General features: G+C 40.7%; 9 protein-coding genes across 16 annotated transcripts; 5 read left to right on the forward strand and 4 right to left on the reverse strand.

Moving 5' to 3' along the window:
• The first annotated feature begins 13224 nt into the window (after positions 1–13224).
• LOC126640552 (acrosin-like) lies at positions 13225–15889 on the forward strand. Its single transcript, XM_050316442.1, has 5 exons — positions 13225–13295; positions 13572–13802; positions 14086–14351; positions 14636–14781; positions 15287–15889. Exons 1-5 carry the CDS (start codon positions 13225–13227, stop codon positions 15887–15889), a joined length of 1317 nt encoding a protein of 438 aa, XP_050172399.1.
• A 22724-nt stretch (positions 15890–38613) lies between these two features.
• SLC30A10 (solute carrier family 30 member 10) lies at positions 38614–62499 on the reverse strand. The gene is made up of 4 exons (XM_050316443.1): positions 62055–62499; positions 48061–48144; positions 44382–44618; positions 38614–43627 (listed from the first exon to the last, which is right to left on the reverse strand). The coding sequence occupies exons 1-4, from the start codon at positions 62497–62499 to the stop codon at positions 43161–43163; spliced, it is 1233 nt and encodes a 410-aa protein (XP_050172400.1). The 3' UTR covers positions 38614–43160.
• Positions 62500–68421: 5922 nt separating this feature from the next.
• EPRS1 (glutamyl-prolyl-tRNA synthetase 1) lies at positions 68422–107647 on the reverse strand. 6 transcript variants are annotated; one of them, XM_050316436.1, is made up of 35 exons: positions 107505–107647; positions 105025–105109; positions 100550–100649; positions 98688–98844; positions 97694–97833; positions 96931–97031; positions 95579–95705; positions 94848–95040; positions 94301–94472; positions 93089–93322; positions 91553–91637; positions 91163–91222; positions 90856–90876; positions 88669–88779; positions 86935–87071; positions 86030–86237; positions 85520–85632; positions 84800–84917; positions 84315–84686; positions 83222–83452; positions 82323–82571; positions 81420–81650; positions 80815–81080; positions 79591–79642; positions 78548–78757; positions 78315–78387; positions 77505–77584; positions 77077–77178; positions 76305–76460; positions 75988–76185; positions 75450–75623; positions 73165–73325; positions 71839–71917; positions 69078–69142; positions 68422–68794 (listed from the first exon to the last, which is right to left on the reverse strand). In XM_050316436.1, the coding sequence occupies exons 1-35, from the start codon at positions 107548–107550 to the stop codon at positions 68644–68646; spliced, it is 5058 nt and encodes a 1685-aa protein (XP_050172393.1). In that variant the 5' UTR covers positions 107551–107647; the 3' UTR covers positions 68422–68643. The 6 variants fall into 6 exon arrangements, with proteins under 6 accessions (XP_050172393.1, XP_050172394.1, XP_050172395.1 ...); XM_050316437.1 differs by lacking the exon at positions 90856–90876; XM_050316438.1 differs by lacking the exon at positions 83222–83452.
• A 1182-nt stretch (positions 107648–108829) lies between these two features.
• Positions 108830–122708, reverse strand: BPNT1 (3'(2'), 5'-bisphosphate nucleotidase 1). The gene is made up of 9 exons (XM_050316449.1): positions 122512–122708; positions 119156–119280; positions 116660–116764; positions 116273–116380; positions 115697–115745; positions 114636–114727; positions 113710–113907; positions 112760–112865; positions 108830–111420 (listed from the first exon to the last, which is right to left on the reverse strand). Exons 2-9 carry the CDS (start codon positions 119270–119272, stop codon positions 111272–111274), a joined length of 924 nt encoding a protein of 307 aa, XP_050172406.1. The 5' UTR covers positions 119273–119280; positions 122512–122708; the 3' UTR covers positions 108830–111271.
• Positions 122709–122808: 100 nt separating this feature from the next.
• Positions 122809–151718, forward strand: IARS2 (isoleucyl-tRNA synthetase 2, mitochondrial). The gene is given in 24 exon segments (XM_050316448.1): positions 122809–123027; positions 123547–123669; positions 124837–124993; positions 126041–126189; positions 126275–126324; positions 126422–126531; positions 126618–126708; positions 127099–127214; positions 128658–128827; positions 129614–129704; positions 129848–129999; positions 131005–131165; positions 139068–139170; positions 139818–139911; positions 145218–145326; positions 146098–146200; positions 147308–147433; positions 147808–147939; positions 148563–148610; positions 148612–148670; positions 149502–149647; positions 149802–149992; positions 151036–151180; positions 151322–151718. Coding segments are annotated over 24 exon segments (2982 nt in total). The 5' UTR covers positions 122809–122823; the 3' UTR covers positions 151474–151718.
• A 182-nt stretch (positions 151719–151900) lies between these two features.
• RAB3GAP2 (RAB3 GTPase activating non-catalytic protein subunit 2) lies at positions 151901–198068 on the reverse strand. 3 transcript variants are annotated; one of them, XM_050316446.1, is made up of 35 exons: positions 197902–198068; positions 187722–187786; positions 184352–184475; positions 182752–182833; positions 180712–180759; positions 180522–180597; positions 180274–180375; positions 179145–179244; positions 176561–176653; positions 175601–175749; positions 174570–174649; positions 174369–174458; positions 173418–173557; positions 172055–172271; positions 171601–171744; positions 171284–171366; positions 170659–170723; positions 170166–170256; positions 167886–168013; positions 166954–167167; positions 165436–165533; positions 164511–164616; positions 163332–163492; positions 161909–162125; positions 161422–161595; positions 161191–161297; positions 160129–160195; positions 159465–159535; positions 157880–157915; positions 157450–157524; positions 156987–157205; positions 155229–155318; positions 154926–155144; positions 154081–154239; positions 151901–153793 (listed from the first exon to the last, which is right to left on the reverse strand). In XM_050316446.1, the coding sequence occupies exons 1-35, from the start codon at positions 198008–198010 to the stop codon at positions 153647–153649; spliced, it is 4146 nt and encodes a 1381-aa protein (XP_050172403.1). In that variant the 5' UTR covers positions 198011–198068; the 3' UTR covers positions 151901–153646. The 3 variants fall into 3 exon arrangements, with proteins under 3 accessions (XP_050172403.1, XP_050172402.1, XP_050172404.1); XM_050316445.1 differs by having other exon boundaries at positions 176561–176659; XM_050316447.1 differs by lacking the exons at positions 180712–180759; positions 182752–182833; positions 184352–184475; positions 187722–187786; positions 197902–198068 and having other exon boundaries at positions 176561–176659; positions 180231–180375.
• Positions 198069–200649: 2581 nt separating this feature from the next.
• Positions 200650–202838, forward strand: LOC126640109 (acrosin-like). The gene is made up of 5 exons (XM_050315656.1): positions 200650–200720; positions 201000–201221; positions 201534–201799; positions 202057–202202; positions 202653–202838. Exons 1-5 carry the CDS (start codon positions 200650–200652, stop codon positions 202836–202838), a joined length of 891 nt encoding a protein of 296 aa, XP_050171613.1.
• A 1913-nt stretch (positions 202839–204751) lies between these two features.
• LOC126640120 (acrosin-like) lies at positions 204752–206997 on the forward strand. Its single transcript, XM_050315678.1, has 5 exons — positions 204752–204822; positions 205095–205325; positions 205619–205884; positions 206169–206314; positions 206812–206997. Exons 1-5 carry the CDS (start codon positions 204752–204754, stop codon positions 206995–206997), a joined length of 900 nt encoding a protein of 299 aa, XP_050171635.1.
• A 2957-nt stretch (positions 206998–209954) lies between these two features.
• On the forward strand, positions 209955–212204 carry LOC126640125 (acrosin-like). The gene is made up of 5 exons (XM_050315682.1): positions 209955–210025; positions 210302–210532; positions 210826–211091; positions 211376–211521; positions 212019–212204. Exons 1-5 carry the CDS (start codon positions 209955–209957, stop codon positions 212202–212204), a joined length of 900 nt encoding a protein of 299 aa, XP_050171639.1.
• Positions 212205–270537: the final 58333 nt, after the last annotated feature.

A 270537-nucleotide genomic window follows, 5' to 3' on the forward strand; every position in this document is an offset into this window, starting at 1 on the left:
TTTCAAACCCTAGAAGGACTGCAAATGACTGTGAACTGGCAAACCGGAGGCACCAAAAGATTTTTTTTGTGTCATACGAAAAAAATCAAATAGCTGGATCTTACTCTCATCCTCTCACAGTCCCATAAGTGACATCAGCAGTAAATGTGTGCAACAGAATAATGAGCACCTCAGAATTATTCTGTGTTCAGGTATACAGGGTGTAACACCTAAATTTAAACAACTAGTGTCTGCTATTCTGCAAGGGGAACCTTAATATTACTGAAATTAATATCCACTTGGACTGTAAAAGCCATTCTGGGACACAGTTTCCTATATAGTCATTGCTATTTTGGGACCATAATACATTATGAAGACATAGCATTATTCATAGTAATAGCAGCCTTGAGGCCCCAGCCAAAAATAGGGAAACTTGAGCATAGCGATGATTTACAGCTTAATCCAATAAGAGGGGAAAAAAGGAGAAATCCTCATTTTACAAATGAGAGTGATGAAGTTACAAAGTCAGGCACAGCATGTTTATGCTGTGTCTTTTAGGCCAAATCCAGGGTCTGGTGACAATAGTGAGTGTCTGAGTGTATAGAGTATATATATGCATGCCTATAATGTCCCCTTGTCTCTGGTGTCATGCTCCTGCATGGTTTCCAGGACTGCTTGGACCAGGGGCTTGTAAGGATTCAAAGTCCACATAAACCTCCTAAAATGTGAGTTGATTTTGCTTTAGTTGGTGTAATTTAAAGCTATGGGCCTTGTGTCCATATTCCAGGCAAAAATCCCTAACCAAGTGTTGTTTCAGTATTTGCTTTGAGCCAGTGTGAATATTAAACAACAGCAAACAGATCCTGTGAAAGATGTCGTTTTTGTTTATCAGTATTTCCAATGTAGCAAGTATCCCAGCACTAATTTTCCTCCCATAGTAATAAACTCAGTTGCACAACAAGCAACAGGTCCACAAGCTATGAAGCAGTGCCATCTAGTGCATAATGAAGAATAGATTAAACAACCTTTTTTCCCCAAGAGAAAACATCCTGAAGGTAACTGCTGAACACACATTTAGCACAAAATTTCAGATTTCAGTTGTCTGTAAAATTTAGATCTGGAGTATGCAAATTAGTTTCTATCTGTTCAACTTTTGAGTTCTTTCATTTAAGTCTTATGCAGAGAAAACATTTTCCTTACAACCAATTCATATCCACCCCAAAATTAGGCATATATTTATCCCAGCAGTATCAGTTTCATAGCCTGTGTACTGAATTCTACTAACAAAGAGCAAAGCAATCAAGGAAGAATCACTAGTGAGTCTCAAGTAATGAGACTGGTTATGATTGCTCATTAAAACCTTGTGATAAAGCATTTAAAAGAGCTAAACATACAAATTTACAAACCACTATTTTGCTTTTGAGAGCAGCCCTGTAATTAATTCAGAAAGCCTAAAGATGCTGGTTATAGCACAGAAGACTCTAAAAATAAAAACTTTCAGAGCAACACCAGATGATCTTCAGCACACCTGCAATCAAGCTCATACTGGAAAAAGCCAGTGGAGCGTTTCCCCAAATTCTCCACATCTCTGCCATGATAGTACACAGTGCTATGCAAGGAAAACAAGATGGTCTACTCTATGAGTTTAATCTGCAGGATTAGGCTGCATTGCAAAATAAAATCACTCTTTAGGCTGGACAATAGCCAAGTTCCTGCTCATTGTACCATACATTGCAGGGTGTGACAGTCACCGAAGAGGTATGTACATCCACATCCCCATAGCCCCATCACAGAATGGTCGTTCTTCCTTAGTACCTATAGGAAGCTTTCTGTATCTCCCTGCTCCTGGATCTCCCCAGACTCTTCAGGACATTGTTTACCACTGTGACTTAAAACGTGTGCATGCCCCATAAGGAATTACAACTTGTTCAAAAGGGATAAAATACCAAGTTTGTCATTGCAATTCTCTGTTAAAAGCTGTATTATTTTTTGTTCCAGATATACATTAATATCTTCAGCCACAGTTGTCTGAACAGTGATTTCAGCAATTTTCACATGGTGTACTGTTCTTGTCAGAACTATTGCTATGCAAGAAATATACAGGCTGTAACACTGATAATTCAATAGGCAGATGTCTTCCTCTGAACCTGCAGCTGATCCAGCTTATCCACGTCAGCAGGAAGCACTCTGGTACCACTGGAAGTCTCTGCCACTGCACAAGGTGCAGAGTCTTGACTGTTTGCCCTGATTTAAGGGTTCTGGGGCTGTTTCAGCTATAGTAGAAATGTCAGCTCAGGTGTCTTGGGTTAAGTCCAGGTATATAATTGCATTCTTCCTGTCTACATTTCCCTTTTGCTTTTTGTGGGATAAACTATTCCTCATGCTGCAGCCTAAATTGTGTTTTGCTTCTCTGTATGCTAAAAAGCTGCCATATTCCACCCCAAACTTGGCTGTATTTAAAGGGTGGATTAACTGTTCTTTATGTATGCAGTTTGGAACTGAAGTGCATGGCCTATTGTGTGTTTTAGGATCATTATTATTTAAAATAGCGGTTTACCACTAGTATCTTTCCCTTAAACTCAAGTCTTGAAAAGTATATGAAAAATAGACCACTGCAGAGAGTGGGTTAATATCCACAATTAGCCAAAAATCAGTGTTTGGTTAGAGTCTGATTGTTGCGACATTTTTCTGGAGGGGGCTGGGAGGGAAATGGCCTCTTCAGAATTAAGGAAAAAATAATCCACTTACATCATAGAAAGTTGGAATCACATCAAAGGCTGTGAAAGCTCAGAAATTGGCAGCTTGAAATCCGCTAAGAACTGAAATGAATTTATACTTTTTTTTAATAAAGCTGGAACAATGATTCAAACAACTTAATCCCTTAGCAATTTCACAACCTTTTGTTACTCTTCAGAAGTCCCTCTCTTGTCGTGGTGTGTCAAATCACCCATTTAAATCTTTTGCATATTTGGGACCAAATTCTGCTCTCCTGAGTGTTTGATGCTGTTGAATTCAATAGCACTGCAGATGTGCTTGGGAGAGCTGCAGAGCTTGGCCTCTGGCCTTGACACAGAGGGGATGCCAAAGCGGGGCAGCACAGCCTGAGGACAGCTCTGTTCTCTGCCTAGTTTGTTCCACCGAAGCCCTCGGGTGAAAGTCAATTAGGTTTCATTTTTAAAACAGGAGTAACACCAACCTGCTTCCCAGGAGAGCTGAAAAGCTTGAGCACATCCGTGTTACAAAGCCTATTTGATATCAGTGTGCAACAACAGGCTCACTGGCCTCTTTGAATCAAGTGCCTATATATACACAGAGGATCTCTTCATACTGAAATTGTCAGTAGAGCATCATGTAGATGCAGGATAACTGAGGTAGCATCTAAGCCCCTATCTGAAGTGTAGGGCATGGTCTTCTTGGTGCCAGAATAGACCCTCTGCTGGAACTGTGGTGCAAAAAATGCTCATGCCAAGCCCCATGTAGTGAAAGGGCACTAAGGCACATGCTTAGCGCCCCATCAATCCAAGAGGGGTGTGAGTCTGTGTCATACTCTCTCCTCAGATGCACCTCAGCACAGATCAATGAATAAACCAGATGTGATCCTAGTCTATTCCCTCTCTTGAAGGTACCTCAGTGGATGGCCAAGAAGGTAAAATGCATGAGGAAAAGAAGGAAAAGGAGCCCAATACTGTAGTTAAGCATTTGAGGTTCTCAGCTGCAAAGAGAGTGACCTGGGCTGTTTCCTCCTTTTAGGGGTCTATTGGGTGTTGCATTGGCCACTAGAGATAAAGAAAGGAAATAACCCAGGCAGCAGTGGGATCAGCAGCCCTAAATTACCCCCTTCAGATCAGTAGCTTGACCACTGCTTTAGGTGCTGGTTTCAAGCTGTTAACTGCAACCCTGACACAGCCAGACCATCTCCTGCTGGGACCAGTGTGATTTCTGGAGCAAACACCACTCTTTCCCTGAAATCATGGGATGAAGCCTTACACCCACAAGCACACACATGCCTGTGTTAGTTTTCTGCAATGTTAATCCTGTTTGATCCCTGTACATTCTAGATATAAAGTTACTTTTGCACATTTCCTCTGTTGACAGCAACCTTTACTAACGAGCAGTCCTCTGTTATCTCCCTGCAGGAGCCCAGGACTGGTGTACTGCAAAAATAACCCCTTTGATCAAGAACTGGCTCCTCTGCAGAGCTGCCAGTACTGGGAAAGAAATGTACCTGAAGAAGCTCCCAAGTATACCTCAAAGATTCAGGTAGCAGGAGCAGAGCTTTGATAGTGCTTCTTGACTGCTTTAATCTCTTTCCTTAAGAGTTTGTGATCTTTTACCTGCCCTTTCTGTGAAAAAAAAAAAAAATAGCATTTGTTCTTCATGTGTTCACTCTGCCTGGGAGGAAGAATACAGTTCTGGTAAGCTCCATGTATACTCAGGCCGACTGCATCACTTTGGGAGCCAGGAAGAGGGACAGAGAACATCCCAAGCAGCTCTTCCAGAGGCAGGTGATCTGGACTGTTCCCAAAAGCCAAGATGACCAATTCCATGCACTGAGCATCCTGACAGTACATGGAGGGAAGTAAACATCTGTGGAAGGCCATGGCTCCTAGAAATCTCATCTGCTACTGACGGACATCTTGAAAGATGATGAAATAGATTAAAAACTTGCCAAGATCTTGCAAGAGCCCTTGCTAATGTATTTCCTTCTGGTTTAAATATTCAGTGGAGCAAGGGCTAGAACCTGGTTCTCCCAGCTGCTCTCCATTGGGAAGCATTAGTCTCCAGGCAGTTTGGTCATTCTCACCCAGCACACACTTCAGGAAAATTTTAATGGGTAAAATTTTGGTTTATTTTTACAAACACTTAAAGGCAATAGACCATGTTAGTGAATGAGGGCTTAGCCTCCCTCCAGATTTAAACTCGGGGTCCTAGTCTGGTTAGCAGTCATATTCAAATGACAGTAACTGCCCAGTAGCAATGTCAAGTGACGGTGCTTTACAAGCACGATAATTACAGCTGTTAATTATTTGCACAGTGTCATAGGTGTGCATAGCAATACATCGTTTAGACAAGTCCCTACCCCAAGGACCTTACAGTCTAATCTGGACGGACACAGTACAGATAATTAATGAATGACCCACGGAAGTAAGAGCAGAAACGAGTCTGCCTTCATAATAGGGTTTGTCTGCTCTTGTGACTGTGGGACATGCTGACCCCTCTGACTAGCTCATGTCGTTGCGGGATCTGTTCTCCAAACACGTGTCGGGCGCAGCATCCCTGGCGGCCCAGCAGGACGGGCAGCGGCTCCGCTCCGTTCCTGAGGCTCTGCCGCCCTCCCGCGGCCGCTCCCGCCCGGCACGCTGGCCTCGGCGGGCTCCGCAGCCCACCGCGCTCTCTGCCACTGTCACCCCGTGTCTGTGTGCATGTGGCGTCCTGCAACCCCCAGCATCACTACTCTGCCAGCTGAGGTACCCCTCAGCCTCTCGTGTGTCTCAGGAAATGAAAAATTTTCCCTCCAGAGAGCATAATTGACTGCCTTTTCCTGCAGAGCACAGGTGATTACAGAATCATCGAATCACAGAATACCCTGAGTTGGAAGGGATCATTGAAGTCCAGCTCCTGGCCCTGCACAGAGCAGCCCCAACAATCACACCACGTGCCAAATGCTTCTTGAACTCTTTCAGGCTCGGTGCTGTGACCACTTTCCTGTGGAGCCTGTTCTAGTGTTCAACCACCCTCTGGGTGAGAAACCTTTTCCTAATACCTTAACTAAACCTCCCCTGACATAGCTTCATTCTGTTTTTTCAGGTCCTACCACTGGTACCCAGATCACGAAAAAATCTGATACAGAAGTTCAGGCCATGGTACTGTGTGGTCAATAATACATATCGACACAGGGACAAACTACTGCCCGCAGCAGACCCATGGAGAATTTTTGGAGCTCTTAGCTACATTACAATGCAGGCTTACATTAACCATTTAAGATAAAATAAACAGCATTCACAATAAAATAAACAGCATTCCCCAGCCAGAGAAGGAGGGTTAGCTGTTAAGAAACTCAAAAGAATAATAATCCATCGTTGTTGTTGTCATTGTTACTATATTTTATTGGGGGTTTTTTATTTATTTATTTACATTCCAGTCCTGCCTAATGTCTCCAGTTTCCACTGGGGACTACAAATAGAAGTACCATCCTGCAGAGGAGGAAGTTGAGTCCTGCACCAGCAGGATCCAATCTGGACGCTAAGGTAGAAGAGAAACATTTACAGCCTCGGTGCACTCACACCTGAAAGGCTCTTCTGAATCCACATATCTGTTCTTGTGCGAGCTGAACAAGAATATTATTTGACATGGGTACCCTCTTTTGATTATGTACTATGATTATGTGCCATGATTAGTTACAAATGCCAGCAACATCTTCTGGATTTCAAAGAGCTAACTCTGAGAAGCAGAAAAGCTGCATGAGTGAAGAACTGAATCAGCTCACAGCAAATAAGGAAAAAGACTTTGAAGGACTTGGGAAGATTTCTTTACGAAATTTGAAATAACAGCAAGAAAAGCCACAAAATTAGTACTTTGCCAGGGAAATCTTCCCTGTTTCTTATAAGCAGCCCTGACAAAAGTTTTATGGGACCACAAAGAATTCTTGCTTGCTCTTCCATGAAATAAAAAACCAAACATATTTACAAGACCCAACAGGTCCTTTGTCCATGCATATGCCCAGAAAATGACAATTCAAATATCTGGGTTATCCCAGTCACACAGCTCAAAAGAAGAGATTAGGGATGTCCTAGCCAGCTGAACAGCAAATGTTTATTACATAAGAAAATTGTGGTGATGTAAATATTGTTAGGTTGCCAAGGAAATTGTAAAAAACTTCACACCCTCCATAAATGTGTACACATCTTTGGACAAAGACATCTCTACGGTTTTGGGACAGAATGTTAGAGATATGCTGAGCCTTAAAACTTGCTTGAAACTTTACAGTGTGATATTGGAAAATCCAGACAATCCATTAACCTTTTACATATGTATGCATACACGTATTCATATGTGGACAAAACCAACAAGATGAATAAAATACTCAACACCTACACTTTAAATGGACTTTATATGCACACCTATGCTTTAAAAATATTTTTTCCATTATTACTGAAGTATATTTTAAATATGCATTTTATGAAACAAATAACAAAAAGTCCCATCATAAATATTGATTATGTAAAAATGAAAGTATGAGGAAGATACAAATTGTTCCAAACTCAACACAAAAATGTGAAATACATTTCACTTGCTCGGAACAAACCAGCATAGGAAACATGTAACAACTCTATCCATTTCTGTTTCACTTTGATTTTCTTCTACTTCCTCACCTCAAGACTGTGAAGAAATACTCTTCATATATACACACACACTCTTACTGTACCCTTGATTTCTCCAAACCCCAACAGAAGAATCACCTACAAGCAACTTTTTCCAGTTTCCAGAGAAGCTTCCCACAGTAATCTCTTCTCTCCAGAGAAGATTCCCACAGTAATCCCACAGCCTCCCATGAACAATTCATTACTTTTTCTCCCTCTCTTTTTAATTTGTACCATAGAATGCCATCTCTAACATTCAAAATTTATTCCTTATTTGCTCAAGTCAAATCTGTACTTTTCTTTACCTGTGACAGGGACAATAAGAACGGTGACAATTGTTCTTCAGTACAAGAGCAGACTATCTTATGCATCTCTCACCTTACACTGGCACATTATGAATAAAGACGCTGTACAGCACCTCACTAATGCAAACCCAAAGCCTGCTTCTACTAGGACTGCATTACAGGCTCTTTATGTAGCATATGAGCAATATTAGACAGCACAGAATAACATTGCTCAGGTGCAGTGAGGATGAACCTGAGGAACTGAAGTTGTAGGAGCCAGGAAGTCATGCACAGCTTCCCACACTAATGTCAAGCAGACTGAATCTTTGACTTTATGCTTGTCACAACTGCACCGAATTGTTCTATAAAAATACACTAAGGACAGCAGTTTCCTGAACTGCACCCGATACAGTCATATTTCTAGGGAAAGCTATGTTTGTAATTCAATTGGCAATTAAGTTTTTTCCTCGTTAAAATATCACCATGTGCCTCATCATGTAGAGTAACATCATGCTACACACACTAGAATTAGCAGTGACGTGGATATCTGTGTTATTTTGCCATGTAACAAAAAACAAGTGTGATCATACCTAGCAAGTCAGTGTGATCACTTGTGCAGTAAATCATTCCTTTTCTTGATGTACTTTAGCATTTGAAGGATGTAGTTTAACAGAAAACAGCAGGAACTGATATTATGAATACATATGACATGTAACCTAACTTTTCCCAGCCTTTTTATGCTTACAGAGAGTTGGAACTCATTGGAAAATACTTTACATGGAAGACAATCCAGTTGCAATATGGAGTAAAAATTCAACCACTTCAGATTTTTCTAAAAAACAGAAATTTCAAGCATCTCTTTTTCTGTGTGTGTAAAGAAAAAAAAATATATTTTGCCCATGGGAAGCAAAGCAATTAGCCTTTTCTTCTGCTCTCTCACTCCACTTCCTCAGAAAGCTCCAGAGGAAAGCTAATTGAGGTGTGTCCCAAACATAAAGCACTGCCAAAAGTCAAGGTCAGTATGTTCTTAGTAGAAATTCTGTTTGCTCCTTTGGAGGACGAAACCACAAATACCAAGTGAGGGTTCCCAGATAAGCTTCTGGAAGCCTGGAAGACCCAGCATTGTTCTCAAAGTTTTCTGACAAACCCATGCTGAGGAGAACTCTGATGTACTTTAAGAGCAGTGAAGATCCTGACGTATCAACCCAGCAATGTAGTCAGCTGCTCTGTTTAGGTCAGTACCATCCCTATCACAACTCACCAAACTCAGCATTTCTCAAAATAAAAAACAGTGTGAAATCTTAAAATGTTTTACCGTACCTACACCTCATGGCTCCATCTGTAGAAGAAAATCACTGGGAAAAAAGACAGTCACCTATAGAAATATTTAGAAACGTAACTTCCAAACAATTCTCCTCATTCAAAATTATTTACATCTTCTTGGATGCTTCCAGCTAAGAAATTAAGATAACTTGTCAACATCAAACTAAATAAATAGGAGATTGTTCATTAAAATCTATTAGGACAGATTTTTATTTTTTCTTAAATTTCCATGGTGGATCTTTGAAACAGTTTGATTCACTGCTGCCCTTCAAACATTCACATACAAAATGTGGAAGTATCAGGAAATCAGCTAAGATTTGGTGTTATCTTCCAAACACAGCTAAAGAATATACCATCTTATGTAACTTAGGTAGCACAAAATTTTTCAGAATTTGAAAGATAACACAGACATAAAACTGTTTCCAAAATCATATTTGCAATAACCTTAAACAAATGTTACATGAAAGAAAGCAGACTCTGCAACAAAAACCACAGCGAATTTTGTAGTAAAAGTCTACCCATATCAATCATATCTGAGCACGTACATAAAGAGAGCTCACATGGTCCAGGGTTACAAATAATATACAGTATTGCTAACACTCACTAAATAGTATTTATACTATCCAAAAAAAAAAAGTGAAAAAAAAAAGTGAAAAAAAATCCCACATGTGATCACTTTAACACCATAAATATTAAAATGCCCATCAACCTACAGAGTTACGGTGTCTGCAGCTGAAATGCTTCTTAAATGACCTGGGAATGCTCTCCACTTGTCTCTTCTGTCAAAGTATGAGTGCAGAATAACAGTCTCCATGGGCAATAGGTGAAGAGTTACAATATTGAGTTTTTACAACTTTCCTGAGCTTTCAAGAACATAATTTAGGAAGTTTTAGAATTTGGACAAAAGACTGGAGCCACATGAATTTGGCACTTTCTTGGGCACAGTTCTAAAATTCAGGAGAGGAAGCACTCTTATGTAGCTGTCTCCCTTATGAAGATCTGCCCAATCTTGATTGAAAACAGATATCCAAATACACTCCAGATTTTCACTTGGGTGGCAAAGTATTCTCTGCTGAAAATAAAGAGACCATTACTGCAATTTGGGCTGCTTTTGGCTGCAGGATCCTCTTTCATCTTTGGTGTGTCAGAAGCTTCTCTCAAAAACTATATGTCCAAAACATAAATGTGGAGAGGAATGGGTTGAAAATGGAAGATTGGTGAGCAGAAAAGAGGTTGGGTTGGTTTTAGAGTTGTTTTTGCTCAAGAGACTTTTGCAGCTGGCAATGCTAGGCCTGGGAAAGATCAGTGTGGGAAAACCCCATTTATTACACCTACTGATGCTTATCCTCTGCCTGTTTTGAGATGTAGGATTCCTGTTTAGAAATAACACTTTCTCAGAGACACAGTTGAGGTCCCTGTTGGGAGAGAGGGAGATGGTAAAAGCACAGGGGAGAACACAGCCTTTAAGTTACGCATATGCAAAAGGTGTTGTTATAAAAGCACCAGAACAGGCCTGCTGCTGCACTCTTTCACCCACTGCATGATTTAGCAGTGTGTTTAGGGTGTCTGGAATAAACTTTTCCTTAATACCTTAGCCACGGTTTGGCCATCTGGGTTTACCTGTGTGCGTATCAATTCTTACAGTAAACATTCACCATGGGCAGCTCTTCCAATGGTATCCTGAGAATGGCTCCTGAATCTACTCTCAGGAGCTACTAGCCTTGGCTTTGAAAGCCGGAAAAGCTTTTTATCATTGGCTCCTCCCAGTCAGATACATAACCACAAAAGCAAATTTAGAAACCATTCTTGGTTTTGCCTGATAGATCAAGTGTTCTTGCTGATGCATCAGGACATAAAGAATTCTGTATAACCAAAGCAGCACACCAGGCAAGTGAAAACCATAACTGAACTGCTCCAGTCTCATAGCTTGAAGTTCTCTCTGTTGAAGCATATTTCTTTCATTTTTTCCTTAACAGCAGGATACCTTTTAATTCTTATAAAGGGATGAACTTGTGACTCTGGGATATTGAGATATTGACCAGAACTACTCTGCTTGAGATATAGAGGAGACTGCTCAGATACTCAGCAGACCCTTGATTGTCAAGATATCCACTCTTATTCTGTGAGTCAGGAAAGTACAAAAACTTAGTGGGCTAAGACTAGAGATAGTCCAATGATTACACTCACTCTAGCTATAGTTCATTCTATAAATCTACTAGTGAATTAATAAAAGGAACATTCTGAAGATCTATGCCAATTGCCTCCAAAAGGCAGACTACAGCACTTCACATGCAGAATCTGCATGAAATTACTCTGTAATATTTGCTTATTAGCCCCGAAAAAAAAAAAATAGACTGGTGAAATCTTTACACACAGATTCCACCAGGGAAACTATTTTAAAATGCTGAATTTCAATAAATGAAGGAGTGTTTCTCTTCAGCTCTCTCCTTAGAGGGTACCCATGTATTTTTATAAATGGTCAAGATGTGCAAGCTTCCTGTTTTCTGCATTATGAGGTGCAAATGGCAATTTCTCCTTCTTTTAAGAACCATTCTTGTCCATATTAAAAGGTCTTCTAACAGCTGTCTTCTGCCTTCTCTTTCTAATGTTAAACACCAAATCCATTCACAATGTGATTAATCTTATGAGACCAGGTTTCCTGCAACCCTGATCCTACTCAGCCTTGTTCTACACAGGCCTCTCATTAGCACGTATCTTATACTAAGGATGAGCCTCAGAAACTGACACTGTGTCAGTGAAGAAATAACAGGAGACTCCAGCCCAGGCATGACTCTGGTAGTGGTTTTCCCTCAGCCACCAGTAATGCCACAGAGAATCACCTCTGTGAACCAGCTGGTGGTCACATCAGGGGAGAGGGTGTGGGGGCTCTCTGGAGTCCACAGCCAGTTGCCTGCTCTTCTGTCAGAAAAAGAAACAGATGTGTTACTCCTTTTACACAGTCCCCTCTGCAGTCATTTTTGTCTGTGATTACCTTGACACACATGACCTCTTGGAAAATTAATTTCTTGGAGTGAGAATTGAAATTAATTACTTTAGTTAAAATAATATGACAATTTTAAAATCTGATTATAATTTCATATTTCCTGCTAAATGTTCACTATCCTAGTGTGACAAACTAGAGTTGTGTCTGGAAAACAAAGGAATAAGACATTTCCATACATGCAGCTATGGAGTTTTACCAAGATTATTCTGTGTTTACTCCTTGATGTTTAGGCTCAGGGGAACCAACATATCTGTTGTTGAGATACTGACAGGGAAGATTGCTACAGGGCTTGGCCCAATCCCCTCTCTCTCTTCAGCGGCATGAAGGTGCCACTGTATTCTATGCGGCTGCCAGTCCAGGATGAGGATGATGGAGCTGGTCAGAGGGTATTGCTCTGGTTGATATAGCCAGAGTGGACTGTACTGCATCTTTGTTTCGCTGCACTTTGCATAGGAAGGGTGATGCTCCTTGGGCACACTTGGCTTTTTGGGCTTGCACTTCACTGCTCAGCCACCATGTCTGTAACATGATTGGCTCCTCCATATCCAAACACACACATGCTTCCTGCATTAGCCGTGTTCCCTGGTCTTTGGGTTTTGTGAAGGAGTTGGTGGTAAAAGCCTGCAGAGTTCAGCATGGTTGTGAACTTCCCAAAGACCCTGTGATGCCACATCTGGTGTTTTCCTGGGAGCTGTCAGCCCGCAGTGCTGGGAGCCAGGCACTGCTGCCTGCCCTGGGGCCTGCACACCGTCATCCAGCAAGAAGAGGGGCCTAAAGAATGCTGGAGAGAGAATTCTTACAAGGGTAAGTAGTGATAGGACAAGAGGGAATGGCTTTCAAGTGGAAGAGCGTAGGCTTAGATTAAACATTAGGAAGAAATTCTTGACTGTGAGGGTGGTGAGGCACTGATATAGGTTGCCCAGAACAGCTGTGGATGCCCCATCCCAGTAAGGCTTCAAGGACAGCTTTTGTACCAGGCTTGGAGCAAGCTGCTCTAGGTGTCCCTGCCTAAGGCAGCAGGGTTTGGAACTAGATGATCCTTAAGGCCCCTTTCAGCCCATACTATTCTATGGTTCTATGATTCTATGTTGCTCCTCCCCCCACCCCCGTGCCAGAGGCCCCAGTGCCCAGAACACAGAACCCACCACCCTGTGACATCAGCCCCGGGGACGAGGCCTTCGCAGGCAACGCGGCTGCTGCAGGCACTGCGTCTGCGGCTGCGCTGGTGCAAGGAGCCCTCACCTCTTGCAGCTGACACGTGCCTCTGGCAGCCATGAATTGGCTCTGCCTCCTCGTCCTGCTGGCCACGTGTGGGCTTGCACACGGCACATGGGACAACTGCGGGTAAGTGGCCCCGGGCTCTGGGAAGGAGCTTGGGCAATGCTTAGGAGGGGCCACAGGAGTGGGCCCACTTGTCCCCCATGGCAGTGCCACAGCTTCCCAAACGCAATTGGAAAACCTCAGTTCCTTGCCAGCAGCTGAGTGCTGACACAGACAGACACACCTGCCATGGGCTCCCCAGGCCTGCTGTCCATGCAGCAGCTGGTGGGGAGGGCAGACGACTGAGCTTCAGCCTGGGCAGCAGCACAGAGCAGCACAGTAATGACTTTCTGCTTACAGAGGGCTGTGCGGGTACCGATCCGTGAGTTATGACTATGGCGCCGCTGCTTATCAATACGGCCACTACGGCATGACACGCGTCGTGGGTGGCACAGGGGCCCGGGAAGCGTCCTGGCCCTGGCTCGTCAGCCTCCATCATGCCTGGATACCGGGCACAGGGCACATGTGTGGAGGGTCCCTCATCCACTCCCAGTGGGTCCTCACGGCAGCCCACTGCTTTGATGATGTCAGGTAAGGAGGAGCAGGGAACGGGAATATCCTCACAACACCAGCAGGTGCCCTGTCACCAGCACCACGTCTTACTCCCACCCCCTTTGCTTGCAGTGAGCCCAGGGGCTCAGGGGAAGGCTGGCCTCATTCCATGGCTTCCTAGCAGCCCCCAGCTCACCATTCCCACAGCCTAAGGCAGACTAGGGCGGTCAGTGTGCCATAGCACTGAAGGCTGCCAAGTGCTGGGCTGCTGCAGTGCATGGCTCTGCTGCCTCTTACCCCTCTCCCTGCATCTGCCTTCCAGCAACATCAGCCTGGTGTACGTGATGATCGGGGCCACCCAGTTGTCTCATCCAGGCCCTGGGGCACAAATCCGCTACGTTAAGCAGCTGCGGACTCACCAATACTATAATAAGAAGAACATGAAGAACGACATCGCCTTGCTGGAACTGGACTATCCTGTCCTGTGCAGCCCCTACATCCAACTGGCCTGTGTGCCCGACTTCACACTGAGAGTGTCGGAGCTGGTATACTGCTTTGTCGCCGGCTGGGGTGCCACCAGTGCCAGGGGTGAGTTCCCAAGAAGGACTCGTGCTCTGAGGGCAAGCTCAGCACTCTGGGGAGACAGGTTGGGCTTCCTGACAGCGGAGGCCAAAGTCAGAGTCCCATTGCAGGACAAATGCCTCTGGAGAGATGGGTGTGGCTTGCACCCAATGTCACACAGCCAGGGAGGGACACAGCACTCCAGCACCTCTCCAGAGGCAAAGCCAAGGCCTAGCAATGGGGCTCAGCCCCAGGCAGGGCAGGAGAATGGCAAGGAGCTGGTGAGTTCTCATTCCTTTCTGTGCCCACAGCTTCAACATCAAGCGATCTCCTGCAGGAGGCCCCGGTCCACCTCATCGATCTCAAGCTCTGCAACAGCAGTGAGTGGTACTCAGGGGAAATCCACAGCAGCAACGTGTGTGCTGGTTATCCACAGGGCTTCATCGACACCTGCCAGGTAGGAAGGAGTGTGTGATGAGCCACTCAACCCCCAGCAGCACAGGCAGCCCGGTCAGCACTGCCCAAACACAGCCCCGGGCGGGCCTTGCCCAGCCAGTCAGTCGCCCTCCCAGCCCCACGTCCACACTGCTGTTGGGGCTGCCCTCCCATTCTCCATCCATGTGTCCTTGCTCAGTGCCCCCATTGTCACAGAGGTCTGCCACTCTGCCCAGAGAGTCCATCCAGTCCCCTTGGCAGCCCTGGGGTCCAGATGCTGACCCCGGAACATCCATCCTTCACACATCCAGAATCATTCTGCAGAGATAAGAGAGAGCCCTACCTTGCAGGACCTCACCCCACTCACAGCCAAGGTTCTGGATGCTCCAGCACCTTGATGTGCTGTGAATACATGCCTGGCACCTTGCTCTGCTGGGAATACAGCTGTGGTGTGAGAGAGAAGGAGACAGCCCCAGTGCTGACCGGGGCCACCCAACATGACCTTAATGCTGTCTGCTGCACTGCAGGGGGACAGCGGTGGTCCTCTCATGTGCAAAGACAACATCGCTGACTACTACTGGGTTGTTGGAGTGACCAGCTGGGGAGAAGGCTGTGCAAGAGCAAAGCATCCTGGAGTCTACACCTCCACTCAGCACTTCTATGACTGGATCCTGGCTGAGATGGCTGCAAGCCCATATAGAAAGGCTTCTCTAGCAGCACAGACTTGGGGTCATTTTCCAGCCGTCCCACAACCCACTCAGTATCCATGGATGGGACCACCCGTCACACAGCCACCATGGATGGGACCACCCGTCACACAGCCACCATGGACAAGACCACCCGTCACACAGCCACCATGGACAAGACCACCTGCTACACAACCACCATGGACAAGACCACCCACCACTCAGCCACCATGGACAAGACCACCCGCCACACAGCCACCATGGACAAAACCAACTGCCGCACACCCACCATGGACAAAACCACCAGCCTCAGAGAAGCCAAAGCCAGTACCAACATCATCGGACCAAGTTAGCTCCTGCCCATTTCCAAATGATGAGCTGGTGAAATTCTTTACTCAGGTGAAGGATCTCCTCCAAGAGGTCTTTGGGGAAAACACAACTTGAGCAGCAGGACAGACAGGATCCTGTGTGAGCTGCAGTGCACCACAACCATTTCCTGATGGTGCAATGCCTGCTGATCCAAAGGCCGCCTCAGTGTCAAAAGCCTGCTTTGTCCTGCCTACACTCCTCTTCCACGTGCAGGCAAACACTGAAGTTGACTTAGTTGTTGAAATAAAGTTGCCTATGTTCATAGCTAATCATGTTTTCAGTCTAATTCTGTCTCCTGGGCAAAGCAAGGACTGCCATGCTCAGCACCTCAGCCTGAAGTCAGACCAGGCAAGCACAAAGGGACAGTCGTTCCAAAGGGCTGCAACTGGGCCTGGCCAGAGAGAAGGGTGCTCAAAGCCACCATGGGATGGAGGAGACTGGCACATCAAAGCTAGGAAGAAGGTAGGAAAAAAATTTTAGTAAGGCTCCTGTGTTTGTTGAAAACTCCTAGCAGATATTGCTGCCTCATTGCACTCAAGATAAATTCCTCCTATATCAATCATTTGTGAGAAGAGTGTTGCTGTTTTACACCACTGACATTGCTCCTGTGTGCAATTTCCCCCTTTCCCCAGCAGCAAAAGAGAGAATGAGCTTTGCAGTGCTGCTGTCAGTGCTATTGTATTTTTCCGTTCTTCTGGTCCAGTTTTGACACACTGGAACCTGAGATGCACTTTGTTTTCTAAAACTGTGTCAGAATGAATTGACAAAAAATAATTAAAGAGGAAAATGTAGGGGAGGGAGGTGGAAATACTGAAACCTTGAGTTGTGACATCTGTCAAACACAAGCAAACCCCAACTACTAAAACTCGGGGTCCTTCAGGGCTGAGGGAAGCCAAAGGCTCTCACAACCAAGCTGGTTGCACCTAGCCCCAGCACCACTCGTGGCTCTTTACCTCCAGCCCAGCCCCCCAGCCAGCCCTTCCCCACTCTCTCCCAGTGGGGCCCCACCAGCTTGCCCCAGGGCAGACCCCAGCTCTGGTGTCCTTTCCTCCCCAGGGAAAGGGCCTCAGCTGTGCTGTGATGGCCTTCTGTGCCCCAGACACCTCCTGTCCACCAGCTCCGCTCCATGGGCAGCTCTGGGCCGAGCCCTTGCCCTCCTTGGGGTATCAGAGATGCCAGGCCCATACCTTTTGGAAACACCTTGCCTGCCTGGCTCAGTGCTTCTCTCCACTCTGCCTGGCCAGGGATGGGACATCCACAGCTTCTTTGGGCAACCTGTTCCAGTGCCTCACCACCCTCACAGTGAAAAATCTCTCCCTTATATCTACTCTGAATCTATCCTGTTTCCATTTAAAACCATTGCTCCTTGTCCTGTCCCTACAGACTATACTGAGAAGTGTAAACCAAGTCAACCAATACATTCATACCCTTAATCAATAATCTGCTAAAATAGAGTTGGACTCAGTGAAAGTCATCCTCTGCATTATGCCTAGCACAAAAACACAACGCCATTGGAGAGAAAAAAAAAAAACTTAATAATGCCATGTATCACCATGGCATGAATTCCACATGTTCTCCATGTCAAGAAACAACACGTTCCAAAACATCCTTCTGCCCCCATGCATTTATAGCCCATGCCCACTCTCCATGTTGCCACATACACTTCCAGCCTTCCTATCCAAGTCACTCACAGCTCGCACTGTGAAATTCAATCTAAGCTAACTTTCCAATTAATTCTCTATCCTGTTCTCCAACATTCTCACCCCAGCTGACATGAAAAGCAGACACATAGTTTTACATTGAAATGGCAGAACAGATGAATACTTAGTGACCTAAGTAATTCAATTCACTGATGATTATTAAATCCTAGAAAGATTTCCAAAGTGAATAGCAGGCAGGTTCACACCACACAGGTTAAATGTTAAATAAAAAGACACCATGAGCTTTAGTTTAGAATTAGTGAAAAACTTGCTAATGTTTGATTTCCTTCAAGGGAAATAGATGGTTTCAACAGTCTCTAAAAATGCTTTTTTAAAAAATCCTGTTAGTCATGCCTTACTCAGCTAAAACTTAGGCCAAATTGAGTCTGTTTCCTGGAGTTCTTTCAGCTCCCCACAGACATGCTCTGCCAAACTGCCCTGTCTTGAATCTGCTATTTTTGAATCTGTTTCTTGCAATACCCCGGTCATCCGAGTGCAATAAAACCTTCAAAGACTGAATTGTTACCTATACTCAGAAATGTGTTACAGGTTTTCATCCTCAACCTTGCAAAGGAACTATCTTGTTCAATGAGAATATTTACCAGGAATTCTTACAGATGAGATAGATAGATAGATAGATAGATAGATAGATAGATAGATAGATAGATAGATAGATAGATAGATAGATAGATAGACAGATATGGAACTAAGCTGATTTTGGTACTTAGAATCAAAACTTTACCAGTGTTTCAAAAATCCCCCATCAGCTCCACTTTATGACAATCTTGGGAGCATTTGATGAGCACATTGTTGACATGATTTTAGAAAGCAGGGCAGAGTTTTGTAATTGCCAATTCCAAGGTTAGATTGCCCCCTAGTTCACTGCCAGAGTATAACCGATAATTAAAAAAGTAAAAACAGTGACCCAACAAAAACTCTCAGCATCAGGAAACCCTGTGGGTGATGTATTTTGGGGTGGTCTCCAGGTTTTTTGGGTTGTTGGAGTCAACTGCCTGCCTAAGAGTACATTTGAGGCATATAAACAGCACTCCCCTGAAACCCATGGTCTGTCAGGTCTGATCTCGTAGACCATCTAAATAATTGCATAAATTGCTTTCACTTCCTGTTCAACTCAAAACAACCAAAAAAGAGAGTTTAGGCATCATTAGCCCATATAACCTATTCCATAGCACAAACATGTCATTACATTAATTAACATACTAATGCTGATTACTTAGGACTGCATAGCACATTAGGGTAATTAATATTGCAGTGGTTTGAGTTGAAAGGAACTTTAAAGGACATCTAGTTCCAACCCCCTGTCACAAGTCAGGGACACCCTCCACTAGACCACGTTGCTCAGAGCCCCATCCAACCTGTCCTTGAACACTTCCAGGGATGGGGCATCCACAACCTCTTCTTGAAAACCTGTTCCAATGCCTCACCACCCTCACAGTAAAGAATTTTTTCCTCACACCTAATCTAAAACTAATCTCTCTCAGTTTAAAAGCATTTCCTCTTGTCTAGTCACTACATGCTCCTGTAAAAAGTTTCTCTCCATCATCTTTCTTGTAGGCTCCCTTCAGGTACTAGAAGGCCACTGAAGTTTGCAAAAATAAATTGTATAGAAGTCAAATTTTAGAAATCTTCAGATAAGCAGGCAATGCATTGCAAACTTTACTGGTATTTTCTTTACCTGTCCAAGATGGGGCATTAGGCTTTAATTTACCTGAGTTTGATTCCCAAATACAAAACCAACTCCTCCAAATGAATTCTGTAAGAATCTGATTCAGTTCTTTCTAGTAAAAAGTTGCTGATAAACTTGCACATTTATTAATGGAACAACCACATACAACAATAAGGTGTCCACACAGAGCAAAGGACAAAACCAACAACATGCTCTACCCGCAAACCATGTTCTACTTGGATGAATCACTGCAAGATGCCCCTGATCAGAGATAGAGAGGTCAGCTGTGATCCTGCCCAGATGTAAGACTCACTGCTGCCTGAACTCACATTGTTTTTCTCTCTGTGACATGGAGTATTCTTTATAGGATTTCTATGAGCAGATGAATTCAGCACAATCTCTGGAAAAATCATTCCCATGAAGTACAGTTAAAAGAGGCATGAGAAGCCCTTTGTTTCCACTGCACTTTGGGAAAATCTACAGATTAGGAGAGGAAAAAATCCAATCTCTTTTAAAAAAACATCCTCTCTACAAAGATAAGGGAGGAACTCCACAAGCATCACTCACTCTAACGGCACTCATGAGTCTTACCAGTGTGTTGAAGTATAAGCTTGATGGAATACTTCAGCAATTCTTTTAAAACCAGGTATTTTTCCACAGAGACTTGTGTCTTTATGCAGCAGTAGTTTTAATAACTGATCCAAACATTCTGTGATTAATACTCACAAAGAGTTGGTTCCATAAGTTTGGTGACTTCATAGTATTGTCAAGCAAACCACGAACATGACAAACTCCTTTAGCTCAGGCACAATTTAAAGCCAAACTAAAAATGCCACAAGATATTAACTTCCTATGTGACATCAAGGAAAGTTACAACAGTTGTCAGAGCTGGAACATCTCTATTCTGAAGCATTTAATAAGCAATGCATAACAGTGTAATTCTCCATTCTACTCACAAGGGTAGAACCAGTTCCACTGTTACATAAACCATGTTATTCCTCTCCCTCTTTGAAACTGCTTTATAATTCCAGGGAACACAAGACTCTGTAGTGGCACCAAGTCACCAATCAGCCTCAGACTGATGTCAAGGTACTGTCTTTCTTTCCTGCCCTCATGTCTTTTATTTTTTCTATCTTCCTACCTCTAATACACACTAATTTTCATCTAAAACTTATATTTTGGGAATATAAAAGTAAAAGCATTGCTATTTTAACCCTCAAATAATACAGATTTAGTCTCACAGGGTAAAGAAGGACACCCTCCAACGAGGGAGCACAAGAATGTATCTGGAGAATAAAAATATCTGTAGATTATACGTGCAAGCTGCAATACAGTTCCAAGGATGGATCTCTTCTGCCAAAGCTTCACAGAGCAGCAGCATGGACAAGCAAGATTCATGAGTGGCACGACTTATCAGCACAGACCTTCTGTGTAGCCACACACAGGGGAATGAAATTGGCACTGTCTGCCTGACCAGAGCACAAACACCTCCTTTTGGGCCCCTGACTTCTCACATCTAAAGAAAAGTATGAAAACAGACACGTTTGAAAATAAAAACATTTTAAACTTTCACCTTGAAAAGAGCTGTTGGTGATGTGGCTGCATGGCTCAGAGAAGTACAGTTCAAGAGGTCTGCCCTTGGCCAGGCACCCTGACGGGCTGAGGCAGGAACTTGCATCAACTCAGGAAGGGGGTGGGTTTTGTGTCTCACCTGGCTCCACTGTTTGCTCAGGACACCACAGTGAGTGGAAGGCACAGAGCAGCCATGTGATGGAGAGCCTGGGAAGGGAAGCACTGGAGTTAGACATAGGGGAGGTTGAAAGGAGATAGAGCACAAACACCAAAGGAACCAGATTTCAGTAGTGTCACTCCTGTCTACAGCTGTCCCATCTTCCAGTGAGACATGAAAGGGTTGGGCACCAAGAGCTGTGATCCAGTGGCAGCATAGGGTCACCTGAAGGTTTACCCAAAAGTTGTCAGATTTGTACTTGCACAAGGGAGCACTTAGTGCAACACAGGGTTCCACCATTGATCCTACAGGAAAGCGTAGAGTGATAGAGCACCAGGTCATACAGAGAGGAGCTTGCTGCAGGGCTGCCACAGCCTACTCTGCAAAGGTTTGTCACAGTAACAGCAACAAGAAAGTGTTCATTACAAATCATTTCTTCAAGGCAGCTAAAGGCAACAGACACATCAGACCTCCATCAGACACGGCTTAGGTATTTCACACATTTCCATGCCCAGGCAGAACGCACAGAGACTTCAGTGCATACCTCTGCATTAGAAGGTTCAGCAAGCTTGATGATTTATACCCTGCTTGTAACTAGAGGTGCCATGAGTAATGACAGTAACAAGAGGCACACGATGGCTCTGGCCAAGAAGCAGGTAGTGCCTGCAATGCTTGTTAGAGCACAGAGCTTGGCTTTGTATCTTGGTTGTAAATTGTTAGAATCTCTTGGAAGTTTTTTTGAAATCTCTTGAAAAAGATTGAGAAAATAAAAAGTTGTTTCAATTAAAAAAATTATACCTTCTCCATGAGACAGAAATCACAACAGTGTTGGTTTTTTTCCATGATCATTCAGAAGGTAATTCATAAATAAGTGATTCTTTTTTTCTTACAAGGGTATTAAATGCATAAGTATGTCCCAAGGAGATGACAACATGTAAAAAACAATCTCATTATTCTGATGAAAAAAAATCTAAATAATAGTGTTTTAAAGAGTTTTGCAAAGTCACTGAATGAGCATTTTGTTGATATTTATCACTTCTCGTAACAACTACTTCAAAACCGTATTTCAAATGTAAAGTTTAAGAAAATATGACTGTCTCTCTCATTGTTTTCTCTTTCCCTCTTCCCTTCCCCCCCCAGTATTGGGCAACTTTTTCATTCATTCCCTCGTTAGGCTTCCCGCACTGCCAAGCAACAACACCGCTTAATTTTCCAAGTGTCCACTAGAGGGTTCATTTCCACAGAGCTCGGCTGCACAGCAGGCAAACTTCTTCAGCAGCATCCACATCCCTGTCAGTCAAATCACGCCACTGCAAGCACCTATATGCCTTTGTGCTGTTGAGGGGTAGTAATGTTTCAGCACCAGCTCAGTTATCCGAGGCATATCTACTGCCTGTTTTATGAGAATGGATTATTCGGCTCAGTTCTTCAAGCTATTTTATGTCTACAATTAAAATTTACCTCAGAATAAAAGGTTGGTACAATCCAGCATTGGAGCACAGTTACACGAGAAAATAAAAACAAAAGGTGGGATACAAATGTATATGTCTACAGCCCACTGAAGTAAATGGAAGGCTTTTCTGACAAAATGGGATGTAGTTAAGACTGAGGGAGGAATGAAAACTCACTAAACAAGCAGTAGTTCGTCTTGTAAAGTTCCCAGTCTCCTCCAAGAAGTGTAAAGCACAAAAATTAATCTCATTGACAAAGTGTCCACCCCACAAGGGCATAAAGCTTCTGCTTTCTGGAGATTAAACTACCCTTAGGTATCTTATCCACTTCCAGGTGCAGGCAGCACTGCACCCTTGGAGCACACACCCACCACCCTCCCCACACACCCTACTGAGGGGGCTGGGCTGGCCTGTGAGCTTGTACAAACCTCAGTGCCACCAGCAGACAGTGAATCATGACAAGTCTCATGTTGTTGAACAGGTTTATTAACCTGATGAGCTCATGGGTGACTTCAGCTTTCATTTTGGAGAAAGGAGGTTTCTAGTGCTCCTGGTGGGGGACAAAACCAATTGAAAAAGCTGAATAAGCATATCATAGAATCATGGAATCACTTAGGTTGGACAAGATCTTTAAGATTATCAAGTTCAACTGCAAACCTAACACTGCCAAGTCTACCACTAAACCTTGTCCCTAAGTGCCACATCTGCATACCCTGGAGGCTAAGGGATCCTCTCCCCCTTTTCTGTAACTATGCTCCCGTTCAGCCCAAGGGGTCCTTCTGTACAAATGGTGTACATACATCCTTTGCATCCCTTCCCTGTCCACAGCCCCTGAGACATCCCAGACAGGGAAGGGAGCTGAGAGGCCCTGCTGCCAGCAGTGTAGTGCATGAAGCTGTGGTCTTTAGAAAAGCTCGAGCTCACTCAGCACCAGTTTCCTCACTCATCCATGGGGCAGAGGACCTGCCTTTCTCCTGCATCCGTTCTCTTTCTAATGTAAGGCAGCCTTTATCCCCTAAGAACCACACTTTCAACACACTCAAGCACGCAACACCCCAAAACTGCTAGCAAAGCATGTATTATCTCAAAACAACAACAAAAATAAACTATAAAAAATTACATCAATAAAAGAGATATAAGAAAAAAAGTAAAAAGAAATTGAAGGCAGAAAAAAGTTCTCCCAAGGATCGGTTTTCTCTGAGTGCTATGAAACACCAGACACTTCAAAAAATCTGCTAGTGACTTTGCTACTGTTTCTGATTTTTCAGGACCTGTAAAATGAGATGAACAGACTAGTTGTGAGGACTGAGACTGACCCCTGGCAAATGATTTCTTGTTTGTCTGTAAAGGGAGAGGTTGGTCTCATTCAGGAAATTTGGGAATGACACAAATGGGAGGCAGGAGTGGGTCGAACGGATGTTGCCAGTGCCTCAGAGGTGATCTCTGGCCTAGGAAGACAAAAAGAGCCCATGGACACAGATAGCCCAGAGGCTGGTGTCTTTGCTCAGGGCCTTGTTTGCAAAAGAAATGTGTGTGTCAAGGACGTAAAAGCATTTATAGCATCCAGAGATTAAGAGAGTTCAGGGTATACAATCTATTTTTACATACAAAGAGCAAATTCTTAAAGGGTTGTTAATCACCTCAGATGTGAACTCAAACCATAAGGTGAACCCAACAGCTACTAGGAAAGGCTGATAGCAAAGCAGCAAACTCATTGACGTCCAATAATTTGCACAAATGGACTCCAGTATCTGTGTCATGGATCTGACTGAAACTGCTGTGCAGGAAGAGGTTTTGTCATGACATCTTGCTATTAGGTAGAAAGTGTCTCGTTCTTCCTCTGTTTTATTGGTCTTCTTCAGCAAACAGTAACTTTTTCTTGGTTTTTTTTTAAGAAAGACTCGACAACGTTGACTGCCAGCTGCAAATTCCTACACCACATCTCCTGGCTATAGTAAGCTAATTTTCCATCCTTTCTCCACATTTATCCACTGAAGTAAGGAAGGCTTTCTGCAAGGGAAATCACTTCCACTTGAAACTGGCCCTGACAGTGCACTAGAGAAATTTAACGTAGGGAACTGTCCTGCAGTAGGAGAAAGAAGAGCTAAATGAGGAAACTCTCAGCCGCCAGGGAAAACTCAGTGGCATTGGCTTGTCCTGAAATCAGAAGGTACATGTAACTTGTGTCCAGGACATTCCACTCCTTGCAGGGAAAAGAGTTCATATTTTATGACTTGTAAGTAATACTTCAATCATCTGCAAAGAAAAACAGATATATCCATTAAAGAAGAGAAAGTGCAATAGAACATTCTTGCCTGTTACAGCTATGAGGGTTATTGGGTTCAAACTGTTAATCATCCTAGGTGAACTTCTGTATAGTTTCTATGTCATTCGCTGTTATTTAAAATGATACCTTAAATGGCAAAAATGCCTGTGGATGCTTCCATCACAGGCACTGTTATCATTGTGCCTACTGTTGGTAGCACGCAATGATGATAAACAATTAATCTACTGTTTTCTAGAACAGAAAAGAAACCAGGACTGTCATGCACATAGGAGAAGAAATGGCTAAAAATTAACTTCAACAGAGTGCAAGATGATATTTTGAAGTACCTGTAATTAAAGGAACTGGGTTTGGGGTGGTGGGGTTTTCTGGTTTATTTTTTAACTTATAGTTGTGTTTGGCCTTTTGAAATGGCCAAGTTTTCTCCCACCTCAGAAGTAGGCAGTCCAAAACCAAGTAATGTTCAGAAAAAAAACATTCAAAAAGCTTTTGAAAGAAAGGTTTCAGATGAAAGGAAATGAGATAGATTTTAAATAACATCAGTTATATCTCATCCTTAAATAGTTCCCAGACCCTGAATTTTTTTTCCTCTACTCTGTCCTGCTTTCTAGACTTATACCTAAGCTATGTCAGAGAAGGTTTAGGTTAGACATTAGGAAAAGGTTCCTCAGCCAGAAGGTGGTTTGGCACTGGAACAGGCTCTCCAGGGAAGTGGTCGTGGCACCAACCCTACCAGAGTTCAAGAGGTGTTTGGACAATGCTTGCAGGGGTAGGCTTGTTCAGTGCCAGGAGTTGGAGGATCCTTGTGGGTCTCTTCCAACTCAAGATGTTCTGTGATTCTGTGATTTTTGGCTTGGAATATGTTACCACTTTTACTGTGGAATAGCTCTAACTTCCACCAGAAGCTCTTTTTTTGCCCAGTCTTCCCTGAAGATTGGTGTCACCTCCATCACCACAAACTGTGTCCCACCAGGCATGTTTAATCTTTTGCTAAACAACTCACCTTGGGCAGACTGTTAGTGTCCCAAGGTAGAGACTGAATAAAAACCTCCTGCCTTGTCTGAAATTAAAATATGGAAAATAATGACTGTAAAGAAAAAATTCGACCTCTACCAACAAGGATCATTAGTCTGCTGCAATGAAATATAAAATAGCCTTCCTAGGACTGTTTATATCTCCCAGACTTTAAAGATGTCACACAGAAAGGTATCTTGAAAATTTTTATCTTCACACTCGCAGAGTTTAGTGGTAAATGGGCAGATAACTGAAAAAATCCTGTCCCCTACGGCTAAGAGAAAATGTGTTCCTTTAGGTTATCCCCTTTGTAACAGAAATCTAATTTAACAAGGATCACCTCAGCTGATCAGTTTTTTGGGATTTTTAGACATGAAATTTGCTGTGTTCATCTGAGATAATTCCTTTCAATAAGTAATGTTATAAAACCACCTGTTTTCAGCATTGCCCACTAGTAACCACAATGGTTTATTAAATATGTTAAGCAATCTTGTAGGCTTCTGCTTGCTAGATGACTATGTGGTATTGTATGTAATACTGCAAATAAATTCCCTAAAAGATATTTTTTCTGCAGGAGAAATTTCACTAAATAGGTTTATGAATCATATTTCAGGGGAAAGGGAAGTTAACATCAGTACTGTGAAAAGATCTTCCTTTACATACTTCTTTAGGCTTTGATTCATACTTCACTTGAAGGCTGGCCCTAAGGTCACCAATTTATTTGTTATAATTTCCTTGTATGAGGAATACTACAAGACAAAGTGCCAGTCAGCCTACATTCAACCAGTACCAGTCTCCTTCCCTATGCTGTTTCATCTGTTTTTATTTAACAACATCTTGAAACATTTGGGTTTATTACTTTAGGATTGTTTGTATTGACCTTGTTTGTATAAGTGCTGCTGTTTTGGGAGGGGTCTTAGCACACATTAACCTGCCCGTGCTTTGAACAAATATCCTCTCCAATACTGCCTTGAAAGAAAGGATGAGTCAGGAGTCCAGCAAAACATCCCTCCCACGTGAAAAACCCATAAAGCTGCCTCCTGATCCCTGAGACAGTGATGCGTGACTCCCTGTATACAGGTCCTTTATACAGGACCTCAATGAACTCAGATCTTCAACAGAGTGAATTCAACCAGTGTTAGGAAAGACCTGATTCTGCATTTGCATGGGGTACTTACCTGAAGCTAAAGTACTGCAGATGGCAATGTGACATTGGTGACAATTTGGCCTGCAACACCTCGAATAAAGAGATGAAAATGAAGGAGGAAATACTATGAGGCCATGCCCCTCCTGGCAGAGGGGCAGCAGCTAGCACGGTTCCAGGTACCTCACAACTTGCTACATGCTGCATCTCCTCCTGTGCAGCACTGGAGGAACATGTATTGTACTCAACAGTGTAGCATTACCAGCCTCAGTCTGTGTGCAATGAATGTATAAGGGTAAAGAACCACAACTATATTTAGGACTGGTAGTGAGAAGAGAAAATGCTGGTTTTAAACAAGTGCAGGACACTTTTGTTTGAAAACACTGGTAGTTAAAAAATGTGGATTATCCTGAAGCCATTCTTTACAGAAATTGTTATTTTTTCCAGCTTAGGAAGGCATGGATCAGTAGCAAAATGGACCTTCACTGGAAGCATGACTCATCTCACCTTTGACCACCACTTTGTGTCTCTTCTATGAATCAGTATTACTAATTATTATTGACTCAAGAACAAACCCTTTGTCGATACCAAAAGTCCACAAGTCATCATAAACTTTAACTTTGACCATGGTCCAGTGCCTAGTAAGATCACTAGGATTTTAAATCTATTGCTCTTCAGATTAGACTTCTTACTGAGATTTCAAGGTACCGTAGAACAAACTGTCCTCTGATCTATTCCATCACGAACCAGGATTAAGTCCATTTGCAACACCAGTATGAAACCACTGAAAGTGTAAGATTTAACTCAGTGCAAGTATCAGGCTTGCATTTCTAGCTTATATCAAGGCAAGGAGAGTAACACAGAGCCAGTCTCTTACATCATGGCTCTGGAGATCATGCTGATCTTCAAGTCTAAAGGTGAAGAAGTCTGACTCAACCCTCACTGTTCCCACCATTTAGTATGAATTTCTATATAATTTCTCTGTTTTACTGACATTTCACCTTCCCTTGGGGGATTTTGTGTATAGAGGGGGGATGGGGACAAGAGGTAACATTCACCTTCCATTCCTCAGAAATAAACCCAAAGTCTAAGAAGGCTGCTTTTAAAGTCTCTAAAGCAAGCACTGAGTTGGACCCTGATTAATCACATAAGGCCCAGACAGATGCATATGCAACCAAAGACTTCACTAAGATAACAGTGATATCATAACTCATTCTGATTTTTTCTGTTGAATAAAAACTAAATGAAATTCAGTTTACATTAAGTTACCTTATTTCATTCTGAGATGCAAGTGTCTGACTGACACTGTATAGGGTAGCTCATCAGGGTCATGCTTTTGAAGTTCCATGCAAGACTGATAGGGAATTACCATGTAAATGTATGATTCTCTTATCACTGAACACTTTTGATCAGGTAAGCAAGTCCAACAGGAGCTGTCAAATGCCAGTAGTCTGTAATTTCTTGATGTCTCCCAAAATCTGTCTTGGTGTGAAGAAGTTCAGCTTTCCAGAGAGCAACATGTCCTTGTGTTGGTCAAGTCAACCCACACCAGAAGAATCCATCTGACTCCTTGGAGGCACCACGTAGCAAGACTCTCTGTACCAGTCCTTCCTGTGCTAGAAGAGAGGAGTAGCAAAGATTTTCATCGTTTAGAAACACTGCAGTCTTCACTAAATACTCTCCCAGCACTACTCTGACACAAGGACTAAGCTGCCACTTGTCTCAACAGGCTCATCTTCAACAAATGACATTAAAGCAGAGAAACAAGTACTCAGATATTTGCCATGATTTCTATTTTAAGGTTTTTCTTTCATCTTATGTTTGAAGGAGCTCTCCAGCTTTGGTACAGCTGCATGCCTGGTACAGTTTCTGCAGTCCTACTGAAACCCATTCTACAACTAGAGAGCCCAAGGCCTGTTAAATACTTCCAACAGCAGCACTGCTATTCCAAGCCCTGACTGCACTCCAAAACCCAGAGGCTGACCCTGAAGGTCCCTGGACAGCATAAAAGAAAAGGTTCATCCTTTCAAAAAGCAGGCTAAATAGTTCATTAGTTTCTCATTAAGGAACCTAGAGAGATTAATACAGATGCTTAAGTTATTCTGTGTATAGCATACACAAAGCAGATTTCTGGCTACACAGGGTGGTAAGCAGATAAGAAACAAGGGAAATGCTCCAGGCAGATAATAAAATTCATGATAGTATAGAGCTGTGTTCCCAGGCAACTGCAATTCAGCATGATTTCCATAGAAGCAGTGTGGGTTTTTTCACATAGAACTTCATGAAACATTTCTTGAAAAACATTAATTGAATTATATTGACAACCCAAGATCTGCAGAAGGGTACTGACCCTTGACTGCCACAGGCCTATGACCAGGGACCAAATAATTTCCTTTTTGAATCCACAGGTGAAGCACAAAGATTGGCACCAGTACCAGGACTGGGAGCCAGTCTGAGCACTCCTTTCAGAGCTGAAAAATAGACTCATTAACTTCTTAACCTCCTTACTAAGCCTAAGCTATTTATAGAACCACTGAAATCAATGAGTTCACTGATTAAAATAGATCTACATGCATAAACCCTGATGTACTAACTCGTAACTAGATTCAGCATCACTAAATCTGACAAAGCACGACAAAGCAACCAGGAAACACCAGTAACACATGCTCCTAACACACCTTTCACCATAGCTAGCTTGGCTACTCACACCAAAACCCATCTAAAAGCAAAATCACATCAAAAAAATCCCCAAATCAACCAGAAGTTTGAGAATTTGGTCTACATTTTAAACTCTTCAGGCTCAGAAGTGGCACTTACTTTATGTTTCTAATATATCTGGCAAAACAGGTCTCTGACCTTTGTTCTCAGATGCTCTCCTAACAAAGGAAAAATTAGTGATTTATAGAGCAATAAACTTTAGGATATTTCTATAGATATTAATATTTTTAAACATATACCCCTTAGTATGGGGTCAAACAAGACTTCAGAGAGTTTCTCTACAATGCCCAGCTGGGCAAACAAAATTCGACCTTATTAACATAGTCTTATCACTGAAAACCCAAAGGAGGGGGGAGGAGGATTAAAAAGAAAAAAATTGAGAAGACAGAGGCATTGGTTTAGCTAGGAAAAACAAACAGCAGTGGTGGGTGTCACAGTGGAGGTTCACGAGTTTCAGTGCCCCAGGTTATGCAATGCCCATGGTCTCAGCAAAGGTGAAATCATCAGTCTTTCAAATCAGCTGAACTTCATTTTTAATTAATCAAAATAAAAGGTAAAGTGCTCAAGATCTGTTAGACTTCTTTCCTTTAAATGTATAACAGCAGTCAAGTTAGTCAGAATTGTGTAATCATTCATACAAGAAAAGTTGCTTATCTCAAGAGAAGTGCCCCTGTAATCACTTTTGTAAATACAGTTGCATTAATCAAGTATAGGATAACAGGTTCAAAGCTGTAAACCCTGGAAATCTTTTACCATATGAAAGGTTATTATAGGCATTAACTCATAATGTCTGCTTGTTATCATGATAGCACCAGCTCCCCAGGGGTCAGGAGGTTTATGCTAAAGCACACAGTGCTGAGTAAAGAGCACGTATAAATCTCTATTGTAACTGAACCCAAAACACCTTCTTTAATTCCCCACCTCAAACAATAAATCCAGAACAAGAAAAACATGCAGGTGTACCCCTCTCGACTTCCTGCTCATCCCAGGTGCTCTAAAGTGCTCTGTCTTGAGAAAAATCAAGCATCAGAAGATGCTCTGGGTTTTTCCAAGCACTGCTTTTGGGAGACAGCATACCAAAGTGGCAAAGGCAGAAAGAAATAGGCTGAGCACAGATGAGCCTCATGGCAGCCCCATCTGACTGCAGCCTAGCCAGCCTGGTCTCAAACAAGACAAAAAACTGGTTTAAAAAAGGTGCGGTTTCCCAGTGTTGTGGATGGGCAGAACCTCAGGATCCTGAGGTTAACTGTGGTCTTTGCCAAAAGGAGAGCATTTAGCAGCTGGAGGGAGCTTTGTCTTGGAGTCACTGTGTGATCCTGAAGGAGGCTGTGGAAAATGGTCCAGCCAGACGCTTCCCATACCCGTTATTTTACATGGTTTCACACAAAAGCTCTGAGGGTTCACAAGTATTTCCTTAAGAAGTAATATTTCAGGGTATCTTTGTATTGATCCTCTTCTCTAAATTGCTTGGAACTAGTCACCATAGCCTTTCCTTTTCATGTTGCTGGTAGCAGTAGTGGTAATAGTAGTAGTAGGGGTAGTGGGAGTAGTAGGAGTAGTAGTAGTAGTAATAGTAGTAGTAGTGGTAGTAGTAGTGTGAAGAAACACTTCACCTTAACCACAGCACCTAAGCTGTTTTCACATCTTCAAACTTTCTAACCTCTAACACACCACTTGACCAATTTTCAATAAAAAAGAGAAAATTGCCCAGCAGTGTATATTCAACCTCCAGGTCTAGATATAAAATTGAACAGCAGTTCTGTAAAGAGCAAGTAGTAGTTTTCTACTGGTTGTACTTTTCAAGCCGGCTGCTCTTTCAAGACCTGGACCTGTGTCTCACTGTGCAATTTTTTCCACAACGGAGCTAAGGAGGACTCCAAGCAGAAGGACAGCAAGTTGGCCAGCAGCATGCTGGTGAAGGAGAGATTGGCAACCCTGAACAAAGAGGCCAGGAAGAAAGGAGATTAGGGGTGTGCTGAGTGACAAGGGAGAAAGCATCTTAGAAGAACAAGGAGAAGAAAAATAATCAAAGGGATTGGAGAGGCCAGATAGAGTCAGGGTGGAGCAGGACCCAGCATGCTTGAGGAGGGGTGATAAGAGCTGTTGGATTGTGGCTGTCGTTGCCAGCTAAAAAACATACTGCAGTAGCAACTACCCACTGAATAAAGAAGCAGGAGGACTTTTCCAAGGGTTTGGGCTGTATTTGGCTGTCTATGTCCTTTTCTCCCTGTGCATGTCTAGCTAATGTTTAAAGACCACCATTGTTCTGCTCTCTACCAAAATCAAACACAGCAGGGAAAATCAGCATGAACCATAGGTCAATGAAAGTCCACTCATCATACCTCTGCCCCTTACACAGATTCAGTACCTAGAAGGAAACTGCCTCGCACAGCTGGGATCCACACAGCAGTCTTCAGTAATGGTACAGAAAACACCCAATACACACAAAACCTCGACACTAGATGCTGGCAGTTTTTTTCCTGGCAGACACAAGAGCTATTTAAAGGGTAACTCTGCAATCCTAGTATACTGACTTGGTCCCATTTCAAAGTGATAAGCAGGAAGGATATACCAGATAGAAGATATCAGGGATACCCAGCGAGCAGTGTAGCACTGTGCCTAAAGCAAAAACTTGCATTTGCTGAGTCATACGTATATGCTCATATATGGTCAGCTTAGTATGTGTGTGTGCACACACATGTGTGCATGTAGAAATAAACACATGCATATACAGGTATGTGCATTAAGTATAAGACATTTCTCCACTTCATCAGACCTGCTGCTGCTGGCACTCGCTATGGAAACATCCTCCATCCTACAAGAGACTCCATCCCTCTCTTCCTTATGCATCCTTGTCCTGAGGCCACAGTTGCCCAGAATGTTTTTGCTCTGTGTGTGTGTGTGTCCCATACAAAGAAGGTTACCCTTGCCCACGCAGCGCAGGCGTGGGGCTGTACAGAGATGCTGGATTCAAAGGCGGCACAGGCACGCTGCCGAACTCTTTGGCCAAGTGAACAACTACTTTGAAAGAGCTCTGTGAGCCAGGCTCCTCTTTGTTCCCCTCAGTCTCCCATTGCTGCTGCCTCACATGATTATTCTTTGGCCAGGACACAAAGTGCTTAGAAGAGACAGTATTTGTCTTTCAGAAGGAAACTTAACATCAGTGTTAGTTAGGGGATTGCAAATATAAATTAATTTGTAGAAGCCTTTGACTTCTGCCAGAAATAATATATATCCATGTACAGGAACAAGCACCACTGCCAGCAGGAAGAGGTCATTGCCTTACTGCTCCATGGCCTCTGGAACCAGAAAAATAAATTTTCATCCCCTTAAGGTGACCACTGAGTTGCTGTGTAACCCCATCTTGCTGTGCTGGTAGCCCAGTTTCCTGCCATGTGGAGAAGAATGGAGCACAGGGACAAATTTGCAGCTGGTGAAAATAACCAGAACTTCCTTCTAGCCAACACACTTCCAGTTCCTTCCACCAGCAGATATTTTGCTCCCATGTTCCTTCATCAGAAGCCAAATACCTTCCTTCTTGGACTGACAAAAAAGCACAAGGAACAGTGATGCTCAGTTTGCTGAAGGTAGGCTTTTTGGATAGCCTTCATGTCAGCCCAACCACTAACCCAAAAATATCAGTTTGCTTCATGGAGGAGCAGCATCCTGCCTTACAACCAGGAGGAAGCATAATGCATTTCATCATTTGTAGAACTTCATAGCCCTTAGGAGAAACTTGGGATCTCTGCTTTTGCCTTCTCCTTTCTTTTCAGCGCAGATGTACAGGGCCAGCACATTAGCATAAAAGCTGGGCCAGTGTTACTTTCAGGGGAAGCTGGACTTGCTGTCACCGTGAGTGTAAGGAGCTGATTGGTTAAGATCAGATTTCGTATTTCAGATACTAAAGGGCAGAGGCAAATCGGAGTTACTGCGGACAGATAAAAAGGCTCGTCTGGAGACGATGGGAATCAAGGGAAATTGTAAAAAAGCCTCAACACATACCCAAGTAAATCCCTTCCCTTCAAGTAAAAAGCATCAGCAGTAGGAGGCAGAAAATAGATGCATACGCCACTGCCCACTCCTAGATGGACTCAGTAACTATGCTTGAAAGTACAGCTGGCACTCAGAGAACAGAGTTTGTGGGGGCCACAGAGGGAGCTGCACAGGTTCCCACTCTTCACTCTCTGAAAGTCCAGCAAATCCTTCCCCGTCAACAACTGAAGTTTTTTGTCCTGGGGGATGCACAGTGTCCCTTTGCCACAGCACAGGCACAAGTCATGTGGAGCAGATGCTCCACCACAGGTCTTCTACCCCAGAGCTGGTGTGGCTCTGGGGGAGAAGCAGGACCCTCTTCCTCCTCAGTGAGAGCTGGGGAGCAGCTCCTCTGAGCACCATGTAAAGGCCATGGGGGCTGTGATTACCTCCCTCTGGTTTGAGTTATCAAGCTACACCCAGACAATTTAGAGCTCACCAAACACCCACTTACACTCTTAGAAATTACCCACCAGAGATGTTCATATGTAGAAAGGCGCTCCCCTGATGGCAACATTCCCAAAATCATTTGGGTGTAATTGTTTGAAGTGTGCACCAGCCGTCACAAGGGCTGCAGGTATTGTGCTGCTGGTGGGTGTTTTGTCACAAGGTAGACCCTGCATGTTGCTGGGCACTTAAAGCCCAGCCAGAAGAAAACACTTTCTGTGAGCAATTTGGTCAAAGGAAACTGGGGTGTGCAGAAAGGCACCATCCCTGCTTCATATGTCAACTCTAAAAAGAAATAACTAATTAAAGCAAGTGCTGCTCAGCAAGATGTCATGGCATTCACTGCTCTGAATTCCCACTGGAATTCCCACACAGGGAGGGTTGCCTTCTCTGGTTTAAATCTTGGGATATCAGCTCAACCACATCCAGCGTTTTTTACAAGACTGATTTTTAAGGTGCGTATTGAAAAAAGGGTTGCTTTCTACCTCTTGAATTACGCAATCCTTTACTTACAAAACTATCTGTACACTAGTCTGTGGACCGACTGTGTCAAGTCAATAACTTGTATAACATCATCACCTGGTTATTTTCCCATACTTACCCTGGAGCTTCCTTACTGTAGTTTTGTTTCCGTCTCCTCACCACAGGGTGGTCAATGATATGTGGTTAAAAACAGATGCAGATCTTTATTAAACATGGGTTAATGCTGAAAAAAAAAAAAATGTACTGGGACTGGAAGGAGGTAAAGAGAAGTGGAGTGCCATATCGAACGTGTCACCTGCCTTGCACTGTTAGTTTCCAGAACCATGCAAGCAGCTGCAGTGATAGCGTTATCTGCCGACTGCACTGCTTGTCCGGGTAGCCTTTCCCCTCCCAGCTCACCCTGTGCACTGATGCAGCACGGTGTAGCTAAGGGAAAAGGAGGAAACTTTTCAACCCTGGATCCCAAGAAACCACCACCAGCTTCATTTCCTTTTCTATCTGTAGGTACTGCTACCTTGCAAAACAGAGTGGAAGCTCAGGGACCAAGGGCCTCATCAATATTGGTAAATTAAACCATGGCTGGGGATGAACTATGATCATCTGTGTTAGTAAGGTGTTCAGGCATTCCATAGCCCATGGCAATTACTGCCATGGGGCACAGTCCAGAGTTAAGGACCTAATCTCAGCTGGCCATCAGCACGTAGCCACCGTCTTCTGAAGTGGACAGTATTTCACTAGCAGAGATGAAAGCTTTACCTGCCGGCTGGTCTATGTGCCTGGGAATGTTCCCAGGTATAATTAATTCACTAATATATGAGTAGTCAATAACAATTCATGGTTATTCAAGTGCCTGATATCTCTATTGACCAAGATATTCTTTCATCAGACAGCCAATGTCACTTTAAGCAGAGACAAGTTCAACCCACAAACCTACTGGGCTGCTCTAGTGACTTCTCTAGAAAACTGGTGGTAAGCATTGCAATTACGCCTTTCCAGCTACAATTTTATAACAAAATAACCCTCTACCTGTAAATATCACTAGGACTGAACAATAAATTCCACAAAAAGCTTATGCTCCTGAAGAAACAGAGGCTTACTCATCCCTGCTGAGCACCTCATTAACTTCCCTTGTTATTTCGTTGCACATCCACTTCTCTCAATTTTACTGAACCTCCACCTTGCCCTAACTGGAACATTCACTAACTTCATCCTAACTATATTCTAAATTTGCCAGGGAATTTAATTGACCCTTCATCCTCCATCTATGATCATTGTTAATGCCCCACCTCTTGCTACAGCTTTGGATCAGGCACAGGATCTACACCAAATCAGAAAGCACTTGCCATCAGCAGATAGACAGGCACCCCTTCATGGGGAATCCATAGCAGCCACATAGAATATTCTTACAGAAGGGTGTGGGTTTAAAGCTACACATTTGGAAACCCAGAAATCTGTAATTGCAAATAATTATAACTTGAATACATTAGCATTTTACATAAATATAAGAAGTCATACAGATTGTAGATTATTTTTTTTAAGAAACTGTTTTTAAAAGCCATACCTACAACATTCCAGCTCAAATGCTATTTCTGTGGCTTCTTGGAAGTTAGGTAAGGACCAAAACAGTAGCAACCCTCTAATGTGAAAAATACCTTCTGCTCCAGAAGAACCCAGATACAAAATAAAGGCTTCTGTGTAGAGAAGTCCTTGAATTCCAAGTGTCTTACACCAGTCTGTATTGCAGGGAAACTGTTCAGTAGATGTCAGGATCAAAACTGCACACTCCAAATCTATCAGCCCTTGTCTTTCTTGTCCTAAAATGCTGGTTTTTTCAACATTTATCAATCAGAGTGATATTACATCTGTGAAAAGCAATCTCAGGATCAGTTGGGCAGTGTTGCTGCAATCATTTTCACGTACAACCAGTAATGTTAGGTTAAACCTTCAATATTCATTTTCTGTTCACCATTTTTTTTACCTCTTCAGCTTATCTTCCCTCTCTGGAAAGAAACGGGAGACCTGGATACCATGGACAAAGAGAAGACTGAGATTCTCAGTGACATCTATGCCCCTGTATTCAATGGTAAGTGCTCTGGCCATGCTGCCCAAGTTGAGAAAGGCAAATGAAGGGACTGGAAGAATGAAGACCCTAAGACAACTCTAGGAGAGAATCAGTTTCAAGACCATCTAAGGAACGTGAACATGCACAAGTCATGAGACCTGACGAGATTCATCCACGGGTCCTGAGGGAGCTGGCAGACAAAGTTCCTAAGCCACTATCCATCATGTTTGAAAATTCATGGCAGTCAGGTGAAGTCCCTGATGACTGCAAAAAGGGAAGTATTTTTTAAAAGGGGAAAGTGGAAAACCTGGGGGACTACAGACCAGTCTCACCTCTGTGTCAGGCAAGATTATGGAGCAGATTCTCCTAGAAACCGTGCTAAGGTACTTAGAAAACAAAGAGGTGATTGGTAACAGACAACATGTCTTTACGAAAGGGAAATCATGCCTGAGAAATCTGGTGACCTTCTATGACAGGACTACAAAGTTGGTGGATAGGGGCAGAGCAACTGACATTGTCTACCTAGACTTATGCAAAGCATTTGACACTGTCCCACACAAAATCCTTGTCTCCAAGTTGGAGAAACAAGGATTTGATGTATGGACCACCTGGTGGAGAAAGAGCTGGCTGGCTGGCTGCACATGAAGAGTTGTGGTCAATGGCTCATTGTCCATGTGGAGACCAGTGATGAGTGGTGTTCCTCAGGGATTGGTACTGGGGTTGATACTCTTCAACAGCTTTGCTGGCAAAAAGGACACATCTCAGTGGGCACACTCAGCACATTTGCTGATGACACCGTGCTGTGGTTGCAGTCGACACAGTGGAGGGAAGGGATGGCATCCAGAGGGACCTTGACAGGCTTGATAGGTGGACTGATGCAAACCTCATGAAGTTCAACAAAGCAAAGTGCAAGGTCCTACACCTGTGTCGTGGCAATCCCAGACACACATATAGGCTGGGCGGAGAAATGATTGAGAGCAGCCCTGCAGAGAAAGACTTGAAGATAATGATTGATGAAAAACTCAACATGAGCTGGCAATGTGCACTTGCAGCCCAGAAAGCTAATGGAACCCTGGGCTGCATCAAAAGGAGAGTGGCCAGAAGGTCAAAGGAAGTGATTCTCTACCTCTACTCTGCTCTTGTGAGACCCGACCTGCACTGTACAGTTCTGATGCTCTCAATATAGGAAGGACATGAAACTGTTGGAGCAAGTTCTGAGAGGGGCTATGAAGTTGATAAGAGGACTGCAGCATCTCCCTTTGAAGACAGGCTGAGAAAGGTGGGGCAGTTCATCCTGGAGAATGGGAGGTTGTGTGGAGACCTCGTACCAACCTTACAGTATCTGAAGAGGGAATGTAGTAATAGGACCAGGAATTGGTCAGGAACTGTACTAATAGGACAAGGAGTAATGAGTACAAACTGAAAAAGGGGCAATTTAGGTTAGATATTAGGAAGAAATTCTTTACTGTGGGGATGGTTAGACGGTGGAACAGGTTGTCCAGCAAGGTTGTGCATGCTCTAACCCTGTCAGTATTCAAGACCAGGTTGGATAAGGTCTTGAGCAACCTGTTCTAGTGAAAGGTGTCCCTGCACATGGCAGGGGGGTTGGGACTTGATGATCTTGAAGATCCATTCCAACCCTTTAACATTCTACAATTAACAAAATAACTAGGGACAACTGAAGAATCAGACATGACTTAGAACCACAGGTGGCAGATACTTGATATTGATGCTAAGAACACCAAAGGAGCAGGCACAACCCACCAGTGCCAGCCAGGAATACAGCCCCTGCAGAAAGTTCATCCAGATGCAGCCAAGATCCTCAGAGCTATGGACTCTAAATTCACTCCCACAATAGGAAATGCAAGACTGCTCACAGAAGAAAAGCTTTTGAGTGTTGGTTCCCATTTCTTCTAAATACACACAAAAATTTTCAGCATTAACAAGTTGACACGTTGAGAACAGACTTCACTCATACAAAGGTCTTAAAATTATCCAAACTGACACAAGCTCCCATTGCTAGTATATATCAAGCTTAGAACAACAGGTTTATTTAAAAATGCACTTTATTTACAAGACATTCAAACTTCATTTTGAAAAAATATAGCTATACATAAAACTTTAAATTTTTCACTAATGGGTAATAAAACCATAGTGAGATTTACAATTCATTGATTCAGCAATCATGGAAATTACATCTTGGCCCATTAAATCACATAATGAACAGAAAAACTGGAGAAAACTTTTAAGCAACAAAACTCCATAAATGTAACAACCTTATACAGCAACATCCTCACATCAAGGTGTCACTGTCCAAATAAAGTATTTAACATAGAAAGTGCTTTCACTGTACAGAAGAGTAAGTAGAACTTATAGGAATGTTCATAGCTTTTGAATGATCTTCTACCTGCTTTCTAATTAGTGACCCAAGCTTTCCTCCAAGATGTTGGTGAATGACCAGTGAACCCCTGTGATTTCATTATACCTTCCCAGGTTTAGAAGCCAACCTTTTTAGAAAGTTGATTCAGGTACAGTGTTTATTAAGAATTTGAGCATATATAAATACATATGTTCACATCTCAGGATGACTAGTACTTAGACAACACTTCTACACAGGTCATAGGATACAATATAGTCCTTGGAGTAGCTCACATCAAACCATCCATAGACCTTGGGTGGTAAACTTCACTTCGGGGAAAACTCAGGTGCTGGCATATTCCCTTCAAAGTTCAGAATAAAAGGACAGAAGTGGTTCAGAATATTCAGGACAGTAGTGTTATTAATTGGGAACAGGAGAGGGAAAGAATGGGAAAAACTAAAGAAGGTCAAAAAGTGGTTTGCATCGGTAAGGTGTGTCATGTAGGAAAACCAGAAAGAGAGTGAATTTGAATAGAATGGAGTGCAGAAATTTAACCAGTGCATAAAAAAGGTAATCTTAAACTGTATTATAGTTACATCACCATGACCAGAAGCCTAGCAAAACCACCCTGCTTTTATTGAGGAAACAAAAAGTAAGAAAAACTTTAGGAGGAAAAAAACCACGGAACTATGAGTCAGAGTAGGTATTGTAAAGATCACACGGAAAATGAAGTCAACTAAAAACTTGGTAAGACAAAAGAAATACTCCTAAAAATAGCAGCAGTTATTTTTCTTTACATTGAAGAACAAAGGCAAGACTTGCACTGAGAGAGTTACAAAAGAAGGAAAAATTAACAATCAAATTGGCACTTCTGGCACATATGAAAAGGTGACAAAGAATTGACTCACTTCAGGAAAAGGCACACAGCTGATAAAGGCCCATAAATTGCTTTTGCATTCAATGTCATGTTAACTTATTCCAGATTTCACTTTTAGTCCAGAACGATGTGGCAAGGTTAGCAAATGTTTTGTTGTCATACAAGTAGGTCACACATATGGCTGGTTATGGGTCAGAGGGCCACGTTAGCTGGATAACCAGTTGAAAGATAGACATAATTTAAGCAGATTTCCTTTGCTACAGGCAGTGATGGACAGAAACAGACAACCAGTGCAAGAGAACCCACATGCCATAAAGAGACAGTCGTAAGGCAGTACTTGAAGAGGACAGAGTAGCACAATCAATCAGGGAGGGAAACAAAGCAAGTAACCTAAAGAGGCCAGAACAGAGATTTTATGACAGTGCAATGGACTACGAAACCGAATTTAAAACAACTGCCCATAGATACAGGCAAATACTGAAATATACTGTATTTCAAAATGAGGGAAGACTACCCCAAGAGAATTAGGAGTGATATGCCAAGAACTGAAGGGAAATAAGCCAGTACAATATAAACACTGATTGGAATGAAGTCTTCTATGGTATTAGAGAGGGGCTGCCCAGTACAGCCTAATTGTGACACACTTAAAACAGAAGATAAAAATATTTTGTTGTGGGACACAAACAAAGACAAAGGTGTTGGTCAGAAACCTTAGCTGAATACCCTACACACACAAAAAAAGCAAGGTTCATCTCATAAATAACATAGCTCTGTTGGTTTTGCTTGCTCAAGTAATAAAGCTAATTTAAAATCTGCTTGCTTTCTAGACCTGAAGATTTGTATAATCCCTGGTATTTTCTCATTTATACACAGGCAACAATTACAGTACATTCAACGAGACAAAGGAAAAAAAAAAAAAGCTTAAGAATGTTACTTCATTGTATTTTCAGGTTTCAACACTTCCAAAAGTTTAGAAAATACATAACCATGGTTTGAACAAGCACTAGAAGAATAAAGATGGTCCATTTTGTCAAATGCTCCAACATCACATATACAAGTTTTTTTTTAATCCCAGAGTAAATACTGCCATTCCAGCTTTCAAACATTTAATAATATATATATTTTATATATTTTTTTTTATATATATATATATAGAATTACCTGATTTAAGACAAAAATGCATAATTTTGAAAGGGTGCTTGTTTTAGAGGATGTCTGGAAGCAACTTCTCCTTAGACTTTGTTGTTATTTTGGGAGCTTTCCATTCTGGTTCTCAAAAACCCTATAAATATATTTTTTATTTACATCTAAACCTCACCATTTAAACATCATCAGAGATGAAAATAAGGAAAAAAAAAAAAGAACAGAAGAACAGGCTGTCTTACTTTATGCCACACACTTCTAAAGGCAGAGCAATTCTTACAGTGTTTCCTGATTTACATTAACTCGTGCAATAACTGCCAAGCAGGATCCCGCTGCTGCCAACGGAAGCAAACAGGCCAGAGGATCAAGCTTTTAATTATATTAACAAATATGTTAATTTATATGATAAAAATCTATAATAAAAGGCTATAAAATATATTAATTCACCCAAGAATCTGTTGAAAAGGGAGGGGTAGCTACAGATCTAGAAATGTGCTTATTAGACCGCAATCACTGCTTCAGTAAATACTATTTTCCAAGCAGCAAAATATCCTGCTGTGTGTTTTAATATTCATTGAATTAATGCAATCATCTTTATTAGTGTGGAGTTGGCTGCTTTTAAGCCAGCCTAGCAAGGAGGTCCCGGTATTTTCCCAGCCCAGGCATGAAATCAATTTGCTCTCTCTGTTAAGGTGTCACTGAGGTAAAGACAGCACTATTTTATAAAGGTGTCCCCATGAATAAATGGATAAAATAGCCTGTCCAGGCCACCCAGATCACTGAAAGGCTGCTTTTGAAGCAAAGTGTATTTGAAAGCTTCTGGATCTGATCTGAATGGCCAGGGAGGCTAAGCACTACACTCAGTGTGGATTAGGTAGTGGATCTCCTCTTCCAGAAACACAGAGAGCACACCTGACCTAAACCCAAGGCTGGTGACAGAGCATGTCACCTTGTTTTCCTTAGAGCACCCCTATATGCCTTCAGAAAAGAACAAGCAGCAAAAAGATAACGAACTGCTTCACTAAACACACTTTGAGATACACCTTTGGGCGGAGGAAGGAGGGGCAGGGCAGAGGGGAGGGCTCAGACCTTTAAAGGCAGACAACAAGAAATAATTAGGACTAAACCAGGAAAAATCCCCGGTTTAATTTTTTTTAAAGCTCTCTCTAAGTGATAATACTGCACACAAGACTTAAAGGTACTTCCTTAATTAATACAATTATGTCTTAATTAATAAATTATGTCTTAATAGAATTGCAAAATTTTAACTGTTCATAATAAACACATTAGCTTATTTATTCAGCATGGATAATGATAGACACTTGGTATTAAAGATAATGCAATCATCCCACACAATGATAAAATAAGACCATGGCTCTTAGAACTTCTGTTGTCAAAAGGAAAAAAATATTTAAAAAGACTGAGTTGTACAATCACAACAGTGAACAAGATAAAAGTTAATCGGATGACTGCCTACATTTCCATTTGCTAGAATAAGTACAGACAACATTAGTAGGTATTTATTTGCTTTCATGACAAGCAGTCTATTCCTAAGCACACTCATCTGCAATTAAGCTGGGACTCCAGCGTTACTATTAGAGAAGCAAGAACAGCTTCTGCTCTGTCCCTAAATACAGGAGTCAATCAAGAAAACAATGCAAGTCAAAATTCCTGAGTGCTTCCCCTTAGACACTCTTAATTTCATTCACAAACCCCACTGGCCAGAAGCACAAGTGTTACTGTAAAACAGGAAAAAATGGGATTTAAGGATCAGTAAAGCATCTTTACTGAAGTCCTTTATAAATATACAGTACTTCAGCTCAGTACAATCATAACTGGCCACAGGGCTTTCAAGAAACAGCTCACTTCAGCACGAAAGGCCAGAGTTTCATTCCCAGTGCCACTGGCCGTGAACTGCAAACATCAGTGCAGACAGCAAACAATACACCCCATCCACCCTAAGAACAGGAATTCACCCTAATTTTGGTGATGAACTGGTAAGGCTGTATCAGAAAAATCTTAGATGAATGCAACAGCCTTGGTGGAAATCTTAACCCTTATTTCAGATACAAGGGGCTTTGGGGTGTATTTTGGTTTACAGCTAAAGCACAGAAATCTTTTTGCCACACCCACTTCAGCTACAACCATCGACACCGCCCTTCACAGCCAGGATACATTTATTCTGTGAAAACATGACACAGACCAGAGGGAGCTGCCTAAAACCGTGTACTGCTCGCCTGTGATTTGTCATCAGAAATGTCACAATTTCTCAGGCTGTCCTCTGCTGCCGGGTCTTCGATTGGGATTTCAATGTCACTTTTACTTGAACCATTGTCTCTGTGCCCTGTGGAAATGCAACTGTTGTTTTTCTCCGTGTAGCCGTTAGTTTTAGCCTGGGAGTGCTCCCTCTGACTGCAGCACAACTGAGAGTCACAAGCTTTTGAGATGCAGGGCGAGCTGCACAGTAGCTGGGAGGTCTTGTGGTCAACATACTCTGGCTGGATGGTCACAGAATGGACCCCTGCTTCATGGAAGATCTCACGTATTTTGTGAGCAGCGTCTTGGTAATCAGCAGGGGTTTGGCACTTGACATGAAGAGTGGCAATATTCTTCCCACTTGCAAGCTCCCAAACATGTACCTCATGAAGGCTGCTAACCCCTGGTATACGAGCTAGTCTGTCAGCTGGAAGACATAAGAGAAAGGTATTAGAGGCTTTGGTGCAGTGGTTAATTATCCACTGTCCCATTTGGCACCCCATCCAAAAGCAGCAGTATCCTAACCATCGTTTTAGAAGAGGTATACTTGATAAAACATGTTTACTCCCAGCTGCCTTCAGTTCAGCCTCCAAATGACTGCATGAACAGGCCACCTTTCCTTTTGAGTTCACCCTTTCCTCAGGCAATTTACCATTTACCAAGTGTTCATATAAGAAATGTTAAGAGCACCACTTCCTCCATCAAGACCCCACATCTTCTGGTTTCTTTAAGCCCTGCGCATGATGGAATTCCAGAAATACTCAGTGCTACCCCCACAATTGACCAGTGTGAACAACACCTAAGAGTTACAAAACAAACCAACCTTAATGGATATTTCTAAGTTGTTTTGGAAGCCTTTTGGAAGAAGCCACTGCAGGGTTGGGAAATTTTGTAACTCAACGTTGTTTCTCTCACAAACAACCCACACAAAGCATTAACAGCTCAAGACCTGGTATTCTTGATGTATTGGGTGAGTACCACATTCTCAAAATGCATGCTTTAACTAATCCAGAGAGATTTGAGTCATGTTGCTAGGACACAGGCATGTGACTATTTCTCACAGTTCTCGAGCATTTGGAGCTATTATGAGTAAATAATCCAAACATGTCATTCCACAAATAACATATGCATTGAAATACATCATTAAAATTAACAACATTTCAACAACAAATTTGACTTACTCAGTATTTGTATATTAACACCTTTGGGGACCATCTGCAACAAAATAGTTGAGGTCTCCTTGATAAGTGGGAATGCAGAAGACAAGATGATGATCACCATAATTACTGTCAAGCTTGGATCAATGTAGCACTGCCAGTTACACGCAGCATCCCCCAGAGGACGTACATAGAAGATAGTAGCAGTAATTACCACGACCACAGATCCAAGTGCATCTCCCATAACATGCAAAAGAACACCTGAAACAAATGGCACAATTTCCATTAGTGGGGTGGTTTTGGTTTCTTTGCTTTGTTTTGGGTTTTTTAAGGGGTAGGGGGGAAGTACTCCTGCATTTTTCAAGTATGTTCTGCTTGACATGAAGAATGCAATATTCCAGGCATTAATATCATAACCAAAGTTTTCAGTAGCCACTTTCAAGAAAAAACAGCAAGAGAAACACTAACTCTGAAGCATAGCTATTTAAGTAGGATGCATTATTAAACATGTAGGGTATGTCAGCAACTTCTGTTCAAGTGCAATGCCATGGCAACATAAAATGTGTTTTCTTAAATGCCTGCAAATTATTAAGAGATCCTGGCACATTAAATCTCAATTAAAAATTGATGACTAAATCTATTAGTTCTACCCTGGAAGCTGAGGGAGTCACAGATCACCCCCAGTAACAGTTATTCTCTCCCACCACTTTCTATGACACTGCTGAAACCTGCAAAATGACCTAAGTGAAATCTATGTCCATCCTTATGGCTCCAAATACCCTCAAACTCCAATTTTCAGAACAAGCTTGATCACCAGGTGTATTAAACCTTGTCCCACCAACACTACTAGTCCTCAGACCCACCAAAAATCAGAATCTGGTTTGAGAGTCAGTCACATGGTTTAGTATCTGGTTTGAGAGCCAGTCACATGGTTTAGTATGTGCCTGGACTACTCTAAATTAAGAGGAATGCTGGGTGCCTCTTTTTACATCTCTAAATACTTTTGTTTTGCACAAAAGGTAAAGACACAAAACAGGCTCTTATAGTAACACGTTTAGCTGCTCTTTAAACTACAGTGACCAAAGTAGTCTTCTTGCTATAAAGTTACAATAATCCAAGAAGTCTCTTTTTCTTGTCTTTTTACTACTTTACATAAACTTCCCTCTTCCCATCACTGCTCAAACCACTCCACTTCTGCCAGTCTTTACTACTCAGACTCAGATTTCATTCCAACCCATGCCTAGTTCAGGGCATCTCTCTCCATATGAAGTTAATTTCTTTGTCAATACTTTTTATTTGAGGCCTGTGAGTGAATAAAATAAACCATCACCTTTTAACATCCTGATGACATGCACTTTGAAGTGCTTCACTGCCTTTAATCCCTTCTTCTGGGCTAGAGAAGCTGTAAAAAGCTCCTCCCAAAACTCATTAACAACACAGCAAAGAATGTGGACTCTTTGGTGATGCTGGATACTGGATTAGTCCTAGAACTGTGCCTGTGCTGCTGTTTCTTGACAGTTCTGTACACGCACCTTGATTTGTGTGAGGCAACAACCTCTGGAGTTCCTTCAAATCACTTGGGTCAGATAAGAAAGTACAAGCTTCCAGTGAGTCCAGCTCTTTCTGCTGGAGTCAGGCGTGTTCTGCCCCATTTGGCAGACTCCCACAGGGTTTTACTCCTCCTAACAGTGTTGCAGTGTTTCCTTTTCATTTACAAATAATCCCGATTCAGCATGAGCTATCAACTATTGCACTAACAAGAGGGACAGGCAGGATGCAATTGCCAAGGCAACTAACTAGAGAGCACAGCTTATAAAGAAAAGGAAAATGTTTCAAGAAGTCTTCTTTTGAATGAAGAAAAAAAGTATGTCCAAATTTTGATTATTAGTTGAGAATACAGAATTTTGAAAATGCTTATTTCACACTAATAATATCAATAATACGTACATCCTGGTAATACATCAGATAATGAGGGCCTAGGCAGAAATGAACCCATTTCCCTGTCAATCCCCAAAAGCTATGATTATAAGCTAGAGACGAAAATTAATTTTTACTAAATAAAAGTATTAGTAATGCTATGTTAAATATGGTAAGACCACAGTTTCCAACAGCTTGTGCTGGGATGTCTGAATTACCCTGCATATGCTCAAGAAGTAAGAGGAATAGTTTCATACTGCAATAATTAATCCTGTCAGGCAGAATTTTTTTTATGGATTTCTTTTCCTACCACTTTTAAAATCAAGGAAGCCATTCCTCTAACAATCCACTTTGTCCAGCCATCTTTTTCAGGGAGGCTCCAATTCTACAACATAAGAATTTTTTGCCAAGTGATTATAAAGTAAGTATAACTCTGTAACTAACTTCAAAGGAAACACATAAATTTTGAATCAGAATTTTAAAGACACGTCTGTAGCATTGGCTTCAGAAGCAATGAATACTTGAAAGGACAATAAAAACTAATTTTGCAAAAATTACATACTAAAGTACCACTTACAAAAATTTCTCTTTTTAAAAATGAAAGATGACAGGTACTTTAAAATAATTGACACAAAGCTCCTTATCCTTCAAACATTTTTTAAAGTTTCCAGCATCATTATACCCAGGCACTGTGGTTCAGGCAAGCAAGGCCTTCTCTAAAGCAATATCTTATCCTTCTCTCCTCCATCCACAAGTGTGACAGTTTCTTATTCTGCTGCAATAATCTTACCACTATAATGCCATAATATCCAGTGGCAACAATTTCTAGACATCCAGGCAAGTGTTGTGGCTCTAGCACATGGCTTGATTTTCCACAGCATCTTGCCTTACAGATGCATTTCTGCAGCTCTGAAAACACTTTTGAAAGACAATGCAAACTTACACAACCTTGGAGGAAGATCAGATGTTGATAGGTGACCATAAGAAGACTGAACTACTATCCTGTCTCAGGTTTCTGACAGCCCTTTCCTTGGGGACAAACTCAGTGTTTCATATATTCAAAGACATCTGCATTTGGCTCTGCTCAGTGTACCTATATAGACATGTATACATAGAAACACCTACACAGACAGGGAGTAACACGTGGGTAATTTATTCCTAGAAGTAGCTATAGTATTTCACTCCACAGATTCCCAGAGACCTGCCAAATTACAACGTAAGAGGGATGATCCTGTCCCAGACTCTTGCAGGAATGGGTTCAAAGTTCAAGGACCTGGAAAAACACGGTGCTGCAGCACCAGTTTCAGAACTTTTTTCCTCGTGCTGACAACAAAACTTTATCAACCTTGGGATTTAAAAGAAATTCTGCTTTCTGCCAAAGCGCATTTTAAAGTTGAAAACTGCTCAACTACTACAGTGACACTCAAAGATGCACCTCATAGCTACCTGTGTTACCTTCCTGTAAAGCCTCTACTGACTTGAGCTTAGTGCAAGAGGGTTTGTATCTTTTCCAAAATGTTTGGCTGCATACTTCTAAAAAATAAAAATCAAAATGTGAGCACACTCAGAGACAAATGGGCATGACACTATTTTGTTATTACCTCTACTATCTCATACAACCAAATCCTTTCTGCCGAAGATAACCAGGTCCAATTACACAGAAGAGTCCTGGGCTTTTGCTCCCTTTCTTACTGATAATTTGGGAGGGGGTGGGAAGGCATCTGGAATGCAAACCATAAAGTGTTTTAAGTTAATATAACATTAGCAGTATACTCCCATGCCATACCTCTGATGTTCAAGGCTTCAGACTTTTTCTCTTTTTTCTTCTCAGACCCCTCTTCAGGGCTTTTTTGGTCATTTGGTGAATCACCTGCATTCAAAGAAGAAACGCTGTGTTGTGTATAAGTTCTACAAACAGAAAAAACATCAACCTTCTCAAAACCAACTTCTTTCAAAGATGACAAGCAGAAAACAACCAAGCCAAAACATTTCCTACGCAGCCCTCTGAGCAACGCCTCCTTCCCCCATCCCGCGGGGACGCCCAGCAGGCCGGTGTAAAGTACAAGGTGAAAGAGGCGGCGGGTGTCTGAATGAGCTTAGTGAAACCCCACAGGGGAGGCTCTGGGGCTCTAAAAGGGCCCAGAGGATGGGGCAACAGCTCGGCGAGTCTCGAGGGCAAACGAGATGGAGGGAGGGGATGGGGAGGGATGCAGAAGCGGGGGGAGTGGGGGGGAGGGATGGGGAGAGGTGCGGGACACGAGGGGAAGGCGAGGATGCAGCCGAAAGGCACCTGCTTCAGCCGCCTCCCCTGCGGCGTGCCCCCGGGCACAACCCGGAGCGCGGCGGCGGCGGCGGGCAGCGGGGCGGGCGGGCGGCGGCGGCGGCAGCAGGCGCCCCAGTCCTGGAAGACGAGGAGCCCCACGACGTTGACGGCGAGGCCGAGCGTGCCGACGATAAGCACCAGCTGGGCGTCGTCGATGGGCTCGGGCCGGGCGAGGCGCAGGACGGAGTCCACGAGGATGGTGAAGCAGAGGGCGGTGAGGAAGACGGCGTTGCTGAGGGCTCCCACCGCCTCGGCGCGGCTGTAGCCGTAGGTGGCGCGGGGCCCGCGGCGGCTGCGGCGGGCGATGCGCCCCGTGGACAGCCCCACGCAGAGGGAGATGAGGTCCGAGAGCATGTTGAAGGAGTCGGACACCAGCGCGATGGAGTTGCCCAGGTAGCCGGACACCAGCTCGGCCACGAAGAAGCCGACAGTGAGCACCAGCATGAAGATGAGGCGGCACGTCTTCCCCGAGTACCGCCCCATGGCGCTGGAGCGCTGCCCGCGGGTCCCGCTCCGCGCTATAGCCGGGACATCGCCGCCGCCGGCCCGCAATAAGTGCGGGCGTCCCGGGCCGCGCCGCCGCCACACGGGCCCGCCCGCGGCCCGGCCCCGCCACACGGCCCCGCCCCGGCCCCGCCGGGCCTCGGGAGCCGCCGCGGGGGGCACAAAATCAGCCAAACACGGGATAAATAGGAAAAATAGATGGGCCGCGGGCAGGCGCGGAGCTGGCGAGGCGACTGGCGAAGGGCCCTCTCGGGTGGGCAGAATCACACAGCGCTGCCCTCCCTGCGCTCCCACCGTCCAGACACCGTGAGATCCCAGTGACGGATCCAATAATTACGCTCCTTGGGTGCTTTATTGGTGGCTTCAGTGCCAAACCAAAGGACAGAGTGCCATCTACTGAGCCAGCCAATTTCCGGCCACCAGCCTTTAAAAAGGTGTGTCAAAAACCCAGTCGTGTCCTGGGCTGCATCAAAAGAAGCGTGGCCAGAAGGCTGAAGGAGGTGATTCTCCCCCTCTGCTCTTGTGAGACCCCACCTGCAGTACCGTATACAGTTCTGGTGCCCCCAAGATAAGGACATGGAACTGTTGAAGTAAGTCCTCAGGAGAGCCATGAAGTTGATTAGGAGACTGGAACATCTCCTCTACAAAGACAAGCTGAGAAAATTGAGGCTGTCCATCCTGGAGAATGCGAGGTTGTGTAGAGACCTCACAGCAACCTTCCAGTACCCGAAGGGGCCTACAGGGAAGCCAAAGAGGGACCTTTTGTCAGGAACTGTAGTAATAGGACAAGGAGTAATGAGTACAAATTGAAAGATGGGAAATTTAGGTTAAGTATTAGGAAGAAATTCTTTACTGAGAAGGTGGTGAGATGCTGGAACAGGTTGCTCAGAGAGACTGTGGATGCCCCAATCCTGACGGTGTTCAAGGCCTGGTTGGATAAGGTCTTGAGCAACCTGTTCTAGTGGAAGTTGTCCCTGCTCATGGCAAGGGGTTGGGACTAGATGATATTTAAGGTCCCTTCAAACCCTCCCGATTAATCGTTCTATGATTCTATGAAAATAGCTCCTTGTGCACAGATTTATCATCACCCTATGAGAAAAATAATTTTGTGCATTTTTTAACCTACAGGATAATCTACAAGAAGCATAATAAGCAAGTAAACCTCTATCTTGTATTTGTATTAGATTTAGATTTTTTTCTTGTTGTTAAGGCAGTTCTTGAGAAAGTGACAGCCCTGCTTGCAAATAGAAGAGGACAGAGCTGGACTACTAATACAGCATTTCAAGGTAATGGGAAATAAAGTCATCCTTAACTATGGAGTTCTCAATAGGAGAACTGGACCCAAAAGTAAAAATACATAGAATACATAAGACCTAAAGAAAATAATGTCCTTACAACGGTATTCTGGGAGAGTCTGGAGTATTTCAGCTGTGCCTGAGGCATAACAGTACATAAGTATAACTTCAGCAGCTGCAGTTCATACTTATGCATCACATCACTGTTTTACTACACTTGACGAAGCACCCATCACTATCAGATTATAAACCAGCAAGGCCAGGGAACGCTATCTTGTCCCACCTACCAAAGGTTCTACAACCAGAAATTCACAGAATCACACAGAATATGCTGAGTTGGAAGGGACCCACAAGAATCATCGTGTCCAGCTCTTAGCACTGTCCTCAAGAGTCACACCATGTGCCTGAGAATATAGTCCAAATGCTTCTTGGTGCTGTGACCACTTCCCTGGGGAGCCTGTTCCAGTGCCCAACCACCCTCTGGGGGAAGAACCTTTTTCTAATATCCAACCTAAACCTCCCCTGACACAACATCAGACCATTCCCTTGTGTCCTATCACTGGTCACCACAGGGAAGAGATCAGTTTCTGTCCCTTATGTTCCCTTAATGAAGAAGTTGTAGACTGCAATGAGGTTTCCCCTCAGTCTCCTCCAGGCTGAACAGACCAAGTGACCTCAGTCACTCCTTGTACGGCTTCCCCTCAAGGTCCTTCACCATCTTCATTGCCCTCCTTTAGATGCTCTCTAAGAGCTTAATATCTTTCTCACGTTGTGATGCTTGAATACACCTTTTGAATGAGGCCTCTCCATTTCACCTAATTCTGTGCACACAACCAAAGCCTGTCTTGCACAGAACCCAAAGATGTATCTTAACCTCTGGAGTGGGTTTGAGCAGCCATTCAGAGGATAATCACCCCTCCAAGGAATTAATACACAACTCCCAATTAACAAGAGATTCTTGCACATGCCCTTCATACATTCAACACCCTGCAATATTCAAACTAACAAATGTATAAAAATAAAATGTATTGAAATGAAGCTTACCATAAAGACAAACACAATCATGGGAACAGATAAAGTAACTTACATCAACACACATTTCAGATCTATAATTACAGCCAACAGGATAAGAGATTTTCAATGGTTGTGCCAAATGAAAAGCAGTATGACAAAGATGGAACAAAAAGAAGAAAAATATGGGTTATAGGAAGTTAAATAGTCACATATAAATTTTAAAACTACAGTCTATATCTTCTTTGCTATAATTAATGATAGAAAATTCTGCCTCTGACACGTCACTTACAATGAAAAAAAGACAGTTCTCTGAAGCTGAGATCATTGCACCTGCAAAGAACTGAAAAGAATTTCCAGTAGTTCTTATTTTAGGAAGACTTATAATACAGTAGCTGAAACCTCATTAAACCTCCTGCACAAAATATGCATCAATTCTCTTTGGAAAAAAAAAAACCAACAAACCTAAAAACTCATAGTCCTGACCTGACTCCAAAACAAAAATATCACAGTTATTTTGAACAAATACTGTTAAAAATATTATTTTCAGCAAATAAGGCTAAGTCCTCTGACATTGAACACAATTACATGTCTGAAGATGTCAGAAACAGTACAAACTCAGAGCCTCAGGTCTGAAGCTTTATTGGCTGATTCACTGATTTATTCCTTCTGTCAAGCTCACACATCTCAATCTGCTTCTTGCAATACAGCATCGGTCTGAAAGCCACACACTGACAGACAAACAGAGCAATATTTGTGCTGGGTTAGGCAATAGGTCCATCTCTGAACTGTTTCCAGTTCCCATCCACACCTTTTGGAGATGAGAGAACCAAATCTGCACTGTCTTCAAAACCCAGGGCAGCCACAAATTCATGCAGAGGCACAGCAAAAGTCCTGACTGCCTCCTTTACCCCTTTCCCAGTACTGTCTCACACTTGAATCACTTTTGTCTTCTGAACATCTAGCATACATTTTTATGGAACTGATCATTCTCTCCTGCTTTCTGTTTCTCATCTTCTGTCACAGTATAAGCCCAGTTGGCAACTAAGTGCCACACAGCACCTTGCTCACTCTCCCCTGCCCCCAGTGGGATGGGGAGGAAAATTAGAAAGAAAACCTTATGGGTTGAGATAGGAACAAATTAATAATTGAAACAAAGTAATATATAATACTAATGCTATTAATAACAGTAATAATAATTTTTTTAAAGAGAGATTAATAAACCCCAAAAGAAAAAAGTGATGTACAACACAGTTGCTCACTGCCCTCTGACCGATGCCCAGCTTGTCCCCCACCAGTGACTGACGGCTCCTGACCAAATCCCCGAGGAATATATACTGAGCATGACTCCCTGTGGTATGGAATAGCTCTGGTCAGTTTGGATCAGCTGTCCTGGCTATGCTCCCTCATGGCTTCTTGTGCATCTCCTTGCAGGCAGAGCATGGGAAACTGGAAAGTCCTTGCCTTAGAGTAAGCACCACTTAGCAACAACTAAAACAGCAGTGTGTTATCAACACTGTTCTCATATGAATCCAGAATGCAGCTGCTATAAAGAAAATTAACTATCCCAGTCAAAAGCAGGACATCTTCAGTTCTTTATCCGTTCAGGGGCCTTTCCCTTTTTGGACATTTAATTTTTTTCCCCATTCTTCATACAAGCCTCCCTGTCCCTCCTCATCCAGGTATCACAGCCACTTCAAGACAAAAGACTCCTAAAACTGCCAAGTGACCAGAGATAATCATTCTCATTCAAGAAACTGTTGCTTTCAATAACAAGAATAATTAATTTAGGTCAATCTTCAGAATAAAGTGTATGTTATCCCTGTAGCACTGCTGTACTCCTTGTACCAATCCACTTGTAGTATCAGAGCATTTGGTCTCAAATCCTTTTAGAAAGGAACTGTGTTTATGTTTGTTTTGCAGTGTGCTCGGCATCCTTGTGTGTTTTACACTGACTGCAGACATTCAACAATATAATGTTACAGTTACACTTACTCATCTAGAACTGAGATTGCCTGGACAAGCTACGTACTATTAAAGAAACAATCAACATAAATATCCCAGGCTCTCTGTTTCACACTATGCTGAGTTGGAAGAAGTTCCTCTTAAGAGGTTCAGAAAACGTTGTCCAACACCTTAGTTTTCTGAACTATTTGCCAACTTTTGTTTCAGCTATAATACTGCTAGAAAAGCTGCAGTTTCCTCATCCTAATCAGGAACAGGAATTGGTAAAATTCTTAAGAACTCATAAAATTATTACAAACAAGACAACTTTCCTTCTGAATCCCAAAGATGCAAAGCTGTCCTGCAACCTTCAGGATCTCTGTGTGTCAAACTTTCAAAGTACTCCACATCCCAATTTTTAACACCTAGCCATTGGCAGTCAGACCCCTTAGCCAAGAGGCTGTCTCCACCTGTGACCATAAGGGGATGTTTAGGTAACAGGAAAAGCGGGGCGAGTATATATAATACTTTCTCTTAATACTCTTTTATCCTTCAAATATTTTCAGCTCAAATGAGTTTCTGAGCTAGATATTTATTACCCCTCAATGGATTTTTCATTCATCTGCTAGTCCAGCCTTTCACTCACTGATGTAGGCTTCAACATTAGTTGGCAACAAGTTCCTCACATCACTCTCATGGTGTGAAGAATCATAGGATGGTTTAGTTTGGAATGCCCCTACCATAAGCAGGGACACCTTCCACTAAATCAGGTTGCTCCTGGCTCCTGCTCCCATCCAACCTGCCTGGAAACTCTTCCAAGGATGGGGCATGCACAACTTCTCTGGGCAACTTCTCTGTTCCAGTATCTCACCATCCTCACAGTCAAGAATTTCTCTAATCTAAACATATCCTCTTTCAGCTTGTACCCATTATTCCTTGTCCTATCACTATACGGCATTATAAAAAGTTCCTCTCCAACTCCCTTTTAGGTATTGAAAAGGTGCTGTAAAGTCTCCCTGGAGCCTTCTCTTCTCCATGCTGAACAACCCTAATTATCTCAGCCTGTCACCTCTTTCTCCTTGTTTCGAACCTGAATCCTGCTAGTTTCACTTAATATTTTCTTGTTCTTTTTTCAGAGAATGGGACAAACTTTCAATGACTACTTAACCTCCCTATGCCACTCTTGGTTTTGCAGACTTGTGTCATGCCCTCCTTAAGATATTAATTTTCAAGGTGACTGGTAAAAATCTATTTAGTTCCTTCCAGAGGAGCCACTATCAGCCCTTGAAAGTAGGATATCCCTATAATTATGAGATATGATGGTAGTAACAGTAGTAATGATGGTAAGTTTCTTCTACTGCTGAATGAAAATAAGTCACTCATAGCCTCGTGCTGCTGTAGAATTTGAATAGCAAAAAGAATCATGAAATTAAGGAACTAAGTATAAACAGTACAATTTAGAGAGATCACTCTTCATCCTTCTTAACAAAGTCCTGACAGAGATTACTTTTTAACCCATCATAAAAATTGATTACAAAAGACATTCCAGGAATGACCTGGAAGAAACTAGAGAATGAAAGAAACCAACGCCCACATGTTGCCATATGCGATAAAGGAGTTATGCCTCTTTAAGACTGTAGGAAGGATAATACTACATTTGCACCAAAAAGCTGAGGCTGACCCTGGGTACATGACATTCAAAGGCAGCAAACCATGCAATGGTTGGCTGTGAAAGGACCTTTAAGCTTCATTCCGAGAAGACCTGGTGACAGCGCTGAAGGCTACCGTGAAGTTTCTTTCTCTAAATTAGGAATGCTGGGCCAAATTCATAGCAAATCTAAATGGAAACCACGTGGCTTCTGCCACAGATAAATTTGACCAGAAAATGAATCACAAAATAAACACTGGCCAACAGACCTTGTTGTGGAAGGTGGTTAGGATGAGAGTATTCTGTTTGCAGGTGGTTTGTTCCTCATTGCTTTCTCATTTTATTTGTATCTTCCTGCAAAAAGAAGATGGAGTTTCTTACACTGAAAGGTGAAACAGCTGGGAAATCATCAGATCTGCTTCAATCCAGGGAGCAGAAGCCTAAAAGGTAGCTCTCCAGCAAGACCTCAGCAGTCTGGAGGAGAGCTTTATCAGTGTCCTTGGCAGAGTACAGAGGTGAATGTCCCTGGATTTTTAATCACAGCTATGACTTTTCACAACAGTCCTGAAACTATCCTGGGGAGAAGCATTGAACCAGTTGGACACTGAATATATTTTTCATGCCCTTCTAAAGTTGGGTTGAATACACCGATAGGTCAGTGTGAAATTATGACCCTGTGGGATTATTTAGTTCCTACCCTGGAATGTCTTCTTTTTTGTTATATTTGTTTTATTTTTTCCCTATTTTGAGATGGTTGTCCATTTTTTCAGTTCCAAACCACCATGCCCTGCTCTTCACATCCAGCATACTGGATATTTTTGCATACTTTAAGACATATCACGTCATTATCTGCTCTAGCATCTGGATAATACTTCCTTAAATATTTCAAATACTTGACAATTCACTTTTTTTAAATGTGTAGTTCTATTATGTTTCTCATATAAATTTTTGTGTGTAAATAAGTAATCTCCATATAATCTTTTTCTACTGGGAGGTAGCACAGCACATTGCAAAGAACACAAAGAGGAGAAAGCCACCCACTGATTTCATCATTGCATTGAGTCCTGCTGCAAAAATTTCCTTTTCTTTTCCAGCAGCATTTCAAGACTGAATCTGATACCAAACTTGTGCCTGTATCAAACTATCTGCAGAACAACCATCCAAATAAACCAGTTGCAGTTAACATGTAAAACATGTCAACCTTAAAATCCCAGTTGTATTGAAACTGTTCATGACTTTGAACTCAGTTATCTTACAGTCCTTTTATTTCATTACAGCTCACCACAGCTACTGTGATGTAACAGACAGTCTGTCTAATCCTCTACTATGAAATTGGTTCAAGGTTGAGAGCAAAGGCAGATACCCAAAGTTCAGCAGCACCAGTACTGTTGGAATCTAGGTTCAGAAGGTTTAACCTTACCCTTATGCTCTTGCAAAAAACATCCAGGTATGCTTTGCTTGCTTTACTCATAAACATTTTCATTCTGCATTTTCCATTTTGCCCAGAAAGCAGCCCTAAAACTTTGGGTTTACTTGCTTTGATGCAAAACTTTCTCACTGAAAACTAATCCTTAGATTATCCCTGAAGGTTTCTCTTAAGAGCTTTCAAAACAGATCTGAAGAAAATGTAGAGAAGCATATTACTAAATAAACTTCCACAGTCTCTTACCTTGTCTTTTTAAAGGTTTTGGGTTAGAGCTTCACTGAATATAAATTAACACACATCCAGTTACCTTTGCAGGAGCTGCTCAGAAAAGCTTTGGAAAAATTTGGTGAGGATTATTTGCCACACTATTAAGCTAAAGAAGACCTTCAGAAAATACGTGTTCAGTCTTAGGTATTTGATAAACACTTAAAATTACTTTAAGAGTGCCTCTTGGCCTTTTTATTCAATTTGAGAAGACTACATCCAGCAGTGCTGTAGAACTCAAAGCCATATAATCTAAATATTTAGTTATAGTAGGCTTTGTTAGCTACTTGACAACACATTAACACCTCTGGGATTCATGGAAATAAACACATAAAGCATACATCTCATCATTTCTGCATACTATGTTTCAAGCATTTAGGAGTTGGATGCCACAGTGCACTACCCAGGCAGCATAAATCCTGAGGATGAGGATGCACTGTGTGAGTGAAGCAACTGTCTCTTGGTAAACTCAGGTGCTGCACATTCAACAATCATCTCTATGAATGCAGCCAGAGGATGAATTGGCACGGAGAGTTTACTGAGGAGTCGGTGCTTTCAGGGAAAAGTAGTATCAACCTGGTGAAGATAGACTTAAAAGAGAGGCAGCACCAAACAATGCTGATCTTGAGGATACACTTTTAGGTTTTTCAGGTATGAAAAACTCAGTAAGCCAGAGGTTTGTTGTTAGCGTTCTTTCTCATTCCTTGAAAAGGCCTCTGGGTCATCAGACTGGCCAAGTCTGTCACTCTTCCAGCAGTGCATTTGAGAGAGAAACCTCTTCCAAACAGGGAACTTATTTTTTTCTTCTTAAATGTGGGTGAACTTAGTGATCACACTGACAACCTCAGAAACTGAAACCTTCTCTTCTGGAACTCTAATTCCCAGACCATTTTTGCCATCTGCAGTATAGGTTGTTGGGTCTGTTCAACTAGAGAGCACCACTACAAATAAAATTGCTTTTTGATGCTTGGACACTTTAACTCACTAGGTCTCCTCTAGGAAGGTCTATGGCATTAAGATGCAGGTTAAGCAGCCATTTATCCACTTAATTTGGGTTATAAATGTCCTCACTTCCCCTGGGATCAGTAAGTTTGCAACAACACCTGTGAAAATCTAGCTCAGAATATTACCACAATACAGCCTTCCCAAGTCACCCAGGCAGTTAAGGCTAGTCCTTCTCTTCATTCATACATGTCTACCCCAAAATCTCTCCTAATTAAAAAAAAAAAAAAGGTATGCCTCCCAGTAAGCCTCAGAATAAACAAACTCACTCTGCATAGGTCCAGAAGGAGAAAGAAGGTATGTTCTGCATCTGAGTGGCTGCTAGCTTACACGCCACCTCTTATTTGAGAGGCAGACTGCTGGTGCACACAGAGATAGGAGAATCAAGATCCAGCAGTGTAACCACACAAAAAGCTCACACACATACCCACTAAATTGTACAAACAGGAACTTAACAGCAAACCACTTGGCTGCTAACACAGAACTTGTTTTATTTAGTGAATTGTGAGCTGTGTAAAGACCATGAGGTCCCTTATAAGAAGATGAGAGCTGTTTCTCCCAGGTCCCAGTGGGTATGGGTAGCTTAGTGTCAGATGGGTTGGGCTGGGTGACATCTTTATTTCCTACTTCCCCCCACCTCCATGTACAGATCACAAAACGACAGACCATTTTGTCCATGTTAAATCTTTATTAATTTTCTCAAGACAAACAACAGAGAATTACTATAATCAGACTGTGGTCCCTCTAACAGTTTAAAACTGTGTATAAATGAGTAGAAGGGAAAATTACACTGACCTACATTAACAAGAGTAATTGGATCACTGTGTGCAGTAAAACAGGCTTCTGCATTTTTATTACTGACTATAAAGGGCATGACCAGTATTAAAATTGTCTGGTATTTATTATAAGAGCGTATTTTTTTTCAGCTGCTTATTACTTTGCCATATTCTTCACCTTTGTGCCAAAACTTTCTGTATGACATACAAGATCTCGAAATCGTCAGAAAACTCTGTCTTAAGTTGCTCTGTCATTTCCAACAGCAAGAATTTTGTGAATTTCAACTTCTAGGAAAAATTTCTTGGGGAAGCTTTAATAAAAATTCCCTGTTTTGACAAGAATTTCCTGGATTTCAAGTCAAAGCAATAACTAGTCTATGATGGCCTCTGCCATGGATGGCCCAGCTGGCTCAAGTACCACTACACAGCAGTTCCTTTAGAGAGTGTCGAAATATTGTTATACCTATAGTAACTTGCTTTGGATCAGCATCGAAAGAAAGAACAGAGGCACATCTCCCCTGTACTCTTGCTGACCTCTCCTCCTAGTCCTAACATAGTGTGGGGAACTACACTTGTCTGAATCAAGTGCAAAGATGGCCCTTAAGGACAGAGAGACCTTAATTCCATCTGGTGGGAAGACACAGGTGCTTACAGCTGGCAGAGGGGACAGACAGGAATTTGCACAACAAAGAGAGAGACAAAAGGGAATGGCAGTAGATGAAGACTTAGGAAGTAGGACACAGAGGAAAAGGGTAGCAAGAACCAGAAAAAAGAGAAGGGTGAGGAACAGAAGAGTAAGTGATGAGAGGCAAAACAAGCCTAGTCAACGGGTGGAGGAGGAAATTGGCTCTGTCTGGGTAAGAGATGGCAACTTGGAAAAACTTGCTTAACAAGAATATTTGTACTAAGATGAGCCCCTGAGGTGTGGATGTTGCAATGAGTTAAATGAGGAGTACAGATGTAGAAGAAGGGAAAAGGAGGGAGAGCCGGGTTGGCAGCTGTAAACACCTCACTCAGTGTCCAGACCTGACTAGCAAGGCTTGTCGTAGGCACATCTCACTCTGCCACCGCTGTCAGCAGCATCCAGGAAAACCCATCAGCTAATTTTCCATCCCTGATGGCAGACCATTCAACAGAGAAATGAGATGAACTCTTGGTTGTGGTGATTAATTGTGGTATTAATATAGGAGGAAGAATTTGTTTCAGTGGATTTAGGTGCTCCTGCTGCCCTCAGCACCCACGATACATCACTGGACAACTGAACCACTCTCTTTCTTTTTTGTTTTGTGTTTTTTCAGACAATCACATACCAGAGAAGAGAGGGCTGTTTAAATCTATTCCCTACCTGGGGAACAGAGATATGGAGGCAATTGTTCCCTTTCCCTAGAAAACCTAGGAGGTAGAGGGCTACTCTAAAAATCTTTACCTTTCAGCAAACCATGTGAGGAGACTGCTCAGGTGTCACTAAAGGACAGCTGTAGAGTCCTGCCTGTGGACAGCTGGACTGCACCAGCAGGATTCAGAGACCATGCCCATCTGCTCAAATTTCTGCTGCTGACGCACTAGAAAACTTGCCTTGACTTCCGTCTCCAGGAAAGAGCATATTTTCCTTATACGTTGGATGACAAGAGAGATATGGAATCCCTTTTTTCCATGTTTTTTAAGATATACTTAATAAATACATAGAGCATGTGAGTATACTTTTCAGAGTACAGCTGTCTGGGGAATAACATTTCTTTTGAAAGAAAAGTAATAAAAATCCCACTCAGGCTGAATATACAGAGAATTAGAGGAAATAAATGTGAAATTTTACCTAGGTGGGAATTACAAAGTTAAGTTCAGAAGAAAGGAGCATTCCCTCTACAGTATAACATGGCGTTATCTTGCCTGTAGGCACCACTGCAAGCAGAGAAGTTTCACCATACCAGAAGCAGAGAGGTAAAACCACCAATTAATCTACACACTATATTTATGGGATGATACGAAATTCATCCCTGGTTCATGCATCTTAAATTCAGTTGAAAGCAAAGTGGAATTACCAGGTATTTGGACAGAAGTCTATTGGACGGAGAGGGATGGCTGTGTTGTCCCATAGAGTTATTAGGAGTAGGATCCTGGAAATTCAGTGAGAACATCATTTAGCTGCACAGTTGCCATTAATTTCAGTTAATTTCCTTATAAGTGCTGATGTGTTTCTCCTCCCTGATTTCACCCAGAAGCACAATTTCAGAAGTTGTCAACCAAGAAGTCATCATAAACAGAGACTTTGTCAGGAATTGCTGACAGTTCCCAACACAAAAGCCTATTAAATCCCTCAGCTAATTACATATCACCACAAATTTAGTCTAAGAGCAGCTCAAATGTTAAACAGTTGGGCATCTAAACACATAGGCATCGAAATCAGTTTTGCTTCTGGGTTTAATGTTTTACACCAGTAAAGTTAAAGCTTCAATATAATCTTCAGATACTCTTACTAATGAACAGAAATATTTTCTAATTCAGGACCTACAAAAAAACGTTAAACACTAAAATATAAACTATCAGTTTTTTAATTTCTAATTCCAAAGCCTTAAAGTCAAACACAGGACTTACCTCACTTCACCTAGAGCAGTATATAACAGCATATAACAGAAGCTGCTTTTTCAAGTGGGGTCTCTCAGCTTTCCCCACAACACATCCAGGTAACATTTTGCAAAGATCTGGCTCCTGTCTCAACTGAAATATTACTATTTTTAAGAAATATGTTTGTATGGGTATATGAAAATATGTATAGAGAGAGAAAATGAACTCGCATGTACCCATGCATCAAAGAAAGTGAAATAATTGCTGCAGGAATGAGAAAAACAGTCCCCATTCCTCCTCCCAAATGTGGAAATTTTAAATTCCTGTTCCAGGAAAAATAAACTAAAAGGCTAAACCTCTGTGCATAAAACAGAACCTTCTGCAAAAGATTTCTGTAGTAGAGTACCTGTTTTTCCTCTGCATGCTTTCCCAAGCACAGGTCAACAAACATCAGCAAAGAATACTTCAGCTCAGTAGCCACAGTTTTTTCAGTCAGCATCCAGATATTCTCACAACATATCCCCAAATCAAGGAAGGTTGAGACTCTCCTCTTGCCCTTACCTATTCTTTTGTCTCATGCAAACTGTGAACACTGCTCAAAGGTAACCACATCTTTGACAAAATTTATAGCAGAATTACTAAAATATTGAGAGTGGAGATTGTGGATGACTGATATTTCAGGATTAGGTATTTCATAAAAAGTATCGCCTCAGGGTGCTAGTACATTTTGTCCCGGGCTTGGCCAGCCAGTGGATTAGGGAGAAAATTTCTCCTGCAGGTCACTGCACACTTTCGAAAGACAACACATACACTGCTTGCCTGTTACTAACTGATAAACACACATGGTGATAATTGGAAACATGGATGGGTTCAGGCATTGAATTCATTATCCTTGCTAACAAAAGAATGAAGAAAACTATGTTTTACATGCCCGTCTCAGAGAAGCAGTAAACAGTCTTTATGAGAGTCATTAAGCAGAAGTGTAGAGGGCTGGGAACGCTGAGCAACCGCATGAGGTTATTTACCTGTTTCAGTGTCTCCACGGGGAGCACGACAATAACAGCAGTCCATGAAGATAACGTAGTTTAACACATTGAAGAACAGACCTGAAATCCCAATAATGAGGACGAGCAGTACTTTCTCCGTCTTCTGAGGATTGATAAACCTCTTGATAGCCTCAATGAAGATGCTGAACATCAGAGCGGTGGCAAAAACAGAGTTGCCAAAAGCTACCAGCACGTCTACTCGGCTGAAGCCGTAAGTGCTGGCCTTGTGCCACCTGATGCGACTGAACCTGACGCCGAACAAACCGACGATCATGGAGATCAAGTGAGAGAGAACAGCAAAGGCATCTGAGGCTAAGGAAAGAGAATTGCCCACATAGGCTATGGAGACCTCAACAGCAAAAATGACAAGGCTCAGCACAGACATGGCGATGAGCCTCATGCTCCGGCCCGAGTAGCGGCCCATTTCTGCTGCTCTCTTCCCCTCACTCTGAGGTTCAGCAAGACAGAGCTGCGTGAGGAGCAGCTCACTGCCTGTGATTCTGCCCTTTATCTGTCAGCGCTGCTCACATGTGGGAGCCACTTTTATAGGAAGCAGTAAAGCAATAAATCAGTTTAAAGGGCAGTTTAACAAGATTTGTCATGTGAAGGCAGCCTGAGGGCTCCAGTCTTGCAGGTGTTCCACCCTCAGGAGGACTTTTTTCCTACAAAACCAAAAATGAGCCAAGAGGGATTACTGGGAGCACCAGCAGTTCCTACTCTACTCAGTGGCAGTGTCCTAAAAACTGAATAAGGCCGAGAGCATAAGAAGGTGGCCCAGAATTTTAAGTGGTTAGACAAGGCCTCTCTTTTGCATAAAACTCTCCTCTCGTGTTTGTTTTTGCCATTTTTGTTGCCAGTAATTTTAATACTGAAAAAATCTTACTACATACGTGTGGAAGAAGACATTTTAAATCCATGTTGGGTGGACGTTATTTGTAAGAACATGCTAAACATGCGAGAGTCATTGAAGATGTCGTACATAGAGAGAGCTTCAAAGGCAACTGAATTCATCTTTCATTTCAGCAACCTAGTAGAACAACTACTTAACTTCTTGAGCTTTTGTCATGTTTTAACATTGCCCATGGAAATGGAGAAAATTTGGAGGCCATTTTCTAAACAAACAGCCAGTATACATGGAAGCTGAGGCTTAACAATAAACCACATTGTTTATTTCCCATTTAGAAAACCCTGCCTATCTCAAAATCCCAAAGTAAGCCTCATAGGCTTGCATGGAAAAGTCAGAGCTGGGGAAAGCATAACCAGAAATTAAGGGGGAAATAAGAGCTGCTTAAGTCCTTGCTTGTACTTTGTGCCATTTCTGGAACAGAGTAATATCCTGAAGCAGTAATATTTTTTGTCACTCATTGTAGTGCCTCTTGAGCTCCCGATAGTTAACACACACTCAGAAACTGCGGTGAAGAAAATCTGTAGCACACTAGGCAATATGGGCCATAACACCAGGTGCCTTTCTGAAAAGTTTATGCTCCAGGTTTTTGTTTAAAATGCCCATCTGTGTACATATGTCCACAGTTAGAAAGGAAGAAAATTACAGGCAGTACAGCCCCAGAGAGATAAGATAATAATACTGATAACCTGAGCTAACCAACTGTCCCTGCTGACCTCAGACTTCCCAAAGTGAACTAACTTTACGTTAAAAACTCAAACACCCACCCCCAATTTTCATCTGGATTTTTGCTCACAGAGTTTCAACTGCCAAAATATTTATGTTTAAAGTCCAGTTTGTTAGAAGCCTTGACTGTCAATATATGTAATTTTTTAACATTTGGTCATTTGTCTACCTACACATGGCAGCTGCAAGTTGAGGGTTTCCCTCCCCTTCATTTTAAGTACACCATTATTAACCCTGGAAGGGTGAATTAGTAGAACTAATTACAAAATTGAAAACTGGTATCTACTCCTCTTCCTCTTCATCATCTCCCACCTGTGTTACTACTTCTATTCCAACTATTTCTATGGTAGTTTTTTCCTTCTTGTATTAAAGTGACTTTTAACTACTTATTTTGTTATCTGAACTACAGAGCATGAAAAGCCAGAATTTTTTTTTCAAGTTATTCTCCTTCCAATGGGAACAGTCGAAGGTCAAAGTTCAGAGGTCTCAAAATTCCTGCCTCAAACAAGGTTGAGATTACCAAAACAAGAGCTAAATTAAGCACTTCCTTTGCTCACCTGTACTCTATTTTTCAATAAGGAGCTGCTAGCACCATGTTAAGGCAGTTCCCTTACCTTCCCCCTTACTATTTAACACAAATTTATTAGTATATAAGAACTAAGGAACATCATGAAATTTTGCAATTCTATTATAAACATAAAGCAGTATTATTTATTCAACAGTGGTGTATTATTCCAATTCATACACCTATTTTTCTAACAGACAATCTATTAAGAGTCTGAAAGTTTTTTTCTATAATGCTTCACGGATAGCTCAGATTGTGCTTTTGTTAAAAGGATACTTGACATGAACATTATCTCTCCCAGGCAAACATTAGCCTCCTCGTGGAAGATAATCACAGGGAGATCTGCACTTGAGTCATCCACATTCCAGACACTTACTATGAGCAGGAAGAAACATGTTTGGGAAAAGTAAGGGAAAAACAAAAGAAAAAACAAAGGCTGGCCTTCCGTGAAAATCTCTGGCTTCAAACCAACCATCTGTAGGTTCAGAGCACCTAATTTCTAAGAACAGTGTGTCAACATGTTTACTGGTGAATTTGATCAACTGGTTGAAGGTTGGCTGTTCAAACAGATAAGGCTGCAGCACTGTTAAGAGGCTGCATTTCACTTTGTCTTTCCTTTGTTCTGAGCTTCTAACAGCTTCTACTCATTTTAAAAATATGGGTCTTGTAGAGCATTTCAATGGGAGCTGAAAGTACTCATCTACTCTTAAAAATCTGGTTTGCTCTGTCAAAAAATCTTGGCACACTCCTGTCTCTTACGCCCGCAGACACTGAAGCTGCTGGTTGCTGCCTTTCCCCTTCCCCAGCACCAGAGCTGCCATGGCAATCCCTCTAAAGGCTACTCTTACCCATCATTTCAGGCTGTAAAAACATGACTCTGGTGTCACTATTCACCCTCTTTCTCAAAATAAAATCTCAACCAGCATTAGAGGCAGCATCCCAGGAAAGACCCCTACCAGAATAGAGTAGCCCTTCAGGGCCACTCCTCTGGTTTGTCAACTGGAACCGGAGATGAATGCACTGATTTTAAGATGCAACTGAAGCAAAGTCTTCAGGACTAACCATTACACAAGGAATATTACAGACAATTTCTCAGTGTTCAAGCACTCTGACCAAGCTGACATGAAATATTTAACCATTTTTGTACTTTTCTGTGGGAAAACTGGGGTATTATCACAAGGTGCATGATCCTAAATGGACAGGGTCACTGGTTCAAATTTAATATTCAAAATTTCAACTAGGAAGGCTGACCACAGGAATCCAGGCAAAAGCAAATATTTTGCATGCTTCTGGAAAGCAGAGCGGGGGTGAAGATCTGGGACTAGCATTCTCTAAGTCTCCTGTATGCTTCAGTCTATGGTTACTACATAAAAATAGGGGTTTGGAACAGGCAGTCACAGAGTATTGTCCCAGGAAGTGTTTGGGGAGAATCTTAATAGTCCAACTTTTTAATTGTCAGGTTTTTACTCAACAATTTTCAGGGAAAGGGGTTTATATAGACAGCCTTAAAACCACACAGGAGAAAAAAAGTAATATATTATGCATGCGTCTTCCTTTTGTGCCAGGGCTATCTTTTTCCTCTTTTTTTAAAGCCAATCTTGTGCCTAAAGGGGAAGCAATGCTATTTTAAAAATAATTTCATAACTCTGTGACATCCAGCCTCCTCTGCTAAAGTAACACTTAGCAAGTACAGGAAAAGCAAAAGAGATTTTATGAAATATGCTGTAGATACAACCACAGCCTAAAATATTTAGCACTGAAAATATCTCTTTGCATTACCTCTGTCTTTGCATTACTCATTGCAGTGTCACTCTCAGACAGCTATAAAGGCCAATTTATAAAATAAGAGAAACGAGGCTTTGCCATATTTCCAAATATTCTGGAAGAAATGGCATCCAAGTTCGTCTTGCTAACAATGTGGCATTTAATCTAAGAAAGCCTTTCAAACTTGTTTTACGATGGGGTGAAAATTTGGGAGGTGATTCTCCCCTCTACCTCTGCTCTTGTGAGATCCCACCTGAAGTACCGCATCCAGCTCTGGGGTCCCCAACACAAGACAGACATGGACCTGCTGGAGAGAGTCCAGAGGAGGCCACAAAAATGCTCCAAGGGCTGAAACACCGCTCCTGTGAGGACAGGCTGAGAGAACTGGGGTTGTTCAGCTTGGAGAAGTCTTCAGATAGGCCTCAAAGTATCTTTCAGTACCTTAAGGGAGCTGGAGAGGGACATTTAACATGAGCAGGTAATGATAGGACAAGAGGGAATGGCTTTAAACTAAAAGAGGGTAGGTTCAGATTAGATATTAGGAAGAAATTCTTTACTATGAAGGTGGTGAGGCACTGGAACAGGTTGCCCAGAGAAGTTCTGGACTCCCCATTCCCAGAGGTGTTCAAGACCAGGCTGGATTGGGCTCTGAGTAGCCTGGTCTAATGGAAGGTGTCCCCACCAGGGCAGGTGGGTTAGAACTCGATGATCTTTAAGGTCCCTTCCAACCCAAACCATTTGTTGTGGGTTTGCTCTGGGCTAATATTTTCTCACCCTCCACACAATTGCTATAAGTTAAGAGAAGGTTTATACAGACAAAAGAGATCTGATTGGGGAGAATAATATTAGGATTTATTACTAGTAAGATAAAAACTAAAGAACTATATATATAACAATTCTAACTAGGCAAAAGTACTATGTATTTACAAAAATACTCCTCCCCCCTTGTATCAGTTCAGGAGGAGAAGCAGTCTCTTTCCCATTTCCGGAGCTACAGGTCTTTGAAATAATTTTGCAGCACTTGAAAGTTCTTCTTCTATTATCTCTAGGACAACAACTCCAATTCGTCGCAGCTGGAACTGTTTCTCTTTCTCTCTCTCTTCTATGTCTGACCTCAGGGCTGGGCCTACCCTGCTCCTGGGCTAAGACCAGAGGCTGGGGGTTACCCAGGCCCTGTGGAGTCTTCCATGGACCGCAAGGGGACACTTGCCTACCGTGGATCTTCACCACAGGATCACAAGGGATAATGGCTTTTGAGTCCACCCCTGTTTCCTCTGGGGTCTGCTTCTCATGAGAGACAGTCCCTGATGGACCTCTCTAGTGTGAGTTTACCTTTAGGTAACAGTTCTTCCATTCTCTGCTGTCCCTCAGGGTCACAAATTCAGCTGCAGCAGCATGGATCCCTCACTGGGATCATAAGGTCCTACTCGGGCCATCTCGCTCTAGCGTAGCTCTCTCTCTCCATGGCCCACAGGCCTGTTTCATTTTAGGCCTTCTATGGAGTCACATCCACTTCATTCACTCTGCTTCGGTGTGGGCTCCTTCATGAGCCACAGAAGGTCTCCGCTCTCCAACAATCTTCCCCACAGGCAGCAGGGATTTTTAGTTTCCAGTCTCTTCTCTGCTGAAGGGAGAGAGAGAGAGAGAGGGGGGAGAGAAGGAGTTCCCCCCTTCGCGGCTTCTCTTTTCTCCGGCTGCCAGCTTTGACCTTGGAGGCTCCATTATTTCTCTCTGCCTGGAATTTCTTCTGCAGGATTTCTCATCCAGGCAGTCTTTCTCTAAAGTTTTTCTTTTCTCTCTGTTACAGGCGAGAAGGGGGCCTGGCCCCCCTCACCCAGGGCCAGACTTGGCCTGGGGTGAGGGGATGCACGCCCAGGCCCAAGAGGGCCGGCTGCTACACTGGCTCTTCCATTTTCCTTCTGGCCACAACATTCTCTTCCGTTTTCTTAAATACATAATTGGCAGAGGTGTTGCTAAAACTTTTGATTGGCTTTTTCTCCAGAAATCCACCTGAAAAAACTATTTTCAGCCTCGAGGGGGCCAGTCAGCAAACCTATATTTTATGTTTCTATGAAAATATTCCTCGAAACACCTGACTCCAGAGGGAGTCTGCAGAAAGGGTAGAATTTACCATGTCTAAATGTTAGCAGCAAGTCTCTACTGAAAACTGAAAAAATTGAAGGCAAAATTAAAAGCAGACGTTGTATCTATAAAGTAGATGTCAGCACGCTAAACTGTACTGGAGTGTTTATATGACATTCTCTCCGATCTTTCAGGCATTTTCTCAATGCACCAAGAAAACAGATGCACCAAAACAGGAAAAAGACATGAGCAAAGGGTACCTATTCCTCCCCCCCGAGCAATACAGCAAAAACCACCACAGCATATTACAGCTCACGATACATGTTTATTATTAGAGATGTTTACAGAAAAGTCTGTGAATTACTGCTAGCCTAAGATTGACAATTGGGGTGGGGGGTTATGGTTTATGGCTTTGTCTTTGAATTATGTAAAAAGTCACAAAACCGATTAAAGTTTAAGGGGCTATTTCAGTCTTATTAAAAAAAGTTCAATTCACAGATAAAGAGGAAGGTTCTTTCTCTAATAATTTAATAACTACGACCAAATAGGGTGTAAAACTTGGCAGGATTTTTGCCGCACACGCATCTTTCTCCACGCTGGAGTTCACGGAGAGGCTGGAAAGGTATGCAGAGGCTTTTTGCTCCCATGGAAGGGGCACCAGGCTCAAGATCTTGATCCCTGAAATAGAAGTATATTCATAAATAAATACTTTTGTTAAAAAATAGAGGTGCAATAAAGTGTATTATACATAGAATCTTAAAATCACAGTACTTAATCTGAAAGTTCCAGAACCAGGGGAAGTAAATATATTGAATTACACAGGACTGTGAGAGTCAAAGCCGAGAACTGTATGTAAGTGTTACACCCAGAGGCATCTTCCATTTCTGTTTTATATCCAAAACATCCTGATTTTGATCTTGGTAGATACTCTCTAGTTCAGTTACACTTAGTTATATTTTACCTGGCAGTGGTCTTCTTGATCCAATCCTCGCACTCAATTTCCCCACAAAAAGGGATTTGTACAATCTGAAGGGAGGAGAGGAGGGGAGAAAAAAACCCAACAGTTATACATCTAAAAAAATCATCTTTGTCTCTGGAAGGTTCGTAAACCTCCAGATCTCATATACATTCAAATTGGGAAAAGTTCCAATTGTTACAGCTAAATTTTAATAGCTCTTTTTCATCAGAGAAATAGATAAGCACAGTAATCCCTCCTAGTGCATCATGGAAAAACCTACCCAAACCTAAAGTAGGATGTAAATTTAAACAAATTTTTTTTTAACCCAATACATCTTTCTTCTGAGGAAAGTATAAACACTGTTTTCTCCTGAAATGTTCTGGGTTTTTTCATTCAGGAAAAGTTTCATGTTTTCAAACTGCAGAACAAATGTTTGCTTACACACTGCAAGACAGTGCCCTCCTAACAAAGTTTCCATTTTGTAATTCCATTACTATGAATTTTCATTTTTTCTGAGCAAGACAAGGACATACATATTTTAAGAAAACAGAATTCCCAACACCACATTTTTCTTGGGAGTGTGGGGGTGGTTTCCTGCTGTTTCTTTCAGTTAGCTTAAATCAGGAAAGTAAAGTTGAAATGATAATGTTATACAGTCCTCTCAGTACTACTCTTAGATATTGTAGCAAATCTTTTTTCCCAACTGTTATATTCAGTTTTACTGCTTTTTGTTTTCATTTTTATTGGACTTCCACAGAGAAAATTCAGTTTGCTAGTAAGAAGCATTACTCTTAAAAAGACACCCCCACCCCATGTTTGAACACTCATGTAATGCTGATAGCTGAGGGCAATACCAGCTACTAAATTCAGTCTTCAGTCTCATTTTAATTCTATCCAAACTGTGACTAAGGTTTATTCACTGAGTATTTCTTTCACCAAACTTACATTCTTACTGCAAAATTCTGAATTTGCTGTTAACTGGTGTATACACCTTTATTAGACTTCACTTTATAGCTTCCCTTGAAACTGAAAAAAGGAACTATTAACACTCTGCTACATTAATCTTTTCTTAGTGAAAATCTTTTCTTAGTGAAATGAAACTGCTTAAATATCTGTGTAATTACTCTTTGAGTTTCAATTAACTTTGCATGCAACTTAAAAGAAAATAGAAACCGTCCTCATTTTTAAAGAGCTAAGAGTCTGTAATTCCACTAAGGGAAAAACAGCAATAGGAATTAAACAGGGGCATGTCAGCTTACAAATTTTCCTATTAAATAGTAGTTAGTGCTAACAGAATGCTATAAAATCTTGTTCATACAACATATATAGGTCGAGAGTGAAACAAACACAAAATTATTGTTATTATTTTTTCAATTTTTTTCAATCAGATATGGTGATTATGGTCAAAGCATCTAACTTGGAAAGTAAAAATATCTGAAGACAGTCAATCATCATTTCAGAGTCCTTGTTTAATTCAGAGATGAAAGATATGTGATAGCACATCTTGAAATTACCACACATGAGAGCAGTAGTACTAGTTAAGTCGTAGTCTGCTCTGCAGAGCACAATTATTTGTTAAGTAAAAACTAAAGACTTGTGTTTAGTTTTGTGGAGGAAAATAAGGCAGTATTACTATTATAGCACCCATGCACAGAATGACATTTAAGACATCTGTAGCCTTGGCTTCATAAGCATGCTAAATCAGTCCCTCCTCTGAAGTTCATAATTCTTCCAGTAAATCTTATTCTAAATTGAATTTAAGTGCAATAGAAATGTAAGAAAATACTGTGGTGGAAGGTCAAGTCTAACGAGGAATAACATAAAACCATTTTTGAAGTTAACAAGAGTACTTGTGAATTCTTGGCACTCGTGCATTTTTCATCACAAATTTTCAGAGTAGATCTAACTGGCACACAAAAACCCCTGATCTCGCTTTATAATACACAACCTTAATGACTTATGCTGGGGATCCTACCACTTGAACACTTTAATCTAAACACATCAACAATTTAACAAGTTGGTCTGTGACAGAATTTCAGGGTTAAAAAATTCTGTCAGTGCATGCCTGAAAAAGAAACAGTAGCTCAGTTCTGTACTGAAGGCTTCATCTCCCATCTAAACTTCGATACTTTCCCACAGATGTCTAGATCAGTAGAGCTCAACCATCCACACATCATCCCAAGGAGGTTTCTGACTTGCAGTAATTCTTAATGAACCCAATGGCTTCTACTCAGGGGTCATAAAGGTAAAACTCCTTTGACGTAAATAGACTGTACTTTAAACTCTTACTTGGACTTTATTATGAGACTTTATAAGTGTTTTGTCACTACTGGCATTAGAATACTGACGGTAAGGTTATTGTAACCCAGATAAAATGTCTACATCAATATCTCTGAAAAGCATATTCTGATAAAAACATCACATTTTATATGCAAATTATCAAACTGCAGCATTGTAAGTCACTTCAAGACCCCCTGTCACCTCTGGTATAGGACTACATTTTGCACAGTGGTAACATGAACATTATATTCAGTAAATACCATATTTTAGCAAGAGAAGAAAGCAGCATGTAACACAAATTTTGGGAAAGGTAATTTATTTTTGTGCATCTTTACAGGAGAGGCTTCACCCGCTTGTAAAGGGGGAGTCCCATAAAAATGACAGTAGCATTTATATGTAATCTCTCAAATTTCTAGCCCCCGATTATTTGTAAGGGATAGAAAGTGTGTGGAGGCACAAGATTAGAAGTAGTAAATTTCCTTACCTTTCCTGAATCAAGCTCTTTTTGAAAGTCTTCCATATTACTTGCCACGACCATATGACTTTTTAGGTCCTCAGATGCTCTAAGGAAAAAAAAATTCAGTCAGGGAGATTCATGCACATAACGTCACTGGCCAAATTAAGTTTTCAGAATCAGTCAAAACAAAAAGTTACAAGAAGAGTTATGGATTCATCAGTCTTCCTAATCAGTTTAGGTCTTTCTACCACTTCTCAAAGTGATAAAATTTTGATTAATTGCTGATGGAGTATTCTCCAAGTTGCTGCACTTTTCACCATGTTAATTCACACTGTTGTGCATGTCAGTTCAACGCTGAGCAGGTGTAGACAGAAATAAATATTACAGATGTGCATTTTTCTTTTTAGATTATGTTCTAAATCACAACATGCTTTTTAACTAGGTACAAATATTCTGCTTGTAAACAACTTTGATAAGGACAAAAGAAAGTAGAAAAACTTATCTGCCACAATGCTGTATCAGCACCCTGTTCTTTCCAGGGCAATTATGAACAACAATTTGCAGTGACAGACACGTGAGGGATTCTGGCACATGCAGGAAGGGCAAATAACAGTTCCCATTTGATTGCTTACAAGGAAACAATCCCATGGAAGTCAATAGGGTCTTAAAATACACTTCTGAACATAGAACTTCAACTACTGAAGTTTCTTGGACACTACCATGAACAGTGATTCCGTTACTTTGTTGGGCATCCTGTTCCAGTGCTTGACCACCCCCTCAGTGAAGAAACTTTCCCAACATGCAGTCTAAACCTCCTCCACTTCAACTTGAGACCATTTCCTCTTATCTTATCACTCATTACCTGGTAGAAGAGACTGACCCACACCCAGCTACAACCTCCTTTCAGGTAGCTGTAGAGAGTGATAAGGTCTCCCTTCAACTTCCTTTTCTCCGGGCTGAACACCCCCAGCTCCCTCAGCCACTCCTCACAAGACCTGTACTCCAGACCCTTCACCAGGTTCACTGGCCTTCTCTGAGCAGCATTAGGTCATTGGGACATTACTGTTCCATGAACTATTTATGGTGTATTTGTTTATTAATATTTCACATGAATTCACAGAAATATTTTTTAAAATAAGAAATAAATATTTTTTGTTGTTCTTTTAAAAGAACAACAGGAAAGTTTTACCACTGTATGTGAAGAAGTTTAAGAGGCAGAAAAATGACGTCACAAACAGGAAGATGTGCCTAATCCATCTTTCTCCACAGATAAACCAACAACGTGAGAAATTTTTCTGACAGGTAAAGTGCATCTGTGATTAGCACAGTCATTCATTGTGCCTCTCAGTTTACCTGCTGTAAAGGTTAGCATGGATCTCCTCCAAAATCTGCTTTAGTTTATCTTCTGCTTCATGTTCAGGTAAGGTCAGCTTCTGTCCTGTGTCTCTTCTAACAGCTACAAACTGTTGGCTCTTCATGTCTCGTGGTCCCACTTCAACCCTGACTGGAACACCCTTCATGAAAAAAAAATTAGGAGTTACAACGAAGAACTAATTTTCAGAAGAGTTCATTTTCTCTCTCTCTGTGTGGGTAATTTTTTGTTTTTAAGCCCAGCCTTAACAGGGAATCACTTTACACATTCAAGTTTCTTTGGAAAAAAAACCTCCACCATATATTCCACAGCTTTTATGTATTTCTGTCTTTCCCATCCACACTCTCTTCACTTGTGCATTACCTTGCTTTGCTAGCTTCGAGACTGCATTGGTGGCAAGATTAAAGTGATATTGAAACACAACTGATACTGCTCTAAGACAGTTATCCCAGATATTGCAAATCAGATTTTTGAAGTCCGAACGATTAAGACTTCTACAGTAATTAAGTTCTTGCTCATCCAGTAATGCATTTTAGTTCTGTTTTCACAGACCACTTTCAACGGTATTAACAGTAAATAGCAATAGCCCTAATATCAACAGTAATTGCATAGAACATTTCACTACAAACAGATAATTATCTCAGCAAAGCTTTTACGCTTCATAAACTTTGGTGATATAGAACCATGTAATTTCTCATCTCCCTATATACCGTCAGATAAAAAGAGTCTCCATTTAACTGATCAGTAAAGAGTCCAATGACTATAACTTACATGTTAGGATGCAGAGAAAGTATCACAATATGTACACATTTCTTCACAGGAAATGAACAAAGTAAATGCAAATGCATTTTGGGGGAATCTTCCAACCCCCCCCAGGGGAAATTGAATCAGTAAACTTATAAGCTAAAACCATTCAAGAGGTGAACAGGAGAATCAAAACATATACCCAAGCTTTTTATGTGTGCTCTGGAATCTCTTCAAGTTCACAGCTTCCAAATGATTCCCTACACTTCCCTTGCCCCCTCCATCTTATTTATGTAAAAAGGTGAATGAGGTAGTAAAATCTATTTGAGGGGTGAAATAGCTACTCGTACTACAAAGCTACATAAAAAGCTATTCAGAACTGTTATTAAAAAGGAATTTAAACAGAACATTCTAGTTTATGACACACAAAAAGCTGTCTCCATAACTAAAACTTACAGGAAAGTATTTGGTACTTTCAATTGTAACACTGCCTTCCAGTGAAACAAAAATGCCTAGTGGTCTCTCAGGAAAATTTCCAGAGAAAGCAACAGATCTAATATCAAACATAATAAAAGGAGTACCAATAACTTGGTCCTTTTAGGAAGTAACATTAGAAATCTGCTCAGCTGAAAAGCACATAAGGCAAAATATTTTCCAGTTAATTACTGTACTTTTTATTCCAGCACCTGTGTACTTTTTACCTTATGAAATTCTTTATACACTCAATAAAATCAGTGTACTTTGCCTGCAGTGAGCCTGAAGATGCAGTTTATGTATCACGTTGGACACATTAGAAGATTTTATAAAAAACATCAAGTTTGCCTTATGCCATGCCTCTTTGATAAACCTAATTTAATTTATAATGTCTTCCAAAATAGATTCATGGTATTGGAAATCCATTTAAAAAAAAAAAAAGTTACACAAAGGGAAGAGAACTTGAACAAAACGGGAACTTTGAACAATTTGGTTAGCTTCTGTTCTCTTACACTAATGATTAATATATTGAAACTAACTACAAATTCAGAACAAAAATACGATATCCCATAACCTCACTCAACATATGTCACTGTTTCATTCTGCTCACTAATTTTGTTTTATAAAAGCCTCTTATATTTGAAGAAGCAGAACTGTTCCTCTCAAATGCTCTGTGAGGGCAACATGGCAATTTTGAAAAACACAATTGCTCCTTCCTTTGCTGACGCTGTGCAGCTCTGTCTTCTCTGTTCCACTGCGTGCATAGACAGCGCTGGTTTGAGCCTGGAGACACTTAAGTACTAGTACAAATTTTCAAACATGCAACTAATTTATAATATTAATTTAATGACATGTAAATCCTCGCAAACAGAATAAGTCTCAGAAAATATCTTTTCTTCGTTTATTAATGAAAGCGATCACTGATTATCAGGCAGCAATTCTTCATTTAGAGGAAATATTTACCTACAGAATACAAGGCACACGTAACATATCTCCTACATACCCCCCCCCACACAGGCTGCAAAACACCTCCTGGAAAGAAATGTACCTTAAGTTCCCAGTGGTTGAACTTCCAGCCAGGTGAGTAGTTGTCTCGTAAATCAGCCCGGACACGGATTTTCACACTAAGCAGCCTACTACAATACTCGTTACATTTCTTCAACAGAGCCCCTCTGTCCTCTTCAGAAAGGGAATTTGTGATGCCACAGGGAATAATTACAACCTGCAATAAAACATGACATGTACTTCACTTCATAAAAAAATTAACTCCTAGTTATTATAAAAACCTTAAACCCAATATTGTGGCGCTATATTCCAGTAATTTCTTTCAAGTTCTCAGAAAAAAAACGGTGCATTTCCCTTTTCATACTAATGATACAGAGAACATTATTTTAAATGGATGGACTATCAAAGGGGACTTGTCCACTACAAGTTCCCTGATGACTTGTATTAAGCTTTATACAGCACACTCTGTAATTAGCTCCTATCCCAGGATAGGGCAGTCTTCCAGTTGCCCAAAATGAAACGTTCCTGAATTACAAGACAAGAAAGGAAACAAAATGGTAGTTTAAAGCATTTTTACACACCTGAATACAGGCTACACGAGGTGGGAGTACCAATCCCATGTTATCTCCATGAATCATTGTCATTACACCGATAGTTCGAGTTGTGAGGCCCCAGGAATTCTGATAGGCAAATTGCTTTTCTCCTGGTTTCTTGGGATCTTCAAATACAATTTCAAACATCTTTGAGAAATTCTGCCCCAGATGATGTGATGTTGCTCCCTGAAATGGATGCACACAGAAAATTCTACTCAATGGAAAGTTAAGTCTATCAAGCATCGGTTTAAATCTTTCAGCTTACTGTATTCACTGAAAAAAAAAATATTTTAACAGATAAATACCTGGATAGCTCTTCCACTGGCAGATATAAATGCCTCTAAAGTGGTTGTATAATCACCCCCAGCAAATTTCTCCTTCTCTGTCTTCCTTCCTTTCACGACAGGTATTGCTAGGAGATCTTCATACACTTGAGCATACAGATCAAGTATCTGCAATACCTATGATGAATGGACTCTCTTAAGAATTACTCAGTATTTTGCATTTATCACATCATGAAACAGTTTTACATGACAGAGTCTGAAATCTTAAAAACTTAACATTTTCTCAAGACTGTATTTAAAAACTAATATTTCTTCAATTACTTTAATGTTTGCATGTTATTTTCTATGAATCAAATAGCAAAAACTATAAATCATGATAGAAAACAAGAAGAGTCACATCAGAAATGCCAATCCGATGGTTATATTGACTTCTAGTTTTCACCTCAGAGTCTGAACATCTGCTAAATAAAGATGACACTCAATGAAACAGCTGTCTGGCAAAGAAAATGTTACAACTTCCAGCATAACATGTGAACACATTACTTAGATTTTTAAGGAAAATAATTTTTAAGGAAAGCACTCTATATATCACTTTTCAAACTCCCCATATTGTTTGTAGAGACTAAAGCTTCAGACATGGGTTACATTTGAGAAAATAATGGGTTCTTTGCATTTTTCACAAGGGTTGCAAAGAAGAGAGATTTCTGTAAGACCACACTAAAAGATCTCTTTGTGTTGCTGTGGGGTGAGGTAACTTCCTGAAAGCAAAAGCACCAGTGCATTTGTTTTTTACCTCCTCTGCTGCTTCTTCATATGTTGCAAATGCTGTATGACCCTCTTGCCACAGGAACTCACGAGTGCGCAGGAAGGGTTGGGGATGTTTGAACTCCCAGCGCTGGAGGGGCAGAAATAGAAAAAAAAAAATTGAGCACTGTGATTAACACTGAAGTGTCAAATTATTGTTAAAAGTAATGATTATAAGCAAGTGCTAGAAAGTTCTCAATAAAGATAAAAAGTCAACTATTTACAGATTTCTGTTTAATATAATCAACAATATATATTGAGGAAGAATGTTTCATTAGAAACAGTAAGAAAAATGAATCATATAAAGGACATTAATACTTTATCACCACGCCAAATCCACATAAAATAATTCTCCTGCAGTGTACTTATGATAACATAATCATAATAATGCTACCCAGAAATCGTGTACACACATACCACAACACTGCACCACTGATTCAGCTTGATAGGAAGATCTCTGTGTGACTGCACCCACTTGGCATAGGAAGGATACATGACTGTAAAAAGAAAGCAACTTTGAGTCTCTGCACAACACAGACATTTATGTCAGACCTTTCCTTTTAATACATACAAACTTAAAATTCTCTGCTCTGCTGTTGTGAAGTATGTTTTTATGTTTAATTTCCTTTAAAATACATTTTTTGTCCTAATACATAATATTTTTAAAGGAGTACTTTTCGGTTCCTCCTGAGTCTCTGCAAAATTGCTTGCTTGCTGCTGGTTAAAGTACAACCCAAAGCTTATTATTTAATTACACCAATTTTGAGTCACTTCCTTACAATATGCAAATACATCTGAGTTCACAAATAGGAATTCACTGATCTCACGATTTCAGGATGCCTTTCTAGACCTGAATCAAGCAGGAACTCATTCAGCCTCAGGTTTTAAAATGCTTGCTTAAATTACTCAGAGGACATTTTAGTAAAGGCTCATTTCACAATTATAGTCAAAATACATGCAAAACTGGAGTGAATTATCAGTTTTTCTTACAAACACTCTAAACCAAAAAATCAGGATGTTTTTCAGACAAAGCAAACCAATCTTCAGAATATTAATGAAAAAAATTCCTAAACTGTGCATTTCCTTAAAAAGTCTATTTATAAGGAATTACAGAAAAAATGCTAAAAAACGGGGTTTTCCACTTTTGAAAAGGGACTCTCGTCTATCAGCTACACTATACCTGTAAACTGCTTTCTTTACAGCCAAACTACATGAAAAGGGGCTTACCTGTTTCACTAGTGGGACGTATAGCAATTGGTTCAGCCAGTTCTGTTTTCCCAGATCTTGTGACCCAAGCAACCTAAAAGGATGAAAGGAAAGGAAACAAAATAAAACCAAAACAAATTTGGAAAAACAAACAAACAAACAAACCACAACCCAAACCCAACTTTCATACTCAGCTGCAGACTAAGTGGCTGAGTTTTCTTATAGTCAGATTAAAACAAATTTCTGAAGCGTACCTCAGGAGCAAAGTCAGCAATATGAGACTTTTCTGTCTCTAAGGCAGCCTGGGACACAAACATGGGGAAGTAACAGTTTTCCACTCCAAGTTTCTTGATCTCTGCATCGAAGAAGTCTTTGATAGCTTCCCAAATAGAGTGAGCCCAAGGACGGAGAACATAACAGCCACTCACATCATAGTATTCAATCATCTCTGCTTTTGTGATCACCTTTCAAAAGATTATTTAGATACTGAAGTTTCAGTTTATACACAAAGAACATTCAGTAATTCAAGTGTGTGGCACGCAGTTTAAGAGAAGTCTCCTATTTAAAGTATTTGTGCTCAGAAAGTGAGCAACTAAGATATACTTTAAGATGCTTGTGGTATCTAGAGACAGTTAATCAGGAACATTAAGTTTAATAATAGATCTGAATAATGTTAACACTTAACTAAAACTGAATTCCATGAACCCAAGTAAGAGACTATAGCTAATTTCCAAGAACCAAAAAACTGCACTTTTGTAAGAAATGTCTCTAGCTCATGTCTGAAAAGATTTTTATTCCTTATGCAAAAATTATACTACTGAGAGACAATGTACACCACTGATACCTAGTTACAGTCTCTCATAAGACTAACCTAAACTAATAATTTCTCCTTGTTTTGAAACTCATTCAGTATCAACAGATTCTAACCTTTATTATGCATCACCTTGAGCTGAAATAAAATTCCCAAGTCTGTGAAATTCCTATCATTTCACTGAAGTTTTGCACTCTTAATGGAAAGAGGAATTCAGGTATGAATTAAGAAAATCATACACATTTATTTTATATATAGAGTGGGGTGGTTGAGACTCTTCCTTTTTACAGCTTCCTAAATTTATTCAGCTCTTTAATCCAGGCACTTCTATTTAGACCATGATAGCAATGTAAGACATACAAAAGGGAAAGTACTTTTCTGTGTATTAAAAACAAAAAGAAACCCCATAAATGTAAGATATAAATCCAAAACAGAAACTGATTTATAACAGAATGAAATAATTAATTTAAACTGATGTGCACTTACCTGAGAGAACCACTCTGAAAGATTTTCTTCTTTTTTAACTTCTAGACCCAACCTATGGTATTAGAAAAGAACGAGATTTGTGCTGTACACCATTTATCAGTGAAATTTATCCTAATCCTTTTTTTTAGGGGGAGTTGAGGAGAGACAGAAAAAGACATGGACCAGAATATTTTAATTTTACTTTATAAAGCTAACTTTGGGCTGGTAGGAATTGCTAGTATTTCCTTACCCTGGCTAACAAGAATATTTAATAAAACCAGTTGCGTTTCTTTACTACTGTTCGAATTCTCACCATGGTTGTATCAAAGAACCTCACAGTGATGCATTAAAAAACCCAATCTCCTCTAGTAAGAACTTAAGACTAACCAGACCTGTGTGTAAGCTGTTTTACTCTTTATTTTAAAACTTCTTACCTAGTCAGTGACTACAATTTCAGGAAGATATGCAACTTGAGTTTACCATTCATGTGCATGTCAGTCACACTGTTCAAGATAGAAAACTGACCCTACCATCAAAATACAGATAACCAATAAAACTACAAGATTCTAAAGAAGGTTGAACTCACCAAACTCAAATGACAGTGGGTAAAGTTTTAATATTTTTACAAACACAGAAGGTTTAAGGGTGAAAAATACATTTTTCTGGCATAATTTCTATACAAAATAACCATGTCTCTACCTCTAATATATGATTTATGTATATGGAACAGGAAATACATAGTGATGCATAATACATCCTGTAGAAAGACCTCTAAATTTTCAGGATGGAAGTAGGAGAGGGAATGCAAGGCAATCATCACTGAAAAGTTCCACCACCACCACCAGCAGTGCCTTGGCTCTGGGTTGGACTATACTTTCCAAGGCCCTGACAAAAAATATTCTGGAAACTCTGGTACAGTTTTTATTTCTCTGGTACAGAAATAAGTATAAGGGTTTGTGTTTTTTTGCCATGGTCTATACTGAGCAAGACACAGCAGCACATTTGTAGAAGCAGATACTGAAGCAAAGCAAGTTCTCAGTGACAGTAATAGTACAGGATGCTGAGGCACAACTGACACTAAATAAACGTTGGTTGCTTGCTTTTGGCTTAATCCTAACTATGAACACAGTTATTTTGCAAATATCCACATTTTTCAGTGAAGTGAGACACTTGTGAAACTCTAAATCTGAATAGAGGTAAACTGTTGAAGTTTCTATCAAATAAGATTAAAGACTGCATCTTTACCTTGTTTGTTTCTTGGGACCTTGACCCTCTCCTGATCCATCTGAGGAACGCTCATTACCACTCTGTCCTTGCAAAGGTTCTTTTTTAGGACCATCATTTTGCTTCTGTTGCTTACTCTGCTTTTCAGACTTGTTCTCTTTCTCTTTCTTCTTCTTGTCTTTGTCATCTACGCCACTAGCAGAAACTGGTTTATAGTCAACTCCTGCAACAGACTTATACTGGGCCTTCAACTGAAGAAGTTCCTTAACAGCTACATCTATCTTTTCCTTGTAGAGGGGAAAAGAAAAAAAAAGACATTTATAGAGAAATCACAGGAATAACATGGCTCTAGTCCCCCCAAAGAACCAACTTATATATGCCATCATGGACATTCACAGAGTGTTGAGGTAAAAATCTGCAAAAGCCAGTACTTAACTTTCATGTGTTAACATTTTAAGGACTGTATCTGACAGGACTGATTTTAAAAGCATGTTTCAGATCTCACAATTCAAATGCTACCTATTTTAAATGTACATTTCTAATTCCCATAATCACTAAATTTCGAACAGATTTTTAGATTTAAACACATATATCACATTTTAATATTACAGTATGTATGTTCTTACCTTATCTGCCTTTTCTGCTTTTAATTTCCTAACTTCATCTCCTTGAAGAGCTACTTTGCTAAATAGGGCTTTAGCTTCAGGAGTGTCTGGACCACTGGGTACTGTGTTTGATGCCTGAGGCAAAGCCCCTTGAGCTGCTGGTGGATGTCCTGGTTTGTATTCCTGCCCAGTCTTTTCCTTGTAGTCAGCTTTTAGAGAGAGAAGGAGTTTTACTGCTTCATCTATTTGATCCTACGTGGGGGAAAAAAGAGCAAGATCTATTGGTGAGAATTTAAGAGAACTAACAAAAAGCATTGATTTTCAGGCTATGAAAATAAAATTTCCAACTAGCAATAAACAGTGCTTTATAATAAGTGGAAGACTCAAGTAACAGCTCTTCCCCAAGCAATAGGAGTGTGTTTGAGAGCTGTCAAATTATACAAGAATATTCCCACAGCCCACATGGCCAGCATTTACCTGTTAAAAACTGCAGCAGAACTTACACTAAAATACGCAATAATCTCTTTCAGAAAAGATCTTTATAAAAACACAACAAAACCAAACCAAGAAAACCAGTCACCACTGATGATGTTTTGTCAAGTTTAGAACAGTCTTGCTATTGTTGCAGCACACTAGATACTTCTATAGTCACTTGTCTAAAATATAGCAAGAAAAAGTAAAATATATTAAAAACTTCTGCAAGGTTGGCATCTGCCATGCTTGTGCAGATGTGAGAGGTTAAGTTTGAATTTCTACACCTCAGAGTCAAGAAAGTAACCAGCATCAGAATAGTCCTGTCTGGCCTTATCAGGCCATGCATGACCTGGACATTGGGGAGTTTGAACACTACTTCGTAAAAGACTTCCCCCCAGTGGCAAAGTGCGGTAAGAATTACAATTGCTTACTCTCACATGACTATTATACCTTGGAAGCTTTCTCTGCTTTGAGCCTGCGTACCACTTCCCCTTGTTGAGCTACAGTATCGTAAAGTGCTTTGCCATCCACTAAGCTACAGGTTGTCAAGTTAGTGCAGCATACAGAAGATGGAAGTGCAGTAGAAGATATACAAGGAGGAGCTGAAGGTGGATTTCCAGGCTTGTACTCTTGACCTGTCTTTTGTTTATATTCTGCTTTTAGGCTTAAAAGAATTTTCACAGCCTCATCTATTTTTTCCTGAAGCAAGAAAGAGAAAACAGCAGTTGCAGATAAAGGTAGAAATAACAGAGATGTAACACAATAGCTGAGATAACACAACCTTTACTAGAATGGCACTAATACAGTTGTTGTAATAAAACTTCTAGAGCTACCTTGTTAGTATAAGTTGCCATTATTGAGTTTTGTGGTAAAACTTTTTAGCCAGAATTCTTACTAGTTATACATCAAAAGACTGAATCAGGCAGTATAAGTAAGGGCTGATTTCTGTGCCATGAAAGCCACCCTTAGGTAGCTTAGACCCCTCCAGTTACAGCAGTACATGAGTTGTACACTGGAGAACGGCAGCAAATACTCGCACTCTGAATAAAGAATGGTTCTTTGGTTACAGTCAAATAAGTCCCTAATTTGTTATCACCATTTTGGCTTCACGTTACAGCCTTTTCCAAGTTACTGCCTCTCTTCTGCTTCACTTATCATGTATCACTAAAAAAAGGAGTTAGTTATTTTCCAGGCACTATCACAGAACTCGTGCTATCAGCCAGAGCATCAGCTCAGGAGAACTCGGAAAAGAGCTTCACTGAACTTGCTTATATTTTGCTCCTTGCAATTAGGTTTTAGTCTAAACTGAAGATACTGTTGCACTCAGAAGTATCCATTATCTAGTACACCTTTGAGGCTTTCTCCGATTTAAGCCTGCGGACCACTTCGCCTTGCTCAGCTACTTTGTTGTACAGAGCCTTGCTGTCTACTGGACATGGGGACGGAAGAGTAGAAACAGGAGAAGACTGAGGAGGGACAAAGACCACAGGTGGGCTTCCAGGTTTGTACTCTTGGCCTGTCTGCTGTTTATATTCTGCCTTGAGGGATAAAAGGACTTCCACAGCAGCACCTATCTCATCCTGAAAGAGAAAGGAAGGGGCAGAAAGAGGGAGGAATAAAGATACAGAGATATAAGACTCTCAAGTTCACCATAAATATTTTCATGAAAAGACATGCAGTTTATGCACACCTATTCAATTTTCCTAACTATTTAGTAGAGTTGTTCAGAGAAGCTTTCCCTACTACTTTCCTGTTTTAACAAAGTAATTCCCACTATGTGATGTACAACTCTCACTGTCCTAAGTAAAATTGTAACAATAAATTAGTTTAGATTTTCCTATTTATTTGGATTTTATGGTGCCACCAAGACAGTAATGTTAACATTATTCAACCACCAGGCACTGTGTGCTATTTTCTACCTTTTCTTGTTCTGCATTAGAAAGAATGGAAATACAGCTTATAGTAGTTATGTTTTCTATGCTCCATTCCAGAGAGGAGGAGGTCTCAAAAATATCTGTAGTATTTGGACCTTTCCTTTGCTTTCTGATTTTGGGGCTTTGTTTTTTTAAGGTCTAAATAGCAACAAGTCAATCCTATGAAGTCACGTAATTTGACCATATTGAGTTACATATATAAATAAATGTTGCAGGGCATTTTAACCCCAAGGCCACAACTCATGCTGTGGGATGAATCCTGTCCACATTTCAGATCAGCAGTCTAACAAATAGGGGCACTCACTTGTATCTTTATGCATATTAACACAAGCTCTGCCATACACATCTAACTGAAGAAGTAAGTATTGGAAAACACGAGTCCTGACAGAACAGAGCCCAGTCCAAACAATGATCACTGGGAAAACCTGGATCCACAAGCACCCGTTCACCTCCACAGACAGAGAACAATGGGATATGGAAACCCAGACCAAAAAAAAAAATCAGCCACCTTAGATGCTTTCTCAGCTTTCAGTTTTCGGACCACTTCTCCTTGTGCTGCTACTTTATCATACAGAGCTTTACTGTCCAGGGTACCAGAGGTCTCAAGCTTTGATGACTGTGCAGTTATAGATACTGGAGGATTCCCAGGCTTATACTCCTGGCCCGTCTTTTCTTTGTATTCTGCTTTCAAGGCCAGCAATTGTTTCACAGCTTTATCAATATCTTCCTTTGCTGCCTTCTTAGCTTTCAAGTCACGAACTATATCACCCTGTGCAGACACCCTGTTGTAAATGGTCAGGTGACCTTCAGATACATTACAGGTTGGAGTAGAGGTGTGACCAACAAGTGGAGCAGATTTTTCTTTCACAGCTGAACTGGCCTTGAAAAAAAAAAAAAAAGAAAAAGAAAGCCAAGTATTCAGCACGATAGTCTTGTACAGAAACAGATGTACGGTAATACATTTTATAGCACTTTTCTAAACCACAAGTTTACCTCTTTCTTTGCAGTTTCAGCTTTGGCCTTCTCTTTTGACCCAGATGTTGGCATTTCCTTAGTGTGTCCATCAGGGATGTAAATCAAAATGCACGGAGCATCCTTACAACTGTAAGGACTGCAAAAGAATTTATAGAAAACACAACAATAAAGGTACACATTAACCTTTACTGAAACAAATGTTCTACTCTTTCTAGAAGATGCTTACACACAACTGTAAGTTTATCTTCTCACACAACTGTAGTTACCCAAACTTAAAAAATTGGGGATCTGCACTGATTCCTGTAATGTACAATTTTATTTTATAATATTCATATATATGTTTATGTTATTACCTGCAGTGTACATGTTTGACACCTTGCTAAAGAAGTGTACAATACTATGTGCACGCTGTAATTGGGAAAATGCCTGTTTTGTTCTGTAGCACTGTTCCCTAACTCCTGTACTTCAAATCACAAAGAAATCATGATCTCTTTATTAAGCCCAAGTTAGGTGGGGTGCACTAAAAATACCATGTGCTTGGCTTAAGACAGTTTGAAAAGGCAGGAACATACAAGCCAAAAGCCTGTCCACAGAAATACTCCACAGAAAGGTCATGGTGAAAGGGAAAATATTTGCAGAGAACATTACTCTTGCCAACGTGCGTGTGAAAACACTAAAACACAGTAAGCTAAAGCAAATTCTGTGATGTCTGTTTTAGGCCACTGTTAGGTAGCTTACCTCACTGGCTCATAGGGCTGATCACAAATAAAGAATCCTCTCCTCTGAAGTTGGATGATGTCTCCTTTTTTCAAGTCCCTAAGGCAAGGATCACCCAACATCAGTTCTTCTTGCTGTAAGTGTTAAAAGAAATCAGTCCACGTCTAACAGAGCACAAGAAACAGTGGAGCTGTAGAAGGATAGTGCTGATTTTCTCATTTTGGAAGTGCTAAATGTTAGTTAACTCCAGGGGCAGGTGAACAAGTAGATGCCACATCATAAGAATGTATCTAGACAAAACCTCAAACTATTGGTCCCAGAGGTGTGGAAGTCAGGTAACACTTGAGAAAATGTGAGTCAAATTTTAATTTTGAAACTATGAGACGTTAAATGGAAACTAGATACACCAGCACGTGATTTACTTGCTTGACAAATTAATCCAACTAGAAACACTGAACGTTTAAAATAAAACCCAAAAAACCATCAAACACTAAGTTTTGTGGAATTAAAGGGAACAGAAAGATAACTCACCTTGCTATTTCGGTTGATATATTGCTTGAAGTCTTCATCCTTGCCTAAAACTGGCTTGGTGATCAGATGCTCATAGTTAACACAGACAGTTGGGATGAGGGGTGCACGTGGAGTTTCTGCTAACCAAGTGATCTTAGTTGTTTTTTTGAAGTCCTTATTATCTAAATTCAACTTGGCATTGATGGACTCAATTTTTCCACTTGAATTTCTACAGGAAAACAGAAATAAGAGGAAAGTCTAAACGATCAGTTCTGATTTAATGCTACAGATTTCAGTGAAGAGATTCACTGAAAAAGAAGTGTTCAGAGCTCATTTTTGAAGTGAGATATCGAAAATGAAAGTGTATTCATATCTGAAGTTTTCCTCTAATTTTGTTTTCTTAAATATCAATAGAGTGAAAAGCATGGGAAAAAATTCTTTACACATTTGTGTTCAATACCCCAACTCACCCCACTCTGCCTCTGTCTCAACATAACCATTTCAAGGATGCTATGATGACATTAACGTCCCCTTCACCACCACAACAGTTCTGCAAATAACACTTTGAGTTTCTTAGTATGCAAAAGCAGAATTTGTTACAGGGTGAAAGTTGTTAAAATTCCAGATTTTTTTTTCTGTCTGAAAAAACTGTTTCACGGTGGAAATATTACCACAGAAACGAGAGGGACATGCAGTATCAGGGCTGACTGATGATTTCAGACCTGAATCTGCAGTAAAATACACTTGTATGCTAAAATGCAGTTTTGTGGCATATTTCAAAGTAGAGATCTACATACAGAATCATGGGATGGACGTATATGAGCAACCATTAATATTTTATTGTTACAAGTTTTGTATTAAAAGAAAAAAACTCAACAAAAAGCTGTAAATGAAAATTTAATTTCATCTCCCACTAATCAGGTTACCTGTTTAATTTGGTGATGATAATATTGCCCCAATTTATGAATGTAACCACCTCTCCCTCTGTCAGGGTCTCTGCGTCTGCGCCCTCGATCAGGACTCTGGAGCTGTACCACACAGGTTTCAACCCAACATCGGCATTCTGTGAATGAGGATTTTAATTTCAAAGGATAGATTGTTATTATATAAGCTGACTAAAGCTAACGCAATGCTAGAACACTGTTTTATTTATGATAGAAGACAGATGAAGATAGAAGATGGACAATAAAAGTAATGCAGAGCTACAGCATTCTTCCACAACTCTCTAGTTTCTTGTTCACAGGTGTTGCATGCATTCCTCTGACAGTACACTAAAAAAAAAAATCCTATCTTGTATCAAGTACTAGCCCCAGCACCACTGATAGCATATCCCTTTTCCATAAGGTCCATAAATCTTTAAGATCTCACAGGTAAAAACAAAGGTTTTCTTATGCTTCCATTTTGCTAATGCAAATTCCCTTCAAAACTAATTTCGTAACTTTTTTATACAATGGAGCTTCTTCCAGCTGCACATATTTTTAAAGACAGAAACCAGAACTATACCACTTATAACACTAAAAAATATTCAGCTTTAAAGCATCTCAACAATCCAGATAAACTTTTTTTTTTTTTAAAGGCAGACAGTCGTGAGTTCAGACTTTTTCAGCTGGTCAAGAGTTTGCAATTTGGTCAGTATTTATTTCATCATATACTGGAGGTAGCATTTATTATTAATATCAATGTTTTAATGGGTTGGCTTGCATCTGACCAAAATTCAAACTTTTTGACCCTTGAAGAGTCACAGCTCTCACTTGCACCTGCTCAAAACCTGTTTCCTCGTTATCAGCCATGGGGAAGAGGGAAAACTGGATGTCTGACTGTCTGTTACAAGAAATGGCTATAGGAACACTCACAGCAACAAAATGAAAACAAAGAAATGAAGGAAAGCCTCCGCAATATTCACTTGTTTCTCAGTGTAAGCGTATATATCTAAGAGGTGCTTTCAGTGAAGCCTAAGTACAACTTGAGATGCTACACTCAAAGGAAAGCATCTTTGTTAATTGTAGTGCCGAAAAAGAACTGTATCAGTAACATTCTCCCCTTTTTAAGGAATGTTACTCTGTTCACTGGATACTAAGAGTATCAAATTTGCAAGTTCTTAGCCTTTGATAATAACTATTTGCTATACAAATTTAAAAAAGTCTTCTTAAAACAAAAACAGAGATCGGTAGAATTAACAGGTCAATGTCTCACTTCTCCACATAAATCTAATTTTATGAATTTTTTAAAAAACATCTCTTGCATTCTTCATTGTTATGGATAAGCAGTGTCTACTGTAGTATATCCATAAAGCTTGAATAATATTTTATATTTAAACTTCTCTGTGCAAGACAGTATCAAACAAAAACAGTCTGAGCAGCACTTCAGACTTGTAATGCCTCAACTCTTCTGTAAACTCCCAGAGAGGTCTTTAATGCACCTTCTGTGTGCACTCCCCATATTTACAAAAGCAGTTTCCTACATGCTCTTAAAAGAACAAACACATTCATTTGTTGCCCAGTTTTTGACAATTCTGAGGAAAAAAAAGTACACCTTGGATTTATCTCATGCTGTCGGAGCAACTTAAAAGCAGGACTCTCCTTGCTGATTGCTCCAAGCCAAGGTACTTTCCAAACTTACTGATCTGCAATACCAGAATATTAAGAGAGTAAAGCAAGAACCTTTGGATGTTTAGCCACTTCTTTCATCTCCTCTTGAGCTTCAGGAATATTTACTGGGACCACTGCATCTTTCAGTAAAGCAGTGTACCGAGGTGCTACTGGGTCTATAACCTACAGAAAACAAATGAGGTGGATCATGAATATATGACACTGACAGAGAAATAAGATGCTGTACAAAACAATAACCACAAAAAAAAGGAATATTAACTGGTATTCTTTGTGTTACTGCATTTTTTAAAAGTTTGCTTTAATATCACTTTCATCCAAAGTTATGGAACAGTGAGAAAACAGTGGTAATACTTCAAGATTTTCAATCTTTACTAAAGTACTCTGAGTAAAAACTATGGATTGGGTACCACTGACACCTGAAGTAACCAAAGTATGACCCACTGCCTCACGGGGAAGACATCAAAATATGTTTTGATACAGTTTATTATGCACATAGACTATTACATCTGGAACACTTTCTCTGTAGGTAGGTGAATTTGAAGCAATAATTTATCAGTGGAGTTTGTTCTTTTTCCAGCAACATCAGACCTGATCTCATATTTATTTTCCAGGTCAGTACTCCAGCAGAATCTGGGACAGACTTGGCTATAGAGGAAGCACCAATTAAGTCTGCAATTTTATTACAGACACATTAGATACTATAATAAGGCAACACCGTAACATTGACTTCATTAGGATTTCTACAACCTGAGATTGGCAAAAAAAGGTGCCACGAAGATGTGCTCCTGGATTTTTACTCTCTTTCATCAAACTCAGCTGCAGTAGTTTTTCACAGCACTTTTCATACCTGAAATACTGGTTTGCCAGTATTGGCTCAGAAGCACTTACATGCATAATTCAAGTAAACCAGTCATCTAAGGCCAAAAGCAGTATCAGAGATCTACCAGTTTAACTGGAAACTAATACAAAGGAAAACACCTGCTTTTATTAATGTGAAGTGACTTTTGTTCTCCTTAGTTTATTCCTGCTCAAGTGAAAAACTACAGTTATATATTTCTCTATGTTTTTGGAAAAATATTTAGCATCTAATTACTTGACATTAGCAAGTAAGGTGATATGATGATACACTTTTAAGAAGTCACATATTTTTAAGCTAGTATTCACTGAAGTCAGACTCCTAAATGTTTGAGGCACAGTTTAAAAAAAGACGTGTGTATCTCAAAATGTAGGTGCATTATGTGATTTTAATATCATAATTTTGATAATTAAATGAATGAATTTTATGGTGTTATTACTAGGCTCTTTATTTTACTTATTAAAACTCACAATCCTTCCTCAGATGACTGATGCTAAAAAGGCAGCAGGATCACATAAAAATATGAGCTCTCACACTGATAAAGTCTTTGAGCTCAGAACTACCTGTAAGTAACCAATTGTTTTTGTTCATATTGCAGATTGCACAGATACACGTAAATAAAATTGGTTAATAAGTATGGTGCTGTCCAAGGGACTGAGTCAGAGGTCTAAGAAACTCAGTTTAAAAGCCAATTAAAAAAACAAAAGAGCCTTTAAAGTCCATTGTGGGTTTCCCCCCTCAAACCAGTCGTTAGTCATAAATGTATTTATGCAGCAACAGAAAGAACCAATTCATAAACCTATGTGTATGTAGCAGATAAAACGCAAAATATATGAAGAAATACAAGACACATGCCAGACAAGCAAAAACTATTAAATGAAAAGATCTGGTTACTATCTAAGCAAAACCAAGCAGGAATCCCAATGCAAAATAACAGGTGTTTCCACAATCACACAAAATATGCAATCCGCATTGAAACAATTCGCCTTATTATAGTGTCCAAGCATCCGCTGCCAAAAAGCGACTAATCATGTCAAGATGCAATATTCCTGATTTGACATCCAGTCAGAAACTTCAGCAGTGCTGGCTTTATCTCCACAGGCAGGATACGCAGCGCGTTAGTCCTTTTCCCACAGAAAGGAAACGCAGCCAACGTGGATCAAATGGAGTAAAATTTGTGTTTATGTTAACAAGTAAGTCAAACCAGAAACGGGCAATTCCAATTAATAGAACTTAGGAATAATGCATTTTCAGTGGGTTTGTAGAGCTCCTGTTATACAAGCAAACGTGACTGTGCTATGAAGCTGCAAAATGATAGCTTATGCTATGTATGCTTACAGCACTGTAAGCTATATGCTAAGGTAAAAAGCATTAAGTAATACCTTCTTACAGATAGCTCGCAGCTTGAAAGCAGAAAAATGAAATGCAGTTTTCATATCAGATTTACAGCAAATATCATTGTCTTTTCCTGTACTAAGGCAAGTAATTATTGGCATACGAGAATCAATAGGATTAGTGCTTCTTCAGGTTAGAAAGGGGGGGACATTCCATTTTCCTGAAAGTGTGCCATATGATGCAACAGACTGCAACTGCTACTCGTTGTGATAAGCACTCCAATGAACGCTGGATTCTCTACATATCCCAGAAAGAGGATATCGGGAGTAGCATCAAATTCAAGTAAGCACATACCTTTTTATTAAAGGACCAAATTTTATCCCACTCCATATTCACGACAGATCGAGAGGAGCCCTGGGGAAAAAAAGCAAACCAGCATATTAATACAAATATTCTAGCTCTTAGATTCATTTCAAACAAAGTCCTTTAAACTATAAACCCTCTACGATTTGCTTTAATCAAAGCAGTTTAGAAAGGTATCTTAAGCTTGTCAAATAATCACTTTTTGAAGTAAGAAACCTGGGAGTCCATTCTGCCAATAGTGTTAACATTGTTGAAGCAGTGTACATGAAAGGAGCAGACCTTCATAAAAAGAAAAATCCCAGTGACAAATACTTTAACTGAAGCTTCACAAAAGCTTGTCCTTATCAAGGGAGATTCAAAGTATCAGAAGAGAACACCCACCTGAGCAGCAATAAACTGTTTTAGCCCTTCAACTGTCATGCCTCTTCTTAAGACACCACGTACAGTGGGAAATCTTGGGTCATCCCTAGTAGAAAAATGCTGCATTAGTGTCACATGCTAAATTCCACCTATTACTTACACTGATAAAAAAACTTAAATGATACTGCCACACACAAAAGGTGCAGTTTCAGTGTATTTTCCTTATTGAACTAAGAGGTAGATGAGAAGATCTAACTGAAAAGATTGAGTTCTTATCCATACAAAATGTACAGTGCAGGTTTTCTTCTACGTCACACTTCAGGAAGGGAAGCCATCTATCAATGAAGTGGTTCCTTTCCTATATCTGTGAAACTTTAAGTCTCTCAAAAATGGGCAAGGCAAAAGTTATGTCCCTATCCCATTACTTCTTTTCCAACGGTAACTGAATAATGGAACCTGAAACAACAGGGCTTGATTCTTTCTTGCTCAAGAGAAACCAGAAACAGGTGAGTGACCATTGACAATGCTATCCCTCGATAACATCACAGAATTCTATGATTTTTTTTCTCCAATGCAAGAAATAAATTAAAAATACCTAATCTGATATGTAACATATGAGTTGGTGGGAAAACAAATCAAACCTTGCTGAGGACCTAAAACAGGGAAGCTCAGTGAAGGAAAAGTCATCATAAGACCAGCTATACCTCCAGGAAAAAAAAATGCAGGGGGAGGAAAGGATAAATTTGGCTCCAGTAGAGTGGCTCCATACATAAAGTAGGAACTTATGCTTCCAACACAGTTGACAAATAGAACCAAGCAAAAAGAGAGCACACTTGGCACACGTGAGCAGCCTAGGAGATTGAGTAAAATGATGCTCTCATAGGTTGAGCACAGAATCACCTAACACCAGCCCAGGAAAAGCACTACAAGCAGCTGGCCAACTTTGAAGAAATCCATGGATAATGCTGACTCCTACACTATGAGGAGATGACTTCAGATGGCATGCTCCCATAGCTAGCCCATTGTGGGAATGGACAAAGGAACCCCTCTGGACTCTGAACTACTTGCAGAAGTGTAAACCCACAGCTCACAATTTCTAGGTAAACACTGAGGCTACCAGGCCACCAAGCACTATCTGCAGAAACCAAAATAACATGAAAAAATTAACAGAAAGATGGAGGGGGAGGGCAAGTGGGAGGGAAGTAGGATAGATTTGATGAGATGGATAGGACCAGAAGTTCTTCAATCCAGACCTTCTTCTGACATTACTTAAGAATGCATCCAATGACTCAGAGTGGAAAATGTCTAAGTGGTACCCGCAGCAAAAGTCAGAGTCCAAAAATAAGCTACCTCATGTTTATTACAGGACATGAATATGTATGTACACAGTTTCTGCAGAGCAGAAAACAGAGACACTGTACATGCAGAAGCCACTGTAATTAATCTGTGTTCTTAAATACTGTTTAAATATTCACTCATACTGTTCAAAACTGAAAATGCAGGTGTCAGTCACGAGTACCTTAGGGAGCAATGTTGAACTAGAGACATGTAACATACCATCCATCCACAAGCCCTTCGTTGACAAACCACGTAAGCTTTCTCTTAGACAGCACAGTGTTGTTGAGGTTTAGCCTGCTATACTCCCATATATATGGTTTCCTTATGCCCAGTGCCTCGATGATCCAGTAGAATTGTTCATCTCTGTCATGGTATTCAGTTGTTCTCAATGCGTGTGTGACACCTTCAATACTATCAACAATAGGGCAGGCAAAGTCATATGTGGGATAAACTCTGAGAAAAAAAAAATACCTTTAATTAGCAGGGCAGAAGAACAAAACACTCTTCTCCCATATAAACATTTAAACTAAGTATAATTTATATTCATGTATTACAAATATTTATAACGTATGGTCCTGAAAACTTTCAGATCAAGACTAAAATAAAACATATACAATAAATTTTCCACAAAAAAATTCAAAGGGCAATACATTTTTAAAACAAAGAAAGCCTTCAAGAAATCAACTGATCACAGCCTTAATATCCAAGCCTAAAAAAAACCAACCCTACACTGCTGTGCATTTCAAACACAAAAATTGCTGACTTATAGGGTTTTTTCCTTTAATATCAAAAGGATCATTAATAGACCAAATAATGACCAAAGCTCTGTGCTTAACAACAAAGCCCTACCCACAGAAAGTTTTACTATTATAAGCACACTAAATCAGTGTTTCCAAAAATGGAGTTGTATAGCTGGAAACAGAGGTATCAAACAGGTGCTGAACCATATCCTTGACCAATTCAGTAAGATGATTTCAATGCACAATGTAGTAATTCTTCATTCTGCACAGAGACAGCAATTGCTGTGAAAGTGGAAGCAGCCACCCAGTTAAGTAGATCAAGGATGTTTTGCAGCAATATAAAATCTTAGCAATGTAAAATTGCCTTAACTCTGTTGAAGCTCTGAGAGCTAGAGCAAACAGCTTTGTTATCTAAGATACAGCCAACATACTTTGACTCAAAGTTCTCCACTGCATACAATTTATGGTATTTACAGACCAAAACTGAAATAATATTCACTGATGACCATGACAGCCAACTCACAGGTTTTAAAAGTCATTCGCAGAAGTTTCAGAAAGTCAGGAGACTCGTTACATATTCTGATCAAAAAATGCTAGCAAGTTCCAAGTATTAAAAGAAGCTTACTAAGGAAAGGTAAGTGCCCTGAAAAGAGCAAAAGTTACAGGCCACACAAGGAGGAAGTGGACATACTTGTAGGTACTTCCAGTACGAGGGTGAGGCTGGTTTTTACAACGGTAAAGAGTTGGATCCCTCATACATCCGTTATTACTACTCATATCTATTTTTGCTCGTAGACAACAAGTTTGTCCGTATTCTGTTCCCTTTTTCATTTCTTCCCACATTTGTAGATTCTTATTGACACCTGAGAACAACAAAAATAAACCATTTTCTAAGGTTTTAGGAAGTTGATACGGAAATACGTTTTATTACTGCAGTAACAAAAAAATGAATGTCACCCCCTCTTTAGATACTGGAATTCATCTTCATGCACTTCACATGTTGAATTTTTTAAGTGGTAATAAATGGTGATGAATTCATACATACACAAGTTTGCTGAACTTGTCTAAATAAACACTTAATCCAGCCTTGCAGAACAAACAACTAAACGCTTACAAATTCCTATAAGGACCTGAAGCCTATGCAATTAGTCATCACATTCATATTTGTTAATAAAAATCAAGTTCTGATGCCAAATCAAAAAGACAACAAGGCAAGACTGACGCTTAAAATATCTTACAGTTATTTCTGTGTTTAGATTCAATTCTCTGCTCACGCTCTGCTTTCATTTGTTCTGCAGGAGTATCATCCACATATGCCTTCCCTTCTTGAATAAGCTTCTCAGCATATTTCATTATTGTTTCAAAGTGATCTGAGGTATATGTAAATTGATCTGGTTTGATGTGCAGCATTGCAACGTCTTCAAGAATAACCTGCAAAGTGTGAAATTATACATTGTAACATTCAGGAAAGCGAGTTTTCTTAAATCTTTATCCTCTTCATGCCAGATGCTTTTAATGCTCCATTGTCCAGGAAGGATAAGCCATAAGGATAAGCATAAAAGAAAAGAGAGTCACACACTTATCATTCATTCACAGCCTATAATTACATGAGATCAGACTTAACTTAAAGAAGGCAGAACAAGAAAAGGAGATGAAAGCTGAAGCAAATTGCTTATTACACAAAAAGTGGTGTTTATGCAATGAAAACAACAGCATACTGCAAGAGTTGCATATCTACATACTGTGAAATAAACATTTGAGAAAGGGAAGAAATATCTTAGCTACCAGTAAAGGAGCTTTAAGCTTTTTAAGGAGAAGCTGACAGCAATGTCTTCCAAGCATAAGATTTAAGTGTAATACTGATATGGTAAACTCCTAGTGCAACAGAAGTGTGCAACAGTAGATCTGCATGCCATTTACCCCTGAATTAGCTACACAGTGACTGGATTTCTCTGCTGTCTTATCATACCTTCTCAAAGTCTTCTTTCTCTTTTTCTGGATTTGTGTCATCAAATCTCATAATAAGTTTTCCTTTAAAATTAACCTGGTAGTGCTGATTTAGCAGGGCAGCTTTGGCATGACCAATGTGCAGATATCTAAAAAGGAAATAAAAAATAAATGTATACACTAGCACTACTTCAGTTAATTTTTTTTTTTTTTTGGTGAGAGAATGAGAAAGAATGGAAAGCAATACCTAAGTGTAACAAAAAAAGCCAATCTAGGACATTTGTTGAAATACTAAACATTTATGAAAGTAGATTATGTTTCTTCTACCACAAATGTAGTAGTTAACTGTTAAAACTATCTAAATCTGTAAATTACAGTCTCACTATGGATATAAAGACTAAACTGCAATTATCTCCAATTTTACAGACTAACTTAAACCAACTGCTGATGATACCCAGTCGCAGCTACCAGATAATCTGAACCTACTCACATTCAGAAGAATGGAATTTTCTGAAATGGTGGTTGCTGTGTATTTTTAACACGAGCTATAAAGATACTGACATCTTCAACTAAATATAAATCCCCAAATCCACAAAATGAAAATCATGTTCCAGTAATGTGTCCCTAAAGAACAGTGTTTTAAACAAAACATCAGAATTAAGTCACTGAAAACTACTAGGGTAAGTCGAGAACAGCATGTTATACATATAGATGCACATAACACATAATTTATAATATTTGAGTAACACTTTATACTGGACTAATAGAATAAGAAACACAACTATAGAAGTCACATGATGCTGAACAGCCACGTTAATGAAGAAATGTAATCATGGAAATTTTACAGGTCATCAGGCAGTTCTAAAAAGAAACAGGAAATGAAATGTTGGCTGAAAAATGAATTTATTACATTGGCTCATCACATGTCCTCTATGTGATCTTTAAGGGGTTTGTGCTTTGGTATTCCATACAGTCTGGACCCCTGGGCCTCTACCTGGTGTCAAGCTTCCCCAAGGAAGGCCATCCTACACATCTTTCCCTTCTCAAATCTAAGCTTCCTTGAAAAGCACCGAGTCCTTTGACCCAACTCACAAAGACTGTATGTACACATCACAGCAGCTGGCAGTGCACACACCACCATTACCCATGGAAGTGCCCTCCTCCTGCTTCTCCTCATCCCACTGCTGAGCAGAACCACGTTACCTCCTGGCAACTAACCTCCCTATGCCAAGTTCAGGCAACAGTGCAATGAAGTATAAAGGAGAAGAGAACATACAGCTCTAATGTAGACAGAGCTTTAAACACCCATTTGGCTTAACAGTCTTGTCTGATAAGATGATTAACATCCTCACCAAAGCTATTCATGTTTCTTACCCACTTGCTTCAGGAGGGAACCTTACAATGACCTTTCCCATCTCTGCACCAGGAAGTTCAACAAACTTCCCAACATCCACTTTCTTTTCTTTTTCTGTTGCCTTAAAAAGAGATACAATTACAGATTGCATTAGCTGTGAAATCAGATAAAAAACTCTAGATAATAGCTTCTGTATCAAGGTCTCCTTTCAAACCAGACAAGAAAAAGCTGCCACACTGGACCCCAAAATCATGTCTTCACAACTTTGACATTACTCATAGCACACCAAAACAGGATCAGTTCTGGAGTTTTAAGTTATTCTGTCTTCATGTCTGATCCCAGACTGAAAAGACTCACCAAGTTGTCTAATTTATTCCATAAAAGAATATACTTGCAATTCAAGTTTTTATATCTCAAGTGTTCTTAACCTGAACGTGATCAACAAGTTCAATCAACCAAAGAGTGGAACCTCTGCAGGTCTATCAGGACTCAAACTCTCTTTGGAAAAAGGAAACAATATATCCAAAGAGTAGTGCAGATTAAAAGAAGCGGTGCCAAATTTTCACTATTCCACTTAAGCACTGGATTACACCACTCATGCCTTTCTAAATTTGAAAGTGACAGCTTCAGTTGTAAACAAGAGTTTACAGAAGTTCAGTTTACTGCACAACTGGTTCCTTTTAATTTTTAATTCTCTGGCTTAAAATAATAAAATAAAATTTTCTTTCAGTGTATTCACAAAAATAAAGCTACTCTTTCCAGAGGATCTCAGTTAAACCTTACCATTTTAACCTTTGGTGTACCAGCAGCCCACTTGGCTCCTACTGACTGAAAAGCATGCTGCACCTCAAGGAAGTTGTACCATCGCTTTGCATGCACAGGAGCTTTGTTTTGCTGTAATTGCTCTTGCCATACGTTATTACCTGTTAGGAAAAGAAATAATTTTTCAAACTACTAAATTAAAAAAATTAAATGATTACCAATAGCAGTTTTTTAAGACTAGAAAAAGATTATGATTTTAAATAATCTACTTACTCTCTCTTCTGAAGAGATATTCAGTCCAAGGAAGCCATTCTAAAGCAAATTAAATAAACTCCCTCCAAACCCCAAACATCCTGCATTCTTTCTTGGATTCATCAAGGCAAAAAAAAAAAGGACACTTCCCTTAGATTTCTCTCAAGAGCAGTAACTTTGAAAAAATATCAAAAGCCACTAGCTTTTAATCTTGATTAACAGGAATTTGGTTATACTGCATGGTAGATTGTCACCTATCACCTTTAGACATAGAGTTAAGAGAATATAAAAACTAAACCCATAAAAACAGATCATCAAAGCTTCTTTTAACCTTCAAAGGCTATTTCACAGAGTAACATATAGCTCTTCTAATAATTCAAAGTAGACCAAAGAAATTTCCTCTACTAATATAATATCATGGAAAGGTCTATGTATATAATTTTACATGGCATATTTGCAAATATAGGCAACAGGTAATAAAAGACACTCCTACAGTTAACACAAAAGAAGTTAAAAAAAAAAACAAAATAGGGATTACATCTCATAAATTTCAAAATATAACAATGATAAAAAAAAAATCTAGGGTTTCCTAAGAAATGCTATTGCCATCACTAGTGAGGCACAGGTCAAAGCAGTGTACATAATAGCATGTAGTCTGTCATACAGCTAAGGGGTACTACTAGCATACACAAAAAAAGGCAATTTGGAGATTCCTGTTATACACTGATTGCAAGCCAGTGAAACAGAGGACATGTACTGATACCTTTTAGTACAGCCCAGACACACAAGTCTGCAAGGCTCAGAGAGTTCCCGACCAAGTAGGTTCTTAGGGACAGACAGTGGTTGAGCTCTTGGACTGCTGAAAGAAACTGGCTGGCAGCAGATAACTTAGTGGCACTGAACTCCAGCCAATGGTCAATCTAGTTTGAAGGGACAAAAGACAGCTAGAGTTACTAAAGGAATGAGAATTAAGCTCATTAGGTAACTGAAATAACATGCAATTCATTTAATAACTGAACAGAAAATATTAGCAGGATCATTCGCATTAAATGTATCAGATTATAAGTCATAATACATGTTGAAAGAATGCTTAAAATAAATTACACTGAAAAATTCATCCAGAATTATACTAAATGATTAAACTTAGTTCCTTCCTTCAGCATGAATTAAAACTGCTGAAAATACCAACTTTATTAAGTTACTCCCATTGGTAAAATAATCAACAGTTCTTAGGTACTTATTTATCACACAGAGCATATAATAATCATCCTTATCCTTTAACTAATGATATAACATATTTGTGACCTATTTAATCTTCCTGGTATTGTTACTGGTTAAGTATACCACTTTTCCCTCAGTCCCTATCTTCTCTTCCTCATTTCCTTTTAGACTTGAAGTAATCGAATCCCTCCTCCACCACATCCCACCCCTTTCTCCATGCAGAGCAGTCTTCTCCTATATCTTCAAACATAAACAAACAAAAAAAATATTAATTAAGTTGGTTAATAATGTAGCCCTGACTATAAATTGCATCTCTCAACCCTGTAAGAGACTAAGTGCCTCTTCTAGTCCTCTGGCCCTATTTCATGTGGAAGTGTTCCGTAAACTGCAACGGGAAGCTTTCCAAAATTTGAGGCAACGTGGCAGGCACAGATGTAATTACAACCACCATAGAATTCAGTTCAATCATTTGCAGTTATGCTCCAAAATATGTGCACCACAAATGCAGCTGTCACGGTACTTCTTAAAGTGCAGTTTTTATTTTTGAAAGACACGAAGCAAAAAGAACCATTTTAACAGCAACACCAATCTTTAAAGTGTGATTGCAGAGGACTGGGTTTAAGTTAAAAATAAGGGGTTTGTACAGAAAGTTTAAATAGCCACAGCATAATCTACAACTTTTTAAATGCCTTACAAGCAAAATACTAAGACAACACTTCCCTTGAGACCAGCTATATTTCAGACAAAATAAATTTCAATTTGTTAGTTTCATTTACCAACCCAAAGTGGTTGATTATTCTGAGCTAGACTCAGGCAGAAATTGGGGTCAGGGGTTTGTTCATCAAGTACAGCAAAAAGTACTTCAGGATTTCAATTTCACAAGGTGTTCCTTGCTGTTACACTGAAGTGTTACAAGGTAGCAACTAATGGCAACAGTACTGACAAAAGTGAGGAGGGAAAATCGCATCTATCCTCTTCCAACTTGAATTACCTTACATGAGTCAGCTTACGAGTTGTTATTGCAGGGGTGGGAAAGGGCAGCCCTTTCAAAGCTCAGGTTTTTTACTCTTCTTTGTAAGAAGGAGAAAGCTGAGCAAAACAAAACCCTCAGCAACCCACAGAGCTGGAACCTCAGTCTGACAATAAAATGCAGAACAACAGACACAAGCTCGAAAACAACCAACCCCCCCAAAAAATTTCCCCCCAGCTTTGAACATAGGCCAAGAGAGAAAAAGGTAAAAAAAAAAAAACAAACAAATAAGAGGAGTGTGATTCAAGGCCAGGTTGGATGGGGCTTTGAAAAATGTTGTCTAGTGTAAGGTGTCCCAGCTCATGGTAGAGGGGTGGAATCAGATGATCCTTAAGGTCCCTTCCAACTCAAAATATTCTATGATTCCTTCTCACCTCAGTGTGTTCCAACAGATTCGAGCCATACAACCCAGCAGATGCAGCAACTCTAGCCAGATACCGAGCTATTGAATTCACATCAGTAAATGAAACGTGCCTGAAAAAAAAGGAAGAGGCAAGATACAGGTCTATTAAATTACTACCTCCACTTCAACTTTAATTGTACACACATAGCTTAAACATGAGCACAGAATAACTTCTGCGTGAACCAACAGGTACCAGGTCACCAGCGTAAAAAAGAAAAAAAACACAAACAAACAAACAACAAAAAACTGCATAAACCTAGCAAAAGAATAAATAAGTCCTTGTTTCTCTATCACCAAATGGAACAATAAGCTTCTAAACACAGACAGAAATTAAGAAGATAAAACCCTCTATTATTCTGTCAAATAACAAAACTCCACGTTCTGACAGCATAACCTGAGCTATGTATTTTCCAGAATATAAAGAGCTAATCAATACTTGTTTTCTTTTCATAAAAGAAGGATGACTTTGAAAAGGATTCCTAGACAATTTACAGAAGAATTGAGAAGTCTTCACCATGGTTTTAAGAGTTAGATTCAGGGAAAGAAAAATCCTCTTGATTTGTTACTCACTCATTTGTTACTCATACTTCGTTGAGACCATCCCTTGATGAACAAGCCTGCCTGCCTGTATTTCTTTTTTTTATCCTCTCTTCCTCCATATAAAAGATTAATTTGAATTTGTTTTTCCCACTCTGCTTATGAAAATTCTGAACAGATCTGGAGAACAAGGGCTTTCCAAAGAGTATAACTCTATGTTTTCATCTTCCTTTTCTACCTTACTTACAGTATTAAAAAAAGCTGCATACTGTCAGAAATCTAGCTTCCAATTCATCTAAGGTATATTTGTATTTACTGAAGAGTTTAGGAAGAAAGAGGCATTACAACCATCAGTTCTCCAGATAACACTCATCTCTACACTCTTGTGTAGGTGTAGATTGAAAAACAGAGCTCCAATTGCTTCTAAACAGTGCACTGACATCAACAAAAGGAGTTCCTGCAAGTTCTTCTGAATATTTACTCAATTTAATGGATGGAATGCTACACTCCAACTTCTCCAACCAAGGTTACAATTCTGTTCTGTCATTGTTCTGCACTTCCTTTTATACCTACTGCATACCCTGCATCCTTTATAAAATCACAAGAATTTTTGTAAGCCTTCAAACCTCACTAAAATCAATGAAGGTTCTGAAAATTACACAGAAGACTTCTTGATATATTAACAGTTTGAATGAGTTCCCTTTTTAGTACAAATTGATCAGTCAGTCTCATTAGGTTAACTGCACTAAAACCTAAGGAATATAATTCATTGTGGAGAGGGTTTTTTTCGTTCTTCTAGCTTTTCAAGCATCCAGGATCCAGTACACAGAAGACCCATAAAACATAACTAAAAACAAAAGCCACAGTAGGGTGCTCAACTTACACAATGTCCTATTATAATTTGACACTGCTATCAGATTTTAATGAAGCTTCTTCAAACTGAGGAAAACAAAACAGTCTTTGAAATATATTTTTATTGTTTTCAGTAGTTCATAATAAAACAAAAACCTGCGATTTCTCAAGTAAAACTGAATAAATGCATGAAACGGGACAATGTTACTTCGAGTAAAATTTTACTTGTTCTTGAAGTTACTTTCTTCAGAAAAAATAACCAAAACTTCCATCCAAACAGGGCTAATTGGCCTCTTTGGAAACGTTATAAAAGACTCTTTGTAGCTAGTGCCTGCTAACTCCAGGGTGTAAGGAAGAATGAACATGGACAGTGTAACGTTACAGGCAAAGAGTGTCTCTTCAAAGTGACACAAAATGCCACATAATTAAATACCAGGGCTGATATTCAAGTAGTAAAAGAAAATATGGGAGGAGGAAAAAAAAAAAAAAAAGCAAACATAAGACAGAGCACAAATGATTTCCAATTGTAATAAATCTTCATTGAATTAATTTGTAAAAAGCACTGCAGAATGGTTGGATTCATCTGCCTACAAGTAACTGCTCACAACACAAAACAGAAGAGCAGTACAGCAGTTTGTAATCTGACAAGAGGCAAGTATACTAAAACATTCCACAAAGCCACCAGCTAGAGCAGAGTGTTAAGTAGCTGAGTGGTTTGCTTAGGAGCTATTACCACATGAAGTTTTGAAGCTAAGGCTTCAAAAATGACCTATAAAACAAATTTTATCATCTCAAACTAGTAAGAAACTTTTCAGCTAACTATGTGACAGCTAAATTTCAGCTAGTTAGCTGAAAAGTTTGTTACCAGATTTTAACTGAGCTTCAAAAATCGGACCTAGAAGAATCACAAATAAAATCTTTTTTATTTCAAGTTAAGTCATTAAAACTAATGGATTCCTGGAAAAAAAAAACACATTAAAATTTGAAACATCCCAAGTGATTTTCAAGTCATGCCAAAACAAGATAGCTTCAGCAGAACTGATGCCATGAAATCCATTTACCAAAAGCATTAGTTGAGATATGAGTTCAGCTGATGCTTCCCACGTTACAGATACACTTTTAAGAGACTTTAAAATAGAGAATCAATTTTTAAAATGATTGTACAACCAAGCAAGAGAAAATTAATGCAATATTGAGGTTTGGAATAACTTCTTGAACATAATCCAACACCAGGGATGAGATGACACTAACAGACAAAAATTTCCATCTGATGGAACCATGACTCTAGATATCATCCTTGTGGGGCCAAAGTGCAGAAGAGCATTTGCTTTACATTTCTGACAAGTTCCATTACAGCCAAAAGGAGCATTTTTGCAATGCAGTGGGAAGAAGGCATGGTAATACAAAATTATTTAATAAAATAAAATATTATTTCAATGTCAAGTGCATAAATTTATAATATTCCAAGATAATTCCCATGTGTCAAAGGAGTGTACACTATATATGCATATTATTTTGTATATACATCCATGTACTGCCTAAACTAAGTAAAATGAAACCAAAACCTGACTAAAGCTACTTATGGGGAAAATTTTCTCATGTAACTGAAAAATATCAAATTAACTCTCTGTTATGTAAGCTGTATCCCACACAGGCATGACACACACCGAAAATTATTAAAGCTGCAGCATTAAGTTCCAATACAACCTGTCACGTTTCTCTTGCTTTAATTCAAAAATCACAAATTCAATGCCATCACTAGGCACAACAAAAGACAACATGTAATATCAGATTGCAGTAAGAACTCACATCTGAGTTCAGGTCTAGCATTTTAAACAGAAACCAATATTTGCAATCAGTAAAACAACCATGACTGAAGACCATGAGTCTTCCTCTGCTTCAATTTTTTGCACAGATGCACACAGTGACAAGCTCTTTCCCCCTAAAGACAGTGGAACTGCTCAGCTGGTGTTAAGGTACGAGGATAAAGTCAGGAACTCTGCAACACATGAAATACGTTGCTTTCATAGCCATTCTACAGACATGCAGGTTTATAGTCTATGATGCACTGATGGCTTTAACAGGATCTTCTACTGAAATAGCTCACAAAATGAGAGTTTGTCAGCAAGTCTTTGAACAACAGATTCCCCCCCCAATCTTTAAAAAACTAATCAATATTCAAAAACTACACCTATAATTACTAGTTCCAAATTCATCATAGTGTTAGTGCACTTTAAGTTACAACCGTAATGTTTACAGGTACAAATGTGCTCCTTACTGTAGATACTGGAGGTCAGAGATTTCCACTGATATGTCAGTGGTACTTCAAATAGCAGGATGTTTCTTCTTGATATATCCAGATGTCCTACCTGATGTGGAATCTAATGTGACAATGCAGCTTCCCAAAATTAACAGTGTTAGTCCTGTATTTCTGATATACATTTGATCTTACTCAGACTGTGAGGACCATCTTCATGCCCCAAATCTGAAATTAATCATTCCAATGGCAGAACATTTTCAGAAGGACAGACAATAGATTACTACAAAAAATTTCCAATATCCTTTCTACAGGATGCAGATGAGATACACTGGATAGCACAGCACAGTTAATTAGCACTTTCCTGAGATAACATTATGCTTTCACTTATATATGCTGCAGTGAGCCTAAAATAATGTCATAAAACATTTTAAATCCAGTCCACCACACACACAGAAGTCCAAGGAATCTTGTATACCAGTCCTACCTAACATAAAAATGGCCTTGTTTTTGATAATCCATGGCACCACAAAAAGTCCTAAACAATAAAGTGAATTATAACAATAATTATATGTAAGTGCATGAAAATAAGAATACAAGAGCTTTAGCTATAAAGCCCTAGTTTAGAATACACTGTTAATGTTTTGCCTATGCTACAAAGAGACATCAGTAATGCAGTGATAAATAAAACTGTATTTTTTCTCTTCCACCTACTTCAAAAGGTTACTGTCAATGTTACAACCATGTGACTTTTAAAACTGCTGACCCAAAGCTAGAAGGAGAGATGCAAAGTCACTTACTCGGACACACGGAGGATGGTTTCTTTGCCTTCTTCCACTGAAATTTCAACATCATTCTTCACATGCTCCACTGTCAGCAGAGCTCCTTTAAAAAGAACAAGAGAAAAAGATACTGAACTTCCTTCCAGGAAAGGTACCTTTCTCAGCAACACCCAAGCAGCTACATTTCTTCTCCAATAGGACCTGATGACTGAACTGACTCCTTCAAGCAAGATTGCTCAGGGGAAAAAAAAAAATAATCAGTGCTCAGTCTTATATGCAAGAGGTTTCTTCTTCTTGGCAATCCTTACAGCTTCAAATTGACAATGTCCAGCACACAGTGATCTGCAGTGAGCTCAGCAAGTGTCAGCAGCAATACATTTTGCTTCCTAAGGGTATTGTAAAAATTAGTCCTGTCCCCCAATATATGTAGAGATGCTAAACAAAATGCTTTTAATTATTGAACAGTATTACTAATGCACTCCATCCCAGTCCTGACACATGCAACAATGGAGATGAATAACTGAACCAGTACTTTCTGAAAGAGGATGAGACTATTTTTAACCTGAATTAAAGTTTCTGAAAAGATTAGCCATTCAAAACCAATAAACTCTATCTATGTGAAAGTGCAGGAAGATGACACAGGATTCTCAGAGTAAGCAGTTCTGCACTGACAGTTAAGAATGGTCTCTGGAAAGAAAATAATTATTGAAGTTTTTAGGCTACATCACTGATTGGAGGACAGCTCTGCCCACATTCAAAGTGGCTTGATGCAAACCTGCTCTGATCTCAAGCACAACACAGCACAACATAGCAGCTTAAACAAAGCACTGAGCTAACTTGGCTGCATTTCTGGATTGGCTCTGGTCCAGATTCAGCCTGCTGAGCATAAGTAGCAGAGCTTGTGTTCTTCAACTTTGCTCAGAAGCACGTACAAAGACAGCAAGCTTCTGCATAGGCAAATATTACTTAAATGAAACTAGATAAAGGACTACACTCTGGGTCTTAAAAGGCATCTAACCTGTTACAGCCTTCATGGTGCGCTGTTCACTTTATCTTCCATAGAAGAACGCACTAACTACCCACGGCAGATGACATTGGAAGCTATTAATACACTGGCCTAAATACAAACCACTGGAGCCAGGAATTCCCAAGCTTCACCTGTGCTCAGCTGAAAACCCTTCTTCTGGCATTAAGAGTAAGTCAAGGTTCTTCTTCCCATCCCTCAGTTATCCATCTGTGAAATTCAGGATGACATCCCTTATGCAGTACGTTTGTAAGACACGTAAGTATTTTAATGACATGCACGGAAATGCTTTGAAAATGACAAGCATTATGTGCACCAAGCTACGTAATTAATACTAATGACATTAAAAGCTAGTACACTTTTCCCAGAGCATAGCAGACATAATGAATTGTATGAAGTAAGGATGAGTAGGATGAGCGAGGTTGTCTTCTTGATACAAATGTTTACCATAATGCTTCATCTGTAACATGTAATATTTCTGACACAATCGCGCAATCTCCTGAATTAAATCTCTAGTGCTACTCACCAGCTATCAAAAGAAAAGAGGTCTCCAAAGCCCCTAAACCTGATGTTAATCATAACCCATATTGCATCATTTTCTGGCAAACCAGTATAAAAAAAGTATCAGAAGAAATTTTATTTAAATAAAACTTGTATGTTATTGTACCTTAAATCAATAGTCATGCAAGTTGTATTAAACTCTGGAAATAACATTCCCAAATAGCATTTGCGAACAACAGCGTGAAAAAGAAATCAATAAACTGTGACAAGGAATGGGAAGAAAATTTATTTTGAATAGCTGTAACAAAATGGAGAAATGGTATGTAACACATTCGAAATGTTGTTTCCAGATGGCTGAAAGTGCAGTGAAGGAGGCTCTCACATTTCTAAAGGCAAAATAACCTCGGAGGACAGCGAGTGAGAAACTGAAAGACTAGAGATTTCACAGCGCAACTTTGAACCAGCTCCCCAGACGAGCCGAATTTTAGCAACAGATTGAGAACTGAAAATAAAAGGCAGCAGCAACCAAGCAGAGCTCACAAGCACGCAGCCCGCACTAGGGCTGCCTTAAAATTCAGCCCCAACGCGCCAAGTCACTCGAGGACTCTGCCCGCGACCGAGTTCCCCCAGCCCGAGTTCTGGCAGCGCCGGCCGCTGTCACCGCTGCCCGAGCGGGCACACCGAGAGGCACCGGGGCCCCGTGCCAAGGCCGCAGCGGGCACACGGCCCCGGGAAGGACGGGAGCGATGGGAAGGACGGGAGCGAACGGGAAGGACGGGAGCGATGGGAAGGACGGGAGCGATGGGAAGGAAGGGCGGGCGCGGGCCCCGCACGCGGGGACAAGCGGCGCCGCATGATGCAACACGGCGGGCACGGGAGGGAGGGGACGGAGCCCGGCGGATCTCCCGGGAGAGCGAGGGCTGCGGGTGGGGGGCGGAGAGGGGGCGGAAAGCGAGGTCGGGGCCGCACTTACCGAGCGGGGGGCTCCCCGCGTCCACGGTGAGACTGAGCGCCGCCATTCCCGCCGTCGCCGCCGGAACCAGGGCAGGGAGCGGGGCGGGGCGCGCAGCGCTGCCAGCCCGGCGAGGGCCGGCCCGGCCACGGCGGCCCGGCAGGACCCGCCCCGGGGCGGGCCACGGACCGTCACTTCCGTCGGGAGCGGCCACAGAGGCGGCGGAACGGGACGGGAAGGAGCGTGATTTGTCCCTGAGTCCGCCGGGAAGAGGCGTTGAAGTCGGAGCCGGGTGGGAGGTGATGAGCGGGCGGGGCAGGGCGCTCTCCCGGCCCCGGGAAGCCGTCCGGGATGGGCGCCGGGAGGACGCTGCCCGGCTCCGAAGCGGTGCCAGGAACCGGCGCTTCTCTTCTCACAGCTTTCCCCAAGGCTTTGCGGGAGATGCGTGCAAAAGCTCCCTGTTGGATGTGTGGCAGCAGCCGTGGAGATGCCTTCAGCGCCTTTCCTATGTGGGATGGTACAAACGAACACCACAACGCGTACAGACACGTTTGAGCGCAGTGGTTTCATTCGTCTGTTTTTGTAGAATGTTACTTGTTTCAGCTCCTGATAAACGTGCAGATTTTGCAGCCAGATGAGTCATAGAATATCCCTACTTGGAAGGGACCCATAAGGATCACCAGGTCCAACTCCTGGCCCTGCACAGCACAGCCCCAAGAATCAGACCATGTGCCTGACAGCAGTGTCCAAATGCTTGAACTCTGGCAGGCTTGGTGCTATGACCACTTCCCTGAGGAGCCTGTTCCAGTGCCCAAACACCCTCTGGAATCTTGGAACGAATTACAAAAATGCTGTGTCACCGGTTTTTCACGGGAGACCTACTCAAGTTCACTTTGTTGCAAGGACAATGCAGTGTCACGGTGATTTCCACACCCCCTCCCCGGTCAATTTTATAGCTATTCCTGTAGCACCTAATGTGCTAGCAGAGAAATTATCAAATGCTTGATTGGTGGACCGGTGCTTTTTGTGCAGTGGATGCAGTGGTATAGCCAGAACATGACTCTATGTTAGGTGCTGGTTTTTATGATTGATTCCTGCTGCTGGCCTTGGTCTCAGCTTTACTTAATATTCTCCTGTGTTAGCAGTTTTACAGTTTCTGTAAGCATGGAACGTGTTTCCAAACACAAGTGTCTTTACACATCATGCAGAAGCTGGTGTATGCTATGTGTGTTCTACTCCTTTTCAGGTAACAAAGAAAGCAGACTGAAATTACAGCAGAATTAGAAACAGGCTTATGCTGAAGAGATTTTCAATCCTATTACAAGTTTGAGATGAAAATAAGGATATAGATACATAGATGAAGTTTACTAACAGTGGGTTCTGTACTTAGTATTTTAATGATTACATGGAAAGAATTATTAAGGCAGGCTTTGCATTGTCTAAATTGTTATACATTTTATCTTAATGTGTTCTGCAAATTCACATGCAGATTTTGATGGGAAAGCTAAAGCATGCGTAACAAAGAATCCTGTACAAGGTAAAGGTGAAAATTATATACAACTGAAGCAGTGAGATGAGATTAAGCTCGTACTTGCTATATGGCTCAAACTTCAGTCACAATCAATATGTGGAATGACTAAACTTGTAATGGGCCAAAACATGAAGAAGGTTCTAATTAAAGCAGGCTGAATCTGTCTTGCCTGCTCTTACTAGTCATGCACTTGAGGAAAGAGAAGGAAGGTAGGCTTTAGATCAAAGGATTAGAAGCACACATCAGTCCTATGTGTGTGGCTTTAATCCAGTGTCACAATAGAATGAGGTAAGTACTAATCTTGCTAATTTATCTAAATGTTACACTAAGATGACCTCACTAAGGAAAGACCTTCCTTAGATCCTGTTCCATGCGAGCACAGGGAGAAACTGGGAACACCTTAGCAAGAGTTGCCTCGTTCATATCTTTTGGTGTCAAGGTGTTCCAGCTTGCTGAAAACAGAGCCAGCTTTCAGGCACTGAAGTCATATTGATGTTATCCTGTGGTGAGGAAAGGATATAATCTAAGGACTGTTAAGTAAATTAGAGTTGTTAAACACCTTGTGTGATGAAAAGGAAAAAGAAGTAACATGAACATAATGTTGAAAACTGAAATTTGAAATTTTCTTCTGTATGGAAAACATAACTTTTGTACCTTGAAGTGCTAGTTTAAAGATGGTTTGTGTGGATGGAGAGGGGCAGAAAGGAAGAAACAGTGCAGTGGAGCCTGCAGCCTACTTTAACATTTATGGTGTCAGCACAGGTAACAGCAAAAAAAACCACGTGGGAGAGGAGCTTAGGGATTCAGTCTTTACATAAGCGAGCAGCTGTGTTCAGGCACCTCCTCCCTGACACCACATGCTTGAGAAGCTGACATATGCCACTCTTTTCTCCACACAGAGAACAGAAAGAAAAGCAAAACTATGTGTTGTCTGTTGAAACTGGCATCTCTTCATGGAATGCCTCAGTGTCACACTGTTGGGGAAAGGGATGCCCTAAGACTCCTTAATTTGAGAATAAGGGACTTGGGGCACAAAAAGTGGAGAAAACAAAGGGCATGGAGGCCTCAGTGGTTCAAGATCCTAACTCCAGAATTCCAAATTCAGCTTGAAGAGATTTCACCCGTTTTGGCTAAGGTTGCCAATTTTAGCTAGCTGTATGTAATTTAATACTTGTTCTCTTTTGTGTTCAAGTGGACTGAGCAGTTGAATCCTGCTTTCCTAAGACCCACACCTATGGGAAAGCTGACTGAAACAGGCTCTCCAATTCTTAAGTTAATTTGTGGTGATCTTGTCCCACTTCTTTCCCCTCCCTAACATGCCTACATTTCATATGGAGGGCGAGTGGGACTGTCAGGTTCTTCAGCTTGGTGGGGCTGTTGGAAAGGGACCTGTTTATCTCAAAATTTGGACGTGAAAAATTTTAAGTTCTGCACCTTCTGTTACCCCCACATATGTTGAAATGACCTAGGATGCCCAAAGCACTCCAAGACTGCAGTGGCATAAATCCTGCCAGGGGCATTTCAAGTCAGAGAGGAGCTTGGAACTCCTCCCCCTGTCACCTTTTATTTGAGGGTGTCCTGAACCCTGCTGTATTAATGCTTCACTGATCCTCAATGGATCCAATGACCCAGGAATCTCTATATGGGATGTTGAACGACCAGATGGACTGTGTCCTGCCTCCTGCAAAACTCAGACAACCCAATTCACCACAAATAACAATTTCAGCCATCCCAAAACTGAGTGCAGATTGAAAAATTCAAAGATTCACTTCTAAGAATCAAAACTGGCAACTTTATAACAAATGGGCTAATCCATCCAGGCAAATCCTTAGTCCATTTGTATTTAACACAATAACCTGTACTGGCTACATACAACAAAAAAAACATCGAGCAAAAGTAGGTAAATGACTTAATGTGATTTTGTGCCCATAATTTTCAGGTGATTTTTGGTCTGCAGTGTTATGATTTACAGTATATCATGCACAGTCATGAAGAATAAAAATTCCCAGAGAATACAGAATACAGCTGTTGAAGAAATGTGACCACTTTGAAGTTGCCTGCTAAAAACAGCAAAACAATCTGATCCAACATTTACTTACGGATTCTGTGTAACTTTGAAATTATTGAACACCTTAATAAAAGAATTCAGTTCAGATTCTGTAAAACAAGATTTCAAGCTCAGTTGTCTTCTTTCTCTCTTTTTTCCCCAAGTTCACTTTCTCAGCCTTCCAGGCCAAGTGAAGATGCTTCCCTTGCTTTAAGGCACTAGAGACTCTTTCACAGTGTTAGGAATACGACTGGCATAATAGTCATAATTCCTCAAAGTGGCGAGGACCCCAGCTGAATTCATGTGTTTTACTTCCTTGTTATACTGAAATGAATTTCCACGGATATCAGTTATCTTGCCTGAAAAAAAAAAAAAAGAAAGAAAGAAAAAAATATTCCAGCAAAAAAGGGTTGGGACGAGAGAATTTATTAGTTCAAGTTATATAACTGAAAAAGCGCTCCTTGGTGTATGCACCCCTGTCTTCAGATGTGAAGTATCTTTGCTTCCAGTTTAAGTACAACAGGTTTTTTACTGACTGAAATCAAATAACTAGTGGTTTTATCTTTTTTTTTTCAACAGTACTTAATTTCCTTGTGTCTCAGAAAAAGGAAAACAATATTTTTCTCTCATGGATTATTTAAAATGCTTCCTGAGTAGCTTTTACATTGGCCGTTGACAAGAAGGAAAGAAAAATCCTCAGTTCAAGTAAAAGCCAGGGTAAGTCTGCACAACTGTAACATAATATAGAAGCACACCAGTTGGTTTTGAAAGAGTTTCTAGAAACCACTTAGCAGGGACAATGGAGATCACCATGCAAGATTTTTAACCAGGAGATACCTCCTTAACAAGGAGGCTAAATACAGCACTGTTCTGCTGCTTTGGACTTGAGCTAACTGTGTAAGGCTATCCCAGTTATCAACTCCAGAGACTGCAGAGTTAAATAGTTGTAGTTAAATAGAGTTAAATAGTGACATTATGAAGCCTGTTATCATTGCTCGGCAGAATTGAGGAGACAAAACCCCAAAATTTTAGCACATAGTGGTAAAAGGTCTATCATTGTGAACAACAGAAAAAAAATTAAGAATCATCATAATAATATACTTCAAATCTTTGTCAGTGAGACTTTTCATAGCTTCTCAACCCCTTACCACTAGATAGGTGGCTTATATTGTCTGGAGGCCACTAATTTTACTCAAATTTGGAGTTTGAACATCTGAGGAACAACATGATTTGACCTATTTCTGTTGTTTTGAAGAGTTCAATGTCCACATATTACATAATATGTTACTAATAAGAAACTACTATATCCAGTTAGTAGGGCAGCAGGATTTTACTGTGAGATAGTAGCCAACAGAAAAAAAAAAAAGCCATTTGTTTTGAGAATATTAAAATGAATACACGCAAAATTTTGGAATTGGCTTTGTTGATTATTTGATAGTTATTGATTCTATTAGTCCAGAGCAAAATAGATCATGTCATGCTTTTCAGAGGATAATGTGCTTGACTCATTGGCATTACTGTTGATTTCAGAGGGCTCAAAGGTCCTAGTGAGTCATACCTATTAAAAAATACATACATATTGTCATTTTTCTTTCAAAAAAAATGTTTGGAAATTCTTGTTTTTCCTATGAAAAGTATAAATAACTTAAAATTGATGCAATTTCACTTATCTTGGAATTTTGAATGCTATTAACTTACCTCCCACAGCATGTAGAATAGCTTCAGGTGCACATGTATCCCATTTCTTGCACCCAGGGCTGGCAAATATATAAGCAGATGCCTTGCCTTCTATAAGTTGAATGACCTATTATGAATAGAGAGTGGCAATCATTGCAAAGGATCTAGGCATTTAGAAATGGGTAGAAATAACACCAGGAAATAGGCATTAAATCCACTTTTTCTATGTACTTACAGTCAGAAAAGGAACACCAGCCATTTCCTTTGATATTACAAGAAATTGTATTAAGATTTGGAAAGCTATACTGTGTTACCATCCTCAATTCAATATCTTTGGTTATTGTAAATACACTCTATAGGATGAAAATCTGCTGTTAGTTTCAGAAACAGTAATTCCCTTCTTGTGCCAGTACTAAAAATAATAGAGTGGAAACTGTGTACTTGTTGTGTTGGTGCCATTTTGGGCCTTGCACATATTGGAGAAGAGAGATTAGAAGGTCTGGTTTTGACAGCTGTGACAAAATGAAGCTTTAAAACTGTTAGTAAGAGTATTCCCTGTATGCAGAGAAGTTTTGCAAAAAATACCACTGCGTGCTTGTATTTTTATCCTTTCATATGTGCTGCTAGATAGCTGGAACAAAAACTGTATTAACATGTACTGGAGGACACATCTAATAATTGTGATTAAATTGAACTCCCATTTAGTCATCCTGGTCTTACAACTTCTTCTTTTCACCCCTAGAAACAGAATACTGGGGAAGACAGACCTCAGCCATGACCAGCACAGCCACTGTTACAAATTCTGTCTCCCTCACAGCAGACTGAATGCCAGAAAGAGTTGTGCTGGGGAAGGAGGAGGAAGTCTCCTGCACATTTGTGCACGTAAGCAAATGATTTCTTTAAAAAGTCTCTTTCTTTTTCTCCAAAGGTGCCAGTTCCCAGTAAAAGCAAGAGATTTTGAATTTTCATACCTTGTTTCCTGCTCCTCCAACTCTGATGACACTGTCTGGGTTCAAGGCACTGATGCACTCATTTACCAGGGCACTGCTGTGGGAACGGGTGGTAACGATGATGTGTTTCCCAGCAGGTGCTTCTGTGAGCTGAAATCCAAAGGCACCTATGCCCAGGACTCCCCAGATCGTCCTGCCCAACACAGCACCAGCTCCTGCCTGCAAAAAAGATACACAGGTCCAGGGGATGGTTAATCACAGTGATCAGCATTTAGACCACAAAGGGAAGGAATACCTAGAGCCATTGTTGCATTTCAGAGAGTATAATATTAATACTGGGTTATATACTTAAACAATGACACCTAAAAAACCCCTACTTCAGAGCCTAGAGTAAGAAACTGTCTCCTTCTAAGGCAATGACATCATTTACCCTTCTCTTATCTGTGAGATTGTGCTGGTGCATTACATCCTAACTCCAGTGACTGACAGATTAATGTTTGTATATTTCTGTACTTCAGGCACAATCTGCAACTGAAAATATCTTGTAATCTTAAATATTTTGTGATACGTACCACATAGAACATGATAGGCATTACATCAGCTCAAGAGTTTTTTCTTTAAACTCCAGTAAGTTTAATTAATCAGGCTGCATCATGAGCTTCCCCTCTCCCCCTGGATAATACTGAAATAATCTCCAAATGTGTAAATGCCCGTATATACTGTATTAGTGGATTGCACAAGCCTTAGGATTCAATATGGCTGTTAGTTCCAGTTCCTGGAAACCAACATTTAAAATTGTATATATTTAATAAAAAACTCAACACTTTATATTACAGCTTTAACTCAGCTTCACGCCACTTTTCAGTTGAAAGTGTGCTAACTGAAATGGCTTGGAAGGAACAGTTAGAAACCACCTAATGCTTTTAAGTAAACCAACAATTTATTACCTCATAGTTGTAATATGGCTGGTTAATAACTCCTGCTATTGCTTTCCCTCCATATGCAATTCCAATAAGAACCGTTACGTGGTCAAGGAGACCTGTACAGACATAATATGAACGTAAGTTCTGCTTGAAAAGAGGAAGTATATACATAAAAAAATAAACCTTCAGTAAAAGTCCACAAACTGATACACAGGGTGGTACCTTAAAAATTCCAATACGAATCACGATTTTCAGGTGTAATAAGTTGGTTGATTTTTTTAGTAATTTAGTCTTGAGGTCTGCTAAAAATTGCCCCTAGAACTACATTATAATTATCACATAATGAGAAAAAAGTTTAAAGATACAACTAAATAGCAGTCTATGATGATATTCTTCTATAACTGTGGTGGGAATTCTTTAGTGATTTTCAAAATCAGAAATACATTGGCACTTGTGTATCTTTTTCCCTGAAAAGGGGAAAAAGCTCTGCCTAAAGAATTTCACGTTAATCAACTAAAGGATGCAGTAGGAGACTAAAGTGAGGTTTCATCATAATGGTTTTTAGGGATTGGGTTTTTTTTTTCCCTTTAATTTTAAGGTCTATTATGGAGACAAATTAGGCTTTGCTGAAAACAGTTTCTTCCCATAAGTGAAGAACTGTGATTTGTGGGAAGATGTTTGTTTCATTTTGAAAAGGCTACAAATACAGCTGTGGTATTTGGATTGTTTGAAGAGGAGGATGCAATAAAATTCAGCATATTCCTGTGTGAAGGGGAGATTTAGTCCTTCAGTTCGAAGCATTTGCAAAATCGTAAATTTAACTAAAAACTTAAGACAACCTGCCAGGATTCAAAAGCAGCTCTTTGCACCTTGAAATGATAACCACCCAGCATCCCATCAGAAATATTCGGTCCTGGTTAGAACTGAATGGAATGATTAAAAAATTCTATAGCGCTCAGAAAGCACAGAAATATCAGCCTTATGAAACAATACTGTAACTTCTATGGTAAAATTATCTACATGTATGTGCTACTTTATTGCACTGCTATTTTTTATAATCAACAGAAAAAAAAAGAGAATCCAACCTTCAGTGTACTCCTTGGTTCCATCCAGGGGATCAACCCATATTACAAGCTTTAAGAATTAAAAAAGGAAAATTAACAAATACAAATCATGTCAATTATCATGCAAAGTATGTATTTTACTTTAGTGCTTTTATTTCTTTATGGCAGTAAGGAAATAAAGAGATCCAAAGTTTTAACATTATTATATGACTGAAGCCTATAATGGTATTTTACACCAAAAAGAAAAGCTTAAAAATTGACAGGAATGTCTCAGCAAATCTCTTAATTGAAGTATAAAGGATTAAACTGAACATGGAAATGAGATTACTTCATTATGTCCAAACTAGATTCCTTCCAAATTAATTTGAATCACAAATTGTAAGAAGCAAATTTCTATTTCCCATTACTGTACAGAGGGACATGCAGCATTTCCAGCTCTGGAGGTCTGATTCTTATGACTACATTTCAGTTTTCAAATGAAAAAGAAACATTGACAACACTGAAACAACCATTTTTATTAACACACTCATAGCTAAAATCAGTAAGTCATATAGATATTTATAATATGAAGACATATGAGTAACATTATCACATTACCTCCTCCTCTTTAATTCCTGTGTACTGAGCAGGACAAGGTTTCTTCAGTATTTCTTCACAGTGACCATCTTCAATTAATTCCTCAGTTACATCATCAGTGGGCAAATCCTAACAAAAGAATTCTTAGAATTATTAAAGAAAGGTGTTGGGCTCACTTCAATTTGCGTTAGAACTGTGCATTTGCTTGCAGCTCGACAAAGCTAATGAATTGAAAGGGTGAAACGGGATGGAAATTCGTTTGGGGACTTTTTTTTATTAAAACAGAGTGTTTCCTAAACCCTGCCAAAGTAAAGTGCAGTACAACTGAGAGAAAGATAAACTGTTAGTATGAAGTACTAACACTTAGTGAAATATATACTGTTAGCATGAAATAAACTAGGTACTTACCTCTTCTCCTATGATTGTGACCTTGGGAAACTTCCGTGCCAGGGAAGCACAAATGCTCATTTGTACAAGTCGGTCAGCTTTGGTCTGCAAGTCATTGGGCCCAGCCTGTCCAAGGACATGTGTATGAAAAAAACCCCACCATACCAGCACAGTAGCCCATACAGCTACTATGAATATCTACCTTGTAATGAAAAAGAGGTCTAATTTGATTAATCATCAACCTAGTAAATGATCTTGCGAGAGGCAGGCTAAAAACTGCAAGAAGCAGAGTTTCCCTGTGTACCCCAGAGCGAAGACAGACTGCTATGACATTAGAACCACATTTACTGTTGTGTTCTTCTCATGCAATTGTACTCACTCTGTATTTGCACAAATACTACACTGTGTACAGAATGAATCAACACAAGTACAAACCCAGATATAATACATGAAGACGGAAAGGCAAAACTTAGGATGTTAACAGGAAAAAGTCATTATTCTAAGGCTCACTGGATGAACGTGGCAAATTAGGAAAGAGAAATAGAGGGTAGGTGTTAGTCAAAGGTCATTTAAAGGTCCAATTAATCTAGTTTGTTTAAAAAAAAAGTAACAGAAACAATGATGATGTATAAACTTCTAATTAGTGAATGGTTCCTTAGTCTAGCACAAAAAGACCACGGAAGGCCAGAAATTAGCCAGGGAAATTTAGCTGGTCAGTAACATCCATACGTTTTTTCCATCAAAAAATACTTGAGAGGAAACAGTGGATTTGATGTCTCAAGGTGATATAAAACAATGAGTGCTAGCCTTCCCAAAAGAGATGTAGCCAAACATGTTGCCACATGGGTTACACTAATTTCTTAAATGTTTATAATCTGCTACGTAGTGAAAGTGGGCATCAAGAAAGACAAAGTTCATCCAAGGTTCGCATCTTAATTGAATCAAACAAAAAATTTATTCTATCTGCTTGTATCTTATTTGCTGGCAACATGAAAAGTGTTTTATCCAGCTATGGAAGTTAGCCATAGGAATGGAATATTCCATTTAGAATCATGTTATGGGTTAATTTTTGTATGCTCAAATCCAATTGCTAATTTTTTTTGAAACTTGATATTTTTCTTTGAAATTTCCTTCCTATCCCCTAATAAATTTGATTGAAGATCAGATTTACTGCAGAGAATGTCCTCGTTCCAGGACATCAGCCTAACAAAACAGAATCAAGTAGCCATCAATACTGTAAGAGTGGCTGGACAAAGTGTCTACCTACCAACTGAGGGAAAAAAAAAGTGCAAGTGCTAAAAAGAGAAGCAATATAAATGTAGAGCTTAAAGTTGACTGAGGGGAAGAAAATTCTGGATATTAAGGAAAGGAAAGAGAGGAGCTAGCTAAAAATTCAACTGTCCTTGAACTGTTTTCTTCACTAGATAAATGGATGGGAGGTCGCTATGTTGAGGGAAAAAGTGGAATGCTGCTTTCCTAGATGTTCTAAAGCTTCCAATAAGGCCAGTTGGAATTGGTTTTGATGTTTGCTGGCTGCAGAAAGAGGATGAATGATGAGAAGCAGAACTCTCTGCTGTGCATCTCTTCCCTCCAGACTGTAAAGCAAAGGCACATACAGGTTCTCTCTCTTGCATTCTTCCTCTTTCTTCAGCAGCCACCTTTGGCAAGGAGTTTCAAGATCTCTAGTCCCTCAAACAGGAACCTCTTCTGTTGGTCATTGGTTTTGATCTAATTTTCTGTGTGTAGTATTCATTTTAAAAAATTAAAAGTATATATAACATCTCATTTAGAACCAATATCACCTGTTACTTCTGATCATTTTTGAATAACGTAAATATCAGCAGTTACTTCAATGTAAAGACCAAAATTAATAAAGATATTTAATGAAGTCCATAATACGGTGACATACCTGTAAAGCTAGAATTAGCTTCAAAAGTTAATTCCATCTATTCTAGAACTGTAGTCAAAACAAAGATCTTGGCTCATCAGTGCAACTTACTAATTTACAGCAAATTAAGAACTTCATGTAGATGATTTTAATTTAATTTCTGTTTTCCAGTTAGAATTAAATTTGAAGCTCTGAATTAATTTTGAAAACTACAACAAAATCTAAGGTTCTTTTTTGTTTTAGGAAATAAACACTGATTTATTCTAATCCAAAATTCATCAAGGGCACAGTCTTTTAAGCTGTACTAAGGTGTTAGAACATAGATATAGACACTAACAGGAAATATGTCTTGTTACGAATTTTGTGCTATCCAGAGCTTGTGTTTTGTTAGGGAAATCAGGACAAAATTATGGTGTTTCTTTTAAGTGTCTGAACATTCTTTAGAAATACTAGTCAAAAGACAATTCTCTAGCACTCTTTTAATCCTTTAACAAGGAATATTTCTTGTATCAGAGGGGTGAGGACTGTATTCCCTTCCTGATTTGCTGATTTTCCAAAATAGCACTTTGACCTGTATCTAACTCAGCATTAACAAGGGAAATTAAATTGGAACAAAGTAAAAGCAATACCTTCTCCACTATCCCCAGATCTCCTGCAGACATTACATTTCTGACAATTGTTGCAGCTTTTTCCGCCACAGAATACGCAGAGGCGACCACACGCATGAGCAGAGCCGGGGAGGCCATCCTGAAGGCTGAAAAGAAACAAACAGCAAACTTGTACATTTCTGTCTTCAAGAGAAGACAAAAGGTAAAATATTTTACATATTTACATTCCAAAAAGATACAGCTTAAACTGAGAAGAAAGGGGAAAGCAGGTTACTGCCAACGTGAGTAGTAACGAAGTGAGCTTTGGCTTCTTTAAAAATGCCATTAACAAACACAGGGATGTAAAGCTATTTTAGACAAGAGTTTGCAAATAACCATGTTCTGTCTGACAGTGAACCTAATTCTAAAATAAAATCTGACATTAAAAAGAACAGCAGCAGAAACTCTATCATAGATATTAAGAAAAAGCACAATCTACACAGAGTACTCGTTTTTTGTACATTTTGAACAAATTTTCTCAGAACTGAACCTACAGAAATGGTTTGTGCTCAGACTCAAGCACAAGGCTGCCAGAGAGGATGACATGAGCAACTTCACTTAGTATTTCTCTTTGTTTAAATATAAAAAAGGCTTTTGTAGATGGCCTAATTGTGGACAAAAAATAGGTTAATGATATGCAGATCCTGCAAACTTGCATGTGAAAGTCTGTTCATCAAATTTTACCATTCTTTCTGTATTTCTTTAACTTCTCCTGATTTCTCTAAGAAAATCTATTTACATCTTCCTTCCTCCCTTCAATACTGCATGCCTTGTCATTCTCCCTATTATGTTGTCTTCTACATCTGTTCCCCAGCATGCACCAGTGCAATTCACTGTGCCTTCAGTTCCCAAACAGAAGAGTAACTATCACTCTTGGAAAGGCTAGCATTCCTCCCAGCTTTTTTTTTTTTGCCTCAGGAAAAAAAAGTATTGATAACTACGCTGTATTCTTCACAATGCAAAGCTAATTGCCTTTTATGTTTTCTTATCAGATTTTTCCATCTGTGTAGATAATCTGTTTTTTGGGTTGGGCTCCCATGTGTAACACACTTCCAAGAAAACACTTGAGCACAGAGCCAGAACAAAATATAGAGGAACTCACTCATCCCCACACAGAAGAAGACATATGATCTGGGAAGTGTAATATAACTATCATTTCACCAATATCACAATCAACATTTGCAGGAATTGCAGCAAGTACTGCGTAAGTGGCAACAGGTCGTTACACAACACCTTCCCTTTCTTCCTTGAGAAACCAAGTTCATGGCTGTTCACAGCAATGTCAGAGGTATCAAAATCCCAAATTTAGCTGATGTAAGAACTTATTGAGCACTTTAGAAACATTGTACCTGTATCTCTAAAGTCACAAGCTCTCTGAAGCTGAAGGACTAGAGCGATTGTGTAAGTACACTCAAAAAGCACAGTTGCTAATGTTAATTATTATTTCTGCTCTGGAATGGGGGCAAAGTGCTCTGGAGTTCCGTAGAATAGCCAAGGTCCATACCCAAAGTGCACAGCTGGGCCATCCATCTTGGCCTGGTAGCAATGGTTACAGAGGAAATTTTGGAAATGCCACCTGTGGCAAAAAGCCACTCCCAAATAGTTGGAAGTTGTAGAGCAAATACATGTCATAGCACATGAGCTGAGAGATATTATTTAAGTCTACGCCATCACGTGAAAGAAGTTAACAGGAAGAAAAATGGAATGTAGTTCAACCCACACTGAAAATATGAGGAATATGAGTATTTCTGAGGGAGGGCAAAAAAAAATTGCATATAGACGGGATGTTTGGGTTAAAGAATTGAGCTCCGAAGAAGATAATTAACATTTTAGGCTCAGTTTCTCATTAGTTATTTCACTTTTTACTATACATTTGATCCTGCTTCATAAAATGAGATTAAAACTTAACTGTTTTAAAGGCTGTATTTATTTAATGTTTATATAAAGTTTCAAAAGACTCAGAAAGCAATACAGAAATACTATCTTACACTCTTGAAGCTTGACCCAAGATGTTTCTTGGGCACATTTTTCTTGGCCATTCTTAAGGCAAACAAATGTACTTTCTGTGGTGAGCCCGAAATCTCTAGGCAAACCTTAAAAGTTAAAATATTTGTATGAAAAAACAAGATCTATTAAAAGAAATTGAAGTGGGAGGTTCAACACTCCCTCCTCACCAATACAAAGTAACTAATTAGCGAATTGCAAAGTATGTTATTACTGCAAAAGGTGTCTTAAATTTTTACAGGTCTGCACCTCCCATGTGGTACATCTTCTGGTATATCGGACCTTTTTGGTTAGATGAGTGTGCGTGCTAGTAGGCTGTAAGTTTTTCGCCTCTGTAAACTTTTTTATCTCAAATTACCTAGCTTATTTATAAGTTTATGGCACATAAACTGACGAGGGCAATGTCTAATGTATATTTCCACAAGACATTCAAGAATATATTGGTTGCTTTGGACAAGAATAGTTTGACTCTTAGAAAACTATACAACGTACGAAGACTGCACAGCAACTGTCCCTCAAGTTAAATTTGCATATAATTGCCAAAACACACCTTGTCCTCCAAAGACCATCCCTCCTTTCTCCTGGCCTAGCAACCAAATTATTGAATGGTCTCGACATATCAACCTGATTTGCTAGTTATCAAAATAAATGAGTTCTCCACTTTCTCTTGCACCTTTCAGTTTTGACGTCTGTAAGTATTACAGGCTGGCTACAACTAATTTATCAAAGCACACACAATAGATTTGTTGATGTTGCTATCTCAGTCCCTTTTATGCCAATTTCCATTTTCCAAATTTATGATTTTGCCTGATGAAAGGAGAAAGTGGACATCACACAGAGCATTGTCTTTAAATGCAAGTGCTAAGCCACAACTTCTTTCTCAGAACTCTTCAACACCCAAGTGACCAGAGGTCCCTATTTCTTTTCAATAAACTTCCGCACACATTTAGTAGAAGATAAACTCTCCATTATGTCAGGAAACAGTGTTTACCAGGCAGAAGGAGGCTGGGACTTAGGAGTGGGAATCCCTGGGTCTCACTGCGGTTCACCTACAGACTTCCAAGTGGGAAAGGGCTGTGTTACGTCATTTCAGTGAGGTAACGCTGAGGTTTTGGGCTCAGAGGCCTTTTGAGTTTGTATTAAAAAAAAAAAAAGAAAGAAAAAAAAGCGCCTGTTCTGAGTCTCTTGCCATCGGTATTCCCCGTGGTGCACTGCCTGCAGCACAGCCGGAATTCCTAAGCACTGAGAAGGGCTCTCCAGCGCATCCATCGGAGCAGGGCAGGACGTGGTCGGGGGTGGCAAGAGCAGCTCTGCTGGTGCAGCAGCCAACTCACCGTCTCCAGTCTCGCTGTTCCCCGGATCTCCTCCGTCACCGCTCTCCAGCAGCGCGCGGGGCGCTCCAAGCTCTTCCCGCCCCTCGCCTCGCCAAGGACGGACCCAAGGACTGACCACACTCCCGGCCCCGCACCGCGGCCTCCGCGCCGGCTCCTTCGGGAAGAACCCGCCGTCCTCCCAGACGCACCTGGGAACGCCCCAAATCTCCCGGCCGCGGGCGGGGCCGGCCCCTCGGGAGCGCCGAGCGGCCGCCCCCCTGCGCGGTGTGTCCCTGCCCGCGGCCCGTCGCGCAGGCGGAAGCGGCGCCGAGGATGTTTCGGGCCTGGCGGGCGCCGCCGCTGTGCCGGGCCCGGGCCGGGGCCGCCCGGCGATGGGGCCGTGCCGCCGCCTCGGAGGCCGCGGCTGAAACCCGGGAGGACTCCCGGTACCGGGACACGGTGCTGCTGCCGCGCAGCCGCTTCCCCGCGCAGCTCCCGGGGCGGCTGCAGCCCGAGACCGAGCTGGAGACGCAGCAGGTGCGGCCGGGGCGGGGCAGGGTGCCCGGGGTGCGGGTCCCGGGGGGCCGTGGGGCTGTGCCGGGAGGGCCGTGGGGCTGTGCCGGGGGTCGCGAACGAGCAGGAGTGCGGGGGTGGCGGCGAGGGTTCGTGTGCGGGCTCGCCGTGCTGCGGTGGGTCCGGGCTCTCTCCTGGCCCCGCCGTCTGAGGGTGGGGAAGTTCGGGGTGTTGAGGTATTTGTGGTTTGGAGAGGCACAGCTTTGTTACGGTTTTCTTTAGAGGAGGAGTAGCGACCCTCCTGACAGCGCAGTGCCGAGGTATTGAACTCAGACCTCATATTTCACCTCCCTCAGGTTTTTAAATACTCTTAAGCCACTGATGGCTTTCTTCTCTTGCGGAGTTAGAAAAGTGTGCTTGTTCGCCCGCCTGCTTTCGTTGCCTGTTTTGCTGTCTAGCCAAAATCCAGACTTGGATTTTTGGAAGTTTTGGAAGTGCAAAGTCCTGTGGTGATTTTGGTGGTTTTTCTTGCTGTCTCCACAGAAATGTGGTTTCTCAGAGCTGTACTCGTGGCAAAGGCAAAGGAAAGCGAAGCAGGAGTTTTGTCTGCACGATGGACCACCGTATGCCAACGGAGACCCTCACGTTGGCCATGCGTTAAACAAAGTAAATATTTACTCGTTTGTACCCTTCTGTTCTGAAGTGGTAAACACTTATTGTCGTGTGCTGTGTGTTCTCCGTTCGAGTTTAAATCAGTAACACTGTAAAATGTTTGGGGTTTTTGGTAGATAGGGCTTTTAAAAAGCAAACTGTTGTTATGTAGATTCCATGTGGTGCCCTGGTGACACAGATACCATACCGTGCTGTGAATACCACATGCTCAGTGCTCATTTATGAGACTGAATATTTCAGTCAGAACAGCTTCACGGAGAAAGCCCAGCCGGTTGTTCATTGCTGAGCAATATTAAATGCATAACTTAAACTTGTGTATCGAGCTTACCAGGCATACACACGTGAGTGAAGGTACATTTCTGTATGTGTACTTGTAATGATGTCGTTGTCATGCGTGATTGCGCTGTGCCTTGCTGTTCTTTTTTCAAGTGTTTTGCAAATTTGTTCTATCACGTTTATTTTATTTTATCTGAGTATTTAGATCTATGGAACCATAATGACCAAATGTCGATGGCTTTGAAAATACAAATTTCAGCTTTGAAATATTACTCCTAAATACTTTTGGATACTTTTAGATTCAGTCCTGAGAAGGGCAATATTATATTGGCCACAAAGTGGGAAAGACTAAAATGTCACCCATGGCTTCTTACAGTACCAAAACCTGGGCTGCAGCAAAATGCACTAGGCCAGTACTGTAGATCCTGCTCAGTGTTTTAAAAATGAGAGCAAGTAGGATTTGTTCACTTCAAGTCTTGCAAGTGTATAAACTACATCTCTGGGTTACTCTGGTTGTGAATTCCTTTGATCAGAGGTCTTCTGAGGTTCTGCCAATATACAAAATGATGGGCAAGAAAAATCACAAGTGCATGGCCTTGGAATCACAGAATGGTTTGGGTTGGAAGGGACCTTAAAGATCACCTAGTTCCAAACCCTCTGCCATGGGAAGGGACACGTTCCACTAGACCAGGCTGCTCAAAGGCTTGTTCAGCCTGGCCTTGAACACTGTCAGGAACAGGGAATGCATAACTCTTCTGGTCTGAAATGTAAGTTTATCATGGAACCTTTGATACTTGTACTTTTTAAACAGGAGGATCTTAATCACAAATGTAGGTTTTCCACATGGGGGAGCCAAAGTGATAACAGACCCTTGTGGCTTTTCAGATTTTGAAAGACATCACTAATCGCTTCCATGTGATGAGAGGTTATAAAGTACATTATGTGCCAGGGTGGGACTGTCATGGATTGCCAATTGAGTTGAAGGCATTGTCAGAAGTCAAAGGAGCTGAAAATCTTTCACCGATGGAAATTCGGCAGAGAGGTAAATGAACTACTGTCTGCAGTATCTTTGTGGAAAAACCTGTGTTTTGTATTTTATGCTTTATATGTAACATTTATACTTTAATGTGGGCTTTTCTATCAGCTATTGGGGACATTTTCTGGGATCACTGTATGTGTTTGCCAAGCAGATAGAGTACTCTGGAATCCTGTGAAGTGGGATAATTGAACACGGGCTTCATTTGCTGCTGTAATGGACATGCAGAGCACTGACCCTGGGTTTAAAAAGAACAAAAGGAGGGGAGAGAATTTGGATGTCTGTGTTGATTAACTGTGCAGTGGCAAGAAGCTCGTATTTATCAGATCAACATTCTTTTGGATTTTGAAGGCTGAATTTGTTTAGGAGCTAAAAAGATGCATGTAAAAGATTCTGTCAGGACAGCTTGGCTCAGTATCATAAGTAAGAAAATATTTATTGACTGTGTTTTTAACAATGCTGCAAAACTAGGGAGGGGATCCCTCTGGAGAAAGTCTGTATGGAGCATTATATGGAAACTGTTTTGAAGAAATAATTTCAAATACTATTTGTGTTGAAACACGTCATTGTTCATCTGCAAAGCAATTTGTAATGAGCAATTTAAACTGCTTTAGTTTGAAGTTGTGGTACTGAAATGGGCTAACTTATTCTCAGATGCATGTTACTATGAAAATTTTGGATCAGCATCAACAGAGGCAGTTAACTTTCACTCTTATTTATCTTACTTATTTAGAATGTGTTTTGAGAATTTTTTTTCATAACAAAATATACTTATTTTTTCCCTTTTTCTTAAAAGCTAAGTTTATACTCTAAAGACGTGTGCTTAATGTCCCTGTTGTATTCAAAGTGCCACTCCTGAATCTCTTTACGCTTTGCAGCCATTTTATGTAACAACTAGTCTGAAATGTTTATGTTTTGAACTGTAATAGTTACTGCATAGTTTTACTATGTTCAGCTCTGGCTTTGCTGAAGAATATCAATAGGGTATTTTAAATGGTATTTCATTGATCTTAGTGGGCTAAACTACATGTTTAACGGAACTATTCCCTTCAGCCAGAGAATTTGCAGAAAGAGCAATTGAGAAACAGAAATCCGCCTTCATTCGTTGGGGTGTAATGGCAGATTGGGCCAACTGCTACCTTACATTTGACCCAAAGTACGAAGCAAACCAGCTGAGAGTCTTCTATAAAATGTATGATAAGGTATGTTGAACTTTTGTTGAAGTGTGTTTTGATTTGTCATGAGTTTTGATTCTCCTAACTTTCTTCCCCTCCCTTTCCTCTTCAGGGTTTCATTTATCAGGACTATAAACCTGTATTCTGGTCTCCTTCAGCAAAGTAAGGATCAATTTTCTATTTTGTCTTCAATATTTTAGCAAGGATATCAATAGCTTTTCGTGTTCCAGTGTGTTAACTTTGTTTGATGTCTACCCAGAACAGCCTTGGCTGAGGCAGAGCTCGAATACAATGACCAGCACGTCAGTCGGTCTGTGTACGTGAAGTTCCCGCTGTTAAAGTCACCGCCTAAGCTGAGTTCTGTGCTAGGTACTGACCTCTCTATTGATTTAAAGACTGACAGCTTTTATTTTTGTTCTAATTGTGAGTAAAGTACTTCTAATTTACATCTGTAGATGGATCATCCCCTGCTAGTGTGCTAGTCTGGACCACGCAACCTTGGACTGTGCCATCCAATCAAGCAGTTTGTTACATGCCAGATTCAGCGTAGGTGTCTTTAACTTGGTTCAGTGATCTGTGTCAGTCCTTATCGATATTTAACAGCAAAGTTAAAATGTTCTGGACTACCATTGCAGTTTATCTAAGCCATCGTTTTTGTGTTTTGTTTGGTTTGGTTTGCTTTGTGTTTTTCTGTTTGTTTTTTTTTAAGTGACACAATTGTGAGCTTTGTTCTATATCTATTAGCATATTGATTTCTGCTTAATTTCTTTTTTTACTTCATGATGCAAAGTTACCTTGAAACTCTTTGGAGATTTACAAACGAATTGGACATGTAAAACATACTTGTGTGTCTTTTCATGAGATGAAGCATATAAAAAACCTGCAGCTTTGTGGTGTTTCTTTATTTGGTATCACACATGCATGTTTGTATTGCAGATACTCAATTGTGAAATGTAAAACTACCGGAGAACAATTAATTCTTGCTGCAGATAGAGTTGAATCTACAGCTGCTGTTCTGGACACACAGTTTGAGGTTATATCAACATGTAAAGGTAGGTTTTAACATCGATAATCTTAAATTCCTTGGAAATCTCCTGCTAGGTTTCTGAAAACTGCCTTAGTTTTGATGTATTAATAAGTTTGTTTATAATTTAAGGACACTCTTTACTAAAATAATACAAAGAGGAGGAGTAGTCTGTCAGATTTACTATTAGTGTATTGTAGCTAAAGTTTTCATCTACAGATTTCAAATTAATTTAAAATCTGTATTCGTGCTTGGAAAAATGAAACATGGAATGAAAGTCTATTCAGTATGAAAATCTTATTTACACTGAATGCAGTTTGTCTTCCAATCCATTGCGGGTGAGAACAAGGGATGAATTACAAGTATGGCTGTTGCAGTATCATAAGTGGCTGTTGTCTGGACAAACTAAAACAATTGAGTTTGCATCCTAACAAACTGAACAGTGATATTTCTTAATAGCAGACTTGGGATTCAGTGTCATGAGTTGGGATTTAGTATCTCATTTGTGAGCTTTATTCATTTGCCTTTATCAGTAATTCAGTGCTAGAAATAGCACATCTGAAGGAGGTGAGAAATCTGTTTCTATGACTTTTCAGGTAGTTTTGGTGTCTTTCCATGGCTTCTTTTTCAGAGGAACTCTTGTTTTTACCTAATGATAAAATTACCTGGAGGTGTTTTTTTCTTTCAACTTCTACCTTCTTGAATGGTATTATTTGCAGAAAACATACAACAGTGGAGTTGGACCTTCTTAAAAAGAAATTTCATATTGGAACCTCTTCTTTTTATCTTCCCATATATTCAGTAATTAATTGTATTTGTTACCTTTCTCTTTTTGTATACCTAAGTGTCTGACAGCAGTTCCTAAAGATGTTTCCTTCTAGGAGGAAAGCATTTGGTGAAGGCCATTTTGTCATAGGAAGCATTCCTTGAGCTCTGTGATTCTTGACTTTCAGCAAGACTTTAATACTAAGATTTCTTCAGTGTTTTTTAAGCTTAAATTGTCCCTTTTTTCATTTGTGCTGTACTTTCTTTATTAGAATGTAATTTAAATTAATTGCTAATGGTGATGCTAATACTTAGTGGCAAAACTAGGAGTAAAATCCCAAATTCAGGACTTTTAGCCTATTAAATAAATATGGAGATTTGTTTCCAGAACACTCAGATAGTGATCCCCAAGGAATGGGAGTGTGTGGAGTATTTCAAGGTGTAATGGCACTACTCAAGGAATACCACTGTCTAAGGTAGAAAAAACCTTGTTCTTCAAAAAACAACTTTGCACAGAATGAGCAACGCAGAGAATTTGGAAGCGTTTGGACAGAGACCCACAGACCAGAGAAAGAAGTAGCACATCTGAAGAGTATCCTGTGCATACACTTGATCAGTTTTCTTTTTCTGTTCTCTGATAAAAGAAGCTGGTTGTGTGAATTGTGTTGCCCTATTTTATCTTCTGGGGTTTTTTTTTATTTTTCAGGTACAGATTTGGTAGATGGTTCTTGTGCTCATCCCACGATTCCTGGCAAAGTGTCTCCTTTGTTACCTGCAAATCATGTGACAATGGCAAAAGGAACAGGATTAGTTCATACAGCCCCAGCTCATGGTATGGAAGACTACAGTGTAGCTTCCCACCACCAGCTACCCACGGTACTCTATTTTTTCAGCTGTTGCTCTTGATTTCCTGCAACTGTTTGATTGTGTGCCTCTAAAATGATTGTTGTAATTTGTGCATAAAACTTGAAAATGTTTTGAAGCATTCACAGAAGTGTATCACTGATGTTCTGCAGGAACACAAGACTAACTTTAAAAGAAGTGTGTATCAGGATAAAAGGGTGAACTTTAACTAGTTCTGCTAGTTAAAGCTTACAGAGGAGTGGTAGAACAGAATCAGATTTTTCTGCTTTCTATGTGGTTTTGTTTTTAAAAGGATAACGCAGAGAATAATTCTCAGATATTGATTCTCACTACTCAGAATTGTCTTCTATGTGCAGACCAGTAAATTATAAGTTATGTAGGTCATTATTGCTTTTCTCTTTTAGCAAAGCTTGTTTTAAACATGTGCATAAATACAGCTCAGTTATGCATGGTCAGTTTGTGATTGGTTGGAATGAAGATGCAGGATATGAGGAGGTTTAGGTTTGTTTTTGTTTTTCACTGTTAATTTGAAAAGTCATTGACATACCAGTGACTTGATGTAAGACAGTGGTGGTATATCTGCAAGTGCAGTGGTGCTCGTTTCTTCTGACACATAAAATTCACTTGCCTGATAAATTACTAAACTGCAGTTCATTAAATCTGAAGTGTACCTAAATATTTTGTTATTTGTCATAAAAGGAGTTACTCAGTAGAGTATTTAATTGGCATTTGAATACCAAAAAGATAATTAATCACCGCATGGTATTTTATTGATGTGATTAATATATTGGTTTATAGGATTGCCTTGTGGATGAAAGTGGATTTTTTACTGAAGCTGCAGGTCCTGAACTTAAAAACAAGAACGTCCTTGAAGAGGGGAATGAAGCTGGTGAGTATTTGATGTTTGACCACTTGTTACTTTATCAGGCACAGTCCTGCAGGTCTATTTTGAGGGTTCATATAAACTGAATGCGTAACAGTAGCGATGTGTTCAAATTGGATTTTAATCTTGCCTCGTTTTTTTTCCATCAGTCATTCGGATGCTTCAAGCAGCTGGGAGTTTGTTGAAAGAGGAGAAGTATGTGCACAGTTACCCCTATGACTGGAGGACTAAAAAACCAATGATTATTCGGGCCAGCAAGCAGTGGTTTGTAAACACAGCAAATGTGAAGGCTGCAGCACAGGTACATAATTTTACTTTCTTATGGGACATTTCAAGGCAACTGATTCTGTTTGGCATTAGCAAAACGATCTTACTGTAGTTCACTCCAGGATATGTTCTCTAGGTTTTATGAACACAAGTTGAAAAGTGTCGATTATTTGTTAAAGTTATGAATGTTATCAGGTTTTTTGTCAATATTGATATAATCCATGGTAAATACATTGACTGGCATATTTACTCATTGTTTTTACAGATATAGAAGTTTCTTAGAGCTACTGATTTTTTTCCGCAAAATATCTTTGAAAATACAGTGTTTCAAGGAATTAAATCAGAAGAGACAAATTTATTGCTATCAAAATTATCTTTTTTGTTTTGATAGCCTCGTGCGGCCAGATATCTTTGTTTGTTCCCTTACTAATTTTGTCACAGTCCTATTTTAAGTAACTTAAAACCGTATTTTTTTTTTTTTAATATGCAGTGCTCTTTGAAATTATGTACATCCACACAGAAAATTCAGACCAGCACCTTAGGCTGCCTTGGGTAACAGTGATTTCATTCTAATTAGGGCACGAGGTGTATATTCCATATTCATCTTTATCTAGAATGAATGAAAACATGATGGTTACTCAGCAGGGCTGGGAGTGAGGGGTAGCCCACACTCAGTACTACAGGCTGTATGTATCGAGGTCGGATTTCAAAGCAGATAACGGCACAAGACACAACGAGCTTTTAAACTTCAGGTGAAGTTACTGATGCCACATTCTTAACTCACTTCAGGGTGTGTCTGCTAGAGAATCAGAGTTGGCAGAAAAGCTTTGGGTTTTGGTTGGGGAAGTGTACAGTATATACAGTGTTCAAATTGAAGAGCAACAAGCAGTGAAGTAAACAAACATGACAGTTGCCCAAGAGAACATGTTATTTAATACTGGGAGTGGGAGCATAGGCCTGTACTGTTTTTTACTGGCAGCGTAAACAGTGTTTGTGTGAATGCTGAAGTGGGTTCAACAGTTCACTGTCTACTTTGTAGGACGTGCTGAAAAAAGTGAAAGTTATTCCTACGTCTGCAGTGAACAGGATGCTTGAAATGCTGGACAGAAGGACGTTTTGGTGCATATCACGGCAAAGATGTTGGGGTGTCCCGATTCCTGTTTTTTATCAGAAGAACACAGGAGAATGCTTGATAAACAGGTATCTGTCTAGCTTTATACACTGAGAAATGAAAGAAGAAGCACTGTGTTGTGCTGCAGTTTCTTGATGTTACAAACTTCTTACTATTTTAAGTATAAATTCATGCTTTTACTTGTAGCTTGTACACAGGACTAATTTAGCTATTAATTAGAACAGTCAGAAACTTGTTGTTGGATGTGACTTGTATGTAATAGGAATCAATTTACTTTAACACTAAAGTTACTTGAAAAGTCCCCTTGAGATTAATTGCTGCTTTCATCCCTTATCTTCACGTTAAGTTAGCTGGCAGTCATGACTGGCTTTTACACTTAAGAGAGCAGTGAAATCAAGTTGTGGTTAGAATATATTGCAACTGTAATTGTAGCACTGTAAATCGAACAGTACAGGTACTGTGTCAGAATAGGCTTTTACAGTTAAGTAAGTGACGATGAGATAACTGAAGTGGAATAACCATAACCACATTGGTTGCAGAACAAATAGCTGCACTTTGTTTCAAAATAAAATTAGAGTGGTTTTGAAGAGCCAGCCTCAACTGTAAGTAAATGACCTTTAGCTGTATGATTTGGTACGTCTAAAGCTTCACATGCTAGCCTGGTTCTACCATCTTATGGTTAATAGTATCAAGATATTGCAAACACTCATTTTCAGGGATTCCAGACAATGTAATGCAGAGGAAATCGAGGCTATGCTTTAAAACAAGAAAACTCAACCAAATATGATCCTTTTCTGTCCTTTAAGGAGTAATAGAGTTTTGCTTCTACTCCTTTGCAGAACAGAGGTTTTCAGTTGTGAATGCCCTCAAAGAGGTGATTTCATAAAAATAGTACTGGAGAGTTGCACATTCACTAATTATTTCCGTAATAGTTTCCTGCCTTGAGATATGCTGGTGTAACTCAGTTGTGTGCAGATTCGTTCTGGGTAATAAGATTTCATGGTTGGAGATGAACTTAAATACTGTTGCAGAACTTTTTTTATTCTGATATTGAATAAATGGACTTCAAGAGTCCAGCGTGTTTTTCAGAGACTGTACTGAGCACACAAGTGTAGTAGTAGGTGAGGCTTAGGGTGTGGAGAGCAGGGAATGGACTTTAAACAGTTAGTCCTTAGTTTCACCTAATGTGACTGGGTGTGTAGGTGCACAGAGATGTACTTTGGCTCTTTCACCGTAGGCAGTAACTGTGAGAAAAAACCACAGTGGCCACAGTTGTTTATAGTACCTGAATAATGCTGGCACACATCAGGAAATAAAGGGATGGAGACTTTGTGGGGTGTAAACTCGCTTTGCCTGCAAAAATTGTTACCATGATAAAAAGTGTGTGTCTGTATAAAAAAAAATTACCATTTCTGAGGAATACTTATTGTATTCTATCTGAAGAGTAGGCTTGAGTGTGTGTGTGTGTTGCTTAAGATGGTCAAAATGTAGCTCAATAAGAAAATAAGAGTGTAATGAAAACCAGTTTAGCAATTGTCAGTTAAATGTGAAGGGCACCACAAAGCAATAGGTTCTTCACAACATTTAGGTGCTGACCCAACTGGGTACAGAAGGCATTTATTTGGAAGGAGGAATGCATTGGGAATTCCTTTAGGCTGTAGTAAAATTACCTTGAAAGCCAGTGACCTCTATTAAAAACCATGCCCTTTGTAAGTGCTTGAGCTGGGTGAGATTATTGCTGGAGTTGTGTGAAATGTGGCAGTCTGGGCATTTTGTTGTGATAAACTCCGCAGTAGTTTAACACCTCCACCTTTCTGTGTAGGTAGTGACCCAGCAGTCACACATGTACCTGAAGGAACAAAGGGACGTGTTTGGGTAGAATTGATCTGGGAAATAAAAGACACACATTCAGGAAAAAAAATGAGATATATCCATTATGCTTGAAAAGAGATTTATTTTGTTTGACTGACAGCTTCAGATGCTCATTTATAGCCGATACTCTTTACTTCTAACTTCACTTACTCTAGGTAAAAATTTTAAAAACAAGTGTAAAACAGTCATTTAGTATTTAAAGTTTACCATAGCAGACTTTCGTAATCAGAGTAGGAAAAGTGCACAGAATATTGGCCTATAGAAGTGACAGGCAAATTAAGAAGACAGTCTGTCAATTCATAGGTCATTTTCCTGGACACCAGTTCTTATTGAAATAAACAGCTACACCTCGATTTTTTGTTGCATTTGCATTATCTTTTGAAAATCATACCACATATTGCCGAAATATTTCTCAGCACCTAAGAAGTTTCATATTCAGATGGTGTGAATAATTAAAACAAGAGTAAATAACTTACATCTCAAAACAAAAACTGTTTTTAACCTGAATGCTGGATAAACATGTTTCCAGTAGCAGCTGCTCTGTAGTTTTTGAGTGGCTATCAAAAGTAACAGCATCTCCACTGGAAGTCAGTGTAGTCCACATGGAGTTGCTGTTACATATGAGAGCACCAATGGTCGGTCTGGAGTGATTTTATTTATTTATCACCTGTAAAAAGGACTTCTAAAAAGAAAAAAACAAAGCCCCTAAAATAAACCACTGTTTGCCTCTGTGAGAGTTGCCCCTGAATTTGTCACATGAAAAGCTGCAGAAAGTTCATCTTTCAAGATTGAAATGTTTTCTCTAACAGAGTATTTTTCCCCCACCAACAATCCAGTCTTTCTAACTTAAAAGCCAAGAGGTAGGTTGTAATCTTGCATTCAACAAGCTGGATGCAGGATCTGCATAAGTCTTCTTTTTTCCTGCTGTGGCCCCTTATAGCTCTTAAAGACATTTGATTCAATGACACTGTTGTTTGTGATTATAAATCTAAAATGCCAGTGATGATTAAATTCTTTCTGTAGCGTATACTGCATCATATTGTGATCAGGAATTTAAAAATTACTATTAAAAAAAAACTTAAATGAAAGAGAGAGAAAAGAGAGAACGTTTTTTCATTATTGCCATCTGCAGTAAGAATACAGAGGTGAGATTCTGTGTGGTTTTTCCGCAGAGGTGGAGAAAAAAGACTTTAAATAGATTACGTGCACAAATAGATGCTTATACTGTTTGTCAGCTTTCAACATCTAATAGATTTCAAGAGAAAGCATTCTGATTCTAGGAGATTCTGTAACTCATGGAAGAGAAGAACTCTAAAACTAAAATGAGACAATTGTATTTCTAGTAGTAGCTCAGAGGAGGTAGTAAATGTGAGATACGTACTTTAATCTGACCTCATGCAGTAACTTCTTTACAAATTCACTTTACAAATTCACTGTTCAGATATTGGTAATAAATAGTACTATTGCTATAGACTATTCTGATGCCTGAGAACTTCTGTCAGCGTCCCTGTGACTTTCATTAACAGGTAACTTGAATTTCTGACAAAGGAAACCCCAACATGCTTTTGAAGTAGATCCACCCTGTGCTCTAATTTTCTTTTTAAAATATTAAGACATTTCAGTGAATTATAAGCAATAGCAACTTACCTAAATACTTACTGGTGCAGTGTTGATGTTCAGGTAAAACAGCTTAAAGATAACTTTTCCCCTTTGCTGCTGTTCGAGAAGAGATCGAGAGAACATCAGGTGCTGTATTCTTCTCCTCCTGACTATATCTTAATGCTGCCTAATTTCTGTTAAGAGATTAAATAAGTGTTCAGCATAATCAATATCAGACTCCAGAGTGATTGGCTGGTGTCGTGGTAGCGTGAATTGCCGTAGGGGTTTCAGTGTGAAAACGTAGCAGTGACACGTAATGCAAGTTCTTGTAGATAGCGCGTGAATACAGGGCAAAGTTTTACAATGCTGTTTATTGCTAACTCGGGGAATTATCATGCTCACGTTGAAGCCTGCAGATTATAAAGTGATGAGTAGTTATTTGAGAAAGGTGGTTTTCACTTGCGACTTACAGAAAAGGGCTTTGCAAAAATCCTTCTCCTCGCAGCGCAGATACCTTAAAAATAGTAATTTCTCTCTGTTGTGGTAAAAGTTAATCATAAGGATCTTGGGACAAGAGTAGAGGCGGAGGGGCAGGGGCTGTGTTTGCATGTCTTGGGTTTTTCAAACTGTAGGAAGAAAAAAGGTTTGTTGAAAAGGTACTGTCTCCTCTTTTAATCGCCTGTTACTGTTCACTTATATTCTCTAGGGAAGCACTATATAATGAAAAAACTTGTACTGCTAAAATTTTAATTTCTTTTAACTCTTGATTTGAAACTGTGGTAGAATTTTGACAATATTCATCAATAACAAATTATATACTGTAATAACAGTCATTGACTCCTTATTTCTTTTAAGTGATTGATAACACAAATCTGACCTTCTTTTAGTTATCTGAAAGCTTTTATCTGTAGCATAATCAATCTCTTGGTTCATGTGTCACCAAAATGCATCTTGAAAAAAATTCTGCTCTTCATAAATTAATAATGTAAGTCTTTGCATCGCATAACAATACAGTTGATAAAAGGTTAGTCCCTAGTATGTTTTGTGGTGTGACATTGGCAATCCTTACTGTAAATGAAGGCAGTCGTTTTATGATGGTTTCTCAAGGGAGAGCAATAGCAAGGTTTTATTTCCTTCTTCTCCCTTCCCCCCGACTTCCAGTGGAAAGGAGAACAGTTTACCCTCACTACAGGTAATGCAGTTTGCACTGACACAGTCTTTCATGTTGCCCCCCCCCTCCTTAATTTCTCAAAATATTTATGTGGTAGGCATGACCTTAATAATTTCTCTTCCACTGAGGAGAGGTGTCATTGCAGTTAACAGTTGCAGTGTCAGAAAACTGGTGGCACTTCAGGCTGCATCTCCTTTACTGAAAGTTTAGAACATCTGACAAACTGAAATTCCTGCTGTGATCAAACTGAATCCAGACAGTTGGTGGGAAAAGATTTGTTTGTTAAGAGTATGTTTCTACATGTTGTCCAAGGTAGCTGCTAGTTTTGGTTTTTAGCTGGATTTAGCACCTTTTAAAAATCCCTGCAAACACTAATATCATGAAATACCTGTTGAATGCTTTAAAAATGCATAAGTTGAAAATTAATTCATCCTACAGTTTATGTCCCTCCACTGAAGTGTATTTACAATACAAAAAAAATGTGTGGAAGACAAGCTTAGTTCTTGTTTGAATTTTCTGCTTGATTTACGGAGCATGCTGGTAGTTTTTCCATAATAGTTGTGGGTATGACTCCTAATTTGAAAATTTTTCAGGCTCTAAGTGAGGCCAGAGTAATTTGCAAAGCACTGGATTATGTCTTCCATGAATGATTCGACATACACTAACATTTTATGTGGTAATAAACATGTCTTAGGATTAATAATCCTCTTTTTAATTTAGCTACTCTTGTCTTCTGCTGGTGAGTTCCATGGGTAAGGCTTGGCCATTAACAGGAAGGCACTGAGACCGTGGAGAGAGCTTTTAAAATACTCATTTGAAGACAACTGATTTTCTATAATTGTATTTAAAAATACACTTATAGATCCATGGAATGGTTTGGGTTGGAAGGAACTTAAAGATCATCTAGTTCCAACTCTGTGCCATGGGCAGGGACATTTCCACTAGACCAGGTTGTTCAGAGCTCCATCCAGCCTGTCCTTGAACACTGCCAGAGATGGGGCATCCACAGCTTCTCTGGATACTCTATTCAAGTATCTCACTACCCTCAGTAAAGTGGTGTAAAAAAAAAAATAAACATTTTTTTCCTAATATCTAATCTAAACCTACTCTCTTTCAGTTTGAATCCATCTCCCTTTGTCCCGTCACTACATGCTCTTGTAAAATGTCCCTCTCCATCTTTCTTTCACTGGTAGCGTATTTGAAAAGAATCAAAGGTGTTGGCAAGGAGTGAAAAATACTGTTGTGTATTGCTCTTTCTGAAATGTTCCCAGGGGCTACAGTTTGTGTCATCACTGATTGGGTGTAACGTGAGGTACTGACCCTGCAAGAGAGAGAGAAATTCAGCGACTGACCCTGCAAGAGAGAGAGAAATTCAGCGGGATAGTTCAGTCCGGGCTGAGACAAACTTCCCCTTGACTTATTTGGTTTGGGTTTTTTTTTCCTGAGAGCTTTTCAAATTTGAAGGTTTAGTGTGAAGGAAGCAAGACCTAAGGATTACGTATCAGCTATCTGCCAGGAATCTACCAGGACTTGTGGTGATGTTTGCTTTTGACTTTGGAGAAGTAACACTCTCACAACAGAAAGTACAGGCAAGTAGGCCTCTGTGCAAATATTTCTGAAAAGAAGCAATACCATTCAGAACTGGAGCTCCTCAGTGTTATTTTACCAAGATAAATGTTAGCAGATATATTACCAAGCCAAAAGTTGTCCTGTCGTCATTAGACTGGAAGCTGAATGATATCCATTCTGGTCTGAAAGGTAAAAATGGTGGTAGTGTGCTAGCTGGCTGTTGATCTGTGAGTGTTACTGGGTAGTGGGTTTATTCTCCAGAAAACCCGCTGGAATGTTCTACAGGAATTTGAGAAGTAAATTGATTAACTGGTGATTGATTAATATAAAATCATTGTTCTATCATTGCCTTTCGAGCAGTTGAGAGCAAAACTGCATTTCCTTTTTGCTGTTGCACCTCTTGTCATGAAATGAAGTACTTTGTTCTACAACTTCTTGGAGAACATGGCTTTTCTTTCTTAAACTCTTTGTGTAAGAGTCCACTAAATGTTTTAGTGATGTAGCTCAGCTTTTTAACAGAGCAGAAAAATATTGTGCTGAGGTCTAAATACAAAACCAAGTGATGACTAAAGATGATCATCTGCCTTTTTGTTTTCAAGATGATTATGCCAGACCATTATTTTACTTTTTCCCCTTTCACAATACTGTGTCAAGATGTTAGTTAAGTGATGAAATCTTCATTTCTCAAGTTATAAACAAAACTCTGGTGGTTTGAGTAACACAGCAGGTTTAGTTTGAAGTTGACAGTTGCTGCACTCCTTCAACACAGCAGATATCTTAAAAATCATCTCTTCAGTAAGTGCTCTTCAGTAAGAGCCAGCAAGACAAAGTGTGGGGGGTTTCTTTTGTTTTTTTAAGATACCTTAATTTATGTCTAGACTTGGCATTAAGCAATATTAAAAATCAATTCCCCATAGCCTTACCTGCTGGGGACAAGGACTGAATGTGTCATAATTAGCGTGCAGAACTGCACGCCTTGTGATGCCTTATCTGTTCACATCAGAAAAAAACGCTTAGGTAGGGTTTTTATTTTTCTTATTTCCGTGGTATTTGTTTATTTCAGGACCTTTGTCCTGGCTGGTGCTGTATGATCCCAACTCCTAGATTGCCTTGAGAGTGTTCAGTGAGTGAATGGTTGTTTGTTATCACCCCTCTACTGGGTACAGACGTTTCAGTTTCTTACATTATTGGGATTAATACATTTATATATATTTTTTATATATATGTATATAATAATTTTAAATATGTATTACTAAAAAGAGTGAAGCCAGGCAACTGGAAGTCTAATACATATGTACATTTTGTAACTTCATTCCCACATGAGTTTTCGAGGTGTCTTTATGCAGTAAAAAAATAAGCCTGTTGTCAAAAAGAGCAGATATTTTGAGGGGAAATAGTTGTGCAGTTTCTTTAAAATCAAGGTGAATAGAAAGTGAAATGGATTTTAAAAGTTTTCAAGCTGCTGGCATCTTTTCTGAGTGCCTGGTTATTGAGTATTTGCAGAAAAAGATATTTGGAATCCATGTGTCTGTATGTTTTACACAACCCTACCCATCATGGAAGACGAAACCAGGAAGTCTTTTTAACGCAGGCAGAAGGTTCTGAGGAGTCTTGTCTGGATTAGAAGCTGGAAAATCACAGGTTCCAATAGCTTGGTCTCTGTATCGGCCTATCTCACTACTTTGGGTCTAGGATACTTGTAGAAAGATACAATTCACTAATCAATCCATAATCCCCTCTTTTCTTCCTTCTAACCCAGTGAAACTATCACAGACGTCATCAAAGTAGTGGAGCAGCAAGGAACAGATGCGTGGTGGACCCTTCCTATTGAACAACTGCTGTCAAAAGAGGCTGTAGCAAAGGTAATCTTCCAGCTTCAAATACAGAAGATGCCTGAGACAGCTGAGTGAAAGGGAAAAAATGGAAAACTTTCATATATTCCCATGACCTTTTTCAATCTTGTACCCTCATGGGAAGGTATTAATGAAAAGAATATTCAGAAAGTAAGGTCTGAGTGTGGCAAAATACATGCAGTCAGATCTGTGCTGTTAATTCAGGGCAGAGATCTCCATCCCCCTGCCTTTAGTTCAGGTTCTCCTTCCTAGGTGACCAACTATCACCTTCCTAGGTGACATCCTAAGTAACAGAATTATGAGCCCAAATATATATTAAATCTTTGTCATCAAAATAAATTAGAATTTTTATTAAGTTCTTCCTTTTTATTGTACTTTAACAATTGTGTACTTAAGTGTGCACACAAACTATGGTGTTACTCTGCTGTCTGAGGTTTTTATTTGTCATTTTTCTTTGCTCTATTTTGGCTTTTCGTCAGTAGTTATTTGAAAACTATTAGGAAAAATTATCTGAATTATTTTGTGTACACTCAAAGTTGGGAGCAGAGCCTGTACAAACTGGTCCAGAAACCAAATTTGCTTTATTTCTAGCTTTGAAAAGCATTGATGATACAGAGTATTCTATTTGCATTATTTAATAATTGGTCTCTCAATAGGCTGGTGGTCACGATATTTCGGATTATGTCAAGGGACAGGATGTCCTAGACATCTGGTTTGACAGTGGAACTTCCTGGGCTCATGTTTTGGAAGGTACAGAATTAATTTGTTGATCTTTCTCTTAAAATACTCGGAGAGCAAAATACAACTGTGTTGTGTGACAGTGTTGGTGTGAGCAAAACTGAGGCAGATCATGCTGGCAGCAGACTGGTTGTGACTTCTTGTAAAACTGCTTTTGCTTGTAAAGATAAGGATTTAATGTTGGCAAACTCATTTTCAGAGTAATTGAAGTTGAGATTTTTGTAATATTCTACTCTGAACGATTCTGCCGTGTGGCATACAGTGTATCTTCTGATCAGAATGCACTTTTTTGGAGTGTAGACGTTTTGTGACGCAAAAGCCAAGGTATTTTGCTGCTAGTTGGTAACTCTTAAATCATTTTCAGTTAACAAATTTCAGTTTGTGCTTGTGTGTGCTATTTGAAGCAGGACAAGATTGAGATCAGCTGCTGAGTCTAAGTTTTATAATTTAAAAGTGTAGGTGTGCTTTTTCACTTTTGATTACTTTCAGTAACTAAAGTAGTATATTGTGGCTTAAAATATTTATACTTGCTATAAGCTGTTTATAGCTCCTACCGCCAGTAGTTGCTACTCAACAGGTAGCAGATATATATTTGTCTAAAAATACATAAAATATACACTGTTTACCTGGAGGATAGTCCAGAGTCAGGAGTCCTTTCCAGAGGAGGAGTCTGGTCCCATACATCAAGTCTGTTGGACTTTAAACCCTCTGTACACAATTGTGTGATAACAATCTTGTTGAATTATAAAACACGTTAGTACCAGAGGCTTTATTTCTTAGCAACGTGGTCAGGCAACAGTACCATCAGCAAACATTAATTTTCTAGAAGACCTTTACATATATTGAAGTTTAAAATGTTTCAGATTTGATTTTGAAAGGTAAAACAAAATAGTGGTATTTTATGCACAGTTACACACTTGTGTCCTGCAAGGGCTTAACACCTCAGCCTGCAAAAGTTACCTCTAATCCTGTGTAAAGGAAAGACATCCTTTAATAAGGAATAGCAGAATCAAGACTTCTTGATTCACTGTTAATTTGTGTAAGGCTCCCCTGTTGATTCTATAGTGTCTAATAAATGCTGGGTCTTTCACAGTACAGACTTCTTCTTTCATGGAAATCATTACAAGTTCCTCTTCTCTACCTAGTCCTCTCTTTCCATGAAATTTGCTGGAATGTGGTATATGTAAGGCATCTTTTGCTGTCTGACATGACTGGAGTGGCCCCACTGGTTCCAAAGCCAGGGACCTGACTGACAAGCAGTGTGACCCTGTAACCGTTTTTAACTTCAGAAATGACACAAAAGTTGCATTACGTTTTTTCTGTGTAATTGAGGCTCCCAGCCCCTGCCAGAAGTAGAAGTACAGTCTCAGTGAGTCATATCAAATTATTGGTTTAATTTACCCTTTATGAAAAATGCACTTTGCAAGAGAAGCTGTTGAATTAATAGTTTTGACTTCTCTTTCCCAATATGCTCCAGCTTTTAAATGTTTCTGCAGAACTTCTTCCAGTGGTAATAAAAGTAATCTTCAAGGCTTGCAAACAGGCTAACTGATGGTATTCTTCTCCAAATTACTTTTGGAGAAAAATGGGTGAAATTCATGGAGAAATCCAAAATGAGAGAATGTCTTAACGGGAAGAAGAACTTTCCATGGCTAAAACTCAGGGAAGCACAGAGTCATGTGGAAGCTGTCATGCTCCCTGTGCTTGCTGCCTGTTAATTTTGTAGTAGGAGGTCAGTGATAACAGCGATTGGTGCTGCCTCTGATGCCGGTGTTGTGGGGCAGTGGTTCTTTTGCAGCACGTTGAGTCACTTTCAGAGCAACTGGAGGACGTAAGAGATGGCTAAAACTGAGACTATTATTTGTTTTGCTCTGCCCTGAACCCAAGTTATTGAAAATTACAAATCAATTATCTATTAGTCACCAGCAGGAATTAAAGGTGTTACAGATTTCCCTGTCAGTTCCAATATTGCAAAAATAAGTCATTCTCTCCAGTGTCTCTGTGACTTGGGGAACTTGGGCCTGAGTTTTCACTGCGCTTGAACCGGCTGTGTCTGAGCTTACTAAATGAAATGCAGCTGTCACAAAATCCATCCCTTTAGCTGATGGCCACATAGATTGCTGTCAGAAAATATGGCAGGTTGGGAAGGGTGGGGGGGAAGAGGAAGAAGAAGAGAGAGATTCTGCTACATGAGGTTAAAGGAATTGCTGCTCAGTGACAGCAAGCTCAATGGCCTGAATGGTAGGTAGCGTGCACAGTCGTATTTCTAATGCTTGCCCTGCTGCATTTCCTACAAGAGCCTGGGCATAGTTCTGACAGAAATGACTTAAAGTTGCTCTTGTTTTGGTAAATTATGGTTGGCTTCCTTTTTCCAGCCTAGGTGTGTCTAAGGTACCACTTCTAGCTAAATGACAAATTAACCAAACCGCTCCACATCAGCAGTGTGGCAGGTAGGAAGGTGTGACTTACTCACTAAGATCAAAGATTTGGCTCCCACAGTCACAAACACAAAATTGTGATTATGACTAGATTGTGTGTGAAATAAATGCTGCTTGCTGGCACCACTGAGAGCAGATCCACAAGTGCAACATACTCTGAAAAACCCACTGCTCCTGAAGTTTTCAGGGGATGCTGTTTGCTTTCTTAATGCTCTGTTTGCATAACACTGTTTTCACTCAGTTTATTAGTTGTACCTGCTCATTCTATTTGCTTCTTGCTACACGTGCCCCAACTATTTTCTTGGAAGAACTGTTTTATGCAGTGTTAAAATTTTAGTCCAAATGCCTCATACATGAATAAATTCATTTCCACTCCCTCCAAAAACAAAGTGTGGTAAAAGAAACATTTTGTTCAAAAGCATGTGCTACTTTTGAATACTCAATGCCATGATGCCAAGGACTTTTTTTGTTGCTCTTTTGCTTTGAAATTCAGCCTTTTGATAGTGCATATTTCAGTGGCTATCTTTAGAGCATCCATGTTAGAGAAGAACTCTTTTCTGTCTTAAAAATTCTCTTACAGGTCTTGACGTTTTCCTCATGGACTGAGTGCCATCTGCACTACAACCATGAGATGATTATTTTTTAAAATATTTCATATAAAATGCACACTGGATTCCATTGTGATGTGATTTGCCATTGACAAAAGTCACACAGCTTCTTACCCATAGTTTTATGTCACAATTATGGTAGTTTTCAACATCAGAACTTTTTTTCCCTATCTTATTGGCTAATATTTAACTGAATGAATGCAATTATTTTACAACTTGCCTATCTAAGTGTTTAAACTTTTATGCTGACTGAGAGGATTGAATTTATCTTAGCTGGTTCATTCCTGGCATTAAAATACAATACGTTTAATCTAAAAGTCAAAGTCTGTAAGATCAAAGATATGGAATCTTGAAATCCAAACCAGAAGGATCATAAATTGTAATTCTCCTTAATGACCTATGTACTACACCTCAGTGTAAAATAAACAACTGAAAAGTCTCTTCAGGGTTCTTGGACATACTCCTCCATTTACAAAAAAAAAAAAAAAGTGAGCACTGTTTGAATTAATTTCTATATAAAATCTCAACTTTAATGAAACTGAGGTGGGGGAGCTATCTAAAAGGCAGGCTTTCTAAATGCAAACCCCATGTTTGTGTGTTACAGAGATAATATGTTCAGGCCTCTGTTAACTTTGCAAGCTGGAGTAGCCAGCTTGTCAGATATACTGGTTCCTGTCAGAAGAGACCAATACAGGGTGCTGTTTGTAATCAGTTTGTTTGAACTCTTCTCTCCTCTAAGTTGTAACTTCCATGAAAAGTTCTCTTTTGTAAAACCAGTGGCTAGCAAACTAGATGTAAATAACGAACACATTTTTACAGATTTTCCAGTGTTACTGTTTTCCTTACCACAAATATTCTCTTTTATCTTGTTCTCACAAGTATTTTTGTAGTCTCTTAATATAAAAGCTGATCCTTATTTACTCTACTTTTAAAACCCAAACTCTTTGTAGATTTTGTGGAACGAATAAGCAAATGTGCTAAAAACCATTCCATCCACCCACACATTTTTCCTGCACTAACTGGCTCTGTATGGCCTTGACCTTTGTAATGTTGAACTTCCTTTTATTGCAGGATGGATCTAAATATCGAAACTTCCATTAAGTTAAACAAATAAATCAAGGGTGTCAGCAGCAGAAAGAAGCGTTGCCTCAGGGGTCCTAGGAAGAGGATAAAAGGAGCTAGTACATAAAAACTGAGTAGAGAAACTTTTGTCTGAATCTTTGGAATCAAACTAAATCCTGACAAATGTGTATGAGTTTGCACATTTGAAGGCCTGGACTGGCATGTTCTGCTGTGTTTTAAGTTACTCTGTTCTCACTCCTGTGACCTGTCTGGGATTGCTCAGGACAAGGAGGGACTTCTTGAGTCAACACGTCTTGTACCTTTTTGTACAGTGAACTGAATTCCACCAGTAAAGCCATTTGAACTTTGCTGTCCTCTCTCAACCCTGGGGGATAGCTGGGTTTGCTCTTTTGCTTTCAGTGTGGAGTCAGCTGTTACCCAGCCTGTGTGCCTTGTAGCCCATTTTTTTCTCTGATGCCAACAGTACTCATTAGATCCAGGTGTTCTTCCCTAGCATTGCTTTTTTTTGTGTGTGTATTTACAGTGAATAATATTTCCACTCATACTTCACCTGGATAAGCTAAACAAACCAGGCTCCTCCAAATGCCTCTCTCCCCCAGCAGGCTTTCTTGTTTCCCATGTTGTCCTAATCCTTTCCTGAAATTTTTAATTTTCCTGAACACCAGTGACCAGAAACATAAGTTTTGTCGCAGGTGAGCTGTGGTCACTGCCAAAGCTCTCAGGTCTCGTCTAAATAGCTCTGCCTTACCCAGGTGGTCAAGCACTTCACACTCTGTGGTTTGTGTCCTGAGTAATTCCAAACTGTGAAGTTTTGGACTGTGGCATAGATTTTTCTTAATTCCACAATCTTTTCTTGGGCCTTTCACTTTGTTTAGGAGTACTTGGAAAGTATTTTTCGAACTTCTTATGAAGCACTCTGAGTGTGATAGCTTGTTTTTGTAATTTATTATTTTATTTGGGGGAGAGCAAGCTTATTTGGGAAATTGTGGAGTTCAATGAGTCTTGGATTTTTTTAAGAATGTGACACTAATGAATTCCTTGTATCATGGTTCAATAACCACACACCATTTATGAAAGTAACTTCTCCACTGAGTTTAAACAGCAGAATAAATTATACTAATCACAATTTGTGTATGAATTGTTTGAAGATGCAGGCTAATATTTCAAATAAAATTTTCTCTTTTTAAAGGTGCAGAGCAAAGAGCAGATACGTACCTTGAAGGAAAAGACCAACTGGGAGGTTGGTTTCAATCCTCTCTATTAACCAGTGTGGCAGTAAGGAAAAAGGCACCATACAAGTAAGTGTGTGGATTGCAAACACATTCCTACTCCATTTATTGAGTGTTAGGCTTTGGGTAGTGTGCACACCAGTATACAAACAAGAGGAATAAAATCATTACTTAGCATCTGATTTATGTTCTTATATTTTCAGTATAAATTTTTTCTCGGATTAGATTGGAAGGAATTTACTGTTTCATTTTTTTCCATCATAATTTTAATAGATATTTTATTTCTTAGTCCTTTAGGTATTACATTATCAAATATTATGGTTTTTTGCCATCTCTTTCACTCCCAAAGTTAAAGGGATTCTACAGGAGGTGCAGTGGGAAAGTCTCCTAAAATCATTGACTTGTGAATTGAATGTTACGCTGTAGGGAATTTGGAATGACTGTGTGTTAATCTCCTGCTGGAGTTGTGGAATACTGTTTGTCCCCTGGAAGACAAAGAGCATAGGAAAGGGTAATGTGGGTCAGTGGCAAGGAGGCTGCACAATTTTGTGAAAAGTATTGGCTTACAAAGTAAATAAATACTTTAGTCTTTAATAAATCTGAAGTCCAAGTGCCCTGGATATCTAAACAATCTGTTACTTGCACGGCAAATGAAGTTGTTTGCAGTACCTGGAGGGTAGCACAACGTATTCATCATTGGTTGAATCCAGCGGATGGAACCCCAGGCTTACTGAAATAGAGGGTTTCTGTATATTTTGACTTAGGAAAATCCTCATTAGAAATCTATTCCGAACACAGAATTTCACTGGGATTTGATTTTCACTTAAACCTTTTCTTCAGGACTCTGGTAGTTCATGGGTTTACTCTTGGTGAGAAAGGGGAGAAGATGTCTAAATCTGTCGGCAATGTGGTTGACCCCGATGTCGTTATCAATGGAGGCGAAGTAAGTGAAACTCGTTGAGTTCTTAGAATCATTAGTTACAGTTTTTCACTACCAGATTCTGCAGCTGTCCTGTGGCAGGGTTGTCTCTAAACAGCTGCCTTGTAGCAGAACTCTGAAAGGCTCTTCTAAAGACTTGGGCTACACTGCAATTCTGTTTGGCTGGAATGAAAACCTTGAGCTGTTTTTCTTCAGCTGAAGTGCCAAACCCCCACATCTTTGTTCTCTGCTGGGAGAAAATGCTAAAAGGAAAGAAAATTATGCAGAGGGTGTAGAATGGTTCCTTTTACCTGGCCACAGAAACCCAGTACACCTGGGAACACTGTTGATGGAGTAGTGGAGGTGGGGAACATTAAAAGAAAGTAAATTAAAACAGTTGACCTTTGCTTTCAAACTGAAACCTTTAAGACAGTCCTGGCAGTAGAGCTGTCAGATGTAGAAGCTGCATCCCAGCAGTCTGTCTGCTCTCAGCCTAGACTGTTACTGACTCTGGAAACTTCCTTCCATGGTCAGGAATGTTGCACTGCAGGTGATGCTCTGATTATTTTTTTTTCCCCTTCTCCAGTTCTGCTGTTGCTCTTTGTGAGGCTGCAAAGCAGATTTTGCACCTCTCTCAACAAAAGAATCAATCCTTACAGACTTGGTTATCTGATTCATTAAAACAGACAATTGTTCCTATTCTTTTGAAAAGGGCAGAAGCCATTTTCAGAGTTGAAAACAGTCTGAAGGGGAAGAAAAAAGTCTGTAGTTTTAGGTATTAATCTTGCTATTTTAATGACAAGCATTTGAAGAATTTAGGGCTGCAGGTGAGTTTCTCTCAACTTACCCAGATTCAGCATTGCCTGAACACAGACTGCTGCAAGTATCTGTTGTAGCCCTGCTGAACAGTAAATCCTGCTAAAAGGGGGTGAAGGCCTCCAAACACAGCGGCCTTCTGGGCACACGAACAGGGTTTTAGGTAGGCCTGTGAGGGGCAGGGAGTTGGACTCGGTGATCCCTCTGGGTCCCTTTAAGCTGGAAGTATTCCATGGCTCTGCAGCTCACAGCACTGCTCACCAGGCTGCAGGACCCCTGGCAGTTTCACTTGTGTGCCTTTCTGTCCGTCCTTAGGATCACACCAAGGATCCTCCATATGGTGCCGATGTTCTCCGCTGGTGGGTGGCAGAATCCAATGTTTTTACAGAGGTGCTGATTGGGCCTGTGGTACTTAATTCTGCCAGAGATGACATCAACAAGGTAGGAGCCACCTATGCTAATGCTGTTCATTCTGATGGCAGGCCCTCTTTGTAGTGGCTGCAAAGCTTTTCAGGCTTTAGACTAAAGGGAAGCTTTTCCAAACTCATTTAGGTAGGTACTACTGCTTCTCACATCTGTGGATCAAAGAGTGTTCTAAGAAAAGGACTGATTTTTGCAGCATGCTTTGGTAACAGCCAGTCTTGTATTCTTCTGTAGGTCCTTTTGGCATATGTTCTCCATCCTGCTTTTGTAACTATTCAAACAGTCATTCTGAAAAGTAGCCAATTTTAGTTAATTCATCATAGAATATTAGCATTTTGCTTTTCATCTGAAGTGCAGACCATTAATGTTTAATTTTTCTGGGTTGTTCCTAGCTCCGGAATACACTGCGCTTCATGCTGGGAAACGTGGATGGCTTCAATCCAGAGACCGATTCCATCCCCCCTTCAGAGATGTACATAGTAGATCAGTACATGCTGCATTTATTGCACGAGTATGGCAACAAGGTAGGGGTAAATTGTGTTCAGAGAAATGTGTGTGTACTGTTTTTCATTGGTTAGAACCTCTAGGGAAAACTCTTTAAGTCTGTAGGTAGATTATGTGTCAAGTAGGCACGTTACAACCACAAAGGATTCTTAGGTGCAGTGTGTGCTCTCTTCAAGCCCATTTCAGCTTTTGAGGAAGGCTGTAACGTTCTTAACTTGGCTTTGACATCAGCCAGTTTTTTCCACTCCCCACTCCTGCCCAAGATGTCAATTTAGAAGTCTCTAGAAATAGCTAAGAAAGGATATAAAAAACCAAACCTAAAGAATTCTAGAGCTTTGGAAATCTGCTGTAATCCAGCACTTTGTCATGTCTGTCACTCAGAACCATTCTGCTGATACTATGGGCGTAATTCCTGGGCTTCCCCCTGTTGGCTCCCCTCAAATTCGAATTGAAATTATCTCTTCGGCCTAATTGTTAACTGCATTAATAGTTTTTCCTCTCCAACAACCTTTCAAAGAAAACATTCTCCCAGACTTTGTGTCACTGATTACAGTTTCTCTAATTTTGGGTTTATCAGGGGCTGTCATTATGTGCCATCTGATGGAAACTGATACGGCTGTTCTTACCTGCCTCCCTCTCCCAGGTTACAGACGCATACAAAGAATATGATTTTAGCAAAGTTGTCCGATTACTTGCAAGCATTCTGTTCCAGAAACTTGTCTAACTTCTATTTCAGCGTAATCAAAGACAGGTAAGTTCCTTCCTGCTGCCTTCAAAAAGGAAAAGACACTTGAATGGGTTTGAGATGGAGGCAGTAACATTGCAGGTGAATGCTGAGTGGCTACAGGTATCTCAGGGAACCTCTGAGATTGTGCTCTAGTGCATTCCAGCTCCCCATGAAAGCTCAGCTGCTCTCAGCTCTTTGTCATCGTTGTGTTTCAGCGTTCTGTCCACTGGGGGTACTGATGGCTCTCAAAGGTAATCACACATGCACATTTAAAACCAAATAAATATTTGAAGATAGTCTTGGATCTGTATTTCTCCATAGAAGGGTGTACATCTGAACCTGGGAAGGTAGGGGGAAGGGATTTTAGCACTTACCTGGACAATGATGTATTTATCTGCTTTTTCAATTAGTACAAAATCCCAAGGGTGTGACAGATACCTCTGTAAATTTGAAAGGGCTGTTTCATGTTGGTAGGAGATGGGGGGTTATACTGGTCTTTAGTTGCCAGAATGTGAATAGAGGGTTTAAGGGGGAGATGATAAAAAAGCCGTAAGGCTAAGCTTTATAGATGAACCAGAACAAAGGGCTGACAGAGCTGCCTCCTGATGACAGATTCTGTACAAATTAACATGTACAAAACCTCCTATCCTGTGACAAATGTGGCTGCATATGCAGATGGTCCTGTCTGTAGCCCACTGCTCTTGCCTAAGAAGGGCTCTTAAGAGAAGCTTTTCTTAGGAAGGCAGGCTGGGTCAGACTTCTGTTCTCTCACGGCTGTCCTGGAAGCGTGGTTCTTGAGCAGGAGCAGTGACATGAACACAGGAATCCTTTCCCAGTTTCATGGCTGTCTTGCAGGCTCTATTGTGAAGAAGCAAAAGATCCAAAGCGTCGCTCGTGTCAAACCGTGCTCGCACAGGCTTTGGACGTGGTGGTCCGGTCCTTTGCACCAATCCTTCCTCACTTGGCAGAGGAGGTTTTCCAGCACATCCCTTATAAGAAAGGTAAAGCACATACAATATCTAAAGAGTTCTGTTAGTGCACTGTTTAATTGCACAGTTAAAGGGAATGCAAATGCAGAGATGTGCCATTCTTTTTTATTCATGTAATAAACACTCAAACAGAATAAACTAAGAATTCCTTTGGTTTGCTTTCAAGACTCAGAGGGTGTGTTTCGCACTGGCTGGATTAATGCAAGCTCAGCATGGAAGAAGCCTGGCATTGAGGAAGCAATAGAAGGTGCTTGTGCAATAAGAGACTCTTTCCTGGGGTCCATCTCTGGCAAGAATGCTTTGGAATATGAAGTCATCATTGTAATTGAGCCTGGACTGCTGTTTGAATTAATGGAGGTAAAAAATGCATCTAAGAAGAGTGCTGTCTGTGTGAAAAATACTAATTTCTGTAAACTTTCCTCTGCTTTGTACTTGCCATAAAAATCACAGGAGAGTTGAGGTTGGAAGGGACTGCTGGAGCCTGTACAGCCTGAGCCCCTTGCTCAGAGAGGCTTAGTTAGAACAAGCTGCCCAGGACTGTGTCCACTTGGGTTTTGAATACTTCTGAGAACAGAGACCCCACCACCACTCTGGGCTACCTGTGCCAGTGTTTGACCACCCACACAGTAAAAAATGGGTTTGTGTTTTCTTGGAGAAAGATCAACCTGCTGGCAGTGCTCTTTCTAATGCAGCATCCTACTGTGGAATGCTGCTGGCCTTTGCTGGGAGAGCAGAATGCTGGCTCATGGTCAGCTGCGTGGCCACCAGCTTTCCAGCCAGCTGGGGCAGAGCTCCATGAGACTGCCAGCCAGTTTCTCCATCCCACTGAAGTTCCTCTGACTGAAAGCACAGCCAGTTGGTGTATCAGACCCTCTTTGGAGCACTGTCAGCAGCAAACTTGCTGAGGGTGTGCTGTGCCCCAGCACCCAGCTTATTAGTTAATGGATTAGGAAGTACTGGACCCCAGACTGTCCCCTGAGCTACACTACTAGTGACTGGCCTCCTTAAAACACCTGTGCTAGTGCCAGTGTTCCTCCAAAGTCATCTGCTTTCTTGATGTGAGGGTCAAAGTAAACTGCAGAGGGAACTTTTACACTGCAGTTCAAGTCTGTACTCCTGCTCCTGGCAGGAGTAAAGAAATTAGACTCTTGGTTCAAATCATCCATGGTTTCGCATTTGTTTTATAGAATGGAGCATCTTGGATGCCAGTCTGGATGCTAAACAGCACTATAGATATATGTCTATTTGGACACGTGCAAACAAACTTGTGCTCTCTCCCTGACAAGGCTCTGCTGCAATCACATACATAATAATTTTATTTTTGCTTTAACGTCTTTTAGGAGGCGGATGCCGAGGCACAAAAACGGGCTGCAAGTCTAAAAGTTCCCTCTCTCCCCTAGGCACTGCAGGCTGAAGAAACTTCTGCTGTTTCACAGCTGAATGAGATAATGATGGCTTCCCAGACAACCCTGCTGAGCGAGCTACCCAAAGAAACACCCGCAGATGCAAACATCACCAAAGGGACCTTTCTCATTAACTTGGAAGGTAAGAGAACTATTCCAGACAGGCTACAGCACTAAACAGCTTGTCCTTCCCTGCACTACAACATACTTTGTTGTTCACATTGTATGTATAGTTGAGTTTTACCTACAGCCTCTCTCTCAGCAATAACACTTCCTTTATCAGGTGGTGGCATCTGTGAACAATCTTCATATAAAGTTATAGCCCGACCCATTGCCAAAGCCAAATGTCCTCGCTGCAGGAAATACACTTCCGAGTCCTCAAGCACTCCCTGCCCACGGTGCCTCAACGTCCTTGCTGGAAAAGGGAGCACGTGAAGACAAAATGCCCGTGCAGAAGCTGCTCCCAAGTCCTGAGTATGGAAGTCTAACATAGCCATGGCTAACCAGCAGGTCTGCATACTGAAACCTGTAGAACCAGATGCTTGAGCCCCAGTCTGAGCAGAAGTATCATGTATTTTGGGGAACCTTATGTGTATATATATATATGTGTATATATATACACACACACCTACTTGTGTATATCACTTTCCAGCTTAATAAAAAGGGTGGTTAAAAATTACTGACTGATTTACTTGTTCTTAGTACTTCCATTTAAGTCAAACTCCCCCATAAACCAAGTCTTGTCAGCTGGTAGTTCTGCAGAACCCCAGAGAACTCTGCTACACTGGACTGTCTACTCCTCTTGTAAAAACAGAAGAAAAGGTAATGGCCACCATTCCCTAAAAAGAAGGAAAAAACACAATGAAACCTCAAATTTTATTTAATCAATTTACACAAATCCACAGCAAATTAGACACAAAATAGCACTATATACAGAGTATTACTTACAATACATTACAGATTTGATTGGTGTAGTGTGTCAGCTCTGATGTGATGCTCAGTTACAGTAAAATCCTTTACACAGCTGTACCAGGATCAAGGAATGTAATGCAGCTAAGAAACACTTCTGATTTTCCTCAGGTTCTATGATGACCAAATCTCGAGCCTCCTCCTTTCTGCCTAAGTGTGAAGTGCTGCCAGGCAAGGTGGTCGAGTCACCTGCACAATACTGCCATCTCCCATTTCTCCCTGACAGCTGTTTCACCCTCACTTGTGGAAGTCAGTAGAGAATTACACAGAACATAGACCAGGGCTGGCACTTACTGGAATCCCTGCTCTTGTTTGCTCCATCTGCAGGAAGTCAAACATTTGGTATCAAATCAAGAAGCCTTCATCAGGAGTGCAGAGAAAGGAAGTGGGGATGTGGAACAGATGAAGGAGGCTGTATGGAACAAGCCACCTGCATAACCTTTTTTTGTGGGGGGAAGTCTAACCCTTAGATGACAGCAGCACATACTTAAGAAGGATGAAGACCAAATTCTAAATTCTGTCTCCAGTAAGGCAGAATATTATGAATGTTTCTTACACATAATGCAAGAGGAGCAGGTTACAAGATAGAGCTGGTAGTTTCAGCTGACTTCAAGACAAAAACAGTTTACACCAATTTCATTTTTCTCTCCCGGCTTCCTTCAGGCAGATGGTGAACAGTAACTGATGCAAAACACTCATGTTCAATTCTACTCCAATAGTGAAGATACTCACTATGTGATTCCCTGAAGGTACCGTCAATAAGTGTTTATTTAAGGCTGAAGTACTCAGTACTACAGATCTTCAGAGAAGTTGGATCAACTTTTCAAGCATTTCTGACTACAAGTTAACATGTGCAGAGATTGATAGCAATACTACGTCTTCTACAGTGATAGGATGGAGGAACAATCTTACAGTAAGACATTCCTTGACCTACTTAAACTCAGCAGAGCTTAATAATAACGGAGAGGGATGTAAATCCAGTTTTAGCTGAAGCCCAGCAGCCTAAAGACAATACTGGGAGGTCTGGACTAAATGATGAGTCCATGTTCACGTCTGGAGAATTGGATTCCCCTTCCCAGGCTGTTCTCCCTTTGTATGAGGCCCCAGCACGTTTGATCCTACATCTAGTGCAGTTGTCATTCTCACATGTAATGCAGTTACAAGGCATGAGCCCAACACCAGCTCTAGCTTCAGAAAAAGCAGTATTGGCTTTACATGGTAACTTCAGAGACTGAAGTTCTTCTTGGGTCTAATTCTAAAGCTTCTTTTGAGAAACAAATCGTACATGGAACATTGAAACTGCAGCAGTTACTGCCAGCATGAAATACAGAATTTCACAAGATGTGCTTTTGTTAAGAGACTAAAACTGCTGTCAAATATACCCAATTCAAACAACTGCATTAAGCACTCAAGTCAGAAATAAATAACAAAGCAGTTCAGATACTGACAAGTGTACTAGGAACTAAACATATTCGTACTAGTGCAGAATTTAAAATATACTCCAATTTAAAATTACCTTCTGAAATTCTGGGATGGGGAGCATTTGTTCTTTTCATTGCTTAACAAGAGCCACATGGAAGCTTCTCCCGTAAAGTTCAGCCTCTTTGTGTAAATCCATGCACTATCCCTGTGCAGCAGATCACGAGGGGATGGCCTCCACAGCCTCGATGAGGTTCAGGGCCAGGCTGTACTGCCCGTGGTTCTCCGGAAGGTGCTCGATGACCTTGTTAACCAGCTTTGCTGTCGCTGCAATTGGCACTTCTACATTTTGAAGTTCCTTGGGGTCCTGTATAACAGAGCAAACACAGCATTAGAGTAATTTTGCAGATTAGCCCTCCAGAACTTGCATGAAACAGATTACTAAGGTTTATAAGCACAGTTAAGCTGATGCTTTGACCCATGAAACTGCTTCACCCTCTCTGAAACAGAGTTTGCATGAGGAAAAACGGGAGCAAATTCTTGTTTCTATGATTAAGAAACGGTCATTCAGATGTAATCTCTGTCTTGATGAACAGAAGCTTCTGGGGGACGGGGGGGAAATCAACCTATTTTCCAAAATTGAGCTTAACTTACCATGGCTTTGAGCCACGTACAGAGAGTTGGAGGAAGCCTGGTGAGGAGCTCCATGCCCTCCTTTGTCTCCCCATGGAGTAAAAAGAAGGCCAACCTCTGCCCAGCCAGGATGAGCAGCTGTGATGCAAGCACTTCTTTGTCAGCCACCTGAAGAAAGGCCTGAAAACAGAGAAATGTAAGGCACTAGAAACCATTTCAGCATGACACAGCTCACTCATCTGGAGGCCTGGAAAGTTGTGTCAAAAGGAGGTGCTCGATACTAACGGGACAAATAGTTTTTGAGACTCTTTCTTGTGTTGGGTGTTACTGTAACAAAGCACACTCAGAGCTTCCCAGCAGCAGAAGAGTAAACAAAGGCAGAGAATTACTCTCTACTTCACACAGGGATTAGCATGAGCACAAGATCTGTTTTATAATTCAGCAACATTCCTAACTTCCATACAATCTCTTGTTTGGTTTTACCCTCAAGTAAGGGGAGTTTTTTAGTATTAAGCTTTTCTTCTATTTTTCTAAAAGAGATTAAAGCCAAAAAAAAGCAAGTTCTTGAAACTATCAAATATAATTAATAAAATATAAAAGGCCATGCTGGTTTAGACCAGCAGTATAACTCTCTGTGAGGTTTCCATGTGTACACAGATTCTCACTGGGGAAAAAGAAGAAATTAGGGTAATTATTGGTCTTTAAAAAGTACTTTTGCAGTCTCTGACTTTTCAGCCTGGGGATTTGTTGAGCTTGATAAATCCTGCCTAACCCTTCCAGGCATCTTAAGTAAGTGAAAAACTAATTTTAACAGAATATATGACATAATGTTGTACTGATTTAAAAACTCTAAAAGTTGCTATTACCTCTTCACCGAGATGATCCATCCCATAACTATACAGTTCACAGACGTAATGCCTTCTGACCAGATCCTCAGAGATCTGAAGATACTGAGCCAGGTCTGCAGCCAAAGTTGGCCAATTCTTCCCCTTTTCAAAAGGAAACAATTCCTCTTCTGAGACTTCTTTGTCCTTTTGTGATGAACACAGTGTTTGAACCGCTGCACTCACAACTTTGAGCAAGAACTTGGAAGCAAAAAGTGCAGGTTACTTCAGCATTATTTGAAATTTTAGAAGTTTAAGAATTTAGGGTGCAAAACTTATGCCTACCTGTTGTCGTATGGATAACACATTTGGATCCATATCCCCACTTGGTAGCAGCTGAATTGATGTGAGGTCTTTAAAAAATGCGTTTTTTCCCTAAAATTGAGAACCAGAGACAGGCCTCAGGGATACAGGGGAATTCAAATAATCCCTTTTGATCTAATACTAAGCAGCCCACTTACTAATTTGCACTGCATCTTCTGTTTTGCTTTGAGGACAAAAACTAATACTGCAAGTTTAAGCCACAGAAAAATCCAAACTTCTGTACATGCAATCGTACCATGTCACGAATTTCCTTTCAAACTTAAACCCACCTACCTACTAAATTAGGTAGCTGATACCATCTGGAGTTGAAATTTGGATATATATCCTGGTCCCTGACTTGACACCGACATATCAAGTACAATATGTAGGAAGAAATGCAAAATAGCTGATAGGAATATACATTTTATCTATTACCTATTGGTATAGTTGACACTGCTTAATTTTAAGGTCATTTGAACTACAGATCAATCAAATTTCAGGTCAAGTCCTGAATGATGGAACACGGTAGCCCTTGTTCCAGCCCACCATGCTCCAGCAGTGACATGCTCAGTGCCAAACATCTCTGCAAGTCCCGCTCTGCACCACTGCAGGGAGTAGGGAAACTGGTACCAACGCCCATGTTAAAAACCAGTAATGAATATGTAGGTTCACTCAGTGACTTGCCTTGTCACAAATTAGGCAATAAATGGTCTTTGAAACTTTTGACCACTTTCTCAGCCATCAGCCAAAATTCTCTAAAGACCTGTTAGAGATTCTCTCAGAAAGCTCACAGAGCAAACGGAAATCTCAAGTAAGTGAAGAAAAAAAGGCAGTGGCTGAGAATAAAAGCTGTGTGTTAGAAAGGCAGGACAGGAACAGGATCCAATTTTGCATTTTTAAATGACAAAAAGTAGTAAAATGCTTTCTGCTGAGAGATAAGCAAAAAAAAAAAAAAAAGTATTAAACCAATGGAATCTGACTAATGGTAATCAGACCCAAATATTCATCAGAGTTTACAGACTAACAAAAACCTATGGCAAAAAGAAAAGCAATATTCCGCATTTATTAAACTTCAGGAAGTCATTAAGAAATCCATGCACTCTTACAAGATTTAAATCATTTTCTCCCCAGTAGGAATTAAATCACATTCTACACAAGTACTTTGTGTTTAGATTTTCTTGAAATTCTAACGTGGTAGAGCTAGGAGGAGGAAAGCTCAATTTCTGGTACCTGTTTTGTATCAGGGTCAAGCTCTAACTGTAGATATACTGCATTTTAAGTGCAGTGACCTTTTGTAAGTGGTTTATATGGGTTAAATTACAAATTGTTTATTCATTTTGAGATACTCAGGATTCTGGAATAATCATGAGCAATAATAGATACAACAGTGACACTAACATAACATCTCTGACCTTTAAATATTTGTGTTTTCACTGATCTGGCACTTCTCAAAGCAACTAGAAAAATCTGTCACCCAGTGTTCTTGACATGCAGTATTTTCAGGCCACCTAGTTATTAAAGGCTGACTTCGTGCATCTAAGGTCACTACAAATCTTTTATTCATAAGGAAATGCACCAAGTTTGGGTCTCATTCTGAATTCTGGTGACAACTTCATTAAGCACTACATGGGACTAAGCAGCTTTCATAAAATTATGAACTGTTTAAAGAGTGAAAGGATATACTGCAGAGACCAAGAAGAAGGATAGCAATATTAAAATATATTCTTTTAAAAGTCATACCTTGCTATCGAACAGTGACAGAGGCTTCACACTCTTCAGGGAAAACCTCATGATGGCATATAAGACAGTACACAACACAAACTGGTGTTCCACTAGTGGGTAGTGAATGCGTTTCTGCTCCAGGGCGAGTTCTACTATGGATACTGGTCCTTCCACTGACACCCAGGCATCTTCAGTGTCCAAGACAGGGGCCTGCATTTCATCACTAGTAACATCTGCCTGCCAGAGCAACACAGAAAAGCAGTCACGCACAAAGTGTCATCTATACTGGCCTTCCCTCTAAAGGACACAGCTCTAACCACAAGTTCTCTGCACTGAAATTAAAAAGAAAATTTCCCATTGTCTAAAAGTTCATTAGTATTTGTCTGAACTGAACGGTACTGAAATTGGTAAAACCAGTGTCTTTAAAATAAAGTTTGAATGTATTAGTTCCTGACTTTCAATGGGAAAATTAAAAACTTACCTCCAGCAAAGTTTGCAGAAGTTCTGAACAGCACCCAAGGAAAGCTGTCATCGCTGTGTCACTCATACCTACGTCCTGTTAACAAACAGTGTGATTCAAATTGTTTCAGTTGGAATTGAAACAGGCTTTTATTAGCTCTATGTTTGAGAAGACAGTTGTTAACAGAAAATACGAAGTTTGGCTCAGTTTATTAACCTGGTATATTTAAATGTAAACAAATACTCACTAAAGTACAATAAAGAATTAGAAATATCATGAAAAATTGGAATAAAGTTAAATGTAGCCATTTACAGTACTGTATCTCCAAGGAAGACTGAATTAAGTGATCCCATCTAGTAAATTTCATTTCCTGATCATATTAGTTGTCAGTATTAAATTTAAAGGACTTCTATTTATTTCTTCCCACTTAGGCAAAAGTAGCATTACTTGCCCGTCTGCATAATCTGTCCTTTGGCGCTTTTCCAACCTGTTTAAAAAAAAAAACAACATCACAACTAAGTAATTTTCATTGCAATATCTGTTACCCACATTTTAACCTTTTATTACTATTTTCCTAATACCAAATGAGAAAATAGTTCACTACAGCATGTTACATATCTTGCTTTCAACAAAAGATTTGATGCAGATTGTACAGAAATTAACATCACTGATGCCCATATTTAGTTCATCCTTCTTAAACCCCAGGATTAGAAATAAGGCCCCAAGGTCCTCATTCAAATCTTAAAGACAGCTAAGAAATTCCCAGTGATTTCTAGAATACAGAACTAAAGCTGTAACACCAAGTGTGATATTAGAAGGAAACACTAGGGAAAAAGGGACAAGGAAAGGAAGAGTGAACACTCCACCATAATAACTGACATGGATAAGGTCCAACAAGCAAGTTATTACATGGTTTCCATGCTTTTCCCATCTGAACTCTTCAGGAGTGACACCTCAATCATATCCTGTTTAGGAATGTTACTACGAGGTCCAATTTCTACAATGCTGCGCATGATGAAGCTCATACAGGTAAGTGGAAGTTCTCTCTTCCATAGCACAAAACCATAAAAGTAACGATGACAAACTCATGGCAGAGTCTGAACAACAGCTGAAGTGAGATTCTAGGGTCCCAAAGTATGGGACTATTTAAACTCAAAATCAAGTGATCCACTGTGCTGTTTCAAAGTCTGAATTCAAGACAACTTTCAGCTGTCGATTTTGGGTCAGATTAAATGCCAACAAATATGGAAACTCCATTTTTCTGGAAGCCGTGCTGCTGCTTTGATAACATAAACCTTAAGAATTAATCACTGTCAACACTTCTCCTTGCATCTCGACTCTTGTGCTGAGAAACACTCAGCTGCTGCTGTACATCTGGCAGATGTACACAGGTAGATTCTCCTCGCACAATTTAAACAGATCTATCCTTTACTAGCACTACTCTTCCTAAACTGTCTTCCCGTAAACAGATCCACTGCATAGTTATAAGCATGAAAAAACTGAAATTTAGCAGGGATTGCTAAAATTCAAAGTAAACAAGCTACATACTAGAACAAAAGTTGAATTACAATAGTAGTAATAGTTAAAAGTGCTCAACAACATCCACAAAGCGTTGTGTGTTTTGCAGGAGAAGAGTTTATAATTAGGAAAACCTGCTACTTGTGGTAGTTTCATGGTAATAACAGGAAATAGGCACAGAGAAAACACTTTAAGCTGTTTATTTTTTCCTAACAGAAATTAAAACTGTTTCACAAATACTTCTCATTTAGCAACTACAAGCCAACAGTGCACTTCAGTGTTCAGTACACATCAGCCAGTGTTGATCAGCTGCCTACAGTTAATCATTCAACAGATTTGGTGTTTTAAAACATGCATTCCTTCATCAGTTTCAGGAGTTACCTACATAAACCAAATAAACAGTGGGGGTTTCCATGGCTGAATGAATGATATTCCAAATACTTTATAAATGCTAGTTTCATTTTTCATCTAAAAACAAAAGCACAGCCTCAAAAACACGGTCCCAATACTGCACTCACCTTGTCCATGAGATATGTAGCAGAAGAAAGCCTTTTTACTATGAATGTATTCCACATCATCAGAGCGATGCCTAGAAAAATCACACACTTGTAAACTCCACATGAATAGAAAAGGGGTCTTACAAGATGGTGAATGAAACAAGAAGGATTTGTGACTTATCCTCACTGCTTTATACTTAGAATTTGGATTTCTCAGGAGGAGACTGCGTTGGTGATAAAATACAGTTAATGGTTAAACATTGGAGGCACACAGAAAGAATACACCTTATTTGCATACACAAATAGTCTACAAAAAAAGAAAATGGTCATCATATTCATTAAAACGGTGTAAAAACTGCATGAAAAATAACTGCAATTTAACTGATGTTCCACTATTTAAATACAAATAAAAAATTATTTCAAAGCAATTTTATTTTAAAATTCTTTTAGTTAAACACACTGGCTTTACCTAACCAACTTATTTTCACAGTTCTGATGGAAACTCAGTTTCACCATGAAAAACAAAAGCTTGAATGTCAGTAGAAAGTTCTGGGTTGTTTTGGTTTTTTTTAAAGACAAAATGGCCAACATTACTATGTACTGCATACATTTACTGTAGTCAACATCCATCCTTTCATTTTACAATTTCAACAAAGATAATTTTTAATAATAATTTTGTACTTGCCATGCTGAACGTGAGCATTAATGATGCATCTTAGATGATCTATAGACCTTGTGAGAAAACACGCTTCCTTATGTAAAAAAAAAAAAAATTAAAAGAACAAGTTATTCCATTATTCAAAACTTATTTGAAATGCAAATTATTAACTCTTAAAAGGTCCAAGTAGATTATCATAAAGCTACTATTTTGAGAGTTATAAAACTTGTAACTTTTACCGATATTGCAACTTTCTCTACCCGTATCTGACAAACTCATGTGCACATGGCAAAGTCTGTTTCAGTATAGTGATTTTAGGTTGGGGTTTTTTTGTGGTTTTTTGTGGGGGTTTTTTTTGTTGTTGTTTGGTTTTTTGTTTGTTTTTGTTTTTTGTTTGTTTTTTTTTTTTTTAGTATAGGTACTGCTAACATACTCTTTGCTGAAAGGCACCTCCACTGACTGTAGTCACTTTTCAAATAAAAAATTCCCTTTTGAGAGATTAAATTTACTCAATTTTGTTATGATGGACTAAGTTCTATTCTACAAAAAGTTACATTGCACAGATCTAAGGAGTGCTAATTTCGGTTTTAATATCATCTGAATTTAGTATGTTTTCCATTAGAGAAACTATAGGACAGCAGCAGAAAAGAAGAAAATTTTTATCTTTTATGACAATTCCCAGCAGTGGTCGGGGAATCCAAGAGCATTCAAGAAATCCCTCTCCTCCTTAAATAGAATGGATTCTAGTCTAAAAAATTTGGTATTCTGTGATCTGTTTCAGCATATCTAGAATGGAGAAAAGGTTCACCACTATTTTGCAGTACTTAAACTGTCCCTCAGTTGCACAAAATACAGTCAAAATCCTTTTTGAAGCTGCTTACTTGAACTCGGTTTCCCCTCTTTTGAGAGTCTGATAGTCCTGGCATTGTGAGATGCCATTCAGCCTCAGGACCTACATTCATCCTCTCAATTCAGTTTCTGCTTACCACTTACAACAGAAAAATCATAACTAGTAACAGCTTTCAAAGTCAGTCCGTGCAATTAATGTTTTTCTGAACTTGTTACTCCCTGCAAATGAAATTCTCTTACCTCTGGGTCCTTATTCCACTGCACTACATATTCCCAAGAGCAATGTGCGTGGAGTACATCCACTTCCAGACTACATGGAAATTGCTGATATGCAAGTTGCAGCAGCTCTAGGAGAAGAAAATCTGAAGTTAGAAGAGAGACTTCTTCCCACTGTAATTTCTGCTACAAAGTAGCAACTGAAACATCTCTGCAGACATTTATAATTTGAAAAATTCATGCTCTTTTTCTTACCTAGGATTGTTTCCAAGCCTGCATCTGATTCTGGTTCCTCAAGAAAGAGGTTATTATGCATTTCTACAGATTCTTCAGTACTATCTGTATTGGTTTTGTATTGGGCCAAATTCAATACAAGAGGACTGAAGCCTTGCTTAAAAACCCACTTTGCTACAGTGTCAGCAATACCTCCTAGGATATTAAAAAAAGAAAAAAGAGTATAAGGTACAGCCAATGTATTGCAGATTATTTATGGTTCAGAATCTAAGGACAAGAGAAAAACACAGGAATTTTCAATAGTACCTTTAATTACATAGGAATAACTCTACCATTTAAAAAACTTTACGGTCATACGTTTTTACAACCTTAAAGCACTATTCTACATGATTTGCATTGTTTTCTTAATTAAGAATGGTATCCAGTAGAACAATTTCCAGTCCAGTGTACTGGCTCAGAAGTCTATTAGAAAGACAATCAACAATGTCTCAAAGAGAAAAAAATGTACCTTTTCCAGCTTCAAGCAATTTCTTTACAGAGAGCCTGCCCAAAGGCTCAGTCTGGAGTGATGAAACTCTTTTTGTCCTTTTTGTCACTTTGCTGTGCAGTAGTGTTTGAAGTATCAGACAGTCTTCTAATTGTTTCAGTAGAAGTTTCCAATACTCAGTATCAAGGGAAAGTGCTTCCCAGGATTCCGTGTCTGAACCTACAACTATTTGGGAAAACTAACAGAACATATGAACTGATTTAGGTCTGTTCACTGAAAGCAGCACAGTTTTGTTTACAAAAAAACTATAACCAAAAGCTATAGCCCAAGGATTACTGCATTCTAAAGAATAATTTAGTTCAAAGTATGCATTAACTGCTATGCAAAGATAAATTAATATCTTACACTTCTCAGAAGACGCATAGATCCTTAAATAAAAGCCTAAGGAAATAAAAGAATCTAAAAGATCATCTTATAGTTCCTTTTATAATTTCATATTTAGCTGAAAAGTGACTTAAAATCCCTTCAAAAATATTTTGTTTTAAATCCTCCACTCTATACACCTTTGCTACATGTGTGAATAATCCACCTATATTTCCATGTCCTACCATATTAAAAATTCTTCACTGTGAGGGTGGTGAGGCACTGGAACAGGTTGCCCAGAGAGGCTGTGGATGTCCCATCCCTGGAAGTGTTCAAAGCCAGGTTGGATGGGGCTCTGAGCAACCTGAGCTAATGGAAGGTGTCCCTGCCCACGGTATCATTTGGGGTTGTAACCAAATGATCTTTAAGGTCTCTTCCAAACCAAGGTTCTATTTAGAGGACTAAATACCACCTAAGCCCCATATAATCTGTTAAGACAAGTAGTAAAACACACATATGCATAATACTGTTTAGAAATGGACTGGCATTTTCCATTCATCTTGAATTGCAATGCTGTGCAGTTTCACAGTCTTAATCACAACTTTGTGAAGATATTTATTGCCAAGAAAACCAAACACCCATCACCTTAATAAGAGATAGTAACATAAGTCCCATAAAAATCCAACAGTACACTTAAAAAAAATAAAATCACATAAACAAGTAAATCACATAAACATGTTATAACAGGTTTACCACCCAAAGTTCAGTGCACTTTAATTTATGTGGGAACTGTGTAGGCTTTAAGATTGTCAGCATCATTTGCTATCATGAGAAATACTGAATGTACAGTTTCCATCACATATTTAAATATGTTGAGCCAATGATTTCAATATAGCATCGATTCACCTCAGCATAACATACTTTAAATGCAAATTTTCAGGTCTTGCAGGATGGCATGCTTATGCCCATGTTAGAATGGCAACAAATGAATGCTGAGGATGTTCTTCTATTACAAAGACAATAATTTGAATGGAACTGATATATTAAATAAAATAGAAGGGGCAGGTCCCAGACGACTCACCTTTTTCTCTGTCACACTGTCGATTATCTGTGCAGTTACAGAGTGTCCAACGTGAGCAGACAGCAAGGCAGCCGCGTTATTTTCGGACTGAACACAGGCCGTGCGCATTTGCTGCCACCAGGGGGAAACCGACTGAGTGTCCCATGACTCGTCTATAGCCACTGAAGGGAAAGGGAAGGCAGGAAACAACTTGGATCATCACCAGGTGTCAAAAACAGCACAGTAGCAACCAACCCTGAAACCAGCACTAATTAATACAGCTTGTATTAGGAGCAATTTCCAATTATTCTACATTATCATTTTTTTATATATGTTCCCAATTACTCTACATTATCATTTTTTATATACATAGCACCCAATTTCTACATTGTAACTCAAATTTAAAATAGAATGCGAATCACCCATTCTCCAAAATTCATCTGTAGGAAACAGACAGTAGACAGTAGATCTAGATTACTAGGCAGCAAACCTGCTGTATGCTTACTAGATCTAGGGAATACTACAAAACGACACTTCACAATGCAGACAGCTTCTTTGGTGATTTCAAGATGCCATATTCCATGCATTCAAACTGCCTCTCTTCAGACTGCCTCATGTTCAGCAGCACTAATTTATTCAGACAGCAGCAGCAGCTTATTCATGCTTCCAGTGTCAAGCTGATAATGGTGAAGTATATATAAGGGAACCTGGCACAGACTTACCCACAGCAGCTCTGTGTGAGGTAGGAGAATCAGTATTCATACATGTATACAACCTACCCTCAGTAATGGCAAACTGACTTCATAGAGTACTCCTCGAGTTACGGAAATGTTTAATATACAAATGCTGCTAGAATAACAGTGCCTCAAGATCATCTGAGAGTCAGTCAGCACCGAGCAGAAACAGGACTATACATCCAAAAAATGTGAGGAAAGTGAGCTGGACAGCTGCCTTCTGGTGCCAAATGGGAGTTGTGTCAACTTTGTGTTGAGTGAAAACACAAGGCATGAAACAGGCCTTTAACTGTGACACTCTTCAGATTTTTACTGTATTTTTAGTTAGTCCACAAACATGCAGCACTTAGTTCTGTTACACAATCTGTGAGGGGGAAAAACCCTAAGTGATAACACAGGCTAGTCAGAGTAGCAGATTTCTAATAACAGTAACATTGCATTTAAGCATTCCAAATGCACATTTCACCTTTCATCTTGCTCAGAAGTGACAGCATAGTGTGAAGGCAACTGACAGAATCTGGTTTGTCTAGAATATCTTTTTCCTTGGAAAGCCATAAATTGAGAAGGAGTGACTGTAAGAAAAGAGAATATGGAATTAAAGCAATCGAATGAGAGTCTAATACCATAATATACCTAATGCAAACACTTTCTCAAACAAGTTTTCTGTCACAGAGCCTAAATGTTACATCCATGAACCATTATATTAACACAAGAAGTTAAAAATATACTGCATAAGGCATACTGTGACAGATTTTGAAATTAAACAATACCATCTCTAGCTTTAATTTAGAAAGATATCCTAGAAAACACCCTCTCTTAAAGGCTCAACTTGGCAGACATTAGCAGTTATTAATGTTACAGCTGAAAACCTTCACATGGGCAAATAATACTGAAATAAACATTTCCACTGTTAAGAAGTGGATGGAAATAAAGTAGCACAAAACTACAATTACATGTAGATGAAAGATAAAGATGATTGTCTGAACACTACTAATGATTCTGAAAAATTTACTTTTCTTCTAAATTTCCTTGTTTGTTTGCAAAAAGGAATTCTAACAAATTAATTAGTCCCTGAAATTAACTAATCTCATAATGTTTGCTATTTTTTACTTCTTTGCAGAAGAAATGTTCAGCAAAATTTTATAACACTTGCAGATCTAAATGCAAATTCTAGGCATTCCCACATTTCCTACTGGAGAATTTTTTTTTTTTTTTTGTATCTCTTAACTGGAAAATGCAAATATAAACAACTAAAGAACTGAATGTGGGAGTATTTGAACACAGCCTGAACACAACATTAATCCAAGGATCAACATGCAGAATTTTTCCTGTCAATGGTTTATTTTCAAAATACTAATTCAAAGTTTTAAATTATGCAATAAGTATCTTACCAACAAGGTTTGTGGAGTAAAACCTGCTGATTCCAATGCATCACACATTTCCTCTATGGAACTCTCCCCACACAAACACTTCCAGAAGAAAAAGCTACCTGAAGCAAAAATCAGTTGACATTAGGAATGGCATCTAAACACACAGCCTCTCCCCTTACTCTTATGTGAAAGATAATCAGGTCACACTGAGCGCAATACAAAGGACTAAGTTACATCCAGGATACCCCGATGGTTTACCCTTAGTGGATAAGAAGGTTCACTATAAAGGATGCAAGTGTTCTACTTTGCATGACTCCTACAGTGGTAGGATTAATAACAAAAGGTTATTGTACTGTTTGGATGCCCTGGTTTCAGCTCAGATGGAGTTGATTTACTTCCTAGTAGCTGGTATAGTGCTGTGATTTGGATTTAGGATGAGAACAGTGTTGCTAACACACTGATGGTTTAGCTGTTGTTAGGTATTATTTACACTAATTTAAGGACTTTTCAGCTTCTGGCACCACTGCTCAACACTCCAGTGAGCAGGCTGGGGAGCAAAACAACTGGGAGGAGACACAGCCAGGACAGCTGGCCAAACTAGCCACAGGGATATTCCATACCATATGACATAACTTTAAGTACATAAACTAGGGGAAAAAGTGGCTGGGAACTCCTAGGTATTGGCCAGCAGGTGGTGAACATTGTGAATCACTTGCTTTGTATACTGTAATTCTCTTACGATCATCATTATTATTACTTTCACTTCCTTTTCTGTCCTAATTAAATTGTCTTTATCTTACCCCCCAAATTTTGCTTCTTGGGATTTTCCCCTGATTCTGTCCCTCACCCTACTGTGGAGGGAAGGGGGAGAGAGAGCAAGTGGCTGTGTGGTGTTCACCTGCCCACCAGGTTAAACCACAACAGTCTTTTCTGATGCCCAACACGGGACACAAAGGGTTGAGATGATGACAGATGTGACCATAGCATGTTAAAATAAATTTGTTACAAGCACTCATTACATCAGTTTAATAGTCAAGCGGTCACAATGCTGATGTATCTGCTCTCAGAGCTGTGTTTTATGCAACGCATTAATTGTTATTCATGTTCCTTGCTGTGCTGTTTGATGCTTCTGGGAGCCGGGTTCGGGTTATGGTGCTGTGCTCATGGCACGGGAAGATCTCTGGTCATGACACTGAGCTGGTATTTGTCCTCAGCATCTCCGTCCCTCGGGAGCCATCCAGCGGAACCTATTCCAAATTACACCTTTTCTCCTCCAAGGGCCCATACAGAGGGAAATGCCTTCCCCTTCACCCTCCCCTTCTCCTCCAGGGGAATTACAATCATTCCCTGTTCAACATTATCAGTACCATCAAGGGGAAGGAAAGGTCTCTGGATTTCATGGCAAAGTGACAGGCATTGTTATATACCACTTCAAGGTGAGACAGGTTGTTAAGACCTCCAAATTAAGGCTACCACATTTATAGCATTTTAGATTATAATCAGTCTGAGTAATTCGACAAACAGTTCAACACCTCTTACCTAAAGCCACATATTCTCCATCTTCCATATTTTTCACATTAATCACATCCTTTTCATATTCCAAATGTTCCAAGAACATTTTCACAGACAATACGTCATCCTTCTGATCAGAAAACTGGACAGTGGTTTGAGTATTTTCTTTCTTGTAGTTCTCCAGTAAAGTTTCAAGCCTATGAAAATCTTTTTCTTCAAGTCGAAGCAGTTTAGCCAAGTCCTTAAAACCAAAAGCCAAAAAAAATCCCACGTCACAAGACTTATACAAATGGATGGTTTTCAAAACAAAGTAAAAACTAAAAAAGTCAGAACAGTCAAAATATTTCATATTGAACATTAAAAAAATGTCTTTTAAAAGGTCAAAAACAATTGAATAATCTCCAAAGCAGTTATTCACATAGCTCAAATGAAGACCTTGCCTAGCTTCATTTTAAGGACTAGAGCAGGTGAAATTCCCATTTTTAGATCATGCTCATAGTAAAACAATTGCCCATCAAGCAAACAAGCCTATATAATACCAGTATGGCTTTTATAAATGTATAAGCAGCTTTACAAATTATATCAAAAGCAAGCCAAATTATGCTGCTACAAAAAACAAATATCCAAATTTTTAACTTCTACTGGACCCAGAATATCACTCCAAAACCAAGAATACGCTATGTACTTTGGATAAAGGACTGAAAACAGGAGATCTGGTTTTACTTTAATTTCTACTTCAACTTCATGTGACTCCTAAAGAACACTAGGTAGACGAAGTACTAGACATTTTTACAAGGATGGAGGGAAGGTATTATAAACAATTATTTCATTAAAAGTTCCAAACCACAAAAATGGGTAACTTGCTTACCTACTTATTTTACCTGAGGCCTTGAAAACATAATTTTATGCTTACATCATCACTTGATTTTATAAGACAACTGAATTTTCAATTTACTTACGTTATCTGAAGGTGAAGTGTCTTTCTGTATGCTTTGGGAATTTAGTTTGCTAACTAGTTCATAAAGATGTAACAGCTTTAACTTGTTTGCACAGAACTGCAGCAATCCTTCATCCACACACTCCAGCTCTGGGGAGAAACAAAACTGCATCTGAATTTGAATATATAGCCTGGAATAGTGAAATATATTGAGAAACAGAGGATTTCTCTCTCTGTGTAATTTTCTGATGCACTGCTGCTTGCAATGATTACATTCTGTTCACAGCAGTATAAAACAAGAATTATTTTTACAAGAGGCATTGGAGAAAGATATCAGGCTCATTTTTAAACTGAAGGAGACTGACAATGTGGAACTGAACAAAGGCAAATCTACTGTCTTTTCCTGGTTTAAGGCCAAACTAGAGATTGTCAAAAATTGAAATACAGTTCCTATTTCCTTTTATCAAGAATAACAACCTCTAATCTTTTATTCATTCTGCCAACGTTGTAAGCATATTTCTTGCATCAGAAGAAATGTAGGTACCTACTGATATGAATTAAATTTCATCTCAGCAAGACACTGCCTTTTGTATTTTGACAATCTTTGACTCAGAAACTTCATTATCTATTGACATTCGAATTCCAATAACAATTAAAGCAATCAGAATATAGGAAACTAACACCAACACGATGTCAAAAAAATACCTCAATTACAACTTATTTTTTTAAAAGAGAGCATTTTGGATAGATCCTAAAAGAACCTTCCTATACAAAAGATACGTCTGAATATATCATTTTCACCTGACGCTGCTTCTAGACATGATTTTCACCCTAGGAACCCTTAAACCCTCTTGATACACTGCTAATAAAAATGCTACAAACAAGAGAGGAACACACAGAGCTTGTCACACAGTGACTTAAACTTGTCTTCACAACCACAGCATTCACAGAGCCCAGCATCTGCTTTGCTTTATCTTTTACCTACTAGACAGAAGTGGAGATATGTGCTTCTGAAATTAGAAGGCTGGAACATCAGCCAAGTTTGCTGTTTATTGTGACTGTGGGGAAATAATGTTATGTATGACAACAGGAGTTTAATGATGAAAAATACACAAATGAACAGACCTCAGGAAGTACACAGTTCTTTTGTGTACACAATCTCTCTTCAGTGTTAAAGGGCATGTTTCCCTTTTAGTTTGGGGTTTTTAGGAGTTCTAACAGATGTGGATAATGCCAGCAATTTAGAATGCCAAACCAAAATTAGATGGAGAACTGCATGTGTGAAGTTCTCAATTCCCTCCACCTTCTTCAAGAAAACTGTAAAAAACCCCACCACAGATACAAATGAAGGAAAGATTTCTTATTTAAGTCTTTGAAACCACAAAAACACATTGTGAGTCTCACTGAGGCAGGAGAAGGGACAAATGGTTTACTCAGTACTTGCACACAACAGTGGTAGGGACTTCTTGACTCGTGTTGCTAAAGACTCATCCTCTAACAAGTCAATATGAATCCAGTGAGAACAACAACAACAACAAAAAAAGCAGCAGGTTTCTATTGCTGAGAAAGTCCAGCACATGCAAAGGAAGTGGCAGGCCCATGGTTCTCCACTTTAATTCCCAACACCCAGTTGGGTCTCCAAAATGGGGTCAAGCACACCTCAAGCACAAAGAAGATTCATCCCATTTAAAAAGATCCAACTGCAGAATTTCAAAGGAAACAAAATTCTGCAAGAGCAGAATTTTAACAACAAGATTTTGAATTGGTAATGCCATTTCCTGACATGGGTTCTGAAATCTCTAGCAAAACATGAAGTATTTTGTTAACTTCAGCAAAGATTACCAAAAAAAAAGATACTAGGCATCTGGTCACAGCTCAGACTCTTAGTGATAAGGATTTTGTGCTTCCACTACATTAAAATTCACAAATCGAAGCTACCAAATCCTGGAGAAAAAATAAATTAAAACATCTACAGGCAAAAGCCTGGGAAAGCTTTTTTCTGGAGGAAGATTTTACTGGACACAAGTACCCAGCCCAGTTGCTGGTGTTGGTTTGTTTTTAAATATAATCACAAGTTACTAGGCACACAGCAAGCATAGCAAAGCATACTTACTAGCAAGCTATTTGCATTAAAAAAAAAAAAAGAAGACATGTGAAAGCAACATCCTGTGATATCCAGCAGCAAAACTAAGCAGACCAAGTCTGGTCTCCCTGTGGAACAGAATAGTTCTACAATAGTCTTACAGCACTGCAGACAAAGTGCAAATGCCTCTCCATATTTGCAAAATAAATATCCACCTACCCTGTTTTTTTAAATTATCCATTAATGTCTGAGTGATGTTTGTGAGAGATGAAAGTGGCACACGTTCACTTGTCAATATACTTTCCAAAGCCTGTTAAGCAGACATTCAACAGAATTAAAAATTCACTTAATTTTACCATAAAAAATATAAATTAAGCTAGCAATAGCTTGGACCATCGTTTTTCATCTGTATTTTGCCTTCACACATAATACAGAAAGATCTGCCCTTTTTTTATTATTTTGACTTTTATCATGAAAGATGCCTTGGGAAACTCGTAAGTCAAAATTAATTCCAGCCAATATGTTGTAAAAAACAACCCAGAAAAAAAAAAAAACACCACAACAACAAAACCCCAAACACTTCAATTATTTGCCTCAAGTAGCCTTAGGGAAAAAATAAAATATTTTCAACCATTTAAAAAGATTTAGCACTCTAATCTGATAATACAGTACTTTTTCTAATATTAAAGAAAACTAGCTTCTAAATGTTCACCTGTTTTTTTGTAGCAGGGTATTTGATATCTAGTATTAATTCCTTTGCTTCAGCTTCAATTAAATCTGCAAACAAAGACACAATCACAACTTCAATTCATCATTCTCAAATGTCTTCTGAAGAGCAAGTCAAACTGCACCACAGTTAAGATGCACGTGGTTTCATGCTATCAAGATGAAGATACTATTACAGAAGTTGCCAAGCTTGGGGAAAATGAAACAAAATAACAGCTCAGTGACACCTCTTACTCCCAAGTCTCTTTTGCAAGAAAGACATATTACTTAGAAGAAGAATATCTAGACTCAAATGCTGAACTAGATTATGAAGTACAGTGGATTGGAAACAGACCATGTTTTATGGAAGCACCCAAAGTGTTGTTTATTCATGGCACAAGATTTACATGGCACAAGGTTTATACTTTAATTATTAAACAAATTTAACAAATTTAATCTGGTGGCTTATTAAAAATAAAAGAAACAAAAAAAACCAAACCAAGGTACCTGAAGATTATAACCCATAGCACATAACAGCTGTCAGAATGCACCACAATCAGCCTTGTGTGGACTGATAATCCAAGAAGCAGTTGATAACATACAATCTTCAGAAACTACACAAAAGAACCTACCTGGATCTGAGGTTTTAGCTTTGAGTAGAGCATTTAGTTTCTTCACCAGATGCATATCCTTTGCTCGCTCACTCTTTTTATCACTGAAGGACAAGAATTTTAATTTTATGAGTGAAGAGAACTAAAGGGAATGATTCAAGATTCATATCCTTTAATTATTTATGCTACTTTAAGGTAACATCACACTAAGGAAAATCAAATAACGCATACAAACTAATGAGACTATTACAGAGTACTATTCAACTTGAAAACAAAAAAACAGAATTGCAAACAATAATGAAATTAATTTAGTTAGATAGGGCTTAGAAAGTCCTTACCTCAGTGCTAAATGGAAAGGTACATGGACAGTTTTTACACTTCCAGAGACTGGATCAACAAGGCATATCTGGTAAGTCTGGGGCTGCCATCCCTGACTGGTCACATTGTTTAGACCCATTATTTTATAACCAGGATACAGCAACCTGAAACGAACAAAAAACAGCCTTTAAAGCAAAGAACAAAATTATCAACCTTCCCCTTCCATACACTAGATAAAAAGGCAACAAGTTTTATAAAGCTAAGGTTTAACAGTGGCTAAACACATTCTTAGGGAAAGACTGTAGAGTGATACAATATGACAAAGTCCCCTTCTATAAAACAACAACAAGCTGCATTCAGTAAAAACACTGTGGGCAGCACAAAAGGTGCCTGCCAGCACCGCTGGCACTTCTACCACTGGCATATCCACATATCACTTTACTGCAGCAGCACAGCCTGCTACCTGTTTCTTACCTGCAGTATTTCCCCACATTGAAGGCTCCAACCCGAGGCCCTTGCTGCGTGCTCCACACTTCCAGAATGCCTCTCCTTGGAGCATAGATCACAAGGAACTGAGCTACCCTGCTTGGACCCTGTGCGTTTCCAAAAGGAGAAGAATCCATCTTCTCACTTTCCCTCTCCTGAAGGTCCTCTACAGTCTGTATCCAACCAACTTCTGCATCACGGTATCCTTGGTAAGAGAAGACAGAAGTTCATTAGTGTACACCGATTAATACCCTATGTAATAGATTATGCAGTGTAAGTTTTTATTCATATGTTTTCATGGTTAAAATGCACTTTTAAGGAGACAAAAATACTCATCTTCTCTCTCTGCTGCATAAAATCTTCCTAAACAAAAAAGGTAGAGATGTTATAATGACATCACTGAACTATGTCATGGTTTAGCAAGTAGAATTGAAGACTCCAAACCACAAGTGAAATACTAACGTATAAACCAAGTGTATAACAAGGTATGTTATACTGAGAAGTTTGACAAGTATTCACAACTCAATTCATGAGAAAAGGTATGATCCAAAATATTTAATTCAGCAGACAGTTTTGCTTAGAAAAAGAAAAGAGGAAGTTACTTCACATCCCAACAACCTCACTGGGGAGAGGCTGGCAAATTGTAAATATGCATCCAACTATCAAATAAACCTCTAACAGTACTACCTAGATAACATGAAGCTCTCAGTAACAAAGAAAAAATGTCACAAAATATCAGAAAGCATAGATTATAACTCATAAGCTTCAAAATATAAGAGCAAAATGCACAGGGGAAACAAGATTACTCCAGCTATTACACTGTCAATATGTCACCCAAGTAGTTACTGTATTCATGACCACTAATCCTCTGAATTGGTTATGTGGAAGAGAGAGAAAAGAGCCAGAGATTTTCCACCTGTTCTTAAAACTTATTTTCCACCTCATAAAAAGCTTCAAAATTGTGATTCTACAGAGGAAATAGAAACTGTAGTGGCATTAGATATAATGAAAACCTGAGAGCTTAACATCTGCCCTCAATTTAGAAGAGACTGAGGACTCCCTTCTTGCTCAATCTAACAAGCTGTGTATCTTTTTACCCATTTTTCAGAATGTTTATTTTCTGAGCAGAATTAAAAAAGGTACTAGAGCTTATCAAAAGAAAGAACCTTGGAGAACAGAGCTAAAGCTCTTCCAAAAAAAATTGTTATGTTAAAAGCTTTCTCTTGGGAAACAGTCTGTAAAGATAAAATAAGAAAAATCTATATAATACATTTGACATTTTAAGTCTGAACATAAGAAGCCACTGTATTTTGAAGAATATTATTTGCTATATTAATATCCACTATCATACCTTTCCACATGCGAACTGCAAGTCCTCTTGTAACATCCAGTAAAATAACCCTTCCAAATTCATCTGTTACTGCTGCTAAAGTGTTACACGGGGAAAGACATATTCTTTCACCATGGCGACGGGAATCTGGAAGTCCAAACCTAAAAAAAATAATAAAAGCAAGCAAAACCAAGAGATACCTCTTTTTCTTCAGAAATAGTTAACAGGTTTTCTTATAAGGACTAAGATTTCTTTTTTTAAGGTAACGTAAGGTACGGGTGAAATTAAGAGAAAATGATGAAAAAAGTTTTTGTGTTGTCTACCAGGATGTATCATAGGTCTGTTTAAGTCCTACTGAAAAATCAAAGTTCAGAAACTAGGATAAGTGATGGTCTTGTCATGCACTGTCAGGCAAGGATCACAGAGCACTGGGTTATTTTATATGCCCTCTCTTATTGCTGAAGAGTCTTGAGAATACTCTAAAAAAACAAGGGAGAACCATCAGGAATTAATTTAGTCCTTTCTCAGCTTTCTCGACAACATTAGGTTACAGCCTGTTGTTCCCATTCTCCTCTCTCCACAATCAGCAGGGAAACAGGATACCTCCTAGTTTTTGCGAGGGGCCTTAAACTATCACAATCAGCAAGCATTTCATGTGGCTTCTTTGAAGCACTTTGGTGCTGAGCTTCAGGAGTGATATTTGTGTGCTTATACGGTCATTAAACTGTGCACACTGTTCTTGTACAGTAGCAATGAACCCACACACTGGAAGTGAAAGATATGAGAAATTACTTGTCCAGAATGATAAACTGAAATGGAACTAAGCTTAAAACAAATGACCTTCAAACTATCATCACTTCTTCAAGTCAAGAAAAATAAACATATTCATCAATTACTCACTTTTCAAAATAATTCAAATACATAAAAACACAAGAGATCTAAAGCAACTGAGAGTGAAAAAAGTCAACTTACCTCACTGCCAATGGGGTTGCAGGTTCCACTTTTGGTTTCTGTTTTTGGGCAGGTTCTTCTTCATGTTTACTCTTCCAACCAAGCCAGCCACTTGCAATAGAAAAACCACATAAGCAGAATTACACTAATGGTCCTAAAAATCCTCAAACTATTATGCAGTTATTACTAAAACAAACAAAAAAAGGTAATTTATTTTATTACCTGGCAGCATTAAACAATGCTGAAGTCAGTTTGCTTGCAACAGCTAAGGCAACATGAGACAGCAGTGGTTGTGAACTACCCTGAAAGAAAGGAATAAAGTGCTTAGAAAGTCAAGAAATAGTCAGCTGTGAGCCACCCTGAAATGAAGGAACAAAGCCTTTAGAAAGCCAAGAAATAGTTCTTACACTGAACTCAACTGCAGAATAGTTTTTCAGGCCTCCTATGGACTTTCAGCTCAGAAAGCATAGCTTTAAGACTCTGCAAAATTTTAATTCATTGCCCCCAGAAAAGCCATTCTGACATCTCTTTACCATTTCAAAATCCTCCTGCAAGTCACTTGTAGCTCAGTATGTTTGTCTGCAACAGAAGTTAAAAAAACCCTGTGTATGATTTATCACGGAGAGTTAGCTGGTGTACGGCTTTGGCATCCTTGCAAATATCAATATAAGCAGTTGTTTCACAAACATATTGAAAAAGCAAGTACAAAAATCTGAATTCCAATTCTAGCACAACTTTTGATCCTGGTAAGGACAGCACACACGTAGGCTCTGACTGTACAAGACACAGCTACACTGACATCCTATTCCTTCAGCACAACAGATGATGTGAATGTGACACAGTTTAAGCATAAATTTCAGTTTTCTTCTACAAGAAATCACTACAGTATACTCAGGCCATGTGTGTACATGACCAAAGGCTAAAGACCTCCAAAAATCCTTAAGATGCATGTTTACACAATATCAATTTTTCCAAAAAAATTCAAGTCACTTAATTGGCAATAAAGTAAAATTTTTTTAAAAACTAAGTTACTTGACTACCACATTCATTTTAAGATAGAAAATATTAATTCTCATTAGCAGGAATCTGTGTTAGATATTACTATCACATTCACTCCAAATCATTCCAGTTTTAGAAGATAAAGGGGAAATGTCAGCATAAAATGAGCATAAGAATACTTCAGAAATACTCATACAGAAAAAAAGTAGGATTAATTACTCAAAGTTTCAGCAAGTCAGCTTTGTAGTACATACCTCCAGGGCAAAAAAGAAACCAGTGAAAGGATTGGCTCCAACAGTAACATACTGAGACATAGCAGGTGGGCTGTTTTTTATGGTTGCATTATATCCTCCTATATTGGAGGCAGTCTTCATTTGATCAAAAGGACACAGTGTCATGATGCCTAACAAAAACATTAAAGTGAATGTCTTATACTTCCAGAACAAAGGCACGCAATTGCTACAGAAGTCTAAATACATTCCTGCCTTCTGGACTGACCACACAACATTCAGGGGGAAGGGTGGAGGAACAGCTTTAACCACAGAAATTCCAAAGAACACAGCAGAAATAACCTAATGTACTTAGGTTAATTATGAAGCACAGTTCATTTGTTCAAGGGAAAAAAAAAATCAGGAGAGTTCAGTAGCAAATACATGTACCAAATTCATTTCAGCTGTCTTGATAGCAGCCTTCTGACCTCTTACCTGCTTTTGTAGAAAGCGTGGAAGAGAAATAAAGCTTACTGTCCCTCAGATCTGCCTCTCTGACAAGAACCTCGGCTGAGGGGTAAAAGTCTTTGAGAGCCTAAAAGTCAATTTGAATTTTTTGGAAAGGAGCAATCTCAAATTTTATTTTCTTCGCATGCTAGACTCAGGAAAGACCCCTACCAGTCTTAACCTGCCTGATAGAAATGGGAATAAATGTGTCTGATTTAGTCTCTCTCAGCTGCTTCTTACCAAACAACAAAAGGACAAGACAGTTACAGCTCAAACATCCTTTCTCCCCTCAAGTGTAGAGGGAAGGTTCAGTCAGACTAGAAAAGAAGGTAAAATGTATTTTTGATAATGGTTAATGAGATCATTCACTGTGACAGCCTTCTCCCAGTATTTATTTCCATCAAACCAGTACCATTAAGTGCTCTCAACCCAAATTTAACAGTATGAAAGCATTCATTTCATTTATTTAAATACTTGAAATTAAACAGAAATGCTTACCAATACTAGCATGGTCAACAATCGTATCCACATCTTGCAAACCCCACTTCTTATAAGCTAATGGTGGAGGCTGAACATTCTCATTGCCAGATGCTGCAGCTGACAAAAGTTGATAAAACACAAAAAAATTTCTACTGAGTCGAAGACAAAGGAATAGCATAACAGAGGGGAAAAACTGACACAATCTGAAGTCACAAAGTAACCTAGTTTTAAATTAACATACAAACACCTGTTGAGATAAAATGGTCTTTTGAAATATTTGCCTCCATGAAATTAAAACATTTAAAAAAATTGATTGAATAGAACTGAACATGACATTCCATCACCACTGTATCTCATACTTGCAGAGAGATTTGTTTCATGGGTTATTTATGGTATAATATTCTGTACAATTTTAAAAAGCAACTACAATTTTTTTCTGTGGTCTGGGTGTGTTTAAGTGCAAACTCCTCTGCCCAAGTACTTGCAAGGTCAGTACATTCATTACATGTGTAAAAGTGAGAGGTAAGAACAGTGGTAAAACTAAATGAATGACTGAAACTTTCAAAATACCTATTGCCACAAACATAGATGATCAAGAATGAAGGAAGATACAGAACTCCAGCTGCAGATATTAAAACAAGCTATAAGTGCTTCTCTGCAAATGGTGATCTCTCACTGAAAGAGCAGAGTGTGCCTTGCTTGTTAAAGTATTACATAAAGGTGGGTATTTCTCATTACAGTCTTTTCTTTTGTATTTGTTGCATTTCTGATTTTCAAGCGTTTTGTCTACTCTCACATTTTCATGGAAGCACTACTTTTTCCTTAAGGACACACATTATTAGATAGGCCTAGGAAACCATTTAACAGGGCAGATTAGGATCTGAGAAGGGCTAAAACCAGATGTCTAGGGAAGAATATTAGAATAAGGACACATATTTGATGCTTCCTCTAAAACAACTTCTGAAGACGAAAAGAAGTAAGCTCTAAGCACTCAGTAACCTCCACAGCTTTCTTTACTAATCAGTCCATTTCCCTCTGAGCTCAAGTGCACCTTTAGCAACCACATCAACCTCAGGCAAGGAATTCCACAATTTAACCTCACACTGCATAAACATGCCTACTTTTTATTTTGAATTTACTATCACCTAGCTTCATTTCATGCCACTTTGCCCTGAACTGAAAGAAAAAGTGAGCGATCCATTCCTACCGGCCATCCCCATATGATTCAGAGAAGAGCTGCTTCACCACAGCCACGTTTCTCAGTTCTTTACTACTCATCCCTTCTAGGTAAGACTCAAGCCTTAGTTTAGGGGTGCTGCTGTCCAAACAGTTCCTAATGCTGTCATGTTGGCAGATCCATTGTGTTTCCCACCCACGCCCAGCCCTGATTGTCTGCTGATGTGAGTTGCTGGAGGGAAACAAGAATCTCACAAATATGAAGTTCAATGAGAACAACCATCAGGAAATTCGGGAGAACAATTCAGCAACAGCACTTGTTTAATGATTTATCTTGCAGAACTGTAACAGCACCATACCTGAGCCACCTACCACACTGTACTATCACTTAGTTCTCCTCTCATGCTTAAAAACTGATCCTGTTTCCAAATTAAGAGTATGAAAAGTGACTGTACTAAAGGAACGGGATCAAAGTCTGCACAATCAAACCAAGTATCCAAAGCTCTCAGACATGAACACAAAGAGCAGTGACCTTTACTGAAATCATCACAGCATTATCACTTCTAATGAAGTCCTTACTGGGAGGAAGAGCATTCCACTGACAGTGAAATCAGCACCATGACATGCTAAGAAGCACCTTAGCAGTATGTTGTGGGTTAATGCCAGTGGGCAGCTAAGCACCACACAGCTCACTTCCTCTTATGGGGATGAGGAAGAGAGTGAGAAGAGCAAAAGGGAAAACACTTTGGGTTGATATAAAGACAGCATGCAAACAAAGCAAAATAGTTAATTTTCTTCACTACTTCCAATCAGCAAGCAGGTATTTAGCCATTTCCAGGAAAGCAGGGCTTCATCACACTTAACAGTTACTTGGGCAGTCAAATGCCATAGCTCTGAAGGTTCCCTCTTTCTCCTTCTCTTCTCCCAGTTTTTATTACCTGGCTTATCATCATTTAGTGCAGGATATCTCTGTGGTCAGTTGGGGTCAGTTGTCCCAGCTGTGTCCCCTCCCACTTTCTGGTGAACCCACTGTCAGGCCAGTGTGAGAAACAAAAAAAAGCCTTGACACTGTGTGAGTGCTCTTCTGCAATAGCTAAAACATTGGCATGCTATCAGTGCTGTTTTCATCACAAATCCAAACCTCAGCCCCATACAAGCAAAAAAAAAAAAGGAACATTAACCCTCTCCCAGCCAGAAACACTGTACAGTGTTATGGTGAGCATGAACAAGGCAGTCAACACCACTTGGACAACTTGGGCTCTTTCAGTAAAGGACAAAGTTTTCCTGTATGCAGTAGATGTCAACAGTAGATGGACAAGTAAGAAAGACCCAAATTCCACCTCGAATTGATATTTAACCTAAGTAAATTTCATCTACCGTAAGGTACTATTAACAGTCAAAAATAAACACGTCCTCTTAAACGTACCTCTTGCTACCTGATTGCGACACGCACGAAGGGACTGAAAGAGGCTAAACCCATCAATTGTCACAATTGCTGCTGGGTACAAGATACTGAGCTCTTCATTCTGTGGAAAAAAATAAGAGAAGAGAGACAAAAAACAGATCACTGTTACTGCAGGAACAGCTGATTTTCTGGCATTTCACACTATTAACTACACAAAGATGAGGATTACATCCAGAGAGTTAATATCTAACAAGCCACAGGCAACAGACTAAGGCAAAACTACAGTAATTCAGTATTAAATTGTCCAAAAAATTATTTAGGCACATAATTTTATATTTTTATCTTCTTTCAACAACTTGTTTGCTTAATATATTTTACGGTTTAGAAAGTAAACACATAAGTTACAGCAGCTTGTGAAGGCCACAGAAAAACAGGTTCCTCTAGAATGCAAGAGCCAAATTCTGAAACTGGACTAGCCACTGAATTACCACTTGGGCACACTTGCTAATCTGCTGACAAACTGAAGACTCAAATTCCTTAATGCTTCTGTATTTTAAAACTGATCCCAAAAATGTCACGCTAAGTCACGTGAGTATTTGTAAAAAGCAAACTTGGAAATTTCCATAACTTCATTAATTTTCTGCATAAAAAAGCCAATTCAGCCAAGGGCAAAGAAAGCTATGTTCTTTACTAAATACCCTGAGCTCTGAAGAACCTTCTCTGCAGGAAATACTCAGAATGACATGCAGGTTCCTAGCCCTATAAATATTTTTTAATTTTCAGCCATCTTCTCTGTGAAATAACTACGTTCTTATGAATGAGTACACATAGCTCTTGGCTCCTGTCAGGTAATGTTCTCTCCCTCTATCAGTGCATTATTGTACTTTGTGCTCCCAGATGAATAAACAGAAAATGAATGAAGGATTCCTTTGTAAGGCTATTATAGAGAAAAATACTCCAAAAAATAAAGACATTCTGAATCCTCAAACTATACAGGCATGTACCATAGAACGAGAAATCAAGAGTCTCTTGTTTTAAGGAACTGTCCATCCCATCAAAAACTGGTAAAGGACACAGAGGATTCACAGAGAAGACTCCCTTCCATACCCCATAACACTGCCACTTCGCTTTTGAAATAATCTGACAAAACCTGTTCTGTGACACCGGGATGTCTGGGAATTTCATAGGTTCTGCACTTTAGCTGTAGGACAGGATCTTCATTCAAAAGCTGTGCAAGAAGCAGTACTCCATTCTAAAAGAGAAAGAACAATAAGCATGAACATTTCTGCCCCTTTTCTTAGGAAAGAGAAAAAGCACTATCTGCAGAAACAAAAGTTTAAAGCGCACAGATGTTTAAGATACCATCCCGCTCGAGGCCTGCCATGCTGAGGAACATACCTCAGTGTAAAAACGAACGTAGCCAGAGGTGAAGCCAACCACAATGCAGGTCCAGTCAGGGCGGCCTGTGGAACTCCTGTGTCACAAAGATAGACTGGAAGTTAAAAACCAATCCTGTTCTAAGCTATTCACGTATCAAAGTGTAATGTAGAGAGACTAGTGATGCATATATACATATATCAGTCCTTACCTCTTCTGACTTGCCAATGGAATACACAGTACACTACTCACACATTCACTAGAAACAGAAAGATAAAATTAATGGGTTTTCCTCCAGTTTTGCAATTTTGTTCTACACAAGATATCTTGTCAAGTCAGCATTTGTAATTGTTCAATAATATATGAATGCAGCGCATCATATATATTCATAGTAAGAAGCAAAAAAAAGTCCATTTTAAAGACATTTTCAATTACAAGTTCAAGAATGCCCAAGTAGATTGCATAAGTGCTAATTACACCTTGCTAATGCTGTCTTTCATAAATCAGACTGATTATTCTGTCAGTATGGTTCAGCAGATTCCAGTTGGATTTCATGTACCTAAGGGTAAATAACTTTTTCTGATCTATAATGATATAGCAAGAACTACCACTTTAAAAAAAAAAAATTCAACAGAACTATACTTATAAAATTTTTAATACATTATACAATTAGGTAGATTTTATATCCACTGCATTTCACTGCCTTATAATTTGAGAGCATTTGAAGGGCTAACATGGTCTTCCCAGATAATGCAATAACCAAGCATGCTCAATGCACAACAGGCAAAGCATGCAGAAGGCAAGCAGGTTTACTTGTTACCATGGTATAAAGTTTTACACTGTCTGGGGAAACAGAAGCAGTACAAGGGTTTTATAAAACAACATATACATTCAGGATGACACCCCAAACAGCACTTAAAGCATAAATGCCCACATTACTGTTTCTTATTTGCATTTCAGGTCACCTCCAATCCCCAAGGATAAGCAGGCTAGACAATTAGAGAAAGCTTTCTAAATGCGAGTTTGAGATGAGTTGCAATTCCATTACATCCTCAAAGCAACATTATTTATCTTGGTGAAACCTCATCTACCAATAGCAAAGCTTAGTCACCACAGAACATTGTAGGCAACTTTGGGGGAAGAAAAAGAAAAAAACAAAGTCAACCAAACCAAAATAAAATCTTCTGACAATCTGACAGCCATGGACATATTTACACTTCCACAGAATAATAAATAAAAACAAATTAAAGTGTAATGGATATAACTACACTTATCTATAGAAAGCTAACTGTTCTGAATGGAAGTGTCCCTCAGGGCTGTAACAGCAACGAGAAACAAACTCTCAAACAGAATTTCTTTTCTTTTCCTTTTTTTTTAAAAAAAAAAAAAAACAAAAGATGTCAGGATAATTTCAGTGGTAGCATGGGAGGAAAAAAATCACAAATTCAAAGATGCACATACATAACAGTTTCAATGTGTAGCAGCAGCAGTTTTATAAGAGGGTTATGATTTTTACACATAGGAGAGAAGCTGGTTAAGTCAACACCTCCTGTAGCACAACAGAAGGTTGAAGCCAATAGGGAGCACATTCAAAGGCAAACAGCAACTCAAGGCTGCAAACTTAATAACAAAGTGCAAAATCTTCTTCCATATGGGAGATTGAAGAAAGGGTCTTTCTGGTTGTTTGAAGAGAGATTGAGCAAAAATATTGTATAAATACCAAACATATGATCAAAGCAAATTTTCCAATGACTTAGAGCCCAAAACCATTTCCTGATCAGAGAGGTGACTTGAAAATTCCTTGACGTTTTGAAAATGAAGAGAAATATTTCTAGAACAACGTCATACATTTCCATTTGCAACATCCCCAACAAAATTTCTTCTCTACTATAAAAGTAGATTTTTCAAAAAGGGTACTTTTCTTTCCTCCTACTAGAACAGGAACATAGAAAAAACATGATAACCTAGATTTCTTAAAATGCCTAAAGTATACATAAATACATTAATCTGCACAGAGAACATTTCTTTCAATTTGTATGAACTTGTCCTGAGATATCACACAACGCATGAGTGACCTTTGCAGGCAGTGTTTCTGATCACCCAGGTTACTTTATGTCTGTTTCCAAAAATAAAACACATAAGACCACAACTGCACTCAGACAAAAGAAAAGAGAGGACAAGTACAAAGCATTTTACTAATTAACTAACCACGAAAATAACATTTTAATCACAGCTGCATTTCAACACCTACCCTTCTTCAACATTCAGAGAGCCACTCCAGCCAACAGCATATTGCATTTCCTCTTTCCCCTTGTCACTCTGCTTCCATTTAGCTGCCATGAAGAATAAAGACACCATCTATAAAACTGTAATGTTTTGCATCTCACAATCCTTCTCTTCCGTACAATACATCCTACCACACTTAGATGAAGCATTAATTACAAACCCTGAAAATCATAAAAGTAACAAGACATTCTTAGTAACTTTTCTAAAGAACTCAAATTTTCTTAGAAATTTCCATGGAACAGCCCATCACTAGAAGTTTGAAATGCCTAGTTCTATTTAAAAGTATTTATACAGTAATACCTCCATCAAATTTTATACAGTTCAATTAATGAAACAGGGATCCTTACGAAAGAAGTACTAAGTAAGGACAAACTCCTGGGAACATTCCTGAAAATGAGCTTAAACAAATACAAAATTTTAATTTAATTGTCAAGAAGGACATAAGAATCCCACATTAAGTCTGACAATATTTAATCATTGCATCATAATTCAAAGTTAGAAAACACTGTTATTCACAGGGTGCTACTACAGCTGCCATCTGATTGTTGAATCATCTTCCAGGTGCCAATGGATAACCAAAATTACATTAGTGTTGTGTGCCATTTGTCTGACACTTCAAACCTGACACATGGGGACACTTCTGCCACTGTGTGGTGCAGCTGCCACTGTGCAGTTCAGCAGAGGCAGTTCTCCAGCAAAGGGAGCTAAATCACTTCTTTGTGCTTGATGCAATAAGAACTTTATAAGCAGTACTGCTGTCTTTTCATTTTGGGTGACAAATTAGCAACTAGCCTACATGAGGTTTGGACCACACAACTTTGCAGGGAATGACAACGCAGCATCACAACTCCATGCAATCTGCCCAATTGTGCAACTCTGAGCTTCAACAGCTAGTCTTTTGGTTTAATATTCCCCTTATCTGGAGGTTTCTCTTCATCATGCTCACGTGCCACCAAATGCAGCTGTTAATAGCCCCAGCACCCCAGGCAATAGCACATATGTAAACAGCAGCTGGGGGTACCTTTAAAAGTTCCCAGAGCCCTAGTTTGGAGTAAAATATAAAGCCACCCATTGTTCAAGATGGAGAAGAATTTTCTATCAAAGGTGGAAATCTCAAAAGCAATTCACAGTAATATTCCATCCTCCAAGTGACACTGGCTTAAGTGGGTCATTTTTTCCAAGGGAAAATTAAAATAAGGTATTTCTTAATGGCTAAAGTATTGGCTTCAAGTATTTCTTAATGGCCACAACTAATACAAATATTTCATTTTTATTAATGAGTAAAATTATTGTCAATATCTTGAAGCATCTCAAGCAACTGGGTACTTATAGTACATAGGAATTACACATAATAAAAAAAATCCTCTGACAAAATATAGCTGAAAAGACAAAACAACTTACTTGCCAGTCTCTACCTAGAAAATGCACAATGTCCACTATAAAACACTCCAAAATTCTTGAAGTTACGAGTTGGTGGATAAGCAGATGGGGGTGTGGGGAAACAAATCTTGCCCTGGTTACTATAAAGTGCACTAACACACACACTCAGCAGCAGGTGTACTTACGCACTAGAAAGACTGCTTTCTGTTCGTTAGCTATTACCATCAGGTCATTTGTTGGTGACAAGGACAACACACAGTCCTGAAGCCAGTAATTTCTCTGGTTCTTGGAATTAGATTCCTCTTCTTCCTACAGGTAAAGCTTTAGTCAATGTGTATGCAATAATTTTTAAACACAGCAGAACTTGCAAGATTCATGACAACAGTTTGGCTTGCCCTCCATACCAGCACTAAAGGGACTATTATTTATCACGCCACACAACTCCACCTTGCATGAAAAGTCATGAGAAATGCACCAACCCTGCACTAATTCTGTGTGTTTACAAAACGGAAAACAAAGAAGTATTCATCACTAGCTCTACTCCTCTAAATCTTCTCCTTTCAAAGAGACATTAGGAGAATGAGATTTAAAAGTTTTACAGATATTGATTAAAGACTGGAGAGAACCTCTTGAGTTATTCTCATTACAATCCATACTCGAACAATTTATGCAAGCTCACACACTGATCTGCATTAAGTAAATAACATGCACATAGGAAGAAAGTAATTAAGCTGGTTTTCACACTAAGGCCTCATGGTAACACACAACAGGTATCAGGTGCCTTTCCACAAAGTAACTTCACAGTGAAACAAATCCAACCTAAGTGGTGCCAAATTTTAAGGTTATAACGATGGCTAAGTAAAACCTTAGATACCATCCTCACGTACAAAAGCAAAAAAATTGCATCTTTTTTCCTGGGAGCAACAAGCCAAATATTTGCTCGTGGAACAAAGGAGCTCCTGCTAGCCATAGTTCAAAGACAGGCAGTAACAGGTTTTGAGTGAAGTGCTACAGGGTCTTGGAGTTGATGCTTAAACCCATCCTCTTACCCCAATCACAGAAACACACTTTCCCTGGTCCACAAACTCCATTCCCATAGCCACATACTCAATCCTATGTCCTTCCATCTCTCCAAAATATTGCTCCACCCTCTAGTATCTCAAAGCTGCTATGCACAAATAAAAAGCCCAACAATTTCAGTGTGATCATTTTCTGATCCATCCTATTTATTCTATTAAAGTTGCACCTGCTTGAAAGTATACAAATTTACTCCCAGCAGAAAAATAACCACCAAACTGTAAGGAGAATTTGCATATCATGTTCTTAATCAGTTATTCATTGTATTTAGTTCCTTTCATAAGGCTGTACCACAAAAATGGTCACTGTGCACAGAGGAACACCCCGCACATGTACCATAAAGTCTACATTATCACACTTCAAACATTCTGCTAACTACCTTTGTTCACACTCTCAGTTTGTGCAAATGGAGAACCTATTTTCACGTCATTTTTGTCTGCTAAAGGGTATCAAGTTCTATAGCAACAATTATTCCCTATTTATTGGCATTTTTCAAGACTTTACAAAAAGGCAGTGAAGTTGTCTGAGATACTCATGACAACTTTAACTCCTCCTGACAGAGATAAACGCATTATGGGCAAAAACACACAAGCAAAACCCAAAGAAAAGCCTTGTACTAATTTTTAATGGCACGATTCTCAAACTGAGGAAAAAGAAATGAAAGTTTTGTTGAAAGTTTAAATGGAACTAAAATTGTACTTCAGACAGAAAATTTAAAGTTATCTGTAAACATAAACAAAGAACTTGAAATCTAAAGACATAAAACATGGCCATCTTATATTAGTGACAAAAATAAGCTGAGGGTTAAAACAAGAAAAGCACTATACTGAAGGTGAAAAACAGAATGATTAAAATCAGCATTTAAGAAAAGACATCAACATCATCATTCCTACAACACAGCTAATCAGTTCCACAAAAGGACACCTTGTGACAAAAACCCAAAACTTCTATCCATTTTCAATAACTTCTCAAAAGTTTGCTATGTTCCATGAAATAGATACTTGTCCAGGGGACAAGTAATTCCAAGAAACAATTATTTTTTTGCCAACTATAATACATATTAAGAGTTAAAGGCCCTTAACAAGGCGATTCATTGTTACATTATACTAATAATTCTCATCTCTGTGCTAGACTCACGCACTCATTTTGCTGTGTGTTCAGACATACAGACTCAAGTATTTATATGCTCCTACCCAGAACAACCTGTTTGTTGTGTATGACAGCAAACCCCTCCTGAAGAGTTTGACCTGGAATCACTAGTGACTTTAGACCAAAACACATAAGTACAGGATGCAGTGTTGAGTAAGAAGGGTGTGAACTACCTGGCAGAAGAGTGTGACAATTTGAAAGCAAAAATTTAAACTATTTCAATTCAGCAACACCTGCTGCTTCCATCAAATTACAACATAAAGTAGAAAACCAAGCATTTGTTTTCCTCATTCAGGAAGTTATACACATTACAGCACATTTAACAAAGATGTGGCCTGAGAAACACGCTCATTTCATGGCAATTATAGAGTTGAGTGCCAATCCTATTTAAAACTTTTTATATTTTTGCCATTCCCAACATCAGTGTCAGTGATTCATCCCTGGGAGACACCATGCTCGTTTCAACTTGTCACCTCAGCTGAAGTATCTGTTTCCCTGCTGAAATAAGTAGGCACAAGGATACTGCCGAACTCCTTAGGCATAATTCCTGGCCACTGACATGATGACAGCAGATAAGAGCATTTTGTTAGCACAGTGAGGTCTGGATTCCTCAGTCTACCCCATGAGCTCTTAGAGGGATTTAATCAAGCAATTCTGTTGAGATGACTCATTCAGCTGCAAATGATTTCTACACAGTTTCCCTAATATCTCAAGTCAGCTGGTAGGCAGAAGCCTCAGCCTTACCAACAATTAACAGACTAGCCATGCTGCTCTTAGCTAGCTGGGCAGGGGAATGCTTTCCTCTTTTAAAGAGCAACTATGCTGTTCCATCCCACATATGCAGCTTAATCCCTCCTGTAACACATATGTTATCCACATATGACAACATAAAAAGATCTACATGATCTAAACATAAAAAGAACTACATGATCTTTAGGAAGATGTCTGTGCCAGTGGTTCCTGATTGAGTAGTTTTAGATCTTTATTAATTCATGAGAGTTATTATAAATTTACTGCCATGCCCCACTGTCTCTGGCTAACTATAGGACAAAAGAGATGCCCCCAGCTGCAGCAGCACAGGAAGATGTGTGTATGCTCTAGTGAGAAAAAAGCCTACAGAATACAAGAATATCACAATAGGTAACATCCAAGCTATATTTAGAAACAATTACAGGAGCAAGCAGTCACACTTAAAACACAGGTCAAAATGCTTCTTACCGAGGTAATAGCTGTATAGAAGAAAAAAAAAAACAAAACACACACACAAAGCTGTGGAAGAGTTTCTAGAATAGGCAAGTTAGCAATGAAAACTCATTTATATGAACTTACAGGTTCTTGTAACTCTGCTTCATCCCAGGCTCCCCAGCCACCATCTTCCCAGCTTGTTGATTTGCCTGTTTTAAGTGAAAAAAGACTTGTAACACGAATACAGCATAGGCAACAACAACAACAAAAATCACAATTAAGATGATTGCTGGTGGTCATTTTTCTTTCCCCACCAATGCATTGTAACTTTGTTTATAGCAGATACTAAATGAGTCCTACAGAAAGAACCCTGAAGTGGCACAAAGGGCTGTCTTATTTCTCCGTAATTTATTTACTTCCATTTCTGACACAGCAAACAGTTCTTGGTACAACACATCACTGATCCTTCAACAGGGCCTTTCTGCACTTAACTAGAAAAAAACTATTCAATTAAATTTGTGTTTTCTCAGTTTTCAGACATTTCAAGAGGGGCAAGATCTATTTGTAGTTTTATATTGTAAGCTGAAGTGAAAAGTGAGAACAAAAGTGTCCACTTGACAAAAACTCCCTCCAGCAGGTACAGAGACCTAAAGTCTCACTGAAAAATCTAAGCTTCAGCTTGATTTATCTAATTCCTACTATTCCAAAGACAAGAAGAGTCCCATCTTGTACATACTAGGCAGCTAGAAAGATAAAAGGGACAACAGGCTCCCTCCAATCCCTCAGAAATTTATGTCTGTGCTCCCAGACGCTTTGCTAAGAGAATCTGTAACACACCACAAGAACCACATATGCACCATTTTATGAGAGACAGTTTTTCTATGCTAAAGTATAATATCTTCCTTTTCATAATGTGGATTTTCATTTGGTTTAAGTCAATTACAGGACCAGCCAATAGCAATATAAGTTCATTTTCAAGGGAATGATAGTACACGGAAAATCATCTGTGACCACAAAACATCTGAGCCCAGAATAATGCAGATCCCACCACCACAGTAAAGCAAATACTCAAAGTATGGCCTCTGAGGAGAAAACAGGCACAAGGTCCTTGGTTATTCAAGTCTTAGCAAGACAAGACAGAGGAAAATTAATGAGACATTGATCAGTTTCAATTATGTCATTTAGAAACCTCAGAGAAATGACAACCTCACAAAATACCTCCAACACCTGAGGAAAGAGATTCACAGAGACAGGTCTACTTCTCAGATGTCTTACAAGAGTGAATGTAGAAGCCTTATTAAAAAATCTGAAAATTTTCCACCTAAAAATACAGAACTTGATGTGAATTTAACAGCTACTGGAATTTTGTAGCAGCAGATATACAAGCGTCAAACACCACCATTATTGGGACCCTCAATAAATCATCAAGTACCACTGTAGTCCAGTAGAAAGGCCACGGACTGCCTTCCATCCAGCATGTACTACTGTGAAATCTGAAGCAGTAACCAATAAGACTTCAAGAGTTTTCCAAGGATTTCTTTCAGGTTTTTCCATCAGCTGTTGTCATGGCTAATTTGACCTTAAGAAGTTTAAATATGTCTCAAATTAGTTTAAACTTAGTTTTAAGCAAGCAATATTTTACCATTTTGGATAGTCAAACAGTACAGACAAAAAGGTTTGTATCAAGGCCACTCCAATTTTATTTGGTTTTAAAACTCTAGTTCCTGTACCACCCAGCAAGGAAAAGCAGAACAATGTACAGTACAATAAAACAGAAATCTCGTTTTTGTCTTATTAGGCAGATTTAAAAAGTCTTGTACGACTAATGAAGACAAAAATCTTTGAAAAAAATATTTTAGCTTCAGAAACAAACTTTCTACAATGCTGTTGGGAACAGCAAGACAGTATTTCACCAGACTGTAGAAGACAAAATGCCCACTGCATTAATAACCTTTGTAAAATTGAAAGGTCTGCACCATTTACAAACTGGGTGAGTCAGACAGTTTTACTGCATCATCATCAATACAGACATAACCGCATGGTCGTTTCAGGCGTAACTATACAAGCAACAAGCTTCCAAGGGTCACGGTCTCATCCTGTATTTGAGGTTGAAAATTTTCCAGTGTAAAAATATAAACATACAAAGGAGAATTATGGCAAATACCGTTGAATATAAACCACAAGAAGAAAACAGCAGCTAACTTCAATGTTTAGTTTAAGAAACTTAATAGAACTCTACTTTTGTTTGCATTTCATTATCTCAAAAGGCAACAAAATCTCCTTCCTATAAAACTCATGGAGGAAAGGAATCTATCAGCGTGTTACAGTCCAGAGGGAAACATAACCATATCCAAGCAACAGTCGGGGCGCCAATCCCAGCCCTATGGCACAGAACAGACCAACGTTCCCAAGAAATGTTAGCCACTTCGGTTCTGGCACTGAACACCCATAACATCCAACTTCATCTCCTAGAATTCTTGCTGCCTCTTAGAGAACAGCTGCGCTTTCATGGTGGTTGTCACCTTCCTTGGGTGATACTAAGTCAGCCGAAAAAGATGGAAAAATTACGTCACGATGAGTCACCATTCTAGTGACAAAACTGCAGAGCTCTTCTGGAGCTGTGACTGGCTCTGCAAAGCCAGCACCTCCTCCAGCTTACCAGGGTTCACAGGCTTGCTCCCTCATGCCTACCCTCCATATCCTACAGAACTGCCCCTGCATGCACTATCGTATGTATTTCTCAAGCCTCTGCATCCATTCTTTCCTTTCTTTCATACATTGTTTCTTTTTTTTTTAAGAAGAAATGAAATTACAATTGATTTCTTACTCATAGTACTTAGATACTTCACCTATGCAATGGCTACTGAAGCAAGGTATTAAACAACAGACAACTATCTCTGGAACAATGGACAGAGAAGGCACAGGGGACACACACTGTCATACAAGAACTCAAAGCACACAGTTATTCACCTGTGCCAATGAATTACAAAATATTCCACGGACACTGTCAGCTTGCAGAGACTTTCCCATTCACCAGCACTTGATAAGGTCACTCACGTGAGAGATGGCACAGCGTCCAAGTTCTGATACAGTGAAGATTAAGAAATACCCCACATTTCCTTTAGTAACATTACAGATCTGAACCAGCAATTGTGGAATGTAAGACATTATCTAGAAATCAATACCTAAACAAGCCCTTAACAATTCTTCACTTGCAACATGTCCATTTTTCCAGTCCCCCTTTTGGGGGAGAGGAAGGAAGGAATCAAACTTTCCTGCACAAATCTATATTTCCATTTCATCTCTCTACCTCTGACTAGTAGTAAATGTCTTATAAACAGTTCTCCTTACTGGGATAAAGCAGCAGCAATATTCCAGATTTTGCTTTACTCCAGAGATTGCAAAAATAAAAGTCCATTCCACTGGGTCTACAAGAAGCACTTAATCCTTTAATTTGAAGCATACAGCATTAAAACTCCATCAGCACATTTGAAACTTTATAGCTGGTTTAAACACTGCACACGTGCACCACTCGTGTTAATCCAGAATAAAATTCATTTCAAGCATGTTTATCATAAGCTTAATACCCACAAGAACAATTTCTACTGATAGGTATGTTTGGTTTAAAAGATGAGAGAGAAGAGAGAAACAATAGCAACTGATCTAAACCAACGAGGTCTAACTGGCATTTTACAGGTCAAACTTACGATGAACGGTGATTTTACTCATTCTAATATTTTCTCCCCAGATTACAGAATACATATCTGAGCACAGAAAATTGCCACTGTCCTCCCTTCCAGAGCAGGAAGGGATCTGGGTCAGGCAGCAGAAGCCTTTTCCTCCTGCCCTCACATCTATGTTCCAGCTCTACAGAGCAGGTTACTAGAGGACATGCTTGGACATGCAATTAAAAGTGTGTAGTTTGTTGGCTTTATGATCTGCCAGTTTGTTTCCCATCCATGCATAGAAGAATATAAAAAAAATCAATGGGTAATAGTGCAAGAAAAGATTGCTTAAGTGCAAGAGTTGTATATTTTTTTGTTCTGTGCACATTTACTGCAATTCTGACACTGCTGGATTGCATAATTACTGAAGAAAGAGAAGTAGTTTCATTTTTCGTCAGGCCAAGAAATTTTAGAAATAGTTTAGAATCTTCTTGCTCTTCAGTAATCACAGGCTGTTTATTCCCAAACCTCCCCCAGCATGGGGACTGACAAATATTTAGGCTATTTTGCGTCTGTTGAGACTAGTATTATATTTGTTTTCTCTTATCACTTCAGATATCCATAAGTGGGGGAAAAAAAAAAAAAAACCAAACCACTCACGTTAAGTTAGCTGTCTAATCTCAAAAAACACCACATTTTTTTCCTCTTTAAGGTGGTCACAATCGCTTTCAACAGAATAAAAGATGACAAAGTTAAAAATAATCCAGGTATTACACAGATTTCTTAAATAAATGCTGTGAAGTTCCATGGTTTACAGTTGTAACTCAACTTCAACAACAAAGTTTAACATACCATAGAGGGGGAAAATGGCACACAGGAGACAAATGGAACAGATTACATACATAGTATTTCAGCTTTTTATCAGATGCAAGTGACACCACCTTAAGTTAAGCAAGAAAGAAGGAAGTCTATCCAGTAAAAGAGATAGGAGAGTAAAGAAGTAAAACACTTAGGTGAGAAGGTAATTTGGATGAAGCACTCTGACACCATCTATACTGAGAGCATGTCATTTAGTCTTCCCTGTATCTGAGAATGTATTAACAATTACAGATGCAACACAATTCAGGCAGAGTGCATATTTTTATGATATTTTACACAAAAACTGAAAGATAGGAATCTTAAATGTATATAATACCATCTGGAGAGGAAGGATCTGATTAATGAGGCAATAGCAAAGATCTTGTCACAACAGTCTAATAGGGGAATATATCAAATTCAATAAGGTTGATACAGAAACAGTTAAGAACAAATCTATTGCTAAATGCAATCTGGAATTTGATTTTGTAATGTATTTTTTTCTTTGTAACCTTGTTGGCAGCTCAGAAATAAAAAGCCGGGCCTTCTGTATTTCTGAATCAAATCAGCTGATCCAGATAAGGCCAAGTGTACAATCACAACTCCAAACACATTGTTTAGAGGAACTGGGCTGAAGAGCACTTTTCAGGTTGGTGTCAACAAAACATGGCAGGATTTTGGAGAAGAGTTTCTCTGACAGGTTTAAGTCATCATTTCTACCATAAAAAGCAGCAGCAAAGTGACAACTCATAGCTCTGAGCAACCCCCCAAATCAGGGGGTCAACTTTTTTCTTCCCCTGAATAAGCACAAACTCGCTGCTGTAGATGCAGGTATCATTCCTCAGGAATCCCCAAGGTCCAGTTTTGTTGGCTTTTTTCATTTAGGTAATGGGACATAAAAACACCTGGAAACTAAAAACATCTGCACACCAAGAAAGTGCTGATTTTTTTTTGTTTCTCCTTAACACCTCCAAATCATAGCTAGCAGCAGTCCTACCTGGCTATGTCACTGAGTTGCTGTCAGTGAGCCCATCAAATATCACAGTTCAAGCTGAGAGTCTACTGGAGGAACAGATACACACATCACTCCAAATAAATTGCAGTTAAATTCCTCAATTTATAAAGATTATAGAAAAGGTTATCTGTCTTTATTGCTCTGTTTTCTGCTCTTTTCAGTTAAACATCCATTAATTTCTAAATGCTAAAATTATCATGCCTGCAAAGCTCTATTACATCTTGCAAATAAGACGGGGTTTTTTGTTCACATGTATGCCTTTTTACAGGCAGCTGCATAATGGAGCTAACTGTTACAGCTGTTTTCTGACCTAGCCAACAGGCATCCCAAAACATCTTCAACACAGCAAGCTGTCAAATTGAATGTGATGCAAATACTTCCTACTCCCAGTATTTGCACATTTGAAGCAGCAGTTTTCAAAGCCACTTAGGTACCACCAGGCTCAGGATCCACAGAGGATTTGTACCTCATTAGCAGCATTTACTTTTTCCAAGGATCTTAAATTCTCGTGCTTTTTTAGTCCTGTTCACTAAAATATGAAAAAGCATTCAGATCACCGTTTTTTTTTTTTTTTCTAGAGAATAAAGACATGGTAAATCCATATGAAGCACTTTTAACCAACCTACTCTGTATTACTGGGTTTATTTATTTAAGCCACAGGAGGTAAGATCCACCCCAGTACCTGTTATTCTAACATGTGCTGTGAAGCAGAATACAGCTGGGTTTTATTGTACATGAATGGTCAGCTCAAACAGCCTAAAAACATTTCTTGGGTGATTTCAGCATTGCATGACGAGCAATTCTAACACATGATTGAATCAGAAGCACATGAACCCTTCCTTCCAGTGTTTACTGATTGAGCAAGGAACAGCCACTGCAGAACCAACTTTACCCAAGGTTCAAAGGAAGAGGGCACCTTTTGTTTCCCTCCGCAGTTTACCAGACAAGTATATCCTTTACACAAATCAGACAAACTGTAGGGCTACAGGAAAAGATTCAGAGAAGTTGTAGTTGATAGGATGCTTTCCATTACCTTTTTCTACTGTTGAATGTGTTTTAATGTTTACCTGTTCAAAGGAAGGGAAAAAACCTCAAGTTCCCTTAGAATAAAAATACAGATTTTTTTTTTTTTTAGTTACGTACATTTGGATTTTTAATATATGCAGCACTTTCAAAAGACTTTTCAAATTAAATATGAAATAGACAACCTCGATTAACTTTTAAATAAATGAATTATGCTGCTATGTTAAATACAACTAGGTGAGAAGACAGAGCTTTTTTGTTCATATTTTGTTCATATTCATACAGCTATTTTGTTCATCTAACTTCAAAATTTGATTAAATTTAATTTGGTTTAGAAATGGATACTGCTTCCATTTTCAGAAGCAAGCAAGTTCTCTTCATTTAAAATGTTACTGCAAAAATGCTCTCACACTAATCAGGCTCATTTTTTTTGGTAGCAAATACATTCACAGGAAATATTGTGGTTCGTTCTGTTAGAATGAAAAAATGGCCAAAGTTAAAACAGCATAAGAAACTTTTATGATCTACAACTAAGAAACCAAAAGAGACAAGGCCTACAGTTCCCAGTAAAAACCCTAAATACGCTGAAGATCCAGAGGTAGCTTTCCAAAAGGATTTGATATTCAAAGCCTGGCAGGTGCTTTTGAAAGTTCTACTAAAGACCTAAAACATTTAGTTATGACTCAAAAAAAAAAAAAAAGCGTTAACTGAAATGCATTTTGTTAAATGAAAATATTTAATATACATTTATTCCCCTAAGGTAGCCAGCATATTTCATTTAACTACAACTTTTAAATACCAGCAAGAGTTTCCATACAAATGCAGTGTAACTTCAAAAAAAAAAAAGTAAATAAAAGGTTTTGGTCCTTTGCATGTGTTTACTGATATTTATATAATTGGTTATGTGCAAAGAAACACAGTTTAGGACAAAAGTTGCATTTCACAGCAAATTAACATATTTTCTTTGTTGAACTTATCAGTAAAAACAAACTACTCTTTAGGTATTCCTCCTGGAGAGTAAATATATAAAAGGAGATGAAAATTCAAGTTTTTAAACGTGCAGCTTTATTAAATTACTGTTTTAAAACAGTACGTTCTGTCAACGAAAGAGTTTTTACTAAAGCATTCCCTAATCAAAATCATTTTATATCTTGCTTAGTTCAAAATATTTGCCTTAGCTCTTTCTGCCATAGAAGTGCAATACGCACTAAAAAAACACAAACAAAATCAAGAAGAATTTTCTTGGACAAGATTTTTTTCTTTCCTTGGTGTACAACACAGGAAGCATAGATTTGTTGCATGTTCTCACACTACCTCCCTTAAACTTTATTTACAGCAAAGAGCCCTTCCTTGCGAACAAAAGAGCAGTTAAGATACACAACAATCATCCAAGAGAAAAGGGAGCAATTTTGGACTGCCATGCAACTAGACACTTGCCTACTAAGAAAAATGAACAGCTTAGTGGCAGGCGGAGAGGAGGGGAAGGTAAAGAAAGAGGGAATGAAAAACTGAATTAAGGATTTCCACCCACAACAAGAACCCAGAGTGCAAGACCATGAGACAGGCAGCAACTGCAGGATCCAGATCCTCCCATCTCAGCCAGAGTTACAAAGCAACCCTTTAGCTCAGCTGCTCGGGACACAAAGCATCATCAAAGCAAAACCGAAGGAACGAGTCTAATGGGAAAACAATCTCCAGTTCCACACAGCCAAACCCAGTTTTTTCTAACTTAGGATACCTCCACAATTTATTTACTTCTAAGTTAAGATACCTCTGCAAGTTGTAGCAGCAAAATTACTAAGTTATAACCTTGTGTCTAAACCACTCTGGGAACTCTCACTTGCTGGCATTTATGCTCATTTATCCTGAACCATGAAAACAGCTGTGGTATCAAAAAAATCACAGGCGCAAATCCAAACGACATCAATGAATCTAAACGAGCAGTATTTTGAAGAACACTCACTTCTGACACTCTGCCTCAGTGACTGAACGAGCAAATATAAAAATAGTCCAGAATACAGCCCATTCATTAAAATATCAGAATAGCACATTTTGGAACATTCATCTTCTTTGCTTCTATCATTTTGGCAGTTTTACAACACACTAAATATTTTCCCCCTTTACAGCTGCCATTTGACAAATCCAATCCAACAGAAGTATCCAAAAGATATTTTATAAAAACGTCTTTCAAATATCACCAAATACAAGAGATATATTTTAATTTCTTTCAGCTCATACTTTTAGAAACACAAATCCATAACAATCCCCTGCTTTTATCTTCAGAATTTGAGACACTAACAAGAACCTTCCAATTCCAGAACCCTCCTTTAGATATAGACACTGAAAGAAAAGCCATATGGAACCTGCATGGATTTTTCAGAGCAGTATCAGGGTCAATGAACAAGCACAAGCAGCAGCAGAAAACTGTTTTCTACCAAAACTTTTGCACACAGAAGTTTTAGTAGTAATATTAAGTAGATGAACATATCCTTTTAAACTTTTTTTACAATTGTTGTATCACCTTTTTGACAGGAGAGGGGTCAACAGTATTCCACTGGAAGAGAGTGGATTTATATTGCGTATTAGGAAGAAATTTTGTAACAAAGAAGATGAGGCACTGGAACAGGTTGCCCAGAGAAGTTGGGGATGTCCCATCCATGGAAGTGTTCAAGGCCAGGTTGGATGGGACTTTGAGCAACCTGGTCTAGTGGAAGGTGTCCCTGCCCATGGCAGGGGGATTGGACTAGATTAAAGGTCACTTCCAACACAAACCATCCTACGATCTCCCCCTCTTTTAATTTCCCCACGGACATTTTAAGCTTTTTATATAAGCACCTTGCTGCTTTCTCTCAAAGCTGTTTACAGCTGTGACGACTTTTACAAGAATCCTCATTAACCGCTTCCAACACTTTCTTTCCAAACTGTTTCCAGAAACAGTTTGCACATATACATATATACACACACACACACACATAAATGTATACAGGTAACACAGCATGGTAGTAACAACATACACGAAACACATTCTCTGTGCTGTCTATCCTGGGCATGGATCTGTTGAGAACACACAGCTCCCGTGCTGGGCAGCTCAGCCCTTCGCTGTGCCCTGCCTCACACAACAGAAACCCGTTCCACAGTTCCAGACTGTAGCTGCTGAAAGATTTGCTCCCTTCAAACTTAAGCTGCCAAACTAAACCTTCAGCATACTTTGCTGTCTTTTAATTTAAGCTGCCAAACTAAACCTTTAGCATACTTTAAGCGTGTTATGCATGATTAGACAACCTTGCGTGCACAACGTGTGGCTCTGTGGTTCTTCATAAGAGCATCTTCAGATAACTGCAACTTTCACCTCGAAGTTTGTGGCACCCGGGGTCAGCGGCCAGAGAACTTCACCTCCACACCACAGGCTAAGGATTGACACACGAAACTTCCGGACACCAGGAAAACCCGACCTTGCAGGTTAAGATGTGGCAGCTGTGGCGGGACACCCACCCTCTAAGGCCCTTTACCACGGCAACGACCCCGAGCACTCGGGGCTAGCGCGGTCACCCGGGGGCGGGCTGGGGGTTCGGACAGCGGGGACGGGGGGGTGCCGCCGGCACCGGCCTCGACGTCGGACACCCCCGGCCGCGGTCAGCGCGGGGCCCGTCCCGCCGAAGGGCCGAGCCTGCCCCGCCGCCCCGAGCCCCGCGGGGGCGGCCCCGCCACTCGCGCCCCGCCGGGCCAGGCCGGGCCCCCGCGGCCCCGCACCCCGGGGCGCACTCACCGCTGTCCCTGCCGGCCGCGGCGCTGCCCGGGCGCCGGTGCGAGCACAGGAAGTCGCGGGCCGCCTCCAGGTCCTGGAAGTGGCCGAAGGGGACGAGGGCGCAGGACATGATCCCTGATCCTGGTCCCGATCCCGGTGCCACCGCCCAAGCCGGAAACCCTCCGACACTTCCCGCGGGCTCCGCGCGGACCCGCGCAGGGCGCATGCGCCACGGGAGCTGTCACGTGGCGCCCACAGCTGCGGGCGGGGGGGCGGTCACTGAGGGCGGTGCCGGGAATTGCTGGGAGGGGCTGTGGGATGGGAAGGGGAGCGCTGTGGGATGGGAAGGGGAGCGCTGATAGGGATTCACGGGGTCAGTTAGGTTGGAAAAGACCTCTGACATCATCGAGTCTAATCTCCGACCCAACCCTGGCGTGTCAGCTAGACCACGGCACCGAGCGTCACGTCCAGACTTTCCTTAGACACCTCCAGGGACGCGCCTCCCTGGGCAGTTCAATCCAATGTCTAATCACCCTTTCCTGTGAAGGAATTCCTCCTAATGTCCAACCTAAACCTCCCCTGGCACAGCTTCAGGCTATATCCTCTCATCCTGTCACTGCTTCCCCGGGAGAAGAGACCGAGCCCCGCTTGAAGACAACCTCCCCTCAGGCACTTGTAGAGAGCAATAAGGTCAACCCTGAGCCTCCTCTTCAGGGTAAACAAGGCCAGCTTCCTCAGCCGGATTTCACTATCCAGGTCTAAAGTGAACCAGCAGGGCCCCAAACACCCATGCTGCTGTGAAGAATAGGTAACACCTCCAGTAGGTAGTGAGAACAGGCTTTCTTTCAGTCTTCATTGCTCTTGCAAATACGAAGAGTTTTTTTTTGTTTTATTGCCAACCAGTTCCTATTCCTCCTCTCGATGCTGAGGCATCTAAGTGGCAGCAGCGATTATGATGAGTGAGATTTGCTGTGGAGTGACATCAGTACAGTGCTGACAGCTGATCCATAGCTTCAAAAACCTTCCCTTAAGGCAAGGAGAAAAAAAAACGTGTGGGAAGAACACCAAGGAATGTTTTCTGGGCCCCAAAGAAACACAAATTGCCCTGTAAAAACAAGACTTAACAAATTTTTGAATGGATCCTAATCAACCATGAAATTTCATATATATTTATATACATAAGGGGTTTCTTTGTTATATATATTTTTACTATATATCTATAAATATAAAAACTCAGTTTCTTGTTTTCACTCAGATGTCTTTTATTTCGTAGATAACAATGTGTGTGTCTTGAGCAGTTAAAAGCAGAAATGACTGAGCAAGTAGTTCAAGTCCTTCTGCAAGTTTCATTTGTGGTCTAGGTCTTCTGGATGGTCTTTAAACACCTCCTGAGACTGAACAGATTTTTAATAAGAGAAGTTTCATGCCAAAGTGGGTTCTCAGGCAATACACGGGTTAGACTGGTATTTAAGCAGATGAATAATCCTGTAGCTATTCAATACAGAGTTGATGAATTCGGTTTTTCTGAATAGGCATAAAATTACAAGCTATGGAGCAATGGGAATGATGCTATTCGAAAACAAGGTCATGGCACAGGAAAGGTTGAGACACTGTTATAAGGAATGGATAATGACATTGAAGATTTGAACATGCATAGCCTGTGAGGAAAAACATGTTTCATGCCATTTTGGATCTGTAACATGCACAGCCATTAGTAATCTCAAGTGAATAAATAAAGAATATGCAAGAAATTAAATTAACAACCATTTTTATCATTCTTTAGTGAAGCTTTCATCACATTATGAAAATTTTCTTATTTTAGAGACTAGTGCACAGTGTAAGACAGTCATATCCCTGCCTGCTTTGCCGTACACAAAGAAGTCGAGTTACAAAAGTGCCAAGAAACCCACTAAAGCATAACATAAGGCAATGAATAACTTAGCGAATAAGTTGATATTTCAAGACAGTCTTGAGCCCTGATAAACTCACATTATAAGTTTGGTTACTGAATTGTGTCTTGTGTGTTTGTTATTCTTTAATATTTACAACTTTTTAAACATTCGTTCTATATATATGGAAGACTACTGGAAAAAAACCCACCTTGAAAAACCTCTCACTTTGAAAACCATCTGACAAAAATATTAAAATATTAATATATTAAAAATAAATATCAAAAAAGTACTTGACATTCAGATAAATGCTTAATACACAAAATTAACAATACATTTGCAGTGGCAAAAATAACCTCCATTGATATAAGTCTTGTCACTGGGAGGCCTTAATGTGTTTACAAAAATACATGATTAGTGTAGATAGAAACTTTTACTTCGGGAAATGAAGGTAGTTATTTACTCAGGGTCAAGTCAAGAAAAGACAAGATATAATGGCTTCAAATTGGCAGAGGATAGGTTTAGATTAGATATTAGGAACAAATTCTTGACTGTGAGGATGGTGAGGTACTGACACAAGTTGCCCAGAGCAGCTGTGGATGCCCCCTTCCTGGAAAGCTTCAAGGACAGGTTTGGAGCCAGGCTTGGAGGAAGCTGCTCTGCTGTCCAAGGTATCACTGCCCATGAAAGTGGGGGGTAAGAAGCAGATGATCCTTAAGGTCTCTTCCAGCCCAAACCATCCTGTGTTGCTCCTCCTTCCACCCCCGTGCCAGATGCCCCAGTGCCCAGAACACAGAACTCACCACCCTGTGACATCAGCCCTGGGGACGAGGCCTTCGCGGGCAACACGGCTGCTGCAGGCACTGCGTCTCTGGTAGCCATGAATTGGCTCTGCCTCCTCATCCTGCTGGCCACGTGTGGGCTTGCTCGCGGCTTATGGGAAAACTGTGGGTAAGTGGCTCCAGGTTCTGGGAAGGAGCTTGGGCAATGCTTAGGGGGTCCCCAGAGGGGTCTGTGCCTGCTTGTCCCCCATGGCAGTGCCACAGCTTCCCAAACCCCATGGGAAAGCCTTATTTCCTTGCCAGCAGCCAGGTGCTGACACAGACAGACACACCTGCCATGGGCTCCCCAGGCCTGCTGTCCATGCAACAGCTGGTGGGGAGGGCAGACGGCTGAGCTTCAGCCTGGGCAGCAGCACAGAGCAGCACAGTAATGACTTTCTGCTTACAGAGGGATCTGTGGGCTCCGACCAGCGGTGTATGACTATGAGTACTTGGTTGATGATCTTGAACAAACACGTGTTGTGGGTGGCACAGGCGCCCAGGAAGGGGCCTGGCCCTGGATCGTCAGCATCAAGCATCCATGGATACCAGGCACGAGGCATCTGTGCGGAGGGTCCCTCATCAGCGCGGAGTGGGTCCTCACGGCAGCCCACTGCTTTGACCATGTCAGGTAAGGAGGAGCAGGGAATGGGTGTATCTCCACAACATGAGCAGGTGCCCTGTCACCAGCACCATGTGTTACTCCCATCCCCTTTGCTTGCAATATGCCCATGGCCTGGGCTCTACAGAGCCCAGCTAAGATGTTGCTCAGGAGAAGGCTGATCTTGTGCCACTGCTTCCTAGCAGCCCCCAGCTCACCATTCCCACAGCCTAAGGCAGACTAGAGCAGTCCCCCCCTCCATAGCACTGAAGGCTGGCAAGGCTGGGCTGCCACAGCACCTGGATCTACTCCCTCTCACCTCTCTCTCCATCTATTTTCCAGGAATATAAGCATGTTGTACTTGGTGATTGGGGCCACCCAGCTGACTAAGCCAGGCCGATGGGCAGTACTGCGCCGGATTAAGCAAGTGCGGATCCACGAATCTTATAATAAAGATGATGAGAGCAATGACATTGCCTTGCTGGAACTGAACAAGCCTGTCCAGTGCAACCGCTACATTCAGATGGGCTGTTTGCCTGACCCCACGCAGAGAGTGTCAGAGATGAAAAACTGCTATGTCGCTGGCTGGGGTTCCACAGTTGCCAGAGGTGAGTTCCCAAGAAAGACTCATATCCTGAAGGCAAGTGAAGCATTCTGGGGGGACAGGTTGGGCTTCCTGACAGCAGAGGACAGAGTCAGCCTGCAGGATGTATGCCTCTGAAGAGATGGGCTTGGCCTACAAGTCAGATAGCAGGGACACAACACTTGTGAGGCAAAACTAAGCCCTAGGGAAAGGGAGCAACCGAGCCAGGGTATGAGAGCTGCTAAGGAGCTGGTGAGTGCTCATTCCTTTCTGTGCCCACAGCTTCAAAATCAAGCGATCTCCTGCAGGAGGCCAAGGTCCACCTCATTGATCTCAAGCTCTGCAACAGCAGCCGGTGGTACGCAGGGGAAATCCACATCCATAACTTGTGTGCTGGTTATCCAGAGGGCAAGATTGATACCTGCCAGGTAGGAAGGAGTGTGTGATGAGCCACTCAACCCCCAGCAGCACAGGCAGCCCGGTCAGCACTGCCTGAACACAGCCTCGGGCAGGCCTTGCCCCGCCAGTCAGTCACCCTCCCAGCCCCACGTCCACACTGCTGTTGGGGCTGCCCTCCCATTCTCCATCCACATGTCCTCGCCCAGTGCCACTGTTTTCAAAGAAAGTCCATCGAGTCCTCTTGGCAGCCCAGAGTCCAGATGGAACCTCTGTCCTCCACACATCCAGAATCACTCTGCAGACATGAGAGAGACTTACCTTGCAGGACCCCACCCCACTCACAGACAAGGTTCTGGATGCTCCAGCACCTTGCTTTGCTGGGACTTTAGCTCTGACAGGGACTATGAGAGAGAAGGAGACAGCACCAGTACCGATGAGGGCCACCCAACATGACCTTAATTCTCTCTGATCCACTGCAGGGGGACAGTGGTGGTCCTCTCATGTGCCAAGATACCACTGCTGACTATTTCTGGATTGTTGGAGTGACAAGCTGGGGAAGAGGCTGCGCAAGAGTAAGGCGGCCTGGAGTCTACACCTCCACTCAGTACTTCTATGACTGGATCCTGTACCAGTTGGGCCTGAACCCATATGGAAGTGCTTCTTGAGCAGTAGGACAGACAGGATCCAGTGCAGGCTGCACCACAACAGGACTGTTTCCTGCTGGGGAAATGCCTGCTGATCCCAAGGCAGTCTCAGTGTCAAAAGCCTGCTCTGTCCTGCCCACACCCCTCTTCTGCGTGCAGGCAAACAGTCAAGTTGACTTAGTTGTTGAAATAAAGTTACCTGTGTTCACAGTTAGCCATGTTTTTGCTCCAATTCCACCTCCTGGGCAAGGGAAAGACTTCCCCTCTCGGCACCTGCAAAACCTCCCATTCAGGCACAAAGGGACCAAGTTTCTCCAAAGGGCTTCAGCTGGGCCTGGCCAGAGAAGAGAGTGCTCTGAGCCACCCTGGGGTGGGGGAAAGTGACACATCAAGCAAGGATAGGAAGAGGGTAGGGAAAAAATCAATGCCTCGTGCAGACACCTTTGGGGGTGATGAAGCCTTACACAAGCTGGGGATTTGGGTGTGGTGTAGGCCTTGGCTCATGGGACAGACCTGAGAAACTCCTGGATGTGACAACCAAGATTCCTGACTCCTGACTGGAGTCACAGTGCCATAAAGAAGAGCCAGATGTCATGTGTAGCTAAAGGGCAGTGATGTGCAAGGTGGTCACACTTTGCAAATATTCCAAGAAAGAGCTGGGATACTTTGGGCAGAGGAACATGGGAGGAACAGCAGGAGCCATGGAAACCACATCAGTAATGCCACAGAAGGCCCAAGGTGAGCCAGTTAGCAACACCTGCAATACCAAGTCTGTTGATAAGTGGGTCAACCCTGGCAGCCAGGGAGAAAAATTCACTGGGGTTGGCTCCTTATTTGGGAGGAGATAAGGGCAGAGAAAGGGAGGAGTCAAGGAGGATGAGAGGGGTGTATAAGTGTGGCAAACAGAGGGCAGGGAGAATTGAGGAACCAGTTGTACAGGCACAAACTACTGGTTGGTGCTCTGGTTTGATGGAGTGCTGTACCTAACCCCCACAGGATGGGAAAGAAACCTCTTATCACAACTTGATTATCAACAAATCATCTAATTACTGTACAAATTCACCCTGTAATTTTAGACCATTTAAATCAACCCCTGATATTTTATTTTAAAAAAAAAAAGTGGAATTGGTAGTGGATCCAGTAAAGCCTTAGGGAAGATATATCCAAGGCAGTTACTGTCTTTTTTAGGTGAAAGCAAGGGAAGGTTGACTTTCTTCACCTATGGAATGCTTCCAAATCCCTTGGGCCAGGTATTGATCTCTCAGCTTCTGGGTACTCTTCTTGGCTCCCAGGGTAAGTGGGTCCTATTTCATGGTGGGTGGCACTCTTCTCTCAGTTTTGATTAATATGAGCTGTGCTGAGACCAATCATGCCACACCTCTCCTGGTCCCTCCCACCCTGGCGTATGCTTCGTAAAGTCTTTCCTGATGTTGGGGGCTGCCTGCTCTCCAAAGACACTGACTGCAAGTGTGTCATGAAAGTTTGGTGTAGGCCATTATCCTACTGAGTCAGTAGACCAGGTTCTAGCTGGCCAATCCCCCTGGCACAATGTCATTGCACGGTCTTTCCAAAATTATGCTGTACATAACAATTTCTCCCAGTTTTGCACAGCTGTTGCCAAGGACATCCCCTTCTCTACAGCGGAGATATTTCCTATCATGTCAACCCAGCATTCAGCACAGGGTCAGAACTACATGATTCCTAAGGACCCTTGCAACCCAAACCATTCTATGGTTCTAGGATTCTATGTTGCTCCTCCCCCCACCCCCGTGCCAGAGGCCCCAGTGCCCAGAACACAGAACCCACCACCCTGTGACATCAGCCCCGGGGACGAGGCCTTCGCAGGCAACGCGGCTGCTGCAGGCACTGCGTCTGCAGCTGCGCTGGTGCAAGGAGCCCTCACCTCTTGCAGCTGACACGTGCCTCTGGCAGCCATGAATTGGCTCTGCCTCCTCGTCCTGCTGGCCACGTGTGGGCTTGCGCACGGCACATGGGACAACTGCGGGTAAGTGGCCCCGGGCTCTGGGAAGGAGCTTGGGCAATGCTTAGGAGGGTCCCCAGAGGGGGCTGTGCCTGCTTGTCCCCCATGGCAGTGCCACCGCTTCCCAAAGCCCATGGGGGAGCCTCAGTTACAGCCGAGTGCTGACACAGACAGACGCACCCGCCATGGGCTCCCCAGGCCTGCTGTCCATGCAGCAGCTGGTGGGGAGGGCAGACGACTGAGCTTCAGCCTGGGCAGCAGCACAGAGCAGCACAGTAATGACTTTCTGCTTACAGAGGGCTGTGCGGGTACCGATCCGTGAGTTATGACTATGGCGCCGCTGCTTATCAATACGGCCACTACGGCATGACACGCGTCGTGGGTGGCACAGGGGCCCGGGAAGCGTCCTGGCCCTGGCTCGTCAGCCTCCATCATGCCTGGATACCGGGCACAGGGCACATGTGTGGAGGGTCCCTCATCCACTCCCAGTGGGTCCTCACGGCAGCCCACTGCTTTGATGATGTCAGGTAAGGAGGAGCAGGGAACGGGAATATCCTCACAACACCAGCAGGTGCCCTGTCACCAGCACCACCTCTTACTCCCACCCCCTTTGCTTGCAGTGAGCCCAGCTGAGACTCTGGGCTCAGGGGAAGCCTGGCCTCATTCCATGGCTTCCTAGCAGCCCCCAGCTCACCATTCCCACAGCCTGAGGCAGACTAGGGCGGTCAGTGTGCCATAGCACTGAAGGCTGCCAAGTGCTGGGCTGCTGCAGTGCATGGCTCTGCTGCCTCTTACCCCTCTCCCTGCATCTGCCTTCCAGCAACATCAGCCTGGTGTACGTGATGATCGGGGCCACCCAGTTGTCTCATCCAGGCCCTGGGGCACAAATCCGCTACGTTAAGCAGCTGCGGACTCACCAATACTATAATAAGAAGAACATGAAGAACGACATCGCCTTGCTGGAACTGGACTATCCTGTACTGTGCAGCCCCTACATCCAGCTGGCCTGTGTGCCCGACTTCACACTGAGAGTGTCGGAGCTGGTATACTGCTTTGTCGCCGGCTGGGGTGCCACCAGTGCCAGGGGTGAGTTCCCAAGAAGGATTCGTGCTCTGAGGGCAAGCTCAGCACTCTGGGGAGACAGGTTGGGCTTCCTGACAGCAGAGGCCAAAGTCAGAGTCCCACTGCAGGACAAATGCCTCTGGAGAGATGGGTGTGGCTTGAACCCAATGTCACACAGCCAGGGAGGGACACAGCACTCCAGCACCTCTCCAGAGGCAAAGCCAAGGCCTAGCAATGGGGCTCAGCCCCAGGCAGGGCAGGAGAATGGCAAGGAGCTGGTGAGTTCTCATTCCTTTCTGTGCCCACAGCTTCAACATCAAGCGATCTCCTGCAGGAGGCCCCAGTCCACCTCATTGATCTCAAGCTCTGCAACAGCAGCGAGTGGTACTCAGGGGAAATCCACAGCAGCAACGTGTGTGCTGGTTATCCACAGGGCTTCATCGACACCTGCCAGGTAGGAAGGAGTGTGTGATGAGCCCCCAGCAGCACATGCAGCCCAGTCAGCACTGCCCAAACACAGCCCTGGGCAGACCTTGCCCAGCCAGTCAGTCGCCCTCCCAGCCCCACGTCCACACTGCTGTTGGGGCTGCCCTCCCATTCTCCATCCATGTGTCCTTGCTCAGTGCCCCCATTGTCACAGAGGTCTGCCACTCTGCCCAGAGAGTCCATCCAGTCCCCTTGGCAGCCCTGGGGTCCAGATGCCAACCCCAGAACATCCATCCTTCACACATCCAGAATCACTCTGCAGAGATAAGAGAGAGCCCTACCTTGCAGGACCTCACCCCACTCAAAGCCAAGGTTCTGGATGCTGCAGCACCTTGATGTGCTGTGAATACATGCCTGGCACCTTGCTCTGCTGGGAATACAGCTGTGGTGTGAGAGAGAAGGAGACAGCCCCAGTGCTGACCGGGGCCACCCAACATGACCTTAATCCTGTCTGCTGCACTGCAGGGGGACAGCGGTGGTCCTCTCATGTGCAAAGACAACATCGCTGCCTACTACTGGGTTGTTGGAGTGACCAGCTGGGGAGAAGGCTGTGCAAGAGCAAAGCATCCTGGAGTCTACACCTCCACTCAGCACTTCTATGACTGGATCCTGGCTGAGATGGCTGCAAGCCCATATGGAAGTGCTTCTTGAGCAGCAGGACAGACAGGATCCAATGCAGGCTGCAGCGCAACAAGACTGTTTCCTGCTGGGGAAATGCCTGCTGATCCCAAGGTAGCCTCAGTGTCAAAAGCCTGCTCTGTCCTGCCCGCACCCTTCTTCTGCATGCAGCAAACAGTCAAGTTGACTTAGTTGTTGAAATAAAGTTACCTGTGTTCACAGTTAACCATGTTTTTGCTCCAATTCCACCTCCTGGGCAAGGGAAAGACTTCCCCTCTCGGCACCTGCAAAACCACCCATTCAGGCACAAAGGGACCGAGTTTCTCCAAAGGGCTTTAGCTGGCCGTGGCCAGAGAGGAGAGTGCTCTGAGCCACCATGGGATGGAGAAAGCAAGGATAGGAAGTGGGTAGGGATAAAAAGAAAGCCACACGCAGACACCTTTGGCGATGATGAAGCATTACACAAGCTGGGGATTTGGGTGTGGTGTAGGCCTTGGCTCATGGCACAGACCTGAGAAACTCCTGGATGTGACAACCAAAATTCCTGACTCCTGACTGGAGTCACAGTGCCATAAAGAAGAGCCAGATGTCATGTGTAGCTAAAGGGCAGTGATGTGCAAGGTGGTCACACTTTGCAAATATTCCAAGAAAGAGCTGGGATACTTTGGGCAGAGGAACATGGGAGGAACAGCAGGAGTCATGGAAACCACATCAGTAATGCCACAGAAGGCCCAAGGTGAGCCAGTTAGCAACACCTGCAATACCAAGTCTGTTGATAAGTGGGCCAACCCTGGGAGCCAGGGAGAAAAATTCACTGGGGTTGGCTCCTTATTTGGGAGGAGATAAGGGCAGAGAAAGGGAGGAGTCAAGGAGGATGAGAGGGGTGTATAAGTGTGGCAAACAGAGGGCAGGGAGAATTGAGGAGCCAGTTGTACAGGCACAAACTACTGGTTGGTGCTCTGGTTTGATGGAGTGCTGTACCTAACCCCCACAGGATGGGAAAGAAACCTCTTATCACAACTTGATTATCAACAAATCATCTAATTACTGTACAAATTCACCCTGTAATTTTAGACCATTTAAATCAACACCTGATATTTTATTAAAAAACAAACAAACAAAAAACCAAAAACCCGAAAAACCACAAAAAACAAGCAAACCAAATTAAACAAACAACAACAACAAAAAAACCAAACCAAAGCAAACCAAACCAAACAAAAAATTGGAATGGGTAGTTCATCCTGTAAAGCCTTAGGGAAGATATATCCAAGGCAGTTACTGTTTTTTCCAGGTGAAAGCAAGGGAAGGTTGACTTTCTTCACCTAATGGAATGCTTCCAAATCCCTTGGGCCAGGTATTGATCTCTCTGTTTCTGGATACTCTTCTTGGCTCCCAGGGTAAGAGCGTCCTATTTCATGGTGGGTGGCACTCTTCTCTAAGTTTTGATTAATATGAGCTGTGCTGAGACCAATCATGCCACACCTCTCCTGGTCCCTCCCACCCTGGCATATGCTTCTTAAAGTCTTTCCTGATGTTGGGGGCTGCCTGCTCCACAAAGACACTGACTGCAAGTGTGTCATGAAAGTTGGGTGAAGGCCATTATCCTACTGAGTTAGCAGACCAGGTTCTAGCTGGCCAATCCCCCTGGCACATCGTCATTGCACGGTCTTTCCAAAATTATGCTGTACATACCAACTTCTCGTAGTTTTGCACAGCTGTGGCCAGGGACATCCCCTTATCTACGGTGGGGGTTTTCCCATCATGTCAAACACGGTGAGGGACTTGAACCCCCTTTTAACATGCTAAAAAGGCACTTCAGCTCCCCTTCTGTGTGTGTGCCGAGGGCCCCTTCCACCCCTGGCACAGTACAAGAGACTCCACACGCCCTGCTCAGGATGAGGGACTCAAGCCTCTCCCCATGCAGGTCTCCACAGCCTTTCTGTGTCATAGCAGAGACTCGAGCCCTGTCACCACACACCTTACGGGGCCCTCCACAGCTCCTCAGTGCGTGCCTTACTCTGACCAGGCCGCTCACCCGTTCTTAACCCACTATCAGTAATTTCACCAAATCTGCATAAAATGCCACACCAATGGAGAGACTCAAATCCACTCTTATTATGTATACAGAATTTGCTCAGGGAATTTTGACACTCCCCCTTTGGCTCCTCCATGCTCCAAAAATCCCAACTGAACTCACCCACTGCCAGCAGCTGCATGTTTGGAGAAGGGAGGCTCCTATGGTATTGACCAAGGCGCCCATCTGGGGTGCCAAACTGGTGAGGAAACTTCCCTGTCTGGCCATTGAGGAAGCATGATCAGCTGCAGTGAGTCAGTAGGTGCCCCGTTTGATTCCCTACACACCCCACTCTCACACAGTTAGACCAGGCTTTTGTGCAGGTTGGGCCCAGGGTTTCCCTTAGCAGAGTTAGAGATGTCCCATTCCATAAAGCCATTTATTCAATGATGCAGTATCGTAGAAGCAGCTCAAGTTGGAGGCAGAATTTTTACAAGGGCAAGTAGTGATAGGACAAGGGGGAATGGCTTCGAAATGTCGGAGGGTAGGTTTAGTATAAATATTAGGAAGAAATTCTTGACTGTGAGGATGGTGAGGTACTGGCACAGAATGCCCAGAGCAGCTGCAGGTGCTCTGTCCCTGGAAGGCTTCAAGGACAGGTTTGGAGGCAGGTCCTGAACAACCTGGTCTGGTGCGAGGAATCCCTCCCTGCCTGCAGCACGGGAGTCAGAACTACACGATCCCCAAGGACCCTTGCAACTCAAACCATTCTATGGTTCTAGGATTCTATGTTGCTCCTCCCCCCACCCCCGTGCCAGAGGCCCCAGTGCCCAGAACACAGAACCCACCACCCTGTGACATCAGCCCCGGGGACGAGGCCTTCGCAGGCAACGCGGCTGCTGCAGGCACTGCGTCTGCAGCTGCGCTGGTGCAAGGAGCCCTCACCTCTTGCAGCTGACACGTGCCTCTGGCAGCCATGAATTGGCTCTGCCTCCTCGTCCTGCTGGCCACGTGTGGGCTTGCACACGGCACATGGGACAACTGCGGGTAAGTGGCCCCGGGCTCTGGGAAGGAGCTTGGGCAATGCTTTTGAGGGACCACAGGAGTGGGCCCACTTGTCCCCCATGGCAGTGCCACAGCTTCCCAAACGCAATTGGAAAACCTCAGTTCCTTGCCAGCAGCCGAGTGCTGACACAGACAGACACACCCGCCATGGGCTCCCCAGTCCTGCTGTCCATGCAGCAGCTGGTGGGGAGGGCAGACGACTGAGCTTCAGCCTGGGCAGCAGCACAGAGCAGCACAGTAATGACTTTCTGCTTACAGAGGGCTGTGCGGGTACCGATCCGTGAGTTATGACTATGGCGCCGCTGCTTATCAATACGGCCACTACGGCATGACACGCGTCGTGGGTGGCACAGGGGCCCGGGAAGCGTCCTGGCCCTGGCTCGTCAGCCTCCATCATGCCTGGATACCGGGCACAGGGCACATGTGTGGAGGGTCCCTCATCCACTCCCAGTGGGTCCTCACGGCAGCCCACTGCTTTGATGATGTCAGGTAAGGAGGAGCAGGGAACGGGAATATCCTCACAACACCAGCAGGTTCCCCGTCACCAGCACCATGTCTTACTCCCACCTCCTTTGCTTGCAGTGAGCCCAGCTGAGACTCTGGGCTCAGGGGAAGGCTGGCCTCATTCCATGGCTTCCTAGCAGCCCCCAGCTCACCATTCCCACAGCCTGAGGCAGACTAGGGTGGTCAGTGTGCCATAGCACTGAAGGCTGCCAAGTGCTGGGCTGCTGCAGTGCATGGCTCTGCTGCCTCTTACCCCTCTCCCTGCATCTGCCTTCCAGCAACATCAGCCTGGTGTACGTGATGATCGGGGCCACCCAGTTGTCTCATCCGGGCCCTGGGGCACAAATCCGCTACGTTAAGCAGCTGCGGACTCACCAATACTATAATAATAAGAACATGAAGAACGACATCGCCTTGCTGGAACTGGACTATCCTGTCCTGTGCAGCCCCTACATCCAACTGGCCTGTGTGCCCGACTTCACACTGAGAGTGTCGGAGCTGGTATACTGCTTTGTCGCCGGCTGGGGTGCCACCAGTGCCAGGGGTGAGTTCCCAAGAAGGATTCGTGCTCTGAGGGCAAGCTCAGCACTCTGGGGAGACAGGTTGGGCTTCCTGACAGCAGAGGCCAAAGTCAGAGTCCCACTGCAGGACAGATGCCTCTGGAGAGATGGGTGTGGCTTGAACCCAATGTCACACAGCCAGGGAGGGACACAGCACTCCAGAGCCTCACCAGAGCCAAAGCCAAGGCCTAGCAATGGGGCTCAGCCCCAGGCAGGGCAGGAGAATGGCAAGGAGCTGGTGAGTTCTCATTCCTTTCTGTGCCCACAGCTTCAACATCAAGCGATCTCCTGCAGGAGGCCCCGGTCCACCTCATTGATCTCAAGCTCTGCAACAGCAGCGAGTGGTACTCAGGGGAAATCCACAGCAGCAACGTGTGTGCTGGTTATCCACAGGGCTTCATCGACACCTGCCAGGTAGGAAGGAGTGTGTGATGAGCCCCCAGCAGCACAGGCAGCCCGGTCAGCACTGCCCAAACACAGCCCCGGGCGGGCCTTGCCCAGCCAGTCAGTCGCCCTCCCAGCCCCACGTCCACACTGCTATTGGGGCTGCCCTCCCATTCTCCATCCATGTGTCCTTGCTCAGTGCCCCCATTGTCACAGAGGTCTGCCACTCTGCCCAGAGAGTCCATCCAGTCCCCTTGGCAGCCCTGGGGTCCAGATGCCAACCCCAGAACATCCATCCTTCACACATCCAGAATCACTCTGCAGAGATAAGAGAGAGCCCTACCTTGCAGGACCTCACCCCACTCAAAGCCAAGGTTCTGGATGCTGCAGCACCTTGATGTGCTGTGAATACATGCCTGGCACCTTGCTCTGCTGGGAATACAGCTGTGGTGTGAGAGAGAAGGAGACAGCCCCAGTGCTGACCGGGGCCACCCAACATGACCTTAATGCTGTCTGCTGCACTGCAGGGGGACAGCGGTGGTCCTCTCATGTGCAAAGACAACATCGCTGCCTACTACTGGGTTGTTGGAGTGACCAGCTGGGGAGAAGGCTGTGCAAGAGCAAAGCATCCTGGAGTCTACACCTCCACTCAGCACTTCTATGACTGGATCCTGGCTGAGATGGCTGCAAGCCCATATGGAAGTGCTTCTTGAGCAGCAGGACAGACAGTAGATCAATGCAGGCTGCAGCGCAACAAGACTGTTTCCTGCTGGGGAAATGCCTGCTGATCCCAAGGCAGCTTCAGTGCCCGCACCCTTCTTCTGCATGCAGCAAACAGTCAAGTTGACTTAGTTGTTGAAATAAAGTTACCTGTGTTCACAGTTAACCATGTTTTTGCTCCAATTCCACCTCCTGGGTAAGGGAAAGACTAAAGACTTCCACTCTCGGCACCTGGGACAGACTTGAGAAACTCTTGGTTGTGACAACCAAAGTTCCTGACTCCTGACAGGAGTCACAATACAGTAAAGAAGAGTCAGATGTCATGTGTAGCTAAAGAGCAGTGATGTGCAAAGTGGTCACACTTCACAAATACTCGATGGAAGAGCTGAGGTCGTTTTGGGCAGAGGAACCTGGGAGGAATAGCAGGAGCCAGGAAACTGTATCAGTAATGCCTCAGAAGGCCCAAGGTGAGCCGGTTAGTGGCACCTGCAACACTTAGTCTGTTTACAGGCGGGCCAACCCTGGGAGCCAGGGGAAAAAATTTACTGGGATTGGCTCTTTATTTGGGAGGAGACAAGGGTAAAGAAAGAGAGGGTCAAGGAAGATGAGAGGGGTGTATAAGTGTGGCAAGTGGAAAGAAGAGGGGATTGAGGATCCAGTTGCACAGGCACAAACTGCTGGTTGGTGCTTTGATTTGATGGAGTGCTGTACTTAAAAGAAACTTTTCCCCCCCTGGTTTCCTACCACAGAATGGCATGGAGAATGGTTGGTATGGTTGAGAGTAGGAGCATCTTGCTCTGTCTACAGCATCCATTTGCAATACATCCCTGGTCAGGTACACTGGCCACCAGAGCTGTACTTGTCAGTGTCAGCCTAGGACACCAGTAGATCTCACAGACAGAAAGGGCATGGAGCCTGTCAAAGGGTGTTGCAATGGCTGACATAGCCAGCACAGCCAGCTGACATAATGCTTCCTGCATTAGCCATGTTCCCTGGTCTTTGGGTTTTGTGAAGGAGTTGGTGGCAAAAGCCAGCAGAGTTCAGCATGGTTGTGAACTTCCCAAAGACCCTGTGATGCCACATCTGGTGTTTTCCTGGGAGCTGTCAGCCCGCAGTGCTGGGAGCCAGGCACTGCTGCCTGACCTGGGGCCTGCACACCCTCATGCAGCAAGAAGAGGGGCCTAAAGAGTGCTGGAGAGAGAATTCTTACAAGGGCAAGTAGTGATAGGACAAGGGGGAATGGCTTTCAAGCAAAAGTGGGTAGGTTTAGATAAGATATTAGGAAGAAATCCTTGACTGTGACAGTGGTGAGGCATAGGTTTCCCAGAGCAGTGTGGATGCCCCAGGTTTTGAGTGTGTCTCTGAACAACCTGGTCTGGTGCAAGGTGTCCCTGCCCATGGAAGGGGGATTTGAAACTAAATCATTCTTCAGGTACCTTCCAGCCCCAAACTATCTTATGATTCTATGATCTATGTAAAACTCTGCCTTCTTCATCATCAGTGATGTTCTTCAGCTGTCAATCATAGAATCATAGAATCAGCCAGGTTGGAAGGGACCTCTGAGGTCATCAAGTCCAACCCTTGATCCACTACCACCGTTGTTACTAGACTGTGGCACTAAGTGCTACATCCAGTCTCATCTTAAAAACCTCTAGGGACGGAGAATCCACCACTTCCCTGGGCAGCCCATTCCAATGCCTGATTACCCTCTCTGTAAAGAATTTCTTCTTAATATCCAACCTAAACACCCCTGGCAGAGCTTAAGCCCATGCCCTCTTGTCCTACTGATAATTGCCTGGGAGAAGAGACCAACCCTCACCTGGCTACAACCTCATTTCAGGTAGTTGTAGAGAGGGTTCAACCAGGAGACTCTCCAGACAGATCTTCCTCCTGACTGACCTCTACCTGATTCTCTGGGTCCTGGGCCTCATGCCCGTTCCTTAAGGGTACCCAGGGAGGTGATGGGGGTCAGGATCATTAATCCTAGTTAGCAGAAATGAATGTGATTATTCTGTCATAGGCAGAGTCCCACATTTGGTCTTTGATAATAAGTGAAAATGAAATCAGCAATTTAGTAATAGTTAAAACAGGCACACCTATACCATAATGTCAACCTGATACAAAAAAATCACCTTATCAGATACACAGTATCTGATACACCAGTAGCTTCTGGATAATAAGGTTAGTACTCACAGGGAGGGAGCAAGAATTAATCACCATTTAATAAAATGCAGAGAACAGAGAGCATACAGAGAATCTCAGTCAAACATCCATGCCTATACCAAGCCTTTCACTGCTGTCTAATCACAGCTAAGCATAGAACTACATTGTTATATGCCTAAGTCCTGTCTGTCTCACATGTGCCAAATAGGCCTGATTCACAAAGCTTCAGTATATGATCAGCTTCAATTACATATTCATACCTTAGTATAAATTTCTAAAGGTATATTTTTGCAAATATGTAGACAATTTAAATATGTATAGAAATAAAAAAATTAAAATAACTGTCACAAAAATATTCTGTCTTGAGATATCTGTAACAGACCTGTCAGTGGACAAGTCTTTGTTCTGAGCTCCTACATGTGCACGTGGCAGAATGGGGGCAGGACTAGGATCATGAGGATTCATTATCGCTGTCACAGACATTTTATGAAATTTGGTAAAGGTTGTATCTGAGGAACAGAGGATGGAAAGATGCACTTGATAGTTCTCTTTTCATATGTATTACACTTCTTGCATATAGAAAAAACCCTTAAATTTTGGAGACAAACGAAACCTTAACTTCGGAGACAAAACAACATACTGGAGAAATTCCACCCATTTTGTCCCAAAACTGGAAGTTCTGACTCACCCTGAAGGCAGGATAGGGGTGAAGATGTGGTGGGACAGACAGCATGTCTCGTCTGATCATTCTGAGTTGGATTAAGGCTGGATTTCAGCAACATTTTTCCTCTCTACATACTGAGGTAGGCCACTGCAGGTAGGCAGCTCCAGCTGAAATTTATTTACAACAGCCTGTAAGGCTTAAAAAAATTCTGGCTGTGCCTTGCTCCAAATCCATTCTTTGCAACTTGAGGTAATGTGGAAGGCATGAAGATTAGAGTCTTGACATCACTATTCTTGAGATTTTATTCACAAAGCTCTCTGGAAAGATATGTTTACTACCCTGGCCTTCAACTACAAGAATACTTTCGCTCAGTCTCTAAATAACCTGAATGCTAAACTCATATTACAGGTTTATGTTAAGTATTAAGATTTTTGAGATAACTTGGATCTTTTTAAATCATTGGATATTTGTGATTAATGCTGCCCTCTGAGAGCCTTATCTTTTGCATTTCTGGATTTTCACCTAATGGTGTGACTTAAACACAGTTTAAAGAGGGAAACAAGGTATATTCCTGCATAGTTAGAGAGAATGGTGAAAGCCCTCAAACTTTTCTTCCACAGTTTCATCTGCATTTTTGGACGTCAGTCTTGGAAGAGAAAAGATCTGTACCACAGGTTGTTTGTATCCGTCTTGAAAATGCCAGACATGGTTTGATATTGCAACACTTAGCCCCCTAAATTGTGTGTAATGAAGTTACCCACATTCCTTCTTGATACACTTCAGGCTTATGTGAAGTTGTTATTGTTGGTATTTGATTAATTATAATCTGTGCCTAATGCTTAATAATAGAATGTTTAAGATCATGTATACCTGCAATCAGAACATACTCTGTGTGTGTACTTCATTCCTATCCTGTGCTGAGATAGGATTTTTTTTTTTCGAAAAACCAGTTCTGGAAATGAAAGCAAACCTTGCCCTCTGACATATTTGGCAGTGCATAGCAGTATGAGGTGCAGCATCAAAGCCCAGAGGGAGACAATCTGCCTTGCTCCTGTTTTTTCTCACCTTTCTGGACCAGACTTGCAGGCTGGCATCCCTGCCTGCCCTTACCTCTGCGTGTGGAGGGGAGCTGTTGCTAAGCAACTGTGGACCAGGCATCATAGCCTGGTTTGAAAATGAAGAATTAACTAAATTAATTTTGATAAAGACAAGATACAGTTGAAGAACACACAGGAGAAAGGAAACAAAAATAAAAGGCAGCTGTGGTTTGCATTAGAGAACAGAGAGTGTCCAAAGAGAAAAGGGCGTTTTGGAAGCAAAAAGGAAGTGATGTGTGGCCAAAGTGGAAGAAGTAAAAAGAGAATTAAGTGTTCTTCAGGACAAGCACTGTCTCTATGGTTGTGCAACACCTAGCAAAGCTCAAATCTAGGGGTCTTCAAGGAGGCTACTGTAATAGAAACAAGTGAACCAAAAGTGTTGCCACAGAACCTTCCACCTCTACCTTTCATTGGTCCTGATTTAAACACAACCTCACAGCTATAGGAGATACACTAGGACATAAAGAGTATGGAAGGGAAAGTGCAGAAATTTAGTAGCTCAGATTTTTTGTCCAGGGAAATTGTTACATCCATTGACTCCTTGAGCCACCCTGACTTGCATGACATCAAGCTTCCAGCAGCCTCAGGTCATTGCGTAGTGACTGGGGACTCACCATATGTTTTTTTGTGACCCCAACAATGTCACTAAGCATTCATGCATAGCCCATAAAGAATTCTTCTTCCACTAGGACGTTCTGTCCACCAAATGTGGCCAAACCTCATTCTTTTGTATTGCCTGAGTTCCCAGACCTCAGAATCTGGATCATATCATTCCATGAAAAACCACGTTGGCTATTTGACTTGATATCTCACATTATTATTCCAGACATACAAAGGCCAAGCAAAAACTACGCAAGTTTTTCTGAGCTTATTAATGTTTTGTCCTTAATTGACTGCAATAGTACTTATTCCCATCTGTCTTCACTTTTCATGAATATTTCAGCAAACTTTCACAGGTCAAAGTATTCTTAGAAAAAAGTAGGCAAATATTGAAGAACACTGTAAAAAAATCCCTCTGTGATTCTACCAGTTAAACCCTCCCCATTCATATAACATATGTGTACCTCACTGAACTTCCGATCTAGTTATGACAAATCAATATGAACGAGAATTTCAATATTGAATATCTAGACTGGAAAATTTACAGGCCAATAACTCTTTGTTACAATTAATTTGCAAATGAATCCAAACAAACTCAATGCTCTCTTGGTGTTCAGAACACTGAAAACAAAAACTGAGAGAAATAAGTAAAGGTGACTGTTTTGCACCAATGTAGCTTTGCATTGGTATCATTCAATCATCTGTTCTGTTTATCTCCTGCTTTTAGATGTCTGCAATTATTTGTTAGAAATCTTAGTTCACATATATATCTTCAGACAACTTTCAGATACTACCTAGAGTTTTAAATAAAACAAAATATTTAAATCTCATAGGCTTATTCAGTGACAGAGTCCAACTGGACGGATTTCTTATGTAGTTCATATCTCTGAAGTACTTTTTTAAAAAAATAATTGGTTGTTTCAGTAAAATATTATATATTTGGTATTTCAGCATGTAAGCTAGACCTCTCCAGAGAGGTTCTTAAAAGTTAGGGATTTCTCCTTTGGTTTTGGTGTTGTTAGGAGTGCAGCTGATATACCCATAGGTGCTGTATCATTCCTGCTTTGCTACCATGCTATCAATCAAGAAAAAACCCACTCATTTTCTGTATTTGAAGTTCATCTTGTCAGTGTCTTTATTCATTTTGGTGAGACTTTGATGTCATAGATCTGAGAGAAATATCAGGGAGAGCTGTAGAGAAGAAAGGATGCCTAATCTTCATGATCCCTAATGAGAGAAAACCTGAATGTCAGCGGAGCAAATCTGCCACCTCAGAGGATGAGTTCAGACTGCCATCTGGGGGATTTAGGGCTGATAGATCTGGCTGAAGGGCTGAGAAATTCAGCATGTGTTGTGGATCTAACGGGATACCTTTCAGTAGTCAAATCATTCTCTGTAAAAATCTTATCCAGTGAACTTTTTACTGAGTTCTTCAGTTTGCAAGCTATTTCTAACCTGACCTGATCTCTGAGTACTTGAGGAATTGTTTAGATGAATAAATTTTGATTTAGAGCTTGTTCTCTAACATCCCTTCAATAAGTTACTTAATTGACATGGGAATTTTGTTCCTTTTTTGTTTGTTTTTTTCCCCCTTGGTTTTCCTTTAACGAAGGAAGTAATATATACTGAATAGTAAAGCATAGTTAATTAATAAAAAAGAAATCATGCTATCATATGTCATATGGCCATATAGGTCATATCACCTGTCTGTGGTCATCATCAGAAGAAAAAAGGGCCACTAGTCTTTATCCAGGCATTCACAGGAATCTGGAGAAACGCTTCCCTAAACTTTGTTCGTACAATATTGGGTTTGTGCGAAAGTTTTATGAACAACGTAACACAAATGCCACGTAACATATGAGCTGGCTAGAGAGCCAACTGCCACCCACAAATGCTTGTAAGAAAATCATCACTGGAGTGCAAGCAGAAAGGGGGCTGGAGCTGTCAAAGCACAGGGGTGTGCAACTCAGCTTGATGTGAACCAGCAGAGACTGTTGTTACAGAATAGGTCAAGCTACATTCATCCACACCATGCTGTTTCCAGGTACTGTCATAAGTTCTTGGAGCAAGAGAAAATTTCTTATTCCAAGTAGTGAATTCTTTTAATCTTCTTTGAGTATTTAAGGTTATTGCCACGTATTTCCCTGGTGAAGCCCTTTAGGGCAGGGAAAAGCAATCCTATATCAGTTTCCTAGGGATGTTGGAATACTGCATATGCACTGTCTGAACATGTTTTTGATGTCCCTCATTTCACAGGCTGTTTGTCTTATCTTTAGTCTTAGTATCTGTGTCCAGACAACACTTTTGAGCGAATGGCAGGCTTTGTTTCTAATGTAAATTGATTAATCACAGCTCATGCAAGACACCTAATTTCTTTGCATCTGCTTTCATCTATCATGAAGGGCAATATCAGGAAGAAGAAATTATCCTAAGTCTCTGTATGCAGCTAACTACCCTTTTATAAAACTTGAGGCTGTTTTCTATGGTCATGATAAAAGTGGAATTCCCTATGAATTATCAGCCTAAATGGTGACTCTGGTTAAAGACCTGTAAGAGCTGAATCTAGTTATTTTCTGCAGTAATTTAAAGAATTACATGAACTGTACAGTGAATGAAAATATGTGTGATTGCAGATCCACTCTACATAGGTGTAAGTAGGCTGGGACTGAGTAAAAAGCAGGTCCCAAACAAAAACATTTATATAGTGTGGGGTTTTAAGTTTTTTTCTGAAATAAATATATCTGGTCAGCAGTCATCAGACATGTTTTCCTATAGACAGAGAGAAATCTCAACCTGGTCTGTGCCAGAGTAAGCTGTACAGGCATTACATCTGGTTTTCATCCACAGCTTCAAAATAGAACAGCATCTCAGCGGTGCAGTTCAGTGATCTTTTGAGAAGCATAAAATTTGTTGTTTGTAAGCCATGCAGCCCTTTCCAGATGAGATCAGGGTAGTGATAGTATCTGAAAAGTTTCTGCAAAACTGGAGCCTGCAAACTACTATTGTTTCTTTAGCACAATCATTTTATTATTTCACACATTCAGAACCAGGAAGAAAAGTAAGAGAGGAGATCATAAGTAAACTAAACCAAAAAAAGTGTATCCTAGAGATGCACACAGATATACTATGCTGTCTGTAATTTCTCTTTTGTGTTTCTGTACTGATCTCTAAATTTTTTCCTTTTCTTCATGGAGAAACGACCCATCAGCAGGAAACAACTGAATTTCTCTTATCACACTCAGAATAAGCTTTATTCCTATGAATTATTCATGTAGCGAGGGGCTTATCCACACATGCACAGAAAGTTAGAAATCTATAGTGAGCTTCTGAAGAGACTCTCATGGATATTTTAGAAAGGAAAATGTTTTGCTAGTCCTCTTGACTCTTTAATCCATGGCAATGGTTATTCGTGGCCAGAGCAGAAACACGATTGGCACCACCTATTATTTTGAATACTGTGGATGTGGTCAGTGTGACTGGACTTGCAAATTGGATTAAGACTGTAGACATAACATTTCTGTTGAAGTGCTTTCTCTATCACCTTCCCACCAAACCAAGAGAATGAAAAACTTCAAACTCAGAGTGCCATTTATTAAGGTGTACTTGGAGGTCTGTGGATATGCTTTCTCAAATGCTAAGCAAATAGTAATTTTTCTTTTAAATCCTCAGTTAGGAGCATCAGTAGATAACCAATCTGTTTATATGATCACAGAGAATTAATCTCTGTTAAGATATGACCAATTTACATCCTGTCATCATCTGTTTACTTCAGCGGGATGTTACTAACTTTCCTTATTTCTACATGTAAGTCCAGTGAAGCAGAGAGACCAAAGTAATTCTTTCATTGTTAGAAGACACAAGGAAAGGGGACATCCATAAATGCCTCTGAGATGATGTGCTGCATGCATAAAGCAAGCAGCTGTGTATTACTGAGCTGGATGACATGGTCAGGAGTCCAGACCTCAGCTATAACTATGAAAATTGCATGATTTATGCCTCCCAAGAGGAATAAATAACCTCTAGATAAAGAAGGTAGACAGAGCAGCTGCTAGCTTTAAGCTTTATGTAATTTATTTAACTTCATAGTGCCACGGGCTCCTTAGATTGGCCAGTGTCACAAGCACCAAGTGTGCCAGTGGGCTAACAGTTAATCCCATTAGCATTAGCTGCTTAGTTTCTAAAACTGGAACTGAAATACTGGATGACAGTCTTGTTCAGCTTCATTATTTTAGCTAGACTTCTCCTTCAGATTTGGAGACCTACACAGCATGAAAAATAAATTCTCAAAAGAAATTAGGTTCACAGGGAAAGAGTTTCTCTTCACCCTTTCAAACTTCCTGCACAGAACAGTGTGTGTTTCTCATGCAGAACAACAGTGCTATTACAGTACTTACATAAATGGCTCTTTAAATTGGCATTTTAAACAAACATTTAAGATGATCTTGTTTGAATATACCTATTATACTAATTTCAAATAATAAAAAAACACTAACTCTCTTCGTATGCTACTGCACTTTCAGAGGGTTCAGGAAGAAAATTTTATGTCCTGTGTTTCTATTTATGCTGTTGCCCTTTCAAGAGTCAATCAGAGTATTACATTTATGAAGTGGAAGCAAACTGAGTAGCTAATACAGCCCCCTCTTCACAATCTCATCTCAAGAATGGCATTAATTCTTTCTGTACATCATCCATGTTGTTCTAGGGAGAAGATACCCCAAGTGCTGTAGCAGACATTCATATCTTAACCTCTACGTTGTTTTTCACAGGTTCAGGAAGATTACATGCCTCTGAAATTTAGTTTGGAATTAATTTTTTAATAAATAAAACTGCATTTCACTATGCAGCAATCAGACTTTGTGTGCAGGAGGCAGAGCTACTGAGGGGGGGAATACAAAAAAATCAACCTAAAAGATCCTTTTCTCCCTAGAAGGGTTGGTTTTGGTTTGGTTTCAAAATGTGATGGTGTTGGGGAGAAGACTCCGAGCTGTGCCTCTCCTGAAAGTCCTTTTATACTTCTGATGGCTAATTAAAATCAAGGGAGTGATATCTGATAGGCAAAAGCTGCACAGAGGTTGTCTGATAAAGCTACAGCGAAACAGAAGCAGCGCACGCTTCTGCAGTTACAGGAGACAGGAGGGTTGGCAGCTCAGAGAGGGATCTGATCCTGTGTTTTCCAGTTTACTGGTAAAAAACAATATGTGATTCCTATATATTACTGTTAGAGGGCAGTAGATATCCTGAGTAAGGTCTCCGGACACCATGACCTAGTTCTGCCAGAGTTTTGTGGCATCTGCACTGGCCCAGAGATGTCATCCAGCACTAGTTTCAACCTCTGGGTCTAGTCAGCTAGAAATTTTCCAAGTTTTCATTTTTCAGGTTAATATTGTCCTTGTTCAGTCTTTCTTGGCTCAGGTTTTTGGGAGAATTTGAATAGTTTTATAACCATCCTCAGGATGGCAATTAATCTAAAATCTATCATTCTGTTAATGCCAACAATATTCCTGTCAAGCATCTTTTTAAACCACCAAATGCTTCTAACATTCAGTGAGATTTTCAGAAAAATGTAGTGCTGGACCACAGATATTTTTTAAGTTTTAGAAGCTTATTGAATTCACAGAATCACAAAATCACAGGACAGTTAGGGTTGGAAAGGACCTCTGGAGATCATCTAGTCCAACCTCCCTGCTAAGGAAGGGTCATCTGGAGCAGGTGACACAGAAATGTGCCCAGGTAGGTTTTAAATGTTTCCAGAGAGGGAGACTCCACAACCTCCCTGGGCAGCCTGTTCCAGTGCTCTGCCATCCTCAGCGTAAAGAAGCTCTTCCTCATGTTGAGGTGGAACTTCTTGTGTTTTACTTTATAGACATTGCTCTTTGCCATGTTGCTGTGCACAGCTGAATTCTCTGATAAAATTCTGATACAACCACTTAAACCTATTGAATATCTGCTTCTTAAGCTTGAAGGTATTTCATCTCTTTATCAGGATATCTCCATGACCTTCTCCTCCTTTTATCACACATCTGTCACCTTGGGAATGGGGGAAAAGCAAGAAAACAATGAAAAACCTGGCTGAGGTTTCTGGAAACTTTTAAAGCTTCAACTCTTTCAATTATGGTAATTTAACAGTTAATTAAAGTGTTAACCAAACCTGCATATCCTGACCTAGGATCCTGTCACAGCTAAGTCCTGCTGATTCAGTTCCGCAGCATAGGAAATATATCTTCAATTTCATTTTTGTCCATTTGACCTCACTGATTTCCAAAGGAAATTGTCTGTAGGCTTACCTCCGCATAAAGATCACTCTAAAAAGGCATTTAATTGGCTCCTCTCAATTTTTTGTTTAAACAGCAGTAACTTCAGACATGAGTCTTCAAAATATATACTGTCTGAGAAGTGTAAGTTCTCCCTCTAAAGGTGGTATGAAGAAAAAAAAGGTAGCAGCTTATTAGTTTACTGACTGCTTGAACTCGACAGCCTAAGAAATCTAATAAATGAATCCAGGAGTCACTGTTGTCATTCCACACCAGTGTCATAGAGTTAAATGTGTGAGAGCTCAGCTTTCTTTCAAAAAGTACGGAGGCAAACAGCATCAAGATCGAGCTGAGTTGGTTTGTTATTACTCTACACAAATAACCAAACACCAGATACCTGGAAATGCCACAATTAAGATCATAGCCAAGACTTGCAAGCACATATGACTCATCCTCTGCCAACCAACCTTCATGTGTGAGGTAAGCAAGATTCTACAGACACCAACTCATCCCAAACACATTCCTGCCATATTCTCCGTCTGTCCTGTACGTCTGAGAGAACAAGTATGCCCTGGAGAAAGTAGAATATCATTGTGTAGGCCTGTGTGCAATGCACACATGAAAAGGAGAATAGAAGCTGCACACAGAGCCTTAATTCTGGCATTTCTGACTCCAGGTGCTTTACTTTTAAAGTGCTTGAGCTACATCTTCTCTTAAAAAGCACATCACTTTACCTTGCTGATCCCACATTGACCCAAGAGCTCACAGGTCCTGATTCCTTTTCAATAAATGTCAAAAATTCTCACTGATATGAAGAGAAATGGGACCAAGCCTGTACTAAGATAACAGAGTGCCTTGGCCAGTTTGAAAGCTGCTTCTCAAAGCTGGCGAGGAAAGTCACGGCCCATGTGGATTCTCCTCTGGCCCCAGCAGCACTTGTGACTCACAAAATGGAAAGTGTTATTAATATCATAGTCAAAATCATGCCTATAAAAACCACAGGTGATTTATGCCTTTCTGGCTTGTTGTCCCCTAGAAAGTACCCCTAAACAGCTTACAGTTAGAATTGTAACAGCTCTGAGTTGTAATATACTCAAGGGATTTGTTATTGCATAATAACTTCCCGGGACTAAACACTCAACGTAAAATAGCAGAAAAGTCAAACTGTAACTTGTTATTTTACTGAATTAGAATAGTTCTTCTTCTGGACAATGAAGACAAAAGCCATTTTAACAGTGCAGAGGTTTATAAGTTTAGGTCTCAAAGTTTCTAAAGGTATGTGCATAAATAAATCTAACTAAGTTGACTGCTGAAATAAAATGGTTTGCTTCAGTGTAGTTTCCTCAGAAAGTCCAGTTTCAGCTAAAGGAGAACATATTGCCTATTGGAAGTCCTTTTACCTAGCCCCATTACTCATTGCTAGATTTATTTAAATAAATAAATTAATACCTTTTGTGGGATATGGGGCATCTTGTTGATGAAGAAGTTATATAAAAGGAATACTGTTGGACTACTTTTCCTTGTTTATGTTGAGAAGAAAGAAAATTCAGCAGTGAACTGATAGAAAACTTTGCTGTATGCAGGCCACGTTTTACCTTGTGCCCAGTAGAATCAGTTAAGCAAAATATTTAAGAATAGCAAAGGAGTGATCCATTTTATTAAACAGTGAGTGTTTGATAACCTTATGTGGGAACTTGTAACTCATGTCCATGCCCATGGGGGCCCAGTAACAGCTCCTCAGCCCATCTCGCTGTGCACCGCTCTTCTTCCTAGTCAGGGTCTTTCACAGAGTTCCTGCTGATCTGCGCAACCAGGCCAGTATAAAAGAGCTAAAATGAGGTAATGAATGTCTGCATTATTCCACATTTAGCCCCTTAAGTTCAGAATCTTACCTCACCAGATTTCTGGGGGTATTTTTCTTGTTTTGGTAATGCAAATTTAGGATGCAAACTCTGTCTAGAAGTTCAACTTCATAGTTAAATATTTTGTAGAAACGTGTGTTCAGGAGTCATTTCTTCTTTCTCCTCTTTGCTGATGAGGACCAGCAATATCTATATTTTGGATATAGATATTGTTTCTTCTTGTGATTTTGCATTTCATGCTTTGGAAGAAGGTTTCTGCTATACAAATAATTAGTGACCTGCCCAAAAAAGAGACCTTCAAGAGTCACCTAGCTTCAGACTACGTCTCTTGAAAATTCTGCCTAAACATATCAGCTTGATTAAACATACTGAATATAAATGTTTCCTCATAAATAAAGAAAATTAAGCTAGTCAAGGATTTGCATGTATGGTGTTCACTCACAACTCCAATATTTAATAAAATCCTGTCACAAGGAATGCTACTAAAGTGCAGTCTGCAGAGAGGACTATGCCATGAGAAATTTTTAATCTGGACAGTAAATGGCAGTATTTTTTACAGACTCAACCTAAATAAAAGTTAGGCTTAGGGTTGAGAGAAAGGGAGCGCATGAAGCTGCAGCAGGACTAGAAAGGGGCACGAAAAAAAAAGGAAGTGTGGGCTGTGAAAAGAACTGGGTTGTAAAAACTCTTTTCCTGGGTAATGGCTAGTTGCCATTACCATTGCCATGTGTGGAAGGATAATCCTCAGATTATGGTTATTTTTAGTGTTGGGATTCAGGTTTGGGTTGAGTGTGAACCTAGATCTGCAGCTGGAGTGGGTCTGCAAAGGGGCTGCCAAAGGAAAGCACGAGATATAAAGGGAACAGGTTGGAAGAAGTTTTTCTAATAGGAAAGATGACACAGGGCGGGAGCATCAGCCAAGACAGTGAAAATTATCTGCTCTCCTGTTGAATGAAGATAATGCTCAGGCTCAGAGAAACTTAATCTAGTGTTGTCCTCCTTCCCTTTCTGATGTTTCTGCAGATGGATTATAAGAACAACCTATTTAGACAGAATATCATACGGTTAAATATGCCAACATCCAGAACACCCAGGCTCCTGTACTAGTTTTATTCTAACCAGTTAAAGGAATTATTTATTACTTCATTAAATATCTTACTTTTCACTCAAGCATTTCTGCCTGACCTAGTAATTTAGGAACTCATTCCTTTTTTCCAATTTCTTATTTTTAAGGTGTTTTCTAATCCACTTTCTTTTTTTTCTGGTGCACAGGTATTACACCAAGGTCAGTGACAGCAACAACTGAGTTATTAAAGAAATTAGTTCACAACTGCAGAAATGGCTCTTTACTAATTGCAGGAGTAAATGGATTTATCTGAAAGCAGAAGAGAAAATGTCAGTGTGCTAATTGGTTTGGTTTTGTTTAAACTGAGAGAATATGTTACCTCTAGAAAATAAAAGGGTTCTTTGTACCATTTTCTCACTGTAGAATCTGAGGCTATCCAGGAAAAAATATCTGGTTCACTGAGATCAGCCTGCAGGTGGGGAATTAACAGTGATGCATTCTCAAATCAAAGCTTCAACCTGCAACCCAGATAGAAATACCCTTGGATTTTCATAGTGTAGAGAACTGCACCCAGATGTGAATTTCACTGATGGTACTTACCTCCTGTGCAAATAATGTAAAGCCTTAAATCTGAATAGATTAGTTAGCAACAACGTTCTTTAATGTTTTTTAGCCAGTGGAGACCCCAGGAGAAAACTATGGATATGTGCACAGGTGCCTGTGGGCATCTGTAGAATGCAACAGACATTAAGGAAGCAATATCGTACAAAAACAACATTGTGGGCTTTTCATTTTCAGAATGATAGGAGTAAAATAAGAATACTAAACAAAGAAAAATAAATATTAAATAAACAAAAAAAGGAAGAGACGTCCATTGCCTTGTGAGGGATCCGGGAGCTTTCTCTGGAGGAGCCTTTCTCCATGCAATCTAAGCTGCCACATGCCTGCTGCTGCAAGCTTTGGGGGGCTGCAGCAGATGCACAGATGATTCTTCCCTTGGCAAAGTTTTCTGTGAGGTTGTCTATGCATCAGCTATAGTACAGAATGAAAGCCTGGAACATCCAGCTACTCTTGGCTTATGTGGGAGCACACTGCTTCGGGAAAAGGAGTGGGTCCTGGCCTGAGGCTGCTCTCTGGCCTGGCTGCTCTTTCCTGAGGTGTCCATCTACACCTCTCACCACAAAATTTGCTCAAGTAATTTCTGGAAGATGTCTGTAGTGAAAATGAAAGAGTAGTCCATCATGACTTTTAGAAGATATTTTTATTGTTTGGATACTCTGACCTAGCTGAATGTAGAAATATAATTTGAGCAGACAGACAAAATACCCACTAATTAATTTTAACTTCCTCCAGTGTCGCCCTAGGAGTGGGTTGTAGCTGGAAATAATTAGTTATAGGAGACCTCTAAAACTTTACTGCTTCATTTTTTAACTACTTTGTCCTAGTTGACTACAGCCCAGAGCCAGAGAATGAACTTGTTTGCACTTTGTTGCTAACCCTGGCCTGTCAGAAGAACACTCTACGGCCGTGTTTCTGTGGACAGGAGGAACGTGACTTAAATGTCAAGTCATTATACCAGATTAAAATGAGAGATGCTGAGTTTTGCAGACCACCAGCAGAATAAAAGCCCACAGCATACAAATGTAAACCTTCAGATGAAGCACATTCCCCCAACCCAAGGGATATAGGCTGAATTCTCCAAGCAAAGGCTAGAAAACACTTTTCATCCAGAGTTAGAAAAGGAACAGAGACAGCAATGCTCTTTCACCTCTGTACAAGGCTGTTCCAGGTATTACCCCATAATCCCTTCAGAAATCAAGGTCAGTTTTGCTTATGATCTTTATAGGTGGCAAGCTGGGCTTTTATTTTTACTAGGGCAAGATTAAAAGGCTCAGTACAGGTGTACTAAGATCACACAGTTGCACTTATTCCCCTTCCCACAGAGACAGGAGCTCCCCCACCACCACCCACTGTCAGCTCATACAGAGATTTCCTTTCTGTATGTCTTTTGATGGCTGAAAAAAAGGAGAAAAAGAAACCCAGTGTAAATAAACTAATTTAGGGAAAACAGACATATCGTGGCCAAACAGGAAAGCAAACTCGTGCCAGGTACTGAGTACAGTGTCTTCATTTGGAGTTCAGAATATCTGTCTTCTGACCTGACCACATTCTTATGATTTGGGGCTTTTAATTGGTCTAAGTTGTGTGGCAGCATCCTGCTTGTTCTCCACATGCTCACATAGCCAATGTCCCAGCTACCTGCAAGACTGCAACACTCTGTGTTTTCTGGAACCCTCAATGCCTCCCATACCTTTTAGCAGTGGGTCTGTTGCTGAACAGCACTCCAGCCACAAGAGAGCCTGGAATACAACTGTGCAACTCCCTTAGCTTTGGAGATCTGTTTTACTGTTTCTCTTTCTGCCACATGGAAGAAAATCCCTGCTCAAACAACTCCTAAATGCACTATTAAGACTTCCTTTTTTTTTTTTTTTTTTTTTTTTTTAACTTTACTAGCCTGTATATAAATCTCTCATCATAAGGCAAATTCCTCAGCCCAGTTATACTCTTTTACACTGTCCTGGTTCCAGATCAGGTCACAGTGCAAAGGAAGCCTGGGCAAATGGCTCAGCAGGCCCTGGACTGAGAAACATATCTCTATTGTAAACATTAAACTTCAGTCCACCTGCAGTTGTTCTGAAACACAAATCCCATCTCTCCTGAAGAGGATATAACCCTTATCCTCCTTCTTTCTACCTCTGCACTGTCCTCTTCTCCTACATAGGAGGCAAGCCTTGAGTGTTGCTCTTTTATTACCCAAATCACACCCCCATCACTCCATCACAGCCCACCTCTTCAAAAGAAGACTCCCTTCTTGAACGTAACATTCTCCACCCCAGTATTAAGCCCCCACCTTTCTCTCAGGTGGGTGTAATTTAGGTTTAACACCAGCTTTATTTGATTTCTTTTAGGTTATGGTGAGATTTTCTTTGAACTTTAAGTCTGTATTATACACAGTAAATTAGTAGGCAAGGCATTACAATAAAAAAACCTCCTACATCATGAAAAACAGGTTTTATTTAATTTTCACTACAAAGCTGACAGTTGTGTTGCCTTTCCTCTTTTTTAATTAAGTTCAGAGTCTTTCTGAACTTTATTTAATTCTATTATAATAGCACTATAAGCAGGGATCTTATTTGATAATTTATAGTGGCCTCTATTGAAATGAACTTCAATATCTCTTGCAATTCTCACTTGAAATAAAGTTAAACAGTGGCAGTTCTATCCAAATCCACCCCATGCAGAGGAAAATTCATTACCTGTTTAATAGATGTTATGCGTTAGGAACAGATTTTTCTGCAAATCTTTCTTTTTCTCTCAGATTTCTGAAAATTTAAACTTACAGAGAGTGGTGCAGTCTAATTTCTGGGGAAGAACTTCAGCTCCACGTGGCCTTCCTGGGGTGAAAGGGGCTGAAGCAGTCAGCTATGTATCAATTCTTCCACTTTTGGAAAAGCACCTGCGCTAGCTTTCCACTCCCAGTTCCAATGCCCTGCACAGGCAACCTCAGGTCTGCCCTCTGTGCTGCTCCTACTAGTCCCTTACAAGAATCTTGTTTCCACAAACTCACACCAAACCACTGTTGTCCTCTGCAACACTGGACCTCAAAATAAATCCAGAAGTTCTTCTACAGTAATGCTCCGCCATCAACAAATCCCTGCATGAAAACTCCCACAGAAGCACTCCACCATCAACAAACTCCTACAAGAAAAATGCCACAATAGCATTACCCCACCAACAAATTCCCACTTAAAAGTTCCCACAAGAATACTCCACCATCAGCAAGGTCCTACTTGAGAACATCTATAGTAGCGTTAAGACTTCCATGAGGTACTATCAAGAAATTGGGACACACCTTGCCCCAGTGGTGGGGGGCTGGGTCATACTGGGAACCACTGGGCTGCTCCTTGGCACTGGCCTGGAGGGGTCATGCCTGGTTGAACTGGGGGCACCAAGCCTGTGGGGGCAGAGGGCTGCAGAGCACCAGTGACATCCACCCTGACTGCAGGGCTGTCACTCTTGCCTGGCTGTCAGCCTGAGCCCTCCCTCAGGAGCCAGAGGGGATCTACTAGTGCAGACAGAGACCTGCCAAGCCCACGTGGCCACCTGGATCTCCAGTAAGCACAAGGGGACCGTGTACGTGGGACTCGTGGAGGTTTGGAACACTTAATGAGCCAAGGGGCTTTGGGGGTTGCCAGGAGGTTGCTACTGTAGCACCCCAAGCACCAGGGTACCACACTGCTCAGACTGCCAAGAGGGGCGAGGGGTCCTCTCCTGCTCCCAGGGGACAGGGGGTAAGAGGGCTCAAGTCCCCTCACCGGTGAGAAGAAAGTAATTCTCACCCTCGTTACATCCCCTCAAGCAGCCACCTGGTAAATCAGGGATGTGGAAATCAAAAGAAAAGCATTTTAAAACAGATTTATTTTTTTTCCCCCAGGCTAAGGAGATGAAACTGGCAGCAGGCTGCCATGGCCAGCCCTTCCAGCCACACTGGTGCTGCACCCAGTGAAGGCAGGACCTAACTCATCCCTCAGCAGGATGTCCTGCAGAAGTGTGGGAGTGCCACACACCGTGGCTACTGATGTTGCAAATTATTTAAGGCACAGAGAGCAGTGACAGAATAATTTCTCAAGTGAGCTGCCAGTGCTCATACTGATCTTATGCTCGCCCAGTGGATTAATGGGAGGGGGTTGGATTCAATCTCAGCTGTTAATCCTTTCAATGTCACAGGAAGCCAACATATCAATTTTCTATTAAGTTTGGTTGTAAGGTCATGTGGGCCTACTCTTTGTCAAATTAAACATAATTCCCTCCTTCTAAAGTATCCTGGGAAAAGCGTTGATCCAAGGAAGAGCCGAGAGACGTTGCTGCCAAGCAGAAATGGTGTATTTCTAATCTCAAAGAAAATATCCTGTTCCCTGAGAGCACAGTTGTGGGTTTGGGCAGAGAATGGATATGAAGCAGCATTACAGAAATTTGTTGTCAAAGGCAATTCCATGTCTTTATTTTAATTTTAAAAAGCAGATGTAGCTGCTGAATAACACCATTCAAAAAAATTGTTTTCGGTAATCCTGAGTTAAAAACTCATGTGTTCATTTGTCAGATTTTCAGTTTGGCAACAGTGAGAGAGTGTGTCTGTTTAAAAACATATCCTAAGCATTCAGAGGCATTTCTGCCGATGACTGACTACTGAACATTTTACCTTTTTCTAACATTTTTGCAAATAAAACACTTAACCTTTTTTTTTTATTATTTAGGTTTTCTATCACTATTATATATTAATTTATAGCTTTAGTATTTTTTCTGAGTATGAATTCATTTAGTTATCCTACATAAGTTAATAAAGCCACAGTCCGCTCTTTTAGCCTAAATCAGAGGGGTTTTTTTCCATGATGAATTTTGATGATTCTTCCATATTTTTTCATGCATATCAATGTACTCCATTACTGTAGTTCATGCTATTTTATTCCTGACAGGTTCGCATTCCATTTAGAAAATAACAAAACTAAACAACCCACCCATCAACTTACACATTAAGTCAATTTATTGATGTGCATCAAGTTTGACATATTATCGATGATTTGCTCAGCTGCAGTTAGAAGGACAAATCTGCTATTTATTCTGTAACCCCTTCAGCTAGAGATCAGACATCTATTTGCAAAGCAATTTTTTCTAGAAGCATGGAGAAGTCTTCCTGGCACCCATCTGCTTAATATATATTCCCAACTAAATTTCCATTTTTCTGGTAAAGTAATTTATCCACTTGCTTTGTGACTTAAAATACCTTGCAGTGGTCACTGACTACAAATCATGTGTCACATGTGTCTTATTTCAACATTCTGCTTTGTCTGATTTATTATGAAAGGCAAAGAAGGAGTTACCTTAGCTACAGACTTGAAGTTTGACAATAAAGTGCAGCCTTAGTCTCACTTAAATAGCAAGTAAACTGAGAGCTAAACTAAATATGGAGTACATCTGAGATTCAATATCTATTACCTTGTTTTGTTAAAAAAAAAAAAACAAAAACCAACAAAAAACTCAGTGTACATTTGCCTTTGGTCAACAACTGGGTTTATCCCAATTTTTAGTTTGTTTTTTTTCTTAAAGAAGTAGATACAACAGACCACAAGTGCCAGCACTGCTGAGGTGAACCTCTAGAACCCATGTGCGCTCCCTGCATTTATCCAGTATCTGGATAAATGATCCAGTGGCTGGAACAAGAGCAAGTCACAATGAGTTCATAAGAGGTTTCCTGACCTCTCTGTCTCCAGGCTCTGGGACAGCATCCTCTGTGGCTCTGAATGCAGTCTCAGAGAGGAGAAGGATACTATGAGAATTAACTGACTATAAGGCCCTATTTTAATTCCCTTTGAAATTGCATTCCTGATTTCTGAGGAAGGGCACACCAAGGAGTGCAACAACTGATTGCAGGGCTAAATCCAGCTGCAAGGACAGTCCCTGAGTCAGGGGTTAACATGAGCCCTTTGTTGTTATAAGAAGGACTGGATCACCATCATTTTAATTCAAGGCATGATCATGACTTTCTGCTTAACTTTTTCTTGTGTGGCTTTTTTTTGTTTTGGGGGGCTGCCACTTAAGGTTTCATAACAGTGATTTGGATGAGCTTCAGAATTTAAAGCAAAAGCTTTCAAAAGTACATGGATACTTATAAACAAGTTCATTATGCATTAGCAATATTTGTGGCATATTTTGACTACTAATAAAAAATTCTAACCAGATCCTTAATAGATATCAGGTCTGAGCTACACCAGTGTACATTACTTTTGGGTGGAGACCAAAGAATCCAGTGACCTCTGCAATTAATCTGGTAATGATAATTCAACCAAATTGAAAAGGAGCTGTTTAATGTTGGAATGTTTCATCAGTCTCAGCAGAGGCCAAAGACTGGATGAACTAAAACCTTTTTCCTAGCTGCAAGCTTGTAAATTCCGGGTTAAGAAGCAGTAGGATAGAAGAGACAGAGAAATTTCAGCTTGCAAGAAACAATAAGGTGAGTTTCCACAATTTCCTCTCAGTTGGATAAAATCCTCACATCTGTGAACCAAGCACCTCACAGTGGATTTTAATTCACACACAGATGTGGAGAAAACAAGGCAGTTCAGCTGGGTGGTTTTGTTGTTCAAGCAAAGTAAGACAAAGAAGCGTTAGTCCAGAAAATTGAAAACTTCCTGGAAATTACTCCTTCCATTCTTTGGCCCAATTTAACTCTGGGCTGAAACTGTGAAGCGGTATGGTAGCATTTTATAAACTTATCTCAGAGCATGATGTGGTTCTATACACACATTTATGCAGAACATCTTGCATAGCTCTCTGCAAACAATGACTTATATACTGGTCATGCATTAGCTATGTAAGCAAACGTGGCAGCAGCTCTATTTCAGTAACAGCAGGCACGAAGTCGATCCCATCTTACCGAAAAAGAAAAGTTGGCCAGGCCAGCAGAAGGAGTGTTATTCCCCAGACTATTTCTAAAGGAATGCTGGATTCCCAGTCCCCTCTGGATGCTGGTAGCACAGGGGAAAGCAGGACCCAGATCATAGCGTTGTCAGGAAGCCTGCAATGCAGCTGCTGCAAAATGTCACAGTGGGTATGGGCACTCCCACCTTTTGCCCCATCACGCTTTAGGTGTATGCAATGTCACCTCGCCTTGTGCCTGCCTAACTACATTTTATAAACACCCCTTAATTTTTAGCTTTTAAGTAGTTTTCAAGCAATAATGACAAGAGTTGAAATGTACATGTTCCCATCTGAACTTGAGAAGCTCACCTTATCTTTAGCAATACTGTTAGTCATAGATTTATAGAATAGTTTAGGTTGGGAGGGACCTTTAAAAGTCATCCTGCAATGAACAGGGACATATTCAATTAGATCAGGTTGCTCTGAGCCCTCTCCAACCTGGCCTTGAGTGTGTCCAGGGATGGGTCATCTACCACCTCTCTAGGCAGCTTGTTTTACCACTCTCATTATAAAAAAAAATTCTTTCCTAAAGCCAATCTAAATCAACACTCCTTCAATTTAAAACCATTACGCCTTGTCCTATCTCAACAGGCCCTGCTAAAAAGTTTGTCTCCATCTTTCTTGTAGGCCCTCTGTAGGTACTGGAAGGTGCTCTAAGGTCTCCCTGGAGCTTTCTCTTCTCCAGGCTGAACAACCCCAACTCACTTGGCCTGTCTTCACAGGTGAAGTGCTCTAGCCCTCTGTGCACCTTTGTGGCCTTCCTCTGGACCCACTTCAGCACGTCCATATCCTAAGCTCTTCAGCAGATTCGTAGCTGTACTCTTGCTTTATAATGATCAGCATTCTTCAGGGGAGAAAAAACCGAGAGTTAAGTAGTTTTCACAGTAGAAAGACCAATTTGCTGAATTAATGGTAATGCCACAAGATGGTGCTGGACATTTCATTGATACAGTTTTCCTTGAAACTGTTCAATTTTTGTTTAAGAATTGTTGGTTTTCTATTTCTGACTAAACCTTCCCCCAGTTGAGGTTTACTCTGAAAATGCACTGACGGACTGACTGCATGGTGACACCCAAACAACCTGGCATTTCACCCAGGCTGGAAAACAGGGTTAATGTTTTATACTTTTCTTAAAGCATCTCTGGTGATGCTCCGCAGTTGTGCGCCCCAAGATGATTTCATGGCAGGTCAGGAAAGCTTTGATCCTACTATGGAAAAGCCCTCCAGATTAATAGTGTTTTCCAAGACTCCCTGTTGGCCACAGCAACCCAGGATGGTGACCTGACAGAGCAATATAATTTTCATGGTCATTACGGTGCTTTTTTGTTTTGAAAGAGAAAAAAAATCATACAAGCAGGACCTATATAGTTTCATTCAATTCAATAAAAACTCTAGAAAAAAGACATCTTGGAAAAGAGATTACCTTCCTATTATGGTTTATAATGCACTCCTGAACAGAATGATATGGTCATTATTTTTTTTTCCATTAATATATTTCTAAAATGAAATTTTTAGCGTTGTGAGGTTTCATGTGGACCCCTTCTGACATTTCCAGTTCATGACTGATAATGCTGTTAACATTTCCTAAACAAATGTTTAGGAAAAAATAGAACATTAAAACTTTTAGGTCAGATTCTCGGGGAGATCAATGGATCTACAAAAATTTGTGGCCACTGCAGATTATACCTTGAAGTATAAAAAACATTTCATTCATGCTCTTATGAACTTGATGGAGTTTGGATTTGGGTATCCACAGATAATATCTCCTACAGTCTCTTTTTCTATCTGCCTTGCTAATTTTATAACCTGTCAACTGAGGACAACACAGGAGACCCAGCCTTTGAATATCCAACATCAGCTGCACTTCTCCACTTTTTAATTTTCCTTATTGGTGGAGAGGAATAGTTTCAGTGGCAAAAAGAGTAAGGTGTCCAGTTGCCCTTTTGCCTCCAGTTTGGAATATGGTAGTCATCTCTTGTCCTACTTCGGTAATAGGGCTTTTTTCCCAACTCCATGCCACCCACTAAGGTACATGATGAAAGCAGAAAGGGTGTGACTTTTGTTTGTAGTCATCATTGCTCCAAGGCCAGTGTTAGCAGTGTTGTTAGAGACAAAAAGTTAAAATCCACTTGTCAGTGTTCACTGAAAATATTGACTGTTGCCAATGTTTACATTTTTCATATGTAAAATTGGAATGGTTTGTGTTTATGAATAAAATTGTATATGGTGATCTCATAATGCTTTATTAAGACAAGAATGCACTATTTCCTCTGACTGAAACACAGAGAAATAAAGACACAGAACATTCAAGAGAATTACAGAAGAATGAAGTGGGTCCAATGTCACATCAAATTCCTGGATTTCTAGTTTTCTGTCCATTCCTTTCACATTTTGCACACACTGTATATCATCAAATGAGAATTACTTAGTGTTTAATATTCCATTTTAAAAAAGCCAATCAAGTGAAAAATCAGCAGCTCGCAAACTACCAATTCCAGATCTATTTTTAAATACAACCATCTAAATATTTTGCCATAACTTCTTATTACTGATTTATTACTTCTTGATACTTTTCCAGTGATAAATGTGACATTTTTGTTTTTAAAAATCTGTTATGTAAATGTAGCATCAGTTAGACTTATTACAACAACGTTTACTGGTCAGAATACAATTGTTCTTAAAATGACAATATGGTAAAGAGTAGCTTTTCCTAAGAATTCTGCTGTGAGTGTGTGACAGGGTGTGACATTGGCTTTCCTCCGTTCCTCTTCAGTGGGGCTGGCAGAACACAATATTTCCTATTGTTATTCTAAATGATGACAGAAACACAGTAGATTGACACATAAGTAAAACTAAATTTTTTAATCTTAAGAATTATGTTTTCCTAGGCACATTCAGGTTTGGAACACTTACATGGATTACAACACATCCTTAATGGGAGCAAGAAGCTTGGTGTTTGCATAATGCCTTCTCTACCAACTGTCTGGCTTCTGGAAAATGTGGTGGAATATTCATAGTCCACACCCAATGTGAATGATATAGTTATTGCAGCCTTCTGACTACTGTTAATTACAGAACAAAATCTGCGTTCAAAGTCATTCTGTGGAGCTCTCACCCTGTCTTTCAATGCTGGAATACCTGCTTGGTTTAGGATTCCCTGGCTCTACAGGAGTCTAAGGTGGCCTGAATGAAAACTAAACTCTTGGCCTAATGCTTTGATCATCTCATTAGATTGTCCACTATGTCACCCTTGCAATTACCCAGCCAAAGTCAACAGGAAGGGGAAAATCTAGGATTTTGCATGCTACTGAATTTATCATGACCCTTGTTATAGTGTTATTGTTATGATACTTCCTAAATAGACCTGGCTATGTGTAATGAAATAATGAAGAACTGACATTTTGACACTTCCTGCCTCATCCTTGGGATGTTTAGAAATATGGAGAAGCCAGGATGTCTTGTGATTTCCATGGGAACAACCAAGCCAGCCATTATCCTTCCATTATCTGGGCACGTGGCATCAGGCAAGGGAGGGCCAAGAGATGTAAAAGAGACTCCATCTTTGGGGCTTGATTTTCTGTTGTACTTAAACTTGTAAATTGATTATACTTTAACAAAAAAGGTAAAAACCCTGTACATACAAGTGGGCTGTAGAGTCACTTTATATGACTGTACCTGTTGCCTTGCTTGATCCTTACTTGGCTGGCCATCTCAGTGCAATTGTTTGTGTCCCTCCGTCTGTGTGTTTGCTCATGCACCATTATGTACCGCAATGTACCGTTCTGAGGGAACACACCTCGTGGAAAAGCACATTGAGAACAAGGTTTGGGTCTGTAAGGGAACACTCACAGAACTTTGGGGAGGTTTTGTCAGAATCTGTTCCTAATTATGTGGAACCATCACTGAGGTTGTATAAATTCTGATGTGCGTGTGCTTTGAAGGAATAAGTAATACTTTATACTGCTGGGGGTATTATGTTGCTATTACAGATAATGTTCACTGTCACAATACTGACTTAAAACTTGTCTTAGCAGAGTGTAATATATGAGTTGGAGCAGTCATTGAAAACTCTCTGTGAATACTGTGGCAAAGGCTAATGTAAATAAAGGAAGATCAAAGTAAACTTTGAAGTAGGAATGGAGCCTGACGTAGCCTAGTAAGATGTACTGTACTTAGGCATAACCCAACAAACTGGAAATATTTCATTTTCAATTTCCTGTCCAAGATATCAGGCTTAAGACTTATTTTTTTTATTATTATTTTTATTGTCCATCTTGATTCTCACTGCCATTAAGTACAAGCTGTGCTGGCGGCATCTTTTACAAGCTTTCCATAAAGATATGAACTATATCTTCTTTTTGTAAACACTGTCCATATTTTCTTATCATACAGGAGAACAGTGCAGTTTGCCAGCACCACTAGCACACGACAAACACTGTCAGTCCCTCCACCAAACCACGCTGCAGCAAACAGCTGAGTAAAGGCCCAATATAAGGTGTTGTAAGTGCATTTGCACACTCATCTTCTCTTATCCATCTCTATTTTCATCTTTGTGTAGCACCTCTCATACAAGCTACAGCACTGGAAGCAGCTGTGCCAAGTCCCATTTTCAAAACTTGTCAAATATGCTTAGAAGGGGCTTATCATCTCATGGTTTCAGCCATATATGTCAATGCAGGCTCTTGATGGAAACAACACCTTTGACTCTTCTCCACAGAGGTCTCCATAATTCTCGGTCTCCAATGCTGGAGGCTCTGCAGGGCAATCCTTCTGCCACTATGGCTCTCCAATGTCTGTGCATGGGGCCTTTTTCCTGCCTTTCATTCCACAGAAGAAGGTTGAATGAGCATCTGTTTCAAGTGCATACCACCTGCACCCAGAGTCTCACACCTGAAGGCACACTCCAGCCAATTGATTCTCACCAGCATGTGCAGTGCAGCCTGTCGACCACTGGGCTATAGCAATGAGCCAGAGCGAAGGCAGAGTCACTCCAGGTGAGTTGTGTCTCCTGGAGGCAAGCCTGAACAAGCAACCTCAAATCCTTACCTGGATTTCCCCAGGACCCTCGTGTAATCATATCCGACAGGGTAATAAGCACCTTTTATTGCCGTATGACAGACAAAATTTAAGTGACCTCGTTTATTACTTGTCAAGCCATTAATAATGACTTCTGATAATTTTGTCCTGTGCACAGAGATTACTGGCTCCACTCTCCTCCTCGTTTGGTAGCGTGAGAGTGGCAGAGATGTCGTGCTCTGTTCATTCCTGGAATCCTTGAAGGACAGCGTTCTGGGGGAGTGGCATGACTGCTCTGGACTGAGCAAGATGACAAACAGCAGTCTGGCAGCCAATTGCCACCAGCACTCCTGGCTGCCCTCCCACCTGAAAGCAGAAGCCACAAGGTAACCAAAAAACTTCTTTACATTCCCACCACCACCTAACTCAGCTGCAGCCAGCAAAACACCTGGAAATCAGGACCCCATTTTGAATAGCTCTTTAGCGTAACATCAGCACAATAACCATGAGAAAAGCCCTGGGTATAAGTGATCCCCAGTAGATCAGCTATAGCATACACACTGACATTTCCAAACAGACCTAGCCCCTTGCGGAGATTAAAGTAAATCCCAGAGTATTTCATTCTAGCTATAATCCTAAACAACAACAAATCTGGATCTGCTGTATAATATTAAATAACTCTCCCCTTACTTTTTGTCTTCCCTATGTCAAAGAACATCATAAGCTGTGACAGTCAAGAGCTCAGAAATAAGGAAACACTCGAACACCAGCTGTTTCTTTCATAGGGAGGAGTTGCCATCCCCTAACACACTGTGTTCCACTGGCTGGATTAATTGCATTACGTGCTCTCTTCTAGAGAGGGAAACTGTACCCAACTGAGCAATCTCGGGGCCTGCGCTCAAAATGCTGATTGCTGGGTCAGTACTTTCATTATTACGGGTTCGTGGTGGAAACACAAACCACAGGAGCAGAGAGCTCTCATGGTTTGTACAGCTCAGCAGAACACACAGACTGCTCAGTTGGAATGTATTTTATTAACACTGAGCGCTCACTTCACGCACAGATAGCTCTGACATTGTTGGCACTTAAGCAACAATTAAAGCCCCCGTTACCCAGTGCATTTTTTTTTTTTTTAAGTGTTTTTCAAAAGCATCTCCCTTTGCAGTGTGGGGTGTTTGTGTCATCTCTCTGCCTTAAGGGATGTGGTGTGATTGGTGTATCACTGCCTGTAGAAAGCCAGTCTCTGGGGATGCAGCTGTGTTGCCAGAAAGTCTGCACAGTATAGTTACATCTTTTGTGCATTGCCAGTAAGATGTGGCTGTGACTATATCCCTAAGGGTTCCCGAAAGGTTTTGAACTGTAGGTGTATCTCTGTGCTGCCAGAAAGAATGAGGGTGGGGGTGTCTTTGTCTAGAGGGATGAAAAGTTGTGGATTGCTGATGTATCAGGATGTGCTACAATAAAGCCTGTGTGCAGTAGGTGTATCCCTCTCTTCTGTTAGAGGTCTTTGGACAATTCCAGAGTTATTTGTCTCCACAGCATTTGGGACACTTGCTGCTCTGTTTGCCCTGGCATATCTACATGGTAATAGAGTTGTAGGTGTGATAATACATTTTTGCCAAATTACACTCTCTGTTAGCGTATGCACCATCCCTCTGAGGGTCTCAAGATCATTTAAAATTGCTAATTAAGCTTCCTACACTGGAAGCCCATTTTACAGATTCATATTGCCATGTTCCCTGGAAGGCTGGGCATGCTGGATGCCAGTGGTGCATATCAAACCCCCTGTGCCCATTCTGGGCCCCCAGCTAGCCCTTCACCAAGAGCACTGATCTTCACAGCAGCTGAAACTAGTGCTCTGCACAGGTAATAAATCTTGAAACTGCAGTGCAAAGGGAGCTTAGCTGGCATGTATATGATACACACAGAAAATACCACATGCATTCATTTTCTTGCCTTCAGGAGCTGCAACTTTTGATTCAAGGACAAGCACCAAGACACTGCCCGGGCTCTCGCTGCAGAGCTTGTGTAGTAAATATCAACTTCAGTGTGACTTTGTAGTGCCATATAGCTGTCTGTACCACACTCATCCCCAAAGGATAGAATTATCCAGCAGGACACAGTGGACAAATATGTAGCAATGTTCCCATCTGAATCTTTGTATCTGTGCCTGCTGTGTATTTCCTCCTGAACACTTAATCATCTGTGAGGATGAGTCTAGACAATATTTTCTCTTTCTTTCTCAAGCTAAAAATAAGGAACTGTGAAAAGATGCCGAAACCAGACAGATATACAGCCCACTAAAATTTCCAGAGAATTATAGGTATTTCACTTTTTGTTCACTTACTACAGTTGCACTTCATTTTTTCTTCAGCGTGAGAAGAAATACTGATTGTCACATTCATTAGTGACACAAAGCTGATAATATTTTTCTCCAAATACTCAAAAAATAGAGATACAGAAATATATTTAGCCTGGAAATGTATCTGATCATGTATCCAGATGAAAAAACAGGCTCCAAATGTCCACCTGGATTCAGAAATAAACTCAACACGTTGGGCTCATCACTAATGGAAAGAATGACACACACAAGCATGACTTCATGGTCATAAGGCCTTGAAAATGTACATCCAAAATGTTTGTAGCAATATAAACTTTATCGGTTTTGCAAGCTGCTAAAAATATAGAGCCAAATGATGAAACAGTGTAGAGTATCTGCAGTGAAAAGGTGCTTTATGCCAGTAAGTCAAGGATATTACCTTTGGCTCATCAAAATGCATTATTTTTTGGCCATACACTCAAACTTGAATCATGCAGATCCTACAAAAAAATAAGAGAAGAAAAAATGTCACCTGCTTCCTTAGGTTCAAACCTCACATTTTAAAAACTATGTTGAACGTTGCTCACAACATAGGTTTTTCTACCTGTTTTTATCCCCCTGGTAATAAATATAAAAAACCAGCCCTAAAATCAGGTGAATATTGCAAGAAGATTTTGCATAAATATGTCCCAGTTTGAATGTTTAACTGAATGTGCTCCAGGCATAGCTGTTAAGTGTGCACCTGCATTAAACTTGACAAGCTGGAGAAGCCCAGAAGGTGAGTTGTGAAGAAAAAGTGAGCAATGGCTTTTGTACTACTTGTGGCTGAGCATGGGCTGTCCTTCATTTCCACCATCAAAGATCCAGATGAACTCTGTTATGCCACTGGCTTGCTTTGCTTTGGATACATTTCTGCCCATTTTTGTATTTCTACTTTGTAAGAACTCCAGTAAATAAATGTACTGGTGATAGTATGTGGTAACAACAGTGTAGTGAGGAAATATCACAAAAGGATTTGTCAAAGGTTTGGTTTTTGAACCTGCCACCCTGAGGATTTACATCGTAAAGGTATTTCCAAGATCTGTCTTCCTCCTGTCTGAGAGCAGAGCAGTACCTTGTGAGCTGTGTGACAAGGCAGCTCAAGATGGGGGATGTAAACATCCCAGTGAGCTGTGGATAGTCCTTATCTTGCACAGACACTTGTTCAGCCCAGTGGAGGGGACCCTCAGCTCCACCTTCAGTTACTTCAACAAACATGGCTATGTCCACCTCCCTGACCCTGCTGGGGAAAGCTGGCACCAGTTCCAAACCTGTTCTAGCTCTTTCCCCAGGCTGCTAGGGATGACCTGCCAGCTGGGCTGACAGCCAGGGTAAGTAGTAAGTGCCAGATTGCAACGCTCTTCCCTCAGGCAACAACCAGTCAACCCAGAGTGAAACATGTGGGAAGCTTTGGGCTGATCTGGAGGTGGTTTGGTTTGGGTTTTTTTTTGTGACCCATGGAATCGTCTAGATTCTCTAAAAATGGATAAGGATATAGTATCAGGCAGGAAAGTCTGCAGCAGAGTCTTACCCATGGGATGTGATAAGGAATAATGTGAGGAGAGCAGGGGGGATGAAATAGCTTAGAGAATCCTGTGTGTCTTTCAGGCAAGGAACACCACCAGGTGACGGCTGGAGAAGTTTGTGCTCCCTCTTCCTTCCCAGACCTGCTGTTACATCTGCTCTGGCAATTTCCAAGCACTGCCAGTGCCATATTTGTTCTCACAGCTGCGCTGGTGGTACATGAATGCCTCTCTTAAGAATATTTGTAATCAGCTACAATTTTGATGTGCTGCCAATATTTTTTCTTTCAACAATTCCTCCAGGTGTGAAGAAATAGTAAATTTTCAATCATTCACATTGTGGCAATACCTGAAGAGAAATCCATAGAAGAAAAATGAAGTACTTTCTGTCCTGATTGCTTTCTTCCTACCAGATTTCAAAGCATGAAACAATTAATAAAGCTTCTCAAAAGAGGTGGCAGGACCCTTTCACTGCATGAAATGCTAGCTCAGTGGCAGGGATCATGATGCATTGCCTAGCTTAGATGACAGGCAGCTGAATTTGGCCCATATGGATTAAACAGACTCATAGAAGATGTTAAAGGAAATCCAACCGTAGGTAAACAAAATAAAGACACAAAGCTCTCAGAATCAAGCTCCCTTTTGTGAGAAAAATCACCCGTAACAATGGTAATCTTAGTCTTCCTCTCCTCCTCCTGCCCCAGGGAGGTGTCTGTGGTGAAACCTGGGGAGCTGCTCTGTTTCTGTGACACCCTCTTGCCTGCAGATAAAGGTCATGAGAGCTGACAGTGCGTCAGGATTTTATTCACAATTTTCCATTGCATCATAGCAGACAACTACAAACACAATACCCAATGTTAGCCGAACTGGTGTGACATGGATTTTATTTTAACTCAAAAGTATGTCTAAACCCATTCCATCAACACTTTTTGTCATGTATGAGACATGTAATGATTAATGGGGAGAGACTTCATCATGAAGGACCATTTCACACCCTCACCCATGTATTACCAGTTCCCACCTATAGAAAACATGTCTGGGCAAGACTCAACTATATATTTGCTTGGTGAGATGTTTTCTCAAGAAAATAATGAGATTATTCATCCAGAGATTAGGGAGCTTGATTTAACCTCTCCTTTGAAGGAATAGACTCTTTAATGACACAGCACTCTCCTGGCAATATCACACAACCTTATTTCCCATGTTGGACTCAGACCTGAACCAGCCAGCTCACGTGTATGGATTGTGCTAAGTGCTTTCCACTAAGAAAGAACTGCTTTCCACTAAAAAAGAAGTGCTGGAGGACGCATAATAATGTGGGTTTTTTTCTTTTTTTTTTTTTTTTTTTTTTTTTTTTACTTAAACTGAATACTTAGGCATAATCACTGCTGCAGATGCATAAAAATGTTTCTTACCAGGCAATAAGCTGAATGCTGCAGAAATGCTTCAGTATTACAGTTGATTTTTATTAGTTTGTTTGTTCCACTCTTTCAGTTATACTGAAGTAGTTTAAGCATTTCCTTAAGGAGAAAGGATTTAGGATTTGATGGCTAGTTCACTGAAACTTCTATTGCATGTTTATAAATTCTGGTGTAGACATTTGTAAACATTTGTTTCCTGGATGCCATTAGTTAGCTCAGACTCTAGCATGGAGATATTTTTACAGGGAGAAAGCAGCTATTTTCACCATATATGCTGTTTATTCTGACAATTGTCCGTGTGCCCTTCCCCAGCTCCTCACTCGGGGGCACCTTCACAAGTGTTTCTGTTGAAGTCTCAACACAAAAAGCAGGGCAGTGTGCTTTCAGTTCAAACCCCATCTCAAGACAGCTGGAACTTTAGAGAAACAAGCACATATTTGTTAATATTTTTTTCCCTTTAATTGTCTATAATTTGTCATTTTGTTTGGCATTTTTCTTGAGGATTGTTACTAGAGAACGACAAACAAATAAAATGCACTGTGGTTTGAAGCAGACTGATTGCCAACTAGATTTAAAAAAAGGGCTGTAATAAATTAGTGAGTCATCTAATATTCACAGGAAAAATGTGGGAAGTACAGAAGGAAGGGAAAGTATAGAATGGAAAGGGTTGCTGCGGCTTGCCCTGTTCTCCTACCATGCCTGTGTTACTGATGACTGGAGACTGGATCTTAACCACCACAGCCACTCCATGTAAGAGAGAATCTGCTTCCCAAGTAGGAATGGGAAGAGTAGAGTTCTTACCTTACGTCAAGGGTATCACCAGAAATAAAAGGTCAAGAAAGAAAAATTAATACAAATTACCTCTGGATATTTTTAAGCATGGGATAGGTTGGTAGAGACCAGAAAACCTTTCAGAAAGCCAAGTGAAAGTCATTAGTGACTGTGACTATGGGGACACTGTAGGGCAGGAAGAAAAATGTATTCTGTATTAATTACACTGTAGATTTTTTTTTCCCTTGGGTTTTCTTGCAGTTGAAGTATGAATGCTTTGCAGTTAATTAGCTCTTCCTGCTTTGAGAGCAATTTTGTGATATTAATTAATATAGCACTGTTAACCAATTAATCCTGCCAATTGGCTTGAGGTATTGCACAAATGGTTAAAAACAAACAGCAACTGAAACAGAACCATTATTCATCAAAGTACTTTTTTAAACTTGAAAAAGGTTACCCAGCCGTACAACACAGAGACTCCAGGATCACTGTCTGTAGGAGATTTTATGCAGGCACACTAAAGGCCATATAGAAATGCAAGTCCCAATCTGGAGATACTGTTCCAGATGTCAACTGTCTAACAGAAATTAAAAAATTTCCAAAGACATAAGTGATGCACTGAAACCCCAGTGGAGCTGATCCCCATTGTCAAGGTTCACTTCAGGGAGGGTTTCACGTGAGTGTGGAGCTGCAGCATCAAGGCCACTTAGATTGGCAGATGCTAAGATACTTTGAAATTTTTGAAGCCAACCTGCAGATATCATTATAAATGGCTTCAGGGAAGATGTGAGAGACAGTAAAGAAGGAGGAAAGATTGGTTTTGAGATGAGCAGTAATTTAATGCCCTGCAAAGGGTTGTCAGTAAAATATGGAGAGTACTGTGGTTGAGTTTAGACAGCACTTGTACTGAGCTATACTTGTAGTATGACACGCTGGCACCTCTCATGAGCTGGTATTTTATTCTCCAGAATCTAAGACTTCTCTAAAGAAACAGAGAAAGGTAGGAAAAAAGTTAATATAAGTAAAAATGCATAGAGGCTGAGTGGAGAGCAGAGAGGAGCCTGCACACAGCTTGGAACTCAGCCATGAAGAGGTCAGAGGAGTTAAATCAGCGTGAATATCAACATTTTAACTGCTGTATTTGCTTGTATAGTGGCTGAATGCATGGACCGGGCACACCCTGCAATCACACCCCCGGCTGATGGTGAACAAAAGATCTCTGGTAGCTTTTGACCGCGCACACACAGTGGCAAAGCTCTCCTTTTTAAAACAAAATCCAGGAGAGAGGGATAGCTATGGCCGTTGCATCAGCACATTTTCATTACACAAAAGAGAAGGCACAGGGTCACATATCCACCCTCTCTCTGACTGCAATTTGCCATCTCACAGAAATGTGGTTTGGTTTTCTTTTCTTCCTGTAAAGATGGGACCAATCCTTCAAAATCTACAAAGTTCCCAGATGTGTTTAATATATGAGGCAAACTCATAATTCTCCCCTTTTAAGCCTTCCTTCCTCCCAGGTGAGGATAAACCAGGGAAAATCGTGGGAGTTACTTGGATAGGTCAGTTCCAGGTGGAATTTTATTTGGAAGAAAAACATGATTCTCACAGTATACAGGCAGTATTATTTCTTGTATTATTAGATAATAAACTATAATACATTGCATCCTAGCTTTAACAGAGAAGCTTCACAGTCATATTATAAACAGGAACATTAGCAGTTTTATCATCTTGTTCCAGGTAATCATCTTGTTCCATATAATTATTTAGCTTTCGCTTCTTGGATGAAGTAATCTTTGAAAATCTGTTCCTATTTAATTAGCCACATTCCCTACTGACTGCCACAGGCATCTCCTGTGCAGGTGTAGTCTTGAAACTGTAAATTCATTTTCAGAAGCGATTCCAAGAAGGAGCTGCTCAGGCTGGAATCTGCAGCAGAAACCCTCTTCTGCATCAGTCTCACAAGTAAGACAAGAAGACAACCCACTCTGAGGCTTGGTAACACGCTCACTTCTGAGCAAGGAACCAACCAAGCAGTGACACCTGGTCAGGGGTAGATTTCCTTATTATTCTTTTGTGCTCAGTGCTTGGAAAGCTTAGTCTTAGCTTCCACCGAAGTTACCCGGAGTTTACATATACTCAGAGTCATCCAAAAGTAGGTCCTAATTAACTGATCAAAAGGCAGGACTTTGAATGACTAATGGCCTGGGGATGGGCTATGTATTCCCACTGACTGAAGGATAAGTCCCATGATTGCACATGCATGTTCATACCCTACCCTCAGTCTGTGATGATCAGCTCCACGTGATCCCAATTAATGCCAATGAAAAGGATGTGCATTAAATCTGACAGCAATGTACGGCCACTCCCAGATTTCAGTCTGTTTCATGACTGGCTGGGGATTTCTTTTTAGGCGAAGAATAATGGCAGCCGTGGTTGTTGTGGAAAGAAGAGACTGGAAACCTAAATAAAAGATAAGGGGGGAGTAAAATAGGACTTTATTGTGCAGTAAACCAGAAATCACTCTCTGAGCACCTCTGCCAAACTTTATAGGGCACAATCTAAACAGGGTGACTGTGCCATAGCCTTGTGACTAACAACAGCAAAGAATGAAAGTTTCTAGCCTTCTTTCATTTGCAAACCACAACTATGTCAATCTGCCTGGGGCACAAAGATTACACAAGCTTACAACATCTCCATTAGAAAGCAAAAAAAAAAAGGCATATAAAGAGTGGTACCAGCCATGGTGATCCAGCAGTCTCCAGTGTCCAATGAAATGAGGGACTGGGGAGAAAAAGAGGAATAGAAAGGCTCTAATGAGGCTGGAGCCCTTCAAGAGGTCCTACTGGCAATGCCAGTCTCCCAGTATTAAACACCATCTCCAGGAATTTCACATTTGTTGCCTCAGTATAACTGCACCTACTTTGGAGCATCCATACCTTGATTTTTAGGCAGAGGAAAATTTGGTATTTAACTCCACTGCCTGAGCTTTAGATGATGTCTGACTTAGAGAAAGTAATAACCATCTACTAAGTAATGTAAGTAATTTTAAAAAAGGAAGTATGGGACTTTCAAAAGATCTGATGGGATGCTTGTCTTAGACCTCAGACTTCAGAGAAGCAAAAAAAAAAAAAAATCCCCTTTTTAATTGCTCAGATTATCTGTTAAGTTTTTAAAACAAGATCTCTCTAGCCTTGTCTAAGAATTTCACATGGGGCTTTGCAAATCAGTTCCTGGATTCACTCTCCTAGCGTTGCTTTTATAGGAGCACATATTTTCCCTGACATTGGCCCAGCCTTTTCCCTCCACAGTGTTACACAATGTGCTTTGGGTAGTGGCAAATTCAGCTCTTATCTTTTCATCTTCAGAAGCAGCTGATTTTCTTTAGGTGCTGTAAGAAGAGACTTTGGGGATCCTCTGGAGGGGACAGACTGGTAAGTCAAATTCTGCACTGTGTTCGCAATTAGAACAAATAGCCTAAGGTAAAGGGAATCCTCCTCTGCTTCAGAAGGTTTATTCCCCTGGCCCCAGGCCATAGCAATAAAGAAGTCCTTTGAAATTATTCCCCAGTCCACGATAACCTTTGCAAATCCCACATCAGGAAGGGATTTGGCAGAGTTATAGCTGCTGGTGTTGCCATTATTCTTTCTTTGACCGTCGTCCAAAGCATGTTTGTGCTGCAGAAGACAGAGTGAGTTTTCCCCGAGTGCCTGTGCACTGGGGAAAAGTTGTAAAGGATCTCTATTCTATACCCTCTTTTCTTCACACTGCTTCACTGGACTCTGGTAAGGGTAAAAGCGAAACTTCATGTGATAGTATCATAATTATTATTAGTCTTGGGCGATATCCCAAAATGACATCAAGCTCACTAGAACATATAATAAGTCATTAAGAGGATTAAATCGAACTTAAGCTCTTCCTTGCTGTCAGTGTATATTGCCTACCTCGTGGCATCTTAAACTGAGGAGGGGAGTCCCTGTCAGTCAGAGCCTGGTTTTCATTTCTGCCAAAGGAATTTCACAGAGGCAAATCCATCAGTCTCAGGAGAGATGCTCCTGGTTTGAAGGAGTACAAAAAAGATGAGAATCAGGCTCCTAATATTAATATATTAGCCTTTTGCTTGGCTACCCACCATAATTCCTTATTCATGCCATAAAGACATGGATGCTGGTTTGATTTCTGGGTATAGTTAAACAGGAACCTCCTCAAGGGATTTTGCTGTGAGGAAATCGGTAATGTACTGCTCTGTGCCTGCAGCTGGTGTACCTGAAGGCTCATCAGTGCCCTACTCTGCTTTTCCTATATATTGTCTTTGATGTGCCCCAATGGTCTTGGAGTATTTCAAAAGCATGTGAGGGTTCAGGCTCACAGTGGCTTTGTGTGGTGGGACAGTATCCCATTTTACATGGGATTACATATTCACTCTGCCAACCCTTAAGCTCCTGGCTTGGCACATGGGAGCCTTAGGCTCCTTACAGAGTCAGTTAAGTCCCCTGCCACCTAAATTAGGTATTCTGAATTGTCACAAGAGATTAAAAACCTGACTTTCAAGCATGGCTTCGAATTTAGGGATATGCCATTCCTGTTTTTTTCTGGGAGCACCCTGACCCTGATATACATATAGCTAAAACCGAAGTCCCATCAACTACACATGGAGTTGGAGGCGTTAAAGGCCAGGCCTCCAGCTGGGCAAGCAAAACCAAACACCACAAAAATTGGAAGCCAGTTCTGAAAACAAATCCTACGGCTCTCTGCCAAAGGAGGCCTTGGGTAATCTGTAGGGGATTGCACCCCTACATTTTGAACCCAAATGCCATACCTTAACCACAGTACTATCCTTTCCTCTTAATGAGAGAAGTTACAGAAAAGTCTGGAAGCTACAGACCAAGCCGAAGTGTTTCGTATGGGTTTTTTTAAACAGTAATGCAAACCTCAAGAAAAGAATGTTATGGGAAGGCATTGGATATTTAAAGAGGGGGGAAACAATTTATTGGGAGGAAGGGAATATGTTTGACTTCTTCCTACATAGGTATATCACTTGCTTGTAATGACAAAGTTATGAATAAGCATGTTATTTCTTGATCTGTAATTATTGAATTTTTTCTCTAAATGTTCTTGTGGTTGCCTTGCCTGTCTTTGAGAAGTGCAGGGCTTTATTGATCATTGTGGTGTTATTAACTATATAGCATTGATTTGGTCTTTTACCTTTCCTTTTCTCTCCTCTTTTTTTTTTTTTTTTTCTTTTTTAACATTTTCACTTTCTTTCCCACCAGGTCTGCCTGCCTGCTTAACATTGTGTTCTGTCTTTCCTATAGTGAAATATATTTCTCAAATACTATAAGCTATGAAACATGCTGGACCATGCACATAACGTCCCTCACATATCTTCACTATATGTTTGATGCAGTGAGCAACAAGCACCGCTGGAAACTTTCAGCTTCTGAAAAGAGCTTCTTGTGATGAAAGAACAGGCAGAAAGTTAAATTTTAAGGTCATAATCTGCCTTGTTTACTGAGAAGGCAAGGAAAACAGGGTTCAGAGAATAAAATAGCTACATAACCGCAGTATTGAGTACTGCTAGATCCATAGGTAGAAATTAGCCCTAACCAGCAATGCAGGTGAAGTACCATAAAAAGTAAAAGCTGTGCAATATACTCAGATAAAATAAAGTCAAGAACACTGGTTTGTTTTTTGGGTTTTTTTTGTTCTACTTTCAGTTGCTTTATTCTCAGATATTGCTACATAAAACAAAACCAAAATCAGTGGGGAATTCTGAACTTTCCAGCCTGAACTACTTGACAGCGTAGAAACAAAAGGCCTTTGAAAAGACTTCTACAAATCCTCAGTAAGTCTCTGTATCTTAGACAATCCAGAGTTGACTAACTGAATGATAAAAACATAAACTTCCATATTTGTGCTCAAAGATAAAAAAAGTCTCCAAATGAGCCTCAAGTTTTCTTATGAATCAGATCCAATTTCCTTAATCTCTGCTTCCTGACCGAGCAGAAAACTACAAGGGTTACATACTAATCTATGAACAGAAGATTTCACAAGCCCCAAATGGGTAGATTTTTTCTCTGTATTATTAAGATTATCTGCCTTGAAAGGAATACTTTTAAACTGAGTTGTCGTTTCCCTATGCCTTGCCCTCTTTATGATGTCGAAAGGCATCATGAGAAGATTTAACCTCTAAATAACATTGCCTTGCTTTCCTTTCACCTCATATCATCTGGGTTGTCAATTCTGGGTCTTCACTACTTTTGCACGAACATCTGCTGGCATCCTGTAAGGATGTCTGTCAATACTTCTCAGGCACTTTAAAATCACCAGGAGGAGGTGATGTGCAGGGAAAGACACACTCAGTGCTGGATAGCTTTGGAACAGAGCTTTCCTTCCTCCAACACATTAATTAATTTAAAATCCAAGCAGATAAGTGCTTTCTAGGAGAACATGTGGATGAAAACACAGAGCCATCATTCCCTGACTCCTTGTAAGCTAGTATTACTGAGTGAATGCTGATGTCATGCCATCAAATGATGCCAGAGTAAATCCAGCCACCTTGTTTATTCTGAGGTTACATTGCCCCACATTAGGGCAAAATTTGACATTTTGGGCACACATAAATCACAAAGAATTAAAAAAAAAAAAATCTGTCTTTTAATGGTTGGGTTTTATTTCCACATAGCAGGTCATTTTCAGCTGGTACTCTGTGAGCCGTACAGTAACCTGTCCTGTGTGCTCACCTTCAGATGTGTTTGGACATTCTGAAGAAGGCTGCGTTGCTTGTGTCTGTCATCACTTGTTGGCGCAACTTTTTAATTAAAAACTGACATGACAAAGAAGACTCACACTATACAGTTATCAGTGATTGATTTACAAGAAGTTTCTTGAAAGATTTCTTTATGAATGGAGGTTCTTTGTTATTTAACCAAAAGAAGAGCATGCAAATCCCAGACATTCTCATAACCTGAGAAGGCATTTGTCATGACTGAGTGAGAGTATTCATTTGAAGTGCTCAGGAAATTTGGCACAATAGGTCCCATTTTAAAATCAATCCATTTTCTCAGCCTTGGGGGCACAAAGTGAGACACAGAGGAGAAATCTGACATCATCCACTTGTCTGACAAATCAAATGACTAATAGTTGTTGTTCGAATAAAACGTTGGGATGGGCAAATGATTCACAGCACTATCCAGGGAATGATCTATGGGGAGTCTCTGGGTGTGAAGTTGGTCAGAGGTATATTTAAAAGACTGATATGCTACTCACCTCTATCAGTAACTGCTTACTTTTTTGTGAATTTCTTTGGTTAAAATTGTCTTCATAATGCTGTTGGGAGAGTTCAACAACAATTGAAAATTCCATTTCTGTGATAAATATTTTTGTGGTCATTTGTTCAACTTCCTAATTAACCCTCTTCCACTGTATTAATCATCTGGCAAAAGACAGTTGCTGCAAATTTTTGTTCCCACAACTCTTTATGTCCATCAAATTACTTCATCAGTAATCAGAGTTTGTTTTTACAGGAGAGATCAGTAAGTCCCTTTTACAGATGCTCAAATGAAATCAAGTGCTCCTACGTACTAGTGTACTATCGCTTCTGGCTTGAGAATGCAAAACAGGCCACTGCAGCAGACAAGGTTGGCTTGATGTGGTGTTAGAAACTTCAGCACTAGCCCACACCAATTTCCCTGTAACTTATATGGTGGAGTTTCACGAGGGATCTTAAGGGGAAGTGTAGTATATACAGGTAATTTGAGAATTTAATATAATAGCAAAGTTCTACCTTTCAGATTTGGAATAGAAGGTGCATGCATTAATCACATATCTTTAAGCCTCCAGAAAATGCTCAGCATGTGAATAGCTGTATAGCAGATTTCAGAACCTGTATTTTCGCAGAAAGGCAGGGAGCAGGTTGCTATAACCATGCAAATATTCAGCCTGAAGAAATCAGAACTAGCTCCTGTTTTAACAGAAGCGCAGACTATAAAATTGCAGCGTGTGGCTAGTGACCCTCACAAGCAGCGATACAAAATGACAGATTGTAGTCCTTCAATGGTGCCAAGGAGCAAAGCTGTCGTGACGTCTTAGAGTTTGAAATCAATTTTCAGAGATAAAATGGAAACTAGCAGAGCCGCAAGCAGATGTGGCATGAGAGGTTTCTAAGAAAGTTACTGTCAGGAACAACTTGGCTAAAGAAAGCAAATCTTACGGGTCTTGCAGAATTTCTATACTTAGAAGCACATCCTCCACACCTCTGCTTCCTGCAACTGTTGCTGCCGCTCGTGGGCTCAAATATAGGCCATGATCACTGCCACCTCACACCACGCAGCTCTGTGGTATGCAAGTGTTGGCAAGCTGTGCTTAGCGCCGGGACCTGCCAAGTTTCCCAGGCTAGGCTTACATTAGGAGCTAGAAGATTTGGGGTCAGCACTTCATATGAGGCTAGTTTTGAGGTATATGAAGACCCCAGGTTGGAATAGTAAGTGTGAATTTGCTACTATTTGATATTTTAAAGAAGAGTAACTACTAGCATAGTGTGCCTCTTCTGAGAGAGAAGGTTTCACTGGCACTCATAGAGACCCCTGCAGTCTGTCCGAGAAGAACCAGCAGAATGCAGACAGAGAACATTTAGAGAACACTTCTAAGAGAAATAGGGAATAACAAATACATCACACTGGCCACTCTACGAAGGCAAAGCTAGTGAGCTCCAGGTGAATGAATTACCCAAGAACAAGCTGGATCACCTTACTGCAAGTATTACAGGCAGAGGCTCTGAATGTTACGGGGTGGTTATGTATTTGCAAAGCACCCAAGGCTGCAGCACTAGCACTGAAGACAGTCAAATAAACAGCATAAAATCCATTGCAAGCTCCTTTGATCTTGTGTATGCATTGGGATTCAGTCAGGAGATTTATGAGAGCCGCCAATGCTGCACAAACCAGCAGGGCTGAAAATTGCACAAAAACCCAGCACAGAGAGGAATACTGAATAAGCCACTGGGTCATTGTTGTAACAAAGTCCTTCCCCTTGCACAGGACTCTTGCAAGACTCTTTCTGATTCTTGAGTCTGTAATATTCTTCTGTACAAACAGAACTGGGGGTTCAATGGAATTGCCAACCTTCAAACTGATGTCGTCTATTTATACGGGCCACCACAGCTCCTGCCCTCTCCAGCTAATTCCCCTCCATCTTGCCATACTCCAAAGCATCCCACCACTCCTACATGAGGACCTACAGCAAGTGAAAGCAATTTGGATTACACTTTACTGCCTGGTCTGGACTCCAGAGCATGAACTGAAGATGGCGCAGTGTTAAGGGAGCAGTTTTGCTTCATTTAGCATGAGGACTGATTTTAAGGAAGTATAACTTTAAACCCCTTCCTCTTTTTAAAAATCTGCTTTAGGCTTTCTGTTGCCAAAGCTCCCCTGAAGCAGTAAATAGTGCACACAGACAGAATGACCAACATGTAGTTCAAAAAGAAAAAGGAGTAAGAGAGGAATCTGTTTCAGCAACTACTGGACCTAATCCAACAGAAGGCCCTAAAGCATTTCCTGGAGAATCCTCAGAGGACTGAAATGGAGCTCACTGCCCTGGAAAGAGCCCTGACACAGACATTGCAGGTAGGAGTGTCATGGATTAACTTCCTTTGTGATTGGCTCTAATGACTGCACCCCAGAGTGCTGCGCTCTGGAGAAGATACACCATTCAGGGGGTATTGGAGGGCCATCCCACAGCAGGCAACTGCAATCCCACCACCAGAACATGGATGACAACAAAGGCATTACCTACACTGGTCATTCTTAACCTGTGGTCTGTGTTTTGCAGACTTCCAGCACTTTTCAAGCAGAGCTCCTGATTTGTATTCAAATAACTTGCACCGTCTTCTTGCTTTATTACTCACCTGCCTCATTACCAAAAGGTCAGTCCACCAGGGGTTCAATATTCAAGAAACAATGTGCTACCAATATTTTTGCATTTATTTTCTGTTATTGTTTATCACAGAATAAACTTCTCCTGATACCACTCAGTTGTACAATTTCATTGCAGTACCACCTAAAAATAGCATAATATTCTTCCATGCTGTTAACTTCAACTATGAGTAAATGCAAGCACATGTTCTTGGTTACATGACATTCCTTCCCTATTTTCTGGTCCCTAAATGGGAAAATAATGCCTCCCTGATCCTGTTTTCTTGACCATATGAGGCAACTTGCCAACTCTTTGGCTTACATGTGTCCAGAGGATCTCTTGACCTCCTGATCCCCAGTCCTTCAGCATCTTTCTTTACACTCACAAATGTGCAAAAGCCACCAGGCACTTAGAATGACAGACTCAAGATGCTAAGAAACATAAGCTTTTACACAGGCATTGCTACTGACTCAGTAGATACTGACTTATTCTGGAGTATATTCATAGCTCTCTGCAAACTCACAGTTCAGAATTAGACCACTGTTTTCTTCTGTCCAACCAACAGATGAAAGGTTTTAGAAAGCAGGGAAGCATAAGACAAGGTGTTTTTTCTATAATGGTATGAAGCACTGAACTGACATATGTCAAAATCCACTAAGAATAACCACTCTCACTGGTTGATGTCTTTGCATGAAGGGTGTGAAAGGAATTTAGGTTTGCACAAATTACCTCTTCACCAAAGCAGGAACCTGTGTTTTGGGGTATGTGATTTGGTTTTGTTTGGTCACCTTATTTTTTGTGTTATTATTAGTAATCAAAGTATTAATGTATCAGCTGCTAAAGGTACCTGACAAAGCCCATTTGTTGGAAACTGTTTGGAATGCAGTGCAACTAATAAATTTCTTTGCATTGTTATGTCTTATTAAGTGATACAGCAGCATCACAGAAATCACAAATGCCTGTGTAACAACAACCTCCACTGTTGATCAGTCATCGTAAAACTGGATTTCTACAGCCATTAGCGATCTAGAGTGGTATCTGTAGAGAATCTTTGTGTGGGTGCCTGTTGCTGATGCAGACAGGAATGGAACTTTTAGCAGTAGTCAGTGGTGACCCCCAGGATGGCATCTGTACCCTGCTGCACCCACCACTGCACCCAAAGTGGTGCTGCACTGAGCAGGGCTGTGGCAGGAAAATGTTCTGCCTTGGTGTAATGCCAGAGAAACCACCAGGTGCAGACCAAAGGGGCATATCATCAGAACAGGGGCTGTCTTCCCAGAACACCACACCATTCCATCAAGTAAAGTCAACACAGCAATCAGCCAGGAGGATACTATAAACCAACATGGCTTAGGTACACTTGATGCCACACAATTGAAAGATGTTTTGACAAACAAAACAACAAAATATCTATGTGTAATGCACAGTTGTCTTAGAAAATAATACCATGTTAGTTCCACAGAGGGGATCTCTATGCCTAAAGCACTTCCAGAGCGGACTATAAGCCAGCCCAGCAGCTATCCTGCAAATCATCCTCCCGTTAGAAAGACCTGTGTGAACGCACAGGCAACATACATTACAACATAGCCCGTGGAAATGTTTCAGGAGCCTTCTGGCTGAGATCCAGCCTTAAGTCAGCTGAGCCTCTGCAGGAATGCTGGGCTCCTCACTGCAAGCATTGTCTTCGGGCTGGCAGCACCACAGCTGTGAGAAAGCACACCCAGGAACCTTGGCAGAACTCTGCTCCTGGTGCAGAATATTGGTGTAACACATGATGTTTGGAGGAACTATTGGAGTTATCACTAAAACTCTGTAAATGTGATGATATTCCTCCACTGCCTGAGGCTCACAGAACCATCAGATTATCAGATATAAATGCAAGAATCTGGATCACACTCCAGAATTTTTTCTTTGTCATCCCAATATAGGCTGCCTTAAAAAAAAACCCCAAACACACAAAAGATAATTTAAAAAGGAAATTCCTGAATAAAGGCAAAAAGTTCATACCATATATGGCTAGGAATATTTGAGGAAAACATGTTGATTATTTTTAAAAAAATTATATCTACACAGATTATTGCCAATTTTTTTTTTTTTGCACTTTTGGCATGTCTCATCTGATGGTGTCTAGTGCTTCTCAAGCACTAAAAAGAACTGATGTAGAGACAATTAAAATAAATGGAATCTGTCTTGTGACCCCATTGGGAATTGGAATTTAAGTGCCAGAATGCTATCAGCATTTTATCACAAGCTTACGCACTTCCTACTGATCTTTCTGTCTCTTGGATTTGAAGATCACACCCCTTGAATAGAACACAGGAACTCCAGAAAGGGAGTCAGGGAAACCTTTATAAATATATAGCAAGGGAAATGGATAGATCCAGTAGATTAAAAGCATGACAAGCATGGTCATGAATAAAAATCATATAACTGACTGTATGGTCAGAATCATAGTTGCTTGTGGGGTGTTTTTTTGTAGTTGGTCTCTAAACTGCAAGGGATGACATTCTTACCCTACTGAAATGAGTGGGATTTGTGCCATTGACTTTAAAGACAGCTAGGATTTTACCCCATGTAATGAGCTATGAAACTAAGCCAAAAAAATCCAAAATGTTCCTTGAACTCTGATGAACTGGAAATCCAGTTTCAAACTGCAGAGCTCATGTTCAGCTCAGCATGAAACAGATGCAAAGCAGAGGCTGTCATCTGCAGAAATGCATCTGTAGGGGAGCTAGTCCAACAGACAATTTTGGGGAAAAAAAATAAACAACTCCCAATAAATTTGTTTTTCATGTTGGTCTTGCTACTGCAGTTGTGTTCAAGTCAGTATGCCTCTCCAGTTCCCGCCAGCCCAAGAGTCTTTTCCCCCTTTCTCTTGAAGGAAAGCATTTGAAGCATCAAAAGCTTTTGCTAAAATTTTGCCTGCTCGTGTCCCAAACTAAACAAGTGAATTATTACTAACAAAGAGGAGAATATCATTTATTACTCTATTTAGAAGATAACCAGGTTCATGATCATTTTAATGGCATGTTATGGGAGTTCCCTGTAGAGAATTTTCCCAAATACAAGTCCACATTTAATAGAAGATATTCTTCTGTTGATGATTCTGTAACACAGAAGAATTTAGGGTTTGAACATTACATTTATTATATGCTATGTGTGACTTTATCTGCCAGTGCAATAGCTAATTGTACAAAAAGAAATGGCTGTGTTGCCTCATTGGTAGTATGCAATAAATTATTTAGAGAAAAAGTATGTGCCCAGTTCCTGCAAATTCCTTTCTAGAAGGAATCTGGAAGGACCTTATTTTCTGGAGGAAATATTCAAGTGCAATAGTTAATAGGCCACTTTTACTATCCTCTCCCTGCTCTGTCATTAACGTGTCCTCTCATGCCCACATTCGTTTTATATTGATCTCAGCGGACTTCAAACTCAGAGATCTGAGAGTGGCAGAATGATACTCTGCTATGGGGAAATGAGAGAAATATGTTGCAATCAGAAATCAATAAGGGATTTGGGGGCTTGCCTTCCTCTATTTCCTTCCCCTGCATCTTGTAAAATGGAGGTTTTACATCTCCCTTGAGCAGACATTAGCAGCATGGGGAATATCTGCCTTGGAGAAACCGATGTGTGGAAAAATAAGCCAGAGCTGGCCCTGAGGGCTGGATGTGACGTGAGGTGGCTACCCACTGCACAGACTTGTCCATCTTTCTAAGTGATTAACTGCAGAACTGACAGCACAAGGAACAATCTGAAAGCTGGGAGGCATCCTGGACTCATTCCTGACTGAGAATATTGAGAAATACAGGCAGCCAGGGACAAGAAGACTTGCAGAAGGTTCCTCGCCTGATTTGCTGACTTGAAGTTAGGAAACCTTGTTATAGTCAGGCCTCGACAGCAACATCCTGAAAACATTTAGCAATAATATGTTTCCATTATATTTACAATATATTCTGAAACAGCTATCCACATACTGTAGGCCATCAGTAGCATGAGATTATCAACATTCTCTCCCATGTGTAAAAGCACAGAGACAGAAACTTTCACCTAAATTCCAGCCCTGTAGCTTTTTAGCAGTTGGATGTTTCTGTTTAGTCTTTCTCCCGATTTATTAAAATTGCAGGGGTACAAGAACTCCCTGAAATTTTTATTCTGTACTATAAAGCTTGATAAAGTACTTTGCAAGCAGGGAAACACAAGTGAGATGTTAATGGAAGCACAAAGCTGTATCCTGGATACATTATAGTCCATTTACCTGTATCAAGGAGAAATGTCACACTGCAATGTGTGTGTGTGTGTTACCATGAGATAACACATGCCTTATGGGAATTAGGAAACACTTTGCCTTGCTTGTGCCTTCAGCAGACAGAAAAGAGTTATCTCATGGTAATAAGTAACCCAAAATGTCTAATTCTTGCAAGAAAGTGGCAAGGAGAAAACAAACAATTACTTCATTGTTATGAAGGATCGTGTTCCTTCCCACTGACAAAAATGTTAGTGGTTGAAGACACCTTGGGAATTTATTTGAACTATCTTTATGCCCCTACCCAGTATGTCTATGGGTGTGCAATTTATTATGCATACAGGTATAAATGTATAGAGATAAGTACCATTTTCAGATGTGCATAGACATTTGAAAAAAACCTGTATGCCTATACCTAATAAATTATGCACATATATTTAACTTTATAACTTTTCAACACGATGTTACTCTTTAATTGGAATTTGGGATTGCTTTGAACATACGGCACTATTGCACCTTTTTAAATGTCCTAAATGTTAATGCTACAAGATGAAAATGGAGCTTTTACTACAGGGATTTGTGTACAGGTTCATGACTCAGTTTCAGAAGCATGTAACAAGAAGTATTTAATTTTGAAAATAACCAAATAGGCATATTTTAAATTATTTTATCAATTGTTTCTATAAATGGCAATTAGTTTTTAATAGACTTTTAGAAAGATGCAGCTCTAGTTCAGAGAATAATACCTTTTGTCTCCAAAATGTATAGTTTTATAGGTATTGAACCTTCTCTTGATTAGAGCAAACTGCAGGATTGTGACACATCATAAAGCACTTACCTGCATACTTAACTTTTGAGCTTACATGCCTGAAATCTGGCACAGAGGAGCAGTGACATGGCTGTCTCATTATTTTCATCATCTCTGAGCAAAATCCTACCATTATCAGCCTTAGGTTCTTTAGGAATTTGCCAGAAAAAAAAAAAAAAAAAAAAAGAAGAAGAAAAGAAAAAAGTACGGGAGGATGTTAATATTTGACTTAAGGAATAAAACGGTTTTATGTTAATTATTGATTTGTCGCTTTTAGTGTATATGACATGTCCCTTGAGACTGGTGAGATAGCTATAGAATATTAACAACCTTTCCCCAGACTAACGTTAAGCAAAATATTAACAACAAAAATTGCATTGCTTTAGTCTTATTATTGGTAAAAGATCAAAGAACAAATCTGTAGCTCCATAAACATGGGCCTTGAGACACATTCCTCATACCAAGGTGAGGGAATCAGCCCCCTTCATTCATTTACAGAATCTAGCCTTCAGTGCTCATTATTATTTGATACACGACTAACACAAACATATTGCAGCCAATGGCTTGCTCATGAACTATGCATTAGGACAACTGCTTTGAGTACCAGCTGCTTATAGTTTGGCCTGATTTGTTGGATGGCAGCATTGCTAATCCCTGTCTGTGCAACTCCCCAACCCATAGGAAGATTTCAGGACGGTTAATTCATGCAGTTTATGAACTAGATGAACAGTTATACAGATGTTTGCAAAACTTTCTTGCTATCTAGATATGCTTGCAAGGGAAATTCTGTTGATCAACATTGTCAGAGGAAGAAAAACTGCATTTTTATTGAACTCAAGACCCAAAAATATGAGAAAAAGAAGAGAGAAGCTTGGATTAACATGTAGAAAGTGTGATTCCACAAAAAGAAACTCTTGGTAGCCTCAGTAACATTCTGCATGTGAGAAGATTAAGTTTAGGGGTTCTCTCTCTCTACTGTAAACTTTCTGGATAGACTCATTTATTCTTTTCATACTTTTGTTGCCATTAGTATGAGGGGCATGAGATTTCCCAAGAATCCCAAGACAGACAGCTAAAAGTGAATTTTGTAGTTGCACTGAGCAAGTTTGAAGAGAGGACTGGTAAGATCAGCGAAAAGCAGATGGGGATAAGAAGAGTTTGCTTTCTTTCCCCCTCCCAAAAGCAACAGCATTCTCCTTTCCTCTGAGAAGAAGCAGCCCCAACCTTCTCTTCTGTGTCTCATAGGCTGCTGGGAATAGAGAGTAAGAAGACTGAGATCATAGCATAGTCGTGCTGCAGGGAAATCAAGAGCAAGGGTAAAGAGAAGGACAGGATGGGATAGGGAGATCTTGGAGCACTGCTGCTAGGAGGTGGTGCCAGCAGCTGTGCTATCAGGGGATGGGGATCAGGTACTCAGGCTGTGCTAACCCTGAAAACCTGCCTTTCTCCCAGGGCTGCCTGCTGCTGTGGACCTGCTTTAAAGCTTCCCAATTGCATGGGATACGAGAATTATAGTGAGAAAGGTGCTCAGGAGCCATGGTGAAAAAGGTTGTACAAGTACAGAGATACGATTATCATAGAATCATATAACGGTTTGGCTTGGAAGGGACCTTAAAGATCACCATGGACAGGAACACCTTCCACCAGACCAGGTTGCTCACAGCCCCATCAAACCTGACCTTGAACATTGCCAGGGATGGGGCATCCACAGTTTCTCTGAGCAATCTGTTCCAGTGCCTCAGCACCCTCACAGTCAAGAATTTCTTCCTAATATCCAAGCTAAACTTACCTTCCGTCAGTTTGAAGCCATTCCCCCTTGTCCTATCATTCACTACACGCCCTTGTAAGAAGTCCCTCTCCAGCTTTCTTGCAGGCCCTGGAAGTGGCTCTAATATCCCACCAGTCTTCTCTTCTCCAACTCTCAGCCTGTCTTTTCATCTTGTCAAGGAATTCCCATATTCATTGATGGCATTGTTTTAGATGTATATTAGGGGGCCCAATCAGTACTTTTCTGTAGCCATTCACTAGTGGTTTTCAAATTGCTGTCACAATAAATGACTCTACGGTGAATATATGATTATTAAATACTAGTTAATTTTGTTGGACTATCTTCCCCAAACTGAACAATATTTTATTGGCTTTGTCGCTTGGTATTCCACTCCGACCCTGCTAGTTACTATGCCCATCTATTGCTTAATTTGAATTTCAGACTGCTCTGCCATTTGTCCTCCACATCTCGGCATGCTATGTACTGGTAATAATAATAACCAAGATCCATATTCTGAGCTTGTTAACAGAAGAATAAATTTGAAGCTTCTGTATAGGCTTCACCAGAGGTCTAGAGAGCTTACAAGAACCATGATCCTGACACTGAAATGGCAAATATATGCATCGCTTTTAGTGTAGATCATGTTCTAACATCAAGGCTCTTTTGTATGAAGCCTTAAATTCACTAGCCTCCTGATCTCTCCCAGAGTACTAAAACAAATGAGTCTTATAAAGATTAAGCAGCACTTGTAATTAGTAACACAATTACAATGAGAGTGGAATCTGTCACCATGCACTATTTTGATATTATTACTATGTATTAACAGTTTGCTTTGGCCCACAAGGTGAGTCACTGTCTGCATTAATGACGATGGGGACCAGATTGCCTGCTGGTATATACTGGGATTGCCCCAGCAGGGTCACCAGAAAGGAGCTGTCTTACAGCCCCAGGGATTATGGCCCTGGCAGCTCTACCAGGAGCCTCACTGGGAGCCAGTGTTTTCTCTAGAAAGTAAATAAAATGAATAGCTAACTAGGAATGAAAATTAGGAAAGGAAAAAAATACCTGCACAAATGTGTGGTTCACTTTTGGTGATTCAAGTTTACTGTACATGCTACATCAAAACAAATCTTCGCAATTACATTTTTCTTGGGGGAAGGGAGGTGGTTTTTCTTCTGAACTCCTACACCCTGGTTAAAAGCTTAAAGCAGGCTGAGTTGTGCAAGGCTGTGTTGGGACTGATTAGACAGGAAAGCATGCTGTGACACTCCCATCCGTGTGAAAGAAGAATGAACCAGCTCCTGAAGTCCGTCCTTGCTGAAGCTTGATCTTCCTCCTACATGTTCATGTCAGCAGTCCTGATGTAGGGAGCAGCAGATGCATCCAGTTCTTACTCAGCAACAACTGCTGTGGAAATCAGAAGGAAGGGTGCGGGCTCAGCTGGTTTTTATCCATCAGGATTTGAACTATTGCAAGTTCTCTTTCTAGTGAAAGCTCAGAAAAAACTGACCCAGAGATTTTCCATGTACTTCTGCAGGGCAAAGATGAGCAATAGATGAGTAGTGCTAAAAGTTAGGCTTATGACACAAATCTAACCTGAAAAAATTGTATATGTATTTCAGTTTTGCAATAGAAATAAACTTTGGCATTGTCAAAGATGGATTTGCAAACCATAATGGAAAATATTTTGATACCCCAGTTAGATCTTCTATCCCACACTTCATTGCAATCACATCAGGTCTGTGTAAAAAATGAAATTATTCTCTCAAGTAAACCATTACTAAACTTACTCTCAGATATTGTTTTTAGCTTTTTAGTGCTCCTAAAAGGTGCTGGACTTTACAGTACTTCAGCTACATGTCCTTAGTTCATTTTACATCACTGTCACCAACACTGCGTAGCTGAGTTTTGAATATCCCAGAATAAAGACTGACATTTTCTTCCATCCCTGTAAGCGCCGGCACCATCACAGAACATTTTCACTGACTTTAAACTAAGCTCATGATTTACAGAGGGGAACAACTTTTCCTGTAGCAGCAGAGGCGTACCAGGTGCCAGATAGGAACAACTGGCCATGGTTAACCCCTGACAGATTTGAACAGTGACCTAGATATCAGAGGCAGCACAGCACCTAACAACATGAAATAGGAACAAAATCCATAACCTTTATTAAATATAGTGTTGCATTTCATCCTACTGCAGATACGTCATTATCGTGCTGTGGGCAAAGATGAAAATAGCATGCCTGATACTATGTATTTATATAATGCATAATAATGCTTAGCATACAGAGAGCACTGTTCATTCTCAAAACACTTAAAATCATTTAAACCTCAAAGAAACTGTGAGGTAGAGCAGTATGTTGCTTCTATTTTCATCATTATTTTTCCACTAAAACCTCTAAGTGTATCACATCAAGGAACAATTTGACCTATGGTCAAATTCTGATCAAATTACTTTGGTGAAATTGCTAATTATCTTTAAAGCCAATGGAAAACTTCCAGCACTATGACCAAAATCAGAACTTGGATCCTATTCATACATGCCGTAAAGCTGAATTGTTATTGGACAGCTTGGTACATCTAAAAATAAACCATTTGGTTTATTTTTATCCCATGCTGGAAATCGGGTTGACATTGTTTCTTACTTCTCTGGATAACTTAAAAAGTAGAATCTGACAACATGCTCCTTTTCTTGTTTTCTGTGTTCTCCTCTCCGTTTCCAGGCACCCTCATTTCACAGGCTGGGAAAGCAAGATGACATGGTTTTGCACTGCAGCGGTGCTGGTGGCAGACTAAGGCCCGGTACAGTCACTTATCACATCTCAAGAGTGACGAGGTAACTCAGAGTAAGGTTCCCTTTGCTCTCCCTGCACCTGACTTCAGGGTGTTGTTTTTGTGCAGACATTTAATCAGTTCAGAGCGAACTCTGGTGCCCTGCAATTCTTACCTGGTTGCTTGACACCCCCTTAGGACTCCTCAAAGGAGACCTCTAGAATGTGTTCTCTTTTAAATCCATCACTGAAGCTATTGCAGCCGAGGTTACTGCCAGCTCCAGCTCAGTGCCTCTTACAGGAGGTCCAGATGGTCTTTCTCTGCTCCTGATTACCTTGGAGAAGGCAGGACGGATTTCAGATTAGTCCTCAGTCCACTGACAGACGTGGTCAGTACGACTCATGGCAGTAAGCAGTTGTTGGCCACTTTGTTCCACATACAAATTCTGGGAGGAATAAAATTTACTTTCTCTTGTGGAAGTACTGCATTCACTTGAACAGGCCATTGTGGTTGAACTGTTAAAAAGTCCAGGAATGCCTGTGTCAGTTCTTCCCTTCCAACATTTTATTCTATCCTGTCATTTTGTCAATTAAGGCTATTCTGCCAATTCAGTGCAGTCAGCAGAAAACAAAACAAGGAGTTTGCTTTTTCGGGGGGAGGGAGGGGGGCTAGGGGAGAGATGGAAAAAAAGTACCACACAACCTCAGTCATATTACGTCTCTGAAGTGGTAGAATGACTCAGTAAAAAATGAAATCTAGTATACTCACCAAGGTATTTTAACCAAATAGAATATTACAAAAATAAGTCCTAAATAAGTAAAAAAATACCCACACATAAACACACACACACACACACACGCTTAAATGCTGCAGTAACAAGTTTAGCTCAAATCTTTCTTTCCTTGGTCTCCTTAAAATGGGCAGAGGAAAGACTCCTTGAACTGACCCCATGCTCCCTGAGGATTACACAGGGTCTTTGCAGCAGTTAGGGACTTTCCTGTCACAGAATCATTTATTGGATCAACTCATAGCAAAACCAGGAAATTGTTGCTGGATCAAAAGCTCTTCTTCCTTGGATCAGAATATTCAATACTGCTGCAGGATAGCTTCACACCTTTCTGCATCAAGGAGCTCTTGTTGGGCTACTGTAGAATATCTTTGGAAAAATTAGATTTTTGCCAGGAGTAGCATCTCTGTTTAGCACAGAGTTTCTGTTTCCACAGAAACCACACCACTGAAGTCCACAGAGGGCAGATGCAGAGTGAGAACATCTGTGACCATTTAGGTTAATTGCCTTTCCCAACTCTTCCCCCACTTCTGGTCTCTGGTGTCCCTCTAAAGATCAATGGCAGATCACCAGGCATCTCATTGCAGGCTTTCTGCCATCCTTCCCTGTCTCCTGGGGTTATCTAAAGCTGGGTTTAAAATGGTACCCAGAGGGTCCCTAAGGACCACTCTAGTGAGTCTGCTGTCTCCTTTGTCCCTGGCTTCCTCTCTGTTCCTGGACAGGCCATTTAGTCCCTCTGCTCCTCAGATCTACAGCTGAGCAACAGCTAGAAAAGCTTCCCAGCTCTAATGGAGAGGTGCATTATGTCTTGTGTGATAGCTCAGATACAGCTATGATAGGAATTGTGTAAGCACCTGATTTAAATAGTTATTTTACTCTTTAACATGTTTTCATAACAAATAAATATTTTCAGATAAAAGGAATATCAAGATATTGCATATACAGATACATTACAGATACTTCCAACATGCTACACTCTGTTTTCATTGTTATTACTCTTTTCTAATAACATACATATTCTTTTCCAAGAATGTTTCCCAAAAAATGAATAGCAAAAAGATACTGTCAGTGCTTATGCATGAAAATGATTCAAGCCTTACCTCCTTTGCCAAGATACTTAATCTAAACTCAATCTACCAAAAAAAAAAAAAAAAAAAAAGGAAAGAAAATGAGACTTTTTAAAAAAGCAAGTTTGAAACCACTACTGAAAGCCACAACAGTCAAAAAATGCTGCAGTAAATGAAACCAAGGGGCAAAATTCATGCAGTTGCCCTTGCCCCAGGTTTCATTGTGGTTTTACCTCAGTGCTACAGTGGCTTGCTAGTTTCCTTTTTGAAACTCTTTAGATGTGGGAAGAGGTTGGCTGTGTGGCTGAAGAGACTGGGGGAGTCAAAAGAAAGATGAGATATCAAAGCTGAAGGAAACAATCAAAACTACCTATTTTTAGCAATGAAAGCCAGTGCAGAGATCTTCAAAAAAGTGGGACCAGTTTACAAGACGCTTTTATTTTTTTTAAGCCATCAGAGCATGCCCAGGGACAGAGCAACTGCCCTTACAAGTTTCTTCAGACCATTGGCAACCTACATGTTTAAGAGATAGTTCTTTCTACTCTGGAGTAAATTTTGCTGATACCATTTTAGAGGCCTTTGGGATGTGCAAGAAAGCTCTGTAACTATAAAGCTGTGCTATGATTTTATAATACTCTTCCCAGAGATCCAGGCTGATCAGTGACAAATGCTGCTTTTATTTATTGTTACCATGTGAAATTCCTATATAGGCATTCTTATGGCAGTTCCTCATAATGGCATCAAAACAATAAAAATCTTCAGTTACTCAGAAAACGTGAAGATACAAACTTAATTACATTTAGAGAAAAATATCAGTACAACTGACCTTGAGACAAATCCTGGTCTGTTAAGTGTATCTAAAACTTTTTTTTTTTTTGCTTATACATGATGAGAGTATTCACAAGGGGTGGGATTTGCTATTCAAATTAAAAGAAAAAGCTAATTTCTTTGCAGGTTTAAAGTATTTGGGCAAATTAAGAGTTCCTTAACTTTTCACCAAGACTGTACTTCCTAATGATTCTCACGGCAAAATCAGAATCTTGACTGTAACTAATAATATATTTACAAAGGCTACAGATATTCAGAGCACATATAATTTCGTCCTGTGTCCCTCATGAAAGTAAACAACCCATGGAGCCTTCTATCTGTAGTTTGTAATGACCCCAGGACTCCCTAATGCTACTGCAGCCTTATTACATGCAGCTGGAGGTATTTTACTCTTTCATATTTGCCAGGTCTTTCATTTAGTTTTCCACACTACAGTAGATATCCTGTTGTAATGAAAGGCAATAAAGACCATGATTTTGCTCTATTTTATTCACATCTCAGTGGTCACCTGTTCCTGTGAACCTCTCACCCTTTTGCTGTTGAGAACTGAATTTGAACATTGTGGGAAAAGGTTACATTCAAGTCAGTGTTTGAAATCACTGCTAAGTAGTGGATGGGATTCGGTTACTGTTAAGGTGGTGAAATATCCACACTTTAAGTACTGAAGTTCAAGCCAGTCACTAAATTAATGACAGACCACCCAAGGTGGGTCCAGAGGGACTGCTGCAGTCAGGAAGCCAGCCTTGTGCCTGGCTGGAGGGACCAAGGCTCCTGTGCTTGTCTGGCTGCACTCCTCCCATCCAGCACATCCCTGCAAAGAAAAAGAGCAGGCCTAAGCATCAGCCACCTGGCTTCAGGGAGGGGGAGGCATGTGGGCTTGGCTTTACTAGGCACAAAGAAACGAAACTATTCTGCCTGTGTGCCGAGAAGCTGCAGCTGACTCGCTCCCTTGGGAGGGACAAGTGCCTACAAAGCTCATTGAGACCTCAGTTTCCTCACTAAACAAAGTTGTCTAGTGATCAATAAACATGCCCTTTCCAGCAAAACGAAGAGAATGAGGGTTTTTCAGAATAATAATGCTGTAAAAGCTTAGTTCTTGAGATCTGCATCTTCTCTCTTTGCCTGAACCAGCCAGGAACAAAGCAACTGGGCACTTGCTTGGGGTTGAGCAGGGGTCTGTGCAGGTTTCTTGGAGCTCAGGGTAAAAGAGCACAACTTCTAATCAGAGCTTTCTGTTGACACGAGTCTGTCTTTTTCAATTCTGATGTGAGGAACCACATCAGGCTTCCTCCAGCTTCTCAAAACATGGATCCCAAGCAAAATACTCCTACCTTTCCAAAATGACAGCCTTCCCCTCACTGCCTGGTGCTTCCACCCCTCTACAGCTGCAGAGGCTGTGCTGCTGCCATCACTGGAGCCTGCATGTGCTCTGTGACTCACACTGGGCACCAGGCAGGAATTAATGCTGCTTGAAGCAGCAATAACTTCCTGCATATTTTAGTGCAGGTCTCAGACAGTTTGGAGCATCCTCCTTCTGGGCCATTTTTGTGCTCAGCCCATTGCCTATCCACTGTTTTGTCTCTTTGGAGAGTGGCCGGGGGATGATGGGACCATCTCTGTCATCACCTTTTCTTCCATGCAGCTCTTCAGTCATTGCCCCTGCATTTTTCCCACCTGGGGGAAACAAGAAGCCTGTAGTAATAACACAACAAAATTAAACCGAGCTATTAAATGACTGATGACCTTATTAACACAAAAGATGATAACAGTAACAACCACAGCCAAAGCAACTGCAAAGCAGATCTTCAGATAGCAAGAATTATTACATTACACTTTTAATTTCTGATGACCCAACATTTTCCTATGAATTACTGACCAAAGCATATTCAAATTGTAAGGTAGGAAGTCTTTCTAAGCTTTCCCTTAGTTGGTGGTGCCATTAAACACACTTAGAAAGACACTGAAGTTTGCACTTCTTGCTTCTCTGACCACAAATCCATACCATGATGGGTTTACATCAGTGGGAGTTTGACCAAGTAATGGTTGCAGAGTCAGACCCCATGCAGAGCCCCAGACACAGCCTTGTCCTTATTTGGGATAAAAGCAAACGCACTTTGATGAGCTAAGCAACTAAACTGGGTTAATATCCAGTTTGTCAACAAACTTGTTTTGGCATGCTGGCTAGACCATGGCTGTTTACCTCGAGTAAACCCAATCCTGGATTATTTTGTTCCCAGTAAAAACAAAAGACCCTAAAACTTCCCTTACAATCAGTAGTGCCAGCTATGTGCGGAGAGAGCCATGAGCTCGCAGAGGCCCTTGCCAGGATTTGGGAGGCTTTGGTCAGAGGACTAGCTGGGAACCTCTGTCATTCCCGACTGACAAATCATGAATGCTCAGAGCAACACGATGCTGAATGTGCAAACAGCGAGTCCAGTTACGCTGCTCATACAACATGGGGATGTTCTCCGCCTGTGTCTGCATCAGATGCAGAACAAGAGCTGTTTTCCCAAGCATGTGTAACAGTCCATACTCTTTCACAAGCACAGAAGGGCTTCCTGGAGACAGACACAGAACTCCTGAAGTGACTTCCAAAATGATTTCATAAGGAAGATCTTTCAGAAGAAGGATTGTGTTTACACAATTTATGAAGACGTTTACAGCCCCAGCTACACAGATGTGTTGAAATATTCCAATGGAAATCCAGACCCACTCTTTTTCTTTTGTTTTTGGTGCAGGGGAGGTTATTCATATTTTTTGCAGATTATTTGTAGAATTTGGTGAAGGGTTCAGCTGATTTTATAGCAAGAGCTGCTGCCATTTAAACACTAGTAACTTCTCAAAGATGAGAATGTGTGTATGGTTCTAATTTTAAGCACATGAGGTCACTGGTTAAGTGTTCGAGGACTGCGTACCCATCGGACATGAGTGGAAGGATGTGCTGCAAATTCTTGTTGATCCCATTTCAGCTTCAAGTGGGTAAGGGAGGCTGCCTGGCCTGCTAAGGTGCAGAAATAAATGGTTTGATTTACACAGACGCTCTGTGGGGTTTACAAACCTCTAGAAAGTCGGTGCTTTGTGGACTTGGAGCCGTGCGAGACAGGCGGGACCGCTCCTGCTAAGAAGAGACAACAGAGAGACAAGAGACAATCCCTGGCAATCCACTAGCCACCATCAGCAGACTCCAGCACCCCCGCGGGCTCCGTCCCGCATGCCTCACACAGGGGACTTAGGAATTCCCACCTCCCTGAGCCCCGCTGGATTCCTCATCCCTCCTGGGCTTCCTCATCCCGCCAGGCTGAGGGACACGCCCGGTCCCCCCGCTGGCCCTGGCCCCGGGGCGCTGCGACACGCCCTTCCCTCGGCCTAACTCACACCTATCCCACAGAACCACAGGGCGTCTCGGGAGCCCCACAGGGATCACCCACTCCAACTCCTGGCCCGGCACAAGACACCCCAAGAGTCACACCATGTGCCCGAAAGAATTGTCCAAACGCTACTTGAACTCTGTCAGGCTTGGTGCTGTGACCACTTCCCTGGGGAGCCTGTTCCAGTGCCCAACCACCCTCCGGGTGAAGAGCCTTTTCCCAGCATTCATCCTTGACCTCCCCTGACACGGCTTCAGGCCATTCCCCCGGGTTCTGCCACTGGTCACCAGAGAGAATAAGAGATCGGGGCCTGTCCCTCCGCTCCCCCTCGGGAGGAAGCTGTGGACAGCTATGAGGTCCCGCCCCACCTCTCCCCGGCCCCCACCCGGGCCGGGCCCGTGACGGCTCCGCGGCCGCAGCGGCGGTGGCGGCGCCGGCCCCG

This window comes from Myiozetetes cayanensis, unplaced genomic scaffold (genome assembly GCF_022539395.1).
Source record: "Myiozetetes cayanensis isolate MyiCay16 unplaced genomic scaffold, myiCay2020 scf2-11, whole genome shotgun sequence".
In the NCBI taxonomy this organism is placed as follows: Eukaryota; Metazoa; Chordata; class Aves; order Passeriformes; family Tyrannidae; genus Myiozetetes; species Myiozetetes cayanensis.

Bases quoted from the DNA above. Each gene is read 5' to 3' on its own strand.
- LOC126640125 (XM_050315682.1), top strand. From the start codon at position 209,955: ATGAATTGGCTCTGCCTCCTCGTCCTGCTGGCCACGTGTGGGCTTGCA. The intron at 210,026-210,301 runs GTAAGTGGCCCC...TTCTGCTTACAG, and splicing joins GGCACATGGGACAACTGCGG to AGGGCTGTGCGGGTACCGAT. The intron at 211,092-211,375 runs GTGAGTTCCCAA...CTGTGCCCACAG, and splicing joins GGGTGCCACCAGTGCCAGGG to CTTCAACATCAAGCGATCTC.
- EPRS1 (XM_050316436.1), bottom strand. From the start codon at position 107,550: ATGGCGGCGCTCAGTCTCACCGTGGACGCGGGGAGCCCCCCGCTCG. The intron at 87,072-88,668 runs GTTCTTGCTTTA...CCTCATTCACAG, and splicing joins AAGTGGCTAAACATCCAAAG to AATGCCGATGTTGGGTTGAA. The intron at 81,651-82,322 runs GTATAATAGTCA...TCCCCCACGTAG, and splicing joins AAGCAGAGAAAGCTTCCAAG to GATCAAATAGATGAAGCAGT.
- LOC126640120 (XM_050315678.1), top strand. From the start codon at position 204,752: ATGAATTGGCTCTGCCTCCTCGTCCTGCTGGCCACGTGTGGGCTTGCG. The intron at 205,885-206,168 runs GTGAGTTCCCAA...CTGTGCCCACAG, and splicing joins GGGTGCCACCAGTGCCAGGG to CTTCAACATCAAGCGATCTC. The intron at 206,315-206,811 runs GTAGGAAGGAGT...GCTGCACTGCAG, and splicing joins GCTTCATCGACACCTGCCAG to GGGGACAGCGGTGGTCCTCT.
- SLC30A10 (XM_050316443.1), bottom strand. From the start codon at position 62,499: ATGGGCCGCTACTCGGGCCGGAGCATGAGGCTCATCGCCATGTCTGTG. The intron at 44,619-48,060 runs GTATGGCATGGG...CATTTGTTTCAG, and splicing joins TGAAGCCTTGAACATCAGAG to GTGTTCTTTTGCATGTTATG. The intron at 43,628-44,381 runs GTAAGTCAAATT...TATGTCTTCCAG, and splicing joins TGTTAATATACAAATACTGA to CTGACAGACTAGCTCGTATA.
- RAB3GAP2 (XM_050316445.1), bottom strand. From the start codon at position 198,010: ATGTCCTGCGCCCTCGTCCCCTTCGGCCACTTCCAGGACCTGGAGGCG. The intron at 180,376-180,521 runs GTATGTTCCTCA...TTTCTCTTTTAG, and splicing joins ACGTTCGTTTTTACACTGAG to AATGGAGTACTGCTTCTTGC. The intron at 160,196-161,190 runs GTAAGAGAATTT...TTTTTACATAAG, and splicing joins AGTGGAATAAGGACCCAGAG to GAAGCGTGTTTTCTCACAAG.
- BPNT1 (XM_050316449.1), bottom strand. From the start codon at position 119,272: ATGGCCTCCCCGGCTCTGCTCATGCGTGTGGTCGCCTCTGCGTATTCT. The intron at 116,381-116,659 runs GTAAGTACCTAG...TTCTTTTGTTAG, and splicing joins TCACAATCATAGGAGAAGAG to GATTTGCCCACTGATGATGT. The intron at 115,746-116,272 runs GTAATGTGATAA...TAATTCTTAAAG, and splicing joins CAGGAATTAAAGAGGAGGAG to CTTGTAATATGGGTTGATCC.
- LOC126640109 (XM_050315656.1), top strand. From the start codon at position 200,650: ATGAATTGGCTCTGCCTCCTCATCCTGCTGGCCACGTGTGGGCTTGCT. The intron at 201,800-202,056 runs GTGAGTTCCCAA...CTGTGCCCACAG, and splicing joins GGGTTCCACAGTTGCCAGAG to CTTCAAAATCAAGCGATCTC. The intron at 202,203-202,652 runs GTAGGAAGGAGT...GATCCACTGCAG, and splicing joins GCAAGATTGATACCTGCCAG to GGGGACAGTGGTGGTCCTCT.
- LOC126640552 (XM_050316442.1), top strand. From the start codon at position 13,225: ATGAATTGGCTCTGCCTCCTCGTCCTGCTGGCCACGTGTGGGCTTGCA. The intron at 13,296-13,571 runs GTAAGTGGCCCC...TTCTGCTTACAG, and splicing joins GGCACATGGGACAACTGCGG to AGGGCTGTGCGGGTACCGAT. The intron at 14,352-14,635 runs GTGAGTTCCCAA...CTGTGCCCACAG, and splicing joins GGGTGCCACCAGTGCCAGGG to CTTCAACATCAAGCGATCTC.